Below are 246,139 nucleotides of genomic sequence, written 5' to 3' on the forward strand. Positions count from 1 at the left end.
CAAGGTCATTCACACATACTATTTATTATGACTAATCATAAAACTGAATATGTTTTGCAAGCTTGCCATGAATGTATATAACACCTATAAGTGCCGAATTATGAATTAGGAATAATATTGTAACAGTATCACACATGTAGAGACCCCTAATATCCACTGGAGCACCTGTGTGGGACACCCTAAAAAGTTTGATTCTGGTGTCCCACACTAGTGCTCCTGGTCCAGATGTGTAAACAGCTTCTGAGGACACTCCTTACACTGAATCAAGTTTGCATTTTGTTCTAGTTACAAACCCATCTAGACAACAAACGTATTTTAATACAAATAGGCCTGAACAAATGTAGTTAACCCGTATCGCCCAAAAACATTTTATAAGTGGGCGAACGAACGATGATTCCTACGACCGATTACTGTGCCCATGAACATGAAAGTTGCCATTTTAAACTGTACAACAGTAAAGAAAAGCACATGGAGCAGCATGCAAGTAATAATAATAATAATAATAGGAACGCAGGACAAATACTATTTAGAAGCAGTTTCCTGATCTTTCTGTACTGATCGTGCTCCCTCAATTTCAGGTCTGACCATCCTTTCCTCAATTGATCCTTGGATCATCGTACCCCAAAAATCCTGTGCAGACTCTTCACAACTTTAGGCATAATCTTGGCCTTTCTCACATTTGGGTTTGGCTACAGTCTATACTTCCCATCATAGTCGGCCCTCTTAAAGATGTCCGCCATCTCTATAAAGGCCATAATTGAGGCCTTCAATTTCCTCCGGGATCGGGAAGTTCGGGGCTCCGGCCTTTTGACTTTGCAGCTGTTGTCTCTCCACCATGTGCTCTCCCACTGCGCCGAAAGACAAGGGGGTGGGGAATAGATTAGAAAGAATGTCAGGGGTGGGCAGATTTTCATGCATGTGCAGTATTTATAAAGCGCAACACACCTGCATCATACGTACGATTAGTGATGGACGAACTTCCGACGGGACGTTTCGCGAACGCGGCCGATAGTTCGCGAACCGGAACGTTCGCGGCGGGCCCCATTGACTTCAATGGGAGGCAAACTTCGCAAACCTACAGGTCAAATTTGCAGCCACAAAATAATAATAGCTGTACAAACATAGTCCCACCACTTACAGGAGTAAGTCAGCACAGCACAGGGATGGCCAATGACATAACACATGTATGAGGTGAATCTGGGATCGACAACTACAAGCATTCTTTTTTTATATGGGAAATTGTTGTGACAATTCAGGACTGTGGAGCGCATGAAGGCAATGGAGGAGAGGGAAGGTCAGGGACCAGGGTAGGCAAAGAAGTGGGTGCAGGAGATGATCACCAGCAGCGTGACATACAGCAATGACACCTGCACCGTGATAGAGTCATCTGACAGCAGCACCGTGATAGAGAGCACTGACATCAGCAGCGTGACATAAAGCACTCACACCAGCACCGTGATATACAGCACTGACAGCAGCACCGTGATAGAGAGCACTGATATCAGCAGCGTGACATAAAGCACTCACACCAGCACTGTGATATACAGCACTGACAGCAGCACCATGATAGAGAGCACTGACATCAGCAGCGTGACATAAAGCACTAACACCAGCACCGTGATATACAGCACTGACAGCAGCACCGTGATAGAGAGCACTGACGTCAGCAGCGTGACATACAGCAATGACACCTGCACCGTGATAGAGTGATCTGACAGCAGCACTGTGATAGAGAGCACTGACATCAGCAGCGTGACATAAAGCACTCACACCAGCACCGTGATATACAGCACTGACAGCAGCACCGTGATAGAGAGCACTGACATCAGCAGCGTGACATAAAGCACTAACACCAGCACCGTGATATACAGCACTGACAGCAGCACCGTGATAGAGAGCACTGACGTCAGCAGCGTGACATACAGCAATGACACCTGCACCGTGATAGAGTGATCTGACAGCAGCACCGTGATAGAGAGCACTGACAGCAGCACCGTGATAGAGAGCACTGACATCAGCAGCGTGACATAAAGCACTCACACCAGCACCGTGATATACAGCACTGACAGCAGCACCGTGATATACAGCACTGACACCTGCACCGTAAGCAGCCCCAGGAGGAAGTCAGCATTGCACAGGGATGGTGGGAGCCCCTCATAATGAGCATAGCACAGGGATGGTGGGAGCCCCTCATAATAAGCAGCCCCAGGAGGATGTCAGCATAGCACAGGGATGGTGGGAGCCCTTCATAATAAGCAGCCCCAGGAGGATGTCAGCATAGCACAGGGATGGTGGGAGCCCCTCATAATAAGCAGCACCAGGAGTAAGTCAGCACAGCACAGGGATGGTGGGATCCCCTCATAATGAGCATAGCACAGGGATGGTGGGAGCACCTCAAAATATGCACAGCAGAGGTACAGCCCCAGGAGGAAGTCAGCATAGCACAGGGATGGTGGGAGCCCCTCATAATATGCACAGCAGAGGTACAGCCCCAGGAGGATGTCAGCACAGCACAGGGATGGTGGGAGCCTCTCATAATATGCACAGCAGACGTACAGCCTCAGGAGGAAGTCAGCACAGCACAGGGATGGTGGGAGCCCCTCATAATATGCACAGCAGAGGTACAGCCCCAGAAGGATGTCAGCACAGTACAGGGATGGTGGGAGCCCCTCATAATAAGCAGCCCCAGTAGAAATATGACACCGCTCAACCTCTTCAAAGAGGAGGGTACGGGCATATAGTACGGTGTGCTTTTTTTGGACAAGGAAGTGAGCCAAATGAAGAAAGAAGGTCTCTGTGCTCGATTAAAAAAATTGTTTATAGACATATACATGGTCTACTGGTCATATGTGTTGAATTCCTCCGAGATCCATACCTCATTCATTTTTAGAAATGTGAGGTAGTTAACACTGTCATGAGCTAGGCGAGTACGCTTATCGGTCACGATCCCCCCTGCTGCGCTGAACGTCCTTTCGGACAGGACACTGGATGAGGGGCAAGCCAACAGTTCGATTGCAAATTGGGCAAGCTCTGGCCAGAGGTCAAGCCAGCCCACCCAGTAGTCCAGGGGTTCATCACTCCTCAGAGCGTCCACATCGGCCGTTAACCCGATGTAGTCGGACACCTGACGGTCTAGGCGTTCCCTGATGCTGGATCCGGATGACACCTGTCGATGGGTCGGCTGAAAGAATGACCTCATATCCGAAGTCACCAACACATCTTCAAACCGGCCTCCTCTTGCAGGCGCTGTTGGATTGGTACCCGCAACTCCTTCTCTGGGAGTGGGAATTGCTCCTCTGTCAGCGCACGCAAAAGCAGAATGCAGCATTTCTCGAAGCAAGGCCTGGAAGTGCTGCATTCTGACAGCCCTCTGTGATGGCGGTAACATTTCCGCCATTTTGTGTTTGTACTGGGGGTCAAAGTACGTTGCCACCCAGTACTGGTCCTTGACCCTTATGCTTTTTATACGGGGTCCCTATTAAAACACTGGAGCATGAAGGCCCCCATTTGCACTAAAGTGGAAGCGGTGTGGTGGCCTGGCTCCTGCTCGTCATCCAGGATAATGTCGTCTTCTTCATTCTCCTCTCCCCATCCACGCACAACAGGGATCCCAGAAAGGTTTAAAGCATGCTCTTCTTGCTCCTCCTCATCCGCCCCGGCACCTTCCTCCTCTGACTCCTCTTCAGACTCCTGTTGTTCACTTGTCTCAGATAGAGTAGCCCCCCCTGGGAATTCATCCAGCATTGCGACTTCCTCATCTTCCCGCTCCTGCTCCTCCACAGCTTGATCAATGACACGACACAATGCACGCTCCATAAAGAAGGCATAAGGTACCATGTCACTGATGGCGCCATGGGTGCGACTGACCAGTTTGGTGATCTCCTCAAATGGGCGCAGAAGTCTGCATGCGTCGTGCATGAGCAGCCACTGGCGCGGTGAAAAAAACCCCAGCTCCCCAGAACCGGTTCTGCCGCAGAGTTCATACAGGTAGACGTTAACTGCACGTTTCTGCTGGAGCAGCCTATCAAGCATATAGAAGGTTGAGTTCCGTCGCGTCGGGCAATCACAAATAAGACGTCTGACCGGCAGATTGTGTCGCCGCTGAATGTCAGCAAGGCGAGCCATGGCCGTGTAAGATCTTCTGAAATGGGCCGAGATTTTCCTTGCCTGCCGCAAGATGTCCTGGACCCCAGGGTATTTGACAAGGAATCGCTGCACGACCAAGTTAAAGATGTGTGCCATGCATGGCACGTGCATGATTTTGCCCTGTTTCAATGCGCTAAGCAGATTGGCATCGTTGTCAAACACCACTTTACCAACTGTCAAATTGAGCGGTGTTAGCCACTGATATGCCTGTGAATGCAAAGCTGAAAGGAGTGCCGGGCCAGTGTGGCTCTTGGCTTCCAGGCACAACAGACGCAGCACGGCATGGCAACGTCTCACCTGGTGCGTCGAATAGGTTCTGGGGAGCTTGGGCGGCGCAGCGGAAGAGACGCTAGCAGCGGAAAAGGAGGAGTCAGCCGAGGAGGAGAGGGATGAGGATGGAGGAGGAGGAGAAGAAGAGTCAGGCCTGCATGCAATCCGTGGCGGTAAAACCAAATCTACACGGGTGCCACGGGTTACATGCTTGACGGCCGTCAGAAGGTTCACCCAGTGGGCAGTAAAAGTGATATACCTTCCCTGCCCGTGTTTGCTAGACCACGTGTCTGTGGTCAGATGTATCTTGGCACGACACTGTGTGCCAGAGATACATTCACTTGCCGCTGAACATGGCCATGTAGCTCTGGGATGCCCTTCTCTGAGAAATACTTCCTTCCTGGGACCTTCCATTGTGGTGTTCCAATGGCCACAAATTTGCTAAAGGCCTCCGAGTCCACCAGTTTATATGGCAGTAGTTGGGGGGCTATCAGTTCTGACAAGCCAGCCGTCAACCGTTGGGCAAGAGGGTTATCCGGCGTCATCATTTTTTACGCACGAACATTAGGCCCACGGAAGCCTGCCTTTTTGCAGAAAAACTTGAGCTTGGCGTGATGGAAGGTGGAGTGGAGGACAATTGTGAGGAGAGAGGAGAAGTAGAAGTAGAAGACGAGGCTGGACGGTGAGAGCCTGCAGTGTGGCTTTGTGTGTTCCGTTGCTCCCACTCGGCTCGGTGATGGCTGCTCATGTGCCTTCTTAAAGCGTTCGTCCCTAGGTGAGTGTTGGGCTTACCGCAACTAATGCGTTGACTGCAAAGATTGCAGATGGCAACGCTATTGTCAGCAGCGGACACGTTAAAAAAAGCCCACACTGCGGAGCCATATGCCGGTGTCCTGGGAGCGCCAGATGTGACCGTACATGGTCGATGACTCGCTCCTGATACATTTGCAGTCTGCTTTGTCCCTCCTGTGCAATGTAAGTTATTCCTTCTTCTCCTCCCTATCTGCTGGTCCATATCTCCCTCTGAACTCCCCTCCTCTTCCTCTCTTGTGGGCACCCACGTGACATCACTAGACACGTCATCATCAACGTCACCTTCCCCACCGCTATAAGTAGAGATCTCGGAGTAGGCAGCAACACCGGGGACCAACCTCCTCCTTGGGCTGATCTGGGTACTGTCGTCAGACTGCTGAGTAGCGGTTGTTGCTGCCTCCTCTTCCTGATCCAATACCAAGAGTGGCTGCGCATCAGAAATGTCTTGATATGGATCGGAAAATAATTCCTGTGACTCAAGCGGAAGGTATGTGGTGGTGGTGGTGGTGGTGTTGTTGATGGTAGTGTCTTTGGGGGTGCACATAGCAGAGAGTGAAGAAGAGGGTGCAGATCGAGAGAATGAGGAGGGTGCAGAAGAGTAAGGCTGAGCGAGCCACTCAACCAAGTCTGGTGCGTCCTTTAAAGTAATTGAACGCACCTTCTGCAACTTCCCACTTTGGCTCAAGCCTGTTGCTCCTGCCCTACCCCTACCACCCCTGCGGAAGGGCCTGCCTCTTCCTCTGCCTGTCATTTTTTAAATGATCCTGTGACAAAACTCTCAGTCCCTATACTGATGAAGGACTGCTGCAGTATAGGGCAGCGGTCAGCAGTAGTGCACCTCAACCCTATGTATTGTGGACCTATACCAGTCCTTATAGAGTAGCAGACTGTACCTCACTCAACCCTATGTACTGTAGCACTCTATACCTTACCAGTCCTTATAAGGACTTTTGTGGACGAAGTAGGTTGTGTGTGAGTGATTAGCAGACTGTACGTCAGTCCCTATACCGATGAAGGACTGCTGCAGTATAGGGCAGCGGTCAGCAGTAGTGCACCTCAACCCTATGTACTGTGGACCGATACCAGTCCTTATAGAATGGCAGACTGTACCTCACTCAACCCTATGTACTGTAGCACCCTAGACAGACCAAGTTACCAGTCCTTATAAGGAGCTTTGTGGAACAAGTGGGTTGTGAATGATTAGCAGACTGCAGCAGAAGGGCAGCAGTCAAGTATAATATTCTTTCTATATTTGGAAGAAAGAATATTATACGTGTACAAGCCTATTACCATATCACTGATACAAGTCCTGAAAAGAACCTTTGTGGAACTAATAGTAACAGCTTTAAAAAATGAAGTGAAGCCAACCAAACAAAATGATACCACATCCCAAATATTAAATTTAGAAAAGAAAACAAAGGGGGAGGTGACTAACAGAAATTTTGAAACATGTCGAGCATCTTACTACATTGACTGAGTTCACTAATGATTCTTCCTGATCCTAATGTATTGTATGGATATATATATGTATTTATAGTGCTGTTTTAGAAAAAATTTTGATATTTTTTGTATAATAAATTTTTTTTTGAAAAAATCTTTTTTCTTTTTTAAAAAATTTTTTTGAGTGATTGCTATGTGACCTTTGTTAATATATGTAATGTTTAATACCGTTAAAAGTCCAGTTGAGGTTAGTCACCTCCCCCTTTGTTTTCTTTTCTAATAGTAACAGCTACTGATTAAACTGACCCTCACTGCCTCACACACTGCTTCCTGCCTGTCCCTATATAAACTGACAAAACAGAGGCTACTGGAACAATAATTGAAATAGCACTTTTGTGGACCTGATAGTAACAGCTGATGACTAAACTGGCTGTCCCTGCAGCACACACCGTCCTGTCCCTTTCTCTAAACTGACAAAAGACACTCAGGCTGCTGCAACAATCACTAGCACAGCACTGCCTATCCTGAACTACACCTAACACCTATACCAGTCCTGAAAAGAACTTTTGTGTACCAAATAGCTAGCGATTTGGGTCACTGTAATCTCTCCCTGCTCCACACAGCAACCTCTCCCTATAGTGACAGAAGAAAGAATGTAAAATGTCCGCCGGATCGGGTGTATTTATAAGTTAGGGGGAATGTCCAAGTGTCCATGTGCTGTAATGTCTCAATTGGCTGTCCTGCACCCCATGATGGATGTGTCATCATAGGTCAAAGTTCTTTTACACAGTAAACACGGAAGTCCGCAGGGCGAACGGCGCCAATAGTCCGCCGAACGGGCGGACCGCGAACAGCCGAAATTCGGCACGAAACGACCGCCGGGTGAACCGTTCGGCCATCACTACGTACGATCTGTGAGCGGAGGAAGGACCAACGGAAGCGACGATCGTTATAACGAAGGTAAAATTTTAACTTGGTGCATCAGTGGCCTATACTGCTTATAGATTGAGACCTATATTGGGTCAAGATTAGGAGAGTTTCGCCTGACATTAGGGTTTGTCTTGTGTTGTGTCTTGCAGAGAAAATGGATCCCTTCAATGATAGGGAATATCTAGGAATATTCATTGATATGCTCAGGGAGCTGCCCTGTCTGTGGCAGGTGAACCGCCCATTTTATAATAATCCAACAAAGAGGCAGGCAGCACTGGAGAAACTGCTTGAATTTGTGATCCCCATGGCAGACATCAAGTATTTAACGTCCAAAATTGGTGGCATGAGGAGCACTTATAATAGGGAGCGCAGGAAGGTCCAGGATTCCCTAAGATAAGGAGCAGCAGATAACATTTATGTACCCATGCTGTGGTACTATGACAGACTGCATTTTCTGTAAGACCAAAGGGAACCCAGGCCAGCACTCTCCAGTCTTCCTTCAATGCTTCCTTCCCCCCCAGCTGAGGCTTCCAACGACCAACCTGGGCCTTCCAGGCAGCAACATGTGGAGGAGCCCAGCTTGAGTCAGGTATAGCACTCTTCAAAATATTTCTGGTTTCCAAATTAATGATGTTAAATATATGTTCGTTTTGATAACTAATTTCTGATTTCACAAAGTGTTTTACATATCAATAGAAAGTAGTGGCCACTAGTGATGGACGAACTTGCGACGAGACGTTTGGCGAACCGCGAACGCGGCCAATAGTTCGCGAACCGTAACGTTCGCGGCGGGCCCCATTGACTTCAAACCTACAGGTCAAATTTGCAGCCACAAAATAATTACTAGCTGTGCAAACATAGTCCCACCACACTATTTATAAGTTAGGGGGAATGTCCAAGTGTCCATATGCTGTAATGTCTCAATTGGCTGTCCTGTACCCCATGATGGATGTGTCATCATAAGTCAAAGTTCTTTTACACAGTAAACACGGAAGTCCGCCGGGCGAACAGCGGCAATAGTCCGCAGATTGGGCGGACCGCGAACAGCTGAAATTCGCCGCGAAACGACCGCCGGGCGAACCATTCGGCCATCCTTAGTGACCACAAATGATTGGGACAAGACTGAAAAATGCTGGGGTCAGAATGATAGTCTTTTCTATTTATTAACATTCAATTTGCAACAGTCATGAGCTGAAAATTGTGTGTGATTGATGAACCAAAAAAGAAAACTATGTCCCGTTTTCATACACAGGAAAGTCTCAGCCAGGAGGAGGCTGTGGAAAGTGGCAGCCAGGAGGTGTCCGGGCCCAGTAGCCTGCCCGAATACCAGGTCCCTCCCCCTCGGCCTTCTACAAAAAGGAGCAGTGACCTGGAGGAGGCAACACTTGTCATATTTCTGAAGGCTACTGTGGCCCTCAGAAACCCCCCCCAGTCTTCAAGAGGACTATGCCTACATGACAGCCTGCAAAATTCTGGAAATGGTGGAGGGCCAACACCTCTTATGTGAAGAAGTGATCTTGCAAGCCATAAATAAGGGGTTGAGGGGTGAACTCACAAGCCAAAGCCATGTCATGGCCATGCCTTGCAAAGTATGCTGTTGAATACCACTTTTTTATTAGAGGGTTTAATAATTTTTGCCAGCATTGGTGAATGCAGTGAAATGTGTCCCCCTGTATTGTTAGTCGATGGCAGTAAAATGTGACCCCCTGCACTGTTAGTCGATGGCAGTGAAATGTACTTTCTGCATTGATGGTCAGTGACAGTGAAATGTACCCCATGCAGTAATGGTCAGTGGCAATTAAATGGGCTCTGCTTGCATTGGTGGTTGGTGGCAGTGAAATGTACTCCCCTGCAATAATGGTCAGTGGCAGTTAAATGGGATCTGCCTGCATTGGTGGTTGTTGGCAGTGAAATATATCCCCCCTGCAATAATGGTCAGTGGTGGTTAAATGGGATCTGCCTACATTAGTGGTTGGTGGCACTTAAGCCCCATAACACACTATCAGATTTTCTGCTGATTTTTTCCTTCAGATTTACCAAAACCATGTAGTGGAAGGGCCTGCCTGATTTGCATACACATTGAAACTCCTAAGGTTTGACCTCATATTCTATGGTTTTGGTAAATCTGAAGGAAAAAATCTGCAGAAAATCTGATAGTGTGTATGAGACTTTAAATGTATCCCCCTGCATTGGTGGTTGGTGGCAGTGAAATGTACCCTCTGCATTGGCGATCAATGGCAGGTAAATGTATCTTCCTGCATTGGTGGTCAGTGCCAGTGAAATGTATCCCACTGCATCGGTGGTCAGTGACAGTGAAATGTATCCCCCCTGCATTGGTGGTCAGTATCAGCAAAATTTATCTCATTGCATTAGTGGTCAGTGGCAGTGAAATGTATTCCCCTACATTGATTGTCAGTGGCAGCAAAATGTATCCCCCTGCATTGGTGGGCAGTGAAATGTACCCCCCTGTATAGGTGGTCAGTGGCAGTAAAATGTATCCCCCTGCATTGGTGGTCAATGGCAGTGAAATGTAACCCCATGCATTAGTGGTCAGTGGCAGTGAAATGTATCCCCCTGAATTGGTGGTCAGTGGCAGTGAAGTGTATACCACGGCCCCTGCATTGATGGTCAGTGGCAATGAAATTGGTGCCACCTGCATTGCTGTTAAGTCACAGTAAAATGTACCTCCCATTGGTGTTTTCTTACCTGAGCACCCGCTCTCACGTTGCTGCCCCTCTTCAGGATGACGTCAGATCAGGACTATAGTTGTACTGTTGAGTTAACTCCACCAGACAGTATCAGTATTCCAGTTCTATGTGCTTGGTATTCCAGTGCCTGGTACCCCTCTGCCACTCTGGAAAATCCAAATGTTTTGGGACAACCCACAGGACATGGATATTGTGTGCCACTGTGTGACAAGGTCCAAAATTTATGGACATTTGGCAAACACGCCTGACACACTGTTGCTTAGCTTGGGGTCATGTAGGTCAGAGAAAAGGAAGAGTCAAGTGACTTCAAAAAAGTTAAATACAAGGTCTTTATCCTTGGAATAGTGTGATTCCTGTCAGGTCAAGAAGTGATGAAAATTCTCTCCAAACACAGTACAGAACCCTACATTTTTGTAGTATGTGGAACACTACCCTAATTATCCCACATCCTGTTGCACTGTTCCAATATTTAAACAGATTTCTACAGCTCCGCAGGGGTAGGAAATGTCCTTCCCAGAAGTGAATAGCCAAGGTGACTTCTATATATGTGAATGCATTGATGTTGAGTTCATTTTTCTGTTGATTCATTTCTTTGTCAGACAGCTTAGCTCAGTAGGCACCCATTCATTTCTATGGACATGTTGTCATGCATATGTTATGTGAGTGCTTTGGCATCCCGGAGGCCCAAGTCTGAGGACTGAAGCTTCTTTCTGTTCTGCTAGTGGGTAGTCCAGTAGAAGTGGATAAGAAATTACCTGGATTAGAGCACTAGGAGTGAAAATTAATCTGCTGAAGAGCATCCAAAGAAGCTCAATAGAAGCTGGACACATTGTAGGAATTTTTCATGGCTCATCCAAGGAGTAAGAGTGCTGAATTGAAGTTGCTCTATAGGCTGAATAGTGCAAAGTGCAGGCATTGTTTAAAGGTCCATATTATGTATTGACTGTGAGTGGTGATACGGAGTCTGCATTTTGGTCTTTTTGGTTAATCTGTGTCCTAAACCCTCTCTCCCTGAGTTTATTGGTCCTATAATAAATTCTGTGACACAAATTATCCACCCCCTGGAGAGTCAAGAATTCTGCTCCGAGGTGAAATACTAACATACCCAACCACCTAGGTGTCCCTAACTGCCTTCATAAGGCCGCGTACACACGGGCGGATTGCCTGCCCAACTTAGTCCGCTGAACCGTGTTTCAGCGGACAATCCGCTTCATGTGTGGGCTTCAGCGGACTTTTTCAGCGGACAGTCTGACGGACTAAGTCTTTCGGAATTTCCGTAATTTTGTCCGTCCAAACTTGGTTTTGTCCGTCCAAACTTGGTTTCAGCGGACAGTCCGCTCGTGTGTAGGCAAGTTGGACGGACTAAGTATGGCGCATGCTCAGAAAGGATTTACACGGCCGAAGGTTGCATTGCAGTGTATTGAACGTCGTTTTTCTAGTCCCGTCGTATGTGCTGTATACGTCATCGCGCAAGCTTTCAGCGGACTGTCTGTTCATCGTGTGTGGTCAAGTCCGTTCATTCAAAAGTTGAACGGACTGTCTGTCGGATTGTCTGACGAACTTAGTTGGGCAGACAATCCGCCCGTGTGTACGCGGCCTTAGGTAAGATGGTGCTACATTGGGCATGCACAAGCATCTTTCATGTTTGTGATCCATTTGGTGCCATAGTACATAGCTGTGTGACTATGGCACATCCATCATGTTATACTTTCATTAGCCATGTTTATAAATTCATACTATAATCATAAAACATTACCAAAACCTCTTAACTAAACAAATCATTCTGATTGTTATTTTAACAATGATATATGTTCTGGCTTTTTTCTTATTTGATACAGGAATGCCAGGAATTCCGTACAGCTGAAAAGCACTAAAAAGCACCCAACTTTAAGTAGCAAACATAGTGAAGCAGAGGAATGGAGAACTGAAAGTGCACACAAATATATATATATATATATATATATATATATATATATATATATATATATATATTATCCCCTTTTCCTTCTATGTCATCATCAGTTTCTCCAAACCCATTTTGATTGCCGTAAAAAAAAAATTCAGCAATCTTGTAACACACCACTAGATGTCGCTAATATACTAAGAAATAATGTATTTGCCTACTGTATTTACCCCTCCGCCCTTTCAGAAGGTGCACTTTTAACCACTAGCAGTTCTTTTCTGCCCTGGAAGTCCATGCAGAGGCCTACAATCTTCTGACCCTGACTGGAGGTGACAGAGTAAGGAAAATATATGAGTACTCTTATAAATAAATAAAGTGGAATTATTGGCAAAACAAATTACACAAATGATGCAGTTTGTAAATTTTTGCCTTAAACTAAAACCCTGATTTGAGAGTAACTTGTTTTAAGAGCGTTTTGCAAGACAAGCTAAATTTTTTAATACATTTTGACTTGATATACAAGCGATGTCTTAATATGCAAGTAGCGAAATGTCACAACTGAGTATAAAAGAGAAGAGAGGCGCCTCTAAATGTACCAATATGGTTACATTTATTGAAGGTACGCCATTTAGCAACTCACATGGTTAATGATTAAAAGAGGCACATCTAACTATGCAGGCATCCGGGGTAAATCTGTCCACATAGACCATCCTCCGTAGCCCTCCTTTCGGGGGTTAAGATCCAAGTACTGCTTCACCAAACAGGATTTCATTACAGTGGCCATTACAGGTATACCCCTTCTTTTGGTGGGTTATGAAAATCGACCCTCTCCCATCAGGATATCATGCTAAACCTATAATATAAATAAGAGAACCATAACATTCGCTAGGTTGAAGGGATTTTATAAAAAGTGTTGTCAGTGCCTGCACCCAGGAAAGGGCCTCTGCAAACAGAGGGCATTCCCTTTTTGGGAAATGAACCATCTAATCAAGGTAGCAGAGGAACTACTGCAACCAGCATATAACATTAACCATAAGTATATATATGCACACCATTATGGAAATAATACAAACTTTATATGAGAAATGATTATTAACAGTACATACATCGAATGCACAAACAGGTATTATCAGCAAAAGGCCTAACAAGAATCCTCATGGAATTGTGCACATATGCCCAGCTTTAAATAGTATAGTTATTAATAAAGATACCAGCAGAATGAATGTTGCAGCAAAGTACAGTTGCACAGGACACTAGGGATGATCATGATGAGGAAGGATGACTAGGACATGATGACTAGGAAGGAGAAAGAGAGAGAGACACCGGAAGTAACGCTGGAGCGCACCGTTCGTTTTTATTCATACACCGCTGTATATGAGTGCTCCATAATGTGAGTACTCTGTTGTTATATTTTAATAAAATTTGTTTTTCATCTGAACTACTACACTATGGATTACCATCTTTATATCTTGTGAGGTATACCCATCTTAAGATACCAGAGCTGGGGCGATAGGACATACACACTTACACTCTAATAAGGCTGTAACCTCACAGCCGTGAGGTAAGGGCATTTCCACTCACTTATTGGACGGAGGAAAGAAACAATCACTGCACTGATGTGTTTGCGTGATAACACCAACACCTGAGTCTGAAACAAAGTTGAACTTTTATTTTGCAGAATTTTGCATGCTTATTTTAAATTCCAGGACTAATCAATTTGCAACATTAGCACTTTATTTAATTCTTTTTTTGCCACTTGCAACGTTTACACAAAACTATGCACTGGTTTATTTGCTGCTAGCAGTATTTGCACAATGAAATGCACTGTATGAAATAGTAGTCCATGTTTTACTTTTTTTTTTTTTTTGCTGTCACTATTTTTCCTTATTTGATATATTTAGAGTTGTTTTATATTTTGCACACTCACTTGGCACGCTGTATTGCATTTTTGCACATTTGTTTTTACTGATATTAGAGTGTATGCATATGGATTTCTATTGTCCAGTGTGGCAGCACGCAGGTAAAGTCACCTGGTTGTATCCAGGATGGGAAATATGTGTGCCCTAGATTCAGGCTTTATGCAGACTTGTACAACTAGAGGGGAAGAGTTAATGAGCCCAGCTGAAGTAAGTGGGCTCATTAAGACCTCTACAAAAAACCCCAGCATGCTTAGGGAGATGCTCCATCCTGGAACATGTTTTTGTGTGTATAGACTGGGGAGTGTGACACCTGTTCTGTGCGGTGAGTTAACGCCTGTGTGGCAAACCTCTACAACAGAGACAGGGACTGGTGCAGCACAAGGCTGCACTCAGTTGTTAGACAGGGAAACTAAGTGTGTAATTAGAGGTCAAGCTGACCAGGATTTATTTTCACGTTTTTCTTTTGTTTTGGCTGTTATATTTTTTACTGCATGTAGCATGAATAAACCGCACCTTTTGTTTTTTCCACTTACAACGCTGTCTGCTGTGCCTGATTTTGTGTTGTGAACCCATCCAGGGGGTCACACACACCCGCTGCCGAGCTAACCCCTCACAGTTGGTGGAGAATTTTGGCAGTTTATTTTTCTATTTTTTTTTTAAGGCCAGCATGGAGGAGATACTGAGACAGCTGGCTCTAGCAAATGCAAATCAGCAGCAAACAAATGCGGGTTTACAAAGGAGCCTTGCAGCCCAGCAGCAGACAAATGCAACTTTGCAGCAGAGTCTGGAAGCTCAGCAGAAGGCTCACCAGCAGAGTCTGGAAGCTCAGCAGCAAGCCCAGCAGCAGACAAATGCAACTTTGCAGCAGAGTCTGGAAGCTCAGCAACAAGCCCAGCAGCAATCTGAAGCCCGCTTCATAGACCTGTTGCAGAAGCAAGAGCAGAGTTTTCAACAGCAAATAGAGACATTGATACAGCAACGTCCACAGACCAATGAAGCAAGTGGTTACAATAATACCGCATCTTTTGGTGTGAGCCGTTTACTGCCAAAAATGACTGGAGAGGATGATCCGGAGGTGTTTTTGACCACATTTGAAAGGACTGCTGAAAGGGAAAAGTGGCCTAAGGAGCAATGGGCTGGACTGGTGGCCCCTCTGTTAACTGGGGAATCGCAGAAAGCTTATTATGACCTAGAGCCTGACCAAGCAAAAGACTATGTGGTACTAAAAACAGAAATATTGGCACGGCTGGGTGTCACCCTGGCCGTCCGGGCTCAGCGTGTGCATAATTGGACTTTTCAGGTTGGAAAACCTCCCAGGTCTCAAATGTATGATCTCATTCACCTGAGCAGGAAGTGGCTGCAGCCAGAGACTTTGACCGCACCAAACATTGTGGAACGTGTTGTCATGGATCGTTTCCTGAGAGCTCTTCCTGCTGCCATCCAAAAATGGGTAAGCCATGGAGACCCAGAAAATGCAGATAAACTTGTGGATCTGGTTGAGAGGTACTTGGCTACAGAGAACCTGACCACCTCTTCCAGGGACTCACGGACTTTCTACCCTAAGACCAGATCATCCCCAGTGGCGGGTAAGATGACTCCAAGGGGTGAGGGTGGAGAGAGTGAGAGTTCTACCTAAGGTCTGGCGGGAGCAGCCCAGGAAGCCCATGCTGCAAGAGGCAGCGAAAAAGATTATTTGCTACCGCTGCCAGCAAGAGGGACATATTGCAGCCAATTGCCCAGTTGTGGATGAGCCTATGCAATGTGACTTTATAAGGGAGAGACGTCAGTCGCTGTTTGCGACAGTTGCATGCACTGCCATTCGGGGACCTGAGAAACATTTATGTAAAATGTGTATTAATGGTAGAAATGTTGATGTGTTGCTGGATTCAGGTAGCCTGGTAACGTTGATAAAAGCTGAATTAGTTACTACAAAGGTCTCTGGGAAGAACAAGGTGGCTGTTATTTGTGTGCATGAGGACACCCGAGAGTATCCTGTAACTTCAGTGTTTTTTGAGACCCCCAAAGGTAACCTCTCTCATCAGGTGGGGTTAGTGTCTCACTTACCACATGATGCTATTGTGGGAAGGGATTTTCCAAAATTCTGGGAACTCTGGGATTGTCCTGAGCCCCCCACTGGTGCCCCTATAGACCAGGAAGATGACCAGAATTCCTCTGGGAGTGGTGAGGACTCTCCTGAATTTCCCTTGTCGGTATTGGCGGAGGAAACTCGAGAAACTGGGGAGGAGCCAACATCCTCAGATGAAAACATGCCGTCTGTGGAGTTTTCAGATCTTGAGGTTCACAGGGAAAATTTTTGCCACAGAACAGTTAAAAGATCCCACCCTAATAAAGGCACGGGAAAATGTGGTGAAAATAGATGGCGAGTTAGTGAACCCAGATAAGACTTGCACTTATCCGTACTTCACTATGGAAAGGGACCTGCTGTATCGAGTGGCTCAAAGGGCAGAAGAAACCATTGAGCAACTTGTGGTGCCCAAACCTTACAGAAAGTTGGTGTTAGAATTGGCCCATGGGCACATTCTGGGAGGTCATCTGGGGACCGAGAAAACCAGAGAGAGGGTACTGCAGAGATTCTATTGGCCTGGGGTCATGAAGGAAACAGAAAGTTATTGTTCCTCCTGCCCTGTGTGTCAGAAGTCGGCACCTATGCCACATTTCCGAAACCCGCTGGTACCTCTTCCTATCATTGAGGTCCCCTTTGAGAGGATCGCAATGGATTTGGTAGGTCCGATAATGAAGTCTGCTAGGGGGCATCAGTACATTTTGGTTATATTGGACTATGCTACCCGTTATCCGGAAGCAATTCCTCTTCGAAATACCTTGGCCAAAACCATAGCCAAAGAGCTATCTCTTGTTTTTAGCCGCGTGGGTATTTGTAAGGAACTGCTCACGGACCAAGGTACACCCTTTATGTCCAGGGTTATGAAAGAACTATGCAAGTTGTACAAAGTGACACAATTGCGTACATCTGTGTATCACCCCCAAACAGATGGGTTGGTTGAAAGATTCAACAAAACCCTAAAACAAATGTTAAAGAAGGTGGTGGATAGAGATGGAAAGAATTGGGACTGTCTAATACCCTATCTGATGTTTGCCATTAGGGAGGTACCCCAATCCTCTACGGGTTTCTCACTCTTCGAGTTGCTCTATGGGAGACACCCAAGAGGGCTGCTGGATATCGCCAAGGAAACTTGGGAAAATGAGAGTTCTCCTCACAGGAGCGTGATTGAGCATGTCGCCCTGATGCAAGATAGAATTGCACAGGTAATGCCAATCGTAAAGGAACATTTGACCCAAGCGCAGTTAGCACAGCAGAGAGTGTACAACCGTGGGGCCAAGACCCATACTTTTTCCCCGGGGGATAGGGTCTTGGTGCTAGTCCCTACGGTTGAAAGCAAATTTCTGGCCAAATGGCAAGGTCCATACGAAGTAATTGAAAAAATTTGTGAGGTGAACTACAGGGTTAAACAGCCAGGAAGGTGAAAGCCGGAGCAGATCTATCACGTCAATCTGCTGAAAGCCTGGAGGGATAGGGAATCCTTAGTCGCAGAGACTTTGTCACAAGCACAGCCTGATTGCTTAGTTCCTGAGGTTGGAATAGTAGACACCTTATCGAAAGTCCAACAACAGGAGGTTAAAGAGTTTGTACTTCGTAACAAAGAGATTTTCTCTGAGCTGCCGGGACAAACATCTGGCGTAGAGCATGACATTATCACCCCGCCAGGAGAGAGGGTAAAACTAAAACCTTATAGAATACCAGAGGCCCGACGGGAGGCAATACGTGGGGAGGTTCAAAGGATGTTGGAATTGGGTGTGATAGAGGAGTCCCAGAGTGACTGGTCCAGTCCTATCGTACTAGTGCCCAAACCTGATGGGAGCTGGCGGTTTTGTAACGATTTTCGACAATTAAATAAAGTTACAAAATTTGACACCTACCCCATGCCGCGTGTAGATGAGTTGATTGACCGGCTGGGAACAGCCCGATATATGACAACTCTTGATCTCACCAAAGGGTATTGGCAAATTCCCCTGGCCAAGTCGGCCAAGGAGAAAACTGCGTTTGTAACCCCAGATGGGGCATTCCAATATAAGAGAATGCCGTTTGGGTTACAGAATGCACCGGCAACATTTCAGCGGAAAATGGATAAGATTCTGAGGCCCCATCAGAAATATGCTGCAGCTTACCTGGATGATGTGATTATCCATAGCACAGACTGGGTCTCACATTTGCCAAAAGTACAAGCAGTCCTAGACTCTATCCGGGAAGCTGGGTTTACGGCCAATCCAAAGAAGTGTACCATTGGACAGGAGGAGGCCAAATATCTTGGGTACACTATTGGGAGGGGGGTGATAAAACCCCAAGTCAATAAAGTCGAGGCCATACAGAGTTGGCCACGTCCCAACAGCAAGAAACAGGTACGAGCCTTTCTGGGAATCGCTGGCTATTATCGACGATTCATTCCCCATTTTGCTTCTCAGGCTGTGCCCCTCACCAACCTGACAAAAGGGAAAGAGTCGGTCATGGTTAAATGGTCCCCAGAGGCTGAAGAAGCATTTCAGTCCTTAAAAACAGCCTTATGTAGCCAGCCAGTGTTGTACTCACCAGACTTCTCTAAGGACTTTGTGGTACAAACTGATGCATCAGACGTTGGGATAGGAGCAGTGTTATCCCAGGTCTGGAACGGGGAAGAGCACCCAGTCATTTACCTCAGCAGGAAGTTGAAGTCCCATGAGGTAAATTACTCCACGATTGAGAAGGAATATTTAGCAGTGAAGTGGGCTCTAGATTCCCTTCGGTACTATCTGCTAGGTAGGCACTTTGACCTGGTGACTGATCACGCTCCTTTAAAGTGGATGGCTCAGAACAAGGAGACCAATAGAAGGGTAAATAGGTGGTTCCTGGCCCTACAGGAATTTAACTTTACAGTTAAGCATCGCCCTGGTGTTAAAATGGGGAATGTGGATGCTTTGTCTCGGATACATGTGTGTCTGACTGCTTGTGTTACAACCCCAAGGTTGAAACAAGAGGGGGGGGTATGTGGCAGCACGCAGGTAAAGTCACCTGGTTGTATCCAGGATGGGAAATATGTGTGCCCTAGATTCAGGCTTTATGCAGACTTGTACAACTAGAGGGGAAGAGTTAATGAGCCCAGCTGAAGTAAGTGGGCTCATTAAGACCTCTACAAAAAACCCCAGCATGCTTAGGGAGATGCTCCATCCTGGAACATGTTTTTGTGTGTATAGACTGGGGAGTGTGACACCTGTTCTGTGCGGTGAGTTAACGCCTGTGTGGCAAACCTCTACAACAGAGACAGGGACTGGTGCAGCACAAGGCTGCACTTAGTTGTTAGACAGGGAAACTAAGTGTGTAATTAGAGGTCAAGCTGACCAGGATTTATTTTCACGTTTTTCTTTTGTTTTGGCTGTTATATTTTTTACTGGATGTAGCATGAATAAACCGCACCTTTTGTTTTTTCCACTTACAACGCTGTCTGCTGTGCCTGATTTTGTGTTGTGAACCCATCCAGGGGGGTCACACACACCCGCTGCCGAGCTAACCCCTCACACCAGATACTAGCCCATGATTGCTATTATATATTTATTTATATAGCTCATTACGGAGCATATAAGTTAAAAGGTGACTTTTTAATATTAAGTCCTTATCCATTTATATAGTTCTTTTCCACTACCTCTCATCTATAGTTCCAATATCTAACCCCTCTGTTTGCTTCCCCCCCCCCTTTTTTTCCCCCTACTTTCTCATTTCTTTCTTGTCTCATACTGCGCGACACTATCATCTACAATTTACAGCTAAATCAGCAGCACTTTCAGTTGCAGCAAGGAGGTCAGTATGGATGGAAACTTGGGGGGGGGAGACACGGCTTCTAAAACTCGCCTGTGCAGTGTCCCGTTTACAGGAGACTTAGTCTTCGGGCCTGAGTTAGATACCGCCTTAGAAAGGACAGCGGATAAAAAGAAAACCTTTCCCACAAAAAAGAAAAATTTTCAAAGACATTTTTTTCGTCCCTCTAAGGAACCCTCCAAGTCTGAGTTCAAACCCAAAAAACACTGGTGAGGACAAAAAGGGAAAGAAAAAGGGGGCATACTTTTTAACCTCCCCAATCAAAACCCCAAACCCCAGTGACGTCAGGGTCCCTGTGGGGGGGAAGATTGAGCAATTTTCTTCCACAGTGGGAAAAGATAACCTCAAACGAGTTTGTCTTAAATATAATAAAAAGAGGTTATGTGCTGGAATTTCACAGCAGCCCACCCTCAAAATTTTTGTTGACGAAACTTCCAAGTCACTCAGAAAATAGGGGAGATGGTGGATCAAGAGGTATTGACACCAGTCCCTATTCAGGAACAGGGGGACGGTTTTTACTTACACATTTTTGTGGTAAAAAGGCCGTCTGGGAGGTTCAGACTAATCATGAACCTCCGACCTCTAACCACTCAAAATGTTTTTTTTCGGATGGAGTCCATTTATTCAATAAGGAATCTTCTCCAGAAAGAAATGTTTATGGCTACCCTTGATTTAACCACTTCAATACAGTCAAATGACGCCCACAGATGGGATCTCCTATCCTGGGTGGACGTCATATGACGGCCTCGGTATTTCGCTGCTCCTTCAGGCCCCCCGGGGGCCCGCAGCGTGGTGATCTTGGATGAGGTGTGTCGGGCACAGCCCATCCCCGATCTGTGGGATTTTCATCCCCATCCACCGCCCCAATACACGTGACCGGCCGTGTCCAATTACAGCCGGTCACATGTACTGTGCAGTTACAGTACTCGTGCATGCACCTAGGGCGCGTGCAGAGCGGCGATCAGGGATGTGGCTTGTCACCCTGACACAGCCCAACCCCGATCACAGTAAAGAGCCAATGAAATTGCCTCTTTACCACGTGACTGGCTGTGTCAAATCACAGCCGGTCACAGAATGTCAACAAACCACGGTAGCAAGATGTTACCGCTTCTCCTCCTCACACACCGAGTACCTGTCCCAGCCCATCCGAGTACCTGTCACAGTCAATTTGAATACCTGAGTACCTGTCACAGTCCATCTGAGTACCTGTCACAGTTCATCTGAGTACTCGAGTATCTGTGTACCTGTCACAGTTCATCTGAGTACCTGTCACAATTTATCTGAGTACCCGATTACCTGAGTACCTGTCACCTGTGGGATTTTCATCCCCATCCACCCCTCCGATGCATGTGACCAGCCGTGTCCAATCACAGCCGGCCACATGTACTGTGCAGTTACAGCGTTAGTGCGGGCGTCTAGGGCGCGTGCAGAGCGGCGATCGGGGATGCAGCTTGTCACCCTGACACAGCCCAACCCCGGTCGCAGTAAAGAGCCAATGAAATTGGCTCTTTACCACGTGACCGGCATTGTCCAATCACAGCCGGCCACAGAATGTAAACAAACCGCGGTAACGAGATGTTACCGGGTTCTCCTCCTCACACACTGATAGTGTGTGAGGAGGAGATTGTGGTAACATCTCATTACTGCCTAGTGTACACACCAACACACACTGATTACCTCCCAATAAAGAGGACCTGTCACCACCCATCAAAGCACCTGTCATCACCCATCTGAGTACCCTAGTACCTGTCAGCCCATCTGAGTACCCGAGTACCTGTCCCAGCCCATCTGAGTACCTGAGTACCTGTCAGTCCATCTGAGTACCTGAGTATCTGTCAGCCCATCTGAGTACCCGAGTACCTGAGTATCTGTCAGCCCACCTGAGTACCCGAGTATCTGAGTACCTGTCACAGCCCATCTGAGTACCTGTCACAGTCCATCTGAGTATCCGAGTACCTGAGCACCTGTCACAGCCCATCTGAGTACCCGAGTACCTGTCACAGCCCATCTGAGTACCTGTCACAGCCCATCTGAGTATCTGTCACAGCCCATCTGAGTACCTGTCACAGCCCATCTGAGTACCCGAGTATCTGAGTACCTGTTACAGCCCATCTGAGTACCTGTCAATAGTCCATCTGAGTACCTGTCACAGTCCATCTGAGTACCCGGGTACCTGAGTACCTGTCACAGCCCATCTGAGTACCCGAGTACCTGTCACAGTTCCTCTGAGTACCTGAATACCTGTCCCCAGCCCGTCGGAGTACCCAAATACTTGTCCCTGGCCCGGAGTACCCGAATACCTGTCCCCAGCCCGTCGGAGTACCCGAATACCTGTCACCAGTCCGTCGGAGTACCCGAATGCCTGTCACCAGTCCGTCGGAGTACCCGAATGCCTGTCCCCAGCTCGTCGGAGTACCCGAATGCCTGTCCCCAGCTCGTCGGAGTACCCGAATGCCTGTCCCCAGCCCGTCGGAGTACCCGAATGCCTGTCCCCAGCCCATCGGAGTACCCGAGTACCTGTCCCCAGCCCGTCGGAGTACCCGAGTACCTGTCCCCAGCCCGTCGGAGTACCCGAGTACCTGTCCCCAGCCCGTCGGAGTGCCCGAGTACTTGTCACCAGTCCGTCTGAGTAACAGAGTACCTGTCACCAGCCCGTCAGAGTACCCAAGTACCTATTTGCAGACCATGCCTCATAGAATATACGTTGGGGTGTTTGCTTTCCAAAATGGGGTCATTTTGGGGGTAATTCCATTGTCCTGGTACTCCAGGACCTTCAAAAGTGTGATAGGTAGCAACGAAATGAGATGTGTAATTTATGCTCCTAGAACGCCTGAAGGTACCACTTCCATGTTGGACCTCTGTATATGGCCAGGCTGTGTAAAAGTCTCACACATGGCAGAATGTATTTTGGGGTGTAATTTTTGCTATGTACATGCTTTGAGTTAGAAATATCTTATAAACTGACCACTTTGTGTAAAAAAAAAAAAAAATGTTTTAATTTTTTTTCCACATTTTCTGAAGACTTGAGGAAAAAAATGAACTGTTCAAAAGACTCATTATGCCTCATAGAATATACGTTGGTGTGTTTGCTTTACAAAATGGGGTAATTTTGTGGGTAATTCTACTGTCCTGGTGCTCCAGAGCCTTCACAAATGTAATAGGTCGTTTGGAAATTAGAGGTGTAATTTATGCTTCTAGAACCCCTACGGTGCTCCCTGCATGTTGGACCTCTCTGTGTGGCCAACCTGTGCAAAAGTCCCACACATGTGGTATCACCATACTCAGGAAGAGTTGCAGAATGTATTTTTGGGGTGTAATTGGAAGTATGCATATGCTGTGTATGAGAAATAACTTGTTATTATGACAATTTTGTAAAAACAAAAAAACAAAAAACAAAAAAATTCTTCTTTTTCCCAAGAATTGTGGGAAAAAATTACAACTTCAAAAAACTCACCACGCCTCTTACTAAATACCTTGGACTGTCTACTTTTCAAAAAGGGGTCATTTGGGGGGTATTTGTACTTTCCTGACATTTCAGAGCTTCAAGAAATGAGATAGGCCATCAGTGCATCAGATGTGATCAATGATTTGCACCATTGCTTGTAGACTCTTTAACTTTCAAAGAGACTAAATAATATCTACTAATTTGGGTTATTTTTACCAAATAGATGTAGCAGTATACATTTTGGCCCAAATTTATGAACAAAAATGACTTATTTGCAAAAAAATTTCATAGAAACTAAAAAAAAGTTTGTTTTTTTTTCAAAATTTTCGCTCTTTTTTCACTTATGTCGCAAAAAATAAAAAACACAGTGGTGATTAAATACCACCAAAAGAAAGCTCTATTTGTATGAAAATAAAATTATAAAAATTTTGTTTGGGTACATGACTGAGTTATTGGCATTCAAAGTGTGAGAGTGCTGAAAGCTAAAAATTGGTCTGGTAAGGAAGGGTGTATAAATGCCCTGTATTGAAGTGGTTAAGGGACGCTTAGCTGCATATCCCAATAAGGAAGGAATGCCAGAAATTTATTCGGATGGTGGTTCAGATACACGAACGTTTATCATTTTCAGTGCAGAGCACTTCCCTTCGGACTGTCATCCTCCCCAAGAATCTTTACCAAGGTTCTCGGGGAGGCATTAGTTCCGTTAAGACTCCAGTCGGTCTCGATTATTCCCTATGTAGACGACTTACTACTCACAGCCCATTTGGAGAGTCTGCTTTCTTAGGACTTAGAATTGACACAGCTCAGCCTGAGTCCATTGGGGTGGATTATCAGTCAGGAAAAATCCAAAACTACCCCAACACAGAAGACCCTGTATTTAGGTTACAGGATCATGTCTGTAGACCAGAGAATAGTCCTGCCGGAAGAAAAGATATTGCATCTGTGGCAGAGAATGTCTTTTCTTCAAAGCAGCCCCAAATATACAGTAAGGGAGGTAATGTCAGTGCTAGGCCTTATGGCAGCAGCCATTCCAGCCGTATAATGGGCCAGGTTCCACCAAAGGGACCTTCAGAGGTTCTTGTTTGAACAGTTAAAGGGCAGAGGTCTGGAGGAAGAGGTATCGATCCCCTCAAAAATAAAACGCTCCCTCTGGTGGTGGAAGGACACAGAGAACCTAAACAAAGGGGTTCTCTGGGTCCTGCCTATCATATCCAAACTGACCACGGGCGCGAGGAGTTGGGGCTGGGGAGCCCATCTCGGCTCGAACTGGGCCCAGGGCAGGGGGACCCCAGAAGAGAAACGTTTCTCCTCCAATTGGAAGGAGCTAACAGCAATTCTCAGAGCTATTTTAGCCTTTCAGACCACAATACATGGTCACCATCTACAAGTCCGCTCAGACAATATGACGGCTGTAGCTTATATAAACAAAACGGGGAGGTACCAGAAGTCCTCGTTTAATGTCTGTGGCCAGACACATATTCCAGTGGGCAGAATTCAATCTAGGATCCATTTCTGCAGTACACCTGAAAGGGGAGCTGAACAACACTGCGGACTTCTTGAGTCAACAAGGAGTTTCGAATCAAGAATGGTCTCTGCACCGGGAAGTATTCAATCTTATAACAGCTTACTGGGGAAAACCGGTAGTGGACCTTTTTGCAAACAAAGAGAATGCAAAAGTTCCCAATTTTTGCTCGCTACGCCCAGGAGATCAGCCCTTGACAGTAGATGCCTTACAGACTCCATGGACCTTCAGCCTGGCGTATCCATTTCCCCCTCTTCACCTCATCCCGAGGGTCCTAGCAAAATTCCTCGCAGAGAAAACCTGTTTAATTCTAGTAGCACCATTTTTGCCCAGGAGACCGTGGTTCACAACGTTGCTACATATGACAGACCATCCTCCTCTAAGACTTTCCTGCAGACAGGACCTCCTGTCGCAGGGACCTCTCTGTCATCTGCAGGTGGCCATGCTGAACCTTTCAGCGTGGTTACTGAGGAGGAGATTTTGAGGAGTAAGGGCCTGACAGAAGGGGTAATTGTGACCTTACTACAGAGTCAAAAACCAGTCACCAGAGCTATTTAGAGGAAAGTCTGGAGGAAGTTTAATAGCTGACTAAATAGCCGTAGGGAGAAAAACATGGATACGGCTAATATCCTACAATTTCTCCAGGAGGGGACAGACAAAGGGGTAACTCTTAGTATTATTAAGGTGCAGATAGCTGCCTTAAGTGTATACCTAGATAAACGGTTACAGGAAAATCCTTTCATCGCTAGATTCTCATGTTGTTGGATAATCCGACCGTGTGTGGGCTCCATCGGACTGTTTCCGTCGGAATATCTGACCGACAAAGTTTTAGAGCTGGGATATAAAATTTTCCGACAACATGATCCGATCGGACTTTGTCCGATCATTTGTAGAGAATTCTGATCGGACAAGGTGCCACGCAAATTCCTAGACCAAAGCTATTGGCTACTAGCCTGAACGTAGTCCCGTCATAATGAAATAACGTCATCACGTTCTGAGCGATCGGATTTTCCGACAACTTTGTCCGACCATGTGTATGCAACACCAGTTTCGGACAAAATCCGTTGGACAAAATCCGACGGATTTTGTTGTCGGAATGTCTGACCGTGCGTACAAGGGCTAAGACTTATTACGTTTAACACAGTACTTCTTGTGGCAATCACTTCAGCCTGTAGGGTTAGTGAAATCCAAGCCCTTTCCATCAGAGAACCATTTTTACAGGTTCTAGAGGACAGAGTCATCCTAAAGACAGACCCTGGGTTCTTTCCAAAGGTAGCATCTAGTTTACATAGGTCACAAGATATTGTCCTCCCATCATTTTGCCAGAATGCATCAAATGAGAAAGAAGGACGGTTTTATTTATTAGACGTAAGGAGGTGTATCCTAGAGTACCTAAGGGTAACAAATCCATTCAGAATCTCTGATTCTCTTTTTGTACTTTTTTTCCGGGCAGCGTAGGGGGCAAAAAGCTTCAAAAGTAGCCATAGCTAGGTGGATTAGGCTAGCTATAGCAGAGGGGTATAAAGCTTTGAACAAAGATCCTCCTGGGGGTATTAAAGCCCACTCCACAAGGGCATTATTGGCATCCTGGGCAGAAAGAGCTGATGCCACCCTGGAGCAAGTATGTAAAGCAGCCATATGGTCAAGCTTTTCCACCTTTACAAGGCATTATCGACTGGACTTAATGTTTAGTCAGGGTCAGGCTTTTGGGAGGAAAGTCCTCCAAGCTGTGGTCCCCCCCCCCCCCCCCAATCCGGTGAGTACTTGTGGATCCTCTCAAGGGCTGTCCTGGAAGAACACTTGGAAAAACTGGAGTTAGTACTTACCGGTAACTTCTTTTCCGGTGGTTTTCCAGGACAGCACGATCTCACCCTTTTTAAAATTATATTGATGTACTAACGTTATTACCTGTTGTGGTTTATATGTTTTACAGTTCCGTCCTTCGGTTCTTGGTAAATTACTGACCAGGGACCTGAGGGACCGCCTTTTGAACTGTGGCAATGTGTTTCCTGGGTCGATGGAAGGGACTCCATCTCTCAAGGGCTGTCCTGGAAGACCACCGGAAAAGGAGTTACCGGTAAGTACTAACTCCAGTTTTCATATGTGGGCGCAACTTGACTATATGTGCGCTTCTGTGTGTGATTCTTATTTGGCTTTACATTTTTTTTCTTATTTGACTTTTTATTTTTTATTCATACACTGTCCTTTAAATAAAATAAAAAATTGGAGTCACTTTTATTCCTATTACATGGAATGTAAACATCCCCTGTAATAGAAATAAAGCATGACAGGACCTCTTTAATGTGAGATTTGGGGTCAAAAAGACCTCAGATCTAACATTTACACTAAAATGCAATAAAAAAAATGAAATGTAAATGTTTTTGCAAAAAAAAACAAAAAAAAAAAAAACTAGGGCTGTGGAAATTAACCACTTAAGGACCGCCGCATGGCAATGTACGTCGGTGCAATGGCACCGACAGGCACAAGCACCTACATGTACGTGCTCGCCTTCCAGCGGGTGGGGGGTCCGATCCGGGACGCTTCAGGAGCGATCCGGGAAGAGGGGATGGCCGTTGGTTTCTGGCCACCCCCTCTCGATCGCTCCTGGCGAATGAGAAGCTTCCTCCCCTGTGTAAGTGTAAACACAGGAAGGAGGAAGTGATGTCACTCCCCTCGTGGTGGCCTTTTTGACCGGACGGCGAGGAGAGAAGACATCCAAGTAAGTGCACCAACAGTCCACTGACACATAGATACACATAGGTACACATAGGCACACTTTTCACCCCAGTCACCCCCCGATCACCCCCCCGATCGGCCCCCGCCCCCCCCCCCCCCCCAGTCACAGTGTCACTGATTGCAGTGATCATTTATTTACTGATCACTGCATTTAGTGTCAGTTGTGACTGTAAAAAGTGTCAGGGCAGCAAGTGTTAGGCCCCTTTAGGTCAAGGGTAGCCCCCTACCCCCCCAATAAAGGTTTAACCCCTTGATTCCCCCCCCCAGTTAACCCTTTCACCCCCTTTTACCAGTGTCACTAAGCGATCGTTTTTTCTGATCGCTGCATTAGTGTCACTGGTGCCGCTAGGAAGATAGATTTTTATAGCGTTAGGTACCCCGATATATAACCTAATAAAGGTTTTAACCCCTTGATTGCCCCTAGAGTTAACCCTTTCACCTGCGATCACTGTATAAGTGTCACTGGTGACGCTGGTTAGCCAGTTAGTTATTTAGTTATTTAGGTCCCCCATTAGGTTTTTATATAGCGTCAGGTACCCCCATATAAATACCCAATAAAGGTTTTAACCCCCTGATTGCCCCTAGTTAACCCTTTCACCAGTGATCACCGTATAAGTGTTACGGGTGACGCTGGTTAGGTAGTTCGCTTTTTATAGCATCAGGGCACCCGCCATTTATTACCCAATAAAGGTTTAACCCCCTAATAACCCGGCGGGTGATATCAATTAGGTTTTAGGGTCAGATAGGGTCTGCGTCGTCCCAGGCAGTGCTAGGTTAGTGCCAGTAGCGCTAACACCCACGCGCAAAGCATACACCTCCCTTAGTGGTATAGAATCTGAACAGATCAATATCTGATCTGATCAGATTTATACTAGCGTGCCCAGCAGTTTAGGGTTCTAAAAAAACGCATTGTTAGCGGGATCAATCCAGATACCTGCTAGCACCTGCGTTTTGCCCCTCCGCCCAGCCCAGCCCACCCAAGTGCAGTATCGATCGATCACTGTCACTTACAAAACACAACACACATAACTGCAGCGTTCGCAGAGTCAGGCTTGATCCCTGCGCTCGCTAACAGTTTTTTTTGTAGCGTTTTGATACAGTCGCTGACAGCCTAGGTGCTTTTTTTACCTGTGAGTCTCACTAGTGTACCCCTAAATTTAGAGCCCAAAATGGCAAAGCGAAGGTACACTAGTGAAGAGGCCTTCACGTTTCTGAGCATGACAGATAGTGAAGAGGAAGACACTGATCTGTCAGATTCAGGCTCAGAATACGAACCTGTAGAGGACAGCGGCTCCATGACGGATAGCTCTGACGACGGAGATGAGGTCCCTGCTAACGTCAGGTGTACCCGACCCCGATCTTCTGATGTTGTTGAGGTGCAGGAACCGCAGGTCCCTCGTATGGAGCAGAGAGCCAGTACTAGCGCAGCTCATCCTTCTGGTGAACTGGCAAGCACCAGCGGCCTAGTACACCCTGGACGTACATCCAGCACTGCAGTATCATGTGGTGAGTCCCATAAGTGCAGTTCAAGCTGGCGAGGTGGCAAGCACAAGTAGTGTCCTGCTGCCACCAAGAAGAAGACGAAGGCAGGCCCGTCGTTCCCATAGTGCCCTTCCTGCAGAATTTGCCAATCCTGATTGGGTGCCCACCACTTCTGCAGAACCCGTACTTCCCCCATTCACTGCCCAACCCGGTATTCAGGTGGATACAGATGATTGTACGCCACTTGATTTTTATTCTCTGTATTTCACGGAAGATCTCTATAGATCTATTGTGGACCAAACTAATTTATATGCTGGTCAACACATCGCCGCTAATGCCCAGTTGCCTTTCCTTGGCAGAGATTGGAAACCAGTTACGGTTTCCGAATTTAAGACCTTTCTGGGCCTTTCCCTCAACATGGGCACACATAAATTCATGACGTTGTGGGCTTATTGGTCTACGCATCCGACTGACCACATGCCCGTGTTCTCTAACTCCATGTCCAGGAAACGATACGAGCAGATCTTGCGGTTCATGCACTTCAATGACAATGAACTTTGTCATCATCGTGGAGACCCTGAATACGATCGGCTCTACAAAATTCGGCCCCTCATAAACCACTTCAACCAATGTTTTGCAGACTTGTTTACTCCCCATCAAGTTGTCTGCGTTGATGAGTCCCTGATTAAGTTTACTGGTCGTTTGTCATTCAAACAATACATTCCCAACAAGCGTACCAGATACGGGGTCAAGCTCTATAAGTGCTGTGACAGGGCCACAGGCTATACATGGAGCTTTATGGTTTATGAAGGTAAAGATAGCAACGTAGAGCCAGAGAACTGCCCTGACTACATAGGAAGCAATGGCAAGATGGTGTGGAACTTGGTGCCACCCTTATTGGGAAAGGGGTACCATTTGTACGTGGACAATTATTACACCAGTGTGCCACTGTTTAGTCATTTATTTGATCATCAGATTGGAGCATGTGGCACCGTGCGACCTAATCGCCGGGGCTTTCCCCAGCGGCTTGTAGATTCCCGTCTTAGGCTGGGGGAGAGAGCCTGCTATTGGTGTAATAATTTGCTCGCTATGAAGTGGAGGGGTAATAAGAATGTTTTCGTTCTTACCTCCCTTCATGCAGACACGACGGTCCAAATTCATACGGCGACTGGTATTGTGGAGAAACCCCTCTGTGTCCACAAATATAACCAAAATATGGGAGGGGTGGACCTCAATGACCAGTTGTTGGCGCCGTATCTAGTTGCCGTAAGGCCAGACGCTGGTACAAAAAAGTGTCTGTTTACTTCTTTCAATTGGCTATGCTGAATGCTTTTGTGCTATACAAAGCTTCAGGCGGGACTTTAACCTTTCTTTTCTTCCAAAGAGAGGTTGTCACAGAGCTTCTGTATCCAGACGGTTCTGCACCTCACCATTCCCAACCAAATGCAGTAAGCCGGCTGCATGTGAGGCATTATGCTTATGCCCTCCCGAGTACCCCTACCCAACGAGCCCCCCAAAGAAGATGCCGTGTCTGTACCAAGCGCGGATATAGGCGTGACACCCGTTGTTGTTGTCCACGCTGTCCTGGCAATCCTGGTCTTTGCCTTGGTGAGTGTTTTGAACGCTACCATGAACTAGTGAAGTATTAGCGTAGGGTACAGCATTTCACAGGCTAGGCACACTAACACAGGGTCTCCCAAGATGCCATCGCGTTTTGAGAGACCCAAACCGTTAAAGTTGTTACAGTTTACAGTTAAAAAAAAAGTGTAAAAAAAAAAAAGTAGAATAAAAAAAACAAAAAAAATATAAAATATAAAAACAAAAAATAGTTGTCGTTTTATTGTTCTCTCTCTCTCTTCTCTCATTTTTTATACTTTACTGTTTACTGTGTTTTATTGTTAACCATTTTTTTTGTTTTCAGATACGCCATTCAGCTGCAGCGCGGATTTATTTATCTTGACAGCAATAGCGTTTGCTCCCACGATACATAAAGCGGTGACTCCAGTGCTGTAGGAGGTGATTTCACCACCACAGTTAAAAAAAAAAGAACATATATGCTGAAGCATGGGGGCAGCAGGGGAGGAGGAGCGATTTTGCTCCTAATGCCGTGTACATACGGTCGAAATTCCGACGGAGGGCTTGCCCGTGGAAAAGTTTGACCGTGTGTACGCGGCATAACTTTTTTGCGGGAGGATGCCCCCATGCTTCGGCATATATATATTTTAGGCACAGGTTGTGTTAAAATTTTTTTTATTTTTTACTGTTTTTTTTGGCATTTGCTTTGCAGGTATGGTATGGTAAGGTTTTACTGTTATACTGTAATGTTACTTTGTTTTAACGTTAACCATAATTTGCTTAGCAGGTACGCCATTCAGTTGCAGAGTGGATTTATTTATCTTGACAGCAACAGCGTTTGCTCCCACGATACATAAAGCCGCGACTCTAACGCTGTAGGAGGTGATTTCACCACTACAGTTAAAAAAAGAGCATATATGCCCGAAGCATGGGGGCAGCAGGGGCGGTGGAGCGATTTTGCTCCTAATGCTGCGTACATACGGTCGAAATTCCGACGGAGGGCTTGTCCATGGAAAAGTTCGACCGTGTGTACGTGGCATAACTTTTTTGTGGGAGGATGCCCCCATGCTTCGGCATATATAAATGGTGCATGTATGTCCATCATTAGAAGTGGGTGGATGAAGGGAGGTATTCTAATGGTGGGCATACCCACCGATCAATCTCTTTTTTTTTCGTTCAGCCAACATGACTCTCAGCAAATAGCTTGGGGTGTCTACTTTCCAAAATGGGGTCATTTTGGGGGGTTTTGTGCTATTTTGGCATTTTATGGCCTTCGAAACTGTAATAGGTAGTGAGGAGTGAAATTAAAAATTTGGGCCCTTAGAAATCCAGAAGGTGCCGATTGGTTTTAGGGGCCCCGTACGCAGCTAGGCTCCCAAAAAGTCCCACACATGTGGTATCCCTGTACTCAGGAGAAGCAGCAAAATGTATTTTGGGGTGCAATTCCACATATAACCATGGCATGTGTGAGCAATATATAATTTAGTGACTACTTTTTGTAAAAAAAAAATATATATTTTTATTTTTTGTCATTATTCAATCCCTTGGGACAAAAAAAATAAATATTCAATGATCTCAACATGCCCCTCCGCAAATAGCTTGGGGTGTCTATTTTCCAAAATGGGGTAATTTGGGGGGGTTTTGTGCCATCTTGGCATTTTATGGCCTTCAAAACTGTGATAGGTAGTGAGGAGTAAAATAAAAAATGAATGCCCTTAGAAATCCTGAAGGCGGTGCTTGGATTTCGGGGTCCCGTACGCGGCCAGGTTCCCAAAAAGTCCCACACATGTGGTATCCCCGTACTCAGGAGAAGCAGCAGAATGTATTTTGGGGTGTAATTTTACATATGCCCATAGCATGTGTGAGCAATATATCATTTAGTGACAACTTTGAGCAAAAAAAAAGTTTGTAATATTCCCACAACTTGTGCCAAAATATAAAATATTCCATGGACTCAACATGCCTCTCAGCAAATAGCTTGGGGTGTCTACTTTCCAAAATGGGGTCATTGGGGGGGGGGGGGTTTGTGCTATTTTGGCATTTTATGGCCTTCGAAACTGTGATAGGTAGCGAGGAGTGAAATCAAAAATTTTCACCCTTAGAAATCCTGAAGGCGGTGATTGGTTTTTGGGGCCCCGTACGCAGCTAGGCTCCCAAAAAGTCCCAAACATGTGGTATCCCCGTACTCAGGAGAAGCAGAAAAAATGTATTTTGGGGTGCAATTTCACATGTGTGAGCAATATATAATTTAGTGACTACTTTTTGTAAAAAAAAAAATTTTTTTATTTTTTGTCATTATTCAATCCCTTGGGACAAAAAAAATAAATGTTCAATGATCTCAACATGCCCCTCCGCAAATAGCTTGGGGTGTCTATTTTCCAAAATGGGGTAATTTGGGGGGGTTTTGTGCCATCTTGGCATTTTATGGCCTTCAAAACTGTGATAGGTAGTGAGGAGTGAAATCAAAAATTTTCACCCTTAGAAATCCTGAAGGTGGTGATTGGATTTCGGGGTGCCGTGCGCGACTAGGCTCCCAAAAAGTCCCCCACATGTGGTATCCCCATACTCGGGAGAAGTAGCAGAATATATTTTGGGGTGCAATTCCACATATAACCATGGCATGTGTGAGCAATATATCATTTAGTGACAACTTTTTTTTTTTGTCATTATTCAATCCCTTAGGACAAAAATAAATAAATATTCAATGGGCTCAACATGCCCCTCAGCAACTTTCCAAAATGGGGTCATTTGGGGGAGTTTGTACTGCCCTGCCATTTTAGCACCTCAAGAAATGAGATAGGCAGTCATAAATTAAAAGCTGTGTAAATTCCAGAAAATGTACTCTAGTTTGTAGACGCTATAACTTTTGCGCAAACCAATAAATATACGCTTATTGACATTTTTTTTACTAAAGACATGTGGCTGAATACATTTTGCCCTAAATGTATGACTAAAATTTAGTTTATTCGGTTTTTCTTATAACAAAAAGAAAAAGGATGCAAATTTCGTTTGGTTACAACATTGCATGACCGCGCAATTACCAGTTAAAGTAGTGCAGTGTGAAATTGTAAAAAGACCTCTGGTCCTTAGGCTGCCAATTGGTCCGGGGCTGAAGTGGTTAAAGATTAACTCCTTAAATTAATCGATTACTTCCCCAAGTGCCTCTGTGTGCTAACGAAGGGAAGGGGGGAGAAGTCCGGTGACGTTGACGTTCTGATTGAATGTAGCGCGTACGAGGGAGGAGCTATGCATGACTTCACCCGCTGCTGCCCTATGGAACTAACGCGATTGTCGGCTTTACATGCTGTGTTTTTATCATCTTTATGTGAGTAGTTTGTGTTTGAACACAAAAATCGAATCTTATACTTAAGCGGTGAGCACTTAGATCTTTTCTTTCTACCCATGACCTGGCATCCTTGCTGAGATCTAAGGAGACGTGAGAGAAGTTTAAGGTCCGTGTTAACCCTTTTGATACCAGCTTGCATGACCACCTGTTTGCACAGGGGTCCATGCCATAAGGTGAGAGGGATTAGTTAGACCAGAGGTGGAGGGTTTGTTACGCTACTTTAAAAAAAAAAAAGAATCACTTACGTCAGTGCTACAGTTTGAATTTAAAACGTATTTGTGTGAAGTTAAGTCATGGATTGTGAAAATGAACTAGTGTCGGGTGATTGTATATAGTGTATACCACATTTACCACTGACTAATGCAGAGTTGCAATGCAAAGAGATCAGCTAAAAGTAGTTGGATCTGTATGTGCGTTATAATTAATCGAAGTTAGTCGATTAATTTGATTTAAAAAAAAACGATTTATCGAACATGAAAATTTTAATCAGTAACAGCCCTAAAAAAAACTTTTAAGACCATTGGGCGGATGTGACGTTTGATGTTGCTTGTGTCATCCAATGTTATGGAGCTGTGCGGGGGCCATCTTTCCCACACTCGGCTCCATGCTGGTCAGGGGGAAGGATGTGATCATCTCCACCGATACCGACTGGTTTGGTAAATGGCGGAGACGATGAGAAGGCGGCGGGAGGAGCCCCTGATAAAAGTGGTCTTGTGGCAAATCTGCCGCTGAGACCACTTATATCTGAAAGCCAGCCGCTCGCCATTGTTGAAAATAACAAAGTACCAATGTACAGCTATGGCAATTTGCACTAAGTGGTTAATGAGGAGTTAAAAATGCTCCCCAAATGCTCTATGAGCAGTTTTGAAGCGTTTGACGAGCGTTAAAACTGCTCCACAAATGCCTATTCCATTACAGTAAATGAACAAATCTTAACTCCCTGTATCTGCTCCACAACTGCCTGCCAGAACATTTGTGAGGCGTTAAAATTGACTTGAATGGGAGGTGTTGAAAGGCTTCAAACGCCTCCTGAGGCTAACGCTTAGTGTGAACAGCACAATGTGCTGTCTATTATATCTTGTACATAGGCATTTGAGGGGCTTTTTTAACGCCTCTCAAACACCCGCTCTTAATGCCAGTGTGAGCTCAGCCTAATTGGCAGTGACAGGTACTCTTTATGGAGGAATCTGCACCCTAACCCATTCCTTACTGCCGTATTGTAAAATGACCGTGGCAGGAACCGCTCCTCCCTTTGAGTGGGTGTCATATGACGCTGGGGACCCGATGCGCGTGCCCGTGATTGCCCGGTAACAGAGCCGGGCCGTGGATCTGTGTGTGTAAACATCTGTGGAGCGGTGAAGGAGCGGTGTATTCACCGCTCCTAAACCGCTCCTACCCATTGAAATCAATGGGACAGCGCGGCAATACTGCCGGCAAAGCGGTGCTTTGCGCCGCTTTACGGGTGGTTTTAACGTTAAAACCACCCCGCTAGCGCCCGCAGACCGCGGCTAAAACGACGGTAAAGCACCGCTAAAAATAGCGGCGCTTTACCGCCGACGGCCGCACTGCCCCAGTATGAAAGGGGCCTTATAGAAGTCAGTGCAAGTTGCCTGAGTCTTCAATGAAGCGACTTGTTTCCTCTCTGGGCAGTCTGCCAAGAAAAGAGCAAAGAGATACAATGTTTACACTTATGAATGAACTGATCTGTGTATAGAGTTCTCAGTTTAACCATTTAAAGACTAAGGGCCAGTTCACACCACATGCAGTCCAGTGCGTTTTTTTTCTGCATCAAAAACGCATGGAAAGTAGGTTATATGGTTTTCAAGGGCATAGTTCACACCAGTACGGTCCGTTCCAGTGTGTTCCAGTTCCAGAAAAAAAATAGAACATGGTGCATTTTTTCTGCACTGGACTGTACTGGGACGCTGTAAAACGCATCAAAAACGCACCGGAACGCACCTAAATGCACCAAAAATGCACTGCAACACACTTGTACTTATTTAAGATTAAGAAAAAAGGGGAAGCACTGGACTGCATCAAAAACGCACCAAAAACGCACTGGAACGCATCATAAACGCACATGCACAAAAGCACCTGGAACGCATCTGGACTGCGTTTCTATATTGTGAACTGGCCCTAAATTTTTTCTGACACTTGTTGCTTACAAGTAAAAATCCTGTATTTTCTGCTAGAAAATCACTTAGAACCCCCAAAAACAATATATATTTTTTAGCAGAGACCCTAGGGAATAAAATAGTGGTTGTTGCAATATTTTATGTGACATGGCATTTGCGCAGAGGTCTTTCAAATGCATTTTTTGGGGAAAAAAGACACTAATGATAAAAAAAAAAAAAAAAAACTAAAACAGTAAAGTTAGCCCTTTTTTGTCCGTCCAAAAGTTTTGATTACTTGTTTTTGCGTATTTAATATTTAATATATAGTTTTTTTTAATCTAAATTATACATACAAGTGAACTGATTGGAGGTTTGTTTTGTTTAATAATTGTTTAAATGTAAGAAATTTGCTGTATCGCTTATTACTTAAGGCTGCTTTCACACTGGAGCGGGCAGGCGTTGACGGTAAAACGCTGCTAGTTTTAGCGGCGCTTTACCGTCATTTTAGTGGCGATATTCGGCTGCTAACGGGGCACTTATAACCCAGCTAGTGGCTGAGGAAGAGGTTAAATGCGCCTGTGAAGTGCCGCCGCCAAATCGCATTGCATGAGCTTCGGCAGTGGTGCCCATTCATTTCAAAGGGCAGGAGTGGTAGAGGAGCAGTATACACCACTCCAAATGTGCTGCTTGCAGGACTTTTTTTTAACATCCTGTCAGCGCATCGCCTCAGTGTGAAAGCACTCCGCACTCCGGCTTTCACACAGACTGCAGGGGAGCCGTTTTGCAGGCACTTTACAGGCACTATTTTTAGCCCAAAAGCTCCTGAAAAACACCACAGTGTGAAAGGTGTCTGTCAGATTTTATGAGATGAAGGGGGGGGGAAAGGAAAAAAAAATTTAAAATCGGCCTAACATATCGGCCCAAAAAAAAATCAGCCTCATATATCGGCCATCGGCCGCCACAATTTCTAAATATCGGCATCGGCATGTGTCAGCGAAAAACCCATATCGGTTGAACTCTACTGTTAACCCCTTCCCTGCCAGTCACATTTATACCGTAATCGGTGCATTTTTTTATAGCACCGATCGCTTTATAAATGTGAATGGTCCCAAAATAGTGTCAGAAGTGTCCGATCTGTCCGCCGCAATGTCAGTCACGATAAAAAATCACATATCGCCACCATTAGTAGTAAAAAAAAAGAAAAGAAAAATTATATATATATATATATATATATATATATATATATATATATATATGACAAATCTATCCCCTATTTTGTAGATGCTAGATCTTTTGTGCAAACCAATCAATATATGCTTATTGGGATTTTTTTTTTTACCAAAAATATGTAGAAGAATACATATTGGTCTAAATTGAGGAAAACAATTATTTTTTTCAAAATTGTCACTCTTTTTTTGTTCATGGCGCAAAAAATAAAAAAATGCAGAGGTGAGCAAATACCACCAAAAGAAAGCTCTAATTATGAGGAAAAAAAACCAATCAATTTTAATTTGCTACAACATCACATGACCGCGCAATTGTCATTCAAAATGTGACAGCGATGAAAGCTGAAAATTGGCCTGCGCAGGAAGGGGGTGAAAATGTCCAGTATTGAAGTGGTTAAAGTATTCAAAACATTTTTGAATACTGTGGATTTCTTTTTTTTTTTTAAACGGCCCCTACACCTCCGATGAGACCTATCCCAGGCATTTCTCTGCAGCACCCTATTCCCCCTCCCCGGGACACCTCTTGTCCAGCCTGTTCCTCAGGATCCCAGGGTGGGCGGTCTGTGTGTGTGTGTGTGTGTGTGTGAACAGCGGAGAAGGAGTGACGGTGCTCGGTGCGGATGGCAGAGGTACAGCGGCTGTTGATGGAGCTCCTCGATGGGATACCGAGGAGCGGCTGGGTGGCGGGACCCCAAAACAGTACTGTCTGGTGCCAGGGAGAGCCCTGATCAGTTGGACAATGGAGGCCATGGAAAGGTCAGCAAAATCCACAGATTTTACATTGTACTGTGTGTGTGGTGGTGGTGGGGGGGGGGGGGGGGGGTTATGTGAGTAGTGCAAAAAATAGAAATCAGGTAGGTTAGTGTAGTGGTTAAGTAGTTCCGTGTAGTGGTCAGTGTTTGGAATCGGGTAGGTTGGTGTAGTGGTCGGGTAGGTCAGTGTAGTGATCTGTGTAGGGATCAGGTTGGTCTGTGTAGAGATTAGGCAGGTTAGTGTAGTGGTCAGTGTAGGGATCAGGAAGGTCAGTCTAGTGGTCAATTTAGGGATCAGGTAGGTCAGTGTAGTGTTCAGTGTAGGAATCGGGTAGATCAGTACTACTGTATTGGTGGAAGGGACTCAGGCAGAGCAAAAGGTCCACGGGTTAGGGGGTGCAAATGACATACCTTGCCCCCAGCGCTGATTACCCATGCTATGCTAACTAACTAACTAACTAACTAACTAAACCCAAATCAGAAAAAAAACGATAAATAAGTGTGCAATTCCCAGTGCTGTCCTTACAAAACATACAATTCATATACCAACACTCTTTTATAAATAATAAAAACATATACACGTGTTATTTCATATAGTTCAAGCGTAAATATATCATGTCATGGAAATAAAGTGCAACAAGTGCTTTCTTCAAAAGTGCAAAAAGTGCTCCAGTTTTTCTGTGTTGTTAGTAAAGTGCCGTGTTCCCCTCCTGTGTGCACTTACCAACTTTAAAGTGGTTGTAAACCCTTACAAACCACTTTGACCTACAGGTATGCCTAGATTAAGGCTTACCTGTAGGTCCAAGCAATATCTCCTAAACCTATATGGTTTAGGAGATATTTGCCCGAAAACGGGCACCGCTGTCTACGGCGCATGTGCCGTAGACAGCGGCACGCAGGCGCACTGAGCACGGCATTCTCAGCGACGGAGCTGCCGCGCGTGTCGGCTCCCGTGCGCATGCGCGGGAGTGACGTCATCGCGGCTTCGCCGAATGACAGCGGCGGAGCTGCGAGACCCCCACCAACAAGATGGATGCGGCGGACTACAGGGGACAGCGGCGACTTCGCTGGCTCCTGTGTCAGGTAAGTGACACATAATGGGCTACTATGCGATGCATAGTAGTCCATTATGCTTTGCCTTTGCAGGGAATGAAAGAGGAAGTAAACTCATCAGGGTTTACTTCCTCTTTAAGGCTAGATTTACACCTATTGATAGAGATAAATTTCTCTGCTGCTGTTCCTCCAGCTCCTCTGCTCCTCTTTATGAAATGGCAGGTTGAGATGGTGTTTTGTTCTGCTTCACTTGTCAGGCACTCAGCTTCACCACTGACAGGGAGAATACAAAGGCTTGTCAGGAGCAATTCTCGCATCAACACTATCTGTGTCTATGGGGGAATCAAGAGAATTTCTTTCCTGCAACACATTGGTTACAGAAAAAGAATTTGCACAGTGTATGGCCGGCCTCAGTTTTTGGCTCCTTCTGTATGCAAAGGTGCAGTGATTGTTTGGTCTGGTCTGTTCAGGGTTTCACAGGCTTGGTTTGATTGCTTCCCCTGCCTCTGGAAAAAGTTTCTAGAGCTTAGGGAGGAAGATACAAATAACCTGACTCCTTGCACCAGCTGTGCAGCCTTAGACCAATGTGTCAAACTCACTTTCATTGCTGGTCGTATCAGCATTATGGTTGCCCTCAAAAGGCCAGTTGTATCTTTAAGACTAAATGTCCAGAAGTCAAGAGCCCCCCCATTAAAATGAACCGAAATTTTGGCCACCAAAATTTTTTGTCCGAAAATAGGGTTATCTGCGTTTTGCAGAGAAAAAGATGCCAAAAATGCATGCAATGTTGCAGCGATTTCATCACAATTTTACAGTGCTTATGGTGTTTTTTTCATAGGTCATGTGACTCAAAAACGCCATAAAAAATGTAACGGATGCGTTATTGATGTGTTCTTGCTGCATTTTCAATGCACTTCAATGGGGAGGTGCGTTGTTGGTGTGTTTTTTTTTTTTAACAGACCAAAAATGCAGCAAGCAAGATTTTTTTAAAACCGAATCTCAATGGACCAGTGTAAATACTGAATATAATTTAAAGGTATACATTTTTCCCGAACTCCTCTTGCGCTAAGGCATGATTCACATGTATGCAGTTTGCTTTTGATGCCTTTTTGCGGTGCATTTTGCATTTCTGCTCACATGTTTCTGATGCATTTTTCGCAGCGATTTTAAATTGTTAAACGCAAATTGTGGCAAAATCGAGGTAAAATTACCAAAAAAGCACAGTTTTGCATTTAAATTCCCTGACCTTTTCCAAAATTGCAGCGGCTGAAAAGCGTAGATCTGAACGTGTCCCATGGGAAACACACTGTCCCCCCTTCTCTGGGGAGAGCTCTGAGGCAGATTCGGGTCCTGCTGAGGCCAGTGACCTCTGTTCTGTCTTGTCAGATGACGCTGACCAGGACCGTTCGGACAGTGAGGATGAGTCCCCATCCGGGTCCGTGCACGACAAAGCGCTAGTTGGAGCACTTATCACAGCTGTGCGTGATACCCTGAAGATTCAGGAGCCAGCGGATCCCTCTGCTGATGTACCGGTCCCTTTTGGGTCCTGCAAGCCAGCACGTTCACCTAAGGTGTTCCCGTGTCTGACTTATTTTGATAAGTTCATTTACAAGGAATGGGGTCGCCCGCAACGGACCTTTTCGGTCCCCAAATACATGGCGGTGCGTTACCCCTTTGAGGAAAGCCTTCTCAAGAAATGGTCGGCTCCCCCGGTCGTGGACTCCCCAGTATCCAGGTTAAACAAAGTAACCACGATCCCGGTTGAGGGGACTCCTGCATTCAAGGATCCCACGGACAGGAAGGCTGAGGCGGTGGCTCGTTCCTTGTTTACAGTTGTGGGGTCAGCCGTGCGACCTGTACTGGCATCCGCACTGGTGTCGCAGACATTGGGCAGTGGGCAAAAGTTTTGCACCGCGAATTGGGAGAGCAACAGGTCTCCCCTGTCTGCGTGGAACTAGCAGACCAACTAGTGCAAGGCCTTAAGTACGTCTGTCACGTGGCCCTGGATACTCCCCCTCGGTTATCCAGGGCTTCAGTGTCAGCTGTGGTGCTGAGGCACCTGATTTGGCTAAAATGCTGGTCTACTGACCAGACATCCAAGAAAGCCCTGATGGATCTTCCCTTCCTTGGCGACCGGTTCTTTGGAGCCTCGTTAGATGACATTATTAAAAATGCCACTGGTAAGAGTACACTACTCCCACAGGCCAGGAAGGCTAAGGAGCTACGCCGTAGGCAAGGGCCCTCTTTTTCCGCTCACAAGTGGCTTTTTCGACCGCCCAGTGCGCCGACAAAATGTTTCCAGCCCGACAGGACGCACACGGACGGTCAAACGCGCCCCTGGAACCGCAAGCCTAATAAGCCTGCGAACAAAAGTGCTACCGCATGAAGGTTTGCCCCCACCCATGTCTCGGGGGGGGGGTCGCCTTCGGGAGTTTGCAGCCCGGTGGTCCTCCCGGTTATCCGACCAATGAATCTGCAATCTGATTTCCACAGGCTACAAGATAGAGTTTCTCTCTTGGCTGACAAACAGTCTTCCCCTCCAGCATACCCGCATCCCCGGTTTGCCGGGAGGCCCTGTTGAGGGCGGTAAGGGACTTGCGGAATCAGGGGGTGATTTACCAGTTCCAGAATCAGAATGCTTCCAGGGATTCTACTCAAATCTGTTTGTGGTTCCCAAGAAGGAAGGGATACGTCCTATCTTGGACTTGAAAGCCCTCAATCACTTTGTAAAAGTGCAGAGGTTCAGAATGGAATCAGTTCGCTCAGGAGTCGCTGCACTCCATCAAGGGGACTCCCTGGCGTCCTTAGACATCCAGGATGCGTACCCACACATACCCATATGCCTTCGGCATCAAAAATTTGGCAGTTGGGGAAGCCCATTACCAATTTGTGGCTCTTCCCTTTGGCCTGGCATCAGCCCCCCGAGTCTTTACCAAAGTACTGGCTCCAGTATTGGCGTTGCTGCAACAACGCGGGATAGCGATCGTGGGCTACCTGGGCTATCTTCTCCTGATAGCATCTTCCGCCTCAGAATTAGAGGAGGATGTGGCGATCACCATGCAGACCCTGCAAGAATTTGGGTGGCTGTTGAACCTAAAGAAGTCGGTGATTGTGCCGACCCAGCATCTGGAGTACCTAGGTTTGCTATTGGACTCCAGGGAAGCGCGAGTTTTTCTCCCTTAAGACAAATTATAGACTCTCAGATCTGCGGTCAAACTACTGTTGTACCGCAAGTGGTTGTCACTCCGCTTTTGCATGCGAGTATTGGGACTCATGGTAGCCTCCTTTGAGGCAGTACCTCATGCCCAGTTCCACACCAGAGTACTGCAGAAGGAGATCTTGTTGAAATGGGACAAATCTCAGTTGTCCCTGGATCGACAGATCCAGGTGAGCCAGCCAGTCAGGGACTCTCTGATCTGGTGGTTGAGGTCCCCGGTGATTCAGTCCGGAAACTCATTCTTTCCTCTGAAATGGACGGTGATCACTACAGACGCCAGTCTATCTGGCTGGGGTAGAGTGATGGGGATTCAGTCAGCTCAGGGCCTCTGGTCGACGGAAGAATCCGCGTTGCCGATCAGTCTGCTCGAACTGAGAGCGATCAGGCTGTGCCTCCACACATGGTCGATGAGTCTTCAAGGGCGTCTGATCAGGATACAGTGGAACAACGCCACGGCTGTGGCGTACATAAATCATCAAGGGGGAAGCTCAGCCGCTGTTTGGGAGGTCGCTCATATACTTCGGTGGGCAGAGCGACATGTACCGGCCCTGTCAGCCATTTACATCCCGGGGGTGGAAAATTGGCAGGCGGACTATCTGTGTCGACAGATGCTGGACCCAGGAGAATGGCCATTGCATCCGGTGATATTCAGGCTGCTGTGCCTGAAGTGGGGAACACCAGATGTGGATCTATTGGCCTCCCGTCTCAATCGGAAAGTGCCAAGATTCGTGTCCAGGACAAGAGATCCGCGGGCAGACGCGTCAGACACGCTTATGGCTCCGTGGGATCAGTATCAGCTGATCTACGCCTTTCCTCCACTAAAACTGTTGCCATGTCTGCTTCGCAGAGTGGAAGCTGAGGGGATTCCAGTAATCCTGTTTGCCCCAGATTATCCTCAGCGGCCCTGGTACGCAGACCTGGTGTGTCTGGTGGCAGACGCTCCCTAGCAACTGCCGTTGTGAAAGGACCTCCTATCTCAAGGTCCAATCTTTCATCCTGCTTTACCATCGCTGGCTTTAACAGCATGGCTATTGAGAGCCAGGTGTTGAGGAACCGGGGTCTGTCGGACTCTGTGATTCCAACTATGTTGAGGGCACGGAAATCTTCTTCTCTGAAGATATACCATTGTACCTGGAAGGCCTATATCTCCATGTGTGAGGAGAAAGGATGGCCTCTGTGCTCCTTTTCCATATCCAGGCTCCTGCTGTTTCTCCAGCAAGGAGTTGACCAGAGATTGGCATTAAGCACCATCAAAGGGCAAATTTCAGCTTTGGCTGTCTTTTTTTCAATGACGCCTGGCATCTCCCTCCTTAGTGAGTACCTTCGTTCAGGGGGTACGACACGTTGTCCCTCCGGTGCGTCCACCGTTACCCCCATGGGATTTGAACCTGGTGTTATCGGCACTTCAAAAACCGCCGTTTGAAAATATCAGGGAGATTCCCCTGTTGACTCTTTCCCAGAAAGTGGTCTTTCTAGTGGCCAACACATCGGCCAGGAGGGTTTTGGAATTGGCAGCCTTGTCCTGCAAGTCGCTTTATCTGGTCATCCACAGGGATAATGTGGTGTTGCGTCTGCAACCGTCCTTTCTATCGAAGGTGGTCTCGACTTTTCATATCAATGAGGACATTGTATTACCATCGTTGTGTCCTAAGCCAAAGCACCCCAAAGAGGTGGCCCTTCACGCTCTTGACGTGGTTAGGGCTCTGAAGGTGTATTTGTCTGCCACGGCTCCCTTTCGGAAGTCAGAATCACTGTTTATTTCTGTGGCTGGTCCAAAGAACGGTATGGCTGTTTCGTCGGCCACCATTTCCAGGTGGATCAGACAGATTGTAGTACAAGCCTACACCTGGAAGGGGCAGGTGCCCCCCTTTCCAGTCACGGCCCACTCTACAAGGGCAATCGGAACGTCTTGTGCCTTCTGACACCAAGCGTTGGTCGCTCAGGTGTGTACTCACGTAAAGTCCTTTTCTCTGTAATTCAACTTGACCGACACAGCACCCGCTCCTCCTTTTTCTCTTTACGTTATACTGCTTGTTGATGTACTAAGTTCGCCTGAGTAGGCTGTGGGGTTGCCTAGTAATTTGCAGTGATAGGGCTGACAACCCATTTTGTTACAGAGAGGAGCTGTGTCGGTCGGTGAATTACAGAGAAAAGGATTTTACGGTGAGTACAGAAAATCCTATTATCTCTTTGCTCTTTTCTTGGCAGACTGCCCAGAGAGAAAACAAGTCTTCACTGAAGTCTCAGGCAACTTACATTGACTACTATTACAGAAGTCATTTGCAAGTCACGCTGAATATATAATCAGCCTTTTTATCAGCACAATCAGCTAATGCCGATTAATTAAAAAACACCAAATATCGGCCGGGCCAATATATCTGTCGACCTCTATTCATCATACCTGCGGCTCTGCTTGGTATTGTGTATGTTGATTTCCATTGGGTTTGAGTTGTTTTCTAATGTATAGTAATTTTTCTGTATGACATGTGTTTTCATCATGTTTGTATTTAATGCGGTTGTAAGGGCAGAAGTTTTTCTCTATTGTTCATTGACGGACACAGCAGCTCTTCTTGACCTTAGGGTTATATCGCCCCTTTAGGAGAGGACTAGGCAAAAAGTGTTAAAAACAGCAACACTTACACAGTACCGCCTAAGGGGCGGTCCTATTGGCTATAACACCTTACACTGCATCCAGCAGCTCAGTTTTTTTTCTGTCTAGTGTAGGAGAAGGACCTTGCTCCGGATGGGACCATTGGTCCTGGGAATTTTTTTTTCTGCATTTTTGATTCCTGTAATCTATAGGGCTGAAACAACTAATCGATTAATCGACAACTAATCGATTATGAAATTAATCGATTACTATTTTCATAATTGATCGGCCAGTAACATAATGAGGTTAAAAAAACTAAAATGAGCCCTTTATAGTACAAAAAGGGCAAATAATCGCTACTGTAAATATTACTTTCACTGTTCTACAGTAAAAAAAAATGAACCCCTTACAATAGAGATTATCTGCTTTGTTCTACTATAAAGGGCTAACTTTAGTTGTTTTTTTTAACCCCATTATGTTACTAAACGTCTTAGACCTGGTTCACATCTGTGTGTGTGTTGGTGCTTTTTGCAGAAATGCACTACAGTTCATTTATATGGTTTCCTATGGGACACGTTCACAACTGAAAGGGTCAGGGACTTTTAACGCAAAATGGTGCTTTATTGGTTTAATATACTTCAATGGAGAAGCTGCAGAAAAGCATGTAATACATTTTTGCAGCAATTTGTGTTTTTTAATTTGCCCAAAAAAAAAGCAAAAATGCAAATTGCAGTAAAATCACGTGCGCAAAAATCAAAACGTACAGCAAAAAGCACTGCAGAAACAGATCAAAAGCAAACTGCATAAGTGTGTACTGAGCCTTATGCTGGCCACACAGATCAGTTTTCAGATGACAATATTCAGACGAAAAATCTTTGTACATTCGCTGAATGAAAGAATTTTGTTTGAAATTTTCACTTGTTTTTAACATTCTGTTTTTTAAATGAATGTAATTTCTGGACGAAAACCACATACATTGTCTGAAAATTCCTTTGACTAAGAAGTTTTCTATTTCCAAATTTTCCTGTCACTGTGGTTGAAAATGAACGTCAGTTTGACCCACTTTTTTTTTTTAAAGGTTATTAACCGATTAATAGAAGCAATAATCGGCCAACTAATCGATTAGGAAAATAATCGTTAGTTGCAGCCCTAGTAATCTATAATCAACAGCAGGGCTGAGTGACAGGCTGGATAATATAGATCCTTGTAGTCTCCCCAGCCTGGCCATCGAGCATGAGCAGGCCCTAGCTATGCACTGGGTCGGCCGCGACATGCCCCGTCTAAGGGGCATCTGGTGAGCTATATGCTCCGAGGTACACATATGACCGGGCTACTGCTGTCTGTGTCAGTGTGCGGTGGCTGTCAGCCACCCCGTACTGCTCGGGTGATGGGTCTGTTTGTGGAATGCATCAAGCAGTCCCTGCAGGAGGGGTAGTGGAGGGGTAAGTATGGTTCCACCTGTCTCGGCAGGCTGGAACAGCTGGACATTCCCTGGGAGGTCGACTAGGGGGTCTCTCAATCTCCCTTTCTTCTCTCCCTGTCCCTTCCCTCCTCCACATGCTATGGGCTGCTGTTTGACTGGGCACATGGGGGTGTGGTGCACGTACCTGGCCGGGGATCCTCCGGGGGGGGCTCTGGGTACTAGCAGGGGGCTGCGCTGGGTGTTGGGGGTCCGCTCGTCCTCTTCCCTGTTTCTGGGCCATGGTGGGGTGTCTGTGCTGTGTGAGACATGTGGGTAGGCCGCTGTGCATTTTGCGGCCATTTTTTTATAGCCACAGCCAGTTTTTTGCCTTTCAGCCATTTTCTAGTAGTTCGGCGGGCATTTTCTTGGTGCCTTCAGACTTTTTGCTTGAGGCGGCCGGTGGCCATTTTCTAGTAGCCTCCGGTAGTATTGGCTCTAGTGCTTTGTGCTTGTTTCCTTCTAGAACAGCGCCCTTTCCACACAGACACCTCGTGGATGACGCAGGGGAGAGCGGACGGCAGCAGCACAGGGCAGTACCTGGGTCAGGGTGGTGAGTCCTGTAGGGGGCCTCTCAGTCTGTGCATCTAGGAGGGTGGACTTTTTGTGTGACTTGCCTTAGGTCCCTAAGTGGTGACAGGCGAGTGTGGGTCAGCATGGCATCAGAAGCTGGCGCTTCTTCCCCAGAAATCCTTGTTATTGCAATTGGTTCCCCTGCACCTGTGGTGCCTATGGACGCTCTGTCAGCGGTCCTGGAGGCCTTTGTTGCCAGGGTGGAAGTGGCGTGCAGGCGCAAGGGGGGTAAAAATACGCCCCCTCTCCCCAACTGTTTTCTGGGGAAAGCTCTGATTCAGACTTGGGCCCCGCGGTGACAGGCGGCCCCTGTTCTGATATATCAGAGGACATGAACTAGGACCGTTCGGACAGTGAGGATGACTCTGTGTCCGGGTAAGCACAGGAAAAGGCGCTTGTATGAGCACTTATTACAGCAGTGCAGATACCCTAAAAATGGAGGATATGGGGGGTATCTACAGAGGTGTCGGCCCCTTTCGGGTTGCAGAAGCTGGCCCGCACAGCTAAGGTGTTTCCTTACCCAACTTATTTTGATAAGTTTATTTACAAAGAGTGGGGAAAACTGCAGTGGGGCTTTTCAGCCCTGAAACGCATGGCGGTGCGTTACCCCTTTGAGGAGAGTCTCCTGACGAAATGGTCATCTCCTCCAATTGTTGACACCCCGGTATCCAGGTTAAATAAGCTAACCACAATTCTGGTGGAAGGGACTCCTGTTTTCTGGGACCCTGCCGACAGAAGTGCCGAGGCGGTTGCCCGGTGCATGTTTATGGTGGTGGGGTCAGCATTGTGGCCCTGGTGTTGCACCGTGAATTGGAGAAGCAACAGGCTTCCCCGGTGTATGCGTGAATCTGGCGGACCAGTTGGTGCAGGGCCTTAAGTATAACTGTATGTGATGCGGCCTTGGATACGCCCCCCTTTCTCTCTAGAGCCTCAGTATCAGCAGTAGTGCTACGTCGCCTGATTTGGCTAAAATGCTGATCTGTGGACCAGGCATCTAAGAAAGCACTGGCAGACTTGCCCTTCCAGGGAGAGAGGCTATTTGGAGCCTCGCTGGATAACATTATTAAGAATGTTACTGGGGGTAAGAGTACATTACTCCCACAGTCCAGAAAAGGGAAGGAGCCATTTCCACTCAGAAGCAAATTTTTCCTACGCCCGGGTTAGCAGGTAAACGTTCCCAGTAAGATAACCTGCTGAGGGACAAAGGTGTCCCTGGTTTCGCAAGCCAAATAAGCCTGCAAGCAAATCTGTTACCGCATGACGGTTTGCGCCCGCCCGACTCTCGGGTGGGGGGGGGGGTTGTCTTCGGGAGTTTGCAGCCTGGAGAACCTCCCTTCTTTATTACCAGTGGTTCTGCAAACTGGTTTCCTCAGGGTACAAGAGTTTCTTTCTTGTCCGCCAAACAGATTTTTTTTCCCTACAACCTTCATCATCTTTTGGCTTGTCTGAAGGCCCTGTTTTGGGCAGTACAGGACCTTCTGCTGCATGGGGTGATAGTACCTGTACCAACGCTGGAAAGGTTTCAGGATTTCTACTCAAATCGGTTTGTAGTCCCAAAGAAGGAAGGGGTCTGTCTGGTCCTGGACCTCAAGGCCCTCAACAGCTTTTGTGACAAAGTACAAAGGTTCAGGATGGAATCAATTTGCTCAGTAGTCGCTGCAGTCCATCAGGGGGATTTTCTGGCATTCCTGAACATCAACGACGCATAGTTGCATGTCCCCATATGCATCAAGTGTCAGAGGTTTCTGCGATTTGCGGTCGGGGACGAGCACTACCAATTTGTAGCTATCCCTTTTGGCCTGGCGTTGGCACCGAGGGTCTTTACCAAGGTGCTAGCCCCAATTTTGGCTTTGCTAAGGCAGTGAGGGATCACAATCGTGGGTTACCTGGACGACCTCCTCCTGAGGGCAGCTTCTGCCTCAGAATTAAGGCAGGATGTGACAATCACCATGCAAACTCTTCGGGAGTTTGGTTGGGTACTAAACCTACAGAAGTTGGTGATGGTGCTGACTCAACGCCTGGAGTACCTGGGCCTGCTTCTGCACTCCACGGAGGCAAGAGTCATTCTTCCTTTGGACAAGCTGCAGACTCTTCAAGCTGTGGTGAATTTGTTGGTGTCCCGCAGGACGACGCTGCTGTGTTTTTGCATGCGAGTCCTGGGTCTCATGGTAGCCACTTTTGAGGCCGTACCGTATGCTCATTTCCACACTCGAGTCTTGCAAAAGGAGATCCTGTCAAGATGGAACAAATCTCCGCTGTCCCTGGATTGTCAAATTCGAGAGAGCCAGCTAGTCAGGGACTCCCTGCTCTGGTGGCTGAGGTTGACGGCTCTTCGGTCCGGGAAGTCGTTCCTTCCTATTCATTGGACGGTGATCGCAATGGACGCCAGCCTGACCGGTTGGAGGGGAGTTTGGGGAGTACAGTCAGCCCAGGGTCACTGGACCCAGAAAGATTTCCACCTGCCGATCAACGTGCTGGAACTTTGGGCGATCAGGCGGTGCCTCTCCACATGATCACAGAGGTTGCAGGGGCGTCCGGTCAGGATCCAGTCGGACAACACCACAACGGTGGCGTATATCAACCATTAAGGAGGAAAAAGGAGCTTGGCTGCTGCACTGGAGGTCGATCACATCCTGTGGTGGGCAGAGCTGCGTGTGCCAGCTCTGTCGGCCGTGTACATTCCGGGCATAGAAAACTGGCAAGCAGACTACCCAAGTCGTCAGATGCTGGACCAAGGGAAATGGTAGCCTCATCTGGATTTATTTTGGCTCCTTTGCCTAGGGTGGGGCACGCCAGATGTGGATCTCCTGGCTTCTCGACTCGGAAGGTACAGAGGTTTGTGGCCAGGTCAAAGGATTCCTGGGCGGATGTGGCAGATGCGTTTGTGGCTCCATGAGGGCATTATCGACTGATTTATGCCTTTCCCCCACTCAAACATCTACCACGTCTGCTTCGCAGAGTGGAGCCCGAGGGGATTACTGTAATTATGATTGCCCCAGATTGGCCTCGGCGTCCGTGTTACGCCAACATAGAGCGAATGGTGGCGGATGTTCCTTGGCGACTGCAGATGCAAGAGGACCTTCTGTCGCAAGGTCCAATACTTCATCCTGCTTTACCGTCACTGGCTTTAATGGCATGACGGGGCCTAGGTCTGTCGGATTTGGTAATATCCACTATGTTGAGGGCACGGAAGTCCTCTTCTCTGAAGATTTATCATCGTACGTGGAAGGCCTACAGCTTCATGAGTGAGGAGATGGGGTGGCGTCCACGTCCATATTCAGTTTCCAGGATCCTGCTGTTTTTGCAGTGAGGAGTGGAGCAGAAAGTGTTGCTGTTTTTAACACTTTCTGCCTAGTCCTGCTATGCCTGTCAATGAACTTCAGAGAAAAGGATTTTACGTTGTGTAAAAAAATCCTATTTTTTTCATCTTAATGCATTCTATGTATTAAGATAAAAAAGCCGTGTGTGTGCAGCAGCCTCCTCTGAGCCCCCCTAATATTAACCTGAGCCTCATCTCAATCCAGAGATGTCCACAAGTTCCTCAGCCTTCCGGGACTCTCCCTCCTGATTGACTGAGACACAACAGCGGCACCATTTGGCTCTTTCTACTGTCAGTCAAAGTTCATTAAAGCAATAAGGAGAGAGAGGGTGGGGCCGAATCGCGGCTCAGTGTCTGAAGGAATACACGGAGTTCAGTGGCTTGGGTGCCCCCATATCAAGCTGTTTGCTTTGGGGGCACTCTACAGGAGGGAGGGGTCAGGAGAGCCGAAGAGGGTTTCGAGAAGAGGAGGATCTGAGCTGCTCTGTGCAAAACCACTGAACAGAGCAGGTAAGTATAGACATGTTAATTTTATAGAAAAAAAACCTTACTTTACAATCCCTTTCATTGGAAATTACGTCTTACTTCCTGACTTGCTTATCACTAAATGCATTGAAGTTGGCTGCAACTGTTTCATATTTAGAAGCCAACACATGCTACATGCAGTGATGTACTGAACCATGGCCGGTCACTGTGATAGATTTTATAATACACTTATTAACCACTTGCCGACCGCCGCACGCCGATGTACGTCGGCAGAATGGCACGGGCAGGCATAAGCACATACATGTACGTGATTTGCCTCCCGCGGGTCGGGGGCCCGATCGGGCCCCCGCCCGGTGCCTGCGGCGGTCGGTTTTCGTTCGGGAGCGATCCCGGACGAGGGGACGGCCATTCATTCATGGCCACCCCCTCGCGATCGCTCCCGACGAATGGAAATCCCCGGTGACATCACTTCCTCTCCTGTAATGTAAACACAGGAGAGGAAGTGATGTATTCTCTCCTCCGTGTCGGTATTTTTCGTTCCGACACGGAGGAGAGCGGATCAGTGAGTTGCACCAACACATCCCACACACAGTAGAACATGCCAGGCACACTCACACCCCCCCTTTACCCCCCGATCACCCCCCCAATTACCCCTGCCCCCCAGTCACAGTGACACCAATGTCATTTTTTTTTTTTTTTTTTGCATTGGTGTCATTTGTGACTGTAATAACTGTTAGGGCAGTTAGGGTTAGCCCCCTTTAGTTCTAATGTACCCCCCTAACCCCCCCAATAAAGGTTTAACCCCGTGATCACCCCCCGTCGCCAGTGTCACTAAGGCTGGGTTCACATTGCAGCGGTTTATGAGAACGAATGTGATTCGCACCGCACTGCAGTGCAAATCACATCCGATCTCTGTGCGATTCGAGTTCAGCCATTCGCCGCACCCGCCGCACCCGCCACACCCGCCGCACCCGCCGCAAATTCGCACGGGACCCTTTTTTTGGCCCGCAGCAGAATCGGATCGCATGGGTGTTCACACCATGCGATCCGAGTTTGCAGATCGCACTGCGATATGCGAACTGATCTGGGGGTGTCAGTAACATTTCACTGACACTCCCAGCAGTTCGCATAGGGCAGTGTGAACTGCCGCCGGGAGGCATGCGATGCGGGAACCCGCCGCGGATTCGCGGCGTTTCCGCATCGCTCCAGTGTGAACCCAGCCTAATAAGCGATCATTTTTCTGATCGCCGTATTAGTGTCACAGGTGACGCTAGTTAGGCAGGTAGGTATTTAGGTTCGCCGCAGCTTTTTATAGCGCTAGGGACCCCCATATACTACCGCATAAAGCCCCCTGATTGCCCCCTAGTTAACCCTTTCACCAGTGATCACCATATAACTGTTACAGGTGACGCTGGTTGGTTAGTTATTTTTTTATAGTTTCAGGGCACCCGCCATTTATTACCTAATAAAGGTTTAACCCCCTGATCACCCGGCAGGTGTCATTTGTGACTAATAACTGTTAGGGCAGTTAGGGTTAGCCCCCTTTAGTTCTAAGGTACCCCCCTAACCCCCCCAATAAAGGTTTAACCCCGTGATCACCCCCCGTCGCCAGTGTCACTAAGGCTGGGTTCACATTGCAGCGGTTTATGAGAACGGATGTGATTCGCACCGCACTGCAGTGCAAATCACATCCGATCTCTGTGCGATTCGAGTTCAGCTATACAGATAGTATGGCTGAATTCGTGTCGCACCCGCCGCACCCGCCGCAAACTCGCACGGGACCCTTTTTTTGGTCCGCAGCAGAATCGGATCGCATGGGTGTTCACACCATGCGATCCAAGTTTGCAGATCGCACTGCGATATGCGAACTGATCTGGGGGTGTCATTAACATTTCACTGACACTCCCAGCAGTTCGCATAGGGCAGTGTGAACTGCCGCCGGGAGGCATGCGATGCGGGAACCCGCCGCGCATTCGTGGCGTTCCCGCATCGCTCCAGTGTGAACCCAGCCTAATAAGCGATCGTTTTTCTGATCGCTGTATTAGTGTCACAGGTGACGCTAGTTAGGCAGGTAGGTATTTAGGTTCGCCGCAGCTTTTTATAGCGCCAGGGACCCCCATATACTACCGCATAAAGCCCCCTAGTTAACCCTTTCACCAGTGATCACCATATAACTGTTACAGGTGACGCTGGTTGGTTAGTTATTTTTTTATAGTTTCAGGGCACCCGCCATTTATTACCTAGTCTCACTAGTGTACCCCTAAATTTAGGGGTGTCTACTTTCTAAAATGGGGTCATTTGGGGGGGGGGGTTTGTGCCATCTTGGCATTTTATGGCCTTCAAAACTGTAACGCCCTTAGAAAGCCTGAAGGCGGTGCTTGGTTTTTGGGGCCCCGTACGCGGCTAGGCTCCCAAAAAGTCCCACATATGTGGTATCCCCGTACTCAGGAGAAGCAGCAGAATTTATTTTGGGGTGTCATTTCACATATGCCCATGGCATGCGTGAGCAATATATCATTTAGTGACAACTTTGTGAAAAAAAAAAAAGTTTGTAATTTTCCCGCAACTTGTGGCAAAATATAAAATATTCCATGGACTCAACATGCCTCTCAGCAAATAGCTTGGGGTGTCTACTTTCTAAAATGGGGTCATTTGTGGGGGTTTTGTGCCATCTTGGCATTTTATGGCCTTCAAAACTGTAATAGGTAGTGAGAAGTGAACTCAAAAAATTACGCCCTTAGAAAGCCTGAAGGCGGTGCTTGGTTTTCGGGGCCCCGTACGCGGCTAGGCTCCCAAAAAGTCCCACATATGTGGTATCCCCGTACTCAGGAGAAGCAGCAGAATTTATTTTGGGGTGTCATTTCACATATGCCCATGGCATGCATGAGCAATATATCATTTAGTGACAACTTTGTGAAAAAAAAAAAAAAAAAAAAAAAGTTTGTAATTTTCCCGCAACTTGTGGCAAAATATAAAATATTCCATGGACTCAACATGCCTCTCAGCAAATAGCTTGGGGTGTCTACTTTCTAAAATGGGGTCATTTGTGGGGGTTTTGTGCCATCTTGGCATTTTATGGCCTTCAAAACTGTAATAGGTAGTGAGGCGTGAAATCAAAAATTTACGCCCTTAGAAAGCCTGAAGGCGGTGCTTGGTTTTCGGGGCCCTGTACGCGGCTAGGCTCCCAAAAAGTCCCACATATGTGGTATCCCCGTACTCAGGAGAAGCAGCAGAATTTATTTTGGGGTGTCATTTCACATACGCCCATAGCATGTGTGAGCAATATATCATTTAGTGACAACTTTGTGTAAAAAAAAAAAAATAATTTTTTTTTGTCATTATTCAATCGCTTGAGGCAAAAAAATAAAATATTCAATGGGCTCAACATGCCTCTTATCAATTTCCTTAGAGGGTCTACTTTCCAAAATGGGGTCATTTGGGGGGGTTTTGTACTGCCCTGTCATTTTAGCACCTCAAGAAATGAGATAGGCAGTCGTAAACTAAAAGCTGCGTAAATTCCAGAAAACGTACCTTAGTTTGTAGATGTGACAACTTTTGCGCAAACCAATAAATATACAATTATTGACTTTTTTTTTACCAAAGACATGTGGCTGAATACATTTTGGCCTAAATGTATGACTAAAATTGAGTTTATTGGATTTTTCTAATAACAAAAAGTAGAAAATATCATTTTTTTTCAAAATTTGCGGTCTTTTTACGTTTATATCGCAAAAAATAAAAATCGCAGAGGCAATCAAATACCATCAAAAGAAAGCTCTATTTGTGGGAAGAAAAGGACGCAAATTTTGTTTGGGTACAACATTGCATGACCGCGCAATTACCAGTTAAAGCAGCGCAGTGCCAAAGTGTAAAAAGACCTCTGGTCATTTACCAGCAAAATGGTCCGGTCTGAAAGTGGTTAAGGATATAACAGGAGTAGCACTGAGAGGGAGTAGGACTCGGTGGAAACTGAAAACGTACCACAATTCATGAGTTTTAAACCCACTTTTTTTTATATGGAACCTGTATAATAAAATAGAATTTTTTTGGCAATTGTTTTTTTATCATTGTTTAGCATCTTTAACCCTTTTGCTGCACCTGATGTATGTCATACGTCAGCAGCAGCAGAGGTGTGTAAATTTTACCGTTTGTCAGATGGAAGTGATCGGACAGCTGTGCAGCCACACACCTCGGCAACAGTCATTCCAATCCCCCATCTACACACAAAACCCCACCATGTTTCCCAGACTCTGCGCTCCCATCAGCCGAACCCAGGACCAGCATGACGGGTGCCGTCTGGTAGAGGGTAGGGAGATCAGTGAACGTCCGCTCCTTTATCCCCCATTTCTATTAATGGAGAAGTTTGGGATTTTTTTTAAATTCATACTTACCTAGGTGGATGCAGCATCGATTCAATGCTTCATCTGTTTCCGGACAGTTCTAAGGCTAAGTGAAGTAACTGATCACTTCAATCTATTAATTATATTATCAGTTATGTATTCCTTTGTCTAGTCCCTATAGTTCAGCTAATCTATCAATTACGCCAAGCACATGTTATTGTTAATATCACAATACTACCACCCTTGTCTATGAAATCAATACACGGTCTAAGATCAATCAAATCTCATTTATTTCCCAAGGAAATAATACAGCGTGCATAAGGTATCAATAGAAGTTACAATAATACATAGCATACAATCAAAGTATAATATAAGCCATACTTATCCGACCTTCGCAGCTACGCCTTATGATGGAATAAAGAGGGCGAACTCATGGTTGCAAACCTTTTTGTTAAACATACCTCAGCCATACCACACCCTACTGCCAGTCCCATTTGGTTTGGACCAATCAGTGTTCACATGACAGCCCTCCTAATATTACTGACTGCCTTGCCATACTTGGCTTCTATGGCCAGTATTGTGATTGATGTGCCCTGGGCCGTCTTCGTCATCAATCTCTTTGAAGCTTTGTGTGCACCAGGTGGACTGAAGATAACTCCTTTGCTATGCAGATTCTGCCACATTCCTCGACACATTCTAAACGTGGGACTGCAAACATCAATATGGCTGAGTTCAGTTGCACCAACAGATTTGTAGAACTTTAGATATATAACGTTACTTCTTGTTCACTTTCAACACTAAGCAATCAAACACTGCTGAACGCTTACTTCTCTCTGCTGCAGTGAGCAGAGAGTGGTGAGTGTCATTGAAGATGGTTAGTTCTTCCCTTCCAGCACTGGAGAGTCGGGCTAGGGAGGCTCCAGCCACTCACAGTGCTGGAGCCAGAGATCCCTGAAGAAACAGAGGGAACATGTCAGCTCCCTCAGTGGTGACCAGGCACCACCACTGCAGGGCTTCATTCTAAGGTAAGTATTTTATAATGTGCTAGTATGCAATGCATACTAGCACATTATGATATTGTCTTGCAGGGGCTTTTTTTTCTGCGGTTTACTACCGCTTTAAATGTGTCCCATAAATTGTTTGAGTCCCACAACCCCACATATGAAAGAAAACATCTATTACACATTACATATCACCACACACGCTGGAGTCAGAGCAATAATTGTAGGCCCATTACTCACAGTTTTAAAAGCATTGCCAATAGAAAATTTAGGGTACTGAATTTTGTCCCCGTTTCACTGGCACGTGCAATTTTAAGGTTTTACATGTTTGGTATCTATTTACTTGGCACTACATCGTCTTTTTTATATTTTTTCGGAAAATGGGTAACATATTACAACTGGTAAGCTTTTATTTTCCAGAGTGTCTACTTTCAGAAAATGTTTTGAAGGTTTTAATTGATCTTCAGGCCTAAAATAATATTTTTAAATGTGTTAAAAAATGCAAAACTGTTCCGTCAGCGAAAGGGTTAAAGTCCCACCAATAGATATTCTATGTTTTCCATTATATACAAGGGATGTGGTGCTGTGGTGCTGTGATACCCCATCAGTCTGGAGTGTAAAGCCACAGGAAATGTTTGATGACAGGCTGTTGGCAGAAATTCCGACCGTGGGGGTTATTTACGAAAGGCAAATCCACTTTGCACTGAAAGTGCACTTGGAAGTGCAGGCGCTCTAAATATAAGGGGTAGATTTGAAATGAGTGGAAGCTCTGCTGATTTTATCATCCAATCATGTGCAAGCTAAAATGCTGTTTTTTATTTTCATTGCATGCCCCCCTCGGATCTACAGCGACTTTACTTCCAATCGCACTTTCAGTGCAAAGTGGATTTGCCTATCGTAAATACCCCCGGGCAAATACCCCACGGGCAAATATCTGTTGTTGGATTTTCCGAACGTGTGTCTCAAGTCCGTCAAACAAAAGTCCAAAGTACAAACACACATGCTCGGAATCAAGGATGAGCCAGAAGCGGTCGGTCTTGTAAACTAGCGCTCGTAATAGAGAATTAACATTCGTGACATGGCAAATTATGAAATTTACAAATGCAGCGCACATTCTCTTCTTCTTTAACCACTTCAGCCCCGGACCATTTTTCTGGCCAAAGACCAGACCACTTTTTGCGATTCGGCACTGCGTCGCTTTAACTGACAATTGCCCGGTCATGCGACTTTGTTTCCAAACAAAATTGACATCCTTTTTTTCCCACAAATAGAGCTTTCTTTTGGTGGTATTTGATCACCCCTACGGTTTTTATTTTTTGCGCTATAAACAAAAATAGAGCGACAATTTTGAAAAAAACGCATTATTTTTTACTTTTTGTTATAATAAATATCCCCCAAAAATATATATAAAAAAATTTTTTTCCCTCGGTTTAGGCCGATACATATTCTTCTACATATTTTTGGTAAAAAAATTGCAATAAGCGATTATTTGGTTTGCGCAAAAGTTATAGCGTTTACAAAATAGGGGATAGTTTTATGGCATTTTTATTAATATTTTTTTTACTAGTAATGGCGGCGATCAGGGATTTTTATTGTGACTGCGACATTATGGCGGGCACATCGGACATTTTTGACACATTTTTGGGACCACTGTCATTTATACAGTAATCACTGCTATATAAATGCAGTGATTTCTGTGTAAATGACATTGGCAATGAAGGGGTTAACCAGTGGGTGGCAGTGTAGGGGTTAAGTGTTCCTAGGGGTGTGTTACTAACTGTTGGGGGTTGGGCTTTCATTTAGTGAACACTGATCTCTGCAGCAATCACATGGAGCAGAGATCAGCGTCACTAGTTGCTAGGCAGAACGGGTAGATGCTGTTTACAACGGCATCTCTCCGTTCAGTTGCCCTGTGAGACGATTGCGGGTATGCCCGTGGCGATCGAGTCTGCAGGACCCGCGACTAGACTCATGAGGGTCCTGACCAGCACCAGCAGGGCGGCATTAAAGATTGGACGTACCTGTACGCCAATATGCCTGCTCGTGCCATTTTGATGACGTACATCGGTGTGCGCTGGTTGGGAACTGGTTAATGGGATACAGTTAAGCTGCTTTGCTTGTCATACTGAGTTATTGCAAATGAATTTTCAAAGGCTTTTTTTTTTTCCTACTGATATCAAGAATAATATTAGGTTTTTGTTTTTTATTTGGGCAAGTTACCACAACACCATTATCCCGTAGTTTTTAATATCAAAGATACAACTATGTTGGTGTCCCTTGTCAATTTACATTGTATTTTTTTTAAATGTAACTGCCTACTCCCAAGCTGTCATTTGAAGTAAAACACATAGCCAAGTATTATTCTACACAATTTTTTTTATTGTGCATTAAAAAAAGAAAACAAATAAAATTAGACATGCTACTGTATCTGCCAATAGAACTTAACCAAAAAGTGCATTCTATGCATCCAAAAATATAGAAAATATACCAAATAAAATCATTATTCAACCAAAAAATAATGTCAAAGCAATAACTCCAAGGCCAATAATAAATAACACATTATCTCCTCCGATTTTTGCAACACATGCAAAAAATCCTACCAAGCAGTGTAGATTCTGCAACATGGCTGGTTGACGAATGGCTGTTCAGAAACGGACTGAAAAGCGCAAAATGAAAAGCGCGAATCAACACTCACCAAACTTCTACTAACACGAAATTAGAAGGAGCCCAAAGGGTGGCGCTAAAGAGCTGAAAAACTTAGTATGTCACTACGTTCATATTTGTTGGCCGACAATTCCTTGCCGTTTGTATGTGAGACAAGTTTGGGCCAAAGCCCTTCCGACAAAAGTCAACGGTTTTGTTGGCCAACAATCCGATCGTGTATACGAGACTTTATAATTATTCTTTTATCCCACTGATACCAACAATGTAACTTATTTTATCTATCTGACACTGATGACACCTGTATTTAAATCGTTACAGCTTTATACATTTATATGAAACTTGCCACACATGGTTGTTTTTTTTTCATTCATCCAGTGGACCTATTGCCTGCAGTGCTGATCAAGCAGCTTTTAACCAATAGGGTGACCGCGCATGGTTCAGTTTTTTTGTTCAGCCAGTGGGCTGAATGAACAAACTGAACAAATTCCCCCATCCTCACATTCAAGGTGGATGGGGGAATCCTCCCCGCTGCGCTATTGTATTCTGACAGTGGGGACAATTTCTGTCTGTCAGAACAAAAAGATCAGCGCTGCAGGCTATTTCATGCAGTACTGATCGAGCAGCTATTATCCAACAGGGCGGGTGAACAGAAGTTGATAAGTAGATTGACCTCTATTCAACTGGAATGACCACATATGGATCAAAATTCACCCTGTACCTTCTGAACCAGTAGAATTTCGATCCATGTATGGCCAGCTTAACCCATCAGGTCCTAAAAAGGTGTGACCACATGAATAAGAAAAAACCTGAATCAACGCTCTGCACACTACTATACACATATAACTTTGCATAAAGACAGGAATTTTTGGTTTACATACATTGCAATGCATGCTTTAAGCTGGCCAACTGTATCAAAGTAATCCCCCTCTGGCCAGTCCCTACTCTATTCTACAAAAATGCAAATTTACTTATAGCATTCTTCAGTGGATATAATGCCCATATGGGGCAAATAAGAGTGTTAAAATCTAAATCTTTTACACATATATATCTAACTTATCAGGTGCTAAAAGGGTTTGACCACGTTTTTGTAGCTGCTGACTTGTAATAGACACTCGTCAGTCTCAGGAGCCCTCCTCCACCCCACCCCACCCCCTACCCTACCCTACCCTACCCTACCCTCCCCCACTCCACCTCTACCTCCCATGGTAATGGAAAAAGGGAGGAACAGCACTGCTGTGCACGGGACAGTACTGGAATGAGAAAGAACTCAGATAAGTGTTTAAAAAAGAGCTCCCCCCACCAAAAAAATGTTGTTTGTAAAAGAGGAAACCACTTTTAAGAAATGAGATATAGTAATGCACAAACGTACCTTGTGTTTGCAGAGTGCCGACAAAAATGTTTTCAATAAGACTGATGTTTCTGTCCATCACTTTGTCAGTGCTAAATGATTAAAAAAACAAAAAAAGTTAATTACATTCTATGACTCTTAGAAGCAGACATAATCAAAATTCATGCAGTTTAACATCACTGTTATATTATATGTCAGGCCTAGGGTTGAGAATGGCTTTGGTCTGAATTTGGTAGAAATTTGTCAAGGTCGAACCTAGAGGAAAGATGTCAGTGCCGGGCTTGGCGTGGCATCTGCACCTACACAAAGGATGCTACCAGTCACCTTAGGCGCAACCCTAGAGTTCCATGGAACCTTGGCTGAGAAACACTGCTCTAGATGCCAGGTTATTATTATTATACAGGATTTATATAGCGCCAACAGTTTGTGGAGCACTTTACAACATGAGGGCAGACAGTACAGTTACAATACAATTCAATAGAGGAGGAATCAGAAGGCCCTGCTCGTTAGAGCTGTTAGTCATTTTTGGTTGATATCCTGATGTGCAACCATCATGATGTGCCCAAGCACCCTCTAGGTAGCAATAAAACTAAGCCCAAATGTTGTGTAGAACAAGGATCCTTACCTTAAGCAAAATACAGAATCGTAGATGGATGAATTCCGCAGGTGAGCAATTAGAAACATCAGAAATTCTTGGGCGTCTTCTTTTTTTCCAAGCTCAAAATGCTCTGCAATCACTAAAAGGAAAAAGAAAACAAAATGATATTTATAAATCGATCGCATCATAATATACTAATATATGACTACCCACACTTAAAGAGAATAGTTCAGTTGTCCAACTTAACTGTTCTCCCCCACCACTCTGTTTTTCCATTGGAAATACCCGGGGCTCATCATTGGTATCTGTGTGAATAATGGTGCTCCATCATTGGTGTGTTTAGGAGGAATGGTGCTCCATCATTGGTGTCTGTAGGAGGATAGGTGCGCCATCATTGGTGTGTTTGGGAAGAATGGTGCCTCATCATTGATGTCTGTGTGACCACCATTGATGTCATCTCTTTCATAGTGCGCTCCAGGAGCGGTTCTATGGTTGCCACCTGTACAGGAATGACCTGGATTTTGACAGCTGTGCCCAGGTTTGTGTCCTCCTGCCACCCGGACACAGCAGCATAGGCTCCAGACCAGTCCCGAGCTCCAGCCCCAGTGTGAGAAGTACCTGCAGCATCCCCGGTGTAACCAGCACAAAGCACCATGCCTTCCTCCTTCCCATGCAGCACTCCATAACCACCCACTCCTGTGGCTTCAGTGATGCCTCCTCCTGGCTCCCTCCCTCCCCATCACATCACCACCCCCCGACTCTGCGTTAGAATAGACTATATATTTTTCAGCACGCGGGCAAATTGCTAGCGATTTGAAAGAAAAGGAGTTGGGACTTTAAATGAAGCACATGGTTTGCAAGACAACACAAAATGGTGGATAAATAAGCGGTTTAATAATTCATATACAAAACAATGGTATAAAACAATATCCTATTAATACTTGACAAAATATCTAGAATGAATAGTGACACCGATAAACAGTGAAAACATACAGACTATGATATCAAATGGCAAGATAGGTAGAACAAGTAATAACAATGGTACAGATATCGTTGCTTGGTACAATCAAGGGACCACCAGTGTCAAATCAGGTAAACAGTTATTGCTCGATCATGCCTGCCCGATCTCGGACCTCAAAAATCCTGTTAAAAGGGTAATTCATATGTTGTCCAATAAAGTTAGCGAATATAAAATGGCTGGTAGCTCGACGCGTTTCGTGGTTCAAGGCCACTCATCAGGAGCACATACGTCATGTTTCTAAAGTTAAAATGATATAATGAGTCATCATGGTTAAAGAGTACACCAGGGGCAGGTACATCCCCTGAAGGGCTAGAATACTCACTAAAGTATGTTTGTTAGTGGTGGAAGGACAGGAGTGGTAAGCCATCCAGGAAGACTGCAACCGGGAGCTGGGGCGGGCGCCCCCGCCGCGGCGACAAACAGAGGCACCCATCGAGGATACACAGGACCACGAGGCACCCTAGGGGGAAGATGGCAAGTGAATTTGTGAAGTGTGTGTAAGTACGTAATTAAGAGGAGAGTGTGTTTAGGAGGAAGAGTGCCAAATAGAATAAAAAGGGGTGTAAACAGGGGTATGAAAGCCAAAAAATGGAGGGAAAAAAAGAAAAAAGGAGAGTGGTGTGAACTATGTAATAAAAGTGAAGTGATAATTATCCGGAGAAAGAAAAAGGGGGGGCCAAATTGGTTGTGAAGAGGTGCGGAGAGTGAAGGTACCTGAAATAATACTATTTACCTGATATGGCTTTAAGAAAAGCATAGTGTGGTGAAGGACAAAAGCCGCCCCGATAGTGCGTCCCGGGTGCCGCATCCCCTCATAACATGATGGGCGTCCATATATAGGCGCCGCCGCAGGATAGCCCGCCCACGTCGCGCGCGCTGAGCAAAACAGGTGGGAGGAGCCCCGGCCAAAGGCCGTCGACCGTCGACGGTGGACTGGGCAGTCCCAACAAAGCCCGCGAGTGTGGTAAGAATAGATACTTCTCTCCAGGGTGGGCTCTCCCAACAGCAGGCGACTCCCCCCCCCGCCTTCCAGAATAGGAACCCCCGCAATGTGCCGATCGGGCAGCTGCAGAACTTTCTCTACCTCTTCTCTGTAAGCCACCCCCCTCCTCTGTCAGCTACCCCCTCTCTTCTCTGTAAGCCACCCCCTCCTCTGTCAGCTATCCCCTTCCTCTGTCAGCTACCCCCTCAGCTTTCAGCTCCTCTCCTCTCTGTAAGCCACCCCTCCTCTGTCAGCTACCCCCTCCTCTGTCAGCTACCCCCTCCTCTGTCAGCTACCCCCTGCTTTGTCAGCTACCCCTCTCTCCTCTGTAAGCCACCCTCCTCCTCCGTCAGCTTCCCCCTTCCCCACAGCCATACCCCATCCTCTGTCAGGTACCCTCCTCTCTTCTCCGTCAGCCATCCCCTCCTCTGTCAGCCACCCCCCTCCTCTGTCAGCCACCCCCCTCCTCTGTCAGCCACCCTCCTACCTCTGTCAGCTACCCCCCTCCTCTGTCAGCTATCCCCCCCTCTGTCAGCTACCCCCTTCTGTCAGCTCCCCCCAAACAGCACGCCAATGCTACCAAAGACAGTGAATTCACTGCCCTACTGACACCGTCCACTGCCTTACTGACATCATCCACTGCCTTACTGACATCATCCACTGCCCTACTGACATCATCCACTGCTCTACTGACACCATCCACTGCTGTACTGACGCCGTCCACTGCCCTACTGACATCATCCCCTGCCCTACTGATGCCAACCACTGCCCTACTGACACCATCCACTGTTCTACTGCTGCAGTCCACTGCCCTGCTGACATCATCCACTGCTCTACTGACACCCTCCACTGCCCTACTGACCCCACCCACTGCCCTACTGACATCATCCACTGCCCTACTGACATCATCCACTGCCCTACTGACATCATCCACTCCCCTACTGACATCATCCACTTCTCTACTGACACCGTCCACTGCTGTACTGGCTGACAGTGTCCACTTTTAAGGTAGGCTAGTTTCATGTTTTAACTGACATTTATTAATCAAATCATATTTTATGGGTACACGGATGCTTTTGTTTTATTTAACCATGCCCCTTTAAGTCCCCCCCCCCACTGTTAATGCAATTTGGCCACAGCCACTGTTCACAGTAGCACACTTCATTACTACTCTCTTTGGGTAGCCTATAGCGTGTACTACAAAAAAAATTGTTGTGCGCTGCGAAAGTGTTCGGGTTTGGCTTGAAGAAAAGATGGCAACTCTAAGCGGTTCAAGCCTTGCTTTCAGATCACTCTACTGCAGGGTAGTTTTCCCGTTCTAGATTGCAGACTGACAGTGGTGAGAGCCGGCGGTGCGGAGGATTGTCTATGTGGACAGCTTTACCCCAGATGCCTGCATACTTAGATGTGCCTCTTTTAATCATCATCAATGTGAGTTGCTAAGAGTCCATTCACACAGGGGCAACTTTGGATCTGACTTCAAGTTGCCCCAAGTCGCCCCTAGTTGCCTCAAGTCGCGCTCCATGAAAAAATCAATGTAAGTGAATGGATCCGTCTTAATACACACTACTGCAGTCGCTCCGACTTCAGAAAAGATTCCTGCACTACTTCAATCTGACTTCTAGGCGACTTGTACCCATAGAATTCAATGGAAGTCGCCTCCAAGTTGGATCTCCATCTATATTGAAGCGACTTTACACGAAAAGTCACCTCTTTAAAGCGGGGTTCCACCCTAAAGTGGAACTTCCGCTGATCGGAACCCTCCCCCCCTCCGGTGTCACAATTGGCACCTTTCAGGGGGGAGGGGGGTGGAGATACCTGTCAAAAACAGGTATTTACACCCACTTCCGGGCATGCGCAGTAGGGAACCGGGAAGTGAAGCCGATTCGCTTCACTTCCTGATTCCCTCACCTAGAATGGTGGCGGCAGCAGCCGGGAGCCGAGCGATAGATCGGCCTCGGCTGCCGGCATCGCTGGACCCCGGGACAGGTGAGTGTCCATTTATTAAAAGTCAGCAGTTATAGTATTTATAGCTGCTGGCTTTTAATATTTTTTTTGTAGGTGGAATCCCTCTTTTATAATACAATTAATAATAATAATTAATAGTTCCCCTCCAGGGGCAAACCAGGCCCTTAGGTCTGGTATGGATTTTAAAGGCAACCCCTACACCAAAAAAACAGCGTGGAGGTCCCCCCAAAATCCATTCCAGACCCCTATTCGAGCATGCAGCCTGGCCGGTCAGGAAAGGGGGTGGGGACGAGCGAGTGCCCCACCTCCTGAACTGTACCAGGCTGCATGCCCTCAACATGGGGGTGAGTGCTTTAGGGAAGGGAGTGTCCTGCGGCCCCCCCATCCCAAAGCACCTTGTCCCCATGTTGATGAGGACAAGGGCCTCTTCCCGCCAACCCTGGCTGTTGTTGTCAGGGTCTGTGGGCGGGGGGCTTATCGGAATCTGGGAGCCCCTTTAATAAGGGGGCCCTCAGATCCCAGCCCCCCATACTATGTGAATGAGTTTGGGGTACATCGTACCCCTACCCATTCATCTGAGAGAAAACAAGTGTCAATAAAAAAACACAATCGACAGGTTTTTAAAGTAATTTATTAGGCAGCTCCAGGAGTCTTCTTTCGACTTCGTGGGTCTCTTCCAACTTCTCCACTCTCTTCGGCCTCTTCTCCCGGTGTCCAGTTCTTCTCCTGCTCTTCGGCCTCTTCTCCAGGTCTCCGGTTCTTTTCCCGGTGTGTCCGGTTCTTCTGCCAGGCTCCTCCGCTATCTTCTTCTCTTTTGCTGCTCTTTTGCTAGTGGTGGCCTGGTCTTCTCCATCATTTTGATCCCTCTTCTCTTCTTCCGATGTTGGTCATGACACTCTCTCCCTCTATAATGCCATGTGTGAGGTGTGCAATGACTTATATAGGCATGGCGTGATGCATGATGTCACCCGGGGACCCCGCCCCTTATGATGTCACAGTCCCAGCATGCCCCGGGACTGTGACGTCCTAAGGGGCAGGGTCACCGGGTGACATCACCCGGTGACCACGCCCCATGCTTATTTAAGTCTTTGCTCACCTCGCACACGCCATTACAGCGGGAGAGAGCGTCGTGCCAACATCGGAAGAAGAGAAGAGGGATCAAGATGATGGAGAAGACCGGGCCACCGCTAGCAAAAGAGCAGCAGAAAATAGCGGGGGAGCCTGGCAGAAGAACCGGACACTGGGAGAAGAACCGAAGACCTGGAGAAGAGGCCGGAGAAGAACCGGACACTGGGAGAAGAGGCCGAAGAGAGAGGAGAAGTCGGAAGAGACCCCTGAAGTCAGAAAAAGACCCCCCGGAGCTGCCTAATAAATCTGTCTACAAACCTGTCTAGTGTGTTTTTTAATTGACATTTGTTTTCCCTCAGGATAATTTGGGTAGGGGTACGATGTACCCCATACTCATTCACATAGGGTGGGTGGCCGGGATCTGGGGGCCCCCTTATTAAATAAGCCCCCCCCATCCGCAGACCCCGACAACCAACGGCCAGGGTTGTTGGGAAGAGGCCCTTGTCCTCATCAACATGGGGACAAGGTGCTTTGCGGTGGGGAGCAACAGGGTGCCCCCTTCCCCAAAGCACCCACCTCCCTATGTTGAGGGCATGCGGCCTGGTATGGTTCAGAAAGGGGGGGCACTCACTCGTCCCCACCCTCTTTTCAGACCGGCCGGGCTGTGTGCTCGGATAAGGGTCTGGTATGGATTTTGGGGGGACCCCATGCCATTTTTTTCAGCGTAGGGGGTTCCCCTTAAAATCCATACCAGACCTAAGGGCCTGATATGTTCTTGGAGGGGAACCCATGCTGTTTTTTTATTTAAAATTTGGCGTGGAGTTCCCCCTCTAGAGCTGATTATTCTGTGATTGGCCACAGCCAAAGTTGCCTGGCCTGGGGGTAACTTGAAGTCCTGTTGCAAGTCGCGTTGTGATTCGCGCCGGAAGTCGTGTTGCCCCTGTGAGAATACGCATCGGCCTAAACTGAGGAAAACTATTTTTTTTAAATATATTTTTGGGGGATATTTATTATAGCAAAGAGTAAAAAAAATGCATTTTTTTTCAAAATTGTCGCTCTATTTTTGTTTATAGCGCAAAAAATAAAAACCGCAGGGGTGATCAAATACCACCAAAAGCAAGCTCTATTTGTGGGAAAAAAAGGCGCAGTGCCGAATCGCAAAAAGTGGTCTGGTCTTAAGCCAGCAAAATGGTCCGGTCTGAAAGTGGTTAACTACTTCAATAATGGGTGCTGTGACACTTTGAATGACGATTTATGCAACATTGTACCCATATAAAATTTTTATAATTTTTTTCACATAAATCAAGCTTTCTTTTGGTGACATTTAAACACTACTTTTTTTTACTTTTTGCTAAATAATGAAAAAAAAGACCATACATTTAAAAAAAAAAAAAAAAAAAAAAAATTTTTTTTTCATTTCTGTTATACAATGTTGCAAATAAATAATATTTTTTTGTTTCAATAAGTTTTTATACATTTTTTCACAAAAGATAGAGTACAAAACATATTGTGGATATAATGAGCAATGTTAACTGCCAACAGTACACACAGTGTCTCTCCAATGTCTGACTATTGTAATTCGGGCTGCTAGGAGTAAGTGAGATACTATTGTTCTCATTTTCATTGGGATTAGGTCTATACCAAGTAGGGGTGCAACAGATCAAAAAACTCACGGATCGGATCGTTCCTCGGATCAGAGTCACGGATCGGATCAATTTTCGGATCAGCAAAAAAAAAAAAAAAAAAACACACAAGACAAACAAACATAAGTTTTGTCTTTGTTTATTAACACTTGAAAATTACTTGAAATATATATAAAATCAAGTTAAAGTGCACAAGGCATAATATCTTATTTTTAATTTTAACACAATGAAAATGAAAAACTTAAAGTGCAACATAAAAGGCATATCTCCTTCCTTTAAACGTGGACCAATCGGCAATGAGCCAAAAACAACTTAAAGTGGTTGTATACTCAAATTTTTAACTTTTACCTACAGGAAAGCCTATAATAAGGCTTACCTGTAGGTAAAAAAAATATCTCCTAAACCTGTACGGTTTAGGAGATATTCCCCTCGGTATGCGCCGCTGACTGCAGCGGCGCATGCGCACAAGGGGATTCTCGGTCTGAAAATCTGGCAGTGGCCGGCCAGCCGGAATGAAATCTCCCGCGCGGGAGTGACGATATCGCGGCTCCGGCCACTCACAGCGCCGGAGCCGCGATACCCGGAAGAAACGCAGAGGGAGCATGTCAGCTCCCTCGGCGTGGATCGGGCCAGATGTCGGGGCCTCGTTCTAAGGTAAGTATTTCATAATGAGCTAGTATGCGGTGCATACTAGCTCATTATGCCTTTTGCTTTGCAGGTTTAAAAAAAAATAAAAAAATTTGCGAGTTTACTACCGCTTTAAAGTGCAACAGAAGGCACATCTTCTTCCTTGAAACATGGATAGTGAAAGCCTAGTATGTTCACATCATCAAAAAAGAATATAAGAAAGAAAGCAAAGCATTCCTGAGCTTACAATTTCAAATTCTTTTTCAAAAAGACAAGGATGTCTAAATTGTCTGGGGAGAGTGTGGACCTCGTTGCAGTCACTATGTCCCCTGTTGTTGAAAACACTCTCTTGGAAGGAACTGATGAGCCTGGCACAGCAAGATAGCATCTTGCCATCTTGGCAATATGAGGGTATTTACACTCATTGCTTTTCCACCATGTTAGAGGATCACCATCCACTGTAATGCCACTTGCTGCCAGCAGGTAGGATGCCACCTCCTCTTTGATGATGTCAGCAGGACATCATCAAGTTGTCTTTGCTGGCAAAGGTCTCTCCAAAAAGCTCTGACATCGCCGACTTCTTTTGTGGAGGAGAAGATGAGTCCAAGTTTGCTCCTGTTGGCTCTGCAGCTTGACCCTGCAGAAAAAAAATTGTTGATTAATTAAACCTATTTATTTTCACATTTCATAGACATGAAAAATGTGGCACTATTATTGCCACATTTTTCATATCTATGAAACGTGAAAATAACATTTAATAAAATCCATTAATACAAAAAGAAGAAATGTATTTAGATTTAAACTTATAATTTTTAAATACTTCTTTACCTTATCACAGTCTTCAGTGCCCAGATTGCTCACAATCTCAGTGGTGAGGTCACTGTATGTCCTCTGGCGTAGGGCAGGGTCCATGTGAGACAGAGACTTGAACCTCGGATCCAGGGCTGTAGATCTGTGAAGGTAGTCCTGTAGAGTAGAGGGTGAAGTGTATCTGGGCTGCAGGTCCTCTCTAATGGCAGTCTTGACATCTCGAGTGATGTTGCTGTCTTCCACACTTGGAGCCATGGATTGTAGAATCCTTGTTTTCAGTGGCATGATCATTGACACAGATGGTGAACTTTCAGTGCTCAGCAGTGATGTAACAGTTTTGAGGGGTTTAAGCACCTGGAGGACCTCCTCTGCCACTCTCACATCATCATCAGACAGGGTAATGATGTCTTTGAAAAAAAATTTCAGGGCCTTGTCGGTCAACGCAGAGTGTATAGCTGCCTGCTGTTCCAGATAACGCTCCAGCATATCATAAGTGGAGTTCCACCTTGTTGAGACATCATGTATGAGCTTATGAGTAGGCAGATTTAGCATTTCTTGCTTTGTCTTAAGCACATGAGCAGCTGTTGTGCTTCGGTGGAAGTAGGAAACCACCTTCCTGATCCTCCCAAGGAGGCGGTCCATCCTATTGATGGAGATTCCCTTCTGTGATGCCAAATTCACTACATGTGCAAAGCACCCTATCTGTGGACCCAGTCCTGCCTCATTCACTGCATTTATTGGATTTTTGGCATTATCAGTTGTGACTGGGATATTAGTACTGGGCCTCTTGATCTTCCATTCCTCCACTGCTTGTGTCAGTACCTGCTCAAGATGAGTGCTTGTATGACTCTCATAGAGGGGTCGTATCTGCAGCACCGGACTTCTCATCTCCCAGTCTGCTGTGATGAAGTGAGCCGTTATCGTCACATAGCTCTCCGTTCCCCTGGACGTCCACCTGTCTGTCGTGAGCGCAACAGAGGATGCTCAGGATAGTTCATCCACAATTTTTCTTTTCTCCTGCTCATAAAGATCTGGCACAATCTTTTCGCTGAAGTGGGTGTGCGACGGGATGACATAACGTGGCTCAAATGTTACTGGCCTCAAAATGTGAATTAAGAGAGCCGATGATTGTAGACGCGATGAGATAAGGTGATCAGCTTGGCGTGGACTGCAAAGAATCACACAAACAGAATGAGATATGACCACTGACTTTATGGCTGGAAGTAGTTTTAATTTTTACATAACAATACATCTTTTACATTTTTATAGTCACATGTTTATAACCATTAACAATATATATAATACCGATTTTAACTAAAGTATTTTAAAACGTAGTTACAACAATGAACATTACTAAATTTAATAACATATATATCCCTGTTATTCAGTGTTATAGATAATTATCTTTATCTCTCTGGTACACTTTAAGTGTGCAATAATCATACTAGCAATGCATTGCTTTAATACAAATATTTTCATGGTAGTACTCTTTTTTAACCACTAGATGGTGCACATTGCATGTCTGTATGATGCAATACATAAGCTTTACATACAATAGGTTTTTTTCTATATTAAATAACAGAAAACATGTGTGTCATGGTTATGCATTAGAGTTGTTCTTCTTACCTGTCTGCATGTGTTCATTTCTAGAGACCAGCCGAGCTTCACCTGACTGCTTTTATTTCCTTCCTCTGGAATGGCTCCACCCTAGCCCCTATCAGACTACACTATATTAACCTTTGCACTGCTAGCCTATCCTGCTGATCAACCTTTGTGTATTAGCTTCCTGTTTCCTGTCGTGTGCTCTGCTTCTGATTTCCGCTACCGACCTTGGCGTGTTCTGACCATCCCTGCTTGCCTGTGACCCTGACCTATTGGCGTGTACCCGACTATTCTGTTCTGCTTGTGGCCCCGACCTTGGCTTTGTCCCTCACCATCCCTATCCTCCTGTTACCTACTGTGGGTGTGAGCTGGGGGACCCTGGGGGTCGCGACCTGGAGCCAGTTGCAGCCAAGACCATCTTCACCACTCGAAGCTCTGGTGAACACCAGCTGGCTCTTAGACTCCGCGCCCCGGGGAATCTTACGCTCTTACCCCAGTGGGATCTGTCCCCCGTCTGCAGCCGTCAGCCGTAGGGTCCACAGCCTTGCGGTGCATCCCCAACCCTACGGTGTGCACCTGTCACCTGGGCTCTAGGTGACCTGACAGTTTGATCAGCCATGGACCCGGCTGACGTGCCGCTCCCTGCAGTCGATCCATTGCAGGGCATAGTGCGGAGACTCGAGACCCAGGAATCTAATCAGACTCAGGTGATGCGATTCCTCCAGGATCTGGCTTCTCGCTTCGAGCAGCTACAGGCTTCCTTGGGAACCCCGAACCCGCAGCCTCAAGTACAGTCTGCGACTGCACCTATCACACCAGTCGCATCCACGCATTCATTAGTACTGCCTGCTCCGTCCCGTTTTTCTGGGGACTCCAAGGCCTGCAGGGGCTTCCTCAGCCAATGCACCATTCATTTTGAGCTCCAGCCTCAAAACTTTCTATACGATCGGGCAAAGGTAGCCTATATCATTTCCCTCCTCTCCGGTGAAGCTTTAGCCTGGGCTGCCCCCCTGTGGGAGAAAAATGATCCAGTGGTTTCCAGCCTGTCCGACTTCTTGAAGCTCTTTCGTAACATCTTTGAGGAGCCAGCTCGGGTTTCTTCTGCGGCTAGTGCCCTTTTACGCCTTCGCCAAGAATCTGGTTCAGTGGGCCAATATGCACTTCAGTTCCGTATCCTTACAGCGGAATTGAGCTGGAACAATGAGGCCCTGGTCGCAACCTTTTTACATGGCCTCTCAGACCGAGTGAAGGACGAATTAGCAGGAAGAGCTATCCCCGCCGGTCTAGACAAAGTCATTTCCTTATGTAATCAAATTGACATTCGCTTCCAGGAGAGGTCCTTAGAAAAAAGACGCCAGCACCCCCCAGGTTCTAGTCAGCCTGAGCTTTTTCCCCGTCGCCCTGTGGAGCATCCTCCGTCTGCTGAGGAGCCCATGCAGCTGGGCCGGACCAGACTAACCCCCGAAGAACGTGCTAGACGCAGAACTCTGGGCTTGTGTCTTTATTGTGGGGGAAAGGGTAATTTTCGTGACTCCTGCTCGCTCCGTCCGGGAAACGCTCGGGTCTAATACATTTGGAAGGTGGAGTATTGGACCCAGAAACATCACCTTCTCGTCTCCTTCTTCCGGTGTTCCTCCATGTAGGCACTTCTCCCCAATCAGTCCTAGCATATCTGGACTCCGGGGCTGCCGGCAATTTTATGGACTGGAGAACTGCCTCTTCTATGAAGCTTACCCTTTCTCCCCTCGCTACTCCACTAGTAGTCTCGGCAATTGATGGCACTGTGCTCCCAGGGGGTCCTATCCGTTTCCAGACGCTACCTATTAGGATGTCGGTAGGGATACTCCACCAGGAGTGGATCTCCTTCCTCATCCTACCCAAGGCCTCTACCCCCATTGTATTGGGTCTTCCTTGGCTGCAGCTCCACTCGCCACATGTGGACTGGGTATCTGGGCAGATCCTGGCCTGGGGTCCTTCGTGTTTCTCGTCTTGTCTTTCCAAGGTGACCCCCAAGAGGAAACTTCCCATTGCTACCACATCTGTCTCGTCCGATCTTCCTGCGGCTTATAGCGATTTCCGGGATGTGTTCTGTAAGAAGTCTGCTGAGGTACTTCCTCCTCACAGATCTTTTGACTGTGCTATTGACCTTGTCCCTGGAGCAACCCTGCCCAGGGGTCGTACCTACCCTTTATCCATTCCAGAGACCCAAGCCATGTCTGAGTATGTCGCTGAGAATTTGGAGAGAGGTTTCATCCGGAAATCCTCATCGCCTGCAGGAGCAGGGTTCTTTTTCGTTGCCAAAAAGGATGGCACCCTCAGGCCCTGCATTGACTATAGAGGTTTAAACGCTGTGACTATTAAAAACCGTTACCCCTTACCTCTAATATCTAAACTATTTGACAGGTTGAAGGGGGCTTCCATTTTCACTAAATTGGATCTCAGAGGTGCATACAATCTCATTCGAATACGAGAAGGTGACGAATGGAAGACCGCATTTAACACTAGGGACGGGCATTACGAGTACTTGGTTATGCCTTTTGGTTTGTGTAATGCTCCAGCTGTGTTCCAGAACTTTGTCAACGAAATATTCAGGGATCTACCAGTTTGTTGTCATCTATCTGGATGACATTCTCATCTTTTCCCAAAATCTGCCTGCTCACAGAAACCATGTACGCACCGTACTTCAGCGCCTTAGAGAGAACAATCTCTATGCCAAGATGGAGAAATGTTCCTTTGAATGTTCCGAGGTCCTGTTTCTGGGATGTTTTGTTTCTAGTGAGGGTCTTTGCATGGATCCCGGAAAGGTCTCTGCCATTACCAACTGGCCCCTTCCTGCTAGCCTCAAGGCCACACAGCGCTTCCTTGGCTTCACAAATTATTATAGGCAGTTCAGAAGGAATTACTCTTCCATTGCTGCGCCTATTATCGCTTTGACCAAGAAGGGTGCTAATGCCAAAGACTGGTCTTCCGAGGCTGTCTCTGCGTTTCACGATCTGAAACAGGCCTTTGTCTCTGGACCCCTCTTGAGGAGACCAAATCCTGAAGACCCATTTTTTATTGAAGTAGACGCTTCTTCGATGGGGGTGGGAGCTGTGCTTCTTCAGGACTTTGAGAAGAAACGTCAACCATGTGCGTTCTTCTCCAAAAAATTTTCTCAGGCAGAGAGAAATTATGCCATTGGTGATTGGGAACTTCTCGCAATTAAATTGGCGTTGGAGGAGTGGCGTCATCTCTTGGAAGGTTCCCCTCACTCCATAACGATCTTTACTGATCATAAGAATCTACAGTACCTACAGAATGCTAAACGTCTGAACCCCAGACAGGCCAGGTGGAGTCTCTTCTTTTCTCGTTTTAAATTCACGATTACGTACAAACCTGGTTCCTGCAACGGTCGAGCTGATGCGCTCTCTAGGTCATTTGACACCTTGGACGAGGAGTCCAACCCTGATCCTGAGCCGATCATTCCTACCTCTTGCATTGTTGCCCATTCTACCACCCTGGAATCAAAGATTCCTCCTGGTAAGACCTTTGTTCCCACGGAGCTAAGAACCAAGATCCTTCGTTGGGGACATGATTCCAAGATGGCAGGTCATGCTGGGTTCCTCCGATCCTTCCTGCTTATCAGTCGTCACTACTGGTGGCCTAATCTCCGCTCGGATGTTAAAGACTACGTTAAGGCTTGTCACGTCTGTGCTCAGTCTAAATCTTCCACTCAAGCCCCTGCTGGTCTTCTCATGCCCTTGCCCATTCCTAAGGAGCCCTGGTCTAATATCGCCATGGATTTTATCACTGATCTTCCACTATCGGAGAATAATACGGCCATTTGGGTAGTAATCGATCGGTTCTCCAAGATGGCTCATTTTGTTCCTCTTCCTGGTCTCCCTTCTGCCCCTGCCTTGGTTCCCATTTTTGTACGAGAGATTTTCCGCCTTCATGGTGTTCCTTCGCATGTCGTCTCGGACAGGGGTGTGCAATTTACTTCTCGTTTTTGGGGAGCCTTTTGCAAATCCCTCAACATTACCTTGGATTTTACCTCTTCTTATCATCCCCAATCCAATGGCCAGACTGAGAGAGTTAATCAGGAGTTAGAGGTCTTTCTCCGTACCTTGGTCTCTGCCCATCATGATGATTGGGCATCACTATTACCGTGGGCTGAGTTCTCCCACAATAATCATGTTAACGTCAGTTCTCAGAAAACACCCTTCCTCACTGTTTATGGAAGACATCCTCAGCTTCCCCTTCCTATGATTTGTTCTTCTGACATTCCAGCTTTGGCTACTGTTCAGGAATCATTCAATTCCATGTGGGCTGACGTTCATGATTCCCTCCAGAAAGCTGCCAACAAATTCAAGAGTTTTGCTGACCGTCGCAGGCGTAAGCCACCCTCTTTTCAGCCAGGAGACAAAGTCTGGCTCTCCACCAGGAACATCAAACTCCGGGTTCCTTCCCTCAAATTTGCCCCAAGATTCATTGGTCCATACACCATAATTTCTAAACTGAATCCGGTTTGTTTCAAGCTCCAGATTCCCAAAAGCCTCAAAATCTCTAACTCCTTCCATGTTGCCCTTCTAAAGCCGTTAGTCCTCAATAAGTTCTCTCGTCCTTCCCCTACCATAGCACCGGTCTCTGAGGATGATCAGGAGTACGAGGTTAGCCAAATTTTGGATTCCCGACTCTGTAGAGGCATTCTCCAGTACCTCGTGCACTGGAAAGGTTTTGGTCCTGAGGAGAGGTCGTGGATTTCGGCTTCTGAGGTCTTTGCACCTCGTCTGTTGAGGAAGTTTCATTTGAAGTTCCCCTCTAAACCTGGTCCCAGGCGGGGGAGGGGGAGGCCTCGTAAGAGGGGGGGTACTGTCATGGTTATGCATTAGAGTTGTTCTCCTTACCTGTCTGCATGTGTTCATTTCTAGAGACCAGCCGAGCTTCACCTGACTGCTTTTATTTCCTTCCTCTGGAATGGCTCCACCCTAGCCCCTATCAGACTACACTATATTAACCTTTGCACTGCTAGCCTATCCTGCTGATCAACCTTTGTGTATTAGCTTCCTGTTTCCTGTCGTGTGCTCTGCTTCTGATTTCCGTTACCGACCTTGGCGTGTTCTGACCATCCCTGCTTGCCTGTGACCCTGACCTATTGGCGTGTACCCAGATCCGGATGCTCTCGAGTGCGCTCGAGTGCGCACACCTCGGGGCACGCGAGAGCAGAATTCTGGGAGGCCGTTAATTAACGGCCTCTCAGAGTTAAACAACCGCCCTGAAGCCGTTAATCGGCAATGGGCAGTTGTTAAGTGGTTAAAGCTAGATCACTAGTTATATAGGTGAGGTGAATATAGTGGTGTATACTGCAGTCAGGGCACAGACAACAACCACTACACAGCAGCAAGATAGGAAATCAGCCAAAAACGATTGGTGTGTACTGTGTTGAAGGTACACAGAACACCCACTGCTTCAGATGCTAAGTAACACACTACACGAAGCCGCCTCAAAGGCGGCCTTATATAGTGTGGGGCGTGCACTACACAGCCTGAGCTATGATTGGCCACAGGCAGGATGCCTGTGGCCAATCATGTCTCTCCTCGCTGCCGGCGCTGCGATTGGCCAAGCATGCGGGGTCACAGTGCATGCTTGGCCAATCATCGGGCAGCAATGCACTGCGCCAACGCAGTGCATTATGGTCCGCGCGCGCGTCACTCAAATTTTGACGCGAACGGCCAAAACGTTCGGAATTCGCCGAACGCACGAACAGCCAATGTTCGAGTCGAACGTACGTTCGACTCGAACACGAAGCTCATCCCTAGTACTTTGCTTTGGGGTGTCTGTTTTGTGACCATATAAACCCCAGTCCGTCACACAAGCACTGTCAGCATGTGTTTAAAGCCCTCATTTTGCACAACCGAATATGGCCTCATTTCTGCACCTATAAACACACGATAGCTTTTGTGATGGCTTTAGCCCCGTCCGATTGTGCAACAAGGGGCTGCTTAAATGCTGCGGCGATAAGCGGTTGTTGAGCAGCTTTCGTTTTCACTCCTGTCACTGAAACACCGGGGTGATGTCGCTTCAAATGTGTGGCCATGCTTGACGTGTTTCCAGTGTCATATGGCTTTCTTGTGCCACAGTGCCTACACAATGTCACGGTTTTATCCACTAACCTCTTTCCTTCATCATCATATTTGACAGGGAAGCCAAAATGCTCCCATACAGGGGATTTAAATGACATGGGGCGTTCAAGCTCCTCCGTTCCTCCGCTCGCCATGACCACACTGTATGTGTGTGGACTGATTCCTTCCCCAAAGTAGAGGCAGGATGTGGAGGAGCTTTGGTAGCCTGGAGGACGATCCAGGGGAAGAGGGAACGCTGGGCACAGTGGGCAGTTGGTCGCCCGACTCGCCAGTCAGGTAAGGCAGGGGAGCGGGCGGCCATCTAGGTACACCCGGTGGTGGCGGCAAGCTGCGCATTGGGGGGAATCATTGGTGTCAGTGGGGGGGGGGGGGATAGTGCCCCATCATTGGTGTCAGTGGGGGGGAATAGTGCCCCATCATTGGTGTCAGTGGGGGGGGAATAGTGCCCCATCATTGGTGTCAGTGGGGGGGGAATAGTGCCCCATCATTGGTGTCACTGGGGGGGAATAGTGCGCCATCATTGGTGTCAGTTGGGGGGGATAGTGCCCCATCATTGGTGTCAGTGGGGGGGATAGTGCCCCATCATTGGTGTCAGTGGGGGGGGGGAATAGTGCCCCATCATTGGTGTCAGTGGGGGGGATAGTGCCACATCATTGGTATCAGTGGGGGGGATAGTGCCCCATCATTGGTGTCAGTGGGGGGGGAATAGTGCCCCATCATTGGTGTCAGTGGGGGGGGAATAGTGCCCCATCATTGGTGTCAGTGGGGGGGAATAGTGCCCCATCATTGGTGTCAGTGGGGGGGATAGTGCCCCATCATTAGTGTCAGTGGGGGGGATAGTGCCCCATCATTGGTGTCAGTGGGGGGGGGGGAATTGTGCCCCATCATTGGTGTCAGTGGGGGGGGGGGAAATTGTGCCCCATCATTGGTGTCAGTGGGGGGGGGGAATTGTGCCCCATCATTGGTGTCAGTGGGGGGGGGATTGTGCCCCATCATTGGTGTCAGTGGGGGGGGAATTGTGCCCCATCATTGGTGTCAGTGGGGAGGAATTGTGCCCCATCATTGGTGTCAGTGGGGGGGATTGTGCCCCATCATTGGTGTCAGTGGTACCTGCATACAAGAAGTTTTCTGAAGGAGCACGGTATCCAGTGTGACTCCTCCGGACGCAGGCTGCATTCACTCACACAGGCTGAACAACTTGCGCTGGGGGTGACGTCAGCGCGCAGCTCGCCGCCACCACCGGGTGTACCAAGATGGCCGCCCACTCCAGAGCTAGGCTGAAGCAGTGGCCTTTCCTAAGGCCGCGGACCGCTCCGCGGATCGCATGGGGTTCTGATCCGAACAGGTCGGCCCGTTCAGATCACGGATCGGTCACGATCCGTTGCACCCCTAATACCAAGTGAAAGAAGTGCCATATCCTGGAAAGGCCCAAGTTTTATGTTGCCAAGTTTTATGTTGTCAGGCAGGTGTGATGGTTTTGGGATTCGGTGGATTCTTTCCACTGTAATGTCCAATTCTGTGAGGTCACGCAGATCAGATTGTTTGACCGATTTGGGTACCCCTCTGATTTTCAAATTATTCCACCTGGAGCGGTCCTCAATGTCAGCAAGTTTGAATTTAACTGCTTCCATTTCATCCTCATTTGTGTCATGGGCATCCGCTAGGTTATTAATGGTGGTAGCAAATTCCTCCATTTTTGTTTCTATGTGATCTACCCTGGATGCTGTTGTCTGCCATTCTACCCCAAATCTGTGTACACAGGACATCATGTCTGCATGCAGTGAAATCAGCAGGGAGATCAACATGTCCTTTTAATGTAGTATCCAGAAGTGGCTGGTTTCTAGTAGGGAAGAGATCAATTGAGTCTGGGAGATCCCTGGTGTCTTCCCCTGATTCTAGGCTCTGGCTCACCTCATGACTAGAATCCGAAGCATCCAGTCTCAATCTTGCATTCTCTGGGCTCCCCGATGAAGGAGTGCGGAGTGGAGACTGTGGGCTTTTAGATGAGCTGTTCCTTTTGGTTGAATTACCTTTGGTTGATCTGTGCTGAGGTGTACTCACCATGGTGTGTGCCGCCGGGCCTCAGCCATCTTGCCTGTGCTCCAGGGGAAAGTAAGATGTTAATTTCTGCGGCCTCCAGTTCTTTTTCTTTTTGGACATTTCTGGGTCATGCTCCAGGATCATATCCTTGTTGCGGTATACACAAAGGGTCGTGGCTGTAATTCTGCCGCTCACTGTGTGCCGATGTGTCCCTGCTGGTTATGAAGCTTCTCTCTCAAGTGCCCATTTCCATCCGTGGCAAGCTCCGCCCCTAAATAATTTTTAATAACTTTAGGCCAAACTGTATTCTGCTACATTTCCTTGGTGGAAATAGCTCAAATCAGGGTTTATTATTCAGTCTGTAGAAAAGTTATAGAGTCCACAAACTAGGTATATATATATATATATATATATATATATATATAAAATATGAACATTGATCAATCCTGATGTATTTCTTTAGGCCCTACAATACCAGAGCAGTACACATATCCCTCAACTTCCCCCCTTATGCAAAGTAGACAAGCCAAAGTATTTAGTAAGAGGCATGGCGAGTTTGTTTGAATATCATTTTTTGTCACAATTTTTGGGAAAAATTGAAAATGAAGAAATCTAAAGAAATTGTTTCCTCACAATGTGTTTGTTAGAAAAGTTTTAAATGTTTATTGTGTGACTATTAGAAAAACAATGTTCCTGAGACTGATTTTTAAAACTTACTTCTGAGCACATCGTTGTATTAACTTGTATTGTTTTGTCTTAAAGAGGAGGGCCGGTTTTGAAAAAAAAATTTAAAAGTCAGCAGCTGCAAACACTGTAGTGTCATGGTTATGCAATAGTTTGTCTGCTTACCTGTTCCCATGTGTTCATCTAGAGACCAGCCGACCCTCACCTGTCTGCTTTTGTAATCCATCCTCTGGCATGGCTCCACCCTAGCTCCTATCAGGGAGCTCTATATTAACCTGTACACTGCAGGCCAACGCTGCTGATCAACCATTGTGTGTTAGCTTCCTGTTTCCTGCCGTGTGCTCTTCTACTGTTTTCCGTTACCAACTTTGGCATGTCCTTGACTATCCCTGTTTGCCTGTGATCCTGACCTTTTGGCGTGTCCCCGACTATTCTTGTCTGCTTGTGGCCCCGACCTTGGCTTTGTCCCTCTCCATCCCTATCCTCCTGTTGCCTACTGTGGGTGTGAGCTGGGGGACCCTGGGGGTCGCGACCTGGAGCCAGTTGCAGCCAAGTCCTTCCTCACCACTAGAGGCGCTGGTGAACACCTGCTGGCTCTTAGACTCCGCGCCCCAGGGAATCTTACACTCTAACCCCAGTAGGATCTGTCCCCCGTCTGCAGCAGTCAGCCGTAGGGTCCACAACCTTGCGGTGCACTCCTGATCCCTACGGTGTGCATCTGTCACCTCGCCTCAAGGTGACCTGACAGTTTGATCAGCCATGGACCCGGCTGACGTGCCGCTTCCTCCAGTCGATCCGTTACAGAGCTTAGTTCGCAGACTTGAGACCCAAGAATCGCATCAGACCCAGATGATGCAATTCCTTCAGGATTTGGCATCCCGTTTTGAACAGGCTCAGGCCTCATTAGGACCCCCAGTTCAACAACCGCAACCGCTATATGCTGCTGCACCTATCGCATCAGTCGCAGCCACACATTCTTTACAACTACCAGCTCTGGTCCATTTCTCTGGGGACTCCAAGGCTTGCAGGGGGTTCCTTAGCCAGTGCACAATTCATTTTGAACTTCAGCCCCAAAACTTCCTGTCCGATTGGGCAAAAGTCGCATATATTATATCCCTCCTGTCCGGCGAGGCGTTATCTTGGGCCACCCCTCTGTGGGAACTGAATGATCCAGTGGTTTCTAGCCTGTCTGATTTCTTGAAACTTTTTCGGATATCTTCGAGGAACCGGGTCGTGTCTCCTCAGCGGCTAGCGCTCTTTTACGTCTCCGTTAAGAGTCCGCGTATGTGGGACAGTATGCTCTTCAGTTCCGTATCCTCACAGCTGAATTGAGCTGGAATAATGAGGCCCTAGTTGCAACCTTTTTACATGGCCTCTCTGATAGAGTGAAGGATGAATTAGCAGGAAGATCCCTTCCTGCTGATCTGGACAGTGTCATCACCTTGTGTAACCAGATCGATATTCACTTTCAGGAGAGGGCCCTGGAAAAAAGACGCCAGCACTCCCCGTTCTTTAGGCAGCCTGAGCCCCCAGTCCCTTCTCTTCGATCCGAGGAACACCCCCTGCCTACTGAGGAACCTATGCAGTTGGGCTGGACTAAATTATCTCCCGAAGGGGGAGTGGCCAGGATGGCACTGTGAGCGGCTGCTTTTTCAGTGAGCTCCGCTTCTGTGTAAAAATCACCCGGATCCAGGACTTTCCTCCTTCACAATCAGCCCCTCCGGAGCCTGGGGCTGGTGTTTGTCGGCCCCGTGGCCCAGCGGGAGAAGACCGAGGACGCGGCGCTCTCCCGGCCGCTCCGCGGCCTTGTCGGTGTTTTAGGCCGCAGCCGCGGACTTTCCTGGCGGCCCTCGCCCGGGCGGCGGAGCGCGGTGTTCGCGGAGGATCGCGGCGGGACCCTTGAGACCGGTGGCTGCACGGAGGGTGGACCCCTGCCTGGCGGATGGTCTAGGCCCAGAAGTGGAATCCGGACCTCCGGCGGTGAGTAGGCCGCGACCGCGGCCTTTCCTGACGGCCCCCGCCCGAGCACCTGCAGTACTCCCGGAGTGGCACCCCCCGCGGCCTGTGGCGGACCCCATACGTGGTGGGGCAGAGCCTGGACATCTGGAGGCAGTTAGGCCGTGACCGGGGCCTTTCCTGACGGCCTGCGGACGGCCCGGGGGCTCCATTCTGCAAACCCCCCCCCCTGCACTGAGGTGAGGTCCCCTGCCTGGCCTGCACATTGCTGACTCCCCGTCCTCCCCCCCCCCGGTATACTGGGCTCTCTGGGACATTGATTGGAGGGAGTTTGGGGGGCGGCCCCCCTGACGGCCCCTGAGAGGTGAAATCGGGTGGGGGACCCTTTTTTTTTTTTTTTTTTTTAGCGCCCCAGCTGTCCTGAGGGACCCCAGCCGGCGGATCAAGGGCGGCCTTGGCACGGGAACGGGCCCTTTTGCCCACACAAACCACAGCACTCCCTTTACGGCCCGACGACACCCGGACTCTACAGCCGGGGCACCAGAGATTTGCCGGCGGACACTCTCTGAACCCACCTGGACTTGTCCTGCGCCACTCCATCTGAATGAGGCGCCGGAACTCTGGCAAGAATTTTAGTAAAGGGGGTAAGCGTCTGTCTTTTCCATCCCAGCCAGGCCCCCCCGGGAAGACTTGGTCCCCCAGGAGGAGACCCGTACCACACGAAGTGCCCATAGAGCTTCCCAGACGGCCCCCATGGATCCAGCCGAGTCCCGGCCTCCCTGGCTGGCGGAGGTCATGGCGGCCATTGCCACTTGTCAAACCACCCTAACAGCCAAAATGGAAGCCGTGCAGCTGGATATGGGTCTTATCAGACAGGACATAGACAAACTCAGATCCAGGGTTACTGAGACCGAGCAAAGGGTGAGCAATACTGAAGACACAGTGTCCGAGCATGGAGCTGCACTTCGCACCCTTCAAACTAAAGTTAAAGCCTTGGAATACAGTTCTCCACGCTTCTCCACGCTTCTAGAACGGTCGGCGACCTTCAGTATCAGAATGCCAGACTGATGATCTTCCCTGACTACTCGGTGGAGACTCAGAAGCTCAGGAAATCCTTTGATTACGTGAAAGCGACTTTGACATCCGCTATAGTGTTCTTTTTCCGGCCCGTCTACGAGTCCAGGATGGAGAGACGACCCGCTTCTTTAACACTCCCGGAGAGGCATCCGCCTGGATTGATTCGCTGGCGCCTGCCCGCTGATCGCCTAACTACCTCTTCGGAATTGTTTACAATCCGTTCTACTGTTGGGATACCCACGAACTTTGTTGCACCTGTTGTGCCCAGTTTGCACCGATGGTGGGCTCATCTCTATTGCTGGCAGAAACCTCCCCAGTAGCGGGAGTTTAAGTTGATACCCCTGACCTGAGATACGATCGGGAGAGGACTGTGACATGCCGCTCCTCTTTGCCCTTTCCTGCTCCCTCCTGGAGCATGGGGGCTCATACCATATGCTCCTTCTTCCCCCCTTTTTGGATCATTTTCACTGATGGGACAATCTGCAACTTTTCTTTATCCTCCCAGATCCCTGTCCCTATCGGCCTTCTTTATAGAGCAGGCGGTTGCCTCACGCCTAGTGAGCCGCTCACTTGGTTACCTGCACCCCCCCAGGATATCTGGGAGGGGTGGAACTTGCCTCCTGCACGGACCCCCAGTTGCAGCCGGCGAGCTGATGCACTTTGGGATGGATACCCTCCTCAGTTTAAGGGGGTTGGGTGGGGTGGGGGTGGGGACTGTTCCACTAACGGGACCAGGGACTTTTGTTTCCCTTTTTCTTTTTTCATGTATGGTTATTGGGGTTTTTTGTTCGTTCTCTGTTTAGTTTTGTTGTACTTGTTTACTAAAAATATTGATATTTCAGTGTTGCATTGTCCTCAGATATGTATGTCCCGGGTCCAGCGGTTGAATCCGGGAGCCGGGTTCCACAATGATCCTGATCCTTCCACTGCCCCCCAGCATCCATGTCCACACTTAACATTGTATCCTGGAACACCAGGGGATTGAACTCCCCGGTTAAGCGATCCCTGGTGTTCCAATTTCTTAAAAGCTATAACCCACATATATGCGTACTCCAGGAGACTCACCTCATTGGAAGTAGGCTTCTTTCCCTCAAAAAACCCTGGGTGGGGTACCATTACCACTCCACCCACTCTAGTTTTGCCAGGGGGGTGAGTGTCCTAGTATTGAAGTCCCTCCCCTTTCGGCTCCTGGATCTGGCCTTGGACCCGGACGGCAGGTATGTCATTGTTCATGCGACAATTTACTCAATGACCTGGACCATTGTGGGATTGTACTTGCCCCCGCCGGCCTCATTGCTGGTGCTGAACCAAATCACTAGTAAGATGGCCGAGTTTGCCTCTGATAATGCTCTTATCCTGGGTGATTTTAATCTAGTTCCTGACTCAGACATGGACAGACTGACTCCAGGGGGACACCATGGACCTGGGCTTGCTGCCTGGGCAGACGCATATGGCCTGACGGATGTCTGGAGGTGGAGGCACCCCGGGTCTCGGGCATTTACATGTCACTCTGCCACCCACAAAACATTCTCCCGCATTGACTTGGTCTTTGCGCGGAGCCCAGTCCTCCCAAGGGTCGTAGATATACAAATATTGCTCAGGGGGATATCTGACCATGCACCTTTGTTTCTGACATTGGATCTCTCCCTGGGACCAGCGGTTAGACTATGGAGGCTTTCCAGGTTCTGGATCTCAGATGCCGCTGTGGATACTCATTTTAGGACCGAATTGAACAGCTATTGGGAGGAGAATGCAGGTTCGGCTGGGGTCACGGTAGTGTGGGATGCCTTTAAGGCTACCACGAGGGGACACTATCAGACTATCATTGGCAAAATACGCAGGGAAAGTAGAGCAGAGCTAAAAAAGGCAGAGGGGGAGGCGGTCTGCGCGGAGGCTCTTTTGTCCGCACTCGGGATCCCCACCATTATCGGCAACTGCAAATCCTGACCAGGGAGGCTGTTGATCTCCGTACCTCTCTCACCCAGAAGAGAATGCTGGCTCAGTCCCAGCGGATCTTTGAGCAGGGGGAGAGGTCGGGTAGGATGCTGGCCTGGCTCTCCAGGGAACAGGCAGGGGGGTTGAGCATTTCACATATGCAGGCGGGTAAGACGCCGGGACCGGACGGAATCCCGGCGGAATTCTATAAGCACTACGCTACGGAGCTTTCTGAAAGACTCCACCATCTTTTCTCTGCGTCGTCGCATATTGATAAACTTCCCGACACCATGAGCGAGGCGATCATAGTGGTGATCCCCAAGCCGGGGAAAGACCCCACCTTGTGTTCGTCATACCGCCCTATATCATTGTTAAATTCGGACGCGAAAATACTGGCCAAAATCCTGGCCAACAGACTAAACTTAGTCATCACGGCCCTTGTCCATAGCGACCAAACAGGTTTTATGCCGGGCAGAGGCACAGACATTAATATCAGACGCCTGCTCACGCACATAGATAGAGCGGCCGGGAGGGAGACTGGTGTGGTGGCCTCACTCGACGCGGAGAAGGCTTTCGACTCTGTCGAGTGGGGTTACCTATGGGAGATGCTCTCGCGATTCGGATTTGGCCCGGGATTTACGAATTGGATCCGCATGCTGTACCGCAGCCCCTCTGCTAGAATCCGTACCAATGGCTGTCTCTCCGGACAGTTTCAGCTGGCACGGGGTACGAGACAGGGTTGCCCCCTCTCACCAGCCTTATTCGCCCTCGCGATGGAGCCCTTGGCTATCTTGCTGAGAGCGGATGCTGGGATAAAGGGAATACAGGTAGGGCCCATCGAGGAAAAGCTGTCCTTGTATGCAGATGACGCTCTGCTTTATTTAGTGGACGCGTCGTCTTCTTTGGGCACTGCACTGGAACTGATTAATCGATTCGGTCGGTACTCCGGTATCCGCATCAATTGGGACAAATCGGTTCTTTTCCCACTCCACTCCTCGACCCCTCGCGTGCCTCATCCGCAGCTTAAATGGGTGGACAGCTTCATGTACCTGGGGATTAGGGTCAGTGGTAGAGTTCAGAACTATCTGGAGGACAATATACAGCCACTCATGACACAACTAGGGGCTAGGTGCACGGCATGGCGTTCTTTCCCTTTATCCCCAGTGGGCAGAGTCGATTTGTTAAAAATGATCTATCTCCCCAAGTACCTGTATTTCTTTCGTAATACCCCCATCCACATCCCCAGGACTTTTTTCAAGAGACTGGAGAGTCTGTTGATATCCTTTGTCTGGGCTGGGAGACCCCCCAGGGTAGCTAAGCAGATACTATATCTCCCACTATCGGGGGGGGGCCTGGCGCTCCCAAACTTTCAGATCTACTACTGGGCGGCCGTTTTGGTCACAATTCGGTGGTGGTTCTCCCAGCCCACACAAAACCCGGCGGTCACCCTGGAGGCAGCCATCCTTGGCTCCTATGCAGCTCTGAGCAACCTACCGTTTTGGGGGCTTAGAGCGAGCTCCTCCATGACGGGCTTGATGCGTACCACGGTGAGGGTCTGGCGGGAGGCAAGGAGGAGCTATGGAAAGCCCAATCACATCTCCCCACATATGCCCCTATGGGGCAACCCCATGCTCCCTCACCTGAATAGTATCCCAGACCCTTCTCTGTGGGCGAAAAGAGGGATCGTCACTTTAAAGCACATAGTTCATCAGGGTAGGCTAATCACTTTCCAAGAACTGAGACGTACATATGGGCTTCCAATTTCTTTCCAGTTCAGATATTGGCAACTGAAGCACGCCTTTGGGGCTCAGTTTCCTGCCCCTCTGACTCTGGAATCGGACTCCATTGAACGCCTACTGACTTCCAGGGTGATGGGGAGAACCCTGTCGACCTTATATCTTTACCTAACGGTGGAACATGATACTAGTTTGACCAAGACCCGGGAGAAGTGGAGTTCGGACATTCCGTCCCTAGGGGAGGAGGATTGGGAGGAGTGTCTGACTTCTTACATTCCAACAATGATAGCCGCGAAAGACAGGTTTATACAATTTAAATTCCTGCATAGGGCCTACTTCACCCCGCAGAGGCTGGCGCGGATTTACCCCCAAAGAGACCCTAATTGTCAAAGGTGTAAACAGGAGGAGGGCACTTTCTGGCACATGGTCTGGTCATGTCCCAAAATCCAGCCCTACTGGGAGGAAGTGGTTTCTACGCTAAATGCTGTGACCGGGTCGAACCTTCGGGTCGACCCTCAAACCCTACTATTGAGCCATTTGGCAGACGTTGAGGGGGACAGGTACTGTAAACTGTGCCTTACCTTCGCATTGTATTATGCCAGACGCGAGATTCTATTGAAATGGAAACTCGAGGACCCCCCTACCCCTGCCTTGTGGAGGAAATCAGTGAACCTGGTGCTCCCCCTGTATAAGTTGACCTATGAAAGTAGACAATGCCCGGGGAAATTTGATAAAATTTGGTCATCCTGGATAGATGCGTCCGCTGATCTTGGTTCCCCCTCCCCCTAACTTTGAATTGAGCTGAGACGGTGGTGATTCCCCCCCCCCCCCCCCCGTCCTCTCTCTCCCGACCATTTCCTCCCTGGCCTCCCCCTTCCGCGGGCTCGCGCAAATGTTAGGTACCTGCATGATGGCTGTGAAGTTCCGCTGGGGATGTCCTGCATTTATGATAGGGTAATGGATACTCCTGTTATCTGTACTGCTGGATTATTGATATATGAATGGATACTGGATGAAGGTGGTTTTTCTTTTCCTTTCTACAACTGTGTAATATCGGATCTACTGTACTTTGCAATGTAATGCTGATTTGTCTAATAAAATTTTCTGTTAAAAAAAAAATTATCTCCCGAAGAACATGCTAGGCGCAGAACTCTGGGCCTATGCCTCTATTGTGGGGCCAAAGGTCATTTCCGTGACACTTGTTCTCTTCGTCCGGAAAAACGCTCAGGGCTAATACATCTGGAAGGTGGAGTATTAGACCCTGAAATATCACCTTCACCTTCTCGTCTTCTCCTTTCTGTGTTGCTTCATGTCGGTGCTTCCTCTCGTTCGGTCTCAGCACATCTGGATTCCAGAGCCGCTGCCAATTTCATGGATTGGGAAACTACATCCTCCATGAGACTTACCCTTTTGCCCTTTACAACGCCATTGGTGGTCTTGACGATTGATGGCACTGTTCTCCCCAGGGGGCCCTATCCGCTTCCAGACTCTTCCTGTTAAGATGTCAGTAGGGACACTCCACCAGGAGTGGATATCCTTCCTTGTCTTACCTAAGGCTTCACCTATTATATTAGGTCTTCCTTGGTTACGGCTCCATTCTCCACACGTCGACTGGTCTGCTGGTCAGATCCTGGCTTGGGTTTCCTCCTGTTCCTCTTCCTGCCTACTCAAGGGTACCCCAAAAGAGAAAGTTCCTGTTACCACCATCCCAGTATCTTCTGCTATTCCCGCTGTATATAGCGATCTCTGGGATGTGTCCTGCAATAGTTGGACTGATGCACTCTCTAGGTCATGTGGTACTCTGGATGAGGAGCCCACCTATGAACCTGAGTTGATCATTCACTCCAGTTTGCATGGCCATTTACCTTTGCCTGTCCCTAATCTCCCTTGGACGCACAGCCAGGCTAACTTGTCTGCAAGTTCCACGGTTGCTATGCCCTGTGATGCGATTGAGATGGTTGCTACACCTGACAATACTATTCAGTCGGTCTCTGTACCAGTTATGCCAGTCCAGCCCATGCCCAATGAGCTTCCTGCTTCATGTTCAGGACCTTCTGTGACCTGGCCTCACCCTAATGCTACTATGTCCATTCAAACCCGTTTAAGAGGCTCAATCCATCCTTTGGATAGACTGACTCATTCGGCCAGGTGGGGTTTTCAATCTTTTTCTCAGGGTTCTCCGCATTCTGTTTGTCATGGTTATGCAATAGTTTGTCTGCTTACCTGTTCGCATGTGTTCATCTAGAGACCAGCCGACCCTCATCTGTCTGCTTTTGTAATCCATCCTCTGGCATGGCTCCACCCTAGCTCCTATCAGGGAGCTCTATATTAACCTGTGCACTGCAGGCCAACGCTGCTGATCAACCTTTGTGTGTTAGCTTCCTGTTTCCTGCCATGTGCTCTTCTACTGTTTTCCATTACCGACTTTGGCGTGTCCTTGACTATCCCTGTTTGCCTGTGATCCTGACCTTTTTGGCGTGTCCCCGACTATTCTTGTCTGCTTGTAGCCCGACCTTGGCTTTGTCCCTCTCCATCCCTATCCTCCTGTTGCCTACTGTGGGTGTGAGCTGGGGGACCCTGGGGGTCGTGACCTGGAACCAGTTGCAGCCAAGTCCATCCTCACCACTCGAGGCTCTGGTGAACACCTGCTGGCTTTTAGACTCCGCGCCCCAGGGAATCTTACGCTCTAACCTCGGTGGGATCCATATTGGTGTTCTGGCGGCCCTGCCTTCCTATCACCTTGACCCCCGTCCGCAGCAGTCAGCCGTAGGGTCCACAACCTTTTGGTGCACTCCTAAGCCCTACGGTGTGCATCTGTCACCTGGGCTCTAGGTGACCTGACATGTAGCTGCTGACTTTTAATAAGCACACTTGCCTGTCCAGGGCGCCCGCGATGTCGGCCACCCGAGGCTGACCCATCCCTCGGTCTCGGGTCCCGGCGCCGCCATTTTGGGTAAGGAAAACAGGCAGTGGAGCCTTGCGGCTTCACTGCACGTTTCCTTCTGCGCATGCGCGAGTCGTGCAGCGCTTTGTGAATGGGACGCGCTGTGTTCTGGGACACACAGTTCCCAGAACACAGCGCGACCCATTACCCAGAAGACGCCGCATGGAGGAGAGAAGAAAGAAGATCTCCGCGGAGGAGGAAGAGGCAGATTGGGATGATGTGCCTAGCAACAGGCATTTCTGAAAAAAATGTTTTTTTCATTTTTTTTTTATGACTTTTTTCTAATTTGTAATGTATTTTCATTTTTCAGGGTGGCCCTCCACTTTAACTCCATAGTAAGTTGTAGGATGACTAGGTTTAACTATATATGGTAGCATAAGATTGTAAAGGAAACACTGTGTCATTATGCAGTGATCTTCCTGTTTGCTTACCTCCCCTCATGTGTTCAGGCTAAGAGGCCAGCCACTTCCACCTGGTGGTTTTTATAGCCTCTCCTCTAAGCATGGCTCCACCCCAGGCCCTATCAGGGAACCTTATATTAACCTGTGCACTGCAAGCCAACAGTGCTGATCGACCATTGTGTATTCCTTTGTGTGTTTAGCTTCCTGTTACCTGCCGTGTGCTCTTCTGTTGTTCCGTTACTGACTTTGGCATGTCTTTGACTATCCCTGTTTGCCTGTGATCCTGACCTTTTGGCGTGTCCCTGACTATTCCTGTCTGCTTGTGGCCCCGACCTTGGCTCTGCCCCTCACCATCCCTATCCTCCAGTTGCCTACTGTGGGTGTGAGCTGGGGGACCCTGGGGGTCGCAACCTGGAGCCAGTTGCAGCCAAGTCCATTCTCACCACTCGAGGCTCTGGTGAACACCTGCTGGCTCTTAGACTCCGCGCCCCACGGAATCTTACGCTCTAACCCCGGAGGGACATGTCTCCCATCCGCAGCAGTCAGCTGTAGGATCCACAACCTTGCGGTGCACTCCTGATCCCTACGGTGTGCATCTGTCACCTCGCCTCAAGGTGACCTGACACACTGATTAGCCAAAATAAAGTACTATCAGGTACCAGACACTATGTTTCCTCAGCCAATAGAAGTATAGAGGTGGGATCACTAGGTATGAGGAGGGGGGAAGACACATTCTTCGGTGGGATTCTTACTGCAGCTTTTGTTCTGTAAGCATGTCTCCCTTTTGTGGGCCACATCAGAAATAAATTGTCTGCTTCTCAATACATCTGGAGTTTTGACTGATCACAAGAGAAGATTACTAAAAGTTTTGGTCCTTCGAAGCCGTAAACAACATGTTGGTTTTCGGATCAGATGGCTCCGACAAAACTTCAGTGAGTATTGGACTTTGGAGCTCACTGAGAAGTAAGTCCCCCCCACTCAACGTTGGTGGTCAAACAGGGGCGGGGGCCTAAGATCTGAATTCCACTGTATGTTTCCAAACTTAGTGTGATCCAGTCCAGGTGTTTGAGAGGTAAGATAATTTAAATGCATTCTTAATTCTTTCTAAGAGTCTTTTCTTACATAGTTACATAGTTAGTAAGGTTGAAAAAAGACACAAGTCCATCCAGTTCAACCAAAAAAAAAATATATATAATAAATATAATACCAGCCCATATACCCAATTCTATACCCATAGTTGATCCAGAGGAAGGCAAAAAACCCCAGCAGAGCATGATCCAATTTGCTAAAGCAAGGGAAAAATTCCTTCCTGATCCCCCGAGAGGCAATCGGATTTTCCCCGGATCAACTTTACCTATAAATTTTAGTACCCAGTTATATTACGTACACTTAGGAAATAATCCAGGCCTTTCTTAAAGCAATCCACTGAGCTGGCCATAACCACCTCTGCAGGGAGTCTATTCCACATTTTCACAGCTCTTACTGTGAAGAAACCTTTCCGTATTTGGAGATGAAATCTCTTCTCCTCTAGACGTAAAGAGTGCCCCCTTGTCCTCTTTGTTGACTGTAAAGTGAATAACTCGACACCAAGTTCCCTATATGGACCCCTTATATATTTGTACATGTTGATCATATCCCCCCTTAATCTCCTCTTATCAAGAGTGAATAAATTCAGTTCCTCTAATCTTTCCCCATAGCTGAGTTCCTCCATGCCTCTTATCAGTTTGGTTGCCCTTCTCTGCACTTTCTCCAGTTCCCCAATATCCTTTTTGAGAACTGGTGCCCAAAACTGAACGGCATATTCCAGATGAGGTCTTACTAATGATTTGTACAGGGGCAAAATGATATCTCTCTCTCTGGAGTCCATACCTCTCTTAATACAGGAAAGGACTTTGCTCGCTTTGGAAACCGCAGCTTGGCATTGCATGCCATTGCATGCCATTGTTGAGCTTATGATCTACCAAAACCCCCAGATCCTTCTCCACTATGGATTCCCCCAGTTGTACTCCCCCTAGCGTGTATGATGCATCCATATTCTTAGCCCCCAAGTGCATAACTTTACATTTCTCAACATTAAACTTCATCTGCCACATAGTCGCCCAATTAGACAGAGCATTGAGGTCAGCTTGTAAATTGGTGACATCCTGTAAGGACGTTACTGCACTGCATAGCTTGGTGTCATCTGCAAAACGGAAATGTTACTTTTGATCCCAGACCCAATATCATTTATAAAGATATTAAAAAGCAAGGGTCCCAGCACTGAACCTTGGGGTACACCGCTGATAACCTTAGACCATTCAGAGTAAGAATCATTAACCACTACTCTCTGAATTCTGTCTTCTTCTCTTTCTGTTTGATTCTGGTTTAATGTGTTGTAATTGCCAACATTGGTATTGATCGTATAATATCTAGATGATCCAGTGCTCGTAGACAGAGACACTTGGGGATGTTGTCTAAAGTAAAAAATTACGTCGCCCGCTGTCTGGACAGATAACAAAAAGATTTGAGGTATACCGAATGTCAGAGGTTGATTGCCTGATGCTGTCGGAGGTTGAATGCCCGACTATTTAGGCGCTGTTTAGTTAAGTGATCTAAAAAGATCGCAAGGCTAACTTTCTTCTATGTGTGTTTACTTTATCTTTGCTCATGTTTAACCTTTTTTGATTCTCTCCATAGTGTTGGGAGTGCTGATATTTTTACTCTTGTATTCCTATTGTTACCGTGGATCGGGTAAAACAGTCTTTGTTCTTTTACATGTTTTGTGCTGCGTATTCCTAATGTGCCATTAGAAGGAGATAAGAAATCATTCTTCACGTGCTCATGTTCTGTGTACAAGCACTGGTAACTGCAGCGATGTAGTGGTTAGCACTCTCACCTAGCAGTAAAAAGGGTCGCTGGTTCGAATACTGCCTGGAGTTTGCATGTTCTCCCTGTGTCTGCGTGGGTTTCCTTCGGGTACTCTGGTTTCCTCCCACACTCCAAAGACATGCAGGTAGGTTAATTGGCTTCTGTCCAAAATTGGCCCTAGTATATGAATGGGGACCTTGGATTGTGGGCTCCTTGAGGGTAGGGACCAATATGAGTGTGCAATGTACAGGGGTAGGGGGTAGACACTCACTCAGGCTTAAATGGATGGACTGGTGTCTTTATTCAACCTTACTAACTATGAAAGGTACCACATGCAGTGTCTGTTATCCTGTTACAACAAAAGATATCACATTTGAGCCCCGTATGACAATACTCTTGAAACAACCTCACTTAACAATACAGAGGTGTACTACATTAAACCCATCCACACTACTACCACTTCCTACTGATGATCATAAAACATGACTGCACTGCTGCCATCACTGAAAAGGTACTGCCACAAAGTGATCTGAAAGATGTACCGTTATCTAACCGTGACATGACACTTTTTGTTGATGGTTCTAGTAAGAAAAATCCAGACGGCACAAATGCAACTGGATATGTAGTAGTGACACAGGATGAGATTTAGGAAGCTGGGCCACTACCAAAATATTATTTAGCACAAGTTGCAGAACTTGTAGCACTGACAAGAGCATGCATACTATCAGAAGGAAAATTCGTAACCATATACACTGACAGTCAATATGCCTTTTCAACAGTACATGTTTTTGCACAACAATGGAAAAACGGGGATGGTCACCTCCAGTGGTAAACCAATTTCACACACGGACTTCATTCTAGAATTCCTAGATGCAATACAGTTACCAAAAGAGTTTATAATCTGCAAATGTCAAGCGCACACAAAATATACAGACCCCATCATAAAGGGAAATAAAAGGGCAGATGAGGCAGCCAAAATAGCGGTACAAGAAACGCAAATAATGACAGAACGAGAAATCCATATACCGGTAGATAGATCATATAGTCCTTACTGATATGCAGCAGTATTGACACATGGAGTAACTCATGTGTCAAACAGGGGGATGACTGAGATGTTTATTTAAGGTATGTACAGTCTATGGCTTCACTAACTACTAAAAAAATAACTTTTTGCTCTCAATGCATTATATGTTCAAGATACAATGCTCAGGGAGGCATAAGGCCGCGTACACACGCGGGGACTGTTCGCCCAACTTTGTCCGTCAAACAGTTTCGGCAAACAGTCCGCTCAAAATTAGCATGGACGGACATGGCCACACACGACGAACGAACAGTTTGCTGAAACCGTGCGCGATGACGTGAACGGCACGTACGACGGGACGAAGAATACGACGTCCTATACACTGCATTATAACTTTCGGCGTGTAAATCCTTTCTGAGCATGCGCGGAACTTAGTTTGACGAACAAGCCTACACACGGGCGGACTGTTCGCTCAAACAAGGTTTCAGCGGACAGTTTTACGGAATTTCCGAAAAACCTTGTTCGTCAAACTGTACGCTGAAACTGTCCGCTGAAAGCCCACACACGAGCGGACTGTCCGCCCAAACACTGTTCAGCGGACAAAGTTGGGCGAACAGTCCGCGCGTGTGTACGCGGCCTAAGACCACAGAAAGGGAAGTTCCCCATACAGCAATATCCATTCCAACACATTTGCATGGATTTTATTGAATTAGACAAATGTTAAAGGAAGAAATATTATTTGGTAACCAGACACCCTGACCAAATGGGTGGAGATATTCCCGACAGGAAGTGCAGATGCACATACAGTGATAATGGACCTCATTTTGTAATTAAAAATATATAACATTTGACAGAAGTAATGAGAATTAAAGTGAAATACCATTGTGCCTATCATCCCCAATCAGCTGGATTGGTAGAAAGTGAGGCCCGGAGTGCATGGACTGCAAGGCAAGTAATGGAGGGCCGGGCATGACAGGGATGGATAAGGGACAGTAAGGGGTTAAGTGAGAGGTGAGGCAGAGGCCGAGGGGGGGGAGCTGGTGAGCGTTCTGTGGGACGGAAGGGGGGCGGGGCCATATTAAGGGTGGAGGGGGTGGAGCCGAGATCAGTCCGACGGAGGAGACAGAGAGAGGAGGCAGTTTTTTCGCTGCTCCTCTGAAGATGGCCGAAGTGGATCGACTGCTGGCGGAGCTGCGGCGTCAGGCGGAGGAGCGAGGACCGGACTGGCTTCGGGATCACCTCGGAGGACTGGCGGGGTCGGCCGGAGCGGACGTTCAGAGGGGTGAGCTGCTACCGCGCGCGCGGAGGTCTCGGCCTCCGGCGCGTTTTTCTCCTAGGCCTGACCCTCGGCCACCTCGTGTTGTGCGCAGCCCTGGGGAGGATCGTTCGCTTCCTCCCGCGAAGCGGACACAGGGGACTTTGGGGGGTGCTGAGCGGTCCTCACGCCGCGGCCCCGGGGGGGGACGGGTGGGTGGGTCACGCGGACGGCGGGCGGCCATCTTGCCTGAAGGGGGGGGGCGGTGTGGAGTCTGCTGCTGGACGCTATGCTGTGGGGGTAAGGGCGGCTCGGGATGGCTCTGCTGGGGACCCGGGGGCTCCGAACAGGGGGGATGTCGTCCGGCCTGTGCAGGTTCGAGGATCGCCTGCGGGTTGCTCTACACGGCGTGGATCGGTGAGCGCCCGGGGGTCTGCCGTTCCAGGGGCTTGCAGGGCTGGTTCTCATCACCAGGCTGCTGAGGAGGGATCAGCCGGGAGCGTGGCTGCACCCCTGCGGGCTGCGACGTCGGCCTCCAGGGTCTTTTCCCCCGGGGGGCTTACACCCCCGCCTACCTGGGGTCCGGATGATCGGTCAGAAGGGGAGGTCTCGGAGGATGACGAACTGCCTGGTCCAAGTGGTGCTGTCGCCGGTCCGGCATGAGGAGCGTCCCTGGGCCGCCAGGTGAGTCCCCTGATGCGTTGTCCGTGTCGCATGCATTGCAGGGTTTGCTGGGAGTGGTGCAGGCGGGCATGGGGCGGCCAGTGACGCCTGTGGGGGGGGGGAACCAGGGGGGGGGGGGCGTCTCGGCGGCGGGGGGTACCGGGGGGGGAACCTGCCGGGGTGTTGCGGGATCTAATGTAGGGGTTGCGGGCGTTGGTGGGTCGCTTCGACCGGGGACAGGCCGCGCCGCCTGTGGCCCCGTGGGTGGCTCCCCCGGCGGGTGAGCTGGGGGCGGCCCTAGGGGCCGCCGGGGCTGTTTCCTCGGTGGCTCCTGTGGTGCCTGCGCCGGCAGTGGAGGGGGTGGTGGCTGCGGTTGCTGACGAGGGTAAAAAAGATGCGGTTGTGCGGGCGGACATGGTGCGGTTGGCTGATGCGGTGCGGTGCGAGGTTACGTGAGTTTCGAGGGCCCGCTGGGGGCCCATTTGAAACGGGGGGTCCGGGACAAGATCTGGAAGGGGGAGTTTGTGGAGATTTTCTCGCTTCTCCCTTTGGCGCAGTTCAACTTGGATAGGGTCAAGCCCGATGATTCTAAGAAGGAGGATGAGGAAAAGCGGCGGTATCGGCTGAACTTTCTCAAATTGGCTTCAGGCGTTTGCCATCTTGGCGAGCGTCATAGGTGAGAAGAGCCCCGAGCATTGCTCGTCGCTTTTCTGTTACATGGATGCGATTGGCGAGGCCCACCGGGTGTATGGGGGGGTGGCGTGGCTCCGGTACGATGAGCAGTTTCGGCAGCGTAAGGCGGTGCGGCAGGAATTGCGCTGGGACCACAAGGACATCAGCCTCTGGATGCGGCTGATGTCTTCGGCGAGGGCGGCGCCTCAGTTTCTTCAGGGGGGGGCCGGGAGTGCGCCTACCTCGGGACTGTCGGCCGGAAAGACGTGGGGGGTTTGCTGGCAATACAATGAGGAGGCCTGCAAGTTCTGGGGCACGTGCAAGTTTAAGCATGAGTGTTCCGGTTGCGGCGGGGCCCACATGTTGTCCCGCTGCTTCCGAAAGGGGATGCGGGCCGGGGATACCGCTCAGAAGAGGGAGGACGCCGGTGATGCTGGCAAGGATGCTCCCTTTTCTAAGTAGATATCCGGATGGGGCAGCGGCTCGGTTGCTGGAGGCGGGGTTTCGGGATGGCTTTCCGATTCCGTGCTCATTGCCGGGGGTGCCGCGGGTCGCAAACAATTTGAAGTCAGCGTTGGAGCGTCCGGGGGTGGTGCGGAAGGAGGTGGCGCTGGGGCGCATGGGGGGGCCGTGGCCCGACTTGGTGGTTTCCCCGTTGGGGGTGGTCCCCAAGAAGGAGCCTGGGAAGTTTTGGCTCATTCATCACCTGTCCTTTCCTAAGGGGGGCTCGGTGAATGATTTAATCGACCCTGAGGTGTGCACTGTTCTTACGCGTCGTTTGACGCCACGGTTCGGTGGGTACGGCGGTATGGGCGTGGGGCACTGATGGCCAAAGCCGATGTGGAGTCGGCTTTTCGGCTGCTTCCGGTTCATCCTGACAGCTTTCGGCTGTTGGGGTGCTGCTGGCGCGACGAGTATTTTGGCGACATGTGCCTGCCGATGGGTTGCTCGATTTCCTGGGCGTACTTCGAGACATTTAGCTCCTTGTTGGAATGGGTGGTGCGGGATGCTGCGGGTCTGGAGTCGGTCATTCATTATTTGGATGACTTTCTCTGTGTGGGCCCCCCCTGCCTCCGCTGTGTGTGCGATTTTGTTGTCCACGTTGCAGCACATCGCAGGCAGGTTTGGGGTTCCTCCGGCGGCTGATAAAACGGAGGGTCCGACGTCTGAGCTGAGTTTCCTGGGGATCGTGATCGATTCCCAGGCTATGGAGTGCCGGCTGCCAGAGGCCAAGCTGTTGGATTTGCAGCGGGAGATTCAGGGTCGACGTAAGGTTCAGTTGCGGACCTTACGGTCGCTTTTGGGTAAACTGAATTTCGCTTGCAGAATCATCCCCATGGGGCGGATCTTTTGCCGACGGCTGTCGGCGGCGACGGCGGGTATCAGCGTTCCCCCTCACTTCGTGCAGCTGGGGAGTGAGCACCGTGTGGATCTACGGGTCTGGCACGAGTTTCTGGCTTCTTACATTGGCAGGGCCATGTGGATGGCGGGCCCTGTCAGTAACTTTGACTTGGATCTGGTTACGGACGCTGCGGGTTCCTCGGGTTACGGGGCGTTTTTTAAGGGCAGATGGAGTGCGGAGCCTTGGCCGGAGGCATGGCGTGCGGCGGGGTTCCTGGGCAACCTGGTCCTGTTGGAACTTTTTCCGATCGTGTTGGCAATGGAGCTGTGGGGGGAGGAATGTCGGAATCTGAAGTTGCGCATTAATTGCGACAACGTGGGGGTGGTGCAGGTGGTGAACCGAGTGTCGGCTTCTTCCCCTCCGGTTATACGGTTGCTGCGGCAGTTAGTCCTGCGTTGTTTGCGGCTGAATGTCTTTGTTTACGCTGTCCACATACCGGGCGTGGAAAACGAGTTGGCTGACTCCCTGTCTCGTTTTCAGTGGGACAGGTTCCGGGAGCTGGCGCCGGGCGCGGAAGCGGACGGGGCCCCTTGCCCGGAGTGGATTTGGAGGCTGCCATTGGAGTCGCCGCCGGATGGATTCGGCAGTCAGTGAGTGGGCCCACCTGGTTGGCCTATTCCAAGGTTTGGTCTGAATGGTTGGGGCTGGTTCGGGAGGCGGGGGTGGTCGATCGGGGCTCCGATTGGCGGTTGTTGGTGATCTATTTTGTGGCCCGGAATATGGAAGGTGGGGCGTCGGTGTCGGCGATCGGTCGGTAGTTGGCCAGTCTGGCGTTTTTGTTTAAGCTGTTGCGGGTGGAAGACTGGACTAAGGTTTTTTGGGTACGTCAGGCGTTGAAGGGTTATCACAGGCGCTGCAGGACAAAGGATTCGCGGAGGCCGGTTACGTTTGCTACCTTGCAGGCGATCTGTGCTCAGTTGGGGTTGGTATGTTCTTCGGAATATGAGGTACGGCTGTTTCGGGCGGCTTTTTCCTTGGCGTTCTATGGGGCTTTTCGGATTGGGGAGTTGGTGAGTCCGTCCAAGCGCGTGGCTGGGGGTTTGTTGGATGGGGAGGTTCGCTTGGGTGCGGAGAGGGTTGGACTCTGGCTGCGTAGGTCCAAAACGGATCAGCTGGGCAGAGGGGTTCTGGTGTCGCTGTTTGCTTTGTCGGGATCCGGGGGTGCCCGGTGGCGGCGGTGCGGGATTTTCGCGCTGTCCGTTGTGGGGGGGGAGGGTCCTTTCCTGTGTCACGCGGAGGGGTCCTTTTTGTCAAGATACCAGTTTGTTTTGGTTTTCCGTAAGTGTTTGCGGGCAGTGGGTTTGGATGGGAGAGACTTTGCGTCCCATTCGTTCCGGATCGGGGCGGCCACGGAGGCGGCCCAGTGCGGTCTGGACGAGGCGGCGGTCCGCAGGATTGGGAGGTGGGTGCGTTTCCGTTCTTATGTTCGGCCGCACTTGGTATTGCTTTGATTAAAAATAAAAATAAAAAATTTAACTCAATGTTTCACGGTTACAATCACAGCTGCGCTATGTGGGGTGTGTTCTGCTTGTTGCCTTCGTGTCCCTCCCTTGGGATTTTCCTTTGTGGGTTGTTTGGGGGTGGTTGAGGTGGTTGTCCTTTTAGCTGTGGCTGCGCTGTGCTTGGGTGGGGATGCTTTTTACACTGTTGGTTTTTCTTTCAGATGGAGGTCTGGCTCGCCTTGTCTGGATCATGGGCCACTCCTATGTGTGTTGGGGGGCCAGGAGAGGAGATCAGCGACCGGAGGGCAGGCAACTTGGGATCTCTAGGGGGGAGGCGTGTTTACGTTGGTTGGGGGTCCCTGGGATGCGCTGGGGTGGTTTGGTGGAGGAGGTTGAGAGACATGTGTCTCGGGGGGGTCCCCCGGCGGTGCTGGTGATTCACGTGGGGGGGAATGACCTGGGGGTCCGGAAGGTTAGGGATTTGCTGGCAGACATCAAGTCTGACTTCCTGCGGCTGCGCTTCCGTTTTTCGGGTACGGTGCTGGTGTGGTCGGGCATCGTGGCGCGGACGACCTGGCGTTGGGCTCGTTCGGTGGCGAGCATTCAGAAGACCCGCATTAGGGTTAACAAAGTTGTGGGGCGGTTCGTGGCCAAACAGGGCGGGATTGTGGTTCGCCACCGGGAATTGAAATGCAATGTGGGCGTGTACCTGAGGCGGGATGGGGTGCACTTGTCCGATGTGGGGATTTATTTGTGGTCCCTGGGTTTGCAGGAGGGTATCCGACGGGCTTTGCGGGTGTGGGGTGGCCCGCAAGGGTAAGGGGGTCACCCTTTTGGGCCGTGGCGGTGTGTGTCTGGTGGTCTTTGACGGTTGGTGGTAAAAATCAGAAGTCATCTGATATGGGGTGGGGGGCCCATTGCTAAGATGGGTCCCTCCGGTGTATTCCTGAACGTTGGAGGGAATACCGGTATGGTTGTCACTGCGGAGGTTGTCTCCGAGCGGTCACAGCTGGAGGCCTGGAGAAGTGGGAAGTGGGTACCGCAGTGACTTGTTGGGTTGGTAAAAGTTATGGGTTACCGTCAGAGATCACCAGACCGGGCATGTTAGCTATATGCTATTCGTTTACCAGATGTGTGTTATTGGTTATATGTATATGGTTATAAGTATATTTTTATATTGTACATTGTTTTGGTTATATATTTATATGGAGATATATATTTATATATTTTGGTTGGAGTATTTTGAGTATTGTAATAAAGGCTGTTATGGCCATTTTACTCCAAAGCAAGGTGTGGTCTCTTAATTATGGGTGGAACATGGGGGGTGAAGGTTGGAGTGGAATGGGTAACAGGTAATATTGGGGACCTTTAGACTACCCTGGTCAAGTGAGGCCCGGAGTGCATGGACTGCAAGGCAAGTAATGGAGGGCCGGGCAGGACAGGGATGGATAAGGGACAGTAAGGGGTTAAGTGAGAGGTGAGGCAGAGGCCGAGGGGGGGGGAGCTGGTGAGCGTTCTGTGGGACGGAAGGGGGGCGGAGCCATATAAAGGGTGGAGGGGGTGGAGCCGAGATCAGTCCGACGGAGGAGACAAAGAGAGGAGGCAGTTTTTCCCACCCTCCCGCCCTACTTTTATGCATTTGAGGTGTTTGGTGTTGTTGTTGTGTTTTTTCTTTCAGGTGTCGTTGCTCGGATGTCATGACAGCGGTACGGTCGGAGTTGGACGTTGGCGGTGTGTGTCTGGTGGTCTTTGACGGTTGGTGGTAAAAATCAGAAGTCATCTGATATGGGGTGGGGGGCCCATTGCTAAGATGGGTCCCTCCGGTGTATTCCTGAACGTTGGAGGGAATACCGGTATGGTTGTCACTGCGGAGGTTGTCTCCGAGCGGTCACAGCTGGAGGCCTGGAGAAGTGGGAAGTGGGTACCGCAGTGACTTGTTGGGTTGGTAAAAGTTATGGGTTACCGTCAGAGATCACCAGACCGGGCATGTTAGCTATATGCTATTCGTTTACCAGATGTGTGTTATTGGTTATATGTATATGGTTATAAGTATATTTTTATATTGTACATTGTTTTGGTTATATATTTATATGGAGATATATATTTATATATTTTGGTTGGAGTATTTTGAGTATTGTAATAAAGGCTGTTATGGCCATTTTACTCCAAAGCCAGGTGTGGTCTCTTAATTATGGGTGGAACATGGGGGGTGAAGGTTGGAGTGGAATGGGTAACAGGTAATATTGGGGACCTTTAGACTACCCTGGTCAAGACATGGCATAATGGCATTCTAAAAAGCAAACTGAGAAAAGCTATGGAAGAAACAGGTAAAAATAGTTGGATGCACTGCCTACTAGTAGCTGTGACCAGTATGTATATCACACCCCCAAAAGAAGCTTTAAGCCCATTTGAAATGATAAGGCCATATAAGATACCCTTACAATCAAATGAAACACCTACTGAGCAGTCTGAGCACACACCAGCAGAATACATGACTAGGTTATTAATACAAAGACGTACTAATGATTTTGGTTCTGGTCTAGAAGGTCCAATTCAAGAAGATAAAAAGGTGCATGTGGGAGATTGGGTCTTAATAAAAAGTAATAAGAAAAAGCAGTGGTACTCCCCAAGGTGGGATGGTCCTTTCAAAGTCCTCTCAACTACCTCTACTGCGATAAGGATTGCAGCGAGGTCTACCTGGATTCACCAGTCCCATTACAAAAAGGTTTTACAGACAGAATAGGGCCAGTTGGCTACAAGAGGTTCAGAAAATCCGGCTACAAAGGGAGGTCTCACACAAGGTGGGACTTGTCTCAAACCGGTGAAGTCTCCTTCCCCTTCCAACTCCCCTATCCTATCCGCTGGAACTCTGTAGCTGGTTAGGATGAAAGGAACAGTAATTATCCTTGGGTTACTGGTGACTCTAGGAGAGGCATCCATAAGAGGGGTTATACGTTATGGAAGAACAGAGGAACCTTTGGATTGGGAAAGAACAGGAAAAGCATTAAAACTAAAACTTTATTGAGGGAATAACTAGCACTATACTGGTAGACTTCTGTCAGATTGCAGATTGTGGGGATACAACTGGGGCTAGAGGACTTCTATGGGCAGATAACTATATCTGCTGGCTCTGGAATAGGGCAGGATGTCAAGCATGGGATAAGGCCCTGTGTACCACAGCGCATCAAGATTGGGGGTATAATCAACCAGGGGCTAAAAAGAATGGAATAAAGGAGAGAATCATAATTACAAAAGCGGCCAACTCCCCCTGCATCAAATAGTAAGAACTGTAACCAACTATTAATAACATTAAAGGAGCCGAGGAAGGAAGATCAGCAGTTGTATTCAATGGGAGCATGTGTGTCAGGAACTGACCCCTCAGGAACATTTTTCCTTGAGGTATTACCACCTAATAAAACTAGACAACTAGAAAACTAGACAAAACTATAAGATTTACTAACCTAACAATAGAAGATGCCATAGCTTTGGAGACGGGCTACCAAGGAAAAAAAAAATGAGTGGTTAAAACTCAAAAGAAAAAAAAGGAAAAACTGTTTAGTTTGTGCCGGAGCCAGACCACATTTAGCAACAGTTCCTTTTCCTCTAGATCACAATACAGATCCAGAAGGTTTAAAATGTATGTTGCAATTATATAATAAGAGCTATAAACCTGAAACAAATTCTACTTGTCACACATTGAGTTTATTGTTTCCCCCAGTACAGAGACCTCAGATACCTCCAGCGGTTACTGCTTATCCGGGCAACTTTACTTGTTTTGTACTCCCAGGGAACCGTAGCGCGGTGGATCTTGGGTCACTTCCCGATGACTACTGTGTGGAGAGGATTAACACAGACAAGGGTGACTGGGTTGAACATGACATTCAGAGAGCTGATGTCTGGTGGATGTGTGGGGATAAGAAACTGTGAGCTAGACTACCGGCCAATGCCCGAGGGGATTGCGCTATGGTCCAGCTGGCTATGCCCCTGAGAATCCTGTCAGAATACCCGTGGACTAAGAGTCGCCAACAGTATCGGAGGGACACCTCTTCCATGGGGTCATTTGACTATCAGATCTACATAGATGAGATTGGGGTTCCTCGTGGGGTGCCGGATGAGTTTAAGTCCTGGAATCAGGTGACAGCTGGGTTTGAGTCTCTTCTCTGGTGGGTGACTATAGATAAAAATGTTGACTGGATTAATTATATATTATAACCAACAACGATTTGTAAACTATACTAGGGATGCTGTGAAGGGCCTACCAGAATAGTTGGCCCCCACATCTCTAATGGTATGGCAGAACCGAATGGCTTTAGATATGGTCCTAGCTGAAAGAGGAGGGTATGCAAAATGTTTGGTAGCATGTGTTGCACCTTTATCCCTAACAATACAGCTCCTGGAGGGACCGTGACCAGAGCCTTGGAAGGACTGACTGCTCTATCGAATGAATTAGCGGAAAACTCAGGTATTAATGATCCATTCACAACCTGGCTTGAAGGATGGTTCGGTAAATGGACTGGATTTATCACATCATGTTTGATCTCAATCGCTGTGGCTTTGGCTGTTTTGGTCACTTGCGGATGCTGCTGCATTCCCTGTATTCGAGGACTTTCACAAAAACTCATTGAAACTGCAGTCTCAAGAACAATGTATCAAACCCTCTCTACCTCTGAGGAGACCTATGTCAACATTGAAGCTCAACTTAATGACATACAGTCCGAAAGTGTGTAACACTGGCACTATCATCGAAATGTGTTGAGATAAAATAGTCACACAAAGAGGAGGGAATGTTAGAAAAGTTTATTGTGTGACTATTAGAAAAACAATATTCCTGAGACTGATTTTTAAAACTTACTTCTGAGCACATTGTTGTATTAACTTGTTGTATTGTTTTGTCTTAACTAACTCCATAGTAAGTTGTAGGATGACTAGGTTAACTATATATGGTAGCATAAGATTGTAAAGGAAACACTGATTAGCCAAAATAAAGTACTATCAGGTACCAGACACGCTATCTATGTTTCCTCAGCCAATAGAACTATAGAGGTGGGATCACTAGGTATGAGGAGGGGGGGGGGGAGACACATTCTTCGGTGGGATTCTTACTGCAGCTTTTGTTCTGTAAGCATGTCTCCCTTTTGTGGGCCACATCAGAAATAAATTGTCTGCTTCTCAATACATCTGGAGTTTTGAGTGATCACAAGAGAAGATTCCTAACAGTATTTTTTACATGTTTCTTATGTTTTATGTTTGCTTATACCAGTGAAGTAACCATTTTTACTAAATTAAATTGATTCATTCAGTGTTTACTATTATGGTTAGCTGTGATTGGCCACAGCTAATCACATGGTACAGATATACTGGGATTGGCCCTGTATGTACCATGTTATTGCTGTGACCAATCACAGAGATCAGCACAATTGTACACAATGAATATCATGAATCAAAATACATTCATTATGTACACTTGCCATGTGATCTCCTGTTATTCGTTAAAGCAATCACTGATCAGTCATCCGCACCGCAGCCGCATTTCAGGAGGATTTCATATGACATCCACCCTGAACGATGAATGTCCTGCTTGGCCTGCCATTAATCTATAGGCCAGACAGGAACTAGTTAAAAAAGGTCAGATATAAGCAGTATGCTATAACATTGTGTTGGGTGCATCTACATACAAAAACATTTGCGCTACACATGTATTTTTTAGAAATCATGAATCAGACAGACAGAAGTACAGTTAAAACACACTTGTCAGACAAGCCAAAACACCAGAGCCAGAGATGATCGTAGTAGAACAGCAAGCAGGATCTGGAGCCAAAAGGAATGTCAGCCAAGCAAGTCTTTACCAATAACACATGAGAGTGTCTCTAGAGATGTGACCAAGAAGGCAGAGATCATCTGGACTGGACGGCTTAAGTAGGCAGGACTGACGAGGAGGATATTATCAACAGTTGATTCAATATGGAGAGATAGGAGTTGGCAATTAGCCGACAGCTGAGCAACCAACTTTGAGAAGGAAGGGCTGGGCCCAGCCCTGACAATATTGCTATGCATGCTGGAGTGAAAGTAATAATTCTAGGGCCATCATTCATAGTTAACTCTAAAATAATGACCATGATCTGTAAAGGCTTTAAAAATATCACTTATGAACAGTTTTGAGTACCGAAATTTGTTGCCATTTCACAGGCGCATGACGTTTTAAAGGTTGACATGTGGGGTATCAGTTTACTTGCTGCAACCTCATCTTTTATGGCATCGACCAAGCTGGGCCGATGTAACTATGTATGAAATATCCATAAGTGGAAATCCTCGAACTACCAAAAGTGTTACACTACACTACACTAACCCTTTCACACAAACCTTTTTATCAGCACATTACTATTTAACCACTTCCCGACCAGCGCACGACGATGTACGTCGACAGAATGGCACGGTACAGGTACGTCCAATATTCAATGCCGCCCTGCCATCGGGAGCGCGCTGCCGGCGGCACGCTCCCGCGCTGGTCGGGACCCCCGTGAGTCCGGTCGCGGGACCCGCGGACTCGATCGCCGCGGGCATCCCCGCGATCGTCTCACGGAGCGGCCGAATGGAGGAAATGCTGTGTAAACAACATTTCTCCATTCTGCCTAGCAACTAGTGACGCTGATCTCTGCTCCATGTGATTGGAGCAGAGATCAGTGTTCACTAAATGAAAGCCCAACCCCCCCACAGTTAGTAACACACCCCTAGGAACACTTAACCCCTACACTGCCACCCACTGGTTAACCCTTTCACTGCCAGTGTCATTTACACAGGAATCACTGCATTTATATAGCAGTGATTACTGTATAAATGACAATGGTCCCAAAAATGTGTCAAAAATGTCCGATGGGTCCCCCACAATGTCGCAGTCACAATAAAAATCGCTGATTGCCGCCATTACTAGTAAAAAAAATAATAATAAAAAATTATTAATAAAAATGCTATAAAACTATCCCTATTTTGTAAACGCTATAACTTTTGCACAAACCAATCAATAATCGCTTATTGCGATTTTTTTACCAAAAATATGTAGAAGAATACAATAAATAATAAATAAATTGCGGCGCTCACCATAAAAGAATAACTAATCAATAGTACACTAAAAAATATAAATAGAAAGTGCAATAAGTGTGAATCACCTCACAAAGTGCAAATAGTGCAATTAAATAAATGCAATTCAAGTAATTGCTGCGATAATATATGTGCTCATATAATAAATATATGTCCAAAATGCAAAATCCGAGAACATAAAAAATGTGCAAAAAACAATTTTAAAAGACACAGTAAATATATAAATCATAAATGTTCATAAATTCCCATTCATGCAGATGCTTTGTGAGCTATAAACAAAGTCCATGCATAAAAGTGCCTTCCACGGTGTGTACTGATCCAGTGAATCAATTCAGTGCCAAGCCAGTGCACCACCTGTTTCCCCCAGCCTCTCACCTCCAATACTTGATAAAGAAGCACAATTTAAAAGCCAGAGCTATTTCCTCCACAATCATCCAGTGGCTAGTATCCAGCTGACTTTTTCTTTCCCAGGTTCTCCACCTCTCACATAAGTAAAGAACAGAAGGACAAGGGGGCTCTCATGTGTAGTATCCAGATGAAACGACTTTAATAACAAACAATAGTAACTTACAGTTCAGTAAAAGACAGCGAATAGATGTAGTAACAATCCGAACTTCCGGTCTCGGCCGCGACCGGAAGTAACAAGTCCAATACCACAGCTCCTTCCCTGACGCGTTGCGTCACGATCACATGACTTTTTCAAAGGGTAATACCCTTTGAAAAAGTCATGTGATCGTGACGCAACGCGTCAGGGAAGGAGCTGTGGTATTGGACTTGTTACTTCCGGTCGCGGCCGAGACCGGAAGTTCGGATTGTTACTACATCTATTCGCTGTCTTTTACTGAACTGTAAGTTACTATTGTTTGTTATTAAAGTCGTTTCATCTGGATACTACACATGAGAGCCCCCTTGTCCTTCTGTTCTTTACTTATGTGAGAGGTGGAGAACCTGGGAAAGAAAAAGTCAGCTGGATACTAGCCACTGGATGATTGTGGAGGAAATAGCTCTGGCTTTTAAATTGTGCTTCTTTATCAAGTATTGGAGGTGAGAGGCTGGGGGAAACAGGTGGTGCACTGGCTTGGCACTGAATTGATTCACTGGATCAGTACACACCGTGGAAGGCACTTTTATGCATGGACTTTGTTTATAGCTCACAAAGCATCTGCATGAATGGGAATTTATGAACATTTATGATTTATATATTTACTGTGTCTTTTAAAATTGTTTTTTGCACATTTTTTATGTTCTCGGATTTTGCATTTTGGACATATATTTATTATATGAGCACATATATTATCGCAGCAATTACTTGAATTGCATTTATTTAATTGCACTATTTGCACTTTGTGAGGTGATTCACACTTATTGCACTTTCTATTTATATTTTTTAGTGTACTATTGATTAGTTATTCTTTTATGGTGAGCGCCGCAATTTATTTATTATTTATTGTATCACTAGTAGTGTGGAGATCACTATTTTTGCAGGCTGCTTCCACACTTTAATATGATTAAAAATTTTTTTTGGTTTGTTATATATAGATTAGTAAGGTGAAGCGCACTAGTACCCTCTAATTATATATGTAGAAGAATACGTATCGGCCTAAACTGAGGGAAAAAAATATTTTTTTTATATATTTTTGGGGGATATTTATTATAACAAAAAGTAAAAAATAATGCATTTTTTTCAAAATTGTCGCTCTATTTTTGGTTATAGCGCAAAAAATAAAAACCGCAGGGGTGATCAAATACCACCAAAAGAAAGCTCTATTTGTGGGAAAAAAAGGACGTCAATTTTGTTTGGGAGCCACGTCGCACGACCGCGCAATTGTCAGTTAAAGCGACGCAGTGCCGAATCGCAAAAAGGGGTCTGGTCTTTGACCAGCAAATTGGTCCGGTCTGCAAGTGGTTAAAAAAAGCAAGCGGTGGGGACCAGTCTTGCACTCGGAGGATTGGCGGATTAGATAAGTAGATCTCTGCTCTGAAATTCCCCAGCACAGCCCCACCCCTTTGCAAAACTTTTTTTTGCCCAGAGTTCTTCTTTAAATAATATTTGCAATAGCACGGCAGATAAACACTGTAATGGTTGCATCACTAGAGGGTCCATAAATTGGGACATACTTCCAAGCTAAACATACAGCACTGCATGTGGTGGTGAGTATTTAATCAAGGGTGCATTCACTTTGTGTTTTGCCACTGGTGCAACAATAGCTATCCGTTATAACAGGGGTGCCCAACCTTTTGAAGAGCGAGGGCCACTTTAGCGACTTTGTAACCAGTTGTGGGCCACAATGAGCAGAGTGGGCAGATGACAGCTCCGCGTCCACTCTGCCTATGCCAAGGGGACACAGACACAGCCCACTCTTCTCTATGAGCCCTCTGATCAGATCAAATGGAAGGGACCGGATCCACTTCTGTTTTTTTAGCAGATCCGGTTGGAGGTAGGCAGGTATAAACGGACACAAGTCTGTTTACATCTGCCGCTCCAGAGAGGTGAATGGAGGGTGCGATTGGGTCAGACTGATCATGTTAATGGGACCTAAAACTGCTTTTACATTTATGGTCTGCGGTCTTCCTGTGGGTTAGCTGTACTTTGCCAAAGAATTCTATTATATCCTACAGGTGTGGTACACTTTCCGAAAGTGCACCAATCCCACAGGTAAAACCATAAGTCTATGGCTCAGTGCAGGTAACCCTCAGGAGCTCTGCTCTACACCTGCAGATCAGTTTGAAAGCAGCCCAGTAACCACTGCAGGACAGATATGTCCCTATATACACTGTGATTTTAGTAATAAACTTGCTGTCCCAGGCAGAGTGCATTTGGTATCACTCCGCCTATGACAGGAGTCGGTGCTATACAGGAAGCATTGGCTTATGCAGCTTTGTTCCGCAGCTGCTTGTTTCTCTACCGCTGGCTTCATTCACAACACTGATGCTCTGGCATGGCGGGTAGTCAACCTGCAATCTGGGCTTGCCAACCTGCCATCCCAGAGCAGGAGGTCTTGGGCCACATCAGATGGCTCCACGGGCCACATGTGGCCCCTGGGCCACTAGTTGGGCACCCCTGCGTTATAAGAACTTTCTTGTGGGACACCAGTTTAAAATATGTCCATGAGGTACCCTGACAGCAGTGCACACAATATTCAATGGTAGAAAATATCAACATTTATTTTTTTATTAAATTATAAAAACAGCATTTTGATCCTTTCTCCTTATTTCTCACCTTTTTTTTTCACTCAAAATATATAATACATCAATATTGGCGTTTTTTTCTTACAAGACAATACACAGATAATACCACCACACCTGTAGTAAAGAATACTGCTAGCAGAATCAGCAACACCACGGCACCTGTCGTTGAATTGGATCTTGGATCTGGAGGTATGAACAACAATGCCTTCGCCAAGTTGGAAGGTTCTGACATTTGATTGACTTTGTCTATAGCAACCAAGACAAAATAAAGGACAGTGCCATTTTTAATAGTAATATTCTGTGGAGTAAAATTGAATATCTCCATAGTGCCAGCTGGCAGTGGTATGAGCTCTGTTGTATCGACTACTGTGCCATTTTCAAAGTTGTCCAACAATTCCTCTCTGTTGTGACTCATTCGCATGTCGTATCTGGAAGCTGAAAATAAAATCACAGTGTAATTACAACTCACAATCATAATTAAAATTTTTTAACTAGTTAGGAAAGATCATGCTGAATTCAAATTGTTAGAATAAAGTGTACCATTCCTTATCACAATATGCATCTGAAACATTAAGGCTAAGTTCACACTGGCATTAAAAAGCAGGCATTTGAGAGGCGTAAAAAACACCCTTCAAACACCGATGCACAAGATACATTAAACATAACAATGGGGGTTATTTACGAAAGGCAAATCCACTTTGCACTAAAAGTGCAAACTACAAGTTCAAAGTGAGCTTGAAATTGGACTGAAAGTGCACTTGGAAGTTCAGTCGCTGTAAATAAAAGTAGATCTGAAATGAGGGGAAGCTCTGCTGATTTTTTCATCCAATCATGTGCAAGCTAAAATGCTGTCTTTTATTTTCCTTGCATGTCCCCCTCGGAACTACAGCGACTGCACTTCCAAGTGCACTTTCAGTGTAATTTGAAGTGCATTTTGCACTTGTAGTGCAAATGGACTTGCCTTTCGTAAATAACCCCCATTGTGCTATTCACACTATCAAAACCTGAATTGTTAGCGTCGCATCGCTCCAAAATTGAAGCCCCATGTCAAGTCAGGAGGCACTTAAAGCTTTTCAACGCCTCCCATTTAGGTCTGTTTTAAAGCCGTGCAAACGCTCTGGCGGGCGTTTACGCCATAGTTTTGGTGCGTTTGCGGCGCTTTAAAATTTGTTTATTTCTGTAATTTTTTCATTGTGGAGCAGTTTTACCTTGTCTTATTGCTCATTAAACCCACCAAAATCACGCATAGGGCATTTAGAGAAAGTTTTTAATGCTTGTAAACTGCCCCATACTAAAGCTCATTGATTCCTATCTGACGCCCATACTAACACTATAAAACGCTATAGGAGCATTTGTTGAGAGTTAGAAATTTAGGCAAGTGTGAACAAGCCCTAAAAAATGCACTCCCTTACTGGCTGATCTCTGCAGTTTTTAAGAAGGTAGACCGAGTGATTGCATATTAGGGCCCTTTTACACTGTAACTGTTCCCTGGGACTCAACCATTCTCCCTTTGCGCTACTGAGCCTTTTATCTATTTACAGTACACCTTTGTGTTTTAATGTCTGCAATGCAATGCACGTGCCATACTTCCTCGTAATAAAAATAGTATACAAATATATATATAAAAAATGCAACTTAAATTAAGAGTCCACTTTTCATATATAGCAGCGCATAAACACTTTCAACCAAAGTGAATCAACATCAGATTGAGGGAGAGCTGGTGGTGGCAGCGGATGCGGCTCCTCTGCAGAGCTCGGGGCATGATACTTGGATTCTTGTCCACCATCAATTGAAATACTGCAGAGACCACCTAGAATTGCACGTGGAATAATTTCTTTCCGGAGAATAGAGAAGACAAGTTATACAGAATTGCAGCAAGAAAATTCGGACAGTGGTAACGAGGAATTGGACGTGGTGTGGCAGTTACCTATCAAGAGTCAATATAGAGAATCATTTACTATCTGAAAAAACTGCGTTCTTCTCCAAGGGATACATGTTCCATTACTTCTAATTTTTAAAAGGAATCTATTGTATCTTCAAATTCCAATAAGGGAGACATCTAGTGGCCGAAGAAGAAATGTGCAATGGTATTGTGAAGGCTCTTGATTTCATGTGTTCGGTGAGTGCATTCCCAAAGGGGGATCCTTTTTGACCCACAAGTGGTGTATTACGTGGTAGAAGCTGTCCCTAAATCACAATAAGAACTGGTAGATCGAGCACCATTCTTCCGGACACTGAATAGGACTAATGTTGATTCACTTTGGTTGAAAGTGTTTATGCGCTGCTATATATGAAAAGTGGACTCCTAATTTAAGTTGCATTTTTTATATATATATTTGTATATCGTTGGTTATAAAAGCAGCAGCTTTGAAGTGTTTTTATATATAAGTGGTGTACCGCTCATATATTATATATGATTTTTGCATATTCACATCCAAAAGCGCAGAGCAGTATGCTATTAGGGCTTGTTTTTATAATAGTTTTTAGCATATATTTTATATTATAATAAAAATAGCATGTTCCCATCTTTATCTCAAAAGTGCTGCAGTGCAATGTGTTTTCAAAAATATTTTTTTTTGCATTTGGAGGCCCATTGCAGTCAATGGCAGCACATCAAAATGCATATAACATGCATTTTGATACACTGGCAACAGGTATTACAAGCCTTGGTCAATGGTTGTTTAACCCTATCCACTCCAAATTATAAGTTTAAAAACACTGAAAATGCACATCAACGTGGATCAAATTGCATGTCAAGGTATGTTTAATGCATGACAACGCACCTGCCTAATGCTACAAAAAAATGCATCTCCGTGTATATGCATAGATCTAAATAGTCCCTTAGTGTTTGCTCCCTCTAGTGGCTAATCTATAAATTTGTGAAATATGAAAAGAAAATGAAAGAAAATACAATAATAATAATATAAAATATGTGCCCACTAAAAATACTCTATATTTTATCTTTAACTGGTTCCTGAGACCCACATATTGTACAGTATATACATATATTGTATTTGACACAAAAGGAATCAAAGGCATATACTTTTTTTTAACAAGAAGTCAAAAGCATATACTTAGCGAGGATGCAGAATTACTAAAACTCTCAGTGCAAACATCAGGAAAAATTGGAGCAGAGGGATCAGGAGATGTAGAGTAGGGTTGCCACCGGTACGGGATTTACCCAGACAGTCCGGGTTCTGAATCATCTGCCCAGTTTTCAGACTGCCTATCACCCGGACAGACCATTCAGGCAAGGGGAGCTCCATTAGCATATGTGCCACTGTCATTGCTTCTCCATAAATACACAGTGCTGGAATCTGAAGCTCATTTCTGTCTCGCCCTCCAGGCTCCTGCAGTGTTCTCTGTTATCTCTGACTTAACCCACTCCCCCCCCCCTCCAATCACTAGTGTGGTGTGCGGAGAGAAGCATGAGGCGGAGCTGAGAAGTTCACTACTCAGGCTGGCTGCTGCTCACACTACAAGCAGGGAGGAGGTGAGCAGATTGTTTTTGTCTGAGGAGTCTCCTAGGGTGGAAAACGGACATACTTTCAGGATTTGTTTTGCAGGAGTTGCAGTGAAGGGTTAAGGTGACAAGAGAATCGGAAGTGTATGTGACCAATATCTTCCAAGCCTCACACCTCTGTCTATACGAACATCCCCCATCCTCAGTCCAGATAATGTGAAGTCATTTATGACCATTTATTATTCCCGTGTTTAAGTGGTGAGTCTACATTTCTGATTGTACAGACTCAGAGCTTGGTTAACACAGGGTTATATGAATGGTCATACATTACCGTAACATCATCTGGACATGCGGAGTGCTAGGAGCTGGCAGTTTTCCTTGAGTAGTACTGTTGTATATAATCAAACAAAAGCTATTGTGCTCATCCACTAATATTTACATCACTATTTCTCAGCCCCATACTCCCCCAGCTTGCATCACTCCCAGGCCACTTCATACATCCAGCTGGCAGACATCAGAGCTGCTTCCTACCCCCTGCTGAGAGACATCATTCCATATTCACTGACTTTCCCAACTGCCCCATCATACCCTCTACACTCCTCTCCTGTACATACTGCCCCATCATACCCTCCACACTCCTCTCCTATACATACTGCCCCATCATACCCTCCACACTCCTCTCCTATACATACTGCCCCATCATACCCTCCACACTCCTCTCCTATACATACTGCCCCATCATACCCTCTACACTCCTCTCCTGTACATACTGCTCCATCATACCCTCTACACTCCTTCTCTGTACATACTGCTCCCATCATACACACTGCACTCCTCTCCTATACATACTGCCCCATCATACCCTCTACACTCCTCTCCTGTACATACTGCCCCATCATACCCTCTACACTCCTTTTCTGTACATACTGCCCCTGTCATACACACTGCACTCCTCTCCTATACATACTGCCCCATTATACCCTCTACACTCCTCTCCTGTACATACTGCCCCCATCATACCCTCCACATGCCTCTCTTGTACATAGTGCCCCTATCATACACACTGCACTCCTCTCCTATACATACTGCCCCATTATACCCTCTACACTCCTCTCCTGTACATACTGCCCCATCATACCCTCTACACTCCTTTTCTGTACATATTGCCCCTATCATACACACTGCACTCCTCTCCTATACATACTGCCCCATCATACCCTCTACACTCCTCTCCTGTACATAATGCCCCATCATACCCTCTACACTCCTTTTCTTTACATACTGTCCCATCATACACACTGCAGTCCTCTCCTAGACATACTGCCCCCAGCATACCCTCCACACTCCTCTCCTGTACATACTACCCCATCATCCCCTCCACACTCCTCTCCTATACATACTGCCCCATCATACCCTCCACACTCCTCTCCTGTACATACTATCCCATCATCCCCTCCACACTCCTCTCCTATACATACTGCCCCATCATACCCTCTACACTCCTCTCCTGTACATACTGCCCCATCATACCTTCTACACTCCTCTCCTATACATACTACCCCATCATCCCCAGCACACTCCTCTCCTATACATACTACCCCATAACCCCCTCCACACTCCTTTCCTATACATACTGCCCCATCATACCCTCTACACTCCTTTTCTGTACATACTGCTCCCATCATACACACTGCACTCCTCTCCTATACATACTGCCCCGTCATACCCTCTACACTCCTCTCCTGTACATACTGCCCCATCATACCCCCCACACTCCTCTCCTGTACATTCTGCCCCATCATACCCCCCACACTCCTCTCCTCTACATACTGCTCCCATCATACCCTCCACACTCCTCCTGTACATACTGCCCACTGCCATCCCCTCCACATTCTTCTCCTGTACATACTGCCCCATCATACCCTCTACACTCCTCACCTGTACATACTGCCCCATCATATCCTCCATACTCCTCCCCTGTGCATACTGCCCCCATCATACCCACCACACCCCTCTCCTGTACATACTGCCCCCATCATACCCTCCACATGCCTCTCTTGTACATAGTGCCCCATCATACCCTCCTCACTCCTCTCCTGTACATACTGCCCCCAGCATACCCACCACACTCCTCTCCTGTACATACTTCCCCCATCATACCCTCCACAATTCCTTCTGCCGCTTTGCATGTTGCAGAGCTCGGTTCCTCTAAGCTTCAGCCTGCCACATTAATGTTGGCTCCCATGAGGCAGCCATCTTTAAACTTGGGGGCCCCATGAGTTATCAATCTGCCCCTGGCCCAGGCTGTGGCTACCCAGTAGGGTTGCTCACTACAATGGTAAACCAGGAGTGTCAACTTTGTTGACTCTAAAGTAAAGGGGGACTCTTGTGATTAACACCATATGATTAGAAATGTTATTTAATCACAAAATATATTTATAATGTATACTACATAAAAATTGCCTTGCATTGTAAAAAGGTCATGAATTTAATGTACTACTGAAAAAAATGTTATAAAATTGCTGTACGCTGCTAATGTGTTAGGGTTTGACTTGAAGAAAAGGTGGCAACCCTAATGCAGAGTTATATGACAGATTGTTTCTCGGGAAGCTAGGAAGGGGAAATCCTGGTGACAAATTCTCAACCTGCATCTCAAAGGCCAAGAAATTTGTGCAGAAAAAAATGTACATTGTAAAAATAAATATAGAAAGACAATGTATTACATATCTGACAATGTATTATTGTATATATGACCATTGTGTATGTATTTTAAGGTGTGTTACCTAATATCATGTTTTATGTTCTACCATTGTCTTTAGTAGGCCCTATAATGCTTTTCAATGGATCAAAAAATGCATACCACATGCAGCACACCACATAGAAATGAATTAGTATTATTTTAAACAATGGTTAACCTGTGTACACGCATTGACATGCCCTAAAACTGCATGGGTTAAAACACTTAAATGTAAATGAACCCTTAGACTTTAAATGTTTTAAACTAATAATTTTAAAAGCCCTTTCACACTTTTCAGGCATTTTAGCGCTAAAAATATTGCTTGTAAAGCGGCTCTCAAGCATCCCCGAGTGCTTTCACACTGGGGCAGTACGCTTGTAGGACCAAAAAAAAAAGTCCTACAAGTAGTGTCTTTGGGGCAGTGCGGAAGCCATGTATACACCGCTTCTAAACCGCCCCTGCCATTAAAATCAATGGGCAGCACTGCCGAAGCACCTGTAAAGCACTTTGACAGTGGCGCTTTGTGGGCACTTTTAACCCCTTGTCAACCCCTTCTTTGGTGTTAAAAGCACCCTGCCCCTGCCCGCACAGTTCCGGTAAAGTGCCGCTAAAACTAGCTTTACCGCTAACACAACCTCTCTAGCAGTGTGAAAGGGCTCAAACGGTGTGTAGTTAAATTGGGTAGTTATACAATTTCCTGGAGTCTTGAAACTCTGGCATCATCGGCCGCTTTATTTTATTATTATTATTTTTATTCCATTTAATTTATTAGTCTATAATTTTTTTTACTTTCATAAAGCTATAAAGCTAATTACAACTGGCTTTATTGTATATTTTGTCTCTTCTTTTGTAAAAGTCTTTTTATTGGAGTCTATCTCCAGTCTTTTTTTTCTTAATCTAGGTTCCTGTTAAAAAAGTTTGCAAATGAATACACACCCAGTCTATTCTCCAGCACTCACCCTCCACCACCACTGACCTCCATTCCTCTTCCTGGTTAAATAACTTAGCTCGGTAAGCTCAGGCTGTCAATGACACATCCTCTGGGGGGTGTGTGGGCTAAGCTCATAGTATAAAAAAGGAGAGAGTAGTGCTTAAAGAGGAAGTAAACCCTGATGAGTTTACTTCCTCGTTCATTCCCTGCAAAGGCAAAGAATAATGGACTACTATGCATCGCAGAGTAGTCCATTATGTGTCACTTACCTGACACAGGAGCAGTGATGTCACCGCTGTCCCCTGTAGTCCGGCACATCCATCTTCTCGGTGGGGTCTCGCTGCTCCGCCACTGTCATTAGCCGAAGCCGCGATGATGTCACTCCCGCGCATGCACACGGGAGCTTACACGCGCAGCATCTTCGTCGTTGACGATGCCGCGCTCGGTGCGCCTGCACGCTGCTGTCTACAGCGCATGCGCCGTAGACAGTGGTGCCTGTCTTTCGGCAAATATCTCCTAAACCATGTAGGTTTAGGAGATATTTCTTGGACCTACAGGTAAGCCTTAATCTAGGCTTACCTGTAGGTCAAAGTGTGTTGTAAGGGTTTACAACCACTTTAAATGTCACAACCAATAGTGTAGTTCTCTGCAGTATTGAGGATGCCTACTACTGTTATTGGAGGAGGAGAGGAAGGACTCTGCTCATCACATGACAATACCAAAGCTGCAGTTGGACTTTAAGTTTTTCTAAGGGTTTGATGTGTAGTAATAAACACAAATATTTCTAATCTTTCCTCCATGTTAAAATATATATTTCCAATTATAAAAAAATAAAAAAAAACTCCTAATATCTTAACATGAAACTTCAACAACACTCTGCTGCTACATAAAATCACCCCTTAATCAAAAAAATACGTGAATGCAAACTACTTAAATCCAATTCAGCACTGTGTGTATAAAAAAAATAAACAAGAAAAAAGTGTAAAAATACTATAAATATTAAGCTAAAGAGAACTCAGTACATCAAACCACCAAGTGCTTCAATGTAATCATTTATTAAAAAGTATATTAATTCAACAAATATCAACAAAATATAAAGTCCACAAAATCCAAGTCCACTGTGATTCTCTGTGTCAAAAAATCTTTCAATAAGCCCAAATGGTGCTCAGCGGCTTCAGACAGACACTCACATAACAACATGCCTTTCTAATCAAAGATCGGCATGTAAAGCTTAAAGTGGTTGTATACCCACATTTTTAACTTTTACCTACAGGAAAGCCTATAATAAGGCTTACCTGTAGGTAAAAAAAATATCTCCTAAACCTGTACGGTTTAGGAGATATTCCCCTCGGTATGCGCCGCTGACTGCAGCGGCGCATGCGCACAAGGGGTTTCTCGCCGTCAAAATCCGGCAGCAGCCGAGCGGCCGGACTGAAATCTCCCGCGCACATGCGCGGGAGTGACGATATCGCGGCTCTGGCCACTCACAGCGCCGGAGCCGCGATACCCGGAAGAAACGCCGAGGGAGCATGTCAGCTCCCTCGGCGTGGATCGGGCCAGATGTCGGGGCCTCGTTCTAAGGTAAGTATTTCATAATGAGCTAGTATGCTAGCTCATTATGCCTTTTGCTTTGCAGGTTTAAAAAAAAAAAAAAAAATGTGCGGGTTTACTACCGCTTTAAAAGTAGTGACTATTCACTGCTACAGAACCCTCCTCCATGGGTTAATGGTTCTCCCCTCTTTTCTCCTACAAATATCCACAGGACATAAAATAAAATGTTGCAGTAGTGTGATACCATCAAGATACAGTCACTCACATATAAAAACGTATACAAATGCCTCCTCTTACTGAATGAGATTGCATCCAGCCACTTGCAGAGTATAAAGCTGGCCACTCTGCAAGCATTCATCTCTCACCCCACACTGGATCAGAAAGGGAACGCCAACTCCGCTAGCCCTGTCCCAATGCATTTCATATTCTGATATCGGTGGGTCCCACTGTCAGAATCCAATGTCCTAGAGGAGGAAATTCCTCCCTCCACTTCATTTGTGTGAATCGAGGAATCGTTTAGTTCTTTTTTTTCTTTCACTTTTCCGACTGATTGTAAAAAAAAGTAACTGTATGGCCAGCTTAACTTCTGGGCTGGAACATTATTGATTCTCCTTCCTCCGTTAGAATTGGCATTTGGTAAAGTAAAGGAGAACAAACACATGCACCCTCATACCTTAACCACTTGCTTACTGGGCAGTGGGCACTTAAAAGAGAAGTAAAGGATTTTTTTTTCCCGATTAATACTTACCAAGGTGGATGCAGCATTGGTCTGATGCTGCATCTGTTCCCTGGCACCTCTACACTGAGAACTGATCGATCAAACACCTCCAGTGGCTCGGTTGTCACGGTTCCCCTAACAGAGAGCTGCTGCCTGTCAGTCACAGCTCTCTGCTCTTCTCCCTCCTCGCTCATTGGAGCGCTGAGCTGTGAAGGGGTGGGAAGCGGCCGTCTCAGACTCTCTGCTGATCGCTTGCGGATCCAGACTCCCAGTGATGGGATGATACAGTGCCTGGACTGACATTGGTGACATCAGCAGAGAGTGGACTTCAGCCCACTCTGCTGAAAATGGATCACAGGAGTGAAAAACAAACTGCACTCCTGTGACCCTTAGGAGAAGTACAGCCAAATGAGCTTTGGCTGGACTTCTTCTTTAACCGGTTCCCGACCAGCGCACGCCGATGTACGTCGGCAGAATGGCACGGGCAGGCATATTGGCATACAGGCATGTCCAATCTTCAATGCTGCCCTGCCATCGCGAGCAGGATCCCCGTGAGTCCGGTCGCGGTCCCGCGGACTCGATCGCCGCGGGCATACCCGCGATCGTCTCACGGGACGGCTGAATGGAGAAATGCCGTTGTAAACAGCATTTCTCCATTCTGCCTAGCAACTAGTGACGCTGATCTCTGCTCCATGTGATTGGAGCAGAGATCAGTGTTCACTAAATGAAAGCCCAACCCCCCACAGTTAGTAACACACCCCTAGGAACACTTAACCTCTACACTGCCACCCACTGGTTAACCCCTTCACTGCCAGTGCCATTTACACAGGAATCACTGCATTTATATAGCAGTGATTGCTGTATAACTGACAATGGTACCAAAAATGTGTCAAAAATGTCCGATGTGTCCGCCATAATGTCGCAGTCACAATAAAAATCGCTGATTGCTGCCTTTACTAGTAAAAAAAAAAATAATTATAAAAAATTATTAATAAAATTGCCATAAAACTATCCCTATTTTGTAAACGCTATAACTTTTGCGCAAACCAATCAGTAATCACTTATTGCGATTTTTTTACCAAAAATATATAGAAGAATACGTATCAGCCTAAACTGAGGGAAAAAATGTTTTTTTATATATTTTTGGGGATATTTATTATAATAAAAAGTAAAAAATAATGTGCTTTTTTCAAAATTGTCGCTCTATTTTTGTTTATAGCACAAAAAATAAAAACCGTAGGGGTGATCAAATACCACCAAAAGAAAGCTCTATTTGTGGGAAAAAAGGACGTCAATTTTGTTTGGGAGCCAAGTCGCATTACCGGGCAATTGTCAGTTAAAGTGACGCAGCGCCGAATCGCAAAAAGTGGTCTGGTCTTTGGCCAGCAAAATGGTCCGGTGCTGAAGTGGTTAAAGAAGAAGAGAATGTGGGCTGCATTTTTAAATGTCATAATTTGCCGTGTCACAAATGTTAATTCGTGTTAGTAACACCCCTAGGAACACTTAACCCCTACACTGCCACCCACTGGTTAACCCCTTCACTGCCAGTGTCATTTACACAGGAATCACTGCATTTATATAGCAGTGATTGCTGTATAAATGACACTGGTCCCAAAAATGTGTCAAAAAAGTCCAATATGTCCGCCATAATGTCGCAGTCACAATAAAAATCGCTGATCGCCGCCATTACTAGTAAAAAAATCCCCTATTTTGTAAACGCTATAACTTTTGCGCAAACCAATCAATAATCGCTTATTGCGATTTTTTTACCAAAAATATGTAGAAGAATACCTATCGGCCTAAACCAAGGGAAAAAAATGTTTTTTTATATATTTTTGGGGGATATTTATTATAACAAAAAGTAAAAAATAATGTGTTTTTTTCAAAATTGTCGCTCTATTTTTGTTTATAGCGCAAAAAATAAAAACCGCAGGGGTGATCAAACACCACCAAAAGAAAGCTCTATTTGTGGGAAAAAAAGGACGTCAATTTTGTTTGGTAGCCACGGCGCATGACCGCGCAATTGTCAGTTAAAGCGACGCAGTGCCGAATCGCAAAAAGTGGTCTGGTCTTTGACCAGCAAAATTGTCCGGTCTGTACTTAGCACTGTCACTCAACACTGCACATAAATGACATTTTTATCATTTTTTTTCACACAAATAGAGCTTTCCTTTGGCAGCATTTAATCACTGCTGGGTTTTTTATTTTTTGCTAAATTAGTTTTTTGAAAAAACTGTTTCATTGTTTGCTATAAAATTTTGAAAACGGGTACTTTTTCTCCTTCATTGATGTGGGCTGATGAGGCTTCACTGATGGGCAGTGCTAGACTGCACTGATGGACACTGATAGGCTGCACTGACAGGTGGCACTGGTGTGCATTAATAGGTGGAACTGGTGGGCACTGATAGGCAGCACTGGTAGGTGACACTGGTGGGCACTGGCAGGTGGCATTGCATAGCAGCAGTGGCTCTCCCTGATTGGGATTGATGCTGATCATGTGGTAAGGGGGTGCGCAGGCAGTGAGGATGTACATGGACTCCCTCCCGACAATTAAGGCCCATGCTGTAGCAGTCTTTCTGCTATAGCACAGGCGGGAGGTGGTTAAAGTACCATGTACCATGTATGGGTTGAACTGGATTAACTTGTGTCTTTTTTCAACCAGATTAACCACTTAAGCCCCGGACCAATTGTCAGCCTAAGGACCAGAGGTCTTTTTACAATTTCGCACTGCACTGCACTGCGGTCATGCAATGTTGTACCCAAACAAAATTTGCGTCCTTTTCTTCCCACAAATAGAGCTTTCTTTTGATGGTATTTGATTGCCTCTGCGATTTTTATTTTTCACGATATAAAAGGAAAAAGACTAAAAATTTTGGAAAAAAAAAAGATATTTTCTACTTTTTGTTATAAGAAAAATCGAATAAACTAAATTTTAGTCATACATTTAGGCCAAAATGTATTCAGCCACATGTCTTTAGTAAAAAAATAAGCGTATATTTATTGGTTTGCGCAAAAGTTATAGCGTCTACAAACTAGAGTACATTTTCTGGAATTTACACAGCTTTTAATTTATGACTGCCTATCTCATTTCTTGAGGTGCTAAAATGGCAGGGCAGTATGACCCCATTTTGGAAAGTAGACACCCCAAGGAAATTGCTGAGGGGCATGTTGAGCCCATTGAATATTTTTTTTTTTTTGGTGATTGAATAATGACACAAAAAAAAAAGTTTACAAAAAGTTGTCACCAAATGATATATTGCTCACACATGCCATAGTTATATGTGGAATTGCACCCCAAAATATATTCTGCTGCTTCACCTGAGTACGGGGATACCACATATGTGGGACTTTTTGGGAGCCTAGCCGTGTTACGGCACCCCGAAAACCAATCACTGCCTTCAGGATTTCTAAGGGTGCAAATTTATTTCACTCCTCACTACCTATCACAGTTTCGAAGGCCATAAAATGCCAAAATAGCACAAACCCCCCCCACCCCCCATTACCCCATTTTGGAAAGTAGACACCCCAAGCTATTTACTGAGAGGCATGTTGAGTCCATGAAATATTTTATATTTTGCCACAAGTTGCGGGAATATTACAACCTTTTTTTTTTTTGCACAAAGTTGTCACTAAATGATATATTGCTCACACATGCTATGGGCATATGTGAAATTACACCCCAAAATAAATTCTGCTGCTTCTCCTGAGTACCACATGTGGGGGACTTTTTGGGAGCCTAGCCGCGTACGGGACCCCGAAAACCAAGCACCGCCTTCAGGATTTAAATGTAAAACGCTACCAAAAAACCTGTTAGCGATCGCAGGGATCAGGCCTGACTCTGCGAACGCTGCAGTTATGTGTTTAGTGTTTTGTAAGTGACAATGATCGATCGATACTGCACTTGGGTGGGCTGAGCGGAGGGGCAAAACGCAGGTGCTAGCAGGTATCTGGGCTGATCCCGCTAACAATGCATTTTTTTGGAACCCTAAACTGCTGGGGACGCTAGTATAGATCTGATCAGATCAGATATTGATCTGTTTAGATACTATACCACTACGGGAGGTGTATGCTTTGCGTGTGGGTGTTAGCAGTACTGGCACTAACCTAGCGCTGCCTGGGGCGACGCAGACCCTGACCCTAAAACCTAATTGATATCACCCGCCGGGTGATCAGGGGGTTAAACCTTTATTGGGTAATAAATGGTGGGTGCCCTGATGCTATAAAATCAAACTAACTAACCAGAGTCACTGTAACACTTATACGGTGATCACTGGTGAATGGGTTAACTAGGGGCAATCAGGGGGTTAAAATCTTTATTAGGTAGTATATGGGGGTCCCTGACGCTATATAAAAACCTGACGGGGAACCTAAATAACTAACTGGCTAACCAGCGTCACCAGTGAAACTTATACGGTGATCGCTGGGGAAAGGGTTAACTCTAGGGGCAATCAGGGGGTTAAAATCTTTATTAGGTAGTATATGGGGGTACCTAACGCTATAAAAACCTGGCGGTGAACCTAAAAAATAACTAGCTACCTAGCGGCACCAGTGACACTAATGCAGCCATCAGAAAAACGATTGCTTAGTGACACTGGCAAAAGGGGGTGAAAGGGTTACCTGGGGACAATCAGGGGGTTAAAACCTTTATTAAGTTTTATATGGGGGTCCCGGACGCTATATGAAAACCTGACGGGGAACCTAAATAACGAAATAACTAACTGGCTATCCAGCATCACCAGTGACACTTATACAGTGATTGCTGGTGAAAGGGTTAACTCTAGGGGCAATCAGGGGGTTAAAACCTTTATTAGGTAGTATATGGGGGTACCTAATGCTATAAAAACCTGACGGGGAACCTAAATAACTAACTGGCTAACCAGCGTCACCAGTGAAACTTATACGGTGATCGCTGGGGAAAGGGTTAACTCTAGGGGCAATCAGGGGGTTAAAATCTTTATTAGGTAGTATATGGGGGTACCTAACGCTATAAAAACCTGGCGGTGAACCTAAAAAATAACTAGCTACCTAGCGGCACCAGTGACACTAATGCAGCGATCAGAAAAACGATTGCTTAGTGACACTGGCAAAAGGGGGTGAAAGGGTTACCTGTGGGCAATCAGGGGGTCAAAACCTTTATTAGGTAGTATATGGGGGTACCTAACGCTATAAAAACCTAGCGGGGAACCTAAAAAAGTAACTAGCTACCTAGCAGCACCAGTGACACTAATGCAGCGATCAGAAAAACGATTGCTTAGTGACACTGGCAAAAGGGGGTGAAAGGGTTAACTCTAGGAGCAATCAGGGGGTTAAACCTTTATTGGGGGGGTGGGGGGCTACCCTGGACCTAACATTAACTGCCCTGACACTGTATACTGTCACAACTGACACTAAATACAGTGATCAGTAAATAAATGATCACTGCAATCAGTGACACTGTGACTGGGAGGGGGGGGGGGCTGGTGGCGATCAGGGGGTGATTTGTGTGCCTATGTGTACCTACGTGTCAGTGTAGTGATTGGTGCACTTACTATGTCCTCTCCTTGCAGTCCGGTCAAAAAGACCGCCCCGAGGAGAGTGACATCACTTCCTCCCTGCCTGTGTTTACACTACAAAGGCAGGGGAAGCTTCTCATTCGCCTGGAGCGATCGAGAGGGGATGGCCAGAAACCAACGGCCATCCCCTCATCCCGGATCGGTCCTGAAGCGAAACGGACCGCTGCAGCCAACGGGAGGGGGTCCGATCGGACCCCCCACCCGCTGGAAGGCAAGCACGTACCGGTACGTGCTTGTGCCCGTACATGCCATTCTGCCGACGTATATCTACATGCGGCGGTCCTTAAGTGATTAACTATAATTAACTATGTATTACACCTCTGTAGGTATTTTCAGACCATCCATTACATTACAGATAATCCAGTTAACACATAACATTTAATACATACCATTTCCCTTATCAAGATCATCTCCAGTAGCAGTCCAAGATAATGCAACTTGCTGGCCTTGAAAGATTGCTTGCAAGTCTATAATTTTTCCAGGTTTAAACACATCAGGAAGGGGGCCTGATGGTATGTCAGTTACTCTGAAGGCAGCGCCTGAAGCTGTTCTGGTAAAATCCCCTATATTTAGTTCATCAGTTGTAACTTTTGGCTTTGGTGGGTTACTGATTATAGCACCTATGCACAAAAGAAATAAACATATAAAAGGCATTAGTAGAAAAATAAAGCCTGGAATACTCCTTTAACCACTTAAGGACTGCCTCACGCTGATATACGTCGGCAGAATGGCACAGCTGGGCACAAGCACGTACCTGTACGTTGCTTTTTAAGTGCCCAGCCGGTCCTGTGCTCCGTGACCGTGGCCACGGGACCAGCTGACCCGATCGCCGCTGGTGTCCCCGGATCGAGTTACAGAGCTGGAGAACGAGGAGAGGTCTGTGTAAACATACATCTCTCCCCGTGCTTCCCTGTGTGGTTGCCACTGATCGTCTCTTCCCTTTTTATAGGGAAGGACGATCAGTGATGTCACATGCCAGGCCACGCCCCCTACAATAAAAAAACACATAAAGTCATACATAACACTACACTGCCCCCTAGTGGTTAACTCCTTCACTGCCAATGTAATTTACACAGGAATCAATGCATTTCAATAGCAATGATTGCTGTATAAATGACAATGGTCCCAAAAATGTCCGATGTGTCCGCCATAATGTCGCAGTCACAATAAGAATCTCTGATCACCGCCATTACTAGTAAAAAAAAAATATTAATAAAAATACTATAAAACTATCCCCTATTTTGTAAACGCTATAACTTTTGCGCAAACCAATCAATAATCTTTAATTGCGATTTTTTTTTAACAAAAATATGTGAAAGAATACGTATCGGCCTAAACTGAGGAAAAAAAATGTTTTTTTATATATCTTTTGGGGATATTTATTATAGTAAAAAGTGGGAAAAAAAAGGATGCCAATTTTGTTTGGGAGCCAGGTCGCACGACCGCGCAATTGTCAGTTAAAGCAACGCAGTGCCAAATCGCAAAAAAGGGGCCTGGTCCTTTGGTTGCAAATTGGTCCGGGGCTTAAGTGGTTAAACTAATATTAATATACACATGTAAGATGCAAGATACATATTCTTATAGCAAACAATACAAATGTATGTGTCTGGAAACCTCATCTGTTCTTAATTAAGATGAAAAGCGGGGGGCATTAGTATCTTCTTCATGTGCATTTACCATAATACTAGAGACATACTAACTTCAAGAAGAAGCCTATAACTGACCATTGGTACTAGTGATGTCCAGTTCATGAACGAATCGTTCTTTTGAATCGATTCTTTTCAGTGAACTGGATGAATCGATTCATCTAACTGAACTGATTTGTTTGAAACAGTTCACTATGCACTCTATACTAGCATAGCAAGGCAGGCCTGGAAATATGATCCTAGAGTGAGAAAGCTCCGCCCCTCCCTTCAACCAATCAACCGGCTCATAGCACACTTACACTCAGAACTGTTTTAAAGAGGAAGTAAACCCTGATGAGTTTACTTCCTCTTTCATTCCCTGCAAAGGTAAAGCATAATGGACTACTATGCATCGCATAGTAGTCCATTATGTGTCACTTACCTGACATACGAGCCAGCGAAGTCACCGCTGTCCCCTGTAGTCCGGTGCATCCATCTTCTCGGTGGGTCTCGCTGCTCCGCCGCTGTCATTGCATGCGCACGGGAGCCGTCACGCGCGGCATCTTCGCCGTTGACGGTGCCGCACTCAGTGCGCCTGCGCACCGCTGTCTACGGCGCATGCGCCTTAGACAGCGGTGCCTGTCTTTCAGCAAATATCTCCTAAACCGTGTAGGTTTAGGAGATATTTCTTGGACCTACAGGTAAGCCTTAATCTAGGCTTACCTGTAGATCAAAGTGTGTTGTAAGGGTTTACAACCACTTTAAGTTTGTATCCAGTTTTTGAGTCAGATGCACACAGTACATCGAGTTAAAGAATCATACACGTACACTCAAAGAATCACGAGTCCCCACCAGTAGAACAATACACTAAATCAATGATCAGGTTGCAGCAGTGATAAGATGGTACAGGCAGCCTGAGGCCCTTTCACACGTGTGCGACTTGTCCTGCGACTTTGGACTGCAAAGTTGCATGACAAGTCTGTACCTCATGATTTCCAATGAGAACCATTCATATCTGTGCGACTTCAAGTCACAGCGACTTCAAAGTAGTCCCTGCACTTCTTTGGTCCCACTTTGATGTGAATTGAGGTCCATAGACCTCCAGAATACACAGGCATTGCTTTAAGTCGCATCAAAATTGCGGCAGAATCATGCAACTTTCAGGCTGCGTTAGCCTGAAAAGCCTGAAAGTCACACGATTTTGCTGCAATTTTTTGCCAATAATTTGCAGCGACTTGAAGCAATGCCTATGTGTTCTGGAGGTCTATGGACCTCAATTCACATCAAAGTGGGACCAAAGTAGTGCAGGGACTACTTTGAAGTCGCTGTGATTTGAAGTCGCACAGATATGAATGGTTCTCATTGGAAATCATCGGGTACGACATGTCATGTCAACGTTGCAGTCACAAGTCGTAGGACAAGTTGCACAAGTGGAAACAGAGCCTAAATGAAAAGCAGGCTTTTGTGCATGTGAACTGCATTCTGATGGGCCTAGGTTTCAAATTTGTGGAAACCTAGGCTCAGGGCCGGTTCACTTTGCTGCGTGGTGCAAAATCGCATGTGATGTCCGTGTGATGCCATTTCAGCCATACAGATAGTATGGCTGAAATCGTATCGCATTCGGACTAAACTCGCACAGCACCTTTTTTGGTCCACACCAGAATGTTTACACCTATGCAATTCAATTTATGTCCGAACTGAAAGTTCACAGTGCGACATGTGAGCTGAAATGGGGGTGTCGTTAACATTGTATGACACTCCCCAGCAGTTTGCATATGTCAGTGTGAACTGGCGTGCGAGTCGGGTGCGATGCGGGAACCCGCAGTGGAATCGCAGGGTTCCCGCATCGCACAAGTGTGAACCCAGCCTAACACAGCTGTTTGTGTATCACCAAAATTCATGACGCCGGGTAATCTGACAAATTGTAGTCTGACAACAATAGGCTTGTGCTCTGCGCCAATGAACTAAATAAATGTAAACGTCCCCAGGAGGACCTGCCAACCTTCTATGTGAATCAGTCTTCTGATTCTAATCATTTAATATGGTTGAATCAGAGCTTCGGTTCACTTGCTTGTCAGGAGACTCAACAAGTGAACCTAAGAACCGAAGAATCGGTTCATTGAATTTGTTAATTTCAGTGAGTAGTTTGAAATGAACCGATTCACTTTAAAGATCCGGACTTCCCATCGCTAATTGGTACCTAGCTTTTAGTGAATTCATTCAGTGCATGGTTACAGCTTCTCAAGAAAAGAGTCAAAGCTAGTGATATTGTCCACAGCAAGTATGTTTAGGCCTGACTTTAGGGAGGATAGAAAATAGGGGCAGTGGCACCCACCTGAACTACCATAAACCTGTTTGTTAACTACAATAAGCAGACGATACAGCATGCCAATTCTGGGATCATGTGACCAAAACCTTGCATAATAGGTCATGTGGTCCACAACGGCTCTGCTTTGTGCAAGAAGACATCAACAAAGTTTTCAATTACTTTGACTGAAGATGCTGCTAAAGTTATTGGCCCATGAACTGTTATGATAGCTCCAAGTTATCAGATTCAGAAACCTCTACTAACCTTCCCTAAGGTTATATGTATATCTAACTAATTAAACCAGTTATAATTTATATCGACTTCTAAGATACCATCACCAACTTAAAAAAACACACAAAAAAAAAAAGGATTTAAAATGCTTGCAACATTTACTTGGTTTGCAATGTTCCATTGCATAGCCCCCTTCCTCCCTGCACATCATCATCCACTCCTCATTTGGGAGTGTCTAACTTCTGTGTGTACTGGCCCAGCTCCTCCACTCCTCACCTCCCTACATAACCCTTAATGTAGCAACTGAGGGAAGAAGCAAAAGGTAATACTACAGAGCGTCATTTGAGTGACAGTTAAGAGTCTGCTGGGGCTGCTGACATCACATCCAAGATGGCAGCATTCAGTATCAGTTTCGAGGTTTATGGATGTCTAAACAAGGGAGGCGTTTACAGGTAAAGAATGCATAAAATATGTTAAAAAAAAACATAAAGTATAACCTTGGAGGAAGATTGTTGTTGAAATTAATAATCTGGTAGCTGGGTCTTCTAAAGTTAATGAATGTTTATATAATTTTTTTCAATATTTGCTAGTGCCCTGTACCATTCTTACCATTCTCAACATAGCCAGGTAGGTATAATGCTTGATTTTTTGGCAGTGCCAGTTTGGCAGTTTTGCTTTTGCTTTCAACTCGCACTTTTAAACCATATCTGCCATTTCCACTAAAGTCTGTAAAGTATTTGGAATAGATTCCATCGTTCTTCATAATATCCGCTCCTTAAAAAGAAATTCAAATACAGATTTTGGATTAATTATAAAGAAACCACATTTAGTGGGATAACATACAATTCAGAGAGGCAAAGCAAATAAGTCAGTTCCACTCTGAAACTCTTTTGGAGGTATGTACAAGCAACCGTCAGTTTTTTTTTTTTTTTTAAAGACGTTAACATACCAAAAAAATGCATTGCAATTCTTTCTGATTGCTCCTGGTAGATTATGACATACAGCATTGGTGCAATTGTACAAATTTTACTCCACAGTACATGTAATGACATTTCCAATAGTACAATCAAACAAATACCAGATGGGTACTTTCTTTCCCGATGATAAATTCCCAAAGAATATAATATAATTGAAAGCGTGAGTGATCCACTGCAAAAATGTCAAAATAATTCATAGATGACGGTGTGACATATTTAAAGTACAAAAGTAACAAAATGTAACACAAGTCCAAATCCAAAAATGTGAATAAATATAATATTGTTCATTAGTGATATAGTCCCCTACCAAAGTGAATATAAGTTCTCTATATTCACTCTTCAGACTTGTGCAGTGCAGCACTCTTCCACCATATAGTACTTTCCATTAAGGCTTCAGTGCATATCCCCATGTGTCAAACCACCATAAAAAGGAAGAATTTATATAGTGCTAACTGAATTCACTTTCCAGGGGTTAAAAATACAAAATGTATTAATCAAAGAGCATATTGCATGTCAGCTCCAAATATAACAACCATCAAGAGCTGAACACAGAGATTACTCATCACGTTGGAGCCAATGCCTGTAGCGGCTAGCGTGATGACATCATTAGTGTCAAGATCCACCCCGTACTTATTACATCCAGTGTGGGATACCCTGGTTGTTACACTATCAGATATGCCAACTGCCTGTTTTAACCCCTAAAAGGCTGAGCCACTGTGCAAACATTAGCAGTGCAGCTGCAGCTTGGCCCCATACACCTAAATGGGTTGCATTTAGCAGTGTAATGCAGTTTATTCGCTCTGTGCCTTTCTTTAGGTGCTTTGCCAGGGGTCTGTAAAACCAAGGTAAACCACCAGCTTTTACTGTCCCCTGGCTGTCCATGTGAAGGAACCCTAAGAACCATATATACAGACATTATAACATAAACTGAGATTACACCTAGCATACAGAGAAGGAGAAATATCACTGTGCAGCATCTACTGTATGTATGAATGAATACTTAGAATTACCCACATGCAAATGTGGCAAAGCAGTACTGTGTGGTATTGACATACAAACAACAAAATCAGAGAATTATATTCATTGTATATAACAACCCCCACGTGGAAGCTGCTGGTGAATTGAGATCCCCACCCTGCACAGCCAGGCACACCAAATTTCCACAGTTTCCCAGCGTTAGAAAACACTCCAGTACATTGTTTTTGTATTTTTATTGAGGGGATAAAACTTGGATGGGGAGTAGGGGTATTATGGGATGCCCACTTGACTTTGAAACATCTTCAGGGACAACTCCTACTATATACAGTCCTATATACAGTTAATTTCCTTCATCCAGCACTTCACTTGCTTGCAGAATCACCAGTGGTCTCACTAAGTAAAAATTTGTAGCACTTGCCCATTACAGGCACGGACTCGCATCCCCTATACTTGTAGGATGTAGAGTGACACCACTAACACATTCACTGCACTTCCTCCTGTGGTCACTGGTCCCAGCTCCAACTCTTCAGGCCCTGACAGCCCTCCTGTTTGCAGCAGATTCTTTCACTAGCCCTCCGGGCTACTTCACCACAGTCCTGGCTGACACCAGTCCTCCATACTGACACTCACCAGTCCTCCCAGACCAACTCTCAGGAGATCTCCTGAACGTGCTGAATCTCTCTCCTGCTGTCCTCACACCTTCTCCCATGCATCCAGGTGTTGTAGAGGGTCTCTCCAGCACCCCTGAGCTGCAGGCCTGAGGTCACCCCCCCCCCCCCAAGACCATAGGTCACCCTCAAGGGCCACTGGCAGCCTTCTGAGCACTCCATATCCATCTTCCACCCGACTGCCCATACTGGCATGATCCCAGAGTATTTAAGAGGTGCCTGCCCCTTGCCAGCGCTCCTGCTGGGGATTGGCTGGGGCCCTCATCAAAACACCAAGAAGCTTCTCCTAAAATCCACCCTCTAATTCTGGAAGCTTCTACGGAAGCAGGGGGAGTTACCAGAGGTTCTGCTTGGTGGGTCATCCAGCCTTCCTTAGTCACTCATGCCTGACCCAAATTCAACCCAGGCCTGGCTCTCAGCCAGGTCAATTTACCTACTCTAGCAACTATGTACATTCTATGTAGCACACTAGAAGGTGCTACACAAAAAGAGAAGTAATATGCAGTAATTGTATGTAAATGGTGTCAATTATAAACAGCAATTGAGGACACGAGGGGTAAAAACCAGAGTGATTCACTCGATTAAAGGGCAAGTTGATATTGCTGCATTAGTATTTGAATATTGTGCAGGTGAGCAGCAAGTAGTAGTAGAATAAATGCATAAACTAAAGCAAGGGATCAGATGGTTGAAGAGTAAGGCTCGGTTCACACAGGAGGCGGCACGACGCGGCACGACTTGCAGCGCCGCGACCTGCCGAGACCTCAGCGGCGACTTGCAAAATGACTTCTGTATAGAAGTCAATGCAAGTCGCCCGAAGTCATGCCAAAAGTAGTACAGGAACCTTTTTTCTAAGTCGGAGCGACTTGAGTCGCTCCTCTTAGAACGGTTCCGTAGTACAGAACGGGGGCGACTTGTCAGGTCGTGGCGCCGCAAGTCGTGCCGTGTCGTGCCGCCTCCTGTGTGAACCGAGCCTTAAGAGAGAGAAATGCAGACAGTCGGTTAAAATTGTGCACAAATGTGGAAACACATGGCAGCAAAAAGTACAGTGTTATGTAACAGAAATTCTAATTTCCATGTTGTCAGAGGATCAACAGACTTCAGCATTGGTGCTTCCCCGCAGATCGGCGCAACGGACCACACGGGTTGGCGCACGCATATGCGCAATACAGCACAATGACCTGTGCACATGCACACATCTATGGGCACCACCTGATTGCCCTGACAAGCCTATAAAAGGCATCAATGTGCTCTGTGTCTTTGCTGGTTTGTCTCTTCAGCTCCTGTGTTCCTGTGCCTTGTTTCCTGAGCCTACCCGTTGTGACCCGGATCGTACCTGACGACTCTTGGACCTCTCCTACGATTGACCTTTGTCTTGCTTCTCGGAACTCCTTCTTTGCTGTTCCTGTGTTTGACCCCCGGCCTGCCTCCTGGACTTATCTCTGCCTATTCCCTCTGTTTGATGCTTGGATCTACAGACTGACTTTCTGTGTATGGCCTGGCTTGCTCTTGGACTCTGATCTATCTTCCTGGTGTTTGACCCTCGGCCTCCCACTGTGCTACTCCAGGTGTTAGAACCCCCGGGGGCGTGGTCTGGAGCCGGTCCAAGATGGACGCATAGATCCGGAGCTCCCGTCTCCCGAGGTCCAGCTTCAGTGACAGCAGAACCGCACAGCGCCGAACGAACACCGGAACATGGTGAGAACCCCCCGGAGCGACGCGGCATCCCGTTCACGATCCCCGTGGGGAACAGACACCCCAGCGAGCAGCCAAATCCCCGCGATCTTCAGACCGCGGCCTAACAGAGGCATGCAGGCCTCACAATCCCCGGCCTCGCGTGAGCCGCGCTCCCCGAGCTCCAGCCCACACCGCGGGGGTAACCGGAGCCAGCCTGGCTCAGAGTCAGGGCAGAGACGCCCACACGCAGTTAGCCTAGAAGATCTCCACAGCGTGGCGGCAGACATAAAAAACACCCTCATGGCGGCCATCACTGGCATGCGCTCGGACATACAGGCCATAGCCCTACGTGTGGAAGAGGTGGAAATTACTCAAGCCCGCCAGGATACTGCTCTATGCCACGTACAGCAATTGACGGAGTCCCATGCCATCCATCTCAGAGAGATCAATCGCCACATGGAGGACTTAGACAACCGCGGGAGATGTCGAAACCTCAGGGTGAGAGGAATCCCAGAGGCGATCGATCCTATTCACCTCTCTCTGGCGGTCACCAATATATTTAATTATCTCCTAGAAAGACCCCTGGACACACCAATAGTCTTTGAATGGATCCACAGGACGCTACGCCCGAGGGGACGAGACCTGGACCCTCCTAGAGACGTGGTTTGCTGTCTTACGGATTTTCCACTGAAAGACAAAATTCTCCGCAAGTCAAGAAGCAGAAACCAGCTCACATATCAGGGGTAGGGATGAGCCGAACACCCCCCGGTTCGGTTCGCACCAGAACTTTCGAACGGACCCCAAATTCGTACGAACTTTAGAACCCCATTGAAGTCTATGGGACTCGAACGTTCGAAATTAAAAGTGCTAATTTTAACGGCTAATATGCAAGATACTGTCCTAAAAAGGGTTTGGGGACCTGGCTCCTGCCCCAGGGGACATGGGTCAATGCCTAAAATGTTTTTAAAAATGGCCGTTTTGGCGGGAGCACTGATTTTAATGACGATTAAAGTGAAAAAAAAAGTGAAATATTCCTTTAAATATGGTGCCTGGTGGGTGTCTGTAGTATGCCTGTGAAGTGCCACGTGTTTCCCGTGTTTAGAACAGTCCCTGCACAAAATGACATTAAACGGAAATAACACCATTTAAAACTGCTTGCGGTTTTAATGTTATATCTGGTTCCTGCAATATGGTTGAAAATCATTGAGAAAAATGGCATGGGTAGCCCTCCCTGCCCATTACCAGACCCTTTGGGTCTTGTACGCATATTAAGGGGAACCCAGTACCCATATTAAAAAAAGGAAATGCGTGTGGCCCCCAGGCCCTATATACTCAGAACAGCAGTATACAGGCGGTGCAAACAAGACAGGGACTGTGTAGGTTTGTTGTGTTAAGTTGAATCTGTTTGTAATTTTCAACTGGTACATTTTTAAAGTGTAGCTCCAGTCAAAAAAACTATTTTTAAGCTTTTTGGAAAACATAGGGAAGGGTTATCACCCCTGTATAATTTGTTTTGTCGTCCATCTTTTTTCATCTCACTTGCTGTTGTCTCCTTCCGTTTGCAAGTAGGAGATGTTTGTAAGTTGGATGTTTGAAAGTAGGGGCCTGCCCTATATGCTCTGCAGAAATGGCGGAACAAGGTGTTGGTTTTGCCACAACATTGTAAGCCCTCAAAGTGACTCTTGGTGGGCGCTGGAGCGCCCTGCTGTGAACGATTATATCAAGAATTGTAATTACATGCCATTGTTGAACAGTGGTAGAAAAATTGACCTTTGGTGGTTGTGGTGCTGGTGCCACAACACTATAAGTCCTCACAGTTACTCTGGGTGGGCACAGGAACGGGCCCTCCTGTGAAATATTATATCTAGAGTTGTAATTACATGTCCCTGTTAAACAGGGGCAGAAAAATTGGGCCTTAGGCACTGGTGCTGGTGCCACCACACTGCAACCTCTCCCATATACTCTAGTTTTATTGCAGGAATTAGCCCTGCTGCAAAGCATTGCATAAAAAATTTTACTTAAATGTCCCTGTTAAACAGGGGCAGAAAAATTGGGCTGATGGCATCACCCAGAACCAGAAATGTTCTTCCAACATATCAGCGGAGGAGGAAGAGGATAGACAATCAACATAACAGGACAGTCAATCAGCATCAGCATAGGCAGTCTTGAAGGGATGTGATATTTCAAAAACAATTATTCGGTTACATCAGCTTCAGGTGCTTGGTAGCTGTGGGTGATCCAAGACTGATTCATCTTGATGAAGGTCAGTCGATCAACTGATTCGGTGGACAGGCGCACCCTGTGATTGGTAACAAAGCCACCAGCAGCACTGAAGGTGCGTTCCGAAAGAACGCTGGATGCAGGACAGGCCAGTAGCTCAATTGCATACTGTGCAAGCTCTGGCCAGTGATCCATCCTCAAGACCCAGTAAGCCAGAGGAGTTTCGGTGGGAAAGGTGTCCAAGTCTGACCTTGCCCCTAGGTATTCCTGCACCATGTAAATCAGACGCTGGCGATGGTTGCTGGAACCGATCATACCTTGGGGCTGCGGGCTAAAAAATTGTCTGAAAGCATCAGTCAGACGGCCACCTTCTCCACCACTCCTTCTGACCGATGCCTCAGCAACACGTTGTCCAGGACCAGGAGTTTGTAACCTCTCAGTCTCTGGGAACGCATTGCACAGACCTTTCTGCAAGGCCTCCCGGAGATGTCTCATCCTCTGCTCCCTCTGCGATGGCAAGATAAGGTCGGCAACCTTACCCTTGTACCGTGGATCAAGGAGAGTGGCCAGCCAGTAATGGTCCCTCTCCTTGATCCGAAGAATACAAGGATCCTTCCGCAGGCTTTGCAGGATCAGGGAGGCCATGCAGCGTAGGTTAGCTGAGGCATTCGGTCCGGAGTCCTCTGGGTCACTAAGGACAACATGATCCGCAGCTACCTCCTCCCAGCCACGTACAAGTCCACGTGTTTCTTGGGACTGTAAATCATCCCTACAAGACTGCTGCTGCTGATGCTGAGTGCCAGCCTCCACCTCCATGCTGACACAATCATCCTCCTCCTCCTCATCCTCCTCATCCTCTTCCTGTGTGATGGGTGGCACAGCAGGAACACTGTCTGGATAAAGGGGGCCTTGAGAGGCAAGGAAGTCCTCCTCTTCCTGCCTCTGTTCTGCCTCAAGTGCCCTGTCCATTATTCCACGCAGCGTATGCTCCAAGAGGTGGACAAGAGGTACAGTGTCACTGATGCATGCACTGTCACAGCTCACCATCCTTGTGGCCTCCTCAAACGGTGACAGGACAGTGCATGCATCCCTGATCAAGCCCCACTGGCGTTGTGAGAAAAAACCGACCCTGTCCTGGTCGGCACAGGTACTCATTGATGGCCCTCTGCTGCGTGTGCAGCCGCTGCAGCATGGCCAACGTTGAGTTCCACCTGGTGGGCATGTCACATATAAGGCGGTTCTTGGGCAGGTTCAACTCCTTTTGGAGCTCAGCCAGCCAAGCACAGGCATTAAATGATCAGCGGAAATGCACACAGACTTTCCTGGCCTGCTTCAGGACATCCTGTAAGCCGGGGTACCTGCCCAAGAACCGCTGCACCACCAGGTTAAGGACGTGAGCTACACAGGGCACATGGGTCAGTTGTCCCTGTCAGAGGGCGGAGAGGAGGTTGGTGCCATTGTCGCAAACCACCATTCCTGGCTTAAGCTGGCGTGGCGTCAACCACCTCTCGGCCTGCCCCTGCAGAGCTGACAAAACATCCGCCCCAGTGTGGCTCCTGTCCCCCAAACAAACCAGCGCAAGCACGGCATGGCATTGTTTTGCCTGCGTACTTGCGTAGCCCCTGGAACGCCTACGGAGCACCGCTGGTTCTGAGGACAGAGCACTGGAAGAGGCCATGGAGGAAGAAGAGGAGGGGGTGGAGGAGAGAGGTGTGTCACAACCAATAGTAGCATTTTGGAGGCGTGGTGGCGGAACAACCTCCAACACTACTGCACCTTGTCCTACATCCTTCCCAGCTGCCAGAAGAGTGACCCAATGGGCCGTGAAAGACAGGTAACGCCCCTGTCCATGCCCGCTGGACCATGAGTCAGCGGTAATATGCACCTTACCGCTGACCGCCCTGTCCAGCGAGGCAAGGACATTGCCTTCCACATGCCGGTAGAGAGCCGGAATCACCTTCCGTGAAAAAAAGTGGCGTTTGGGGACCTGCCACTGAGGAACCGCACATTGTACAAACTCACGGAAGGGGGCCGAGTCTACCAACTGAAAAGGCAGCAGTTGAAGTGCTAGCAATTTAGCCAAGCTAGCATTCAACCGCTGGGCATGTGGATGGCTGGGAGTGAACTTCTTTCGTCCAGCAGCTGGGGCAGGGACATTTGCCTGCTATAATCGGACGTGGGTGTACTGCTAGCAGAGTGCCCGGAAGCACTTGGCTGTGACACACCTAATTCTACACCTTCATTCCTCTCAGAGCAGGTTTCAGAGAGGACTGAAGGTCTAGTGGGGTTGGAGATGCCAGCTGATGAGGAGCAAGGAGAGGTCCGCTTTGTTCTTTGGTGTGGGTCTTTGAGGTACGCTTGCCAACGAGCTGCATGGCAGGTCAACATATGTCTGGTCAAGCATGTGGTGCCCAAGCGGCTGATGTTTTGGCCACGCGAGATACGCTTGAGACATATGTTGCAAATAGCAGTGGTGCGATCTGATGCACTCGTCTCAAAAAAGGCCCACACCAAAGAACTTTTAGAATAACGCGCAGAGGCAGCGCCCTGCACAGGCGGAGCTCTGCGGTGTGATTCAGTCGGTGTGCTGCCCCTAAGCTGGCCCCCGGAGGGCATCCTGCCTCATTGGACATGTGCCTCCTCCTCCTCCTCCTCTCTCCTACCAGGCACCTACGTGGAGTCAGTGCCCTCATCATCCCCTCCCTCTTCATCGCTGTAGCAAACCTGGCAAAATGCTGCAGCTTGTGGAACATGACTGCCAGATTGCTGTCCTTCTTGAGCATCCCCTCTCTCTGCATTCACGCTACTGCCTTCCTCTAGCTGAGTGTCATCATCAGAGGCTACAAAACACTGGGCATCCTCCTGGAGCATGTACTCAACACTGTGCTCAAAGAGTTCAGGAGACTTCTCAGGAGGACGTGGTGGGTCTAGGGAAGGAGTCACTGATGATGACATTGAGACGAAGGAAGACGATGCGTTGGCAGCTGCTTTGCTAGTACCCTGAGACTGGGTGAGAGAGGATGAGGAGGATGAAGAGGGCTTGGTCATCCACTCTACCAAGTCATTGGCATGTTGCGGTTCAACATGTCCAGCTGCCGAAAAGAAGGACAAGCGTGTCCCATGGCCACGTGCTGATGACAATGCACCACGTCCACGACCAGCACTGTTGTCTCTAGACACAGAGCCTGCTTGCCCTCTTTTATTGGCTCGCGCCTGTCTGCCTCTCCTTGCTGGCCTTCCAGACATGGTAATGGCCTGAAGGGAGTTGGGTAAAACAGCAGTTGGGTAGTGTATATTGTGCTGGAGGCACACAACACCCACTAACTCCTGCAGATGACTTTATTATAGAACACCAGAGATAAAGGGGTATACTGTAATGGAGTCACACAACACCCACTAAGCCCTGCAGATGCCTTTATTATAGAACACCAGAGATAAAGGGGTATACTGTAATGGGGTCACACAACACCCACTAAGCCCTGCAGATGGCTCTATTAGAGAACAGCAATACAGGGTAGATACAGGTGTATATTGTGCTGGAGGCACAAAACACCCACTAACTCCCTCAGATGCCTTTTTTATAGAACACCAGAGATAAAGGGGTATATACAGATGTATACTGTGCTGTGCTGGAGGCACACACAACTTCCAATAACTCCTGCAGATGGCAAGTGGGCTCAAATAGAGAAGAGCTATGTAGGTGGATATAGCGGTGTGTACAGGGTACAGAGCATGCAGACAGCACGCACAAGCTACTAACACTATTGACTGCAAGCTCTATTATAAAAGATAGATCACTAACTATATAGGTGAGGTGAATATAGCAGTGTATACTGCGGTCAGGGCAAGCAGACAACAACCACTACAGAAGAGCAAGATCGAAAATCGGCCGATAACGATCGGTGTATACTGTGTTGGAGGTACACAGAACACCCACTAACTGCTTCAGACGCCAACACACTACACAAGGCCGCCGCGCTGGCGGTCTTACATAGTGTGGGGCGTGTACTACACAGCCTGAGCTATGATTGGCCACAGGCGTCCTGCCTGTGGCCAATCATGGCTCTCCTCACTGCTGGCGCTGTGATTGGCCAAGCATGCGGGGTCACAGTGCATGCTTGGCCAATTATGAGCCAGCAATGCACTGCGATGACGCAGTGCATTGTGGGCCGTGAGCGCCACACGAATTTGGCGCAAATGGCCCATAACGTTCAGAATTCGAAAGCTCATCCCTAATCAGGGGGCAACGATAAAGATTTATCAGGACTTATCCAACATCACCCTACAACGTAGATGGGAGCTAAGGCCCCTTCTGGAAACTCTGAGATCCAGATCTATTATCTACCGCTGGAAGTTCCCCTTTTGCCTGTCGGTGACGCACCAAGGCCGTACAGCAAATCTCAGAGTTCCGAAGGATCTGGAACACTTCTGTTCTACACTGGATCACCCGATGGTCCCTCTCCCAGATTGGTATAGTGACTTCCGCTTGCCGTTACCCAAGAGAGCCACTTCCATGGACGGAGTGGACGAAGCAGGCACCTACAGCATCAGCCGCCGCCGAGCCTACCCTCTCGCACCACTCACTCCACCACGGATACCTGGAGCCCAACGCAATGGTAGCCCAATGGCTTCCCCAGCTCAACGTAGAGCCCGCATCACCTAGACAGGTACTCAGGCCCTCTTTATACGCTTTTTTTACTTTTTGTTGTTGCTGTTGCCTCTCTTTGTTTTATGGTTCCTTCCCATGACACAAGGCCCTAGCTCTCTTCCTGGCGAGAGCAGGGGATGGAGAAAAGACTTCAGCCCGATATTAAGGTTGACTTTTTTATATTGGCAACGTATGGATGATACCCATTGCCCAGAACCACACTGAGACAATACTTCGTGCCCACCATGTCTTTAATTGATACGGATCAGCCATAAACCCTAATATCCCTGACTGACTCACGCAATGTATGCCACTCCAAAGGAGCAGAGATGAGGCCCTCACCTCCGCGATGTGTAACTGCCATTACTGGTTCTTCATCCTCTGACTGAAACTCTGTATTCCATTTGCCTTCAATGTCTTTTTTTTTTTTCTTTTTTTTTTACGCAAGGTATCTCGAAAGGCAGACTTTCCAGCAGACTTCTACACCTGGTTTGTAGTTTACCTGATTATCCATAACAGCTCCCCCTAGAGACTCATGCAATAACAAAGGAGTAATAGGTCACTCCTCTAGGTGGAGTGCCAATCTCTTCAACCTTTTGGCTTGTCCCTTCTGCCCTCCTTTTCTACTGTGCTCACTGTTTCCTACCCCTTCTTTATTTTTTAATTTTTTCTCATTCTCTTCTCTCTTCCTTCCCCTCTTTTCCTAACTATGCAGCTCTTGTCTTCAGGCCAACAAGAATAGGCCTATACCCAGATAATGCGTATTGCAATAAGACCTTTTTCTACTATTGTAAGATTGTGGCTATCCTTTTTTGCCTATGGCTCAGCTTTGATGGTGGGCGCGGGGCGCCAGGGGAGGTCGCGCGCAGGTAAGACTGCCAATTGATGACAAAACGCATATCCGCGTATTGCATAAAGAAACAGGGCTGTGCGCGACCCCCCCTGGCGCTGTGCCTTTGTTCACTCCTTCAGTAGGGCATAGTTTTATTAATGGTTACTACTTCATTGTTCTTTATCAATGTTATTGTTACCATGGTTATATTCATTAACACATAGTTTTCTAGCTCTGTGTCATGGGAACCATTAGTTTTAAGTGTTCAATTATTTGTTCAGTTAAGCTAAAGACATACATATACGGTGTTTACGTAATATCGCCCCCCCAAGGCCCTGGAATTTTTTCTTTTCTAATTAGCATAGCTCATAAAATCGGACATATTCCATTGTCCGACATATACTCATGCTTACCACTTTGTCGCCTTCACGACAAGTTATTTAGGTCATTCAAAGGGATCTATTACTCCTCACCTGACACCCGGAAACTCTCACCATAGTGTGCTCACTTGCAGCATAGACCTCTTGGAGACGTGAAATGTTTCCTTTTGTTGACTGTCACCTACCAACCCCCCCAACAGTGGTTCTCTGGTAGATACTGCTGACACCAACCGGAGTATCCCTGTATTTTCAGTGGGATTGCAGGACATCTCCCACTTCCGGTACCCTTCCATCTTTCCCCAATCCTTTCCAGTAGATTATCTCTCTCGTATCATAACCTATCCCCTCCCTGCCCTCTGGGCCCTCCCTAACCTCTCCAACTGTAAGTCTGACCCCGCTCCCCCTTACCTCCCTCCCCCTACTGGTCCGCATCTCTGGCTTCCCCAAACCAGCATACTTGAAGGATAAAACATGGCTCTGTCCAAGACCAATAGACAAAACCTTTCCCTTAAACTTGTTTCCTTGAACACCAAAGGCCTGAACACCCCAGAGAAGCGTTCCCAATTACTGTCTAATATGAGAAGTATGAAAGCAGACGTAATATTCCTCCAGGAGACCCATTTTTGCTCGCAAAAAACGCCACTCCTAACCAACAGATTATATCCCGTCGGCTTCCACTCGACTTCCCCGACTTCAAAGTCCAAGGGGGTCTCTATACTCCTTTCCAAAAATGTCCATATTGACATTAAAGACAAAATTATTGATGACCAAGGCAGATTTATCCTTCTGAAGGGCACCTTTAAAAACCACCCCATCACCCTGGCAAATATATATATAGCCCCAATAAAGCTCAAGTCCCCTTCTTCCAGGCCATCACGCGAATGCTAGCTAACTTCCAGGAGGGGATCTTGATCCTTGGGGGAGATTTTAATGTTCCACTTGACCCTCTCCTGGACTCCTCCACGGGACATTCCCACTTACCCTTTCGAGCCCTCAAACAAATCAAAAAATGCTTCCAAGAACTACTAAACCATGATACTTGGCGCACACTTCATCCGAACGATAGGGACTACACTTTTTTCTCTAACCCCCATAAAAAATACTCTTGTCTTGATTATTTTCTTATCACGCAACAAGACCTCCCCAAATTGCGAACTGCAACCATAGAGCCAATGACACTTTCGGACCACCACTCGATTACGATAACCCTCGTTTTCCCAGATAAGATCAACCATGCCTATATTTGGAAGCTAGACCCCACGATTTTGACAGACAATTCAAAAGAACAAGAGATCAGGGAATACCTCTCCAACTACTTCACTGATAATGATACCCCCGACACATCAAAATTGACACAATGGGAGGCTCACAAATGCATCATAAGAGGCAAACTGATCTCTTTGACGTCAGCAATCAAAAAAGAAAAGAGACTCAACCTGGCTAAGCTATATACCAAACTCAAGAATATCGAATCTCTTCATAAACGTAACCTAGCCATGCAAACACATGTCGAATTAGTCGCGACACGCACCCAGATAAAGGAGGAATTGGGACAACACTTACGGAAAAAATATACATTGTCTCAGAAACTCTTTTATGAATACGGTAACACGTGCGGTCACCTACTAGCGCAAGCCCTACGTAAAAAAAAAAATCTAACATAACAGTCCACCAGCTTCGATCCAAGACAGGCAAATCAATCACGACAAATCCTGACATAGCAGCGGAATTCGAAGCATATTACACGGCGTTGTACAACCTCAAGAGCACTGACCCGAACTCCCCACGGCCTCCCGGAAACATAGCGGCGATAAAATCGTTCTTAGCCCAATACTCCCCAGATAAGATTTCAGCCGAAAACGCCACTCATCTCGATTCCCCGATCAACATAACGGAATGGAACCAAGCGATAAAACAATTGAAACCAGGAAAAAGCCCAGGCCCAGATGGCCTCTCTGCGGTCTATTATAAAACATTCTCCGATACCCTCCAGAAACCCTTCCTTGCTGCTTTTAACTCTATATCCCCAGAGAACCCCCTCTCTAGGGAAATGTTGGAAGCACACATTGTTGTCCTCCCCAAATAGAATAAAGATCCAACTTGTACGAGTAGCTATAGACCCATATCTTTGCTAAATGCGGATATTAAGATCTTTTCTAAGATACTCGTGAATAGAATTTTGCCAATACTCCCTTCAGTCATATCCCAGGACCAAGTGGGGTTTATCCCTGGCCGGGAAGCCAGGGATAACACTATAAAAGCAATTAACTTGCACTACCTGATGACGCACACAAACCAAAAAGGTTTTTTTCTCTCTTTGGATGCGGAGAAGGCATTCGACAGAGTGTCATGGGAGTACATGGGAGAAGCCCTTCGAGCATTAGGAATGGGCTCGCGCTTCATGGACTTAATACTCTCGTTATACACAGAGCCCTCGGCCAAAATACGAGTAAACAACACTCTGTCGAATGCCTTCCCCATCCGCAATGGAACGAGACAGGGATGCCCCCTCTCTCCCATCCTCTTTGTACTTACACTGGAACCGTTCCTCCGTAAATTGAGATATTACGGGTATTCGAACACCTGACAAGGAGTATAAGTACGCAGCCTATGCGGATGATATACTGCTATTTCTAACGAACCCAGTGACCTCTCTACCAACTTTACTGGCGGAATTCCGTAATTTTAGCCACCTGTCCAACTTAAAAATCAATTTTTCAAAGTCCTTTGCCCTCAACATCTCCCTGCCCCCAACTTTAGTCTCCCAATGCAAAGATAACTTTCCATTCCAGTGGAAACGGGATTCTATCACGTATCTAGGAATACAGTTGCCATCCAAGCTCTCGGATCTATACATGATGAACCACCTTCCCCTTCTGAATAAATTATCCTCTGACCTCACCTCATGGAATAAATCTTTATTTTCCTGGTTCGGTAGGGAAAGGCGATCCTAAAAATTAACGCTCTACCACGAATGCTCTATATATTACAAACGATACCTATACTACTCCCATCCGTATTCTTCAAAGCATACAGAAGCATCTGCTCCAGATTCCTATGGGGGAACCGCAAACCCAGAATTAGCTTCTCCCAACTTTCCCGCCCAAAGAGACTAGGAGGAATAGGTCTCCCAGACCTTCTAAATTACCACATGGCCATACACCTTACAAGAATAGTAGATTGGAACGTGCACTCGGCCCATAAGGATTGGGTTTCACTGGAAGCATCCTTCACAAACATGTATCTGGCATCCCTTCCTTGGATTCTCCCTAAACATATTCCCCAAAGTTTAAAACAACACCCCCTAATTGGATCCACGCTAGAGTGTTTTCGGAAATTATGTCACAAAACCCCAATATCCTCCATTCCGGGCCCACTAACACCGGTCAAACTAAACCCTGATTTTCTGCCGGGCTTGCATAGTAGATTCCTCACAGAATTCTGGCCGCATGATCAGATGAGGGCCCATCAATTCTTTCACCAACATAAACTACTCACAGCCTCCCAGCTATCTACCCAAGGAGATAAACCACCCATTCCTCCCTGGACATACCTACTGCTGACACACTTTCTAAAAGCCCTCAACAAGGACATGCACTGCTCTAGGCAGCTCACACCCTTCGAAAGGTTATGCACCCAACGTTCACCACAAGCCCACCTAATAGCTGTCACACATGAGCTCCTCTTCGCTAATATACCAGCCAATGATAGCCTGTCGTGCAAAGCATGGGAGAATGACCTTGCCATATCGCTCTCAGAGGAGCAATGGGAAACAATCTACCTAAACATCCATAAAGGTTCTGTTAATGTTAATACCCAAGAAAACGGATATAAAATCCTAACCAGATGGTACCGTACACCTTCCCTTTTACACAAAATGAACCCAGCCATATCAGACGCCTGTTGGAGGTGTCATCAAGAGAAAGGCTCCCTACTCCACATCTGGTGGTCCTGCGCTACCCTTCAGATGTTTTGGAAGGAAGTTTGCGCCGGATCACGTCCCAGGTCACCTCATACACTCTTGATTTTACCCCAGCCCAATTCCTTCTACACTACTCATCCTTATCACGTCATTCTTATCACAAGTCATTGGCAATGCATAAGATTAATGCAGCAAAACAATGCGTCCCCTTATTCTGGAATTCCAATTGCGCACCTTCACTCAAGGACTGGTTTTTCAGACTTAATAAAGTGGCTGAAATGGAAAAACTCATCCACATTGCACGGGATACCCCCACAAAATACAGCACTAAATGGGCCTGCTGGTCTCATTTTCAGTCAACACCAGAATATAGGGATATAATGGCTTCACCCTCGCAGAAGAGGAATTAACAAGAGCCCACTATTAGGCATTCCACCCGGAACTCCCCTATAACCTCCTTCTCTGCCCTCCCCCCTTATCACTTGTAGGACCTGCCATACAGAAGATCATCCCTACCCCTGGCACTTCGGTCTCCTATTGGACCTTAGAGGATTAGGGGAAGCCAGAGACGCCCCCCCCCCCAACATCCACCCTTGACTCTGTCTTCTTTTCTTTATCCTCCCCCCGCCCATTTCGTACCTGGTCCCCAATACACTCCCCTGTCATCCCTATCTAGGCACTTTCCCTAATCGGCACCCTTCATATGCCGGACACATATCTAGTTCATCTCTTACTATTTACAAGGCCCAAGAATGAGGAGCAAATATCCAGAGTTCCCTCCCACTCGTGGGGTCCCATATAGTCAAAATTCTTTTAAGCCCCCTGGATTAAGCCCCCTAGACCCAGCCACAGCACACCTTCCTATAATTATGCCCCTCCCGCTCTAATGTTTTATACCCCCTTCACACTATGCCTATCCACCAGGCATCCTACTCTGAACAGCAGGAAAGGTCACGACTCCTGTCTCCCATTCTCATTTGTTACTGTATGTCTTGGTACCATAAGTCTTGTAATAAGATGAAAGTTTTTGGGCTTTGTATCCCCTTTTTGTGTGTTCATCCCTACTATTCAAGACTTCTGTAAGCTCTTTTTTCTTTTTTCTCAATAAAGAAAAATTTCTGGAAAAAAAAAAAAAAGAACCCCAGCCGGGCGTTCTCTTCAATCAAGTTCCAGACCATCTTGCACGGGTACCTCTTCTACCAGAAGACTTTATGCATACGTGTCACATGCTGGCAACCCATGCCCCTTCGTGCCCTGTACCCGCTGTTCCACCCTCAGGGGTACTGTGCACCCAGCTGCAAGGGAAGCCACTCTCAGCACTTCGGCCCTGGTGAGTACCTGACAGTACAAGCCAGCCATGTCAAAGGCTGACAGAGCTGACTCACCCCTTGAGGCTCTCTGCCAGCAGGTTGCAGCACTCACCCAGGCGGTGTAGTGACTCCAAGGCGCCTACTTCCAGATTGAGGGCCATCTACAGCACCTGGCGATCTCTTCTAGTGCATCGGATTCTTCACCTTCTACAGCCAGCAGCTCTTCTGCTTCGCAAGCTCAAGGTGGTGCCACACCTGCAGTTGTCATAACCCTTCCAGAACCCAGGGTCCCTACTCCTGAGTGTTTTTTGGGCAACCGGAGAAGTTTAGGGCATTTAAGAATGCATTCCTCCTGTACCTGGCTCTGCAGCCCAGGATCTTCAACTCCAAATCAGTGAAGATGGGGGTTCATCATCTCACTATTATCTGACAAACCACAATCCTGGACCCATAATCTCCTGGAACAGAAGAGCTCCCTTCTCAATTCCGTAGAGACCTTTTTTGAGGCCATGTCACAACTGTACAACGACCCCCAATGCACGGCCACGGCCGAAGCCATCCTGCATTCCCTAACCCAGGGAAAGAGGCCAGTGGAGGACTATATTGTAGAGTTTCGGAACACTAACTGGAACAAGGCTGCCCTAAAATATCAAATTCGCCTGGGCCTCTCCGAGACCTTAAAAGATGAATTAGCTTGGGTAGATTCCCCTTCATCTTTAGAAGATCTGGTCCAGTTGGCTACCAAGCTTGACCGACGTCTATGGGAGCTTCGCTCTGAACGTTTCCAGTCATCAAGACCCACGTGGATGTTTCCCCGGGTACCTCCTGTACCTGCACCTGTTCCAGTTCCCACTTTCTCTACTGACAGCGAGGGCCTAGTCCATTCTCCGCTCACCCCTGATGAAAAACTCAGTCGGCGTCACGCCAACCTTTGTCTATACGGTGGTGAATCGGGCCATTTCCTACGTAGCTGCCCTGTGAGACCTAGTAAGTGCCGACCTCATGTTGCTGTGAATTCTGAAATTGCGGGTTCCACCCAATCTCATCTTGTCCTCCCGGTTTCATTACAGGTGGTGGAAGAGGAGGTTCGGCTGGGAGCCATCATTGACTCTGGAGCCTGCAGTTGTTTCATGGATATAACTTTAGCCCAGAACCTTCACATTCCTCTCTGCACTAAGAAACAACATCTTCAAATCCACCTGGCTGACGGCTGCCTACCCTGCTCCAGTCACGTGACCCAAGAAACAGAACCTATCCTGACATCCACAGACTCTGGTCATTGCGAATTTCTTCACTTTGACATCATTTAATCTTCTATGTTTCCGATCATCCTCGGGTTCCCTTGGTTACAAGCCCACGACCCACAGATTAACTGGAACAAGAAGGAAGTAATCTTTTCTTCTATCTACTGTTCACAGCATTGTCTCCTGCCGACCTCCCACAAGTCCACCTCTTGCCTAACAATACAGACTAGTCTTGATAATCTTCAACATGTCCCTCTGGCTTATCATGATTTTTTGGACATTTTTGACAAGAAGAAGGCTGATACTCTACCACCCCATCGGCCCTATGACTGCCTGATTGATCTGCTACCCGGTTCCGAAATTCCATTTGGGCAGATTTTTCCAATATCAGAGACTGAATTGGAAGCCCTATGCTCTTACATAGATGAAAACCTGGAAAAAGGATTCAACCGACCATCCTCTTCTCCAGCTGGCACAGGCATCTTTTTCGTTGAGAAAAAGGATGGTTCTCTCAGGCCTTGTGTGGACTACAGGGAACTTAATAAAATTACTATTAAGAACAGGTACCAGCTTCCTCTCATCCCTGAACTTTTTCAACGCCTAAGAGCTGCCAAGGTATTCACTAAACTAGATCTTCAGGGAGCATATAATTTAGTCCGAATCTGTGATGGAGATGAGTGGAAAATGGTTTTCAGATTTGGACATTTTCAATATCTAGTGATGCCCTTCGGGCTCTGCAATGCCCCAGCCACGTTCCAGCACCTCGTTAATGATATCTTCCGTAAGTATCTAGACATTTTCGTGATTGTATATCTTGACGATATTCTGATTTTCTCCAACTCACTAGAAGCACACCATACCCACGTCAGGAAGGTCCTCCTCATCCTTAGGGAACACGGGCTCTACCTTAAAGGAGAAAAATGTGAATTTGAAAGAGACACCATCCAATTCCTCAGGTTCATCATCACCACAGGGGGAATCTCAATGGACTCACAAAAGGTCAAAGCCATCCAAGAATGGCCGGCATCTTCAGACAAAAAAATACGTTCAGCGATTTATCTGATCTATCTTCCTGGTGTTTGATCCTCGGCCTCCCACTGTGCTACTCCAGGTGTTAGAACCCCAGCCGGGCGTTCTCTTCAATCCAGTTCCAGACCATCTTGCACAGGTACCTCTTCTACCAGAAGACTTTTTGCATACGTGTCACCTGCTGGCAACCCGTGCCCCTTCGTGCCCTGTACCCGCTGTTCCACCCTCAGGGGTACTGTGAACCCAGCTGCAAGGGAATCCACTCTCAGCACTCCAGCCCTGGTGAGTACCTGACACATGTGCAGTAGAGGAAAAGTTAGGATCTGTTTTGTGGACATGTGTGAGTATTTCTTCTACAAGAATCTCTGTGTGCTGACTGTAGTTTCCCGAATTATTCAATTCACAAAGCTGTCAGCACTGAGAAATATGGCATTTTATGGTCTAACTAATTAAAGCTAAAAAAAAAAAGGAAGAACAAAAAATTAGTTTTTGCATTCAAGAAAAAAAAAAATCATATTTCTTGATGTGCAGTGCATTTATTTGAATGACACTCAATGCATAGAACAGTAGAGCACAACAACACGATGCATTTTGTGTTGTGGTGCACTGCATTCTTCATGTACACTTTATCATCTGTTGTGGTGTGTTGGGAACCTATTCATAACAAATAGACTGCCCTAAAGTAGAACTATAGGCAAACTAGATAGAGCAAGGGAGAAATAGAACCTGTGAGATTTTTATTTTGCCATCTGTGTCCCATTGCGGAGATTTCTCTTCACTACCTGCCCCAGGGCCAAACAGGAGCTGAGAGGTTAGAGGCAATCCCTGCAAATTAAGGAAATTCCTTGGGGACCACAGGTCACAAAAAACAGTGTCCCCATTGAATGATATCCCTTCTATTACTTTTCTGGGGACACCCCAAAATTTGAGATCGTCTTTTACTTTCACTTTCAATGATAATGGTATATGGGACAAATAAAGAGGGTGAATTTCTCTAATGGGGCAAAGACAATAATAATTTGCAAGCGTTCTAATCCTGCAATGTACATTAATGTGTTCTATAACAAGCATTAACGCATGTGCATTACACACCCTAATGGAACAGTTAGGAAAGCATGTGCCCTTAGACTCCTTTCACACTGGGGCACTTTGCAGGCGATACAGCGCTATAAATATCCCCTGCAAAGCGCCCTGAAACAGCCGCTGCTGTGTCTCCAGTGTGAAAGCTCCAAGGGCTTTCACACTGGAGCGGCGCGCTTGCAGGACGTTAAAAAAACTCCTGCAAGCAGCATCTTTGGAATCAATGGGGCAGCGCGGCTATACCGCCAGCAAAGCGGACTTCTGAACGGACTTGCCCACACATGAATGCACTAAGTCCGTTCGAAAGTCTGTTCGTTTTGAAGGTGATGATGTAAGACGGGACTAAAAAAGGAAGTTTAACAGCCAGTAGCCAATAGCTTCCCTTGCGTCGTATTTGGTCTGTTGAACCAGCATACAGATGAACGGTTTTCCCGATATGAATTGAGATTTGAAACATGTTCTATTTCTAGGTACGTCTGATTTTTTAAATGAAAAACGATCGGATTAACCCACACACGATTGGAATGTCAGATGGACTGATTCAGTTGGACCTAGTCTGCCGGAGTCCAACCAAAGTACTAAAGTCCGGTCGTTCGTACGTGGCATCACAGACGAGCTGTGCAGCACCCTTGGTTTCAGTTCACAACATGTGAGAATCGGTCACTCACCTAGAGCTGCATTAATTTGGCTTTATAGATTCCTATACACATTGTAGCTTTTATACATAAAAAGTTTATAATATAACCATAGAAAAAGACATTTACCTGCACCATTATCTAAAAGTTGCAAGGTTCTTATTTTTCCATTCTCTGGCTCTATTATAGCAGTAACGTTTAGCCCCAAAACTGGGGAAAGTCCTTGAGTTACTACTGCATACACAATTACTGGGTTGCGGAAACTGCTTGAATCTGTGCTCATATATGGCTCAACAACAATTGGTGGAACTCTTGGATCAGAAGCTTGAGAATTCACTGTTAAACCCAAAACCTGTGCAGCTACTTCATTGTTGCAGATGTTGTATTCCCACTGTCCTTTCTAAAAGAAAAACAAATGCACTATGGATTATTTTGCACATTTAATAGAAAGCCTACATTTACATTCAAAAGCAGAATTTTCAAGATAAATAAAGTTGACAGAGTTTATAGAAAGTTTATGAATGGAGGATGCCAGATGTTGTGCGCAATGTACCACATCCCGGTATTCTACTTAAACCAAGAAAGTAAAGGAGACTTTAAAGGTACACACGATATGAAACAAATATCTTACTATTGAGGGTTCATGATGCTAGGTGGCTGAAGAACTGCCAGAACCTCTGGCAGGAAAACCAGCGTAAAAAACGCTCATAGTGACTTGTATTGCACAAGAGTTCTATGCATATTTATGGGCATTTGCTTTTATTTATGTATTTACTTATATAGCACTGTCAGTTTATGCAGCACTTTTCAAATATATTGTACATTCACATAATTCACATAATTGTATAAACATTTTTTTCCAGACCTTCCCCACTGCTTATTTTCCAATATAATCAGTGTACACTTGAAAACACCAAATGCTCCTAAATGTTGTGTTTATGTACTTGTGATGGTTTTTTTCAGCCTGAAAACGCTCCTCTGCAAATATGCCTGTAAACGCCCAAATGTGCATGAACAAATAGGTTAATTTGATGATCAGTCTAATGTACAGGAACCTATCAATGTATGTTTAGTGGTTAGAAACTTTTTGGATATACATTGCTTGTAAATATCTTTTTACATGAAGGTGTGAGGGCACCGGGAACTGCTATAATCTGCATCTTTTTTATACAGCACAAGGGCACATAGTGTTATATAACAGAGGGGATGGCATGATCATGGTACCAGGAGGGGAGGTTTATGGAGTAGACAGAGCTGACAGGCGGGGGGGGGGGGGGGTGGAGGAGGACAAAGGAGGACACAAGAGAGAAGAGAGCAGGGCTGCAGCCGATGAAGGCACATAAACTGACTACAGTGTCAGGGCTCAGCAGTCATGATCTATCATGGTTAGTTTACAGGAGGGAGGGCATGGCCAGGCAGGATCAGCTGTTTTTTTTTAGGTGATACGGGGACCAAGTTACACAGCATAAGCACTGTACTGTATAACATGCTGTAATGGAACAGGATCAATTTTTTAGGTTAACAAACACTTTAATAAGGGGACTGGAGTACCTTAGTTATGTGGAACGACCACACACATTAAACATATTCTCTCTGTAGAAGAGACACTGGAAAGGTGATAACATAGCAATATATAAATAACTCAGTGGTGATTTTGGCTTATGCCGCGTACACACGAGCGGACTGTATGGCGTACTTAGTTCGTCATACAATCCGACGGACAGTCCGTCGTACTTTCCACTGAACGGACTTGACCACACACGGATGCACAAACAGTCCGTCGAAAGCTTGCGCGATGACGTGTACAGCACGTACGACGGGACTAGAAATAGGAAGTCCAAGACACAGCAAAGCACCCTTCCGCCGTGTAAATCCTTTCTGGGCATGCGCCATTCTTAGTCCATCGAACTAGCATACTGACGAGCGGATTGTCTGCTGAAACCAAAGTACGATGGACAGAATTTCGAAAAATCCGAAATTCTTAGTACACCGGACTGCACGCTGAAAAAGTCCGCTGAAGCCCACACACGAGCGGATTGTCCACTGAAATGTATTTCAACGGACTAAGTACGCCATACAGTCCGCTCGTGTGTACGCGGCATTAGGGAATAAACTATTTAGTCTCAGGGAGTATAAGAAGACACAGGGTCACTCAATGAAATTGGAGGAGAACCGGTTTAACCTTAAACTGTGTAGGGGTTTTTCACTGTCAGGACAGTAAGGATGTGCAATTCACTTTCACAATCGGTGGTGTCAGCGCCAAGTATTGATAGTTTTTAAAAACTCTTGGACAGGTATCTTAGCAAGAACAGAAATTTTTGACATGAACACACCCACACAGGTTGAACTGTATGGACTGGTGTCTTTTTTTCAACCTTACCAACCATGCAACTATGTAACTATATGTATACAGAGAATTGCAGCAGAGCTACTTTTGTCACTATAATGGCGAAAACAGTTAGAACCTTAATGCAAGGTTTATATAAGAATATAAATGATTTGCAACTGGTCTGGCATGTGTGTTAAAGATGACAAAGAGTAGAGTAAGGAATTCAGAAACAAAAAGTCCTGAAATATACTTTAATTTGAGAGTAATTAAAGTTTACTTTTTTATACCTTGTGATCATATTTCTATGTTATAAAGTTAAGTAAGAAACGTACCTCTGCTGTACCTGGGATTTTGAGACGAGTAGACTTGGAGACACTGTCACTTACAAATTGTCCATTATCATAAACTTTTTTATTAGGATCTGTTAAGCTGATGGTGGGGATCCCACTTTCCCAAGTCACTAAGAAGAAAGTTTCATTCCCTACAGTGTTGTCAATGGTCACTTTGCCTGTCAGGCATTTGAATGCATCAATTGCTGTAGCTGTACTTTCAATCTATTATCAAAAGAAAACATAATACATAGATGGTAGAATTCTGTTTTATATGTATAAATAAAATAGAAAAAACTCCCTGTCTGAACTTTTAAAAAAGTGCATTTGCATAATACCAGTACCCCATATATTTGTGTGACTTAAGTAACCACTGTATAGTCACTGTTTGTACACTTTTTCTTGGATTTAGAGCAGGAGTCTCCAAACAATCTAAACAAAGGGCCAGTTTACTGTCATTCAGACTTTAAGGGTGGCCTATGGCCATTGGGTGTTAAAATGTTTCTGGCATCAGTGGTACCAAACAAAGCATCTTTGGCATTGGGGGTCAGTGTGATGATTAGTACCTCATTGTTGTTGTCAGTACAAGAATAGTGCCCCATCTCTGGTGTCAGTAGGAGAAATAGTGCCCCACCGGTTGTGTCAGTGGAAGGAATAGTCCCCAGATTGTTGGTGTCAGTGGAAGGAATAGTGGCCCATTGTTTTTGTCGGTGTAAGGAATAGTGGCCCATCTTTGGTATCAGTGGAAGGAATAGGGCCCCATTGTTGGCATCAGTGGAAGGAATAGTGCCCCATCATTGATGTCAGTAACAATAATTATTCCCCATTGTCTGTGGGAGGAATAGTGTCTTGCATCAGTGGAAGGGAAAGTGCCCCAATGGCTGGATAAAGGCAAGCAAAGGGCTGCGTCCGGCCTTCAGGCCGCAGTTTGAAGGCCACTGATTCAGAGGTTAAGGTAAGCCTCTGTCAGATTTTTAGTGCTTTCTGGGTCTCTTTTGTGGAAAAGGGTGTAACTACAGTTATATTTTCTTAGGCAGATTCTGTGGGGCCCATGGCATAGATTGGCTCCATGTCTGAAATAAGTTTATACATATATAAATGCAAAGAACAAAAGCATATGTAGGATAACATCCTACTTATGCTTTTGCTCTTTGCGTAGATTTTTAGATGTGATGCCCCATTACTCAATATTTTGGTACTTTCATTAGGATATTAATATACTGTGTATATGTATGTATGATATATATATATATATATATATATATATATATATATATATATAGTGACATTGGGGTGTTTAGCTCCAGCGGTTAGATGCATTTTCAGTCCACATCAGGCAGGCATTTATAGTTAAAGGGCCTGGTAGCCCACGTTTATTAAAGGAAAAACAAAATAGTCCATCCAGGAATCCCACGCAGGGGTTTAACTTCATTCAGCACACAAATGAAAACATACCAAGCCACCTGGCTCTCAATTGTCAGCAGTTCCTCTGCTTGCTCCCAACAGACTTATCAATTCTTCCAGCCCCCTGGACTCACTGGCTTCCGTAGTCTTCCCGACTCTCAAGGCTGTCAGCCTTTCCCAGTCCTTTACACGGACTACAGTCTCCCACAGGGCAGACCACTCTCCAACACAGGTTTGTCTTCAACCAGCAGCAACAAGCTGCTCACACTCCCCTGTCCTCCTAACAGCCCCTCGTTATATGGGCTGTGTGCAGCTGGGCACACACCCTGCTCGCTATCCTTAAGACCCGGACACAGGGTTGGAGATCCCGTCCCACCCATGACTTTCAGGGATCTCCAAACTACAGAATCCCATCTGGAGCTAGCAAAACCTGGAGAAAACTGACAGAGCAGTTTTCTCCATTTAAACTCTACACTCTGTAGTCCTGCAGTCCGCAGATATGCAAACTCTGTGTCTCCTTTAGCTCTAATTTCATAGGGACAGAGCCTCGCTCTGTATATATATATATTTATGTATATATATATATATATCAGTATGGAGGCCTGAATTTATGGGAGGAGCCCGGAGGGGTATTTAATCAGCCCGTTTGGCTGCGCTCCTTGTCGGTTCCTGTGCGCGATATATGTCTTACGTCAGAGATCTAGTGCCGACTATTCGAGACTATACGTTGTGAGTTCTGTGTTCGTGAGTTCCCGTATTCGTTAATCTCCGTGAGTCCGTGTTACGAGTCTGTCTTCTTGTTTGTGAGTTTAGCGTTCATGTGTTGTCGTTGTCCGAGTGTCGCAATACTCGAATCGCCGTTGTCGTACAACACATCTGGTCTGGCTGTCGCAGGTAGGGCTTCGGCTCCCATTTCTCATTTCATGCTTTTACTATGTCACTAAACCACGATATCCTGAACTCACGAACCACTCACAAACATTTCACTAACGTGTTCCGATCATGTCGCACGCACTCGTTACCTCAAACATCGGTTGCTCCTTAGCTTCTCGAATGAGTTCGTTGTCACTCGTTCGTGACACATCGGTCATGCCACATCAGGCATTCATTTCGCAAACATTTCATTCATTCGGACAAGTCCCTAGTCGTTTCTAAACATTTAGAATCGTTCAAATCATTTCTAAAGTTGCAGGTGGTTGCTTATCATGTCAGAACGTTCTAATCAGTCCGGATCATTTCAAATCATTTCTAAATCATTTCATTAATTTCTGTCACGTACCTCACTCCGATTCGAATCTAGTCGCATCTCCGATGCACCCATTCGTTTCGGTGTGCCCCAGTTTTCGGCCTCATTTCAGTACATGCTTCAGAGACAGAGTCACTTGCAGTGTGTCAGGTGCAGTCTCTGATTCTTGTCTTTGCCATGGCATATCATTTCTTCTCACGTATTAAGCTCCGATACGAATCCAGTCACATTTCAGGAATGCACAGATTTGCCCCGGTGCGCCCAGTTGTTTGGCCTAATTTCTGTACATGCTCCAGAGACGGATTCTTTGTCAAATCATCGGTCCAGTCGCTGATTCTTGTCTCTGTCATGGTGTATCATTTCTGGTCACTTATTACGCTCCGATTCGAATCCTGTCGCATTTTCAGATGCACCGATTCATTCCGGTGTGCCTAGTTGTTTGGCCTCATTTCGGTACATGCTCCAGAGATAGGATTCATTTGTCAATCATGGGCTTACCCTCTGATTCTTGTCTTTGTCATGGGTATCATTTCGTTTCACCTATCACGTCAATCACCTATCACTATGAATAGTCACACCTGTGCACTAAATTCGTCTCGGCGTGCCCCAGGACAAGCCTCATTTCAGTACATGCTCCAGAGTCCGTTTCGTGCTCAGTCGCAAGATTACGGCATGGCGATCCGGGCCTCTGTCATGGTGGACTCACTCATTTCACTGTCACGTACTGCACCCCGGTTCGAATCCAGTTGTTCTACAATGTTCCGATTCCTTCCGGGGGCCTTGCTCATTGGCCTCATTTCACTAATTGCCTCATTTCAGTACATGCTCCAGATTCCGGTTCACTGTCAGTTGAGTCTACAACACGTCCGAGTCGCGCCTCTGTCATGGCAGACGTTTCATTTAAAGGCAACATTTCATTTTTGTTTGTTTGTCTCATTTCATTTCATTTTCATTTCATTTCAAAACTCACCACCCCATTAAAGTCACTATTTCAGCTAGTTGTTTGTAACAGGTATGGAACTCTCAACAAGTTTTGCCTTCATATTCATAGGTCAGTCGAGTTTCAGTAGGTCCACCCTTCACCTGTTCGGACGGTGCCTCCTTAGGTAAGAAAAAATAAATAAAAAATGAAAAAGGGGCACGTAAGCAGGAGTGCCCACTTCGTTAGGTATGTATACCGTTAGAGATCACTAGCGAGTCTTGTAATCCATGTCACCCTAATTAGGTTCTGCTCAGAGAGAATCCAACCCCGAGGACAAGTTGACTTGGACTACACCACCATGTCCCTAGCCGGCAGTGAGGATCTCACGGCCCCGTTGTCCCCCTCTCCAGTCCCAGAGAGTGGCAGCCTGCGGTCCCCCAGAGCATGGACCATTCCAAAGTTGACTTCAGAGTTGAGACGTAGAGGTGTGCCCTTTCCTGCTACAGCCAGGAAGGCCGAGCTCTTCAAGCTCCTCTTCCCTCCTCCAGCCATGCCAGGATCCAGTACCCAGCAGGCCCGTTTCTCCTCTCGAACCAGCAGTTGCCCAGGCAGTGGCTATTCCTCTCACAGGTACCACGGTGTGCAGTGCCGTGGTGTACCCTTCTCATCTGGTCCCGGCCAATGTCAGAAAGGACATCCTAGAGGGCAAGGACGTCAATCTCGCCTCCCTGCTCATCTCCGTCCACGATCTTGTGGAGAATAAGGCGTACACATGGGGGGATGTATCGGTGGTCCTCAAGGCCAAAGATCCCAGGCTGAACAGGAAGCTTTTAGTGACAGAATTTACATTGGCCTTTGGCATGTTGAGGGATGTCGTCTGCTCAGCCTCCCCCAGCAGGAGAGAGGAGCTGGATCGGTACCTCCACACTGTCGTAGACTTGGGCTACAAATACAGGGGTTTTGGTTTCTATGACTATCACCGCTCTTTCTCTGCCAAAGCGGCCGCCAGGCTCCTGCAATTCCAGACGCCTACCGTCTGCAGCATCATAGATACCGAGCTGTTCTGCCGCCACTTTGCGGGCCTACGTTCACCCCTCTGCGCAATTTGCCAGTCGGCCACCCACACCGCCACTTGGTGCCTCAAATCGATGTCAGCTCGCCCCTCAGAAAACCCTTCTACCTCTGGTGCAACTCAGGGCCAGCAGGCCACCGTATGCCTGCCTCAGTTAGATAAGTTTGGGCGCCCGGTCAAGACCATAGGAGGGGCAGCCATCTGCAACAATTACAACTATGGCTGCTGTAACTTTAGCCAATGCCGGCTCCTGTATATTTGTACCCTGTGCCAAAGGGCTCACCCCAGCCTCATGTGTGAGGTTAAGCAACTGAAGAAATCATGACTGAGCCGGGTCAACGTCTCTTGGCTCGGCTTCTATCTTGCTTCACACACCACTCCCTCTCTGGCCACCTACCTCATTCAGGGGTAGACATCCCCTGTCAAACAGGTGCTGGCCTTTGTCTCCTACTGCCACATGGAACTCGCACTGTCCCACAATACAATCCGACTGTATCTAGCCGGCGTACAACATTTCACGTCCCCCCAGGACCCTACTGAACCCTCGTTTTCATACCATGCTGTACGGGCCGTCTTGCGTGGTGTCCAGAGGCGCCAGCCAGTAATCAGCACTAAACGCCTGCCTATTACAGGAGACATCTTCAGGAGCATGTCAGATATCCTGGCCACATCACCCTTCGGTCTTGTCCCTAGCGTGGTCTTACAAGTAGCCATGCATCTGGCCTTCTACAGTTTCTTACAACCCCGCAGAACGCATGTTTCACAAACGCCACCTGGTCCATTACGAGGACCATTTCGTCTTACATCTGGCAGTCTCCAAAACACAACAGGTTGGCTCTGGTACGGACATCCATTATTACAAGACCAATAACAGCTGGTGTCCAGTCACCACTCTCACTCGCCTATTATCATTACTGGCAGATCAACCAGACGCTAGTCCACTCCTGCCATTCCATACCAAGCCCCTGAACGTCACTCCGTTCATGGAACATATCAGGATACTCCTATGTATCCTTCAGCTCAACTCTGCTCAGTACTCCGGACACTCGTTCCATATCGGGGCAGCCTCAACAGCCTCCCGCCAAGGGGTCCCGGACCACGTAATCAGGAAGCTAGGCAGATGGAAGTCCACCTGCTTTGCCCGCTATATTCCCAACCCTCAGGTTGAGATGGCCCAAGCCTTTGTCAAACTCACACAGTGACTAGGTTAAGTCAATAAAGAAAAATCCCTACCTGAATGTTTTTGCCCCCTTATTTTGGTATACCGTACGTTAGACCAATGCACACTTTCAGGTCCATTTCAAGTGGTAAGTTTGTGCTAACCCTGTTTCTCATCCTTATCCGTATCGGCCATAGGGCTCTAAACCATAAATAAGAAGGCCAGTATGGTGACCTGAATTTATGGGAGGAGCCTGGAGGGGTATTTAATCAGCCCATTCGGCTGCGTTCCTGTGCGCGATACCCACCCTCCCATCCCCTTTTTAGGGCATTTCTCAAAGCATCATACTCCTCACAAGAGTACTAATTTCACTTCATTTCATGATCATTTCATTTAATCCTCATTTCTTATCTAGGGTATGCCCCCTTATTTTTGTATACCGTACGTTAGACCAAGGCACACTTTCAGGTCCATTTCAAGTGGTAAGTTTGTGTTAACCCTGTTTGTCATCCTTATCCATATCGGCCATAGGGCTCTAAACCATAAATATATATATGTCTATTGCATGTGAGTTTATATTAGCCTGAGGGAGAGGACCAAGATCAGAGATCCCTGAAGGTGTATGAGAGGAGCCTGGGAGACGTATAAACCTCGAACAGGACTTTTCCCGGCTCTCTCTGGGACGCTCTGTTACACTGTCTAATCTATTACATATGCACATACAGTATATATGGACTAAATACAGTATATGTTGGAAAATGATACCTGAATGGATTTCTCTGTGAAATCACCGCTACCGGTTGTGATCTTGCTGAAGGCATCTATGAAACCATTTGCATCAATGTAATCGGACACAAAATAGTTTAAACCACCTGAAAGAATTTAAGTGTACGTTAGTCATAAAATTTTATTTATAAGAAATATGTATTTTAAATCAAGCAGTACTTGTAAGTTTGCTGAAAGTATACGCATTGTGCTATACAGTACATGGGAAAAAAATCATACAATATATATATATATATATATATATATATATATATATACAGTGGTGTGAAAAAGTGTTTGCCCCCTTCCTCATTTCCTGTTCCTTTGCATGTTTGTCACACTTAAGTGTTTCGGAACATCAAACCAATTTAAACAATAGTCAAGGACAACACAAGTAAACACAAAATGCAATTTGTAAATGAAGGTGTTTATTATTAAAGGTGAAAAAAAATCCAAACCATCATGGCCCTGTGTGAAAAAGTGATTGCCCCCTAAACCTAATAACTGGTTGGGCCACCCTTAGCAGCAACAACTGCAACCAAGCGTTTGCGATAACGTGCAATGAGGCTTTTACAGCGTCCTGGATTAATTTTGGCCCACTCATCTTTGCAGAATTGTCCTAATTCGGTTACATTAGAGGGTTTTCGAGCATGAACGGCCTTTTTAAGGTCATACCACAACATCTCAATAGGATTCAGGTCAGGACTTTGGCTAGGCTACTCCAAAGTCTTCATTTTGTTTTTCTTCAGCCATTCGGTGGTGGACTTGCTGGTGTGTTTAGGATCATTGTCCTGCTGCAGAACCCAAGTTCGTTTCAGCTTGAGTACACGAACAGATGGTTGGACATTCTCCTTCAGGATCTCTTGGTAGACAGCAGAATTCATAGTTTCTTTTATCACGGCAAGTCTTAAAGGTCCTGAAGCAGCAAAACAGCCCCAGACCATCACACTACCACCACCATATTTTACTGTTGGTATAATGTTCTTTTTATGAAATGCAGTGTTCCTTCTACGCCAGATATACTTGGACACACACCTTCCAAAGAGTTCCACTTTTGTCTCATCGGTCCACAGAATGTTGTCCCAAAAGTCTTGGGGATCATCAAGATGTGTTGTGGAGAAATTGAGACGAGCTTTGATGTTCTTTTTGCTCAGCAGTGGTTTTGTCCTTGGAACTCTGCCATGCAGGCCATTTTTGCCCAGTCTTTTCCTGATGGTGGAGGCATGAACGCTGACCTTAACTGAGGCAAGTGAGGCCTGCAGTTCCTTGGACGTTGTTGTGGGGTCTTTTGTGACCTCTTGGATGAGTCGTCGCTGTGCTCTTGGGGTAATTTTGGGCGGCCGGCCACTCTTGGGAAGGTTCCCCACTGTTCCATGTCTTCGCCATTTGTGGATAATGGCTCTCACTGTGGTTCGCTGGATTCCCAAAGCTTTGGAAATGGCTTTATAACCCTTTCCAGACTGATAGATCTCAATTACTTTCTTTCTCAATTGTTCCTGAATTTCTTTGGGTCTCAGCATGATGTGTAGCTTTTAAGGATCTTCTGGTGGACCTTACTGTGTCAAGCAGCTCCTATTTAAGTGATGCCTTGATTGTGAACAGGTGTGGCAATAATCAGGCCTGGGTGTGGCTAGAGAAATTGAACTCAGGTGTGGACAACCACAGTTATAGTATGTTTTAACAAGGGGGGCAATCACTTTTTCACACAGGGCCATGATGGCTTGGATTTTTTTTCACCTTTAATAATAAACACCTTCATTTACAAATTGCATTTTGTGTTTACTTGTGTTGTCCTTGACTATTGTTTAAATTGGTTTGATGTTCCGAAACACTTAAGTGTGACAAACATGCAAAGGAACAGGAAATGAGGAAGGGGGCAAACACTTTTTCACACCACTGTATATATATATATCACAATTACCATTTAAAATATGATCCATTCTAAAACAATGACAATCTGTGTATTAGAACCAGAAATTAATTTTTTTGAGTTGTTGGGGAAACTATAAAACAAAATTAGACTAGAGTTAGGTTTGAAGGGCTTGAATTGGGGGTTAGGTACAGGTTAAGTATTAAAGGGTAACTCCACTTTTGTGGGGAAAAAAAATAGCAAATAAAGAAAAAATAATATAGCACATATAATTGCAACACTGATCATATTGTGATTTAATGTTATTAAAAATGACATTTCCTTTTCAATCTGCAGTCAGATTCAATCTATAGAGTGTGTACTGACCACTCCCCAGAAACACAATTTCCCGCTTGTGTGATTGGCTCACAAATTTTCCCAGAAGTCTGCCTAAGGTAAAAGTCAGATTTCAGGCATCCCCTGCAACAAAAAATTCATTTTTGGAGAGATACTCCCAATAGGAGCACATCTGCAGGACCAGCAGGTTTCCTCATTCGTGCCTTGCAGCTGCACACCTGACAGTTAATTATGAAACCACTCCCATTAGACCCACTTAATAACAAAAGGTAGGACTCTGCAACACAGGTTGTTATAATCCTTGCAATGTACATAGGTCACCCAGAGGGGGGGTTGGGATGGAAAGTATGAAAACACAATTAAAATGCATATTTGTGATTCATACACCTCCGCCAGGCAGCACATTCAGATGCTTAGCACCACTTTCTCTGTCAGGAGTGCACTGGTGTTGCTTTTTTGACCACCAATACACTGATCAGTCATCAACTTTGCTTATTCTGGTCTTTTCTCCTGCCAGTATGTTCCCAATAAAGTGTACTGTAAACCTGGCAATCAGGAATTTAAACAGTAACTGCCTTATAAATCTATAATCCCCACCTGTCATGCTGGATAATTGTTCCAATCCTTTGTCTGCATTGACTCCTAGAGCAACAGTATGAATGATTGCTCCACTGGCTCCCACTTCATTGAAACATTTTTGGATTTCTTTATCCTCTCCATCTGTTAACAGTACAATTTCAGTTCCATGTGTGCTTGCATCATTCTTCTTGTTAACCTAAATAGGATGAGTAATTTAAATATAAAAAAAAATGAAAATACAAATTTAAGCTGAGTGCAACAAAAAATAAGTTTCAGCCTTTGCAATGTGCAACTTTATATCTAGGTATCTCATTTTGTACTTTATGTCATATAATAATCTGACGAGTTTAAAAACTATTTGAAAATGAATTTAGTGACCACCTTGATTCACTAAAAACAATAAGCAAAACTTGCCTGATAAACTTTTATTTTTTGCAAAGGATTCCTTCTTAACTATTGATTCATAATTTCATTGCATAAAATCGAATGTGATGAAGGATAAACTGCTTATTTTTTTAAATAATGAATCATTGTCGTTGCATGTGGTAACACTTTAAATGTTATTTTTAGCATGTGGTAGTGTAATGTAATGTGATTAAGTCTTTCATACATGTAATTGCTTTTCAAACAACATGGTGTGGTCCAGATCATCCTGATCCTATGTAGATTACATAGCTCTTATATCACTCGTACAGTTATTTCTGGAAAGTCATATGAGAGAAAGAAGTGAATCCAAAAAAATCAAGGCATAGTTCTTGATCGTGAATTGGGAGAACTATTAAAAATTTGGCAGGTGATCAAAATACATATACAGTGCCTTGCGAAAGTATTTCGGCCCCCTTGAACTTTTCAACCTTTTGCCACATTTCAGGCTTCAAACATAAAGATATCAAATTTTTATTTTTTGTGAAGAATCACCAACAAGTGGGACACAAATGTGAAGTGGAACGAAATCTATTGGATTTTTGAAACTTTTTTAACTAATAAAAAAATGAAAAGTGTGGCGTGCAAAATTATTCGGCCCCCTTGCGTTAATACTTTGTAGAGCCACCTTTTGCTGCGATTACAGCTGCAAGTCGCTTGGGGTATGTCTTTATCAGTTTTGCACATCGAGATACTGAAATTCTTGCCCATTCTTCCTTGCAAAACAGCTCGAGCTCAGTGAGGTTGCATGGAGAGCGTTTGTGAACAGCAATTTTCAGCTCTTTCCACAGATTCTCGATTGGATTCAGGTCTGGACTTTGACTTGGCCATTCTAACACCTGGATACGTTTATTTGTGAACCATTCCTTTGTAGATTTTGCTGTATGTTTAGGATCATTGTCTTGTTGGAAGATAAATCTCCGTCCCAGTTTCAGGTCTTTTGCAGACTCCAACAGGTTTTCATCCAGAATGGTCCTGTATTTGGCTGCATCCATCTTCCCCTCAATTTTAACGATCTTCCCTGTCCCTGCTGAAGAAAAGCAGGCCCAAACCATGATGCTGCCACCACCATGTTTGACAGTGGGGATGGTGTGTTGAGGGTGATGAGCTGTGTTGCTTTTACGCCAAACATATCGTTTTGCATTGTGGGAAAAAAGTTCGATTTTGGTTTCATCTGACCAGAGCACCTTCTTCCACATGTTTGGCGTGTCTCCCAGGTGGCTTGTGGCAAACTTTAGACGAGACTTTTTATGGATATCTTTGAGAAATGGCTTTCTTCATGCCACTCTTCCATAAAGGCCAGATTTGTGCAGTGTACGACTGATTGTTGTCCTATGGACAGACTCTCCCACCTCAGCTGTAGTTCTCTGCAGTTCATCCAGAGTGATCATGGGCCTCTTGGCTGCATCTCTGATCAGTCTTCTCCTTGTCTGAGCTGAAAGTTTAGAGGGACGGCCAGGTCTTGGTAGATTTGCAGTGGTCTGATACTCCTTCCATTTCAAAATGATCGCTTGCACAGTGCTCCTTGGGATGTTTAAAGCTTGGGAAATCTTTTTGTATCCAAATCCGGCTTTAAACTTCTCCACAACAGTATTACGGACCTGCCTGGTGTGTTCCTTGGTCTTCATGATGCTCTCTGCGCTTTCAACAGAACCCTGAGACTATCACAGTGCAGGTGCATTTATACAGAGACTTGATTACACACAGGTGGATTCTATTTATCACCATCAGTCATTTTGGACAACATTGGATCATTCAGAGATCCTCGCTGAACTTCTGGAGGGAGTTTGCTGCACTGAAAGTAAAGGGGCCCGAACAATTTTGCACGCACCACTTTTCAGTTTTTTATTTGCTAAAAAAGTTTAAATTATCCAATAGATTTCGTTCCACTTCAAAATTGTGTCCCACTTGTTGGTGATTCTTCACAAAAAATTTAAATTTTATATCTTTATGTTTGAAACCTGAAATGTGGCAAAAGGTTGAAAAGTTCAAGGGGGCCGAATACTTTCGCAAGGCACTGTAGTTACATAGTAGGTGAGGTCAAAAAAAGGACACAAGTCTATCAAGTCCATAGGTTGGTGTGATTATTGTGAGCTATGTGTGTGATTATATGTCAGTATTACATTGTATATCCCTCTATGTTGCAGTCGTTCAGGTGCTTATCTAATAGTTTCTTGAAACTATTGATGCCCCCTGCTGAGACCACTGCCTGTGGAAGGGAATTCCACATCCTTGCCGCTCTTACAGTAAAGAACCCTCTACGTAGTTTAAGGTTAAACCTCTTTTCTTCTAATTTTAATGAGTGGCCACGAGTCTTGTTAAACTCCCTTCCGCAAAAAAGTTTTTTCTCTATTGTGTGGTCACCAGTGTGGTATTTGTATATTGAAATCATATCCCCTCTCAAGCGTCTCTTCTCCAGAGAGAATAAGTTCAGTGCTCGCAACCTTTCCTCTTATCTAATATCCTCCAGACCTTTTATTAGCTTTGTTGTCTTTTTTGTACTCACTCCATTTCCAGTACATCCTTCCTGAGGACTGGTGACCAGAACTGGACAGCATACTCTAGGTGCGGCCGGACTAGAGTCTTGTAGAGCGGGAGAATTAACGTTTTATCTCTGGAATTAATCCCCTTTTTAATGCATGCCAATATTCTGTTTGCTTTGTTAGCAGCAGCTTAGCATTGCATGCCATTGCTGAGCCTATCATCTACAAAGACCCCCAGGTCATTTTCCATCCTAGAATCTCCCAGAGGTTCTCCCCACAGTGTATAGATTGCATTCATATTTTTGCCACCCAAATGCATTGTTTTACATTTTTCTACATTGAACCTCATTAGCCATGTAGTTGCCCACCCCATTAATTTGTTCAGCTCTTTTTGCAAGGTTTCCACATCCTGCGGAGAAGTTATTGCCCTACTTAGCTTAGTATCCTCTGCAAATACAGATATTCTACTGTTTACTCCATCCTCCAGGTTGTTTATGAACAAATTAAACAGAATTGGTCCCAGCACAGAACCATGTGGGGTCCCCACTACCCACCCCTGACCATTCTGAGTACTCCCCATTTATCACCACCCTCTGAACTGGTCCTTGTAGCCAGTTTTCAATCCATGTACTCACCCTATGGTCCATGCCAAAGGACCTTATTTTGTACAGTAAACTTTTATGGGGAACTGTGTCAAATGCTTTTGCAAAATCCAGATACACCATGTCTACAGGCCTTCCTTTATCTAGATGGCAACTCACCACCTCATAGAAAGTTAATAGTGCAGTATATGCTTGTACTTCTCATCATGCTAAGAATAGTGCTGAAGTGCAAAAGGGCTTCCAGAGCTTGACCTGCTGGAATATTTTAACTTCAGGTTTTTTATCCACCAATGCTGTAGGCTGGTTCTGGGGCTTCTTTAATAGTGTGTTTTAATCAGTATGACTGAGCTGGTAGGGGGTGATTTAGTTAAAAGTTGTTTTAGGAGTTTAGAGTTAAAGCAGAATCTTTAAAAAAAGTGTTGTGGATACTTTTCAATTTAAATACAGTTATGGCAGCTATACAGTTGATGATTTGTGCTTGACTCCAAGAGCCCTGTGGCAAAAACTATGTACAATGACAGACTCCTAGTACCAAGAACTAATGCACCATTATCTTTAATCACTTCAGCCCCGGAAGGATTTGCCCCCTTAATGACCAGGCCATTTTTTGTGATGTGACACTGTGTTGCTTTAACTGACAATTGCGCTGTTGTCCGACGCTGTACCCAAACAAAAGTGACGTCTTTTTTACCCAAAAATAGAGCTTTCTTCTGGTAGTATTTGATCACCTCTGCAGTTTTTATTTTTTGCGCTATAAAAAAAAAAATTTTTTTTTTACTTTCTGCTGTAATATATATCCAAAAAAGATATATAAAAAAGATGTCTATTAGGTTTTATGAGATGAAGGGGGATAAAAAAAATAAATAAACAAAAATTGGCCTAACATATCGGCCCAAAAAAAACGGCATCATATATCGGCCATCGGCCGCCATGATTTCTAAATATCGGCATCGGCCAGAGGAAAACCCATATCGGTCGACCTCTAGTTAGTATCCAGTTGTATTATGTGTATCTAGGAAGGAATCAAGGCCTTTTTTTAAAACAATCTACTGAGCTGGCCAGAACCAGCTCTTAAGGGTGTATTTCACATTTCCACAGCTCTAATGTCCCATACACATGATTGGAATTTTGGTTCGAAAAAGCTCTGATGCTTTTCCCGACAGGATTTTTCTGAAGCTCTGGCATACACACGGTCACACCAACGACAGGACTAGAAAAAGGAAGTTCAATAACCAATAGCTTCCGTCTCGTGGTTGAATCTGAGCATGCGTGAGTTTTTGCGTGTCGGAATTGCATACACACAAACGCATTTTCAGATAGGAACTTTTTCTGACCGAAAAATTGAGAACTTGCTCCCAATCTTTTGCTGGCCGAAATTCGGCCAGCAAAAGTCCAATGGAGCATACACACGATCGCATTTTCCGACCAAAAGCTCTCATAGGTCTTTTACTGGCCGAATTTCCGATCGTGTGTATGCGGCATTACTGTAAAGAAACCTTTCCGTATTTGGAGATTAAATCTCTTTTCTTCTAGATGTATGGAGTGCCCCCTTGTCATCTGTGATGACTTTAAAGTGAATAAGTTCACTTTATGGACCACTTATATATTTATACATGTTGATCATATCCACCCTTAATCGCCTCTTTGCAAGAGAGAATAAATTCAGTTCTTCTAATCTTTCCTCATAGTTGAGCTCCTCCATTCCTCTTATCAGTTTGGTTGCTCTTCTCTGCATTTCTCCAGTTCCCCAATATTCTTTTTGTGAACTGGTGCTCAAAACTGAACTGCATATTCCAGATGAGGTCTTACTAATGATTTGTACAGGGGTAAAATTATGTCTCTCTCTCTGCAGTCCATACCTCTCTTAATACAAGAAAGCATTTTGTTTGCTTTAGAAACCGCAGCTTGCCATTGCATGCTATTACTAAGCTTATGAGCTACCAAAACCCCCAGATCCTTCTCCACCATTGATTCCCTCAGTTGTGCTCCCACTAGTATATATGATGCATGCATATTCTTAGCCCCCAAGTGCATAACTTTACATTTCTCAACATTAAACCTCATCTGCCACATAGTCGCCCAATTAGACAGAGCGTTGAGTTTGGCTTGTAAGTCCTGTAAGGACGTTATTCAACTGCATAGCTTGGTGTCATCTGCAAAGACTGAAATCCCAAACGCTATATCATTTATAATATATTAAAATGTAAGGGTCCCAACACTGAACCTTAGGGTACACCACTGATAACCTTAGATCATTCAGAGTAAGAATCATTAACCACTACTCTCTGAATGCGGTCTTTTAGCCAGTTTTCCATCCATTTACAAACTGATTTTTCCAAGCCTGTAGACTTTACCTTACACATTAGCCATCTGTGGGGAACTGTGTGAAACGCTTTTGCAAAATCCAAGTATACCACATCCGCAGCCACCTTTCCGTCTAAGGTTTTTGGGGTAATAAGGGCAAGAGGGGCATAGAAGGTCAGATAACTGTATACATAATTAACATTATCATGAATAATTTTGCATGTAACCAACTCACCTCAAATCCCTTACGTACTCCGGCACAAATGTTTGTACCACCAGTAGCCGTCTTTGGAAGAAATGTTTTCATTTTTTCCCGTTGGAATGTGTCAACTATCTTTACGAGTTCAGATTGCACAGTTGCACCACTGGAGAATATAACTATGCCAACATAGGATCCAGACTCAACAATCTGCATTATAAACACTTCTGAGGCTTGGTACATGCGAGAGATGCGGTTATGCTGCATGGAACATGAATAAAAACAGCATTAAGGTCAAAAGAAGAATTACTGAGAATAGAATACATTCGAGATGGTCATACGGAAGAACTATTTGTATATGACTTTTTTTTTATTTAGATTTATCTTGCTTTTTAGCGCAACAAATTTTTTCACTTTTATTTGTATATGACTGCCCTTGTAATATTGTGTAATGTGTATTTATAATACAGTGATGTCATTGTAGTCCTCTTAAATTCATTTTGCTTCCAGGCACTGGGAGTAGGACTTTAGACCTAGCCACATATCACCTTTGCATGGGGAAAGAGAAAAACATTTTCCATGATGCTAAGGAAAATATAGGATGTGGTGAACGCATGGACATGCAGAGATGAGGGCAGAACTGCATGTGTGTGTGTGGGGGGGCAGAGCTGAGGGTGAATGCAGCTACAGTGGGCGACTCAGACTGGAAGTCTGAGACTTATAGGTCCACTCACTACAGTGTGCTTGGATGCAATCATGTCATCACATGCTGTCTAAAGTAGTACAGCAAGGAAGGTACAGGAGACCAGTGGTTGGAGGGATAAAGGATGTAACAGCCACTGGTCTTATATAACGGAAGCTAAAGAGGAAAGAGCACTTTACAGCACTAAAGGAAGGGTGGCTTCATCATTACTTGTATAACAATGAATGGAAAGAAGAACACATTTATTTTAAAATTAATTTAATCTCCATTGCTTGTCCTTTTCTCAAACAAATATATATATATAATGTATTTATGTTTGTACAGTATCTTACAAAAGTTAGTACACCCCTCACATTTTTGTAAATATTTTATTATATCTTTTCATGTGACAACACTGAAGAAATTACACTTTGCTACAATGCAAAGTAGTGAGTGTACAGGCTGTATAACAAATGATACTGTAAATTTGATGTCTCCTCAAAATAACTCAACACACAGCCAATAATGTCTAAACCACGGGCAACAAAAGTGAGTACACCCCTAAATGAAAATGTCCAAATTGGTCACAAAATGTCAATATTTTGTGTGGCCACCATTATTTTTCCAGCACTGCCATAACCCTCTTGGGCATAGAGTTCACCAGAGCTTCACAAGTTGCCACTGGAGTCCTCTTCCACTCCTCCATGATGATTTCACAGAGCTGGTGGATGTTAGAGACCTTGCACTTCTCTACCTTCCATTTGAGGATGCCCTACAGATGCTGAATAGGGTTTAGGTTTGGAGACATGCTTGGCCAGTCCATCACCTTTACCCTCAGCTTCTTTAGCAAGGCAGTGGTTGTGCTGTGTTTGGGGTCGTTATCATATTGGAATACTGCTCTGCGGCCCAGTCTCCGAAGGGAGGGGATCATGCTCTGCTTCAGTATGTCACAGTACATGTTGGCATTCATGGTTCCCTCAATAAACTGTAGCTCCCCAGATCTTCAGAGAGTTCTTTGCCATGAGGTGCCATGTTGAACTTCCAGTGACCAGTCTGAGAGAGTGAGAACACCAAATTTAACACACCTGCTCCCCAGTCACACCTGATACCTTGTAACACTAACAAGTCACATGACATCGACATTTTCAGTTAGGGGTGTACTCACTTTTCTTTCAAATCTTCTTTTTATTTAATCACAAAAAAGATAACAGACACAATACATACTTATCCATTTAAAACATCATACATAAGAACAAATATTACATTCCTCTTTTATAACTCGACCAAAGGATTTTCCATTTCTTACTTTATTCATTCTTCCCCTTTCCTTTAACCTACACATTCTCTCCACATTTATATATATATATATATATATATATATATATATATATATATATATATATATATATATATATATATATAAAAAAAACTACTCTACTATATTTAATCGTTCCACCATAAGGCCGATGCTTTTCAAGTTATAAATATTCTGCCATACTGCTTGAGGACCGAAACTCTTCCCATTGCTTCCATTTTCTTCTCTTATTTGTTTTTCCATGAAACGCATTCTCTTATTTGTTTTTCCATGAAACGCATTTCGTTCATCTCACATATCCATTCCAACACCGTCGGGCTAATTGTTTCTCTCCATTTCCGTGCTATTATTGTTCTAGCTGCTGTTGTCATATATTGTATTATCCCATTTTTCATACTATCCAGTGTATTCTTTGTGAGAGAAAATAATGCTACCTTTATATCTGGAATTAACTCTTTTCCAGTCACTTTTTGCTATATCTCAAAAATCTTAACCCGAAAGCTTCAAACTTTCTTACATCCGTACCAGATTTGTTCCAATGTCCCTTTTTCTATCTCACACCTCCAGCATTTCTCTGTATTTCCTTTGTTCATTATTTTTAATGCCACTGGACTCCAGTACCATCTCAATGCCACCTTATAGTTTCTTTCTTTATATTTAATCGCCGTTGATGTTTTATGTATTATTCCAAAAAAATAATTCCAATCTTTTTCTTTAATTATCTCTCCCAGTTCTTCTTCCCACTTTTTTTTATTCCTATTAGATCCCTAACAGCTCTTGTAGGTAGCAGAAGTTCATATACCTTTGATAATTTATTTTTTGGATTCCGTTCCTTCAATATTATCTGTTCAAACTTAGTTATTGGTCTATTTATTAAATTTTTGTTTATTTCAATAATTGTTTCTAGTTGATGATATTGTAACCAATTACTTTTATATTCTAATCCAAATAGCTTTGGCATTTTTCCATCCTCCAGGATCTGAACCAACCTTATATTCTCCATCCTATTCTATTTTAAATATTTTGCATTTTCTAAAGCTGGCTTAAATTCTGGATTGGACATCAATGGAGTCAGAGGTCCGATCCTGGTGGATAGCTTTACTTTTTTCAACGCCGCATCCCAGATTTTTAAAGTAGCTCTCACAAAAAGTGGCATTTCATTTTTTTGGTCTTAATTCCGGCTTTATCCAGGGTAAAAAATTAAGTTGTAACTCCGGGTGTACTCACTTTTGTTGCCAGTGGTTTAGACATTAATGGCTGTGTGTTGAGTTATTTTGAGGGGGCAGCAAATTTACACTGTTATACAAGCTGTACACTCACTACTTTACATTGTAGCAAAGTATCATTTCTTCAGTGTTGTCACATGAAAAGGTATAATAAAATAAAAAATGTGAGGGGTGTACTCACTTTTGTGAGATACTGTATTTACTAGATCATGGAGTCCAGTGTTGTCTTGCTTGAAGCAAAAGTATCCTCCTTTATCCTACTCCTATTAACATGATTGACCGTGAAGTTTGCAAATGCACCTTTTAAATATCTCCACACATTTAATTCATTGACTTCTATGACATGTATTCACTATGCCCTGTGAGTAGGCGCTGCTGTGTCACACATTTCACAGAGCCTGCCTTCTGTACTACAGAGCTGCTGAGAGGAGGAGTTTCAGGAGGTGGAGTCTGTACAGTAATCACTGCTTGCAATCAAAATGGGTACCTTGGGATATATACCGTATATACTCGAGTATAAGCCGAGATTTTCAGCCTCTTTTTTGAGGCTGAAAGTGCCCCCCTCGGCTTATACTCGAGTCATCGCTGTCTGCCCGCTCGATCAGCGTGTCGAGCAGACAGACAGCGGCCATTCTAGAATTCAAAAGCCGCGCCTCCGGCTCCGCCTTCGCCTGTGATAGGCGGAACACTGAATTTCCCAGCAGCCTGTGTTCCGCCTATCACGGGCATCGTCTCATCCTCGTACTACGGACGAGGATGAGACGATGCCCGTGATAGGCGGAACACAGGCTGCTGGGAAATTGAGTGTTCCGCCTATCACGGACATCCGATAGGCGGAACAGCAGTCAGTGGGAAATTGAGTGTTCCGCCTATCACCGACGGAGGCGCGGCTTTTGAATCCTAGAATGGCCGCCGACGAAGAGCTGAAGGACGGAGGCTCGGCTCGGGACGGGACGGGACGGGCCGGGCCGGGCCGGGACGGGACGCAGGCTGGACGGGACGCAGGCTGGACGGACACAGGCAGGCTGGACACAGGTAGGCTGCACGGACACACACACACACACACACACACACACACACACACACACACACACGGATGCATGGACACACACACACACACACACACACACACGGATGCATGGACACACACACACACACACACGGATGCATGGACACACACACAGGGATGGATGGACCCACAGGGATGGACGGACACACAGGGATGGACAGGCATGTCTCACCCTCGGCTTATACACGAGTCAATAATTTTTTCCAGTTTTTTGGGGGTAAATTGGGGGCCTCGGCTTATATTCGGGTCGGCCTATACTCGAGTATATACGGTAGTCCTTAGAAATTGATATTGAAAGTACAGAGCAGAGGAGATGCTGTAAAGCAGGGGTGCCCAACCAGTGGCCCGGGGGCCACATGTGGCCCGCGGAGCCCTCTGATGTGGCCTGCGACCTCCTGCTCTGGGATAGATTAGAATGAATACTGTTATTAAAGGTCAGTTTATTACTAAAATCACAGTGTATATATAGGCGTATCTTTTCTGCAATGGTTAATGAGCTGCTTTCAAACTGATCCGCAGGTGCAGAGCAATTTACCTGCAGGTTACCTGCACTGAGCCATAGACTTCTATTATTACCTGCGAGTTTGGTGAGCTTATTGAAAGTGCACCAAACCTACAGAATATAATGGAAGTCTATTGCAAACTGCAGGAAAGCCAAGGGTACACTGCGTTGCGCACATGGTGTGGGTAACCCGCAGTGCATCAGTGTGAAAGCAGCCTTGGACCCCTTTCACACGGTCAGTCCAACATTCTGAACAACTGAACCCTCCATTCACCTAAAAGTAGTGGCAGGCATAAACCGACTTGTGCTCTACCTCCAATACGATCCGCTAAAAAGTATAGTGGGCTGCATCCATGTCCGCCCTCCAAATGCAGTGTGGACACAGACATGCCATCCACCCGCTCCGTCATTGTGGCCCACGACCGTTTACCAAGTCGCTTAAGTGGCCCTCACTCTTCAAAAGGTTGGGCACCCCTGCTGTAAAGTATACAGGAAGTCCATGACATTTTGGAAAGAGATGGCCAACAGAAGGGCAGTACCATAACATGAAAGGGGATTTTTTTAAGTAAGGTTATATAAGATTGTTAAAAAGAATTATTGTTTTTATTGGTATTGCAATGATGATGTTTTAAAATTAAAGTACATGCTATGACTACAGAACACCTTTAAATTATTATTTTTACTATAGGGTTTAGTAAGTCTCCTCACACTTGTGTTTAAAGAGACCCTGTTGTTTGGGTACATGTGTTATGTTATGCCTACCAGTACTGTCTATGCCAGCGATGGCGAACCTTGGCACCCCAGATGTTTTGGAACTACATTTCCCGTGAGACTCATGCACGCTGCAATGTAGCTGAGCAGCATGGGAAATGTAGTTCCAAAACATGGGGGGAGCCCAGGTTCGCCATAACTAGTCTATGCAAAATTCAGTCCTTGCTTTGTTACAGAGCTAAAGCTCCTGGTAAAATCTTCTGCATCCAACATATTATGTTATATATGTCAGTTGTCTGCACCCCCCACTGGGTTCTGCAGGTCTAGTCACTAACTGCTGTCAGTAATACATCTCTGAGAAAATAGGAAAATACAATGGCAATGACATCCTGGGATCTCATCATTTTGGAGGGATTTTCTCTCGTATCTTGTTTTGACTATGAGGCAGGAAGTGAAGGGAAATCTCCCCTACAGGACATAGAAGGCAAAAAAAAAAAAAAAACAATATGACAGGGACTATAACTAGGGTTGCCACCTGTCCATGATTCACGCGGATAGTTCGGGTTTGGACACATTATTTAGACTGGACTACGGCTTCCCAGCAGGGTTGCTGGCTGCAGTTGTCTAAGCTTAGAGTGTCTGTTACACTCTTTCACACTGCCCAAAGCCAGCACTAACAACCCCCCCTCCCCCCAAACACACACACAGACGGTAGAGGAGAGAGGTCTCTGTCTGCACCACCCTTTTCCCTCTGTGTCTGCCCACACTCCAATCCCCAGCGCTGTGCCTCAGAAAATAAAAGCTGGGGATGGAAATTTGAAGTCCAACTGCCTCAGATACATCTGGATGAGAGGTGCTGACTGCCAAGAGGTGAGTGAGCTCACCATCCATCCCTGTCTGTGACTGAAGTATCCCCCTTCTCTCTCCCACATCTGAATAAGTACACTAAGGAAAATCAGGGTTCTCTTCTCAGAGCACCCCTTACATCAGTGTTTCCCCTTACATCAGAGCTCTCAGTGTCCCCCCTTTAAATCAGGGTTCCTACAGCATCAGATGTAAAAGAGGAACTCTGTGGACTCTGATGTAAAGGGGGACTTTTGTTATTAACTTCATATGATTAGAAATGTTATTTAATTGCAAAATATGTATAATTTATACTATAAAAAAATTGCCGTGCACCGCTAAAGTGTTCGGGTTTGACTTGAAGAAAAGGTTGCAACCCTAAATACACACGGGCGGACTGTCTGTCCAACTTAGTCCGCCGAAACACATTTCAGCGGACAGTCCGCTCGTGTGTGGGCTTCAGCGGACTTTTTCAGCGTGCAGTCTGGCGGACTAAGTATTTCGGAAATTCCGTAATATTGTCCGTCCAACTTTGGTTTCAGCGGACAGTCCGCTCGTGAGTAGGGATGAGCCGAACACCCCCCGGTTCGGTTCGCACCAGAACTTTCGAACGGACCCCAAATTCGAACGAACGTTAGAACCCCATTGAAGTCTATGGGACTCGAACGTTCGAAATGAAAAGTGCTAATTTTAAAGGCTAATATGCAAGATACTGTCCTAAAAAGGGTTTGGGGACCTGGCTCCTGCCCCAGGGGACATGGGTCAATGCCTAAAATGTTTTTAAAAATGGCCGTTTTGGCGGGAGCACTGATTTTAATGACGATTAAAGTGAAAAAAAAAAGTGAAATATTCTTTTAAATATGGTGCCTGGGGGGTGTCTGTAGTATGCCTGTGAAGTGCCACGTGTTTCCCGTGTTTAGAACAGTCCCTGCACAAAATGACATTAAACGGAAATAACACCATTTAAAACAGCTTGCGGTTTTAATGTTATATCTGGTTCCTGCAATATGGTTGAAAATCATTGAGAAAAATGGCATGGGTAGCCCTCCCTGCCCATTACCAGCCTATTTGGGTCTTGTACGCATATTAAGGGGAATCCCGTACCCATATTAAAAAAAGGAAATGCGTGTGGCCCCCAGGCCCTATATACTCAGAACAGCAGTATACAGGCGGTGCAAACAAGACAGGGACTGTGTAGGTTTGTTGTGTTAAGTTGAATCTGTTTGTAATTTTCAACTGGTACATTTTTAAAGTGTAGCTCCAGTCAGAAAAACAATTTTAAAGCTTTTTGGAAAACATAGGGAAGGGTTATCACCCCTGTATAATTTGTTTTGTCGTCCATCTTTTTTCATCTCACTTGCTGTTGTCTCCTTCCGTTTGCAAGTAGGAGATGTTTGTAAATTGGATGTTTGAAAGTAGGGGCCTGCCCTATATGCTCTGCAGAAATGGCGGAACAAGGTGTTGGTTTTGCCACAACATTGTAAGCCCTCAAAGTGACTCTTGGTGGGCGCTGGAGCGCCCTGCTGTGAACGATTATATCAAGAATTGTAATTACATGCCATTGTTGAACAGTGGTAGAAAAATTTACCTTTGGTGGTTGTGGTGCTGGTGCCACAACACTATAAGTCCTCACCGTTACTCTGGGTGGGCACAGGAAGGGGCCCTCCTGTGAAATATTATATCAAGAATTGTAATTACATGTCCCTGTTAAACAGGGGCAGAAAAATTTGGCCTTAGGCACTGCTGCTGGTGCCACCACACTGCAACCTCTTCCATATACTCTAGTTTTATTGCAGGAATTAACCCTGCTGCAAAGCATTGCATCAAAAATTGTACTTAAACGCCCCTGTTAAACAGGGGCAGAAAAATTGGGCCTTAGGCACTGGTGCTGGTGCCACTACACTGCAACCTCTGCCATATACTCTAGTTTTATTGCAGGCATTAGCCCCGCTGCAAAGCATTGCATCAAAAATTGTACTTAAACGCCCCTGTTAAACAGGGGCAGAAAAATTTGGCCTTAGGCACTGGTGCTGGTGCCACCACACTGCAACCTCTGCCATATACTCTAGTTTTATTGCAGGAATTAGCCCTGCTGCAAAGCATTGCATCAAAAATTGTACTTAAACGCCCCTGTTAAACAGGGGCAGAAAAATTGGGCCTTAGGCACTGGTGCTGGTGCCACCACACTGCAACCTCTCCCATATACTCTTGTTTGATTGCAGGAATTAGCCCTGCTGCAAAGCATTGCATCAAAAATTGTAATTAAACTCCCCTGTTAAACAGGGGCAGAAAAATTGGGCCTTAGGCACTGGTGCTGGTGCCACCACACTGCAACCTCTCCCATATACTCTTGTTTGATTGCAGGAATTAGCCCTGCTGCAAAGCATTGCATCAAAAATTGTACTTAAACGCCCCTGTTAAACAGGGGCAGAAAAATTGGGCTGATGGCATCAACCAGAACCAGAAATATTCTTCCAACATATCAGCGGAGGAGGAAGAGGATAGACAATCAACATAACAGGACAGTCACTCAGCATCAGCATAGGCAGTCTTGAAGGGATGTGGTATTTCAAAAAAAATTATTCGGTTACATCAGCTTCAGGTGCTTGGTAGCTGTGGGTGATCCAAGACTGATTCATCTTGATGAAGGTCAGTCGATCAACTGATTCGGTGGACAGGCGCACACTGTGATCGGTAACAATGCCACCAGCAGCACTGAAGGTGCGTTCCGAAAGAACGCTGGATGCAGGACAGGCCAGTAGCTCAATTGCATACTGTGCAAGCTCTGGCCAGCCATCCTCAAGACCCAGTAAGCCAGAGGATTTTCGGTGGGAAAGGTGTCCAAGTCTGACCTTGCTCCTAGGTATTCCTGCACCATGTAAATCAGACGCTGGCGATGGGTGCTGGAACCGATCATACCTTGGGGCTGCGGACTAAAAAATTGTCTGAAAGCATCAGTCAGACGGCCACCTTCTCCACCGCTCCTTCTGACCGATGCCTCAGCAACACGTTGTCCAGGACCAGGAGTTTGTAACCTCCCAGTCTCTGGGAACGCGTTGCACAGACCTTTCTGCAAGGCCTCCCGGAGATGTCTCATCCTCTGCTCCCTCTGCGATGGTAAGATAAGGTCGGCAACCTTACCCTTGTACCGTGGATCAAGGAGAGTGGCCAGCCAGTAATGGTCCCTCTCCTTGATCCGAAGAATACGAGGATCCTTCCGCAGGCTTTGCAGGATCAGGGAGGCCATTTAGCGTAGGTTAGCTGAGGCATTCGGTCCGGAGTCCTCTGGGTCACTAAGGACAACATGATCTGCAGCTACCTCCTCCCAGCCACGTACAAGTCCACGTGTTTCTTGGGACTGTAAATCATCCCTACAGGACTGCTGCTGCTGCTGCTGCTGCTGATGCTGATGGTGAGTGCCAGCCTCCACCTCCATGCTGACACAATCATCCTCCTCCTCCTCTTCCTCCTCCTCATCCTCTTCCTGTGTGATGGGTGGCACAGCAGGAACACTGTCTGGATAAAGGGGGCCTTGAGAGGCAAGGAAGTCCTCCTCTTCCTGCCTCTGTTCTGCCTCAAGTGCCCTGTCCATTATTCCACGCAGCGTATGCTCCAAGAGGTGAACAAGAGGTACAGTGTCACTGATGCATGCACTGTCACTGCTCACCATCCTTGTGGCCTCCTCAAACGGTGACAGGACAGTGCATGCATCCCTGATCATGCCCCACTGGCGTGGGGAGAAAAAACCGAGCTCCCCTGCCCCTGTCCTGGTGCCGTAGTCGCACAGGTACTCATTGATGGCCCTCTGCTGCGTGTGCAGCCGCTGCAGCATGGCCAATGTTGAGTTCCATCTGGTGGGCATGTCACATATAAGGCGGTTCTTGGGCAGGTTCAACTCCTATTGGAGCTCAGCCAGCCGAGCACAGGCATTAAATGATCGGCGGAAATGCACACAGACTTTCCTGGCCTGCTTCAGGACATCCTGTAAGCCGTGGTACCTGCCCAAGAACCGCTGCACCACCAGGTTAAGGACGTGAGCTACACAGGGCACATGGGTCAGTTGTCCCTGTCGGAGGGCGGAGAGGAGGTTGGTGCCATTGTCGCAAACCACCATTCCTGGCTTAAGCTGGCATGGCGTCAACCACCTCTCGGCCTGCCCCTGCAGAGCTGACAAAACATCCGCCCCAGTGTGGCTCCTGTCCCCCAAACAAACCAGCGCAAGCACGGCATGGCATCGTTTTGCCTGCGTACTTGCGTAGCCCCTGGAATGCCTACGGAGCACCGCTGGTTCTGAGGACAGAGCACTGGAAGAGGCCATGGAGGAAGAAGAAGAGGAGGGGGTGGAGGAGAGAGGTGTGTCACAACCAATAGTAGCATTTTGGAGGCGTGGTGGCGGAACAACTTCCAACACTACTGCACCTTGTCCTGCATCCTTCCCAGCTGCCAGAAGAGTGACCCAATGGGCCGTGAAAGACAGGTAACGTCCCTGTCCATGCCTGCTGGACCATGAGTCAGCGGTAATATGCACCTTACCGCTGACCGCCCTGTCCAGCGAGGCAAGGACATTGCCTTCCACATGCCGGTAGAGAGCCGGAATCGCCTTCCGTGAGAAAAAGTGGCGTTTGGGGACCTGCCACTGAGGAACCGCACATTGTACAAACTCACGGAAGGGGGCCGAGTCTACCAACTGAAAAGGCAGCAGTTGAAGTGCTAGCAATTTAGCCAAGCTAGCATTCAACCGCTGGGCATGTGGATGGCTGGGAGTGAACTTCTTCCGCCGGTCCAGCAGCTGGGGCAGGGACATTTGCCTGCTATAATCAGACGTGGGTGTACCGCTAGCAGAGTTCCTGGAAGCACTTGGCTGTGACACACCTAATTCTACACCTTCATTCCTCTCAGAGCAGGTTTCAGAGAGGACTGAAGGTCTAGTGGGGTTGGAGATGCCAGCTGATGAGGAGCAAGGAGAGGTCCGCTTTGTTCTTTGGTGTGGGTCTTTGAGGTACGCTTGCCAACGAGCTGCATGGCAGGTCAACATATGTCTGGTCAAGCATGTGGTGCCCAAGCGGCTGATGTTTTGGCCACGTGAGATACGCTTGAGACATATGTTGCAATTAGCAGCAGTGCGATCTGATGCACTCGTCTCAAAAAAGGCCCACACCAAAGAACTTTTAGAATAACGCGCAGAGGCAGCGCTCTGCACAGGCAGAGCTCTGCGGTGTGATTCAGTCGGTGTGCTGCCCCTAAGCTGGCCCCCGGAGGGCATCCTGCCTCATTGGACATGTGCCTCCTCCTCCTCCTCCTCCTCCCTCCTTCCAGGCACCCACGTGGAGTCAGTGCCCTCATCATCCCCTCCCTCTTCATCGCTGTAGCAAACCTGGCAGTATGCTGCAGCTTGTGGAACATGACTGCCAGATTGCTGTCCTTCTTGAGCATCCCCTCTGTCTGCGCTCACGCTACTGCCTTCCTCTAGCTGAGTGTCATCATCAGAGCCCACAAAAAACTGGGCATCCTCCTGGAGCATGTACCCAACACTGTGCTCAAAGAGTTCAGGAGACTCCTCAGGAGGACGTGGTGGGTCTAGGGAAGGAGTCACTGATGATGACATTGAGAGGAGGGAAGACGATGCGTTGGCAGCTGCTTTGCTACTACCCTGAGACTGGGTGAGAGAGGATGAGGAGGATGAAGAGGGCTTGGTCATCCACTCTACCAAGTCGTTGGCATGTTGTGGTTCAACATGTCTAGCTGCCGAAAAGAAGGACAAGCATGTCCCATGGCCACGTGCTGATGACAATGCACCACGTCCACGACCAGCACTGTTGTCTCTAGACACAGAGCCTGCTTGCCCTCTTTTATCGGCTCGCGCCTGTCTGCCTCTCCTTGCTGGCCTTCCAGACATGGTAATGGCCTGAAGGGAGTTGGGTAAAACAGCAGTTGGGTAGTGTATATTGTGCTGGAGGCACACAACACCCACTAACTCCTGCAGATGCCTTTATTATAGAACACCAGAGATAAAGGGGTATATACAGATGTATACTGTGCTGTGCTGGAGGCACACACAACTTCCAATAACTCCTGCAGATGGCAAGTGGGCTCAAATAGAGAACAGCTATGTAGGTGGATATAGCGGTATGTACTGGGTACAGAGCACGCAGACAGCACGCACTATCTCCTAACACTACTGGGTACAGAGCACACAGACAGCACGCACTATCTCCTAACACTACTGACTGCAAGCTCTATTATTAAAGATAGATCACTAGCTATATAGGTGAGGTGAATATAGCGGTGTATACTGCGGTCAGGGCACGCAGACAATAACCAGAGAACACCAGAGATAAAGGGGTATATACAGATGTATACTGTGCTGTGCTGGAGGCACACACAACTTCCAATAACTCCTGCAGATGGCAAGTGGGCTCAAATAGAGAACAGCTATGTAGGTGGATATAGCGGTATGTACTGGGTACAGAGCACGCAGACAGCATCTCCTAACACTACTGACTGCAAGCTCTATTATAAAAGATAGATCACTAGCTATATAGGTGAGGTGAATATAGCGGTGTATACTGCGGTCAGGGCACGCAGACAATAACCACTACACAACAGCAAGATAGAAAATCGGCCGAAAACGATCGGTGTGTACTGTGTTGAAGGTACACAGAACACCCACTGCTTCAGACGCCAACACACTACACGAGGCCGCCGCGATGGCGGCCTTATATAGTGTGGGGCGTGCACTACACAGCCTGAGCTATGATTGGCCACAGGCATCCTGCCTGTGGCCAATCATGGCTCTCCTCGCTGCTGGCGCTGCGATTGGCCAAGCATGCAGGGTCACAGTGCATGCTTGGCCAATCATGAGCCAGCAATGCACTGCACCATCGCAGTGCATTGTGGGCCGTGAGCGCCACGCGAATTTGACGCGAACGGACGAACAGCCAATGTTCGAGTCGAACGTACGTTCGACTCGAACACGAAGCTCATCCCTACTCGTGAGTAGGCTAGTTGGACGGACTAAGTATGGCGCATGCTCAGAAAGGATTTACACGGCGGAAGGTTGCATTGCTGTGTATTGGACGTCCTATTTCTAGTCCCGTCGTACGTGCTGTACACGTCATCGCGCAAGCTTTCAACGGACTGTTTGTTCATCGTGTGTGGTCAAGTCCGTTCATTCGAAAGTAGGACGGACTGTCCGTCGGATTGTCTGACGGACTTAGTTGGCCAGACAGTCCGCCCGTGTGTATGCGGCTTCACTATAACCCTCCCTCACTCTGTCCAAAATCAAAACTGTTTTGCCTTTAGTTACACTTTAAATGAAAGCATTTATGCCCAGAGTTCAGATTTAAACATTTTGCCCCTTTGCCAGCCTAAAAATAAAACAAAACATAAGCAGGGAATTTCTTAAAGCAGTATACTAAATGAAAGCATTATACACACTTTCTTGGGGCCTTTTTTAGGTTTAAATTCTTCATATTGTCAAATTAATCAATGCATGCTGACATTGCTAAATTCAGAGTGGACATGTAGGGTTTAAAGTGGTTGTAAACCCTGACAGACCACTTTGACCTACAGGTAAGCCTAGATTAAGGCTTACCTGTAGGTCCATGAAATATCTCCTAAACCTACACGGTTTAGGAGATATTTGCAAAAAGACAGGCACCGATTGCGCCATAGACAGCGGCACACAGGCGCACTGAGCATGCCGCTGCAAGCGGCGATATGTCGTTAATGGCGGCTGCCATGCGCATGCATGGGAGTGATATCATCGTGGCTCCGGGCAATCACAGTGCCGGAGCCACGATGTACGGAAAGAAGATGGACGCTCCATGGAAGAGGGGACAGCGGTGACATCGCTGGCTCCTGTATCAGGTAAGTGACACTGAATGGGCTTTTATGCAGTGCATAGTAGCCCATTATGCTTTACCTTTGTAGGGAAACAAAAAAAATGGACTGTGGTCACAAAGGGGGTTAAGCCGGTTTTGAGGGTGAAATTGGTTTTAAATGGTTAGGGAAGATCCTCTCTATTTTTTATACTTTATTTTTTAACCATTTCTTCACACCGTCTCCTTTAATAAAAAACATTTATTTCAATGTGTTCATCAAGTGCACCTAAAACTTTGGTAGTTGTAGCTGACATGGCTTTGTTCTCAACAAGATTTGCAGAGTTCTTATACTGTTAATGCATGATCCATACCTCATTCATACTTCCTGAAACATCAAGGACCAAGGTGACAACTCTCTCTTTATACTGAAGTAGCGAGACTGAAGGAGGTACAATACTGGGGTTAATTAGTGGAGCAGAAGAAATCATGTCGGGTGATTTCATAATCACTTCCCATGTGCTCTGGTAGTTACATAATCTGTTGTGTTCATTTGGTGCTTCCTTGTTGTGGCTATTTTCATCACAGAATGCATTCACCTAACAAGAAAGAGACACATTAACAAAGCATTGGCCGACAACCTACAGATTTTAAACTGCTGGTTAGGACAGAAGATGCCAAAAGAAAACCATTTATAATAAATAATAGGACTTGAAGGGAGCCAGCCAATCAAAACACATATATTGCTTAACAGATACTTTATTATGATATATAGCATTCAATTGATGCAGGTTATGATATATATGCATCATATTCATCTATTTACTCTTACTTTATCTTTAACCGGTTCCTACCACTTCACTCAGATATGCTGTGGAACAATGGCTCTCCTGGGCGGGTACGTTTTTTCCCTTTTTCGGCCACCAGAGGGCGCACGCGATCGCATGCACGAGAGCCAGCACAGGGATTTGTGTGTGTGTAGACACACAAATCCCCATTTTGTCAGAGGAGAGGAGACATGTTGATTGTTCCTAGTAAGTAGGAACAGCTATATGTCTCCTCTCCTACTCAGTCCTATCCCCATACAGTTAGAACACACTGAGGGAATACACATTTAACCCCTTGATTGCCCCCTAGTGTTAACTCCTTCACTACCAGTGACATTTACATTTACCAGTGACATTTACACAGTAATCAGTGCATTTTTATATTACTGATCGCTGCATAAATGTCAATGGTCCCAAAAAAGGTGTCAAAAGTGTCCGATCTGTCTGTTGCAATGTTGCAGTACCGCTAAAAATCACAGATCGCTACCATTACTAGTAAAAAAAAAAAAAAATGCCATAAATCTTTTCCATTGATTGTAGACACTTTAACTATTGTGCAAACCAATCTATATATGCTTATTGTGATTTTTTTGTACCAAAAATATGTAGAATATTATATATTGGTCTAAACTGATGAAGAATTTTTTTTTTACATTTGGGGGATATTTATTATTGAAAAAAAATTAAAAAAATATTTTTTTTTCAAAATTTAGTGATCAAATACCATCAAAAGAAATCTCTATTTATGGGAAAAAATTGGTTGGGTACAGTGTTGCATGACCGCACAATTGTCAGTTAAAGCGAAGCAGTGCCAAATTGTAAAAAGTGCTCTGGTCAGGAAGGGGGTAAAATCTTCCGGCTGAAGTGGTTAAGGGCTCGTTTACGCTTGCTTCAAAATATGGCTCCAGATACGCTTTTTTGAAGCTCTGAATGCGAGTCAAAGCTCCTGTCTTTAAATAAAATAGTTAGCTTACAGTCCTGTATACACCTTGCATTTGCTTTACTTCAAAAATTATTCCCAGCAATGTCACTAGTGCTTTAAAGTATCTTCAAAGCCTCCATAGAAGTCTATGACAAAGCTCGCTTGAAGCACTATAACGTCAGTTGTAGCCCGCTGGATTAGCCTGGGAGCCTGCGATCCGCCCAAACACCAGGACACTCCTTGCTTTCGGCTTTGAGCTCTGTTTCCGGGTCTTTGGAGCTAGTGCATGACACTTGGAAAACCATCTGTAATGCCAGTTGTAGCCCGCTGGATAAGCCTGGGAGCCTGCAATCCGCCCAAACACCTTCTGGCTTTGAGCTAGTGCATGACATTTGGAATGCCATCTATAACATGAGTTGTAGCCCGCTGGATTAGCCTGCCTTTTCATCAACACCCGTCAGTAGGGGTGCAATGGATCAAAAAACTCACGGATCGGATCGTTTCTCGGATCAGAGTCACGGATCGGATCATTTTTCGGATCAGCAAATAATAATTGAATTTGCAAAAACCTGTGAAAATGCCACCACCATATAGTCCCCACTGCAATATACATCTTCCCCACTGTAATATATATCTCCCCCACTGTAATATATATCTCCCCCACTGTAATATCCCACGTCATCTCCCCCAATGTAATATTGGCTGAGCATGGATGGGTATGGCTGGGTATTGGCAGGGTATTGCAGAGTATTGGCAGGATAAGTATTGACAGGGTATTGCAGAGTATTGGCAGGGTATTGCAGAGTATTGGCAGGATAAGTATTGGCTGGGTATTGCAGATTATTGCTAGGGCATTGCTGGGTATTGCAGAGTATTGGCAGGGTAAGTATTGGCAGAGTAAGTATTGCAGAATATTGGCAGGGTAAGTATTACAGAGTATTGTCAGGGTATGTATTGCAGAGTATTGTCAGGGTATGTATTGCAAAGTATTGTCAGGGTATGTATTGCAGAGTATTGGCAAGGTATTGCTCGGATGGCTGTGGCTGCCATCCGATTTCTCCCCTCCCCTACATATCAGTACAGAGAGGGGAGAGAGGAACCGGCGTCATCATGACATGGTTTGTTTACAGGTGATCGCTCCGTGACGTTCACATTGTAAACACAGACGGGTGTACCAAGATGACCGCCGCTTCGGAACTAGGCAGAAGCCGCGACCTTTCCTAAGGCTGAGACCGCGGATCGCGGCGTGTGCCGATCCGAGCAGGGCGACCCGTTCGGATCACGGATCGGTGCCAATCCGTTGCACCCCTACCCGTCAGTGTGGACTATTATACACCTTCTGCAGCACAGTGAGTTTGACACCTGCTAATAACCAGTAGTTATGCTCAAGAGAACTGTGTCTCTCCACTCTGGCTTTTTTCCTTATATATTGAGCTATGAAGCTATCTGGTCATCATCTGGATAATGGAGTGTACCTATTGATGTTAACCCAGGGTTGGTGCAAGGATTTTTGACACCCTAGGCAAAACCTAATTTTGCCGCCCCCTTTGGCTCCACCCCTTTTCCCTGCCCATGTAAACCCCACCTTTTTAATGAAGCACCCATCAAATGCAGCCTCACCAACACCCATCAAATGCAGCCTCACCAGCGCCCATCAATGAATGTTTTCTTGCTTCCATTTATTCGGGACACAGACACAGTCCTCCGCCACTGCTGCCCTCTGACACTATGTGCGAACTGAGCGGAGGCTGCCTGCTGATGCTGAGACTTAGTTGATTGCTGCAGAGAGAAGAGAGTAGGAAAACCAGTGGCCGAGCACCCTAGGCAGCAGAGTGCCCTAGGCGGCTGCCTAGTTTGCCTAGTGGTAGCACCGGCCCTGTGTTAACCCCTTGTTATCAGGAGGTGTGGCGGTAATGCATATATTATCTCAGAGTACTTCAACCATGAGAATGATTTTTATTTCCATTTTGTTTGATTTTAACTACATAATTTTCATCTGACAGTTGTTTTTTTCGAACTGTGCACCCAATAAAAAACTATATTGAGCACTATCATTGCTAAAGTTCTTTTGGTACTGGTCCCATCGAGTGCTGCATTTGTTGTTCGGTATTCAAATACATATTGGCCTAAACTGATGAGTACATTTTTATTTAAGATATAGATATAGATATATTACTTAATACTTAGGGTCTCAGTGAGTGATGACTCTATGGGGTGGATTTACTAAAACTGGAGAGTGTAAAATCTGGTACAGATCTGCATAGAAACTAATCAGCTTCCAGGTTTATTTTCAAAGCTTAAATGAACAAGCTGAAGATAGAAAACAGTTGGCTACCATGCACAGCTGCAGCAGATTTTGCACTCTCCAGTTTCAATTTAACCCTTAAGTGTTTCATTAAAGTGCATTCAGCTTATTTAAGGGTGTTTGGGTAGGTGGCCAATAAAAACAGTATCACAAAACCTATTTGTCACTATACAGGTCTAAGAATTTCCAAGACAGGAAACAAAATAAGGTGATAGGAATCTTTAAAAGGAGCTCACTAATCCCATTACAGTGTGCAAACCCTACCATTTTGGGAACATGATAATATACTTTGTGCAAGAATCTAAAGGCCCGTACACACGATCAGACTTTTTGACAACAAACATGCAAATTAGCTGTTTTGGAGCAACATCCGACCGTGTGTACGCTCCATCGGACAAACTTTTTTGGTTCTCATCAGACTTTTGTTGTTTGTGTGAACGGACAAACTTTCTGGCAAAAAAAGTCTGATGGAGAAAAGTCTGATCGTGTGTACAGAAAACCATAGGACTTTTGTACAAAGTACAAACAGGCATGCTCAGAACCAATGCAAAAGATCAGACAACAATACAGAAGTTGACCAAAGGTGGCGGTAAAGAGCAGAAAAACCACGTGATTTGGTGAAAGTTGGCTGAAAAAGTCCTGCTGTGTGTATGCAATTCAAGTTCAGGGCCGACGCCCTTTGTACAAAAATCCAAGGGAAAGTTTGTACAAAGTCCTATCGTATGTATGAGGCTTAAGGGAGAGTGGCATAGAACAAGGACACCCCCAATATCATCTTCAGTCCAGGTCATGTTTTTGTAATCTTAATAATTAATGCTTCTATAACTTGGATGTCATAGAATGTCTATAGGTGCTGGGTAAACTGGAAACTAGTCCCAGTAGGTATAAAATAAAATAAAATAAAATCCTGTTCTTGAGGAGTCTAATACTGTCCTGACCTTGATAAAGTTGTCTAGATATACTAAGGTGTATCTCCCGTGTGGTCACAACAGTAATTGTCCATCGGTATGTGGCTGGAACGATCTGAAGGGCAAAAAGCATTTGTTTTTATTGTAAGTATCCATTTGAAGGGAAAAAAATAAAAACTTTTCTGGGCAGCCTTGGTTAGAGGCATCTGCCAATACCCCTATAAGGTGCAACCAGGTTTAGTCTAGTCTTTCAATGAACTCATCCATCCAGGGCTTGGGAAAGGAGTCCACATTTGTGGAGCTCCTGGAAATCATTACGGAACTGCAGAGTGCCACTGAGCTTGGGAACTAACACTGTAGGGCTCAACCGCTCACGCTACGATTCTTCAGTTATTCCCAGCACCAACATCTTCTTCACCTCTTCAAGACAGCCTTTACTCAAGTCTGTAGGATGTGGAAAGGTCTCTTACAAACCTTTACACCAGACTTAGTAATGACATCATGCTCAATACTATCAGTGAGTCCTGGTAAATTGGAAAATATCTCCTTCTCCTTTGCAGAAATTCCTTCACTTCATAGGTTTGGATTTTTGACAGTGTAGTTGCCAACACCAAACCAACCTTTAGGCTCAAGCCTTACACCTGCTCTGTGTCTTTCCAGAGCTTCAACAAATTTAAATGATAGAGCTGATAAGGTTTCTTCTTGCCCAGTCGAACTCTGTAATTCACATTCTCCACTTTAGCCACAATCTCAAATGGGCTTTGCATAGGCTGGCAAGGAACTTACTTTCAACTGCAGAAATCATCATCGCCATTCGACACCTGACTTAGAAGTACCCTACTTCACCTGACCTATTTCTTCCTGGGCACTCTTCATAGTGCTCCATGACAAGTGGCATGACATATGCAATCCTTTCTTGCATTCAGGAGTTGTGCTCTAGAGCATTCTTGTGAGGAATGGTTTCAATATCCCATTGTTCTTTCATTTAATTTCTGTCCAGATAGCCATTCAAAGGCCAAAAACTCTGTGGAGGCCTGAAGCACCCCACATATGGAAAACAAGAGTGCCAGCAAAAGTGCCTTTCCATTTGTACCACCTGCTTAAGCATGTATTTTAGAATCTTGTTGAAGAGTTCGATCAGGCCATCCTTCTGCAGATGTTAGACAGATGTGCGCATCTACTAGTCTTAAACAGCTTGTATACATCTGCTATAACCCTGGACATGAACAAAGTGTCCTGGTCAGTAAGAAGTTTTTTGGGAAAACCCATCCCAAGTAAAGTAAATTTACTGTAAGTCATCATTTGGCATGTCTATAAAAATTATCCTTTGGTCATCAGAGGTCTGATCCTGGTTGCCCTTCCTTTTTGTCCACTACAAAAGCAGCAAGGTTTTTAATGCAACAACATACAGTGCCTTGCGAAAGTATTCGGCCCCCTTAAACTTTTCAACCTTTTGCCACATTTCAGGCTTCAAACATAAAGATATAACATTTTAATTTTTTGTGAAGAATCACCAACAAGTGGGACACAATTGTGAAGCGGAACGAAATCTATTGGATTTTTGAAACTTTTTTAACTAATAAAAAAATGAAAAGTGGGGCGTGCAAAATTATTCGGCCCCCTAGCGTTAATACTTTGTAGAGCCACCCTTGGCTGCGATTACAGCTGCAAGTCGCTTGGGGTATGTCTCTATCAGTTTTGCACATCGAGATACTGAAATTCTTGCCCATTCTTCCTTGCAAAACAGCTCGAGCTCAGTGAGGTTGGATGGAGAGCGTTTGTGAACAGCAGTTTTCAGCTCTTTCCACAGATTCTCGATTGGATTCAGGTCTGGACTTTGACTTGGCAATTCTAACACCTGGATACGTTTATTTGTGAACCATTCCTTTGTAGATTTTGCTGTATGTTTGGGATCATTGTCTTGTTGGAAGATAAATCTCCGTCCCAGTTTCAGGTCTTTTGCAGACTCCAACAGGTTTTCATCCAGAAAGGTCCTGTATTTGGCTGCATCCATCTTCCCCTCAATTTTAACCATCTTCCCTGTCCCTGCTGAAGAAAAGCAGGCCCAAACCATGACGCCTAAACATATCGTTTTGCATTGTAGGCAAAAAGTTAGATTTTGGTTTCATCTGACCAGAGCACCTTCTTCCACATGTTTGGGGTGTCTCCCAGGTGGCTTGTGGCAAACTTTAGACGAGACTTTTTATGGATATCTTTGAGAAATGGCTTTCTTCTTGCCACTCTTCCATAAAGGCCAGATTTGTGCAGTGTACGACTGATTGTTGTCCTATGGACAGACTCTCCCACCTCATCAGTAGTTCTCTGCAGTTCATCCAGAGTGATCATAGGCCTCTTGGCTGCATCTCTGATCAGTCTTCTGCTTGTCTGAGCTGAAAGTTTAGAGGGATGGCCAGGTCTTGGTAGATTTGCAGTGGTCTGATACTCCTTCCATTTCAAAATGATCGCTTGCATAGTGCTCCTTGGGATGTTTACAGCTTGGGAAATCTTTTTGTATCCAAATCCGGCTTTAAACTTCTCCACAACAGTATTATGGACCTGCCTGGTGTGTTCCTTGGTCTTCATGATGCTCTCTGCGCTTTCAACAGAACCCTGAGACTGCAGGTGCATTTATACAAGTATATATACACAAGTATTTCATTCATTCATTCATTCATACAGAGACTTGATTACACACAGGTGGATTCCATTTACCACCATCAGTCATTTAGGACAACATTGGATCATTCAGAGATCCTCGCTGAACTTCTGGAGTGAGTTTTCTGCACTGAAAGTAAAGGGGCCGAATAATTTTGCACGCACCACTTTTCAGTTTTTTATTTGCTGAAAAAGTTTAAAATATCCAATAGATTTCGTTCCACTTCACAATTCTGTCCCACTTGTTGGTGATTCTTCACAAAAAATTTAAATTTTATATCTTTATGTTTGAAGCCTGAAATGTGGCAAAAGGTTGAAAAGTTCAAGGGGGCCGAATACTTTCGCAAGGCACTGTATAATAACATTATTTTCATAGTACAGAAAGTAGACATTCAAATGTGTATAAAAACCTAAAAAAGGCTACATCCATTTAAAATTATTATTTTATGTGTTTAGGTTGTGTAGTTTGATAACGTTAATTACATTTCATTAATGAAATTCCTACAGCTCACAATGTGATGAATAAATAGTTCTTATAATGTTGTAGACTTTATTTGTGATATTTACCGGATCCAGTGTCTGACTATACATAATGGACTCGTGAATGTCTTGGTCCTTGTTGGGATAAAATTCACAGCCCTCTTCATAGACTCCAGTATCATGATCAATTTTACAACTTTCTTTAACACAGTTATCATTAAGGCAAACATCAATTTTACTTAATCCACCCATAGCTAAAGGGCATCTGAAAAAAAACAATCAAAAAACAATTGATATATATTGAAATCACCAGCAGGCATCTTGGTTGACAGGACTAGATGTTGGAATACAAGAAATTTGTTAATTTGTATTTTTTTTTTACTTTATATACAGGTCATTGATGATTATGATTAGTAATATTACATGTAACATAAGTTCCTATAAGATACGATTTATTGTCATTGTAAAAACCAATTCACATTCACATACAAAGTAGTAATCACCTGCACATTTACCATACATACCTGTAATTAAAAATGACATAAGTATACTAAACTTTCTTCATTTAAAAACAAGAATACCTAACTATAACAAACCCAAATCCATGTAACTGATTTATTTAATTGAATTCCTGCATTAATAGCTTTAATTGCCCTTAAGGAAATATTCTAACTTTTAATCTATTTGTTCTCGCCTTTATTGTTCTGAACCATCTGCCGGATAGCAATAATTAAAAAAAAGGACGACCAGAATGGGTCTCTTTTTTTCCTGCTCTGCCAAGACAATGCATCTGGTAAATTATGGGTCTAGTTTAAGAAAAAAAAATATTGCAGTGTGAATGTCTCAGCATTCGTTCAAAATCCACAAATAATGCCAGTAATGTTTGCAATATATGTATGTGAAATGTCCTGAAAAGCTCCGATCCCCTTTATTTGACAACCCCTTTACTTTCAATCTTGAAAATTGTCAGAATTTTAATTCCCTTTGTGTATCGCTGACATCCTTGCTTATTAATGTGTATTTGCAGGCTATAAACATAAGCCTATGGACATTTCTTTGGTTTAGTATTTGGCACCATCTAGCTGCCAAATACTGGTACTGAACTTGGATGTTTATTGTTTTGAAGACAGCACAAAAGACTTATACAGGAAGTGACTGTTGTTTTGATCAGAAGGTTGACCCTTTTACCCAGGAGGCTTGATGACCTACCCATGAACACTTTCTACAGCAGTGCATGCTGGGTAGGACATAAAAGGAACCCAAGCGACCATTTTAGGTCTCTGGTGATCGCATGGCCAACCTGTGAGGAGGTCCTCCCGGAGACCGGGCCCACAGCCTTTGCGGAACGCAAATCTCCCTTGTTTGTGCGAGTGATCTGACAGTGCCAGAGAGACAGTGACCGGATTGGAGAGATCCAGAGAGACCCAATTGAGCATCGGAAAGACCAGGCTCACCCAGCAGAGCGGGAAGGAGCGACAGGCCAAGCTGACGGATAAGCAAGCTGCAGTCACCGGTCCAAAGCTACTACACGCAGCTCCGATCCAGTTGGTGAGCGGGTCCCGGCCCACAGTTTATTAACTTTCACACACAGTTAGACTCATACACAGGCCTCACTGAGATTTATAGTTCCACAGAGGAGGAGCAGAGCAACTGACACTGAGCAGGCTTGAGGCCTACCTACTCTGATATTGCAAGCCTTGTATTATAAGTACTGAAGTTATATCAGGAGCACCTTTACCTCAACTTAAACTACTTTAACCTGTGGATTACAAATCACAAGGAATAATTTTAGCTAGCGAAGGCAAGAAGACCAAAGACCAAGTACTTTAAGTGAGATCTCACGCATAGCTTAAAAAAGTAAGGGGAGCTCCCAGGTATTTATCTATATGTATATTGTTTGATATTATTTATATTGAATTCCATTGTAGTGTCGTCCTATGTTGGGATGACAGCGCAATTACTGTAATCACCTTATTGAATATTTTCGCAGTAAAATACACTGTTGTTTAAGCATCCAGTTGTGTGGCGTACTGTTTTCTCCCAGCAGGTGGAGCCAGTGGATGCTGAGGTTACACTACAGGTACCTTGCATTGTATTATATTGTACTGTATTGTATTGCACCACAGCTGTGTCAAGGGGACTGAGCCAAGTTAGTGGGGTGTTGTTACTAGAGTGCAGGCCCAAATCAAATCAGCTGCTCCTTTGGGAGCCAGTGCTACATTTGTATTTCTACTATTTGAAATTAGCAGCAGTTCAGGGGACCTCATGTGAACCAATCCAGGTATGTTCGTCTCATCCATATACAGAACAAATCTGTTTTAATATGACTTAACTGCTATTAGCGGGAATCCCACAGTTTCTCTGGAATAAATGGAGTGTTTGTTTGAGTGCTGCTATGTTTTGTCAGTTGAATCATCTCCTAATTTTCAACCTTTGAAATGAACAATTGCTGCTTTTGCTTTACCTGGTTGCCTCCACTTTGCCTTGTTCACTGATATAGAATGGATTGTCATTGTTGTATTCATCAAAAACTCCCCATCTCAGATGAGCCCATTCATGGACAAACACTCTTCCTGAAAAGTAGAATCAGTTGTCTGTCAAAAGTCAGTTTTCACATCATTATTTTTATCTGAATTTTTCATAATTTGGGTACTGTATGTTCAGTTATTGCATTGTGAACTGCAGTTACACAGATATTCAAGCCACGCGGTGAGCACCTTTTAGTTTTAAATGCAGTATAAATGCTCTTCAGCTAACTGTATGTCTGAAGAAATGTCTCTAATTATATCTGAAATTGCGTATTTTGCCAATTTTTGTTAACAGAAAATGCGAATTAGACAGAAACCAAACTAGACTAGAAGAGCCAATATTCTGCATATATAGTTGTGCTCATAAATTGACATACTCTGGCATAATTTATAATTTCTTGGTCATTTTTCACAATAACATTTATTTCACTCATGGTTAGTTAGTGTTTGTCTGAAGCCATTTATTATCAATCAACTGTTTACTCTTTTTAAATCATAATGACAACAGAAACTACCCAAATGACCCTGATCAAAAGTTTACATACCGTGGTGATTTTGGCCTGATAACATGCTCACAAGTTGACACAAAGGGGTTTAAATGGATATTAAAGGTAACCACCCTCATCTGTAATCTGTTTGCTTGTAATTAGTGTGTGTGTATAAAAATCAATGAGTTTCTGGACTCCAGACAGACCCTTGCATCTTTCATCCAGTGCTGCACTGACGTTTCTGGATTCTAAGTCATGGGGAAAGCTAAATAATTGTCAAAGGATATGTGCGAGAAAAGTTAGTTGAACTGTATAAAACAGGAAAGGGATATAAAAGCATAGAATATGAAAAAAAGGAGGAGGCCTAGCAGTGATCTTTAAATCTCACCTTGTGCTCACCAAACCTACTTTACAGAACTCAGTGTCGTTCATGGAGACACTTACTCTACAGCTTCAAACAACACCCCAAGACACCACCCACATACTACTATGCTATAGACCACCAGGACCGAAGACTAATCTCCTCACGCCCCTCACTGAATTCATTTCAATACACATCCTGAAAACCAAAAACGTTCTGGTACTTGGAGACTTTAACCTCTGGGCAAACTCTACACAAGACCCTATCGCTAACGCCTGCATAAACCAACTGGAAAAATTGGGTCTCCAGCAGCTGATAAAAGCTCCCACTCCTTGGTCAGGACACACTCTGGACCTCATCTTCAAACAAAATATGGACATCAACATAGTCAACAACATGGATGGACCACCACGCTATCAAATTCAAAATCACCACTAACACCACTCTCCAAAAACGGAAACACGCAACATCAACACACTGGACCAGATCTCAGAAGAAGCTACACTCCAAACTCTTCAAGACCACACTATCAAGCAAAATAGCAAAGCTAAATTTAAACCTCTCAACGGAACAAACACTCAGCTCCCTAAACAAGGCAATACAACAAACAGCAGACACAGTAGCTCCAAAATGCAGAACACTCATCTGGAAAATAAACTCAGGGTGGTTTAATGTCACGCTCACTCTACTCAAGCAAGAACGCAGAAGAGCTGAAAAAGTATGGAGAAGAAATCCTACCAAGGAAAACCACACAAACTACAAAGCACTCACAGTGAAATACCACAAAGCTATCTTCAAAGTGAAAAAAGAACATTTCTCCAACACCATCTCATCTGCCTTAAGCCGCCCTTGGGAACTTTTCAAAATAGTCGCCCAATCAATGAACCCTACCTGCTTAGAGACCCCAACAAACAAAACTCAAGAATTCTGCAATGAGTTATCAGACTTTTTCATCAACAAAATTGACAACATCAGGAAGAAAATTCACCAGAAAAAAAACAACCAACTTCATTCAACCAAAGCAAAAAGAAGATTCCGACACAAACATCACAAAAGCACCACATTTTTCTCTGACACCAATCTCCACCGACACCACTAAAAACATCATCAAAAGCCTCTGAGAAAGCACATGACCAATCAACGTCATTCCCACTAAACCCCTGAAAGAATGTTCTGAAATCTTGGCTCCTACCATAACACACCTGATAAATCAGTCGTTCAAAGAAGGGAGTGTGACGACCGACCTCAAGCAAGGCATCATCAAACCCCTGCTAAAGAAACCCAACCTTGACCCTCAAGACCCTAACTACTGCAGACCGATAACAAGCCTCAACATCATCTCCAAGATTATGGAGAAAGCGGTAGTACAACAGCTACAACACCACCTGGATACACCCAAACTCTTGGACCCTCTGCAATCAGGCTTCCACCCAAAATATGGGACAACGCCCTTGAAGCAGCAGATGCCGGAGAATCATGTCTCCTAGTACTGTTGGACCTCAGTGCAGTGTTTGATACAGTGGACCACAATACTCTACTCATCCGCCTCACAGAAGTAGCTGGAGTCTCAGATTCAGATCAACAATGGTTTGCATCCTTCTTAGGAAATCGTTCTCAAACAGTGAAACTAGGAGCCTTCAGCTCTGAAACTCGAGCAATCTCTTGTGGAGCCCCTCAAGGTTCACCGCTGTCACCAGTTCTCTTCAACATCTACATCCGCCCACTCCTCAAAATCATCAGAATATCAGACCTCTGCTTCCACTCATGTGCTGATGACACTCAACTCTACTTTCATATCACTGGACAAAAAGACTATCATCAGCAACTAGAAAAATGCCTCACTCTGATAGACGAATGGATGACCACTAGCTCCCTCAAACTCAATGAATCAAAAACATAGCTTCTTCTCCTACACGCAAAACAAAATTCCAAAACTAAGACCCCATGGACACCTCCCACCATCTTTGGACAGACTATCTCTCCAAGCACCAAAGCCATGAGTCAAGGAGTCATCAAATGTCAATGGATGCACAAATTGGATCAGTAGTCAGGGGATCTCATCATCTCCTCCACCTGCTACGTAGAATCATCCCCTTCATTCCAATTGAGGACAAAGCAGCAGTAGTTGGAACAATCATTAATACCCGACTCGACTACGCAAACTCCCTTTATATAGATCTACCCCAATATCAACTTGTGCGCTTACAACTCATCCAAAACACGGCAGCAAGACTGATAACAGGAAAAAAAACCTTGGAGCCCATCTACCCCGCCCTGAGGAGCCTACGTTGGCTAACCGTAAAAGAATCGGATTACATTCAAAACCCTCTGCCTCACCCACAAATGCATACAAGGAAACGCTCCTCAATACCTACGCGAGAAGATAACACACTACACATCCAATTGCAGTCTCCGATCATCCAACCAAAACCTCCTCATTCCCAAATCCCGCTACAAATCAAAGGGAGAAAACGTTGATTCGCAGTTCAAGGACCACGGCTATGGAACGCTCTTCTGACTTACATCAGCATGGAAGGAAATCATCAGGCCTTCAGAAAAAAAACGTAACAAAAAAAACGTAACACCTACCTATTTTAAGAAGCTAGACAACACAGGACAGATCGAGCACCTTGAGGCGATTCAGTTCGCATTGCAGCGCTATACAAATAATTCATTCATTCAAAAGGATATCCAAGAAATTGAAATTGCCAATCAGCAGTGTTCAAACTCTAATCAAGAAGTGGAAAATGAAGGGTTCTGTTGAAACCAAACCACGGTCAGGTAGACAAACTAAAATTTCAGCAAGAATTGCCAGTAAAATTGTTTGGGATTCAAAGAATAACCCACAAATAACTTCAGGTGAAATACAGGACTCTCTGAAAACATGTTGTGTGGCTGTTTCAAGATGCACGATAAGGAGGCACTTGGAGAAAGATGGGCTGCATGGTCTAGTCATCAGAAGAAAGCCATTACTATGCAAATGCCACAAAGTATCCCACTTAAAATACGTCAAACAACACAGAGACAAGCTTCAAACCTTCTGGTACAAAATCATTTGGAGTAATGAACCATAAATGCTACATTTGGAGAGGAATCAACAAGGCCTATGATGAAAGGTACATCATTCCTATTTTGAAACACGGAGGTGGATCACTGATGTTTTGGGGGTGTGTGTACTACAAAGGCACAGGAAATTTGGTCAAAATTTATGGCAAGATGAATGTAGCATGTTATCAAAAAATACTGGAGGAACATTTGCATTCATCAGCCAGGAAGCTGCCCATGGAATGTACGTGGACATTCCAACATGACAATGATCCAAAACACAAGGCCAAGTCAACCTGTCATTGGCTGCAGCAGAATAAAGTGAAGTTCCGGAGTGGCAATCTCAGTCTCCTGACCTCAATATCATTGAGACACTCTGGGGAGATCTCAAATGTGCAGTTCATGCAAGACAGCCCAAGAATTTACAGGAACTGGAGGCTTTTTGCCAGGAGGAATGGGCAGCTTTACCATCTGAGAAGATAAACAGCTTTATCCACAAATACCACAAAAGGGGTATGTAAACTTTTGATCATGGTCATTTGGCTAGTTTCTGTTGTCATTGTGATTTAAAAGAGTAAACACTGTTGATTGATAATAAAGGGCTTCAGCCAAACACTAACCATGAGTGAAAGAAAAGTGTTTGTGTTATCATTCATATTCTCTGAAAATTGGCCAAAAAATCATAAATTCTGCCAGGGTATGTAAACTTATGAGCCCAACTATATATTCAGATGCCAATTCCTGCTCTGAATAGCACAGCTAGCACCAGTGTTTGGATTATATGTGCACTGTGGAAGAGAACACAGTGAGGGGAATGTACCAAAACTTGAACTGTCTGGAGTAGCTTTGCATATTAAGCAATCAGCTTCAAGCTTCACCTTGTTCATTTAAAGTGACGTTCCACCCAAATATTGAACTTCCCCTTTTTGGAATCCCCCCCCCCCCTCAGGTGTCACATTTAGCACCTTTCAGGGGGGAGGGGAGAATGAATACCAATATAATCCAGGTATTTGCTCCCACTTCCGGGCATAGATATCCGCGGGTACCCGTGGATATCTACGCCATATCCAGTACCTCCTCTGTCCCCCTCCGCTGTCTTCTGGGAGACACACAGGTCCCAGAAGACATCAGGGATCTGTGGAATCACGCAGCAGGACTCATACATGCGCAGTAGGGAACCAGGCTGTGAAGCCGTAAGGCTTCACTTCCTGATTCCCTTACCGAAGATGGCGGCGCCTCCATCCGAGGTTTTCACTTATGGTAGTTACTTTTGTTACTATTGTTGTTTTAGCCTACAGAAGTACTTCACTCTTTGAATCACTACAGCAGCCAACTATATTGATCTGTACTCACAAGTAAACAAAATATCTGTTAATAGCTTTATAGGGTTGAATAAATCAACACTGGCATAAAGGCTGACATATTTACCTTTTCATAAGAAAATGCTGCTACAGAATCCCTCTTGCACATGCGCACCTGAGCTTGTGCAATATAAATTCCAGTATGTTTTCTCCTCCTGGAAAGACCAGGTGCTGCGTACAGCCACCCATAGACATGAATAATAAATCTGGATACCCCAGTGTCTGCTGAGCCAAGTTGGAGGCGTTTGCTCTGGATACAGCCAGTACACTCACTACATGCATCTTACCCCTGTAGGGGTGCAAGAATCTGGTGAGTGGGGAACTGACTGGGAGCACAGAAGTCACTTGATTCACTGGACACCTGTGGCTAAACCCAGGCAAGAGTCACTTTGAAGAACCACAAGTCCCCTGACATTTTGCTATTTTTGCATCACTTGAGATTGAACTTTTTTATTGACTTTTACGTATTATCTTTTTTTATATCCTTTTTAATTTGACACTTTCTTCCACTGGACCTTAATATCATTTATTTTTATTTTCATTTGTACTTTTATTTTTATGATAATCAATTGCATATTAATTTGCACAATTATTACATATTGGTTAGGAAGGGATGAATTATTAAGGACGAAATTTGATTGCGCTAGACGATTTGATAAGATCACTATTACCTTTTGCACATCTATTTTGGGATTGGACATTGGACATATGATTGTAAACAGCACAATTAACAGAGCATTTAATAATACACAATTTAATATTGGTCACAGGGTGAGTACACCCTTTATGACATTTAACTCACTATTGAGAAATCACTCACCTATTTGAGAAGAGTGACCTATTAGGGAATTACCCTTCAGTTGATGTGGAATAATTATCACCCATCTATTGTGATCATTCAGAATAGCTACTTCCCTTCTTCAGCAGAGATCATGTCCCTAAGGCTCGGTTCACACAGGGGCGGCACGACTTGCAGCGCCGCGACCTGTACACGATCAGTGGCGACTTGCAAAATGACTTCTCTATAGAAGTCAATGCAAGTCGCCTGAAGTAGTACAGGAACCTTTTTTGTAAGTCGGAGCGACTTGAGTCGCTCCTATTAGAATGGTTTCATTGTACAGAACGGAGCGCAACTTGTCAGGCGGCTAAGTCGCCTGGACAAGTCGCCCCTGTGTGAACTGAGCCTAAGAGCCTAGGCCTTTATACATGCGGTATAAAGACAAGAGGTAGAGCTTCAAAATGTACCTGGGGACTGTAACTCAAAAGACCTTTGTACCAAAGAAACTCACCATATACAGCAAGAAATTAATATAGTTCCAATGTTTGTTGATCACTGGTAAAATTTAACAAATGGGCTCAGAGTTTCACCCCACAAACAGACTGCAGCTGTACTTGGTACGATATGATGTCACCCAAAAAAGGCCAAAGACATACCCGACCAAAAAATCCAGGAACCTGGGAACTGGGTGCAGCAAAGACAACCAAATCCCACAACAAAATGGCCACAGTGCAGAAGTGTGGGAACTGGATGTGACATCACAGGAAGCTGTTGACCAGAAGTGGTGTAAGCACCCGGACAGACGCAGGTGTCTGAAGCAGGAGAGGATAGAAGGGAGCCCAAAAAAGTGACCTTCTTTATCAAATCCAGTGTTAGTTCACCTTTTCATTTGAAAAGGTGAACTCACACTTCAAAAGTGTAGTTTCAGCCAAAACTTACAACTGTTTTTTATTGATGTCTGTATCTCCCCCACTGGTAGGTTTTCCTTTTATTTTCCCTGTGACCACTGTCTTCCAACAAGAATGCAATGAGCAGTAAAAAACAGTCAGAGTTTATAATCCTTCTACACTCTATACTGCCGTCTGTGTCCCAGTTGCAGAGATTTCTCTTCTCTTCCTCATTCAGTGACCTCCATCTTTGAGACAGTAACTAAAAGAGCCATCAAATAGGACACAGGCACAGTAAAAAAAAAAAAATGGAGAGATCTTTAACCATTCTCATTTTCTAAATCAAATTAAAAATGCTTGGAGCCCCACTATATTGCACTTGGACCAATGTTATTCATATTTTACAGAGCAAGCCGTTGAAAAAATTCCATAGACAAGCAAATAAAAAAGAAGAAAACAACATACAAAAGACTATACATATATAAACAATACCTCTGGGTCCATATATATCAAGTACTTTGTCATTGAGCATGAAATTGGGCGTCAGATGTACATACTTTCCCTTCACTCCACATCCTCCATATTGCAAAGTATATGGAAAATCTCCATAAATAAAAGGATCAGCTATGATAATATCAGCCTATGAAAAACAAGAGCACAGTCAGTGGAAGAAGATAGTCATTTGAATACTGTACTCTTTTTGTATTCACCCTTAAATGCCCCAGGAACAACAATTAATTTTAAATTATTTTGGTTGATGTAAGGTCCATGTATTTTTCTTGCCCTGGAGTTTACTAATTGGCTGTATTAGGTAGTGAACGTGTGGCTTTGGCTTCTTTTTAACATGTATTCGAACCAAAAAACTAAAATTGTATATATTATAGCTTACTAGTCTTCAGATGTGATACAAGCATTGGTTTCCTTTATTATTAATGGTAATCCTGTGAATCTTCCCAGACTCTGGGTGGCTACAATTACTGTAACTCCAAGCATGACTTCTCTTCATCTCCATTACACAAGGGTTGGGGGATTAGTAGTTTACAGAAGTAAGATACATCTGTGCCTTCACGTACATGGTGGGGGACATTTATCAATTATTATTAGTCACAAATCAGGCTGTGTCTCCTTAAACAAAATCTCTGCAACAAATTTACAGACCGGCTTGTGTGTCTGTATTCCTGGGCAGCCAAGGGCAACAGTTTGCAAAATTCAAATACAGATTAATTACTGAAGATAAGACAAATTTCCACTATAAACAGATGCAGTATTAAGAAGAGGTCAGAGCCAGGTTTAATGCAGTCGCACTGATACTTTAGAGAAGCCAAATAAGAAATGTATGACTCAGGCTGTATCAATGTTATGGATCTCACACTGTGTGTCTCACTATGGCTCCTGTTCAGCATTGCTTTGCCTTGTGTCCATTGGCGGAACAATATATACAGTCTTTATACATATATTTAATATTGCACTGGCCCACCAAACAAAATTAAGTGAGGGGCATTAGAATCTTTGAGAAAATGGTGGCGGTAGAGCTTTTGGAAGATGCCCATGCAATAAAACGTGTTGAGGAATATGGCTGTTGCATCGGCAGTCACCGACAGTATAACTTCCCGTTTTTGGAACGCATGTCAGCAAGCGGCGGAGCTGCACTTCAATACCATCTAGGGTTGTCTATATTGCTGCCTGATAGTGGAACTATTACATGTGAGTGGAATTTTATGCTTTTTATGTGAGTGGAATTGTATGCTTTTTATCATTTAAATAAAGTACTGCACTGTGAGATTATACAGTGGTGTGAAAAAGTGTTTGCCCCCTTCCTCATTTCCTGTTCCTTTGCATGTTTGTCACACTTAAGTGTTTCGGAACATCAAACCAATTTAAACAATAGTCAAGGACAACACAAGTAAACACAAAATGCAATTTGTAAATGAAGGTGTTTATTATTAAAGGTGAAAAAAAATCCAAACCATCATGGCCCTGTGTGAAAAAGTGATTGCCCCCTAAACCTAATAACTGGTTGGGCCACCCTTAGCAGCAACAACTGCAACCAAGCGTTTGCGATAACGTGCAATGAGGCTTTTACAGCGTCCTGGAGGAATTTTGGCCCACTCATCTTTGCAGAATTGTCCTAATTCAGTTACATTAGAGGGTTTTCGAGCATGAACTGCCTTTTTAAGGTCATACCACAACATCTCAATAGGATTCAGGTCAGGACTTTGGCTAGGCCACTCCAAAGTCTTCATTTTGTTTTTCTTCAGCCATTCGGTGGTGGACTTGCTGGTGTGTTTAGGATCATTGTCCTGCTGCAGAACCCAAGTTCGTTTCAGCTTGAGTACACGAACAGATGGTCGGACATTCTCCTTCAGGATCTCTTGGTAGACAGCCGAATTCATAGTTCCTTTTATCACGGCAAGTCTTCCAGGTCCTGAAGCAGCAAAACAGCCCCAGACCATCACACTACCACCACCATATTTTACTGTTGGTATAATGTTCTTTTTCTGAAATGCAGTGTTCCTTCTACGCCAGATATACTTGGACACATACCTTCCAAAGAGTTCCACTTTTGTCTGATCGGTCCACAGAATGTTGTCCCAAAAGTCTTGGGGATCATCAAGATGTGTTGTGGAGAAATTGAGACGAGCTTTGATGTTCTTTTTGCTCAGCAGTGGTTTTCTCCTTGGAACTCTGCCATGCAGGCCATTTTTGCCCAGTCTTTTCCTGATGGTGGATGCATGAACGCTGACCTTAACTGAGGCAAGTGAGGCCTGCAGTTCCTTGGACGTTGTTGTGGGGTCTTTTGTGACCTCTTGGATGAGTCGTCGCTGCGCTCTTGGGGTAATTTTGGGCGGCCGGCCACTCCTGGGAAGGTTCACCACTGTTCCATGTCTTTGCCATTTGTGGATAATGGCTCTCACTGTGATTCGCTGGATTCCCAAAGCTTTGGAAATGGCTTTATAACCCTTTCCAGACTGATAGATCTCAATTACTTTCTTTCTCAATTGTTCCTGAATTTCTTTGGGTCTCGGCATGATGTGTAGCTTTTAAGGATCTTCTGGTGGACCTTACTGTGTCAAGCAGCTCCTATTTAAGTGATGCCTTGATTGTGAACAGGTGTGGCAATAATCAGGCCTGGGTGTGGCTAGAGAAATTGAACTCAGGTGTGGACAACCACAGTTATAGTATGTTTTAACAAGGGGGGCAATCACTTTTTCACACAGGGCCATGATGGTTTGGATTTTTTTTCACCTTTAATAATAAACACCTTCATTTACAAATTGCATTTTGTGTTTACTTGTGTTGTCCTTGACTATTGTTTAAATTGGTTTGATGTTCCGAAACACTTAAATGTGACAAACATGCAAAGGAACAGGAAATGAGGAAGGGGGCAAACACTTTTTCACACCACTGTACTTGATACATGCTATTTATTGCATATGAGGGAGAAACATATGATGAGCCTGTGGATCACCAAGGGCCTCTGGCAGGCCACAGGTTATGGACAACTGTGACATCTCCATTGTCTGAACCCATAAAGCACTCATTTATCTTTTTGTTTTAAAGGGTTCACGGTTATATAGAGAGTTTGCACTTTTTCCACACGTGGTAGCACATGTATTTGCATGTTTGGGTTGGAGGAGTGAAGAAGAGCTACAAGTATATGAACGCTTCTTATGATGTTGGGACACGTATTTCTTAAATACTGTATATGGACTATTTTCAGTTTATTTGATTTGGCTATTATTAATTAAGTTTTTAGGGTTAAGTTGTGTGAAGCACTTTACTTTTTTATTATTTCTTTCTTGGTCACATGTCTATTAGTCCACTAAAAGGGGCATCTACACCGTATATTTTGTAGAAGCAGTGTTTTCTTATGCTATCAAAATTAATAGAGGTAGACACCTCCTTTTTCTTTCTTTGTTTTTACCTTCATGTGAGTGCATCGCTTAACCACTTAAGCTCCGGACCAATTTGCAGCCAAAGGACCAGGCCCCTTTTTGCGATTCGGCACTGTGCCGCTTTAACTGACAATTGAGCGGTCAGGCTAGGTGGCTCCCAAACAAAATTGGCATTTTTTTTCCACCACAAATAGAGCTTTCTTTTGGTGGTATTTGCTCACCTCTGCGGTTTTTATTTTTTGCGCTATAAACAAAATTTTTTGCTATAATAAATATCCCCAAAAAATATATAAAAAACGTTTTTTCCTCAGTTTAGGCCGATACGTATTCTTCCACATATTTTTGGTAAAAAAAAAAAAAACGCAATTAGTGATTATTGATTGGTTTGCACAAAAGTTATAGCGTTTACAAAATAGGGGATAGTTTTATAGCATTTTTATAATTTTTTTTTTACTAGTAATGGTGGCGATCAGGGATTTTTATTGTGACTGCTACCTTATGGCGGACACATCGGACATTTTTGACACATTTTTGGGACCATTGTCATTTATACAGCAATCAGTGCTATTTAAATGCACTGATTCCTGTGTAAATGACACTGGCAGTGAAGGAGTTAACTACTAGGGGGTGGGGAGGGGTTATGTGTGACGTGTGTTTTTTTTTTTACTGGCATATAACGTCACTGATTGTCTTTCCCTATAACAGGGAACAGATGATCGGTGACAGCCACAGTAGGAAGCACGGGGAGAGGTTTGCTTACACAGACCTCTCCTCATTCTTCAGCTCTGTGACCCGATCATGGGACACCAGCGGCGATCGGGAAATCAGGATCGGAACTCAGGACCGGGTCGCGAGTGTGCCGGCGCGCTCGCGACCCATGGCTGGGCACTTAAAGAGCCACGTACAGGTACGTGATTGTGCCCAGCCGTGCCATTCTGCCGATGTATATGTGTAGGAGGTGGTCCTTAAGCGGTTAATACATTTTTGTACATTGCCTCTTATTAATACTACACTGAAAGTGGGGCACTTCCCCTCTTGTCTTTTTTTTATCATTTTATATCCATCTGAATATTCTTAAGAAGCTGCCATGTGTTGTCTCCATTAAACATATTGATATATTTTCTATCCATGTGAGTGCAATACTTATTCAGTTTTTTATTGATTTTCCTAATACTACTATGCTTAGCAGTGGCGCTCTCTCCCCCTCCCTGTTTTCTGTTTTTAAAGGACAATATTTTACTGCAGGTAAATGGACAAGTTTAGTTTGTAGAGAAAGTCTACAAATGGAGTACCTTATCATATGACTCTGTTTTTGGTCTTTCATAGGAAATGTTCGTTGACCAACTCTTCGGGATTAACACTTTGACACTTTTAATGAAAAGTCTTTGTTTTGTAGCTTGAAACATATAAATCGAGGCATCTTTCACCATTTCCTAAAAAAAGAAAACATGAAAATATAAACCATCAAACAAACTGCATGCACTGTGAAGTATTTCACCCTTAAAGATCACAACAGAGACTATGAAGTCTCATCTATTTATTGCAGTTTAAGGACTCATGTACACTCATGTACACTGCAGTTCAAAGTAGCTCAAATATGTGGCTCCTACAGGCTTTTGAGCTCTTATTTTTTTCTGCCTGGAAACTCCCCTTCATGTTAGCCAATGTGTCCATGCACACTATGGCTTTTTCAGGCAGTTTCAGGCATATGCTCTTACAGGCAGAAAAATCCCCCACCAAACTCGTGTTTTTGAGAGGAGCTAGTGTCCCAAAGAGCTCAAAAAAGCTCAAAGAAGCTTGAAAACATTTGTTCCAGCTTTTTGTTTTGTTTTTTACAGTGGTTAAGAAATTATTATCTAGGAGGGTTTCTGAATCAAAAAAGATTACGCTCAAAGGAGCTTGAAGAAGCTCAATAAAAACGTGCACAAGAGCACAAAAAAGCACAAGCTTCTTCAAGCTGAAATAAAAGCTCAAATGCCTGTAAAAGCAGCTTTTTTTTTTAAGCTGCAGTATGCACGAGCCCTCAAGCTTCCTTTTGTTTACATTAGAAGACTGGCAAACTGCCAAGTTTCTGCTACCATGGGTAATAAAGGAGAGATGAGCTGTTTTTTTTTCTGTTGTGACCTGTGAAATTTAATTTCTCCACAGAGCTTCTAGTTACAGAGGTAAATAAAAATGTGTTTTAAAGTGACGTTATTACTTGTTTCAAATGTATTTAAATAGTTTAACCTCCCTGTCTGTATGATTATTACTGATTTTAGGTGCTGAAAGCGGTACAATTATTTTGCATGGAAATTTGGCGTTGTATATTGTAGGCCTGCAATTCTTAGGCATAACTCTCTTAAATCTGTTCAAACAAGAGTCTAGTAGACATCTCGGGTATGATAACGTTTATAATATAATAAATAATGATAATAAATAATAATAAAAATTATTCAATAATGTAATCAAATCCCAAAAAAAATGAAATTTGCTAATTTACAGAACTGTCGCTGTCATTAGATGTAGTGTTTGATGACGAACTTCCCCACAAATCGCTATCGCTCAATTCTGCAAGTGATTCTAATTTATGATCGCTGTTTTCTAGTTGGTCTAAAATCACTTTTGACATAAAGGGACACTTTTTGGTTGCTATGGACAATCTCCAATTTCCAGGCAGAAAAAAACAGTATTTATAATATAAAAGTGCATGCAGGGCACTGGACAGACCACTAGGGACAAAGGGGGTGTGTATTTTCTTTATACAGTACTGTAACCTGTAAGATTACAGTACTGTATGTGTTTTGTGTATTTGTGTATTTTTACTTTTTTGAATTTGGCGCCGATCTCCGCTCCCGTGCGCCGTAACGTCGCAGGGAACGGAGCTCGGCGGCACTCGGGCACTGTGTGAATCGAGCGGAGGAGCTCGCACACACAGCGGGGGGACATCGCTGGATCCAGGGGACAAGGTAAGTAACCTCTCCATGTATCCAGCGATGCAATCCCGAGTCTGGCTCGGGGTTACCGCTCGTGGTACTGAAATTGCAGCCCGAGCCAGACTCGGTATTACCACCAGGGAAGTTAATGTGCATACTAAGGGGGTGACTAAAGGAAAATCCACTTTGTACTGTAGATCTGAGGGGGACATGCAAGGAAAATAAAAAACAGCATTTTAGCTTGCACTTGATTGGATGATAAAATCAGCAGAGCTTCCACTTATTTCAGATCTATCCCTTAGATTTAGAGCGACTACACATCCAAGTGCACTGCAAAGTGGATTTGCCTTTCCTAAATAATCCCCTTTATGTCCATAGTATGGGCAAAAGTTCACTTAAAACTAGAAAACCATCTCTTATATTCAACCTCAGCCCTGGGGATAAACCACCCACTATAGTGCATCCCAAGGCAGAGAGAAGAAGGATTACTGGGTAATAAAAGTACATGTAGGAACTGTGTTGTATATGGTCTTAGACAGGAGTAACAGGGTCACTTTTAAGCTGAACTCCGGGCAAAGTTTTGGTTAACTGCTCGTTTTTGTCTAGGGAGAGCTGAGATATACTCACCTAATCCTTCCAAGACCAGTCCCTATGGCGTCTGCCCTAGCCACCACCCCCCCTCCCACCCCCCGGACACAAAGCGGTCCAGACGTTATCACGCCCTTGCTCTGGACATGAAGATGTCAGAAACAGTCCACCACTGGACATGGGGGAGCATCATTTTCCAGAGGATCAAAAGATCAGGTGAGTTTATGTTTTGGGTTCACCCATAGACAAAAGCAGTTAACCCATGCAATGAGGCCACAGGAAGTCCATGCAATGTAGGAAAAAAATAATTTTGACCGGCTTTAAAAAAACCTTAAAAGACCCTGTCACTGGGAAGGAGAAGGGGTGAAGTGTTTGAGGTATGAAGTGCTTTAACCAAGAGGTACATGCACATACCTGCAGTAACCTCCCAAACCTTCCTGTCACATGGGACAGGAAGGCAACATTCAGACAATTCTTTCCATTGGGACATGATGAACAGCCTCACAGGACAGCAAACATGCACAGGAGGCAAGAAAGCACCCACCCCCTCTTTGTTCCTTGTCTTTGCGCAATAATGAATTTCAAAGCTTTGCCTATTAAAACAGCCTCGAATTTGGCAATGCCAGGAAGAAATGGGAAGATGCTATGATTATATCCAAGCACCTTAAGGAAAAGGGGAATTGAATGAGATGTGTTTATGAAAAAGAAATACATTACATGATCAAAAGAGGTTTATTCATAAAAATGCATTGGGCAAGGTACATAGCAAGTATGACTAGCTGATGGGCATATAATACATATAGAATATTATTGCACAAACTTGAAATCCAAAAAGCATTGTAATATACAAACATGAGTGAATAAAAACTGCATTAAAAAAGCTTGACGTGTTTCATGGATTCATTCCACTTCTTCAGAAGCAAATGCAGAATTCATGTTTAACAGCTCTAAAAATGGTCATGTAGTGCTAAAGCCATCTGGTAAATGAAGGCCAGGACATATCCCGACCGGGAGCTGGGGGGTGTCAAACTGCAGGCAGCCAAGGCGGAGAACACCATACTCCAGGGGAGCAAAGAAATGTGTATAGGGTGACCGGCAGGAGAATGTCTGTGGACCGCTCCAACCTCCCTTAGGACTGCAATATATACCTGCCAAGGCCGCCGCACAAGACGCCCCCAGCGTCATGCCGGGTGTATTTGATTAGGGCTCTCTACCACCAGAACGGCTGACACAGTACAGCCAGCGTCAGTGGGGAGGCCCAACACATGCTGAGCTGGAAAATACATCAATCACCTTTAGATCCTTGCACACATAACTGCAGCAGTTTGCCTCTAGTCTCCTTAGGTAAAGCTGAACTCTGGGGCCAAATATATCTATTTAAATGTATTCCTAAATAGCCACAAAGGATATAAATCCATTTGTGATCACCAAATATCTATGAAAACCCAGCTAATATCTTATTGCAGCAGTGTATCATCATCCTGCTGCGCTCGTCTGTGCAGAGAGCTGAGGTGTGGGAAGGTCCCAGCAGGTCTTGGAAACTGTACAGAGATTGTACAATCAGATTGTATAATGTATGGCCAGCTTTATACAAGTAAATAGGGGGGAGTAGATGGAGACATTCAGCTGTCAGGCCCATTCACATGTCCACATAGTGGAGACTTACACTCCTAGCATGCATTTTTTTCTCAGTTTTGGAGAGTTTCCGCTTGTCATACAATGGGCAACCCCAAAGAAGCTTCAAAGCTTTTTTTTTTAGAGTGGAGCATAGATTCATTTTTACTTCACTTTTTGGTGTACTTACAGCACATTTTTTGCATGGCACATGCATGCCTGCTACCCTTGCTTGGGGTTTCATTAACAAAATTCAATTGAGCTGCAAGAGTGATGAGCATTTGCAACACGTTTCCAAAACATGTGGCAAAGCGTATCTTCTGTGCGGTTTGCCATGCGTTCAGAAACACGCAGATGTGAATGGAGCCTCATTGTTCTTCTATAAACACACCAATTTCACTTTCAGGCTCCAGTCATAGCTAGCATAGTAGAGGTACATGATTTTGGTTCATTTTTCCCACGACATGCATAGGGCAGCCAGGGGATCAGATTTCAAGTAATAAAATCGTACCTTTATTTTCTCAATCATCCTAACATCTTCAGGTATCTTCGGGTTAATGGCAATCACAATGTCTTCATAGCCATTGTCTTTCAATTTTACGATTGAGTCTCCAGCTAATGATATTTGAAGTGTAGAAATAAAAGCGAGAACTGCAATAATCCTCATAGTGCACCTATATTCTTTGGTGTTCAGTCTGTGTGAAACTGACTGGTTTTGTTTTCAAGTCTTATCTACATTTGCCCTACAAAGCCCTTGCTGTTTGCATTCCTAGAATAAGGAACAAAGACGATGTTGGTTATACTTCCTTTTGCTTTACATCCACTTGTAAATGAAAAAGGTCTTGTTAAATCTTAAAGGAAAACAGGTAAAATTATAGGAATATAGTAATTTTACAAAGATGAAAAGTGAATAGTTTTGTCATCTACCATTTGAAAGAAAAAATACATTTTTTTAAAGGTCTGGTATACAATCTTCCAATATTTAATAAATTAAAAGCTGAGGATCCTATGGATCCCAGCAGGCTAGAGTCCCCATTCTCCAATCTCATCACCCCTCTTCCACACCTTTACATGCACAGATAGACATAGGGGGTTATTTAGGAAAGGCAAATCCACTTTGCACTTGTGCAAAGTGCACTTCAAAGTGCAGTCGCTGTAAATCCAAGGGGTAGATCTGAAATGAGGGGAATCTCTGCTGAATTTATCATCCAATCATATGCAAGCTAAAATGCTGTTTTTTATTTTCCTTGCATGTCCCCCTTGAATCTAAAGCAACTGCAATTCCAAGGGCCCTTTCAGTGCAATTTCAAGCACTTTGCACTTGTAGTTTGCACTTGTAGTGAAAAGTGGATTTGCCTTTAGTAAATAACCCCCATAGTAGTTATATGAATATAGTTACCCAAATTAGACATCCTTAGCAGTGCTTACTGTTCACTTTAACAGAGACATAAGGCCAAAGCTTTTTTTTGGCAATACGTCTTTTGTGTTTCAAAGCCCACTGTCGGTTGATGGAGCACAGCCACCCCAGAATCTAGAAAGATCCCGACCATATTGTTGGGAACCACCCAGCTGCTAGATTGACAGCTGGCTCCAGCACTCAGCGTGTGGCTGAGAGAACCCTTGCCAGCCCATGTAGTTGAGAGTGGAAAAGGAGACAATGCTGTAGAAAAACACAAAGGAAAATGAAACAGTGGGTAAAGAGAAAAAGGAGCTGAACAGAAAAAGAGAAAGCAGCTCTGTATATATAGAAGGGATGGCTAATATAAGCTAGATGGATATACAGACTGTGAATACAGATATACAGACTGTGAATTGACCGTGATCAATGAAGCAGCAGAGCATCATAAATCAGTCAAGTATTCCGCTGGTCGACCAATTATTTTGGGCTAGGGATCCCTGACTGAAAAAAGTTGGTGAATACATAGATAGGATGTTGGAAGCATTTGTAATTTCCTCCCCATCATACTTGAGGGATACTACACACCTATTAAGGTTATTGGCTAACATTTTTGTTCCACGCCAGGCGTTATTAGTTACACTTGATGTAGAAGCACTTCAATCCCCATCAGAAGGGTTTGAAGGTTATAGAAAAGATGTTGAACATGAGGTCTTATGCCGCGTACACACGATCGGATTTTCCGACAACAAATGTTGGATGTGAGCTTGTTGACGGAAAGTCCGACCGTGTTTATGCTCCATCGGACATTTGTTGTCGGACAAATGTTGTCTAGCATGTTCTCAAATTTTCCGCCTACAAATATGTGTTGTCGGATTTTCTGATCGTGTGTTCACAATGTTCATAATTGTTGTCCAACATTTGTGTGACCGTGTGTATGCAAGGCAAGTTGGAGCAAACACCCTTTGAACAAAATTCCACGGTTTTGTTGTCGGAAAGTCCTATCGTGTGTACAGGGCATAAGGCTAAATAAGCTTATACAAAATTTGCAGTGAAAAGTTTGTGATTTCTTTTGGAACATAACAAGTTCAAGTTTGATGTCAAATGCTACTGCCGGGCCCATTGGTACTAATTAGCATATGTGAACCAAATGAAAATTTGTGTGAGGTGCTCAGGTTTTGAAGGGGAGCTAGTCTTGTACCCATCGCTATAAAGTGCCAGTTGGGGAAAGAACTTGTCCTGGTTCCAGACGTCAGTGTATAGTAAGATAAGTATCCCACGAGCCGCACATCGAGACAGCAAGCATGGCCTGGTTTGAGCCTAGGCTGAGGTTGCTACATACTTCCCCCCAGTGGGTCTGTCTCGATGTGTGGCTTGTGGGGCATTTATCTTTCTATAAACTAATTAGCATATGCTCATTTATACTTGGGTGAGTGGAAAAATTAGGTATTTGGGGGAAGAAACATTGTCAGGGTACCGGTCCAGAATATTAGTCTGGTATAGGAACATTGATGACATACTCATCATCATCTGGCAAGTAGCAAGAGATGAAGTGGAGACAATTGTGGTTTAATGTAAAAAATTTTAAGTATATGTGACACCAGTAAGATCATGATTTTGGAATTAACTATAGAATTGGATATGGATCGGACTAAGAGTTCTAAATTATAGAAAGCATACCTCCAATAACAATCTCTTACATGCAGAAAGTTTGCACCTGGAATCTTTAAAGAAAAGTATACTAGGGGCCCAATACTTGAAAGTCTGTAGGGATTGTGCAAGTCTAGCAGACTTTGAGAAGGAAGCAGGAGAATTGAAAAAGATTCTTTAAATGTGAGTATAAGAAAAAGTCGAACAATCGAGCATATGAGAGGGCAAGAAAAGTAAGGACCTACTGTATAGTATAAATTTAAAAAAATGTGATAACAAAGTAAATGTGATGACAAACATACAATTTAAAGAGGTTGTAAACCCAAAAAAAAAACACCTATAAGAAAAAAGCCATAATAAGCTAGTATACATTGCATACTAGCTCATTATGAAATACCTCTGAACGAAGCTGTTGCAGCGGCACCCACACACCGATGAGATGGCTGTAATTTTCCCCAGAGCTTCTTCCGGATTCGTGGGCGCTGCGATTGGCTGGAGCCGCCATGATTTCACTCCTGCGCATGCGTGTGGGTGCTGACGGTGATGGCACAGGGCCCTGAAGAAACGCCACGATCGGCCGCTCCTTAAGTAGGCATGCGCTGATGACATTGGCGGCGGCCTATATAGTAAATATCTCCTGAAAACTGTAAGTTTATGAGATATTTACAGTACCTACAGGTAAGCTTTATTATAGGCTTACCTGTAGGTACAAACAAACAGGAAGACTTTACTTCCCCTTTAAGATCTCATGTAGCATTTCATTTTGTTTAAGCATGATGGCAGTTTGAGACTTTGATAATGTGGGTAGTTGAAAAGCTAATAATGGACCCCCGCAAGGGTGAATATGATGGGAGGATTTTACAAAAAGAATCCCGATGGATTTTATCATTTTTGCATTCTATACATGAAGATAAAAAACCTTCAGTGTGCAGCGCCCCCCTAATACTTACCCGAGTCCGAAAGTGATCCAGCGATATGCATGAGGGCAGCTGTTCTCTTGGGTCTCTGCTTCCTCATTGGCTGAGAGGCAGCAGCCATTGGGGAGGGATCAGGGGCAGGGCCAAGCCCTGTTATTTGTGTCCTATGGAGACGCAGGGCTCAGGAGCGAGCTTGCTATGGGGACACTTGAAGAAGTGGAGGAGCCAGGATCGCCAGTGGGGGGGCCTGAGAAGAGGAGGATGAGGGCTGCTCTGTACAATAAAAATATTTTTTAATTTTAACGTTTTAAAAAAAATTTATTTACCTTTAATATCACTTTAAGTGTCGGTTCACACTGAGGCAGCACGACTTGCAGCGCGACTGCCTCAGGCGACCTGGACACGACAGCTGCAGCGACTTGCAAAACGACTTCTCTATAGAAGTCAATGCAAGTCACCACAAACGTTATACAGGAACCTTATTCTAAGTCAGAGCGACTTGTGTCGCTCCGATTAAAATGGTTCCATTGTACAGAACGGGACGTGACTTGTCAGGCGGCTAAATCGCCTGACAAGTCGTCCCAGTGTGAACCGGCACTTAGGGTGTGTCCGCTGGACATAATAAAACCCCTTGAACCATTTTGTTGTTTTACGATCAGAGTTACTAAGAATACTGAGTGTTACATTAAGATGCCACTGACTCCTCTTAAGTATTTTTTCATTTTAAAACCCTTTTAGTTAACTGTTGTTTATGTCTGTTTTGTAATATCTTTTTGTCAATATTTCTTGCAGTGTTTTTTGTTTTCCTTTCATTAAAATTATATTTTAAACATCATTAAACTCAATCTCTGAGTACTTTATAGTGGATGTAAATCAGATTCTTGAAATTTGAGCTGGGCACATATATCTGCACTGTTTTCTTATCTCTCTTCAAAGCACTCTATGGCTTTCTCCTGCTCCGTAGGAGCTTTGGCAGGGCTGAACCGAGGCTCCAACAACCTCTACTCTAGGCTTCAGATTATTTATGGCCACCTATTGGACACACCTCTTCAAGAATTGGCTGGGTCCTCATAGATATTCGGAATCCTTCAGAATGCAGCGTGAAGCAATCAGACCAACAGCCTATGAAACACGTGGCAGACCAGAGCACTGATTGCAGAGGAGCTAAACTCAATTTTTCCACCTAAACTAACTGGAAGGGTGCTACATAAACATAACAGAGCCTAATACAGAGTAAAAATAGTGAGGCACCAAGGAAAAGCAGCAGCAGGGAATAAATTCAGGAAGAGGTGAGTGTAAAGGAGTCTGCAAATGAGAGTCTAATTTGCCTTTCATAGGCAAAAGAGTGGACAGAGGCCAGGCATGTACTGGCCATTGGGACTACAGGGAGTTTCCCGGTGGGCCAATGGCTTAGTGGGCCACTCTGATGTAAGGGGGCTGGTGATGGGACACTCTGATGTAAGGGGGCTGCTAATGAGACACTCTGATGTAAGGGGGCTGCTGATGGGACACTCTGATGTAAGGGGGTGCTGATGGGACACTCTGATGTAAGGGGGTGCTGATGGGACACTCTGATGTAAGGGGGTGCTGATGGGACACTCTGATGTAAGGGGGTGCTGTTTGGACACTCTGATGTAAGGGTGCTGGTAATGGGACACTCTGATGTAAGGGGGTGCTAATGAGACACTCTGATGTAAGGGGGTGCTCATGGGACACTCTGATGTAAGGGGGTGCTGATGGGACACTCTGATGTAAGGGGGCTGGTAATGGGACACTCTGATGTAAGGGGGCTAGTAATGGGACACTCCGATGTAAGGGGGTGCTGATGGGACACTCAAAATGTAAGTGGGCTGGTCTGGATGAAGTCCAGGGCCAAATTTCTGTCCCAGTCCAGCCCTGACAGAGGCATAGGTTGCTCAACATCCACCTCTCATTCCCTTGACATTAAACAGACAGATCGAGGCTAATTTCTAGTGCACAGTTGTGTATTGAGTAACTGTATTTCCTGAAAGATATAGGTAAAAGGATGTTTGCACTCCAGTCATATATCTTTTATGGGTTGGGTAGGATGACAAAATCATTTGTGTAGCGCATTCACAAGAAAGTGATGGGTGTTTCCATATGAAGCACCGCAAATGCTTTCCACTGTGCAAACATCTGTTTTTCACCTAAATAAACTATTGCAGTAGGTTAAAGAGGCCATCTATGTCTAGAATAACTGACACTCCTTACCATCCCCAATGAGAAAACTGCCTGTAGTTAGATTCCATGTAATCAACATAGATTGGGAAATGCATGGCATACAGATATCTATTCAAACCAATACTGACATATTTACACGTCTGCACTGCACAGTTCCCATTTTAACAAACACAAATCAAATTGGTTTTGGAAATACCTAATAAGGATGTAGTCGTGTTTCATATCTTGTTTCAGTTCTAGTAATTTCTAGTTCTAGTAATTTTTGCTTTAAATCAGCATAAATAACAAAAAAAAAAAAAAAAAATATATATATATATATATATATATATATATATATATACACAGTATGTATGTATATATATATATTCTAAAGCCCAATGCTCATGCCTAATACCTGTACCCCAGCAGCTGGTAAAGTTGCCACCCCTCTGAGTCAGTGGAAAAAGAATAAAGAAATATAGAAGAATTTACCAGCACTATATAGACTGTACATGAATCGCACTCTAACCATTCATGCAATACTACAATGTGCAATAAACACTCCACACTCCATGTGAAACAAGCAAATGTAGTGAGATTTTAGTAAAGTAAGTCCATACAACAAAAGTTCAATCCTTGTCATAACTCAAATGCTCTAAATAATGCTGGGATTGATTTACTAAAAACTGAAGAATGCAAAATCCGGTGCAGCTGTGCATGGTAGCCAATCAGCTTCTAACTTGTTCAATTAAGCTTTGACAAAAAAACAAAACAAAAAAAACTGGAAGCTGATTGGTTTCTATGCAGGGCTGTACCAGATTTTGCGCTCTCCGGTTTTAGTAAATCAACCCCAATCTTTCAACTCTCTATGATCAGTGCCTTGAATATGTGAAAAGGCTCACCAGATCAATGTAACCCCTTATTTCTAAGCAGGTCATGGACATGAAACGCTTTATGTACAGTATGTAAAAATAGAACAATCCAGTCCTCTCTCTTCCTTTTATTCGACCAGGGCTGCCGCTGAACCCCTTGCTCTCCAATACTCTCAAGATAAGAGAGAGCTCCTCCAACTTCTCTCCTAAAAATAATGTTGTACAGATAGCTCCTCCATTCATCGCAACATGCACAGATATTTAGGCTGGGTTAAATAGTTAGTCAGGTTGAAAAAAGTCCATCTAGTTCAACCATAATTAAAAAAAACGTACAATCCCATATACCAAATCCTGTACCCACAGTTGATCCAGAGGAAGGTGAAAAAGAATCCAGAAAAGAAGGATCCAATTTGTTACAGCAGGGGAAGACATTCCTTCCTGATCCCAGAGAGGCAATCAGATTTTCCCTGGATCAACTTTACCTATAAATGTTAGTACCCAGTTATATTATGTACATTTAGGAATGAATCCAGGCCTATCTTAAACTTAGTAATCTACTGCGCGGGCCGGAACCACCTCTGGAGGGTGTCTATTCCACATTTTCACAGATCTTACTTTGACGAAACCTTTCCATATTTGGAGATGAAATCTTTTTTCCTCTAGACATAAAGAGTGCCCCCTTGTCCTCTGTGTTGACCGTAAAGTGAATAACTCATCACCAAGTTTACTATATGGACCCCTTATAGATTTATACATGGTGATCATATTACCTCCACTTTACACTATAACACACAGCTGCAGCAGGAGTCCGCTGCATCTCCATTCACAGTTTCAGGTCCGATTTCAGCCCAAATTTTTGGCTGAATTGAAAGATCGGTACAGAGAGGGGAGAAGGGAGAGATCAGATGCTGCAGCACTGTGAGATGGATATGTAGTGCCCACAGCGCTGCCCTGTGCCCACTCCAGGCATTCAGCCAGGCATCCATCCATACTGAGCCCATCCATACTGAGCCCATCCATACTGAGCCAGCCATCCATACTACGCCATCCATCCATCCATCCATACCCAGCCAGCCATCCATCCATCCATGCTCAGCCATCCATCCATCCATGCTCAGCCAGCCATCCATACTCAGCCATCCATCCATACTCAGCAATACTCATCCATCCATGCTCAGCCATCCATCCATACTCAGCAATACTCATCCATGCTCATCCATCCATCCATACTCAGCAATACTCATCCATGCTCAGCCATCCTTCCATACTCAGCAATACTCATCCATCCATCCATACTCAGCCAGCCATCCATACTCAGCAATACTCATCCATCTATCCATGCTCAACCATCCCATCCATACTCAGCAATACCCAGCCGTACTCAGCCATACCCAGCCATCCCATCCGTACTCAGTCATACCCAGCCGTACCCAGGCATACCCAGCCATACCCAGGCATACTCATTCATGTTCAGTCATCCCATCCATACTGAGCCATCCTCGTCCACGGCTCATCCATCCCCATCTACGGCTCATCACATCAGTTCTCATCCATGCCACTACAGTGCCTCACAAAAGTGTAATAGGTAGTCAAATTAGATTTTACATTTATGCCCCTGAAACGCCTGATTGTGCTCCCTGCATGTTGAGTCTCTCTATGTTGCCAGGCTGTGTAAAAGTCTCACACATGTGGTATCGCCATAATCAGGATTTTTGGGATGTACATGCTATGTGTTACAAATATTGTATAAATGGACAACTTTGTGTAAAAAAAAAAAAATGCGTTTTCATTTTCTTTACACATTTTCCAGAAACTTGTAGAAAAAAATGACATGTTCAAAAGACTCACGATGCTTCATAAATTATAAGTTGGGTTGTTTTCTTTATAAAATGGGGTCATTTTTTGGGGGTTTCCATTGTCCTGGTGCTCCAGGGCCTTCAAAATTGTAAGAGGTAGTCAAGAAATTATATGTATAATTTATGCTCCAAGAACGCCTGACAGTGCTCCCTTCATGTTGCGCCTCTGTATGTGGTCAAGCTGTGTAAAAGTCTCACACATGTGACATCGCCGTACTCAGGAGGAGTAGTACAGGGGTCCTCAAACTACGGCCCTCCAGCTGTTGCAGAACTACGCATCCCATGAGGCATTGTAAAACGTTGACATTCACAGACATGCCTATAAGGGGTGACCCCACCCCTTATGATGTCCCCGAGGATGCTGGGACTGTGATATCATAAGGGGCTGGGTCACCATGTGACATCACACAGTGATCCCGCCCCTTGTCCCTATATAAGTCGCCGTCCCTGTCATTAAGGCTAGAGAGAGCGTTGTGTCAACATCGGAAGAAGAAGCAGAAGAAGGCGACGGCGACAGAAGACCGGGCCAATGCTAGTAAAGGAGCTGGAAAAAGAAAGCGGAGGCATGGCAAGAAGAACTGAAGAGTGGGACAAGACCCCCGAATAGCGAGACAAGACCCCCTAAGTCAGAAGAAGCCCCCCGAAGAGCGGGACAAGACCCCCGAAGTCGAAAGAAGACCTCCGGACAGCGGCGGCGACGAAGGAAAAAGCTGGGCTCCTATGCTAGTAAAAGTCCGGGTCCGGCGGACAATTTTGAGTCAAAACTTCTTTCTAAGTCCACCAGACTTTTGGGAAGAAAAGTCCGCTGGAGCCCACACATGGTCGGATTGTCTGGCAGACTCTGGTCCGCCGGATAATCCGATTGCGTGTGCGCGGCATTACAGTCATTACTTTTCAGTATTTGATGACGGATCTCCCCACAAATCACTATCGTTCAGTTCTGCGAGTGATTCTAATTTATTATTGCTGTTTTCTAGCTGGTCTCTTTTGATGTAAAGGGACAGTTTTGGTTGCTATGTACAATCTCCAGTTTCCAGGCAGAAAGAACAGTTTTTATAATATAAAACTACATGCAGGGCACTGCGCAGACCACTAGGGACAAAAGGTATGTGATAAAGATTACATTATACTGCATGTTATGTGTGTGTTTCACTTTTTGAATTTGGCACCGTTCTCCATCCCCATGCATCACAACTCTTGCAGGGAATGGAGCCCGGCTCCGTGATAGATCGAGCGGAGGACGAGCCGCTCGCACTGAGGGAAGACATTGCTGATTCCAGGGGACAAGGTAAGCATACTCATCCTGTATCCTGCGATGTGATCCCGAGTGTGGCTCGGGGTTACCGCTAATAGTACTGAATTTTCACACCGAGCCAGACTCAGGAATAACGCCAGGGGGGTTAATATAAAAAGTTCTCCAAAATACAGCAATCGCTGTGAAAATACGGGAAAGTAAACAAAACAAAGAGAGGGGCGCCTCTGGGTGCAGATTTTCTTAAAAGTTCCTAAATTTATTGAAAAACAAATAGTTTTGCACTCACATATTCCACGAAAAGTAGAAAAATTAAGGATGGATCATATGATTAATTTTTATATTCCAGTCCGCAGGTGTCCGTTGCTCCTTTTGGCGTCTCCACTGTTTTTAGTTAGAATTGCCGGCTGCAGTAAACGCAGTGTATGTAACCCGAAAACGAGGCTTGGAGCACTGTGGCAATCGGGACGCGGAAAAAATGACGTCACTTCCTGGTGACACGTTTCCTGAGCGCGCAGGTCGCGGTGGAGAGACGACGCGCTCTTTCTTCAGGCCAATCTTTTCAGGCCAAAATTTCAGTTTCCTTGTGGTGGCAGCCCTGCATGTGGAATCCCCCTAAAGGACTATTTAACCTTATTAGACGTGATGCCTAAACATACATTGAGACAATTTTCTCTGTATTTGCATTATATGTCTATATGCTTTTATGAGGACATTTCTCCCTTTTTGGTGGATATTACATTTGGTTCTTTGCGCCTCTACTTGTTTTATGTAAAATACGGGAAACAACTGTTGAAACATTTCATGCTGAACTAGCACTTACACATAATGCAACCATTAGCCCTTGTACACACAGTCGGACATTCCGACTGAAAATGTCCGATCTGACCATGTTGTCGGATAATCCGACTGTGTGTGGGCTCCATCGGACTGTTTCTGTCGGAATATCCGATGGACAAAGTTTTAGAGCTGGGCTCTAAAACTTTCTGACAACATGATCCAATCAGACTTTGTCCGATTGTCTGTAGAGAATTCTGATCGGACAAAGTGCCACGCATGCTCAGATCAAATTCCTAGACCAAAGCTATTGGTTACTAGCCTGAACGTAGTCACGTCGTAACAAAATAACGTCATCATGTTACGTACGATCGGATTTTCCGACAACTTTGTCCGACCGTGTGTATGCAACACAAGTTTCGGACAAAATCCGTCGGACAAAATCCGACGGATTTTGTTGTCGGAATATCCGACCATGTGTACAAGGGCTAACACATTGCATTATGAGTAAGTACTAGTTCAGCATGAAACTTATCAGCAGTTTTTTTCCCCATATTTTCACTGTGATTGGACTTTTTGTATATTAGAGGGGTTTACTGGAGTGCAGAGGTTCAGCCTAATAACCATAGCTGTGTGTAGCCTATTACATTAGGGTGTGCACCCCAAAGCTCAAAGACGTGTGTGTGTGTGTGTATATATATACATACACACACATACATACAGTATCTCACATTTTTGTAAATTTTTGTAAATATTGAGTACACTCCTCACATTTTTGTAAATATTTTATTATATCTTTTCATGTGACAACACTGAAGAAAATACACTTTACTACAATGTAAAGTAGTGAGTGTACAGCTTGTATAACAGTTTAAATTTGCTGTCCCCTTAAAATAACTCAACACACAGCCATTAATGTCTAAACCGCTGGCAACAAAAGTGAGTACACCCCTAAGTGAAAATGTCCAAATGGGTCCAATTAGCCATTTTTCCTCCCCGGTGTCATGTGACTCATTAGTGTTACAAGGTCTCAGGAGTGAATGCGCAGTAGGTTTGTTAAATTTGGTGTTATTGCTCTCACTCTCGCATACTGATCACTGGAAGTTCAACATGGCACGTCATGGCAAAGAACACTCTGAGGATCAGAAAAAAACAATTGTTGCGCTGCCGCTACATAAAGATAGCCTAGGCTGTAAGAAGATTGCTAAGACCCTGAAACTGAGCTGTAGCACGGTGGCCAAGACCATACATTACATGCATTATGTGCAGAGTTCAAGGTGTGCTACATGCAGAGTTCAAGGTGTGCTACCTACAGAGTACAGAGTTCAGGGTGTGCTATGTGCAGAGTACAGAGTTTAGGGTGTGCTACCTGCAGAAATTCAGGGTCCAGGGTGTGCTACGTGCAGTGTACAGAGTTCAGGGTGTGCTACGTGCAGAGTACAGGGTCCAGGATGTGCTATGTGCTATGTGCAGTGTACAGAGTTCAGGGTGTGCTACGCACAGATTACAGAGTTCAGGGTGTGCTACGCACAGATTACAGAGTTCAGGGTGTGCTATGCACAGATTACAGAGTTCAGGGTGTGCTACGTGCAGAGTACAGAGTTCAGGGTGTGCTACTCCCCCACCAAAAAATAAATAAAAAAATGATACGCTCATATGCATATGTATTTCACAGAAAATACAGTGCAACATTTATTGTAAAGTGCCAGTTTACAAAACAAAATAAGTTAACTTGTCAAACTAACAGAATAATCACCACAAGAACAGAGGGGGACAGCAGAACAGAGGGGGACACGGAGGAAAACTGGAGGGTGGCAGCAGCAAAACTGAGGGGATAGTAGCAGAATGGAGGAGGACAGTAGCAGAACGGAGGGGGACAGCAGAATGGAGGGGGACACAGAGGAAAACTGGAGAGGAACACAGAGGAAAACTGGAGGGGGACAGTAGTAGAATGGAGGGGGAGTGGGGGACAGCAGCAGAACGGAGGGGGAGTGGGGGACAGCAGCAGAACGGAGGGGGAGTGGGGGACACAGCAGCAGAACAGAGGAGGAGTGGGGGACACAGCAGCAGAACAGAGGGGGAGTGGGGGACACAGCAGCAGAACAGAGGGGGAGTGGGGGACACAGCAGCAGAACGGAGGGGGAGCATGCTCACTGTAACTAACAAAGTGTGTGTGTCACGTACCTAGTGGTGAGCCCGGAATGCAGAAGGAGACCTCTCTTGCATCCCCAACTCACGGCCCCTGATGGTGGTGACAGGAGGCAGGGGAGTCAAAAGTAGCACGAATGCCTGGCAGGATCAACAGCCGGAGGATGGATCAGGCTGACTTCAGGAACTGTAGCTGGACAAGCAGGCCCCAGTGGCAGTGGACAGGAACCAGTAGACAGAAGAAGACCAACAGTAACAGGTGGATTACTCAGGGGCAGGCACGCAGAAGAGTCGGGCAAGCCGGGCCAAACCAGACAGTCAGTACAGGAACAGATGCAGCAGGCAGAGGCAGGAACGTGGAACAGGCCGGGTCGGTAACGGATGAGCACGGATGGACCAGAGGATGAGACAGGTGCAGAGTCCTAGATAAGCCGGAGGTCAGAGGCAGGCAGAAGGCAGGGAAGGTCACAGGTCAGGCCGGGTCAATACACAAACAGATCAGATTCAGGCAATAGTCTCAGGAACGCTGTAGATCAAGCAGCAAGATCTGAAGGGAGAACTGGGTTTAAATAGCCTGTCTGACGCCAGTCAAATCACATGCCAAATCAGCGGCTATTGCCAGCAATGGCACCGTTCGAATCTGCATGATGTGCCAGTGGCAGGCTATCAACTTACGTGCTTAAAAATGAGAGAACTCATGATAGCCACTAACTGATCACAATCCATACTATGAAAATTTACATAGCCCAAGAGACATAAAACAGAGTCAATCTGGTATCATATACAAAGTTTAGAAAATCCAGCATTTCCTGCCAATACCGAAATAGCTTTGGACATTTCCAAAAGAGGTGCATATGGGCATTTACCTATGAATCTACGAATCCCAGCAACAAGAATCCACTGATTCCTGTGCCGGGGATTGACAGCTATGTGCAGATATGCTGTTGGTGGTCAGAACTTTCCTGACTGTTTGCACAATCAGCAAGTACTTGCTCATTACTAGCGGTGACTGTGGCTCGATGCACTTTGTGGATTTGAAGCATGCCTATGACATTTGCTATAATAAATGTTATGTGAAATAAATGTAAATGTGAAAATTACAAAATAAACCATACAAAAAGCACAGCCCACAACCAACAATCAGTACTTCAACCATAGCTTTTGTGCACCAGTCCAGTCCAATCATCCCATATTTCAATGATCAGGTGATCTGAGAACCCCCGCTTGAGAGATATTCTCAAGCACACTTACAGCAGACTCCTCTCTGTTTATCATATTCAAGGAGTCTAATGCCTGAAAGCGGATCTCTGGCATGGAGATTTTTCCCTTTAACTGCCCCAGGTCCCTGTCCTGAAGCCCCCTATACATACCTTTTTTCAGTAGTCTACTTGCTGGCTCAGTGACACCAATGCAGATTCCTCAGCAGGGGGGTGGGGACCAGGGGGTGGAGGCGTGCAGGTATTCTTCCTGGGTTTTAGAGCTTCTTAGTCTTGGAGTACTAGTGCAGCATCTCTCTAGTAATGATGTTTTAGAGCTTCTTATGCCCTGTACACACAGTCGGAAATTCAGACGGAAAAGGTCCGATCAGATTATGTTGTCGGAAAATCTGATCGTGTGTGGGTTCTATCTGACTTTTTCCGTCTGAATTTCCAACACACAAGGTTTGTTTCCGACAACAAAATCCGATCGTTTAAATTTCGATCGTGTGTAGACAATTCAGATGGACAAAGTGCCACGCATGCTCAGAATAAATTACCAGACAAAAGCTATTGGCTACTGGCCCGTTTATAGTTCCATTGTACGTATTTTGCATCACCCCGTTCAAAACGATTGGATTTTCCAACAACTTTGTCCGACCGTGTGTATGCAAGACAAGTTTGGCACAAAATCTGTCAGAACAAAGCCGATGGATTTTGTTGTCGGAATGTCCGACCGTGTGTACAGGGCATTATTCCTGAAGTACTAGCCCAGCGACTCTCTAGTAATGATGTTTTAGAGCTTCTTAGTCCAGAAATACTAGCCCAGTCTGATGCAGATGATGCACCCCAGTGACAAGACTGTTATGCCACGTACACACGACCAGTTTTCCCATCAGAATAAACTCTGACGGGGTTCTGACGGAATTCCGCTGAAACGGTCTTGCCTACACACGATCACAGCAAAGTCCGACCGTCAAGAACGCGGTGACGTACAATACGTACGACGGGACTAGAAAAAGGAAGTACAATAGCCGTCTCATACTTGCTTCAGAACATGCAACGTTTTTGGTCCGTCGGAACAGCATACAGACGAGCGGTTTTGCTGATAGGAATTTGTTCCGTCTGTGAATATTTAGAACATGTTCCATTTCTAGGTCGGTCAGAATTTTCGAAAAAAAAAAAGTCAGATGAGGCATACACACAATCAAAGTATACAATGAAAAGCTTCCGTCTGACCTTTTCTGTTGGACATTCTGCTCGTGTGTACGCGGCATTATTCTACCCAAAGAGGACCACTGGACTAAAGATGAAGCTGGGGACAGTACTGGAGCATGGAGAGGCTGAGTATAACTTGACAAAACTTTTTTTAATACAGGAGCGAGGGTAAGATAAATATTTCAGAAATACTGGTGTTCGGCTTGAACTTGACCTATGAACCCCTGTTTGTAATGAAGAGATATTGCCAAACACACCTACTGTACTCCTTTCTATCTCTCACACACACAAAGCTTAATACATGGCCCAGTGATCTGAGATCCCCTGCTTGGGATGCAGAGAGGCTCCCAAACACACCCATTGTGGTCTTCTTTCGATCTTTTTCCTACAGATATAAAATTATCAGAAGTTTATCATTATTATTATTATTATTATTATACAGGATTTATATAGCGCTGACAGTTTACACAGCACTTTACAACATTGGGGTAGACATTACAATACAGTACAATTCAAGACTAGGGGAATCAGAGGGCCCTGCTCATTAGAGCTTACAATCTAGGAATCATCATTTATTCCTTTTCTTTTTTCTGTATAAGTTGAAGCTCTAGGCTTGCTATAAAACTGATGTAGCATACAGAGCAGCGGTCTCCAAACTCTGGCCAGGGTAGGATGTGTCTTTTTGCTTGCCTTTATCAGGCCTTTGGGACACTATTCCTCCCACTGATACGAGACACTATTCCCTCTACACCAGGCTTAATTCCTGTCACTGATACTAACAGTAGAGTACTACTCCTACCACTGACCCCAACAATGGCGCACTATTCTTCCAAATTACATCAGTGATTGGACTGGACACAATTTCTCCCACTGACACCAACTGCAGGGCCCTATTCTTATCATTGACACCAATGATGGGGTACTATTTCTTCCCCTGATACTAACAATTGGGCACTATTCCTCCCAATGACACCAATGATGGGGCACTTTTTTGGTGATACTTCTATTGTGGGTCACAGGAGTGCACTTACTTTTGCCCTCTGGTGACCCAGAATCAGCCGCTGTCAGCTGACATCAAAGAGCCACTCCAGGCTCTGGAAGGATTCTGACCATATTGTCAGGATCCACCCAGATACCTGATCGACAGCTGGCTCCACTTCTCAGCATGCAGCTGATGGCAGAAGCTTGTTACACCCACCCCCTCATCAGCCCAGTGCTCCAGTGAGTGTTGGAAGAACAGAGTGGTGACTGACAGTCACTGCTCTCCACTCCAAGAAGAATGTAAACTGAGCTATCAGCTGTCATGTGATAACTCAGTTCTTGGGCTTAGAGCTGTCGGGAGAGAGCTGCAGCATCAGACCAATGCTGCAGCATATGTTTTTTTTTTTTAAATACCACAAACTCCTTTAATGTGCTGATTATTATTTGGTATAGTATCCAAAAGAAAGTAGCTGGCAACTCCAGAATCCAAAAAGTACAGCCTTTATCGCTAAATATATGTGGGTAAAAACCAGCTTGCACGTTTCGGCACAAAGCCTTGGTCACAGCGCTATTATTTGGTATAGGTATCAATAATACACAGTTGCTGCCTTTGAAAGCAAGCTGGGGCTTATCCCTCAGGAGCAGCTTTTTAAACTAAAGCTGACCATACAAAGAGCAACATTTTCCACGTTCCAGAGAAGCACGGATTATGAATGCAATGATATAAGGAGTGCTGGACATGACAGTGTGGATGAGGGACACAGAGGGTTAAGCTTTATGGGTGGAGCTGAGGAAAAAGGTTTGCAGGAAGCAAGTTCAGTGTAGGGGAGGGGTCATATAAAAGGGAGGGGTGTGGCTTTAGGGGATCATTCGGATCCCAGCGTGACACAGAGGAGGCAGTTTTTCTCTGCTCCTCTGTAATGGCCGACCTGGATGTGATTTTCAAGAGGCTGAGACGGGCGGCGGAGGCGTGCGGAGCGGAGTGGCTGCGGGACCGAGCGGGGACCTGGAGGACACCGCGGAGGATGTCGGGGATGCAGGTGAGGCGCCGCTGCGTGCGCGGAGGTCTCGGCCTTCGGCGCGTTTTTTCCCCGGGCCTACACCTCGTCCACCTCGTGACTGGCAGAGCCCGGGGGCCGACCGCTCGGTCCCCCCGGCGAAGAGGAAGGTGCCTGGCTCTCCCTGGTCCGGGTGGTCATTGCGCCGCCGACCGGAGGGGGGCGGGGCCTCGCGGCAAAATGGCGCCGGCTACGGGTCGGGCCGGCACCCGGGAACGGGGGGGGGGGGAACGGGCGGGGGGCTCTGGGTCCAGCCGCCTTGGGGGTGCAGCGGAAGGGGGGGGATCCTCGGACTGGGGGTTCCAGCATGGGGACACGCGCGGTGGGGGGGCAGGGTTGGCACGGGGGGGGGGGTCGCAGCTCCCGGGCTGGGGCGGGTGGGATGAAGGGAGCCACCGAGGTGCCTGGCAGGGCTGGTCTTGGACACCAGCATGCCGGGGGTGGTCGGGGGCCACAGGCACTGCGGGATGCGCCTGAACGCGCGGACCAGGAGGTCTGCGATTCGCCCAGGGGGATGGCGGCGCCCCCAGCGCGCACCGCGGAGGACAAGTCCGAGGGTGAGCTGTCGCAGGAGGAGGAATTTTCACATGCAGCGCACGAAACCATGACTGTCGGCAAGGCCCCGGTGCGGCCAGGTAAGTCACGTGATCTTTTGGTTCTGACGGAAGCCTTGGGGGATTTGCTGGGGGACCCGGTATCCCAGAACGGCAAGGGGATGGCATGTCGCCCTGGGGGGGCCCACGGACAGCTGCAGGACCTTCTTGGAGGGGCTGCGGGCCCTGGTGGGTAAGTTTGCCGGGGGTTCGGGGGCGCCGCAAGTGGGTCCCTGGATGGCTGCGGGCCCAGGGTCGGGGGGAGGGGGGTCCGGGGCCACGCCGGTGGTGGACCCCCCGACCGCTGCGGCTTCTGGGGGGGTGGTAGACATGGGGCCTGGGGGCACGGGGGTCCCCCCAGTGGTCACGGAACCTGGGGCGTGGACCGATGTGGTCAGGATTGCGGATGCTGCCCGGTGCGAAGTATATGTTGATTCGAGGGCCCGGTGGGGGCGTGCCTGGAGCAGGAGGTGCGGGAGAATATTGGCATGGGTGAGTATGTGGAGATTTTCTCTTTGCTCCCCCTTGAGAAGTTCAACTTGGATAGGGTCAAGCCGGACAGTTCAAAAAGGACAACGAGGAGCGGCGTAGGTATCGGTGATTCTGCGCACTTTCTCCAATTGGCTTCAGGCGTTCGCTGGCTTAGCTAGGGTGATTGGGGAGAAGAACCCCGAGCATTGCTCGGCGTTGTTCTGCTGTATGGACGCGACTGGAGAGGCTTATCGGGTGTATGGGGGGTGGCATGGCTGCGTTATGACGAACAGTCCAGGCAGCGGTGCGGCCGGAACTACGCTGGGACCACAAGGACATCAGCCTCTGGATGAGGCTTATGTCTGCGGCTCGGACTCCTGCTCCGTTTCTTCAGGGGGGGGCGGGAGTGTGTTGTCCTCAGGGCTGCCGGCCGGGAAAAAGTGGGGTGTGTGCTGGCCCTTTAATGGGGGGCTTGTAAATTCGGGAGAGCGTGCCGATTTAAGCACGAGTGCTCCCTCGCACTGTCCCGCTGTTTCAGGAAAGAAAAGCGTTCCGGCGATGTTGCTCACGAAAGGGATGACGCCGGTAACCCTGGAAAGGATACTTCCTTTCCTAAGTAAGTATCCGGATGGTTAGGCGGCGCGGGGGTTGATTTCGGAGTTTTCGGGACGGTTTCAGGATTCCTTGTTCATTGGCGGAGGTGCCCCTAGTGGCCCGGAACTTGCGATCGGCTTTGGTACACCCGGGGGGTGGTAGGCGAAAACTTGGGCAAGGAAGTGGCGTTGGGCCGGATGGGTGGGCCTTTCGAAGTGCAACCGTGGGGCGACCTGGTGGTGTCCCCGCTGGGTGTAGTTCCTGAGAAAGAGCCTGGGAAATTTTCGCTTGCTTCATCACTTGTCCTTTCCTAAAGGGGGGTCGGTCAATGACTTCATCGGCCCTGATGCGTGTACGGTCTCATACACGTCTTTTGATGCGGCGGTGAGGTGGGTCAGGCTTTCTGGATGCGGGGCTCTTATGGCCAAGGCAGATGTGGGGTGCCATTGGCGGGGCCAGTTCTATATGAGTAAGTGCCTGCCCATGGGTTGTTCCATTTCCTGCGCCTACTTTGAGGCGTTTAGCTCATTTTGGAGTGGGTGGTGAGTGACGTTTCGGGCCTGGAGTCGGTCATCCACTATTTGGACGACTTTCTGTGCGTGGGCCCCGCCTGCCTCCAGTGTGGGTGCGATTTTCTGTCCACGTTGCAGCACATTGCAGGTAAGTTCGGGGTACCGTTGGCGGGGGATAAAAAAGAGGGACCAGTTACGGACTTGAGTTTTTTGGGGATAGTGATCGATTCGAGGGCAATGGAGTGTCGATTGCCCGAGAATGAATTACTTGATCTGAGAATGGAATTGGTGGAGATGCAAGGATAGTAGAAGGTCCGGTTGAGGGCCCTGCAGTCTCTGTTGGGCTAGCCTAACTTTGCTTGCCGGATCATCCCTATGGGGGCGGGTGTTCTGCAGACAGCTGTCGGCAGCCTCGGCTGGGGTGAGTGTGCCTAACCATTTTGTGCGTCTGCGGGAAGGAACACAGGGAAGACTTGCGGGCGTGGCGTGAATTCCTAGCCTCTTGTAGCGGGCGGGACATGTGGATGTCGGGGCCAGCGAGCAATTTCGATGTGGAATTGGTCGCTGCCGCGGCTGGGTCGGCGGGTTATGGGGCGTATTTTCGGGGACGGTGGAGTGCTGACCCTTGGCCGCAATCTTGAGAGGTGGCGGGGTTGTTGGGCAACCTGGTTCTGCTTGAACTATTCCCGGTGGTGTTGGCAGTGGAGCTGTGGGGGGAGGAGTTCCGTAATATGAAGTTGCGCATTAGTTGAGACGGCATGGGGGTGGTTCAGGTCCTCAACCATTTGGCTGCTACGGCGGCTGGTGTTTCGGTGCTTACGGCTCAATGTTTACGTTTCGGCAGTGCACATACCTGGGGTGGAGAATTCTTTGGCTAACTCGCTCTCTCGTTTTCAGTGGGACGAGTTCCGGGATCTGGCGCCGAGAACGGAGGAGTCTAGGGCGTCTTGCCCTGGGTGGATGTGGGGGATGCCCTTGTAGTCGCCGCAGGTTGGATTCAGGGGTCTTTGAGTGAGTCCACGTGGGCGGCCTATTCTAGGGTGTGGTCAGAATGGTTGAGTTGGAGCGGTTGGTCGGGGCTCCGACCAGCGCTGGTTGGGGCTGTATTGGGTGGCACGGAACATTGAGATGGGATTGGCACCTGCGTCGATTGATCGGAAATTGGCGGGGTTGGCATTTTGTTTAAGCTGTGGGGAGAGCCGGACGGGAATGCGGCTTTTTGGGTGCGGCAAACCTTGAAGGGGTATAGGAGGGAACGGAAAGGTCGGGAGGCGCACAGGCTGGTGAAGTGTGATAACTTGGTGGCGATTTGTTCCCGGCTTGTGGAAGTTTGTTCTTCCGCTTACAAGGCCATCCTGTTCACAGCGGCTTTTTCATTGGCGTTTTATGGGGCGTTTGGGACTGGGGAGTTGGTGTGTCGGTTTAAACGGGGTGCTGTGGGGCTGTTGGATCAGGATGTACAGGTGGCTGCTGATCGGGTGAGTATACGGTGGCGGAGGTCCAAGCCTGACCAGCTGGGCAGGGGAGTGGTGATTATACTGTTTGCCTTGCCAGGCTCGGCAGTGGGCCCTGTGGTGGCGGTAAGGGCCTTTCGGGCGGTGCGGCTGGAGGGGGGGGGGGCCTTTCTTGCTGCATGCGGGGTGCTCTTTTCTCTCTAGGTTGCAATTCGTGTCAGTTTTCAACGGTGCCTGCGGACTGTGGGTTTGGACGACCGGGAGTACTCGTCGCACTCCTTCCGTATTGGGGCGGCCACTGAGGCGGCCCGATGTGGGCTGGCTGAGGCGATTGTTCGCCGGATCGGTCGTTGGGAATCTAAGAGGTTCCGTTCGTATGTCCGGCCGCAGTTGATCCTGGGGTGAGTGGGGGCGCGGCTGGGAGTGTTTTGCAGTATGGGGTTGGGAGTTACAGGTGTTATGGTATATTACGTTTGTTGGTTGTTATGTGTTCTGTGTTATGTTTTTTATTCCAGATGGAGGTTCCTCACGCCTCGTTTGGATCCTAGGGCACTCGGACGTGTGCTGGGGGGCCGGGAGAGGTGATGCTCAGCCGGCAGGCGGGCCGTTGGGAATTCCTGGGGGGAGGCTAGGTTGATGTGGTTGGGATTCCCGGGCATGCGGTGGGAGCGTGTGATGAAGGAAGTTGAGCGCTTTGCAATGAGGGACAGGCCCCCGGATGTGTTGGTCATTTACGCAGGGGGCAACGACCTGGGCATACGGAAGGAAAGGGACATCTTAGCTGATGTTAGGGCGGATGTTTTGCACTTACGAGTCCGCTTCCCGGGTACCATCTTGGTTTGGTAGGTCGTTGCGGGCAGATCGGTGTGGAGGTGGGCTAGGTCCATGGTAAGCATCAACAAAACCAGGATGGGGGTCTGACGTGGGTATTGACCTTTGGTCATTGGGTCTGCAGGAGGGTATACAAAATAGCTCTTAGGGTGTGGGGTGGCCCTCAAGGTTGAGGGGGTCACCCTTTCGGGCTGTGGCGGTGTGTTTTCTGGTGGTTTCTGACGGTAGACAGGTACTCAGAAGGGATCTGAGGGTGTGGGGGGCTCATCTAACGATCGGCCCCTCTGGGTATTCCTGAACGTTGGAGGGAATACGGTTATGTTCACTGGCGGAAGTTGTCTCCGACCGGTCACAGGTGGAGGCCTTTGGGAAGTTGGTGAGGTGTACCGCAGTGATTTGGTATTGTCTTAAGTGGGGTCACCGTCAGAGATCACCAGAATGGGCAGTTAATGTTATTTAATGTGGTTTAATGGTAATAAAGTTATTTATATTTATATATCTATATATATTTAGATATTTTCATATTTACAAGTTATTGGAGTGAATTTTGAGTTATGTTTAATAAAGGCTGTTGTGGCCAGTTTACTCCAACCTATGGTGTGGTCTCGTTTCTAATAGGGGAAGGTATGGGTAAGGAATAATATAAGGGGAACATTCAGACTACACTAGTCAAGAGAAGCACGGATTATGAATGCAATGATATAAGGAGTGCTGGACATGACAGTGTGGATGAGGGACACAGAGGGTTAAGCTTTATGGGTGGAGCTGAGGAAAAAGGTTTGCAGGAAGCAAGTTCAGTGTAGGGGAGGGGTCATATAAAAGGGAGGGGTGTGGCTTTAGGGGATCATTCGGATCCCAGCGTGACACAGAGGAGGCAGTTTTTCCCGCCCTCCCGCCCTAATGTTATGTGTTTGTTTTGTTGTGTCGTTTGTTGCTGGTCTTTTCTTCTTTTGCAGGTTTCGTCGGTTGTCACGGCAGCTGAAGGTTTTCCTGTGTTGGCGGTGTGTTTTCTGGTGGTTTCTGACGGTAGACAGGTACTCAGAAGGGATCTGAGGGTGTGGGGGGCTCATCTAACGATCGGCCCCTCTGGGTATTCCTGAACGTTGGAGGGAATACGGTTATGTTCACTGGCGGAAGTTGTCTCCGACCGGTCACAGGTGGAGGCCTTTGGGAAGTTGGTGAGGTGTACCGCAGTGATTTGGTATTGTCTTAAGTGGGGTCACCGTCAGAGATCACCAGAATGGGCAGTTAATGTTATTTAATGTGGTTTAATGGTAATAAAGTTATTTATATTTATATATCTATATATATTTAGATATTTTCATATTTACAAGTTATTGGAGTGAATTTTGAGTTATGTTTAATAAAGGCTGTTGTGGCCAGTTTACTCCAACCTATGGTGTGGTCTCGTTTCTAATAGGGGAAGGTATGGGTAAGGAATAATATAAGGGGAACATTCAGACTACACTAGTCATGATAAACAGGGCAAAATCCACTCAGGAACTAGTCCTGTGATCAACGTCTCGTCTGAAATCTTTAGACTAAAAAAAATCAAGGGAGTTGGGTGGAAAATCGTTGGCTGATCAGCAATGCTGACTCTGTTCAGGTATTTTTACAGCCTGCTGTTAGAATACAATAATCACAGCAGAAGATTTGTCCCGCTGCACTGTTTAACGTGGATAGAGGAATCTGTGCGTATGACCAACTCAACCATACACGATTGTTTAGTTATAGAGATTTCTGTGACCTGACTAGGCATACAATACAAGTAAGACATACTTAAAGAGGAAGTAAACCCTGATGGGTTTACTTCCTCTTTGTCTCCCTGCAAAGGTAAAGCATAATGGGCTACTATGCATCGCATAGTAGCCCATTATGTGTCCCTTACCTGACACAGGAGCCAGCGGTGTCACCGCTGTCCCCTGTAGTCCACTCACATCGCCAGAGCAGCGTTGAAGTTACTTCTGCGCATGCGCACGGGAGCCGCCACTAACGGCATATCGCCGTTAGCAGCGGCATGCCGCTAACGGCGATAGTGCGCCTGCATGCCGCTGTCTACGGCGAATGTGCCATAGTCAGCTGTCACTGTCTTTTAGTAAATATCTCCTAAACAGTGTAGGTTTAGGAGATATTTCTTGGACATACAGGTAAGCCTTAATCTAGGCTTACCTGTAGGTCAAAGTGGTTTGTAAGGGTTTACAACCACTTTAACACATGCAGTAATGTAAAAAATCATTCAATGATATAAACTTGATAAAACATGTAGAAATATAAGACATCATGTTTAGTGTGCTGATCATTATTTAAATAGATAATTACCATACTTACTGTAGCTGCTAACATTTTCCAAATCTGCAAAGCAACAGTTTTCAGAAACCATCCTTACTAGGAAATAGGAATTACTATTCAGTTATGCAGACTTCTGTGGTTCTATGAAGTATATGGAACCATGTTGTATACATGCAGTACAGCAGAAATGACTGATGTGAAAATTATAAGAAAGAAAGACAGAGGCCCTACACACACCATTAGATATTCTGCAGATTTTTGTCTTCAGATTTCCCAAAACCATGTAGTGCAAGGGCCTGCCTGTCTGATTGCATACAAATTGAAACTCTAATGCCCCATAGACACGATCGGACTTTCCGCCAACAAAACTGTGGATTTTTGTTCGAAGATTGTTGGCTCAAACTTGTCTTGCATACACACGGTCACACAAATGTTGGCCAACAATTACGAATGTGGAAACACAGTGACGTACAAGACGTACGATGAGCCGACAAAAAGGAAGTTCAATAGCTAGTGCGGCTTCTTCTGCTTGATTCAGAGCATGCGTGAACTTTTGTGCGACGGACTTGTGTACTCATGATCGGACTTTCCGACAACAACGTTTTGTTGGTGGAAAATTTGAGAACCTGCTATCAAACATTTGTTGGCAGAAAGTCCGACAACAAATATTCGATGGAGCATACACACGGTCGCACTTTCCGACAACAAGCTCACATCCAACATTTCCCATTGGAAAGTCTGACCGTGTGTACGCTACATTAAGATTTGACCTCATATTATATGGTTTTGGTAAATCTGAAGACAAAAATCTGCAGAAAATCTAATAGTGTGTATGGGGCTTTACAAATGTGCTCCCATCGGTATCCAGATCACATCTCGATCGCGAGAAGACTTACTGAAAACTTTTTTCTCCGTTTAGTTCTTGTAACAAACGAAAAAAAAATGCAGGATGTACCCATTCACAGGAAAGCAGAAGTGAAAACAGGAGACCGTGTGATTCCTATGTGGGAAATTCCAAAACGAGGTATTGGTGAAGTTAAACAGTAATGAAGCAAACTTTCACAACATTTCAGAGCAACTAAAGCCCCATACACACTATCAGATTATCTGCTGAGTTTTTCCTTCAGATTTACCAAAACCATATAATATGAGGACAAACCTTAGGAGTTTCAATGTGTATGCAATCAGGCAGGCCCTTCTACTACATGGTTTTGGTAAATCTGAAGGAAAAACTCAGCAGATAATCTGATAGTGTGTATGGGGCTTTAAGCCTACATACGATGAGAATAACGGACGAGTGATCATCTCTTTTTGAAAAAAAAATTTTTTTCAGGCTTGTCTCATATTGAAAATGAAAGAATTACTAAAGTTAGGAAAATTCTCATACAGCAGAGTACAACTTTGGAAGAGATGTAATGTGTTATATTATATTGTGATGTATTCTCTTGTTTCCAACCATGGTCTTGGTCTTTTGATTTTTTTGGATGAATATTGTACTGATTAAACTAAAATCGTACACTACCAAAAAAGTTTCATTTTTGTCCCTTTGGATAATTTCACATGAACTGTCATGATTGGCTCTCGAAAGCTGTGTACTAACAATCAGATTATCGGACAGTCAGAAAAACTGACGTCTCTGCACTATGGTGTGAGTGAGGCCTAAATAGTTTAAAAAAACAGTTACATTCCTGATATATGCTGGGCATGTAACTGTCATATTGGTTGTGCTCTCAATCAAACTGTCAAACCATCCAATGGCTGGTGTCATAACTAAGCTACTTGTGCCCATCAAATGTAGCCACTTGTGCCCGTCAAATGTCGCCACTGTGCCCATCAAATGTAGCGACTTGTGCCCCATCATATGCAGTCACTTGTGCCCATCAAATGCCGCCATTGTTCCCATCAAATGCAGTCACTGTGCCCCATCAAATGCAGACACTTGTGCCCATCAAATGCAGCCACTTGTTCTCATAAAAATGCAGCCACTTATGCCCATCAAATGCAGCCATTGTGCACATCATATGCAGCCACTTGTGCCCCATCAAATGCAGCCACTTGGGCCCATCAAATGCAGCCACTGTGCCCATCAAATGTCGCCACTGTGCCCGTCAAATGCAGCCAATTGTGTCCCATAATATGCAGCCACTTATGCCCATCAAATGCAGCCACTCTGCCTATCAAATGCAGCCACTTCTGCCGATCAAATGCAGCCACTGTGCCTATCAAATGCAGCTACTTGTGCCCATCAAATGCAGCCACTATCCCCATCAAATGCAGCCACTGTGCCTGTCAAATGCAGCCACTGTGTCCTTCATATGCAGCCACTGTGCCCATCAAATGCCACCACAGTGCCCGTTAAATGCCGCCACTGTGCCCATCAAATGCCACCACTGTTCCAGTCAAAGGCTACCACTGCGCCATTCAAATGCTGCCACTGTGCCCATCATATGTAGCCACTTGTGCCCATCATATGTAGCCACTTGTGCCCATCAAATGCATCCACTTGTGCCCATCAAATGCAGCCACTGTGCCCATCATATGCAGCCACTTCTGCCCCATCAAATGTAGCCACTTGTGCCCGATCATATGCAGCCAATTGTGCCCATCAAATGCCACCACTGTTCCCATCAAATGCAGTCACTGTGCCCATCATATGCAGCCACTTTTGCCACATCAAATGCAGACACTTGTTCCCATAAAATGCAGCCACTTGTGCCCATCAAATGCAGCCATTGTGCACATCATATGTCGCCACTGTGCCCGTCACATGCAGCCACTTGTGTCCCATAATATGCAGCCACTTATGCCCATCAAATGCAGCCACCCTGCATATCAAATGCAGCCACTTCTGCCGGTCAAATGCAGCCACTGTGCCCATCAAATGCAGCCACTTGTGCCCATCAAATGCAGCCACTATTCCCATCAAATGCAGCCACTGGGCCTGTCAAATGCAGCCACTGTGTCCTTCATATGCAGCCACTGTGCCCATCAAATACCGCCACTGTGCCCATCAAATGCCACCACTGTTCCAGTCAAAGGCTGCCACTGCGCCCTTCAAATGCAGCCACTGTGCCCGTCAAATGTCGCCACTGTGCCCGTCAAATGCAGCCACTTGTGTCCCATAATATGCAGCCACTTATGCCCATCAAATGCAGCCACTCTGCCTATCAAATGCAGCCACTTCTGCCGATCAAATGCAGCCACTGTGCCCATAAAATGCAGCCACTTGTGCCCATCAAATGCAGCCACTATTTCCATCAAATCCAGCCACTGTGCCTGTCAAATGCAGCCACTGTGTCCTTCATATGCAGCCACTGTGCCCATCAAATGCCGCCACTGTGCCCATCAAATGCCACCACTGTTCCAGTCAAAGGCTGACACTGCGCCATTCAAATGCAGCCACTGTGCCAGTCCAATGCTGCCACTGTGCCCGTCAGATGTAGCCACATGTGCCCATCATATGCAGCCACTTGTGCCCATCAAATGCATCCACCTGTGCCCATTAAATGCAGCCACTGTGCCCATCATATGCAGCCACTTCTGCCCCATCAAATGTAGTCACTTGTGCCAGTCAAATGTAGCCACTTGTTCCCCATCATATGCAGACACTAGTGCCCATCAAATGCCACCACTGTTCCCATCAAATGCTGTCACTGTGCCCATCATATGCAGCCACTTTTGCCCCATCAAATGCAGACACTTGTGCCCATCAAATGCAGCCACTTGTTCCCATAAAATGCAGCCACTTGTGCCCATCAAATGCAGCCATTGTGCACATCATATGCAGCCACTTGTGCCCCATCAAATGCAGCCACTTGTTCCCATAAAATGCAGCCACTTGTGCCCATCAAATGCAGCCATTGTGCACATCATATGCAGCCACTTGTGCCCCATCAAATGCAGCCACTTGTGCCCCATCAAATGCAGCCACTTGTGCCCCATCAAATGCAGCCACTTGGGCCCATCAAATGCAGCCACTGTGCCCATCAAATGTCGCCACTGTGCACGTTAAATGCAGCCACTTGTGTCCCATAATATGCAGCCACTTATGCCCATCAAATGCAGCCACTCTGCCTATCAAATGCAGCCACTTCTGCCAATCAAATGCAGCCACTGTGCCTATCAAATGCAGCCACTTGTGCCCATCAAATGCAGCCACTGTGCCTGTCAAATGCAGCCACTGTGTCCTTCATATGCAGCCACTGTGCCCATCAAATGCCACCACAGTGCCCGTCAAATGCCGCCACTGTGCCCATCAAATGCCACCACTGTTCCAGTCAAAGGCTACCACCGCACCATTCAAATGCTGCCACTGTGCCCATCATATGTAGCCACTTGTGCCCATCATATGTAGCCACTTGTGCCCATCAAATGCATCCACTTGTGCCCATCAAATGCAGCCACTGTGCCCATCATATGCAGCCACTTCTGCCCCATCAAATGTAGCCACTTCTGCCCCATCATATGCAGCCACTTGTGCCCATCAAATGCCGCCACTGTTCCCATCAAATGCAGTCACTGTGCCCATCATATGCAGCCACTTTTGCCCCATCAAATGCAGACACTTGTGCCCATCAAATGCAGCCACTTGTTCCCATAAAATGCAGCCACTTGTGCCCATCAAATGCAGCCATTGTGCACATCATATGTCGCCACTGTGCCCGTCACATGCAGCCACTTGTGTCCCATAATATGCAGCCACTTATGCCCATCAAATGCAGCCACCCTGCATATCAAATGCAGCCACTTCTGCCGATCAAATGCAGCCACTGGGCCTGTCAAATGCAGCCACTGTGTCCTTCATATGCAGCCACTGTGCCCATCAAATACCGCCACTGTGCCCATCAAATGCCACCACTGTTCCAGTCAAAGGCTGCCACTGTGCCCTTCAAATGCAGCCACTGTGCCCGTCAAATGTCGCCACTGTGCCCGTCAAATGTCGCCACTTGTGTCGCATAATATGCAGCCACTTATGCCCATCAAATGCAGCCACTCTGCCTATCAAATGCAGCCACTTCTGCCGATCAAATGCAGCCACTTTGCCCATCAAATACAGCCACTTGTGCCCATCAAATGCAGCCACTATTCCCATCAAATCCAGCCACTGTGCCTGTCAAATGCAGCCACTGTGTCCTTCATATGCAGCCACTGTGCCCATCAAATGCCGCCACTGTACCCATCAAATGCCACCACTGTTCCAGTCAAAGGCTGCCACTGCGCCATTCAAATGCAGCCACTGTGCCAGTCAAATGTTGCCACTGTGCCCGTCATATGTAGCCACATGTGCCCATCATATGCAGCCACTTGTGCCCATCAAATGCATCCACCTGTGCCCATCAAATGCAGCCACTTGTGCCCATCATATGCAGCCACTTCTGCCCCATCAAATGTAGTCACTTGTGCCCGTCAAATGTAGCCACTTGTTCCCCATCATATGCAGACACTTGTGCCCATCAAATGCCACCACTGTTCCCATCAAATGCTGTCACTGTGCCCATCATATGCAGCCACTTTTGCCCCATCAAATGCAGACACTTGTGCCCATCAAATGCAGCCACTTGTTCCCATAAAATGCAGCCACTTGTGCCCATCAAATGCAGCCATTGTGCACATCATATGCAGCCACTTGTGCCCCATCAAATGCAGCCACTTGGGCCCATCAAATGCAGCCACTGTGCCCATCAAATGTCACCACTGTGCACGTTAAATGCAGCCACTTGTGTCCCATAATATGCAGCCACTTATGCCCATCAAATGCAGCCACTCTGCCTATCAAATTCAGCCACTTCTGCTGATCAAATGCAGCCACTGTGCCCATCAAATGCAGCCACTTGTGCCCATCAAATGCAACCACTATTCCCATCAAATGCAGTCACTGTGCCTGTCGAATGCAGCCACTGTGTCCTTCATATGCAGCCACTGTGCCCATCAAATGCCGCCACTGTGCCCATTAAATGCCACCACTGTTCCAGTCAAAGGCTGCCACTGCGCCATTCAAATGTAGCCACTGTGCCCGTCAAATGCTGCCACTGTGCCCGTCATATGTAGCCACTTGTGCCCCACTAAATGCAGCCACTTGTGCCCATCTTATGCAGCCACTTGTGCCCATCAAATGCATCCACTTGTGCCCATCAAATGCATCCACTTTTGCCCATCAAATGCAGCCACTGTGCCCATCATATGCAGCCACTTCTGCCCCATCAAATGGAGCCTCTTGTGCCCATCAAATGTAGCCACTTGTGCCCCATCATATGGAGCCACTTGTTCCCATCAAATGCCAGCACTGTATCTGTCAAATGCCGCCACTGTTCCCATCAAATGCTGCCACTGTGCCTGTCAAATGCAGCCAATTGTACCCATCATATGCAGCCACTTGTGACCATCAAATGCAGCCACTTATGCCCATTAAATGCAGCCAGTGGTGCCTATCAAATGCAGCCACTTTCTCCCATGAAATGCAGACACTGTGCCCATCAAATACAGCCACTGTGCCCATCAAATGCCGCCACTGTGACTGTCAAATGCAACCAATTGTGCCCTGTCAAATGCCACCACTGTGCCCTTCATATGCAGCCACTGTGCCCATCAAATGCCACCACTGTGCCCATCAAATGCCGCCACTGTGCCCGTCAAATGTTGCCACTGTGTCCACCATATGCAGCCACTTGTGCCCCATCAAATGTAGCCACTTGTGCCCATCATATGCAGCCACTTTTGCTCATCAAATGCAACCACTTGTGCCCGTCAAATGCGGCCACTGTGCCTGTCAAATGGCACCACTGTGCCCATCAAATGCTGCCACTGTGCCCATCATATGCAGCCACTTGTGCCCCATCAAATGCAGACACTTGTGCCCATCATATGCAGCCACTTATGTCCATCAAATGCAGCCACTTGTGCCCATCAAATGCAGCCACTGTGCCCATCATATGTAGCAACTTGTGCCCCATCAAATGCAGCCACTTGTGCCTGTCAAATACCACCACTGTGTGCATCAAATGTAGCCAATTGTACCCCATCATATGTAGCTACTTGTGACCATCAAATGCCGCCACTGTGCCCGTCAAATTTCCACCACTGTGCCCGTCAAATGTTGCCACTGTGTCCACCATATGCAGCCACTTGTGCCCCATCAAATGTAGCCACTTGTGCCCATCATATGCAGCCACTTTTGCTCATCAAATGCAACTACTTGTGCCCGTCAAATGCGGCCACTGTGCCTGTCAAATGGCACCACTGTGCCCATCAAATGCTGCCACTGTGCCCATCATATGCAGCCACTTGTGCCCCATCAAATGCAGACACTTGTGCCCATCATATGCAGCCACTTATGTCCATCAAATGCAGCCACTTGTGCCCATCAAATGCAGCCACTGTGCCCATCATATGTAGCAACTTGTGCCCCATCAAATGCAGCCACTTGTGCCTGTCAAATACCACCACTGTGTGCATCAAATGTAGCCAATTGTACCCCATCATATGTAGCTACTTGTGACCATCAAATGCCGCCACTGTGCCCGTCAAATTTCCACCACTGTGCCCGTCAAATGTCACCACTGTGCCCATCAAATGCAGTCACTGTGCCATTAAAATGCAGCCACTGTGCCTGTCATATGCAGCCACATGTGCCACATCAAATGCAGCCACTTGTGCCCATCTTATGCAGCCACTTGTGCCCATCAAATGCAGCCACTTTTGCCTATCAAATGCAGCCACTTTCGCCCATCAAATGCAGCCACTGTGCCCATCAAATGCAGCCATTTGTGCCCATCAAATAGAGCCACCGTGCCCATCAAATGCCGCCACTGTGGCCGTCAAATGCAGCCACTGTGCCCATCAAATGCAGCCACTGTGTCTGTCAAATGCAGCCACCTGTGCCCGTCAAATGCCGCCACTGTGCCCATCAAATGCAGCCACTGTGTGGGATGAGCAGCGGGTCAGACGGCGGCTCCTGTGTCCTCCATTTGTCTCTTCTTCCTTCTCCTAGGCATCCAACCTGTGCATAGTAATGCAATTATACTCGGTTACCTAACCAGGTGGCCCGCCCCCTCTGACGCTACAGGGAAGCCATAGTGATGTTCCCGTGTATCCAAAGGGGGCGTGGTCACCTGGCGACATCACTGTGTGGCCCCGCTCTCAGTTATAAAAGAGCTGTCACCTGAGAGGACGGTCATTACGGCGGGTGCCTCCCATGGAGGCTGATCGGTCACATTTTTTTTTTCTTTTTCGGTCCATCATCGGAGCAAGAGAAGAAGAAGACTTTGTGGGACAGTTTTTTTTTTATTTTTTAATAAAGGACGTGTCATGTCATTTTTACAATTTTCACACTTTTTTTGTGAAATGGTAGGGGTACATTTGTACCACGTTACCATTTCACACAGGGGAGAGGCCGGGATCTGGGGGTCCGTTTGTTAAAGGGGACTTCCAGATTCCGATAAGCCCCTGCCTGCAGACCCCCACAAGCACCGGGCAAGTGGTGTGGGAATGAGGCCCTTGTCCCCATCAACATGAGGACATGGTGCTTTGGCTACCCAAGTTGAGGGCATGTGGCCTGGTACGTTTCAAGAGTGGGGTCGCTCTTTCATCCCCTCCTCTTTTCCTGTGGCTTGCCAGGTTGCATGCTCGGATAAAGGTCTGGCATGGATTTTTGGGGGGACCCCCACGTCATTTTATAAAAAAAATTGGCGTGGGGTTCCCCTTAATAACCATACCAGACCTGAAAGGCCTCGTATGGAATTTGGAATTTTTTTATTTTATTTTGGTTCGGGGGTTCCCCTTAATATTCATACCAGACCCAAAGGGCCTGGTATTGGACTGCGTAGAAATCCCATGCCCTTTTTTTCAATGACTTTTATGTGCATTGCCGGGACCGACAATTCATTATAGCCGTGAGTACTTTTGAATTATTTTTTATCCTTTAGAAATGTAATTTTGTGCAGGCACTGTTGTAAACACAGGAAACATGCGCCACTTTACAGACATACTATAGACACTCCCCCAGGTACGAAATTTAAAGGAATATTTCACTTTTTTTTGTTTCAAGCATTATTAAAATCACTGTTCCCGAAAAAAAACGTTTTTGCATTGATACATGTCCCCTGGGGCAGGACCCGAGTCCCCAAACACTTTTTATGACAATACCATGCATATACGCCTTTAACCACTTGCTTACTGGGCACTTAAACCCCCTCCTGCCCAGACCAATTTTCAGCTTTCAGCGCTGATGCACTTTGAATGACAATTGCGCGGTCATACAACACTGTACCCAAATGAAATTTTTATCATTTTTTTTCCCACAAATAGAGCTTTCTTTTGGTGGTATTTAATTACAACTGGGAGTTTTATTTTTTGCTAAACAAACAAAAAAAGATGTAAAATAAAAAAAATAAAAAATCATGTTTAATAGTTTGTTATAAAATTTTGCAAACAGGTAATTTTTCTCCTTCATTGAAATGCGCTGATGAGGCGGCACTGGTGGGCACTGATAGGCTGCACTGGTGGGCACTGATAGGCTGCGCTGGTGGGCACTGATAGGCACGGTTAAGGTGGCACCGATAGGCACAGATAAGGCGGTACTGATAGGTCCAGATAAGGCAGCACTGATGGGCACAGATAAGGCAGTACTGATGGGCACAGATAAGATGGCACGGATGGGTGGCAAGGATGGGCACGGATAGGTACCACTGATAGATGGGACTGATAGGCACTGATAGGTGGCTCTGATAGGTGGCACTGCTGGGCACTGATGGGCGGCACTGATGGGCACTGGTAGATGACACTGATGGGCACAGATATGTGGCATATGAGGTGCAGCACTGTTGTTGAGGCAGATTGTGGGCACTGATAGGTGGCACTGTGGGCACTGATAGGTGGCACTATGGGCACTGATGGGTGGCACTATGGGCACTAATGGGTGGCACTATGGGCACTAAGGGGTGGTACTGATGGGTGGCACGTTTACTATAATTAGGTGGCACTGGCAGGGGGCAGGTGGGCACTGATGACTTGGCCCCAGCTTGCCGTGATCGGGACTGAAGTCCCTCTCACGGCCGCCGGTGATTGGCTTTTTTTTCTGACAGCGCAAGGAGGAAAAATAGCCCATTACCGGCTCTGTTGTGATCACATGATCAGCTGTCATTGGCTGACAGCTGATCACATGTTAAGGGGTCAGGATCGACCCCTTGCTCCGATCTGTGATCAGGCGAGTCTCATAGACTCGCTGATCACAGAGTGCACCGCGCGCGCCTCTCAGGGCGTGCGCAGGCCATTTGGGCACGGGACGACATCAATAGACCTAGTCCCGTCAAAGCAGGTCCATGCTGTAGCCGTCATTCGGCTATAGCGCTGATCTCAAGCAGTTAAAATGGCCACTTTTGATTTCTCCCATAGACTTTTAAAGGGTGTTCCGCGGCTTTTGAATTTGCCGCAAACACCCCAAATTGACAGCGAATAGGCGAACACCTTACGTTCGACTCGAACATCGGGCTCATCCCTACTTTTCTCCAGTAGTCCTAATTCATTACTTGAACCTACAGGTAAGCCTAAAATAAGGCTAACCTGTAGGTACAATAAATGTCTGCTAATTATGCACCGTTTATGAGATATTTACTATAGTAGCAGCCGGTGACATCAGGGGTGACGTCATCGTGGCTCAGCCAGTCAAACTGCTGAAGCCCACCAGCCCAAAAGGAAGATAAGAGTGAAGATGGAATCCCTATCAATGGTGACAGCATGCCGCTGAAGGGCTTCACTCTAAACTAAGTCTTTCGTAATGTGCTAGTATGTGATTTATTATTTTGCAGGGGAATTTTTATTTTTCATTTTTTTTTTTTTTGCAGTTCACTGCTGCTTTAAGATATTGTGCATCCATTTTTAAGTTTCAGTGCTTATGAACTATCACCCAGTTCAGGGCTCTCTTGCAAAACTGGCAGTGCTAAAGATGCATAAATCAAACAACTCGAAAAGGAAAAGGTTGTAAAAGAAGTAAGCCAAAGGGAACATAATGTTTTCATCCACTACTGTGGGGGCAGTTTAAATCAGTGATTCTCAACCAGGGTTCCTCCAGAGGTTGCTAGGGGTTCCTTCAGCATTGGGCCATTTCTGCCACTCGGATAAGTTCCCACCGACACCATTGATCTTTTTAGCTATCTGTAAGGAGATAATTCTTCCCAATGACCACAAGTGTAAGGACCATTCTCCCCACTGACCATCACACTAATGCAGGGGTGTCCAAACTTTTTTCAAAGAGGGCCAGATTTGATGAAGTGAACATGCGCGAGGGCCGACCATTTTGCCTGACATTCTTTGAACCATTGAAAATTCGGTCTAAGTGTGTCCATCCGAGCACTAAAACACAGCCCAACAAGAATTCTCTTGCCTTTGTCACGCTCGTTCCCAACATACAGATGAATGCTCTGCACGTTAGTGGGTACCGTTAATTCTTAATGGTACCCCACACTTTGGAAAATATAGGGTGCTTTTGGTGCAGTGCAATTTAAAAAAAAAAGCTTAGGAACTTCTTTCCCTGCATTTTTGTGAGTAGGGAAGTCCATTGAAATTAATGGGCTGCCCTACACACAGTACACAGCCACACAGATGTTGCATTTATGGGCTTAAAACAGGTGGTGAGGAGGCAACAAATGCCTCTGAAAAGAGATATGTGCATGGATTGCTTTTCAGAGGAGCAGCAGTCCTGGCTAATATCACACACAAGCCCTACAAAAGCAGTTTTGATGGTATTAGAATGGGGGGGTTCGTATTAAAAGTAACATACACACAGACACATGCACATACATGCAGACACACATACAGACAAATGCACGCCGCACACACATGCATACACATACAGACATACTTGCACACACATACAGACACATGTGCACACACACATACATACACACACACACACACATACAGACACATGCATACACACACTTACAGACACATACATACATACAGATACATGCGCACACACACATACATACAGACACATGCATACACAGACACAGACATACATGCACACATACAGATATACAGACACATGTGCACACACACTTACAGACACATACAGACATACATGCACACACACGTGCAGACACATGTGTGCGCACACACACATGCAGACACATGTGCGCGCACACACACGAATAAAGCCCTTTTTAACACTAATTTAGCTTGTAGCATAGTACAGTACCTTTGGAGCTTCCTCATTCAGCCGGGTACTGCACTGTAGGGGGAAGCAGAGAGCACAGCACACTCCTCTGCACTTTACTTTCACTTTTGAAGCTCACGGAGCTTTTCACAGTGCCAGGGATCGGGCTCATCTGACAGCCCTGCTCCCACGGCACACTAAATTGAGAAAGACCAGGCGGGCCGTTCAAAACCGGACCGCGGGCCGCAATTGGCCCACGGGCCGGACTTTGGATATGCCTGCACTAATGTATCATGAGTTGTAAATTTCTAATTTTTAGCAGGGGTTTCCCGAGACTGGAGAACTATTTCAAGGGTTCCTCTGTGGTAAAAAGGTTGAGAAAGGCTGGTCTAAATGAATGATACAGAAGTGTTACCAGGAGAAGTCCAAGGGCCAGTTCACACCATAGAAACGCAGTCTGGATGCGTTCCAGATGCTTGCCTGTATGCGCGTTTTTGATGCATTTTGGGTACATTTTTGGTGTGTTTCTGATGCAGTGCAGTTCATTTTTCCCTCACTTTTGATTCAGAGTATGCACCAATTGTCCCATAATTACTAATTTAGGGATTATAGCAGGGATATGCAATTAGCGGACCTCTAGCTGTTGCTAAACTACAAGTCCCATCATGCCTCTGCCTCTGGCTGTCATGCTTGCGGCTCTAAGAGTCTTGCTATACCTCATGGGAATTGTAGTTCTGCAACAGCTGGAGGTCCGCTAATTGCATATCCCTGGATTACAGTGATACACTGCACTGAAATAGCAAGGTAGAAAAGAAAAAGAAGTGGAGAAGAAAGGGGAAAAGAAGGGAGTAGGAGAGGGAAAAGATGGTGGGGTGGGAGGAGGAAGAGGAGAGGAAACTGCATGCTATAGGGCTCCTGCCAATGAGACTAAAGCTGGCCATACATGGATCAAAATTTGTCGGGTTCAGCAAGGACTGGCCGAATTTCGATCCATGTATGCAGTGATATATTTTGGTTTTGTGCTGCACTAGGCATGACTAAAATTGGGCCCCCCCATCTAACGGTATACCGTTTTTGTCTCAGGGTCTGATGGGGAAGCTGCAGCCATTCACAGTGAAAAGCTGCAGCTTCCTCATCAGACCCTGAGACATGATTCATCCAAGTGCCATATATAGAATTACTGCCCATGGTCTGATGTTCATGGTGATACCTCATGGGCT

The 246,139-nt window shown here is 45.9% G+C and overlaps 1 protein-coding gene across 1 annotated transcript; it reads right to left on the minus strand.

Annotated features, from left to right (window-relative positions):
• Positions 1 to 109,011: 109,011 nt before the first annotated feature.
• Positions 109,012 to 209,266, minus strand: LOC143928222 (calcium-activated chloride channel regulator 1-like). Its single transcript, XM_077452971.1, has 14 exons — positions 209,034 to 209,266; positions 204,698 to 204,838; positions 200,002 to 200,149; positions 192,526 to 192,634; positions 190,149 to 190,326; positions 182,339 to 182,563; positions 167,833 to 168,057; positions 161,804 to 161,981; positions 159,001 to 159,107; positions 152,436 to 152,657; positions 149,904 to 150,174; positions 128,787 to 128,951; positions 124,403 to 124,633; positions 109,012 to 109,496 (listed from the first exon to the last, which is right to left on the minus strand). The coding sequence occupies exons 1-14, from the start codon at positions 209,187 to 209,189 to the stop codon at positions 109,123 to 109,125; spliced, it is 2,730 nt and encodes a 909-aa protein (XP_077309097.1). The 5' UTR covers positions 209,190 to 209,266; the 3' UTR covers positions 109,012 to 109,122.
• Positions 209,267 to 246,139: the final 36,873 nt, after the last annotated feature.

The sequence above is a fragment of the Lithobates pipiens genome, unplaced genomic scaffold (genome assembly GCF_037356315.1).
Source record: "Lithobates pipiens isolate NorthernLeopardFrog02 unplaced genomic scaffold, aLitPip1_a1.2 Scaffold_23, whole genome shotgun sequence".
NCBI lineage: Eukaryota > Metazoa > Chordata > Amphibia > Anura > Ranidae > Lithobates > Lithobates pipiens.

Excerpts from the sequence above, each read along its gene's own strand:
- LOC143928222 (XM_077452971.1), bottom strand. The coding sequence starts at position 209,189 with ATGAGGATTATTGCAGTTCTCGCTTTTATTTCTACACTTCAAATATCA. Across the intron at positions 168,058-182,338 it reads TTTCAGGAAGTATGAATGAG|CATAACCGCATCTCTCGCAT; the intron begins GTATGGATCATG and ends TGTTCCATGCAG. Across the intron at positions 152,658-159,000 it reads TCACAGAGAAATCCATTCAG|ATTGAAAGTACAGCTACAGC; the intron begins GTATCATTTTCC and ends TTTTGATAATAG.